The sequence below is a fragment of the Leopardus geoffroyi genome, chromosome A1, assembly GCF_018350155.1.
Source record: "Leopardus geoffroyi isolate Oge1 chromosome A1, O.geoffroyi_Oge1_pat1.0, whole genome shotgun sequence".
NCBI lineage: Eukaryota > Metazoa > Chordata > Mammalia > Carnivora > Felidae > Leopardus > Leopardus geoffroyi.
In genome coordinates this window covers 142,189,010-142,432,802 of record NC_059326.1, presented here as the reverse complement: position 1 = coordinate 142,432,802, position 243,793 = coordinate 142,189,010, and the positions used below count along the sequence as shown (strand labels likewise).

General features: G+C 36.9%; 3 protein-coding genes and 1 pseudogene across 5 annotated transcripts in view; 3 read left to right on the top strand and 1 right to left on the bottom strand.

The window, feature by feature from the left end:
• Window positions 1-7,345: 7,345 nt before the first annotated feature.
• Window positions 7,346-137,096, bottom strand: SCAMP1 (secretory carrier membrane protein 1). Of its 2 annotated transcripts, XM_045496401.1 has the most exons (9): window positions 136,875-137,096; window positions 112,800-112,877; window positions 83,331-83,429; window positions 82,180-82,288; window positions 78,929-79,057; window positions 74,230-74,389; window positions 28,705-28,806; window positions 25,459-25,576; window positions 7,346-10,193 (listed from the first exon to the last, which is right to left on the bottom strand). In XM_045496401.1, exons 1-9 carry the CDS (start codon window positions 136,929-136,931, stop codon window positions 10,029-10,031), a joined length of 1,017 nt encoding a protein of 338 aa, XP_045352357.1. In that variant the 5' UTR covers window positions 136,932-137,096; the 3' UTR covers window positions 7,346-10,028. The 2 variants fall into 2 exon arrangements, with proteins under 2 accessions (XP_045352357.1, XP_045352362.1); XM_045496406.1 differs by lacking the exon at window positions 112,800-112,877 and having other exon boundaries at window positions 136,875-137,079.
• Window positions 136,117-136,868, top strand: LOC123607308 (extensin-like). Its single transcript, XM_045496420.1, has 2 exons — window positions 136,117-136,208; window positions 136,370-136,868. The coding sequence occupies exons 1-2, from the start codon at window positions 136,178-136,180 to the stop codon at window positions 136,618-136,620; spliced, it is 282 nt and encodes a 93-aa protein (XP_045352376.1). The 5' UTR covers window positions 136,117-136,177; the 3' UTR covers window positions 136,621-136,868.
• Window positions 137,097-137,281: 185 nt separating the features above from the next.
• Window positions 137,282-142,534, top strand: LOC123607297 (annotated as a pseudogene).
• A 47,660-nt stretch (window positions 142,535-190,194) lies between these two features.
• AP3B1 (adaptor related protein complex 3 subunit beta 1) overlaps window positions 190,195-243,793 on the top strand; it is a 262,517-nt gene continuing 208,918 nt past the window's right edge. Inside the window, exons 1-3 of one of the 2 annotated variants that reach the window (XM_045496395.1) lie at window positions 190,195-190,532; window positions 228,789-228,864; window positions 238,539-238,613. In XM_045496395.1, coding sequence (XP_045352351.1) covers window positions 190,405-190,532; window positions 228,789-228,864; window positions 238,539-238,613 — 279 coding nt within the window. In that variant the 5' untranslated portion in view covers window positions 190,195-190,404. The remainder of the gene's footprint in view (window positions 190,533-228,788; window positions 228,865-238,538; window positions 238,614-243,793) is intronic. The other variant, XM_045496398.1, reaches the window with a different exon arrangement.

Genomic DNA, 243,793 nt, shown 5'->3' with positions numbered 1-243,793 from the left:
ATTCTATGTCCCTCTCTCACTCTGCCTCTCCCCCGTTCATGCTCTGTCTCTCTCAAGAATCAATAAAAAACATTAAAAAAAATTTTTTTAAAAAGGCTGTTTCATACAATACTGACAAGATATAAATTGATAAAATTTTCTGGAGCAATTTGGCAATACACAACAAAGGCCTTTAAAAATATGCTTAAGTTTTTGGCACAAAAACAGACACATAGACCAATGGAATAGAATAGAAACCCCAGAACTAGACCCACAAACGTATGGCCAACTCATCTTTGACAAAGCAGGAAAGAACATCCAATGGAAAAAAGACAGCCTCTTTAACAAATGGTGCTGGGAGAACTGGACAGCAACATGCAGAAGCTTGAAACTAGACCACTTTCTCACACCATTCACAAAAATAAACTCAAAATGGATAAAGGACCTGAATGTGAGACAGGAAACCATCAAAACCTTAGAGGAGAAAGCAGGAAAAGACCTCTCTGACCTCAGCCGTAGCAATCTCTTACTCGACACATCCCCAAAGGCAAGGGAATTAAAAGCAAAAGTGAATTACTGGGACCTTATGAAGATAAAAAGCTTCTGCACAGCAAAGGAAACAACCAACAAAACTAAAAGGCAACCAACGGAATGGGAAAAGATATTTGCAAATGACATATCGGACAAAGGGCTAGTATCCAAAATCTATAAAGAGCTCACCAAACTCCACACCCGAAAAACAAATAACCCAGTGAAGAAATGGGCAGAAAACATGAATAGACACTTCTCTAAAGAAGACATCCGGATGGCCAACAGGCACATGAAAAGATGTTCAGCGTCGCTCCTTATCAGGGAAATACAAATCAAAACCACACTCAGGTATCACCTCACGCCAGTCAGAGTGGCCAAAATGAACAAATCAGGAGACTATAGATGCTGGAGAGGATGTGGAGAAACGGGAACCCTCTTGCACTGGTGGTGGGAGTGCAAATTGGTGCAGCCACTCTGGAAAGCAGTGTGGAGGTTCCTCAGAAAATTAAAAATAGACCTACCCTATGACCCAGCAATAGCACTGCTAGGAATTTATCCAAGGGATACAGGAGTACTGATGCATAGGGGCACTTGTACCCCAATGTTCATAGCAGCACTCTCAACAATAGCCAAATTATGGAAAGAGCCTAAATGTCCATCAACTGATGAATGGATAAAGAAATTGTGGTTTATATACACAATGGAATACTACGTGGCAATGAGAAAAAATGAAATATGGCCTTTTGTAGCAACGTGGATGGAACTGGAGAGTGTGATGCTAAGTGAAATAAGCCATACAGAGAAAGACAGATACCAAATGGTTTCACTCTTATGTGGATCCTGAGAAACTTAACAGGAACCCATGGGGGAGGGGGAGGAAAAAAGAAAAAAAAAAAAAAAAAGAGGTTAGAGTGGGAGAGAGCCAAAGCATAAGAGACTGTTAAAAACTGAGAACAAACTGAGGGTTGATGGGGGGTGGGAGGGAGGAGAGGGTGGGTGATGGGTATTGAGGAGGGCACCTTTTGGGATGAGCACGGGGTGTTGTATGGAAACCAATTTGACAATAAATTTCATATAATAAAAAAAATAATAAATAAAAATAAAAATAAAAAATAAAAATATGCTTAAGTTTTGAGGACCCGGCTGGTTCAGTTGGTAGAGAATGTAACTCCTGATCTTGGAGTCTTAAGTTCGAGCCCCACATTGGAGGTGGAGTTAAAAAAGAAAATGCTTATGTTTTGACCCAGCAATTTGCCCTTAAGAAAGAACAAAAGACTAGGCCCCCAAACTTAGGAACAATACATTCCTTGATAAATTATTAACACAAAAACCTGAAAATGAGAACATAAAGGAACAACAGGACTTAGAAAAATAACATATGAGCAGCTGAAAACAATGAACAACATAGCAATAAGTTAGTAACTATCAATAATTACTTTAAATGTAAATGGACTAAATTCTCTAATCAAAAGACACAGAGTGGTTTGAATGGATAAAAGAAAACAAAACCCAACTTTATGCTGTCTACAAAAGATTCACTTCAGATGTAAGGGCACATATAGATTGGAAATGAAATGATAAGATCTTCCACACAAAAATATACCAAAAGAGAATTGGCATAGTAATACTTATATGAGACAAAATACTTTAAAATAAAGACAGTAAAAAAGACAAAGAAGGGCATTACATAATGATAAAAGGGTCAATCCAACAAGACAACATAATATTTATAAGTATTTATGCACCCAACATAGAAGCAACTAAACATATAAAGCAAGTATTAATAGCCCTAAAGGAAAAGGGAGACAAAGCAATACAATGAGGTAATAGAAGGACATTATAGTAGGACATAAACAAACAGATCATCCAGACAGAAAATCAATAAGTAAACATTGGCCTGGAATGACATATTAGATCAGATGGACTTACTAAATATAAACAGAGCATGCCATCCAAAAGCAGCAGCAAACACATTCTTCTCAAGTGCACATGAAACATTCTCCAGGACAGATCACATGTAAAGTCACAAAAACAATTCTTAATAAATTTAAGAGAACAAATCATATCAAGCATCCAACCATAATGATACAGAACTAGAAACCAATTACAAGAATAAAACTGGAAAATGTGCAGATTAAACACCATGCAACTGTGAACAACCAATGTGGGTCAATAAAGTAATCAAAGGAGAAATAAAAATACCTTAAAAATGCAAACACAACATACCAAAATTTATGAGATGCAGCAAAAATAGTTCTAAGAGGGATCACAGCAATACAGGCCTACCTTAAGAAATAAGAAAAATCTCAAACTATCTAACTTCATACTGCAAGAAATTAGAAAAAGAAAAAAGCCCAAAATTCGTAGAAGGAAAAAAATAACAGATCAGAGAATAAAAATGAAATAGACTAAAAATAACAGAAAAAGATCAATGGAACTAAGAACTGGTTCTTTGAAAAGATAAACATAATCTTAACACCTTTAGCTAGACTTATCAAAGAAAAAAGACGGCTCAAATAAATAAAATCAGATTTTACAAAAATACCTCAGAAACATGAAGGATGTTGAGATATTATAATTAATTTTATGCAAATAAAATGGACAACCTAGAAGAAATGGATAAATTCCTAGTGACATACAGTCTTCTAGGACTGAATCATGAAAAAATAAAGAATCTGAACAGACTGATTACTAGTAAGAGGACTGAATCAAAAACCAAAACCTCCAACAAATAAAAGTCTAGGACCAGATGGCTTTAAGGGTAAATTCTACCAAACATTCAAGGAATTAATACCAATAATTCTCAAAGTCTTCTAAAAAAACTGAAGAGGAGAGAATGCTTCCAATCATTTTATGAGGCCAATATTACCCTAACCAATATCAGCTAGCAACACCACAAGAAAAGAAAATTACAGGACAATATCCCTGATGAGCATAAATGCAAAAGTTGTCAAAAAATATTAGGAAACCAAATTTAACAATACATTAAAAGAACCATATACCATGATCACGTAGGATTTATTCCAGGGATGCAAGATGGTTCAACATCTGCAAATCAATTTCATATACTACGTTAACAAAATGAATGATAAAAATCATATCATCATCTCAATAGATGCAGAAAATAGCATTTTGAAAATTCAACATGTATTTAACAACAAAAACTCTCCACAGAGTGAGTATAGAGGGAACATACCCTCTTTTGTAATGGTGATATATGGACAAGGTGAAAATAGACAAGCCCAGAGCTAACATCATACTCAGTGGTGAAACAGGAACATGAGAAGGATGCCCACTCTCACCATTTTTATTCAAAACAGTATTGGAAATCTTATCAAGAACAAGGAGGCAAGTAAAAAATTAACAAAGACATCCAAATTGGAAAGAAAGAAATAAAACTGCCACTATCTGTAGATGACATGATTTTATATATGGAAGAGCTTGAAGACTTTATTTTAAAAATGTGAGAATAAATGAATTCAGTAAAATTTCAGGATACGACATTAATATACAAAAGATCTGTTGTATTTCTATACACTAACAATGATCTATCAGAGAGAGAAATTAATAATCCCATCTACAATTGTATCAAAAAGAATAAAATATCTAGGAATAAATTTAACCAAGGTAAAAGACCCACAGACTAAAAACTGTAAAACACTGATTCAAGAAAATAAAGATGACGCAAACAGATGGAAAGATATTCTCTGCTCACAGAAGAATAATGTTAAAATGTCTATACTACTAAAGCCATCTACAGATTCAATGCAAACCATTTCAAAATTCAAATGGCATTTTTCACAGAAATAAAATAAATGATACTAAAATCTGTATGGAACCACAAAAGACTCTGGGCAACCAAAGCAAACTTGAGAAAGGACAAAACTGGAGGCATCACACTCCCCGATTTCAAGTTATATTACAAAGCTATAATAATCAAAACATTATATTAGCATAAAAAGAAAGAGCCCAGAAATAAACCCACACATACATGATCAATTAATCTATGACAAAGGATTAAAAAATATCAATGGGGAAAAGAACAGTCTCTTCAATAAATGGTGCTGGGAAAACTGGACAGCCACATGCAAAAGAATGAAACTGGACCATTATTTTATACCATACACCAAAATTAACTTAAAATGGATTAGAGAACTGAATGTAAGACCTGAAACCATAAAATCCCTAGAAACAAACATAGGTGGTAAGTTCCCTGACACTGACCTTGGTAATGATGTTTTGGATATGACTCCAAAAGCAAAGGCATCAAAAGCAAAATACCTGTAAATTAACCAACTGAACCACCCAAGAAGGTTGAAAGAAAAACTTATTTTTTAATTTCAGGATAAACGGTGTCTTCCTCAAAAATTAATAGAAACATATAAACCAAATTTTAATGTTTATTGGTATAAAATTATGAGCAACTTTATCTTTTGCTTTATAAATATTTTCTGTAATTTCTACTGAAATGTGTATTTATTTTATAAATTAAAAAAGTTTATTTTAGAAGCTAAACTATCAGACCATTATGATATAATGCTAAAAGAGGGAACATAGGATTCAAAAACCCACACTGTTTATATCCCTTAATTCTATATAAATGTATGCATGCATAGAAAAAGTGGAAGATACAATAAAACATTAGCAGTGATATTCCTAGATGATAGAAACACAGATTTTTTTCTCATTTATCATTTTCCATGTTTTCTCTAACAGGTATATAAGACTTTCAAACTAGAAAAAACTACTAGAAAAAACTACTTTGAGTAGGAGGCACAAACTACTAGAAAAAACAAACTAGAAAAAAACTACTTTGAGTAGGAATGTGTGTGCCCAGTGGACTGAGTTTTTGTGTAGACTATAATATTGCAGGAACTACTGTGATGACCAGATAAAAGAGTGATTTTTGGCTGAAGAAACAGCTGAAGAATATTATAAGCTACCAACAGTAACAACTACTCATAACTATGATTTATCTTGAGAATCACCGGCCTACAAAATACTAAATAAGTGTTGAAGGAATTCTAATTATATATATAATAATACATATATATAATTACATATAAGAATTAAACAATAAAATTTGCATGCTATGATTCTACAAAGTATAACTGTTTAAATGTAGAGAAAATATTTAGAGTAATTTTGTCTTGAGTATACAAAACATCATTAGGTTGGAGAAGATTAACTATTTTCTGTCCTATTAGAGAAAAGATAAAATGGTTTTAGTGGCAGGAAAGTTTTAACTACACCATCAGCCGTGTAAGCCCAGAAAGATATAAGCTGAAAAATAAATCAAGATTTAGATCAACATAAAATTTAACACTCACTACATTGCTACCTGGTGGCTCCTATCTCCTTGCCATTTGAAAACATAAACAGTGCTAGTGAAAATTCTATAGGTTAAAGGCTTTTTCTTACCAAAACCACAAAGTTAAACTGTAAATATGAAACCTCAGGAAGGGTAAGAACACTAGAGAAGAGTCTTTCCTCATTTTCCCAGAAACTTTAAATTGAATAAATCTATTTATCTTGTATAGATTAGTGGCAATGTCTGGCTTAGCAAATTTCTATAGATTTCTTTCTAGCTCTCTATATACTATGACAAAGCCCTAATGAGGTTTTAATACATCAATACAAAAAGCATGCTGTCTGGTAAAATGTATCCTCAAGTTCTAGTGGAAATACTTCACTTCCATAATATTTAGACACTAAGATATAAATTTTTAGTTTAATAAACAAGTATTTAAAACAACTCTAGTGTTTTAAAACATTCTACTCTATATAAATTTATACTGTGGTACTTGAAAATCTATCAAAGTAAGGCATTTTTTATTTTTAACCATCAATTATTTTTACATTAACCATTTTTATTTAACTTGAAAAGGTCTTAATTACATGGAATCAAAAAATCCCTCTAAACATATTCCTTAAGGGAAAAATGGAAGGAAATACAGTGTGCAACGGTGTCTGACAGCCATGGTAATTCTAACAGGGGAAAATATATGCAAAACTATAACAAACTCTATATATAAACAGTCTAAACATAGATTTTCACCAATAAAGATATAAAATTAAATGCTATTATGTCAGCATTTTCAGAAAAAGATATAGCAGTAACTGTGAAAGCATTATGCTAGTACAAATAAATTACAGAAAATAAACTCAATTTAACATAAATCCCCTCTAAAACATGAACTATATATTATCTCAACAAGATTTATAGAAGACAGTAAGTATATCCAATGAAAATCCAAACTCACTTTTTAGGTAACACCCAGAAAATTGAAAATGCTGTTCCTATTTTAACATGTATTTCTCAGAATAAGATTCACCATGAACATTTTAGATTTTTACATCCTCCTTAGATAACCAAGTGAAAAATCCAACAATACACAAATAGGTACTTTCATCGGCACATAAAACAAAGGTAGCTAAGTTAGGAAACAGAACACAAGTTCAATCTAATCAATACAATACTAGTACAGAGGCATCCATTTTAACCTACAAGGAAAAACCTGAGCCACAAAACAGGGTTTCCATTTTGAATCTTACTAACTTCTAGACAGTATGTGTATTTTGACCTTAGAGTGGTCAAAATATGAGTGAAGTTCATGTTCCACCACCTAAAAGTTCTAATGCAACAGAAAAATGGTCATTTTGTGTTGCTGAGAGTTTTTAACAAAGTCTTTTATGTTATTTATTTTTTCAGCACATGTTAGAATTACAGAGATTCTTTAAAAATCAAATGTGAAATATCTATATACATTAAACTGACAGCATAATCTCTACCTCTGAAATGCTAATATAATGTTTAAAATTAGACAAACTAACATCCAGTAAACAGCATTTTATTTTATGACACTCTGTGTTAATACAATAAATATACAAAACTTCCAAACCACTGAAAACATGCAACATTAGAGGGACAGATGGAGGGCATTTATATAGAACCATGACACTCATCATGATGGCAGCGCAATATTACTCACTGACAAAATATACAAACATCCCTAGATAAATAATCCAAGTCCCAAATTACAAATCACTGAGCAAGGATTTTCCAGTGTTCAAATTTTAGTTTGAAGGAAAACAGCCACAACTTAATATTGCAAACTGAAAAATGACATGGATGCTTACAACATGAAGACCATTTCATGACTGTGATACTGGGTGGGTCACATTAGTATTATATATAATACATTAACAAATGCCAACCTTTTGCTGGAAAATGTGACCATTTACCAACTATTGTTAGGAGAATAGAGAATCTAAGAATTTAAAATCCCTATACCTTATCAAACTGTTAGTATTGCCATCATTTTAATCCACATTTAGGTTTTTAAAAAACAATGTTCTCTCATAAGCTTGTATTAACCCAAGTAACTGGATCTTAAAACATTCTCCCCATCCACACACAAACAAGGTACTGTTGGTTTTAATTATTTGCTATTTAACAATGCTACCTTTGGGGATTTCTACAAAATAGAGATAATTCCTATTCTTAAAGGAAAGTATGTCAGTATTTTTCAAGTCTCTATATTCATTTGTAGTTAAAAAAAAAAAAAGAAATGGACTTGAGATATAAATTAATGATAAATATAAGAGCTCCTCTTGTATTTTGTGGTTAATGTTTTGAATGTTTGTAAAATACACACTCAGTAAAGCACACTGTGATAAAATAGATTTTCAGTAAGATTATAGAACCTAAAGAACTTGAACTGGCTTATTTGTTTGACAAAGTAGGGAGATTATTACTAATCAGAAATATTCATAAAAACAGCTTTAAATTCATTTTCTGAATCCTATTTTAATCATAATAAAAGAAATATCTTCCAAGTATATTATTTCAATAAATCCCAAATAAATCAAATGTAAACACCATCTAGATGGATCCATGTTATCTATTATCACGCAAAGCTTCCCTTATAAATAGTGAGAACTCATCATCCCACCCTCAGTATGAAATTCATTTACCTCCAGATTTGGGGAAAAGAATGCAAGTGATTTAACTATTTATACCCATCTGATTCTTATTTTTAAAAAAGATCTGCAGTCTCAAATAATTTAACCCAATAGACTATCCTTACTTAAAATCAAGTTGAATAAACCATTACTGATTATTCTGTAATCTTAAATTAGCTAATGACTTCCAAAACACAGTATAATGACTTTCAAAGGGCTTTGAGTCATTAAATCAGTATTAAAAATGATTCAAAGTTTCAAATCAAGTATACTCTAAGAATGAACTCCTAAGCTGCATAGTAACAATTTCAACATGGTCATAGTCACAATTAATGCATTTAACTGTATTTGTATTTTCTTGCTTGGTGCAAGTTATATGTTTCATTTTTTTCTATTGCTGAAAAATTTTAATGTATTCAGTCTGTGTCAAAAGTTCAAAGACTGAGGTGCATTAGGAATTCAAGTATATGTGAAACAACAGCATCTTTTTCTTTTTAATCCCACTACAGATGAGAGGCTAAAAGAAAAATCGCTGAAATACTGTATGTTCTTTTTGGACAAGGAGTTAGTCTAGACTTTAATACCTCTGTTAAAAATTATACACACACACTCCCCAAAAAAGAGCTGCCAAACACAATCTCAGTTCAATTAAAATGAGTAACCACAAGAATATACCAAAGTTTCCATACAGTAATATTCTACTATGATACGGATACTGAAAATTAAAAAACAAAAACAAAAAACAGTATTATCATCACTACATTCTATTCCACTGATTATCTACCCTTTTTTGGATGATGCACTGCATATTATGTTCTCATATTGCATCCCAATAAATTTTTATTTAACAGAAACTATTGCAGAAAATCTCTTCTTTGATTCTACCAGCAACTCTGCAATCCTACAACCATAAGCAGTGCAAAAGCCAAAATACTAATTCTTTTAAGAAATGTGGTGCCCATGCAAGATCAGAGATTGGTATGAAAATATCAACTACTCTATAAAAATAAAACAAAAAGAAAAGGATAAAATTTACATCATCTACTACGAAATGCACACAGGCTCTTCACTGGTGACTAAAACTGCTAAAAAGCAAGCCAATTTTAAAATCCCTAAGTCCCTGATGGCCTATTTCTTTCAGTATAAATGGGGAAAATGGAATGAAGCATCACTTTAATGTTCCAATATGTAATCCTTAAGTCTAAGATTTTTGAAAGAATGACTGCAGCTAGTACTAAATGCATTTTTAATTATAAGTACCATATTAATTTCAGTGTGTCACCACTGAAATAATTTGCTGAACATTCATCCCCCAAAAAATATGGAGAATATTTATTTAGCATGTGATATTTTTTTCTGCAAGGGGCACCAAAATATTAAGAAACTAATAGGCAAATAAGACAAGGAAGTTTTTCTGGTTTTAGCCCATGCACAAGTGAACAGGAAATATACATGCTGTGTGTACTGTGTTTTCAACATAAAAATATTTATAGAATACAGTAACTGGAGAAAAAGTACAGTCAGAAGGTACCAGTGTACTGTTGGAGGGTTCTCTACATCTGGTTACCCTTGAAAGCGTTCTGAGCCGCACTAGTTGCTGCACTTGAAGCTGCATTTGCAGCTGCAGTCTGGACAGTTTTGTTGGACATCACACCTGTTGCAAATTCTTGTTGGGCCTTCTCAAAACTAGCACCTGTTGTGCGGTATAGTCCATGTACCTACGGAGGCACAAAAAAGTGGGACAAGTTAAGTGGTAATCTACACACTCATTTTCAGCAACTCTTCAATTAATCTTGACATTACCCAGACATAAAAGGACTAGATTCTAGCCATGATTCCTAAGGTCAAGAATATCAGCCACCACACTGACATACAATACTGTATTTAAATATTTTCCTAACTTTGTCTTCCACTTTACCCCCAATGCAGAAGAGATAGTTATGCTTATGCAAACCAAAAATAATTTTTAAAACTTCTTAACCAAATGCAAAAAGCTATTTTTCCTGCTATACCTACTTTTTAAGATATTACAGAGAATGGTTTAAACATAACAAGAGACATTCAGACATTAATACATTAACTTACCACCTTAGACAATTCAGAGTAATGCCTTATCAATTTTCATGTTGGCTACATATTCACCACTAGCCCTATTATAATCAAATGATTATCATTTCATCATTTAATATACCAAGGAATACATAGGTCCTTAAAGATACTTTTGCTGTGTCCTCTTTTACTCTGTGTACCATTTTACTTTTTGTGTATGGTCAAGTCCTAAAGGATTTACTTCTGAGAAATTTTGGGAAAGGAATAACTTCTGGAAAGTGTCTGCCCATATCGATTTATCACTTAAATCTTTGGGACTTCTTTTCAAGAGCAAGGTTCAAAAACACTCTATTAGCATATGTTACGAGATGCATAAACTACAAAGTGCAACAATACATAACATCAGCCAATTTATATACATTTGGGGAAGGAAATAAAGCAAATTAGAATATTTATTTATAACATGTCTACAAACTTGGGGGGAGGGAAGAAGAAAAAGAAAGGGAACTTTCTTTGAATGAGTCAAAGACTCAAGTCAAACTTGGATACTGGGAAACTGTTTCAAGAAGACAGAGAAGAGGTAAGATAGGTTGGTTTAGAGGGTAAAGGAGACACTAAGTTCTAAACATTCATACCTACGACAGCAGGCAGCAGGCAGGTGAAGATTTGATTTGGAGTTCAAAAGAGGAATAGGCTAGGGACATGGACTTGAAAAGCAATGGCACATAAATGGTAACTGCAACTCTGACATAAATGAAATGGTCCATGGAGAAAAAAGGAAAGAGTCAAATATCAAAGTCTGTTAAGATACCAATATTTAAGAGGTACCCACGACAATAAGGAAGAATTAAAGAGAGGAATGGGAAAAGCCAGGGACTTTTTCACAGATGCCAAGGGAAGAAAGCCATGTTAAGGAATGAAGAGCTGCTCCGGGTAAGAGATAAAAATACCCGGGCAGCCCTGAATTCTTCTGACACAGTGATGAAAGCAAATGTCATATTACAGTGGAACAAGGTGTAAAAGGGTCAGGAAGAAAATGAGAGCGCTGACAAGTACACTTTAGGCAAACCCTAAAATTGTTTTCTTCTCGTACTATAGCACTATCATAATTTAATTCCTTTAATATTTTGAGAGAATGATGAGAAAATGACTTTTCCATGTGTTGGTTAACTGAACACTGTATTTTACCTCTTTTGTATTCATTTCTTTCTCTCCAAGGGATAATCTTTATGCATTATTCAAATTTACTATTATGACACACAAAAATGGTTCCAAACAAAATTGTTGATCCTTACTTATAAACATCAAGGGATCTGAAAAATTAATCTTCACATTCGCACAGTCTGTGAAACGTCATTCTATTACATGATCATTTACTGTTATAATTTTGGCCAACATGTTCAAAACCATTTCTTCATGTTGGGAATTTTCAGAATCATTAAGTAATTAATTTTATTCCCTTTTTTTTTTTTTTTTTTTTTTTTTTAAATTTTTTTTTTCAACGTTTATTCATTTTTGGGACAGAGAGAGACAGAGCATGAACGGGGCAGGGGCAGAGAGAGAGAGGGAGACACAGAATCGGAAACAGGCTCCAGGCTCTGAGCCATCAGCCCAGAGCCCGACGCGGGGCTCGAACTCACGGACCGCGAGATCGTGACCTGGCTGAAGTCGGACGCTTAACCGACTGCGCCACCCAGGCGCCCCTTTATTCCCTTTTTAAAACCAATTTTTCTATGGAACATTAATGATACAGATAAATTACTACTCCTATGTTCAAGAAAATTATCTCAAAGCAATGAATACATATAATTAGGACCAAGAAAATGAAGTTATGATAGAAATCTAATAAACCTTGTCTACTTACTAGACTCTGTCATCATACAATATAATTACAGATTCACTTGTGTCTTCTCCCTTCCCCCCAAGTTTATGAGCATATAATCAACAAATGTTTGTTCTAACTTGCTTTGTTATTTCCTTTTCCAAATTTGTTTTAAATTGAGTGCCTGATGTTACATATTCATGGACTTCATATTTAATTACTTAAAAATGTCATGCACAGCCCCACAGAGCAGGAAGGCAAAATAAAGGTACGAACAACATACACTTCTCAGTAGTCCAAATCTATATAGACTCAGAGAGCCACCTAGAGGGAAGAGACTACACATGCGTACTCCGTCCATAATGCTCAAATACTGTATGAAATCCATTATAAAACCATGTGAAAACGGGGATTCTTTTTATCAGTGCTCCAGCAACATGACAGGCTAATTCTAAGGATTACCATCTCAAAAAACTCATCAATTTCCTGCTATGTTTCATAGTGTTATCTATTGATAGCTCACATTCCTTACGACATCAGGGACAAAACTTTAAGGTAAAATATTACAATTTAAAAAAACTAAACAACTTAAATACTTTCTATCTCTTCTAGTTATGAGAACATCAACCTAAATATTTAGTTCTAGGAGTAACACAGAAAGAACAGTAGATTTGCTATCTACTGATTCCACTGCTTTCTACCAGGCTGGTCACCACTCAAAACCTCAAGTTTACTTCCCATGAAACAAGAATATTTGCTGTCCTGTCTCTCACATTTTTCCTAAGGATAAAATGAGAATTATGTAAATGTGTTACTCTAGTAAAAATTAAAATTAATTTTTAAGTATCTGGAGAAGAGTCACAGCCGAGATGCAACTCCAGAAGGGTATCTTGCTTTCTTAATGTATCTTCAAACATATGTTAGTGTATACTGTGGTGGTCTATGACACAAAAAATTGTATACTATGGAAATTAAAGGCTCATGGTACTTTAAACAAAATAATCCAAACATATATTTCCATTAAAGCTTAGAGAATATGATTTCAAGAAATGTTTTTATTAATATAAGTTGCCTGTTACATAAAAATCACTTTAACTTTTTTTAAAACCTGGGAAAAAACAAATTTTTGAAATTTTTTTTCTTGTTGTGGGTTTTTTTTAAAAAAACTTAGGGATCTCTTAGCCTAATGTTTTCAATTAAACATTTCCTATAAACCATCTGTGAACTGCCCATAGATCTGGGTCAGATACCCCTTCTGTCACCTCTTGAATTAATACTCTGGTTTCACACTATTGAAATCCTGTTCATCCTCTGCAGCCTATCTCAAATACCACTGTCCTCTTTCTGCTTCATCTAACTGTGACTCTCCCTGTTGTGAGCACCTCCAGTACATCTTTTAGGGATGTCTAGTATGCCTTTTCTTTTGTAGGAGTTATCTACATGTCTTATACCCCATGTGCTTTTGGTTCCTTGAGGGTAAGAGCTAATTTCTACTCATTATTATATCACCTATAAGATATAGTGACTTGCTGGGGTACGTGGCTGGCTTAGTCAGTAGAGCATGCAACTTTTGACCTTGGGGTCATGAGTTCAAGTGACATAGTGGGTGTAAAGCTTACTTAAAAAAAAAAGACATCATAACTTGCAGTAAAAGCCACTGAATAATTACTTGTTTATTTTTTCTTTTATTTTTTAGCCATTTAAACAAATGGCTCACAATTATCCTATTAAAAAAAAAAAAAAGTTACCAAAGAGGTACACTACTAATCTAACACACTGTACCTATGTTACAAAGAAAATTACTTAGTTTGCAATTACCTTCACAGGCCATTTTACAAGTGAACATACTAGGGAACTTTAACATACCACTTACATCAATAGATCACTCAGGCAGAAAATCAATCAAGGAAGCAGTAGCTTTGAAGGACACATCAGGCTAGATATACTTAATAGATATATACACAGAACACTGCATCCAAAAACAGCAGACCACATGTTCTTTTTGAGTACACACAGAATATTCTCCAGGACAGATCATATATCCGGCCATAAAACAAGCTTCAATAAATTTAAGAAGACTTAAATTCTATCAAGTATCTTTTCTGATCCACAATGGTATTAAACTGTAAATCAATTACAAAAAAAAAAAAAAAAAAACTGGAAAAAAAACACCACACAAATACATCAAGGCTAAACAACATGCTACCAACCAACCAATGGGTCAACAAAGAAATGAGAGAAAATTAAAAAAAGACATTCACACAAATGAAAATGGAAACCAAGAGTTCAACATCTTTGAGACAAAGCAAAAGAATATCTAAGAAAAGCCCGCCTCAAGGAAACAAGAAAAGCCTCAATCTAATCTTACACCTAAAGGCACTAAAAAATAAAGCCCAAAGTTAGTAGAAATAATAAAGGAAATAATACAGATCAGATTGGAAATAGACAAAAATAAATTAAGGAAACTCAGAACTGGTTCTTTGCAAAGATAAATACAAATGATAAAATCTTTACCAGACCTATCAAGCAAAAAAAGAGGGCTCAAATAAATAAAATCAGAAATAAAAGAGGACAAATTACAACCACAGAAATACAAAGGATTACAAGAGACTACTATGAAAAATTATATGCCAACAAATTGGACTATCTAAATGAAAATGGATAAATTCCTAAAAACATACAGTCATCCGAGACAAAATCAGGAAGAAATAGAAAATCTCATCAGACTGATTACTACCAATGAAACTGAATCAGTAATTTAAAAAAAAAAAACTCCCAATAAACAAAAGCGGAGGACTAGATGGCTTCACAAGGGAATTCTACCAAACATTTAAAGAAGACCTAATGCCTATTCTTCTCAAACTAACCCAAAAAATTGAAGAGAAGAAATGTTTCCAAATTCATTCTATGAGGCCATCATTAGTCTGATATCAAAACCAAAGGTACTACAAAAATAGAAAATTACAGGTCAATAATCCTAATGAACACAGATGCAAAAATCCTAAAAAAAAATTTAGCAAACCAAATTCAGTAATATATTAAAGGATCATTCACCATGACCAGGTGAAATTTATTCCAGAGATGAGAGATGGTTCAATAACTGCAAATCAATCAACACAATATACCAGATTAGCAAAATGAAGATAAAAATCACATGATCATCTCAATAGATGCAGAGAAACCACTTTACAAAATTCAACATCCTTCCATGACAAAAACTCTCAAGAAATAGGATATAGAGGGAATGTACCTCAACATAACAAAGGCCATATATGACAAACACACAGCTAACATCATACTTAGGGGTGAAAAGCTGAAAGCTTTTCCTCTAAGGTACAAGACAAGGATGTCCACTCTTGCTTTTTTTATTCAACATAGTACTCGAAGTCCTAGCCACAAAAATCAGGCAAGAAAAAGAAATAAAAGGTATCCACATTATTAAGGAGGAAGTACCTCTGTCACTATTTGCAGATAACATAATATATACAGAAAACCCTAAAGACGCCACCAAAAACTGTTAGATTAAATGAATTGCAATTATGGAAATGTGTTGCATTTCTCTACACTAATAATAAACTAGCAGAAAGAGAAATTAAGAATACAATCTTATTTATAGTGACATCAAAGAAGAAAAAAAAAATACCTAGAAATAAGTTTAACCAAAGAGGTGAAAGACCCATCTAGTGAAAACTTTAAGACTGATGAAATAAGTTGATACAAATGGAAAGATATACCATGTTCATGGATTCAAAGAATATTGTTAAAATGTTCAACCTATCCAAAGCAATCTAAAGATTCAATACCAATAGTATTTTTTGCAGAATTAAGATAATCCTAAAATCTGTACAGAACTACAAAGGACCCCAAATACCAAAGCAATCTTGAAAAAGAAAAACAGAGCTATCACAAGCATCACAATTCCGTATTTCAAACTATACTACAAAACTATAGTAATCAAAACAGTATGGTACTGGCACAAAAAGAAACACCGAATAATGGAACACCACACAAAGCCCCAAAATAGTCCCATGTTTACATGGTTAATTAATCTGTGACAAAGGAGGCAAGAATTTACACGGGGGAAAAGACCAGTCTCTTTGATAGTGTTGGCAAAACTGAACAGCTACATGCAAAAAAAAATAAATAAATAAAAGTGGACCACTTTCTTACACCACATACAAAAATAAATTCAAAATGGATTAAACACATAACCTAAGACCTGAAGGCATAAATTTGTGAAAGAAAACACAGGAAGTAAACTCTTGGACATTAACCTTAGCAATATTTTTTTGGATATGTCCCCTTAATCAAGTGCAACAAAAGCAAAAATAAACAATTAGGACTACATCCAACTAAAAAGCTTTTTCCACACAGTGAAGGAAACCACCAATAAAATGAAAAGGAAACCTACTGAATGGGAGAACATATCTGCAAATTATCTATGATAAGGGATTAAGATCCAAAATACATAAAGAATCAATACAACTCAACACCAAAGAAACAATCCAATTAAAAAATGGGCAGAAGAACCTAAATAGACCCTTTCCCAAAGACAACACAAAGATGGCCAATATCCATGTGAAAAGATGCTCTCAATGTCACTAATCATCAGGGAAATGGAAATCAAAACCACAATGAGGTATCACCTCAAACCAGTCAAAATAGCTATCATCAAAAAGACAAGAAATAACAAGTGTTGGCAAAAATGTGAGGAAGGGGGAACCTTCCTGCACTGTTTGTGTGTATGTAAATTGGTGTAGCAACTATGGAAAAACAGTATGGAAGTTTCTCAAGAAAGTAAAAATAGAAGCACCATATGATATAGTCACTCCATTTCTGGGTTTTTCCAAGGAAAACAAAAACACTAATTTGAAAAGAAATATACACGCTTATGTTTCTTGCAGCATTATTTATGTTAGCCAACATGAAGAAATTTGAGTGTCTGCTGAAAGATGAATGGATAAAGAAGAAGATTGTGTGTGTGTGTGTATATATATATATATACACACACACACACACACACACACATACACATACACAATGCACTATTACTCAGCCAAAAAAAAGAATGACATCTTGCCATTTGCAATAACATGGATGGACCTAGGAGGTATTATGCTAAGTGAAATAAGTCAGAGGAAGACAAATACCACATGATGTCACTTATATGCAAACTCTAAGAAACAAATGAGCAAACAACAACAAAAAAAAACCTGAAAGAGATTCATAAATACAGAGCACAAACTGATGGCTGCTGGGGGTGGGGATACAGAAGTGGAGGGATGGGCAAAATAGGGGAAGGGGATTAAGAGGTACAAACTTCCAGGTACAAAATAAATAAGTCACAGGGATGTAAAGTACAGCATAGGGAATACAGTCAATAATATTGTGTAGCCTTGAATGGTAACAGATGGTAACTATACTTATGGAAAGTATTTCATGATGTAATTTATAAATGTCAAATCACAATGTTGTACATCTAAAACCAATATAGTACTGTCTACTGCTATAATTCAGTTAATAAAAAAAAATAGAAAGTATTTAGAGCAGAAAAAATTTCAATGTCCCCAACATATTGTTTAACAAATATTATTATTCTTGGGGCACCTGGGTGGCCTAGTTGGTTAAGCATCTGACTCTTGATTGATTTCGCCTGGTCATGATATCACGGTCATGAGATTGAGCGCCACCTCGGGCCCTGTGCAGAGTGTGGAGTCTGTTTAAGATTCTCTCTCTCCCTCTCCCTGCTTGCACATGCACATGTTCACTCTCCTCTCGAAAAAGAAAAAGAAGGAGAAGGAGGAGGAGGAGGAGGAGGAAGAGGAGGAGGAGAAAGAGAAAGAGAAAGAAAGAGAAAGAGAAAGAGAAAGAGAAAGAGAAAGAGAAAGAGAAAAAGAAAAAGAAAAAAAAGAAAGAAAAAGAAAAAAAGAAAGAAAAAAGGCCATGTCAATCATCTGAAATGGATTTTTAATCAGGAAAAATTATAGTCTTGGATGATTCAGAGAAAGAGGCAGAGAGAAGGCAAAAGAAGTATACCTAAATGTGACTATTAAAAAAAAAAAAAGTACATTAAATTATCAGCATTCTGTCCTAGATCCAAATAAAACAAAAAAAAATTAAAAAGCAAAAAAAAAAAAAAAAAAAGAGGGGTGAACAATAGCAATGTTTTCAAAGAAAATGAAATCATCATTTTTAACCTAAGACCATTATTAAATATAACTGGGTATGTTTATAGAGCATTTACTATAAAACACCAATAATAATAATATTATTATTATTATTATTATTATTATTATTATTATCATCACCATCATCATCTCCACTTTGGATCATATACCCGAATTATATACTCTCACAGAGAAGTTTTTTCAGAATAGATATACTGGCATTTTTAAAAACAATTCAAGCATTTAGGGAAACTTTTTTTTTTAGAGCGAAATTTATTCTAAATTGCTTTTGAAATGCTTTAAAAATCACTGTTAGTAATTAGTTTATTAATGTGAACACAAATGTCTATGAACAGTTTCTTAAATTTTATGAGAAAAATAGTCATTTATAACTAGGTCCCAAAAGGAGTACAAATTATGTATCATCTATTTATCTCTTCCACACTAAGCCATTCTAGTTCTTATACCAATTAAAAAAAGGAAAATTTTGGATTCCCCTGATATACAGTGTCCTGTGACTCATTCATTTATTATTATTTGACCCACTGAAAACACCTCCCCCTTAGTCCAAAATTATTACTCAATTCCATTTATTTACTACAGAGAAAAGACCTTAAAAAAATACCTTTTAGAAACAACCTAAGAGAAAATTAAAGAAATCTCTGAAAGTTAAGAACTGAACTATTCTCTCATCTCTGAAATGACAGATATTCTTGCATTTCAATTTTTTTAAATTTCAATTATAAAATGACACTACAAGGAAACAAAGATACCATAGCACTCATAGTGGGCACTTGATACAGCAGTTATTACCTACTCCAATTATGCAAGACTTCAGAATGCCAACCAAATTCTCAAAACTGTATTAAACTGAAATAAATATATACCACAAAGCACGTTTAGCTGGGGCTGGAAACACAGAATAGCATAATAAAATGCAACAATTCTAGAGTCAAATGGTGTGCACCAATAACTTTTGGAGGGCATTAACTGTTTATGAGGAGCCTGACCCCTAGTGGTTAGCAACTATGGCTACATACAAAGGAAACAGCCAGTTTTGTGCAAGTGTGGAAGAGAAAATTTAAAACTAAGCATTTTGTTTGTTTTGTTTTTTATTTAGAGAGAGAAAGTGAGAAAGCATGAGGAGGTGAGAGGCAGAGAAAGAGAAGAGAGAGAGAATCTCAAGCAGGCTCTACACTGTAAGCACAGAGCCCTATGCGGGGCTTGAACCCACAATGAATGAGATGATCATGACCTGAGCTGAAAGAGTTGGATGTTTAACCGCATAAGCTACCCAGGTGCCCCCCAAATCAAGTGTTTTTATTGGATCTCAATTTCTACCCAAAGTAAGAGAAATCCTTGTTACTACAAGTATGAAATCTGAGCTCAAATTACAGTTTAGCTTTTATTATCCCCATTTATTGTACTTCATAAAACCATTCAGAAAATCATCTTATCTTAATTCCTATTTCACAAGAATATGAGATTCAGAGAAGTTTAGGAACTTATATTGCATCGACTGACAGTGGACACATATAAAAAGTGTAAACTGGTAACTTCTTTACCCATGAGTAACAACAACAACAAAAAAGTCAACCTATATGCTACACATTTCCCATACCAATACACTTATTTGGGAAGGAACCATTTCTTTTCAATGCCTGGCATACAATCAGCACAACTCTACAACTTTTCCTTTAATGCACTGGATCTTAAAGAACTGTGTTCCTGGGGAGAAAGCTGTAGGTCAAACACTTACGAGAGCTGTACACAGGAGTCAGTTTAACAGCAGCTGTAGAATAAACACTTCCTCCCACTCCAACCATATTAATCATCTGTACCACACATCCCACTGCAACCATTGTTAAAATTCCCTCCACATTCTTTCTTCAGATTTCTAAGTGTTGGTAGTGTTCTACACTCATCTAACTCCATACCCATTTTCTAGGATTCATTTACATCAAGAAGTCAATACTTCCCAAGTCTAGAAATCCAGCCTAAAGCTCTTTCCTTTGCTTCCAACTTATAGATCCAAAAGCCTACCATGTATTTATATTTTGATGCCCCAGCATCATTTTAAATTCTCTGGATTTAAAGCTGAAAACAACTTGATGCCCATATATCTTTTTCACATAATGTGTTTTTATTTAAGTAGGCCCCATACCCAATGTGGGGCTTGAACTCACAACCTTGAGATTAAGAGTCACACGCTCTATGAACTGAGACAGCCAGGCACCCCAATGCCCATATATCTGTTCTTCTTCCTGTACTCTCTTTCTGAATGACCCACCATCTAAAAACCTGGGTGTCATTCTTGAGCCTTCCCTCATCCTCTGCTTCTGGGGCCAGGTCCAATCAATCACTACGTGCATATTCCCTTGAGTACAGTTACTTCACGCTGCCGCTTCCTTAGTTCTGGCCACCATTACTAACCTGCTTCCTATCCTGCCTCCCTGTCTTCATTTCTCCAAGTACCATATTCCCACCACACAAATTACAAATCTTACTAAAGCTCAAATTGATAATTCATCAATTCTTTTACTTTCCTCTTTAAACCACTTCTATGGCTCACCACCACTCTGTGGGAAAGATCCAAACCTAACAAGTTTTCCTACTTTACAAGACCCTGCAAAATCTAACTAAACTTATGTATGTAGTCTCATCTTTTCCTGTCCTCCACCAACAACACCGCACATTTCTCCCTGTCCAACTCATGCACCAAGTTGATTTTCCATCCATTCTGAGCTACTTTTAATTCCCTATGTCACGTTATTTCCTGCAACTAGATATGAAAATGGTATCCCTGTTACCTGATACCTATTTATGCTCTTCCTTCTCCCTATTCTTTTACTTAGATAACTCTTGCTAATCATAATATCTCAGCCAAGGAAACACTTTACAAGACCCCACTACTTTAAAATATCTCCAAAACTTAATTAGGTATCTCTCCTCTGTGATCCCTGTACTTGCCCCCAAAACAGCCACTAAATCACCGAATTGTGGTACCCACTCACTTGTTTATCCTTCACACCAAAATGTGAGCTCCTTGAGCTCATACACAGTGCAGCACTTGGCACATAACACATGATCATAAATGGTTGTTTAAAAAATGAATAGAACCTGCAACATACCCCAAAATCCATTACTGTATTTACTGTATTTTAAACTTACTACATTTCTAGTTTTATAAAGCATCGCAATGATAAAGGAAATGACCAAAGAGATGTTGTGATGGTCAGGTTTCTGTGGCTAGGCTATAGTCTTCAGTTATTAATAAAACCCTAATCTAGATGTTGCTGTGAAGGTATTTTGGGCATGTGATTATTAATCAGTTGTCTTTAAGAAAAGGAGAATAGTATTTGACTTGGTAGGCCTGATCAAATCAGTTGAAAGGCCTTAAGAAAAGAACTGAGGTTTCTCTGAGGAAATCTCACCTGGGACTGGAGCTTCATCTTCTGCTTCAGATTTTCCAACCCTTCCTGCCTGCCCACTCTATGGATTTCGGACTAATTCAGCAAGCTCCCACAACCACATAAGCCAAATCCTTTTAGATTGATACAGGCACCTACTAAACAAAAGTAGACACTAAACCAGACCACCCTGCATATAAACTGATAAAGGGGTCAAGAAGACCAGAAAAAGTCGTTAATTTTAGCTGAAGAAGCCCTGTGCTGGGCAGCTTATGTTCACTGTTTTACTTAATCCAAACTCCAACCCTATGGAAGTAGTTATTATTCCCATTCCTTCCTTCATTCAACAAATACTCTGAGTGCCCACCATATATCACTGCCAGTCACTGTTCCAGATGTGATCAAAAAAACCTGAAAGCACACAGACTAGGCCTCTGCCCCTGAGGAGCTTAGAGTACAGGTGATGACACTGAGACTGAGTGGTTAGAGAAGCCTGCCTCAGCTCACACACCTTGAAGTCAAGGCACCAGAATTTCAACCTGAATTGTATGGTTCCAAAGCTCTTGCTCCTCTAATTCCAAGGCTAGAAGCCACATTCACCCTGGAGGAACTCTAACAAGCTGGGTACCCAGAGTATGTGCATTATAAGATATATAGAGTGGCCTGTACCCAGATGCCATAGTGAGTAACACCTACAGTAAATTCCCAAGAAAATTAAGGATGACACAATCCTTAAGACATGCGTCTTCCACTAGAGAAGCAAGTGTGGATCCAGGAGCAGTATAAGGTCACTACTAGCCCTAGTTCCCACAACCATCAAAATCCCATTCCCCAATCCAAGTCCACTTTAAAAATCTTCAGAGTTGTCTGGGCGGGTTTTTTTAGATTCACATAGTAACTGAAGGAAGATGGGGGAAGTGAGGGTGTGGTGACCTGCAAAACATTTCTGGGCTAGCTGAGACTGGGAATGAAAAGGAAGAAAAGGATGGAAAAGATACTTAGAAAGTTATCTAGGATAGCGACTAAAAAAGTAATGAAAGCACTGACAAAAGCAGTCAAAGCGTTGACATAAATTTTAATGGAATCATAGGAGAAAATACTTAGTACCACCTAATTTACAGTAGATACTTAATAGATATTCATTTTTTAAAAACAGCTTTACTGAGATAAAATTTGCATAATATACAATTTACCCTTTTAAAGGATAGAACTTAATGGTTTTTAGTATTTATAGTGTTGTGAATAGATCATCAATCTAATTTTAGAAATTTTCATCACCCCAAAAAGAACTTTCATAACCATCAGCAATCCCTCTCCACCCTACCCCCAACCTCAGGCAACCACAAATCTACTTTCTATCTCTATAGATTTGCCTATTTTGGACACTTCATGGTAAATGAAATCATATAATATGTGGTCTTAATAAATTTTTCTTGATTATGAATCAGAGCTTCTGGAAGAAGAGCTAGTTCTGAGAAGAAACATTACTGTGACATGATGATACCAATCAATGGGAGTTCTAAACAGTCACCTGAGGAAGCAACTAAATTTTTATGCAAAGCATTATGTCTTCCAACTCCAAGATTCTAGGTCACCCAGAATAGACAAGAGAAAGGACCCCCAAAATTGGAGAGATTGAAATTTACAAGCACAAAGATTATAGAGCACAAAGAGCAGAGAGCTGACTGCATTTAAGTACACATGTACTTAGGAGCTGGACAAAGGAATGAAGGAGAAAGAATAGGTCAAAGGCAGGAGAATCAGAACACAATTACACAGACTGAGGAAGAGGGGCCACCTGCAGCGTAGAAAGCTGCAGAGTTCAAGGAAAAAGATAACTGCAAAAAGGATACGTGATTTATTAACTTTGGAAAGCTGAGTTTCAATATTCAATAGTATGTGTGACCAGTTGAGAAAACAAGTAACAGCTTTTAAGAGAGAAAATGAGTAGCAAAATATGGACAGAAAGAACACAGCCTAGTCTTCAGGGTTTTGAAAAGGATAAAAGGCAAATGTGCAAAATATTTCAAGAGTGCAAAGTGGTTTTGTTTTGTTTTTTTTTAACTTTTTAAATTTTATTTTTGAGAAAGAGAGAGAGAGACAGAGTGCAAGTAGGGGAGAGGTAGAGACAAAGGGAGACGGAGAATCCAAAGCAGGCTCTGGGCTCTGAGCTGTCGGCACAGAACCCGACGTGGGGCTCCAACCCACAAACGCAAGATCATGACCTGAGCTGAAGCTGGACGCTCAGACGCCCCAAGAGTGCAAAAGTGTTCTTAAATTAGTTATTTCTTAAGTTAGTTATTTCTATTTTCCTTGTACATTTTCTTAAGTTACCAGACAGTAAAAAATTAAGAAAAAACAGTTCTAAGGAATTATCTTCTTTAAAATGAGACTCCCCAAAAAGTTCTTTATCATCTTAAAACATAAGTGTTATTCCCAGGGTCTCTATATGATGTACAATCTACATGTTTGGACACACATAGGATATTAAAAATATATAAGACACAATAAAACCTTATTTACACAAATCATAACTTTGATTTCTCTATGTAATAATTTTTTTAAGGCTATGAAAATAGCCATGGGAATTTTACAGAAAGAAATATAGCTAAGATAATTGGGCAATCACTAAAATAAAATTCATGTTATAACCCAGCCCAAACCCATCATCAGCTTACTTTATACTCATAATTTCATGTCTTTCAATTTCAAATACAAACAAAATGCACGTTCCACACTTTTTTACTTCTATTCATCAATTAGGCAAATATGCTTTATATTCAAAAAAAGAAATCAGAATATGTATTTTTTTAATTCCAAATTAAAAAAAAAATTTAACATTTATTCAATTTTGAGAGATTAAGAGAGACAGAGCACAAGCAAGAGAGGGGCAGAGAGAGAGGGAGACACAGAATCCCAAGCAGACTCCAGGCTCTGAGCTGTAAGCACAGAGCCTGACACAGGGCTCGAACCATGAACCACAAGATCATGACCTGAGCTGAAGTCAGATGCTTAACCAACTGAGCCACCCAGGCACCCCAATTCCAAATTTTCAAAATGAGGCTGACTCTTCATGAAAGAAGCCCTAAGTAATAACAGGATTTTAAAATATTCCCTTTTAAGAGTAAGTTAAAAACGTGAGGCAATATTATCTATCCATAACTTCTAATTGTAATGCTCAGAGAGCACAATTGTAACAAGAAGAACAAAATGGCTTGAGGTTACACTGAATTAGGAGCAAAATGGGAGGGGCACCTAGGTGTCTCAGTCGTTAAGCATCCAACTTCGGCTCAGGTCACAATCTCACGATTTGTGAGTTCGAGCCCCTCATGGGGCTTTGTGCTGACAGCTCAGAGCCTGGAGCCTGCTTCGGATTCTGTCTCCCTCTCTGCCCCTCCCTGATTCACACTCTCTCTCTTTCTCACCTCGCTCTCTAAATCAAATAAACATTAAAAAAAATAATAAGCAAAATGGGAAAATGAGAACTGCACATAAGATTAACTATAAAAATTTACAGATGTAAAATGTCACTTACCTTTTTAAACATAACTAGTGAGATGACCGCTGACGCTGTGAAAAGTGCTGCTATGATGATCATCATAATTCCAACAGGAATACTTTGGTTGAGACCAGTAAGGGATGAAATCCAACCACTAACAAGTAATTTTTTTAAAAAAGAGTATAATTAGACAAATAAGTTAATGCCGGGTTTTTAAAAAATAAGGACCAACACATATTCAGCACTTATAAGCCACACAATGTTCAAATTCTTCATGTTAACTCTTTTAATTCTCACAACAATCCCCTTAGATGCTGTTTAAAAAAAGTTTTTTTTTTAAACATTTATTTATTTTTGAGAGACAAAGCATTAGTGGAGGAGGAGCAGACAGAGAGGGAGACAGAGAACCTGAAACAGGCTTCAGTCTCTGAGTTGTCAGCACAGAGCCCGACGCAGGGCTCGAACTCACAAAACATAAGATCATGACCTGAGTCGGATACTTAACCGACTGAGCCACCCAGGCGCCCCATAGATAGATGTTGTTTTAAATCCCTATTATACACATAAGCAACTGAATCAGAGATATTCAGTAACTTTCTCAGTCATATAGCTAAAAAATGGCATAGTCTAAATTCAAACCTAATAGAAAATGCCAGAGCCTAAAGTGTGTACCACCAGATTTTACTTTTTAAGTATAGGTGTTCATTATTTAAGTTCATTTTAAATTCTGCTTAGTTATGGAAAAAAATATTTGTAAACTATATATCCAACCAATGATTAGCACGCAGAATATATGAAGAACTTTCAAAGTTCAACAGTTGGAAAAAAAAAATTCAATTAGAAAATGGGCAAAACACATGAAAGGATGCTTCACCAAGAGGCTATAAAGAGGGGGGAAGATCACATGAAAAGATGTCCAACATCATGAGTCACCAGAGAAATACAACTTATAACCTCAGTGAGATATCACTATCCATCTATCAAAACAGCTAAAATTTTAAAAAGTGACAACACTAAATGCTGGCCAGAATGTGGAAGCTGAGTAACTCATACATTGTTGGTGGCAATGTAAAATGGTACAGTCATCCTGAAAAACAGTCTGTTAGTTTCTTAAAAAGATCACTAAACATGAACTTCCATATGAACCAACAATTATACTCTTAGATATTTATCACAGAGAAAGGAAAACAGATGTTCACATAAAACCTGTTCACAAATGTTTGTAGAGGCTTTATTTACAATAGCCTAAAATGAGAAAAGTCTAGTCCTTCACTGGTGAACAGATAAACAAATTGAGGTATATCCAGAGTTTTACTGAGGAATAAAAAAGAAAGAACTACTGCTACTGATACACACAATAACCCAGATGAATCTCCAGAGAACTATGCTGAGCACAAAAAGACAAAAGTTACTTGTCCCATGATGCCATTTATACAACTTTTTTTTTTTTTTTTTTTTAAGTGGGCTTCATTCCTAGCATGGAGCCCAATGCAGGGCTTGAACTCACAACCCCGAGATCAAGACCTGAGCTGAGATCAAGAGACAGGAATCTAACCACTGAGCCACCCAAGTGACCCCATTTAAATAACATTCTTAAAATGGCAAAATAACAGAAACGAACAACACATTAGTGATAGCTGGGGTTAATAAGTGGATGAGGGCAGGAGGGAAATTAATGTGCTACAAAAGGGCAACATGAAGGATTCTCTGGTGATGGAAATGTTATCTCCACTTATGACTGTCAAGATTCTTGTTTCGAAATTATACCATGGCTTTGCAAGATGTTACCCTTGGGAAAATTTGGTATAGAGTTTTATTTCTTCTAATTGTGTGAATCTGCAATTATCTCAAAATAAACAGTTTAATTTTTTAAAAAGTTGCTGGATCACATGAGGTTGATCTTCAAACAGGTCATATGGTATGGCCCCTTCCTATCAGTCTCCTGTGCTATTTAGCCACTACACATTCTGTTATGCTCAATTTTAATACTTTCTTCTGAATCTGTGCTAAAAAAACCTAAACAAGTTACTTCAATTTCGTAAGAATAAAAAAAAAAAAAACTTGTGCTGTTAACATAAACAGTGTATTTTTTAATGAAACATTTAAGAACATTTTCTTTCCCTCATATGCCAAAGACTAAACACACTATTAGAAATGATAACGAATGCTACGTTTTTCAAGAACTGATTTAAGGTATCTATAAAAATTCTCTACCTGTATACAGGCCCATTAGGAGATCCACAAAGCTACCGATAATTGTCTGATTGCCAGTCTCTATTCTGATTTGGTGGTAGCACACTAAACTTAAGTCCTCAATTCACTCCAGCTACATGCTTATTTTAGTTTATGTACAGTGCAGCAAAACTGTCTTGTATATGGTGTTGTTTATAAGAACTCAACTGTATGTAACTCAATTAAAATACAAGAGAGGGAGGGATAATTTTAGAGATGTGTACTCTTCTACCCACTTTTTCATTCAAGGAATGATTGTTCCAAAGTGTATGAACACAGATACAAATTTGCTATTATCTCCTAGCTTGAGTCCAAATAGTTTCAGTTTCTGAGGGTCTCCCAGAGTGAGCATTGCAGTGATACCATTTTTCAAAGACAAGTGTTCACATGCATGTGTTTGTATGGAAATATATGTTTATATATCTAAAATAGTGCTTTACACATAACAGGTACTCTTTTCCTTTAAATCCTACAAGTTCTTTCCTCTCCCCTCCACAATCCTTGGCCCAGCTCTGACCACTCCTCAGTCTTTTTACTCTTCCTTTTAGTACCTGTTATATATACATTTCATTTAAACTAGATACAATATGCTGTTTTTAAAAATGGCAACCTAGGGGCGCCTGGGTGGCTCAGTCAGTTAAGCATCCAGCTCTTGGTTTCGGCTCAGGTCATGTTCCAACAGTTTGTGGGTTTGACCCCCACAATGGACTCCAAGCTGACAGTGTAGAGCCTACTTGGAGTTCTCCCTCCCCCCCTCCCTCCCTCCCCCCACCTCTCTCTCCCCCCTCCCCTGCTCACTCTCTAAATAAATAAACAACTTTAAAAAAAAAAGTTTGTTTCTTGAAAAAAAAAAAAAGATGGCAACCTAATTTTCATATAGAATGGTTTGCCCAAAGGTTATGCCTTAGACATTTTTTAAATTGCATTTTTTACTATTTTTACTTTTGATAATCTGGCTTTTCTATGTTAATTATTTTTAGGAAGCCAAAAATTATATAGAGGTACTACACAAACAGATTAAAACTAGAGTAATTAAAGTAAACGGCTTACCAGTTGCCCCAATTATGAAATCCTGCAGCTTGGAGTACATGAACAGCAAACTGACAAATATAGACGAAGAAGAATACAAAGAATCTGAATGAACTGTCACTCCTTTAAAAAAAAGGGGGGGGGGAGGGGAGAAGAGAAAAAAGAGGAAAATGTCATTTTTCTCAGTACTTTTATATTCACATGAACAAAGACATTTAAACATTAAGAAATAAAAATATTTTTAAAAATACCACTGGCAACCACTAAAGGCTCTCATAATAATGTACGTGAACCCTTTTTCCAATACTCAATGATGACACTGTAACTCCAACCTCATTTTTGGTCCTTTCACTTTTCAACTGTACCACAAACATCATGGCAAAATAATTTTGTTTTCTTTTCAATTATTAAACAGTTTGAGTTATAATTAACATACAACAAACAGCAAATACTTTAAATACACATTTTGATAAGGTTTGACATATGATATACCCACGAATCTACATCAACAAAATAATGAGTATTTTCCAAAAGTCTCCTTGTGCACCTGGGTAATCTCTCCGTCTTCATTTCACTCACTGTTTACTGTCACTACAGTTTTCATATTTTACAATTTTACATAAATGGGATCATATAGAATATCCTTTTTTTCTGCTTTCTTTTACTCCGCCCAATTATTCTGAGATTCATTTGTGTTGTTGCATGTATCGAATTCATTACTCTTCACTGAGTAGTATTCCACTGTATAGATAGACCACAGTTTGTTTATTCATTCAACTACTGATGGACTTTTAAGTTAAATCTAGTTTTTTACTATGACAAATAAAGCTGCTATTAACATTCATGTATAAATCTTCACATGAACGTAAAGTTCCTTTTCTCTTGGGTAACTATCTAAAAGTAGAACAGATAGGTCACCTAAAAGGTATATGTTTTAACTTTTTAACAAATTGCCAAACTGTTTTCCAGAGAGGTTATTCCGTTTTATAGTCACAGTGGCACTGTATGAGCATTCCAGTTCTTCCACACATCTCACCAACACTTGGTATAGTCAACCCTTTAAATTTTAGTCAATCTTATAGGTATATAATGCTATCTCATGTAGTTTGAATTTGCATTTTCCAATAGCTAATGTTGTTGAGCACTTTTTCATCCGCTTTTTGCCATCCATACGTCTACCTTCTGTCATGGACTGTTCACATCTTTTTTCAAGGTTTTAACTGTCTTTTCCTCTTACTGTTAGGTTTTATGAGTTTGGACATACCACTCACTTATCAGATAAATGTCTGGCAGGATTTTCTCCGTCTCTGGCTTGTCTTTTCATTCTTTGTAGGGTGTCTTTTAAAGAGCAGAAGTTTTGCCTTTTTATGAACTCTAATTTATGAGATCTTTTATGGACCTTGGAATTACTGTTTTATCTGAGAAATCTTTGACAAAGCCAAAAACGCAAGAGTTTTTTTTTCTCTGAAGGTTTTATACTTTCAGTTTTGCATTTAAGCTTATGTTCCCTTTTGAATTAATTTTTTAAAATATAGTATGAGGTATGGATTAAAGTTTTTTCTTATTTACACAGCATTTCTTTAAAAGACTATCCTTTCAGCACTACATTGCCATTTTATCTTTTTGAAAAATCAGTAATCTATATATGGGTGGGTTTATTTCTGGACACTGTTCTGTCCTACTGTTCTACCTGTCTTCCTTTATGTCAGTATCACACTTATGATTATGGTGGTTTTCGATTAAGTCTTCAAATTAAGTGATGTTAGCTATCCAAACTTATTGCCCTTTTTCAAAGTTGTTTTTGTCATTCTAGGCTTTTATATTTCTCTGTACCTTTCAGAATCATCTGTTCAATTCCGTAAAAACAACCTGCTGGGACTTTTACTGGAATTGCATTGCATCTACAGATCCATTTTGAGAGAATTCAAATCACAGTAACATCAAATCTTCCAAACTATTAACAAGGTATATTTCTCCTATTATATTTTCTATATAGATGAACAAGAGATCTGCAAATAGTTTTACTTCTTCCTTCCTAATCTGGATGCCTTTTCTTTCTTTTTCTTGCCTGTTTATACTGGCCAGGATTTCCACTACAATGTTTTATGGAAGTGTTGAGAATGAACATCTTTATCCTGTTCTTCACCTTAGGTAGAAGGATACAGTCTTTGAGCATTAAGTATGGTGTTAACTGTTATAATTTTTCATAGATGCCTTGTTTTCATCCTGAGTGATTGAGTGTTGAATTTTTTCACGTTGTATTTTAACATCAATTAAGATAATCTTATGATTTTTCTATTTCAGTTTATAGTATGGTAAATTATTTAATGTCAAACCAACCATGAATTCCTTGAAAAGCTCCATCCACTTGATCATGATACGCTATCTTTTTAACATATTACTTTATTTGATTTGTTTGGTAAGATTTTCAACTGTCGCAAATTTACTCCATTCTCTTTTTATCACAGTGACCATTCCAATGCCTAAACACATATTTCAAGGTCCTTAACATTTCAACTTACTCAGTACCAGCATAAAACTCTGTTTCCCTCATCAAAGACAAAACCAGAAGCCACAGAAATAAACCTGAACTTCCTGCTCAATACAATGACGTTCCAAGTTTATATATGCCACCAACCTTTCTTACTGCTTATCTATGAGGAGGCAGTATCACTCATGTCGAAATCGACACTTGCATAAAAATATTTAGTGCATCACTCTATTCCTCTGGAGCATTCTACTTCAGTAGTTACTCATCTTGTTTCCTAAGTGTCTTCACTTCTTCCACTAGGATCTTCCCAGTGTATAAACACAGTTTTCATCTTCAAATAGCCTTCCTTTAGCCCTGTCTTCCCTGCTTAACTTCCACCTCCTTGATCTCCCTCCTTCTCACCAATAAGTCTTGATTTCCTCTACACATCCCATTGCTATATATATATATATATATATATATATATATATATATATATATATATATATATAATTTATTGTCCCATTCCTATATATCCCATTCCTATATATATATATATATATATATATATATATATATAATTTATTGTCAAATTGGTTTCCAATATATACATATTGTCCCATTCCTATACATCCCATTCCTATATATATATATATATATATATATATATATATATATATAATTTATTGTCACATTGGTTTCCATACAACACCCAGTGCTCATCCCAACAGGTGCCCTCCTCAATGCCCATCACCCACTTTCCTCTCTCCCCCACCCCGCCTCAACCCTCAGTTTTAAGAGTCTCAGTATGTTCTCAGTATTTAAGAGTCTCTTATGGTTTGCCTCCTTCCCTCTCTGTAACTTTTATTTTTTTCCCCTCTTCCCCTCCCCCATGGTCTTCTGTTAAGTTTCTCAGGATCCACATATGAATGAAAACATATGGTATCTGTCTTTCTCCACCTTATTTCACTTCACATAATACTCCCTAGTTCCATCCACGTTGCTACAAAAGCCCATATTTCATTCTTTCTCATTGACAAGTAGTATTCCATTGTATATATAAACCACAACTTCTTTATCCATTCATCAGTTGATGGGCATTTAGGCTCTTTCCATAATTTGGCTATTGATGAAAGTGCTCCTATAAACACTGGGGTAAAAGTGCCCCTGTGCCTCAGCACTCCTTATTCCTTGGGTAAATTCCTAGCAGTGCCATTGTTGGGTCATAGGGTAGATCTATTTTTAATTTTTTGAGGAACCTCCACACTGTTTTCCAGAGTGGCTGCACCAGTTTTCATTCCCACCAACAGTGCAAGAGGGTTCCCATTTCTCCACATCCTCTCCAACATCTATCATCTCCTGACTTGTTCATTTTACACCCCATTCCTATTCACTTCTCAATCCACTGCAACATGGCCTCTCCTAATGTATTCCTCCAAAGGTACTTCAAAGTCATGACCAACCTATGAATTTCCAATGAACTTTCTCAAGTCTCTCTTTGTTTTTTTAATGGCATCTGACCTCTTTCTCTAACCTAGATTGCTTCTCAGTATCTTATTTCAAGATCCACCTCCATGTCATATTGTAAAACTGTGTTTACAGGAAAGCTTCCTAGGTGATGATTATATCTTCCAATATTTGAACCACCGACTACAGGATGAAGTCCAAATAATGTAACCAAGCATATCTCTGTCTTCATAAAATAAACTGAAGAACATGTCTTGCTATGTCAATGCTTTTATTTATACTGTGTATAAAATGCTCAATATAGTCCTCTTTTCTGCCCAGCACACATGTACTCAGCTTTTAAGATGGGTCATTAAGTCGGGGGCGCCTGGGTGGCTCAGTCGGTTAAGCGTCCAACTTCAGCTCAGGTTATGACCTCACAGTTCAGGAGTCCGAGGCACGCAACGGGCTCTGTGCTGACAGCTCAGAGTCTGGAGCCTGCTTCCAATTCTGTGTCTCCCTCTCTCTCTCTCTCTCTCTCTCTCTGCCCCTCCCCCACTCACTCTCTGTTTCTCAAAAATTAATAAATTTTTTTTTAAAAATTAAAGAAAAAAAGGTGAGTCACTAAGTCTACTCCCCATTCAAAGAGAGGACAATTAAGCACTACTGCTTAGAAAGAGGAGAATCCACATTTATGATTTCAAATTCTGTAAGAAAGATCTGTCCTTTCAGCTCCATTTGTTTATATCCGTATGGACTCATGTATATTTTTCTACTCTTTGGGTTAAAATTAAACACTATCATTTTGTTGCTAAAATTATTCCAGCTTTAGCCTTTCAGAATCTGTTTGCTTAAGCACTTAATCTCTGCTCATGTTGTATTTTCCCTGTTCTAGAATCAGTCATTTCTCCAAAGCACAAACAAAAGCAGATTTTAGTAGTTTATGACTAATGTTTTCTATATTAGATTTAAATCAAATCGTTCCACTTTCACAGTAATTCTACCAGTAATATATTACACCAAGGCTGGTATTACTGACTATAAAACTTAGAAAACTTAACCAACAAAAAACAAGTAAGTCCCACAACAAAAAAGTTCACAATATAAAAATGCTATTTTGGGAGCTCCTGGGTGGCTCAGTCACTTAGGCATCTGACTCTTGGTATCAGTTCAAATCATAATCTCACAGTCTGTGAGACTGAGCCCTATGTCAGAAGCTCTGCACTGATAGCACACAGCCTGCTTGGGATTCTCGTTCCCTCTTTCTCTGCCCCTCCCCTGCTTGTGTGCACTGTGGGGGATAAGCTTAGGAATCCCCCAGGTTTACATCAATGGTTAACAAGGCGTAAAAAAATACAAAGCCATAAAATGCTCACACCCAAGTTTGGGTAAACCAGATTGCCACCCCAAGAATCGGGGGGTGCAAAGCCACCCCAAGAATAGGAAGGTGCAAGGAGCCAGGAATAGGGAGGTACAAAGGCACCCCGAAATAGAAAGGGGGTGCAGATCCCCCAGAACAGACAGGGAGGGGCAAAGACCCTAAACAGGAACAGGCGCAAAGGTGCCCAATACATAGGTATATGAAATAAACGAGATTAGATATTCAGGATGGAAGCACCCCAATTCAGGGTGGAAGGACCCCCAAGTACTATAGCAGAAAAGCTGCTCTCACAGGAGGATAAGGCCAAGTTAGGTAAATTGGTGAACTGGACTATGGACCACTAACTACACTGCAAGCAACACTGCCCAGAGCAGACATGGTTAACAAAAGAAAAGGTGCCTTATTAATCCTGAGGTTATTCCCCCTATCTGTGTCATCCCCTAGGATAGCTACGTTAAACAGACACGGCGCCTCCTGTCTGCTGTTAACAATCATCTGCCCATCTGCCCGGCGCCAGGATTTTGTTTTATATGGACCCAAACCCCAACACCATATATCTTCAAAAAAAATCCCTTTTCTCTCACGTCCCCAAGTTGATATTCCCAGTTTCTTTGTCTCTTTGTACACGCCCATCACATTTGTAAGCTTTCTGATCTGAATAAATACAGGGCAAGGACCCTTATTCGGGGCTCGTGTCTTTTCCCAGACATTAGCCATCTATTGCTTTAATCCTGCATCTACTCTTTTGCTGGCCAAAAGAGAACTTTAGACTTAGAGTCTACGACACTGCACATGTTCGTTCTCTCTCTCTCTCTCTCTCTCTCTCTCAAAATAAACTTTTAAAAATGCTGTTTTTGCAATCTATATCAAAATAATAACAGCATTTTTCACAGAGCTAGAACAAACAATTCTAAAATTTTTAAGGGACTAGAAAAGTCAACGTAATGTTGAAAAAGAAAGGCAAAGTGGGAGGCATCACAATTCTGAACTTCAAGCTGTATCACAAAACTGTAATGATCAAGACAGTATGGTAGTGGCACAACAAAAACACACAGATCAAAGGAAAAGAATAGAAAGCCTAGAAATGGACCCACAGCTATGGGGTCAACTAATCTTTGACAAAGCAGGAAAGAATATCCAACGGAATAAAGACAGTCTCTTCAACAAATGCTGCTGGGAAAACTGGACAGCGACATGCAGAAGAATGAACCTGGACCACTTTTTTACACCATACACAAAAATAAACTCAAAATGGATGAAAGACTTAAATGTAAGACAGGCAGCCATCAAAATCCTTGAGGATAAAGCAGGCAAAAACCTCTTTGACCTCAGCTGCACCAACTTCTTACTTAACATGTCTCCGGAGGCAAGGGAAACAAAAGCAAAAATTAACTATTGGGACCTCATCAAAATAAAAAGCTTCTACACAGCGAAGGATACAATCAACGAAACTAAAAGGCAACCGACAGAATGGGAGAAGATATTTGCAAATGACATATCAGATAAAGGGTTAGTATCCAAAAACTATAAAGTACTTATCGAACTCAACACACACACACACACACACACACACACACAAATAATCCAGTGAATAGGCAGAAGACATGAACAGCCACTTCACCAAAGACATTCAAATGGCCAAATTTCTCTGAGACATAAACTCCATATACCAGCACTTAACTATCTGAACTCTTACCTCCAAGAGTGCCCAAGAGTGGTTTCTCTATAATCTATTCAAATTATTACAAATGCAAAGTTAGTCCAATTCAAATTTTAAAAATGTTGCCTCATTTTCAACATACAAGCAGTCACTGAAAATATAGGCCATTATATCAACATGATATAAGAGCATGTGAATCTGACTCTACTGTGAAAACAGTTTTACAACATGGGTTATACATTCCCTGCCAAAAGCCTAAAAATTATCAAAAATGCAAAAAAGTGAGCTAATCACAATGTTAAAAAGTATATTAAGTATAAATAACTCCCTATATGCCAAATAGTGGAAAACGCTATAAAGTGTAAATTAACAAACTTGAGCAATACAATCATCACATGAATATCAAGTTCATTTGAGATGTTTGAAGGAAAAGCCAGCTAAGGCTGAAGAAATGTGTAAATGCCACAAGACACCCAGGTAGACGGCTGTACCTGAGCCAAAATCACAAAAAGTCCAGGAAGTAAAACATCATCGGGCTGCATAAAGACTTCTATTGGTATCCAGAACCAAAAGCAGTGGGTCTTGTATACATGAAAAGATTAGTAAACAAAATGTTTAAATAACAAAGCTTGTATATAGCCACTTTAAGCCAAAGAAAATGAGAGTACAAATACAGTTAGTTAGAAAACCACTATTAATTGATTTAAGCTAAGTAGTTTTAAACTGTAATCTGCCTCAGTTTACAATCAAGTATTTATGTAAGTAATTATATTTATTCACAATAAACCCACCTATGTAATCTATTTCCTCATCAGTATAAATAAATAAATAAACAATAAAAGCTTTCTGCTACTTGCCATCTGAGCTGTTCCAGATTAAAATCTATTGGAAAACCAAATCTCAAGCCAGCTGGTTTTGGTTTAATGTCTTCAAATAATATACTGCCAAGTTATATCACACCTTTTAACAAAAAAGTCCTCCCCAAAATTTTCATATTAAATTCTCAGAAAACATATTTATATAATCATATATAAAGTTTATTTCATATTATATATCAGTATCAGCGATATTAACTATGGTTTGAAGAGGCAGAGAAGACAAGGTAGGTCATTATTTCAAAAGAGCTAATGGAAATTTCACATTTAACCATGATAAGACAGCACAAGTTAAGTAAAATACCAAATGTTTTGTCTTCAGTAACTTGGCATGGTAACTAAGAGCATGTAGCTTTAGAGACAGACTTGGGCTTAAATCCAGAATCTCTGACTCAAAGTTGTATAGTTTCAAGAAAATCGAAACCTAAGTCTGAGATTTTCTATTTACAAAATGGGAGTAACAGTGGAATCTACTTTTAAATGGATGAAATGAATATAAAGGGCTTAACAGGGAATATGGAGGCACATTCTAAGTAATCAATAAATGTTACTTGTTGGTACCTCTACTACACTAGTACAAAACTGCACTAAAATTGTTTTGTTCATACAATATTGTGCTCACACAAGTGATATCTGGCCTCTGATAAGATCTTGAGCATTTCTGGGACATGGTGGGTAACTTCATTACTATTAAGAGAACAGAGTAATACGTGAGATTCCTGCTGATGTCATAACATTAGAATAAAATAGACCCTACAAAGTACAGCTACTTTCGTGGTCTTAATTACTGTTACTTTGGAATGCAACACTCTAGAAACCAACCCCATTTTCACTCTAATAATTTTGTGCTGAAATCAATTCTTTTTGAACAGGTGCTCCACAGGTAAGCTTTAAAAGGAAAGAGCACAAAACCCACCCAAATTGTGCATAAAATTTTGCATATATATTTTTTCTTTAAAAAAAGGACTCAAAATTTTTATATTCATAATGGAGTCTGTGACATAAAAATCATTTAAAAATAATTCACTAGATTAGTCTAAATGAAAAAGCATAACACTGGGATGAAAGAGACCCTAGATCCCTACACTCTGTCTTCCTCCTGTCCATGCTTTTCCAAAAGCAGAAGGAAATAAAAAGTTTGCATGTAATAAAAATTTTTTTTACTGATTTTTAGAGAGCGCACGTGTGTGTGTGTGTGTGTGTGTGTGTGTGTGTGTGTGTGTGTGTGTGTGAGAGAGAGAGAGAAAGAGAGAGAGAGAGAGAGAGAACAGGGAAGGGACAGAAAAAGGGAGAGGGAAAGGAATAGAAAGAAAACCAAGCAGGCTCTACACTGTCTCAGCATAGAGCCCAACACAGGGCTTGATCTCACAAACCATGAAATCGTGACTCGAACCGAAATCAAGAGTCGAACGTTTAACCAACGAACCACCCAGAAGGCCCCCCAGTAATGAAATTTTAAACTTAAACAATTTTAAACCTAGACCTGAGGTTCAAGGTCTATATCCTTTACACTTAACCGAGTCTATATTTTGTAATAAAAGTTAACATTGATTGAAAATTATGTGTCAGTGACCATGGCAAACACATGAATTAGCCATTTCATTTTTACAATACCCACTGTGAAGTAGGCAACAATACTGACTCCCTTTTGGGGCACCTGGGTGGCTCAGTCGGTTAAGCATCTGACTTCAGCTCATGTCACGTTCTCACAATTTGTGGGTTCAAGCCCTGCATCAGGCTCTGTACAAAACAGCTCAGAGCCTGGAGCCTGCTTCAGATTCTGCCTCCCCCTCTCTCTCTCTGCCCCTCCCCAGCTTGTGCTCTGTCTCTCTCTCAAAAATAAACATTTTAAAAAATTTTTAAAAATTGACTCCCTTTTACTGATGAATAAACAGATTTAGAGAAGTTAAATGATCCAAATTCAGAGCTGGTAACAGAAATGCTGAGACCTGTCTATTTGTGAAGTTAATGTTTTTAACCATGTGATAAATCTATCTATAGGCTATTATTTCAATTCCATTTTGCCCAAGAAAGCCAATTATCAATCAACAGGATGTGAATGTCTAAATTAAATTAACTTCAAATGCTCACTGTAGTGTTTTCTATATAAGGTGAGATTACATATTTTCTTTTCATTTGTGATAATTTCAGTTCTCTAAAACACTCTCTTTTAAGAAGAGTCAAGGAGGATACAAAGAACAAAATACTATTTTGCAGCAAATCAGAAAATAAGGATTGAAATTAAACAAAACTTTCACTTGATTAAACAAAAATTTTCCTAACAAATGAAATCTCACATCTGAATTGCCATTCAATTTAGAAAGCATAAGTAACGAAAATCAGTCAGTAGTCAACCATTTAAACAATTTTTTTAAATGTTTATTTATTCTGAGGGGCGCCTGGGTGGCTCAATCAGTTAAGAGTCCAACTTTGGCTCAGGTCATGATCTCATGGTTTGTGAGATGGAGCCCTGCATTGGGCTCTGTGCTGACAACATGGAGCCTGCTTGGCTCTCTTTCTCCGTCCCTCCCCTGGCTCATACTTGTGTGTGCTCTCTCTCTCTCTTGCTCTCTCTCAAAATAAATAAACTTAAAAAAAATTTTTTTAGATGTTTATTTTTGAGAAAGAGCACAAGCGAGGTATAGGGGCAGAGTGGGGGGGGGGGGGGAGAGGGAGAGAGAGAGAGAGAGAGAGAGAGAGAAAAAGAGAGGCAGAATCTCAAGTAGGCTCCATGCTCAGAGTGGAGCCTGATGAAGGCCTTGATTCTACAACCCTGTAATCATGACCTGAGCTGAAATCAAGAGTTGGATGCTCAACCAACTGAGCCACCCAGGCAGCCCGACACCTAAAACTAACTCTTTTTTTTTTTTTTTAATTTTTTTTTCCAACGTTTTATTTATTTTTGGGACAGAGAGAGACAGAGCATGAACGGGGGAGGGGCAGAGAGAGAGGGAGACACAGAATCGGAAACAGGCTCCAGGCTCCGAGCCATCAGCCCAGAGCCCGACGCGGGGCTCGAACTCACGGACCGCGAGATCGTGACCTGGCTGAAGTCGGACGCTTAACCGACTGCGCCACCCAGGCGCCCCTAAAACTAATTCTTAACTATACCATATACAAATGTTTCTTACCCGGTTTTGCCATTCAAGGAACAATGCTACTCAGCCTATTTGTATTTTCTGCTAATATCAGATGAGTGCAAAATAACCAGCTAAAGAAATAAAAAATCTAGAACTAACTGATTAAAAGATATTTTAAAAACCTTTGTCCCATCTACCTTATTTCCGTATTTACTGCAAACCTCAATTATTTTAAAGTGTGAGGGATTTTAAAATTCTGCAACTAACACCACCTTATGCACTTCAGCTGGTATATAAGAAAGGTACACTTGAAAGTACATTTGATCCTTGAACAACACAGGTTGGAACTACATAGGTCCACTTATACATGCTTTTTTTTCAATAAACATATTGGAAATTTTTTTTGTAGATCTGCAACAGTTTGAAAACAAGGAGCCTAGAAACATCAAAGAAAAAGTTATGTCATGATCATAACTGTATATGTAGATACTTGTTTATTTTATCATTTACTACAACAAAAATATATAAATCTGTTATAAAAAGTTATCACGGGATGCCTGGGTGGTTCAGAGGGTACCGAAGTGACTGACTTCAGCTCAGGTCACGATCTCACGGTTCAGTTCATGGGTTTCAGCCCTGCGCTGGGCTCGCTGCTGTCGGCACAGGACCCACTTCAGATCCTCTGTCCCTCTCTCTCTGCCCCTCCCCTGCTCTGTCTCATAAATAAATAAACATTAAAAAAATGTTTAAAGAGTCATCACAATTATATATATAAATACTTTCTACATGATACCATTTACAGTCAAGAGACACATAGACAAGTATAAAGATGCAGTATTAAATCATAACTGCATAAAACAAACTGTAATACATTCAGAATTACCCTAAGAGTGGTCTCCCACAGTTCTTATTTTTTATCATGTTTAGTACAATACAGTGAACCCTGAATAACACGATGGGACCCATACAAACTTCCTCTAGTGATGCTGGAAGTGCTCCCAAGAACAGAGAAAAGTCACAGCATTACAGGAAAAAGTTGAAATGCCTGATATGTACCATAGGCTGAGGTGTGCAACTACAACTGCCCACCATCTTAAAATCAATGAATCCAGTAGAAGGACCATTCCAAGAAAAGGAAATTCATGAAGTTATCACTGCAGTGATAGTAACAGGTGACAAAAGTCTTACATTTTTTGCTAAATACCTTTTAATCTTGTATTGAAAATGCAGCATTTATGTGGGAGCCAAGATTGCTGTAATAAAAGGAAAACTTTAAAGCAAAAGGAAAGTAAAGGATCTAAAGCTGGAGAATTTAACACTAGAAAAGGATGGTTTGATAATTTTACACAAAGGTTTGGCTTAAAAAATGTCAAGACAACAGGAGAAAGCAGCTTCTGCCAACCAAGAGACAGCAGTTGAGTTCCCAGATGCCATTAAGAAAATCATTGAGAAGAAAACATATTTGCCCAAATACGTGTTTAAGGCAGATGAGGTGCCCTATTAAAGTAAAAAAAAAAAAATGCCACAAAGGTCATTTATTAGCAGGGAAGAGAAGTGAGCACCAGTATTTAAGGCAGGATGGCACAGGCTAACTCGACTGTTTTGCGCAAATACAGGCAGGTTTATAATCAGGACTGCCCTTATCTTTTAAGCTTCTAACCTCTAATCCTTGAAGGGACAGGATAAACACCAGCCACGAGTCCTTTGGCTGTACAACAAGAAGGCCTGGACAATGAGAACCCTTTTTCTGAATTGGTTTTATTGATGTTTTGTCCCTGAAGTAAGTAAGTACCTTGCCAGTAAGGGACTGCCTATTAAAGTTCCTCTGATATTGGACAATGTCCCTGGCCACCCGGATTCCTATGACCTGAACACCAAAGGCGTCGAAGTGGTCTACTATGCCCCCAAATACAGTGTCTCTAATTCAGCCTCTATATCAGGGAATCATAAGGACCTTTAAGGCTCATTACACATAGTACTCTATCAAAGTATTGTTGGTGCAATGGAGAACCCCAACAGACAGATCATCATGAAAGTCTGCAAGATTTACACTGCTAAAGGTGCCACTGTTGTAAACAAAATGCCATGAGAGCTATCAAGCCTGAAATAATAAATTCCTGCTAAAGAAGACTGCGTCTAGATGTTGTACATGACTTCTCAGGACTTATGACAGAGCCAATCAAGGAAATCATACAAGAGATTGTGATAATGGCAGAAAGAGAAGACAAGAGAAGAGAAGAGAAAAGAAGAGAAGAGAAGAGAAAAGATAGAAAAGAAAAGGGAAAAGAAATGAAATGAAACGAAACAGAAAGAAAGAAAAGGCAGGGAGGGAGGGGAATGATTTCAAAATATGGATTATGGATCTTGGAGAAATTTAAGAGGTGAAAGATATCACCACACCAGAGGAATTAACGGACAGGAGTGCTTCCAAATCAGTGCCCGATGATAAGGAAGAAGACGGAGAACAAACAGCGTGAGAAAACATACTAACATTAGAAATCTGACAAAAGGGTTCTGATTATTCAAGGCTGCTTTTGACTTCTTTTATGACATGGACCCTTCTTGGACACAAGCACTAAAAACCAAAGCATACAGTGGAAGAAGGACTGGTATAATACAAACATTTTTAGAAAAATGAAAAGCAAAATAAATCAGACAGAATGGACAATAGATTTCCATAAAGTTACACTATGTGCCTGCCTCTCCTTCCACCTCTGCCACACCTGAGACAGCAAGACCAATCCCTCCTCTTGCTCCTCTTCCTCACAGTTTTCTCAACGTGAAGATGACAAGGACAAAGACCTTTATGATGATCTACTTCCATTTAACAATTGATTATAAACAATCATCATGCCATATAGTTAATCAACTTACCTGTTGTGTATGTGCCTTCAAGTAGAAATCTAGTAACTATACAGTAAGAACTGTATGAGACATTCTGTGTCATCCTCACCTGAGTAGTCATCATATAAAACATCATGTGCAAGACTTGTATGGAAGCAGAAAGCCTATTCTCACCCAGGTGTAAGGTGAGTGATATTTAATGTAACATTACTAACATGTTGGACTTCTGTTTTTTTTTTGTAACTTTGCTTTCAAAGAATTATTATATCATATATACATTATGTCTCTCTTGTAACGGGAAACTGCTTATCACCCTATCATCAGAGGTAAGTAAGTGTTTTTGTTTTTTCACTATAGTATTTTCAGGGGCACCTGGGTAGCTCATTCAGTTAAACATATGACTCTTGATTTCGGCTCAGGTCATGATCTCACAGTTTGTGAGTTTAAGCCCCATGTCGAGCTTTGTGCTGGGAGTGTACACCCTGCTTAGAATTCTCTCTCTCAGCCCCTCCCCTACTTGCATGCACTCTCTCTCTCAAAATAAACTTAAAAATACATAAATAAATAATATTTCTAATACATTATTAGGAATATATCTGTAATATGCCATAAAAGTTTTGAGTTCATTAGTGTATAGAGTAGGCTATCAAAAAGCAACTAAACTGCTGCTTCTTCATTATTAATGCATGAATCATTATACTTATAAATAAATATGAATTTCCTTTTCGAGTATTTTCATGTTTGATGTCTAGTGTTATACATATAATATCTAGAGTATTTTGTATCATATAAGATAATATTGATATAGATAGCTGATAGATGATTCACCTTATAAACAGACAATGCAAACTCATGGTATCAATAAATACAGGAAACATATTTTCCTTGTGATTTTCTTAGTAAGTTTCTCTTTTCTAGCTTACTTCATTGTAAGAATATATTATATAATATATATAACACACAAAATAACTGTTCATTGAATGTTTACGTCACCAGTAAGGCTTTTAGTCAACAGGCTATTAGTAGTTAAGTTCTGCAAAGTCAGAGTTATACACAGATTTTCAACTGTGCAGGGTGTTAGGGCATCGTTCAAGGATCAATTATACCGATTTACTGCAAAGTGCAATTGTGTCAAACAGTACCATAGGTTATCTTCGCAACCAATCTGCCTTGAAAAGAATAACCTATTGAAAGAACAATAAAAAAAAAAGAAAAATTTACAGATAGTTTAAAGAAAACTGTTAAAGTTTATTTAAATAAACTTTTTAAAGAATAATTTAAATACCAAAAGAGTAAGTCTCAAGTCTAAGAAAGAACTGTATCTCTCAAATTAAAACCAAAATGCAGTGGCAAAAGGCTTCCGCTTAGGAAACTATAGGAAATAACCAAACAGATACGGCAGAGAAAAAGACATGACAGCAGATATAAATAATACTTCAAACAAGTTCATCAACACACTCAAAATAATTAATCCAGAAGAAGGCAAGAATGAAAAAGAAACAAAGAATAGTTGGAATAGAAAACAGCTCATAAAAAAACAGATTTTAATCCAACCAGATCAATATATGTAAATAACATAAACAAACTAAAAGATATTGTCAACTTGATTGCAAAACCAAGAACCAACTATATGTTATCTACCAAAAAGAGCTACTTTAAATGTAAACACACTAAAAGGTTAAAAACAAAAGAACCAAAAAATATGTAACAGGCAAACACGAATCAAAAGAAAGCTGGGGTGTGGTTATAATATTATCATATAAAATAGATTACAGAAGAAGTATTATTACCAGGGATAAAGAGGAACGTTAGTAATGATAAAGAAGTCAAAACACAAAGAAAACATCACAAATCTGTGTCTACCTAACAAGACAGTATCAACCTACATGAAGCAAAAACTGATAGAATTAAAAGAACCAGAAAAACCCATCAAGTCAGAAATTTCAACCTATCTCTCTCAGGAACTGACAAAACAAGTAGACAAAAAAATCAGTATGGTTACAGAAGACCTGAACACCACTATCAACCGATATGACCACGTAGATATTTACACAACATTCTTTCCAACTTAGCAGAACATACATTCTTTCAGGTGCACACAAAAGCGAGTGTTTCAGAGTTTTAAAATTCTACTATGTGGTATATCATTCTGGTTAAAAATTAAGAAAATCAATTTCACACATTATAGTTACAGAGAAATATCCTTAAGCTTCCGGAAAGGGTTTTTACATCACACTCAGGAAAACTATTACAAAATAAGCTGCATAAAAAGTAATAGGCCACTTTTCTTCTCCACATTCTCAACATTAATTACTTGGGGTAAAAAGCTATTCAAGAAATAAAGAGGGGTGCCTAGGTAGCTCAGTCTGTTGAGCATTCGACTTCGGCTCAGGTCATGATGTCACGGTTCATGAGTTCAAGCCCCACATCAGGCTCTGTGCTGACAACTGAGAGCCTAGAGCCTGCTTTGGATTCTGTGTCTCCCTCTGTCTCTGTCCTTCCCCTGCTCATGCTTTGTCTGTCTCTCTCTCAAAAATAAATATATATATAAAAAAAAAGAAATCAACATTATTAGTAACTATTCTAAAATAAAGAGAATAAGTGAAGATCACTGAAGTACCTGGATTCACCACAAATTAAGTGATAATGTAAATATAACAAAGTAGAAAGGAACACAGGAACCCTATTCAGTCTGAAGGCCTAACTGAAAAAATCTCAGCAACTTGAAGACCCATTCAAAAGATGGTAAATATTAAACAATATCAAGTACTAGATCTAACTTATAGACTCTAAACCATATATACATACACATGTAAGAAAATACAATAAACAGTAGGTTCTCCTTGCAGATGGCCAAAAGACACATGAAAAGATGCTCAACATCACTTATCAGGGAAATTCCAGTTAAAACTACAATGAGGTATCACCTCACACATGTCAGAATGGCTAAAATCAACAACACAAGAAACAATAGGTGTTGACAAGAATGTGGAGATAGAGGAACCCTCTTGCACCGTTGGTGGGAATGCAAACTGGTTCAGCCACTGTGGGAAACGGTATGGAGGTTCCTCAAAAAATTAAAAATAGGACTACTGTACGATCCAGCAATTACACTACTGTTTACCAAAAAAAATACAAAAACACTAATTCAAAGGGATATATGCACCCTAAAGTTTACAGTAGCATTACCTCCAAAAGCCAAATTATGGAAACAGCTCAAGTAACCATCAATTGATGAATGGCTAAGGAAGATGTGGTACATATTTATAATGAAATATTACTTAGCCACCAAAAAAGAATGAAATCTTGCAACAACATGGAAGGAGCTAGTGAGTATAATGCTAAGTGAAATAAGTCAGTCAGAGAAAGACAAATACCGTATGATTTCGCTCATGCGGAATTTAAGAAACAAAACAAGCAAAGGGGGGTGGGTAGGAAACCAAGAAACAGACTCTTAACTGGAAAGAACAAAGTTGCCAGAGGGAAGATAGGTGGGGGAATGGGTGAAATAGGTGATGGGAATTAAGGAGTTCACTTGTGAGGAACATAGGGTGATGTATGCAAGTGTTGAACCATTATATTATACACCTAAAACTAATATTACACTGTACGTTAACTGGAATTTGAATAAAAACTTAACAAAATATTCTTTAAATAGAAAAAAAATTCTCTCTTTCTCTGGTTATATAAACAGAGAAGATGAAAAAGAGTAATTACAGGGGAGCCTGGGTGGCTCAGTTGGTGTCCGACTTTGGTTCAGGTCATGATCTCACAGCTCATGAGTTCGACTCCCGTGTCGGGCTCTGTGCTGACAGCATGGGCCTTGGAGCCTGCTCTGGATTCTGTGTCTCCCTCTCTCTCTGCCTCTAAACCCACTTGCATTCTGTCTCTGTCTCTTTCAAAAATAAATAAACATTAAAAAACAAAAGAAAAGAAAAAGTAATTACAAAAGGCAGCATTTAACTGAAAGACTTTCATTTAAACAGCATATAAATAAACTATATCAATTCCTGAGCTTTGAATATGTTCTCATGCTTAAAGTATCTGTTTAGAGAAAAAATTAAGCTTTCTCATTCATTCTCTATTAAAACGTCTTTCAAGATGTTAAAATGATGTTACAGTTCAATTACAGTTAATTTCTAATTTCAATGAGCAAAACAGTCCAACATAAAAGGCGTAATATACCCTTGGATATTAACCATGGGGGAAACAGACAAAAAAAAAACCTGTCTGTTGTCCAGAGACAGCTTCCTTTTTTTTTTTTTTTTAATTTTTTTTTTCAATGTTTATTTTTGAGAGACAGAGACAGAGCATGAGTGGGGGGAGGACAGAGAGAGAGAGAGGGAGACAAACAGAATCTGAAGCAGGTTCCAGGCTCCAAGCTGTCAACACAGAGCCTGATGCAGGACTTGAATGCACGAAACATGAGAGCATGACCTGAACCAAAGTCCTATGCTTAACTGACTGAGCCACCCAGGTGCCCCTAGACAGCTTACTTTTAATAAGTATACTTTCAAGAAGGTTAGAAATAGCCATCCTAACAAGTAAAAGACTAAACTGAAAAATCAGCAACTCTTCTTAAATCCCAAAGAAAAGTGAGATCACAGGGCAAACTGCTACCCCAAAATTGGAGAGATGGGTAAAAACAGAAAATCAAAAGTTACAGGAGCAAAAACCTCTGCAGGAAGCAGTGCCAGGGTAGAAAAATCCGAACTATAATTGATGAATTGTTGGAGGCTCAGAGCAAAAAGCTCTTAGAGTTAAAATTTCCAGGGAGACCTAGTCATGGGGGAGCCTGACATATATGTTTTACCAACAGCTCAACCTGGTTCTCACAGTGAATACGGTGGGGTGGGGATCCCCTCATGCTTGTGGCAGAAAGAGGAGAAAAGGAACAGTGTGCTCCAGAGCACTCTGCTTATCTTAACAAGGTCTGCCCATAGGAGAAACTAACTAGAGCCTAATCTCCAGAGGGCTTTACTAGAATCTAAACCTCATTATGAAAGGGACATATGCAACTGTCCCATCTAAGTGGGTAGGGGGCCTAAGACACATTGATCAAATTCACAGTCCAGAGGCATAGGCTCACAAAAAGACAAAGACCTAATCTTAGGATTAAAGAATACTTTCCCGGGGCGCCTGGGTGGCGCGGTCGGTTAAGTGTCCGACTTCAGCCAGGTCACGATCTCGCGGTCCGTGAGTTCGAGCCCCGTGTCAGGCTCTGGGCTGATGGCTCAGAGCCTGGAGCCTGTTTCCGATTCTGTGTCTCTCTCTCTCTGCCCCTTCCCCGTTCATGCTCTGTCTCTCTCTGTCCCAAAAATAAATAAACGTTGAAAAAAAAAATTTAAAGAATACTTTCCCTCCCCTCCCCGACAACTTTAAGTCATATTACTAAAGGCAAAATTTACAGCAGTTTCTTTTACCTAGTACATCACATCTAGCTAGGAAGTAAAAATTAGCAAGTATACTAAAATGCAAAAAAATACTGTGTGAAGAGAGAGCAAGCATCAGACCAGAGTCAGATATGGCTGGGACACTGTAATTGCCAGAGCAAAAATTTCACAACAATGATTAATATGCTTAGTGCTCTAACACATAAAGTGGAGAGCAGACAAAATGAAACTAACAATGTAAGCAGAGAGATGGAAAGTCTAACAAAGAAACAAGCAGAAATGCTTGAGATCTAAACCACTGTAGTAGAAATGAAGACTGCATTTGTAGGGCTTATTATTAGACTGGACATGGTTGAGGAAAGAATGAGAGTTTGAGGATATCTTAACATTAATTCTCCAAAAATTAAAAGCAAAAAGAAAAAGACTTAATAAAAAATAAAGAATATCCAGGGACTGTGGGACAACTACAAAAGCTGTAACATATGTAAAACAGTAATACCAGAGGAAGAGAGAAAGAAACAGAATATTAGAAACAATTATAAGAATTTTCCCCAAATTAATGCCCATTACCAAATAATAGACCCAGGAAGCTCAGAGAACACCAAACAGAATTATATCTAGGCAAATTATATTCAAACCACAAAAAAATCAAAGATGAAGAAAAAGTTCTCAAAAAAGCCAAGAGGAAAAACACCTTAGCTATAGAGAAGCAAAGATAATAATTATATCCAACATCTCCTCAGAAACCATTCAAACAAGTAGAATAGTTCAGTAAAATATTTAGTCTTGAGAGTAAAAAAGCCACCAACCTGGAATTCTGAACCTCATTAAATTATTCCTCAAAAGTGAAGGAGGAAAAAAAGACATAAGACAACAAACAAAAATCAAAGATATTCATTGCTAGTAGACCTGCTTTGCAAGAAATGGTAAATGAAGTTCTTCGGAGAGAAGGCAAATAATAGAAGTCAGAAAAACATATCCACATAAAGAAAGGAAGGGCATCAAAGAACTAGTAAATGAAGGAAAAATGCTTATCTTGGTGTATATATATGCTTACGTATAAATGTCAAGAATGACAGCAATGATAAAAAGTTGAGGGAGGAATCAGGATTATTTTGATATTATAAGGTACTCACACTACCCAAGAAGTGGTACACTGTTACTTAAAAGTGGATATGGGGGCACCTGGGTGGCTCAGTCTGTTAGGCATCAGACTTTGGTTCAGGTCATGATCTCACAGTTCATGAGTTCAGGCACCTCACTGGGCTCTCTGGATCTCAGCACGGAGCCCACTTCAGATCCTCTGTCTCCATCTCTCTCTCTGCCTCTCTGTTTCTCAAAAATAAACATTTTTTTTTTTTTTTTTTTAGAAAGTGGATATAGATTAATTGTAAATGCATACTGTAGACTCTGGGAATCAACAGATTGAGAAAAAGCATTTAACAAAATCCAACATCCAAAATCTAAAATCCTTCATGATATAAACGCTCAGTAAACCAGGAATGGGGGGAGACCTTCACTAATTTGATAGATCTCATCTACAAAAACCTATAGCTAACACCACACTTCATGATGGGAAACTGGGAAGCTTTCCCTCTAAAGATGAGGAAGGAGGCAAGAAAACTCTCACCACAGCCTGTCAAAATCAAACCGGAAGTCCCAAGTTTATGCAGTGAGACAAGAAAAACAAACAAAAGGTATAAAGACTGAGAAAGAAGGAATTAAACCATCTTTGTTTGCAGATCGTCTATATAGAAAATATGAAAGAATAAACAAAACCTCCTTGAATTAATAACCAATTAATGCAAAGTTGCAGGACACGATGTTAACATACAAAAATCAACTGCACCACTACATAGCAGCAATGAACAAGTGGAATTTGAAATTAAAAACACAATCCCATTTACAACACCACCCAAGCAAATGAAATATGCAGGTATAAATCCAACAACACATGTATAAGATCTATCGGAGGAAAAATACAAAACTCTATAAAAGAAATCAAGGAAAGAAATAAATATATGTTCCATGTCCATGGACAGAAGAGTTAATACTGTCCAGAAGTCACTTATTCCTAACTTTTTCCACTGATTTCGTACTTGAAGGAGTTGAAAACGTATCCCCACACAAAAACTGCACACAGATGTTGACAGCAGTTTTATTAACAATGGCCAAAAACTTAGAAGCTACTAAGATGTCCTTCTGTAACTGAATGAATAAACGAACTGTGGTACATCCAAAGGAATCTTTGATATTTTTTAAGTTTATTGATTTATTTAGAGAGAGTACACGTCTGTGTGAGCAGGGGGAAGGGCAGAGAGAAGACAGAGAATCCCAAGCAGGCCCCATGCTGACAGCACAGAGCCCAATGCAGGGCCCAAACTCACGAACCATGAGATCATGACCAGAGCCAAAGCCGACTCTGACATTCAACCAAATGAGCCATCCAGGTGCCCCAATCCAAAAAAAGGAATCTTACAGCACACTAAAAAGAAATGAATTATCAAGCCATGAGAAGACATAAAAATGTGCATTAAGTTTCTTCTAAGTAAAAGAAGCAAATGTGAAAAGGCTACATACTGTGTGACTCCAACAAGAGAACTTTCTGGAGAAGGCAGAACTATGGAGATAATAAAAAGATCAGTAGTTGCCAGAGGTTAGTGGATAGGGTGGGATGAAAGGACAAACACATAGGATTTTTATGGCAGAGAAACTATTATGTATGAAACTGGAATGCTGGATACATGTCATTATATTTGTTCAAATTTCTAAAATGTGCAACATCAAGAGTGAACCCTAATATAAAATACAGTCTTTGAGTGATAATCATGCATCAATATAGGTCCAGAAATTTTAACAAATGTACCATTCTAGCGGTGATAGGGGTAAAAGAGAGAGCTATGCACATGTGAGAGCAAGAGTTATATGGGAATTCTCTGTACCATACTCCCAAATTGGTTATAAACTTAAAACTGCTCTAAAAATATAAAATATATTAATAAAAAATTAAAAATAAAGTATACCTCGATATCCAGTTAAACCTACAAGTTTACCTCTACTCTCTTCCAAAGCACCACTAAAATGACAGTAAGTAATTTTGTTCCTGGATATATTTTTTTAATCTTGTATATAAAACGACAGGGACAAAACAAAGAAGATGACAGTAACAAAATTTTTTAAGCTGGAAAAGAGATTAGCAATTAGTAACTGATTCCACAGACAAAACTGAAATCCAAGTCAACAGAGAAAGTTATGAAACAAACTGTGTGAAAACAGCTCAAACCTTAGAAAAATCTCAAAAATTAGAAACACAAACTACGTCTGCAAAGCAACATGCAAGCAAAACATGAAGACTGGCTGAAAGTCTATACAAAGAAGCCATGTGACCTCAGATTCTTGCTCCCATTCCCTAAGGGCAAATGCCATTCTATAACCAAGGCAGAAGACGGGACACTTACTCTCTGGAGAAACCGAACCACAGGGATTCCCAAACCAAGACACCAGAACAGAGAAGCACATTCATACTGAAAACAGAAATTAAGTGAACATTCATAGTCTGAATATCAACAGGGTACCCAGTCTCCTTTTCACACAACCCTGATAACAGAAGCCAGGTTAATCTCATGTGGGAGAGTAAAAAACCACTCTGAAACATTTGTTTCTGAGGAAAATAAACCCTCTAAGAGAAAAAACCACCACCAACACAGGCAGCACACAAAGAGAATGGTTTGGCTGTATCATCCTACTCTATGAAGGCTACCGAAAGGCCCTGTTCACACTCAAAGAACTTCCAATTCACTTCATAGTATGTATTTTTTTTAAGTTTTGGGGTTTTTTTTTATAATTTGAGGTTGTATGTGTAATAGTTGAAAGAGTCAAATAGCTCTAGACAGTTGTTTCAAAAAACAAGTTATCGGGGCGCCTGGGTGGCGCAGTCGGTTAAGCGTCCGACTTCAGCCAGGTCACGATCTCGCGGTCCGTGAGTTTGAGCCCCGCGTCGGGCTCTGGGCTGATGGCTCAGAGCCTGGAGCCTGTTTCCGATTCTGTGTCTCCCTCTCTCTCTCTGCCCCTCCCCCGTTCATGCTCTGTCTCTCTCTGTCCCAAAAATAAATAAACGTTGAAAAAAAAATTAAAAAAAAAAAAAAGTTATCTTCCAACAGCCCCCACAATCCTTCCACCATCCATTGCCATTCCTCAGATGTAACCATTTTTGATTCTGATTATTTGGATTCCACTTACCTCCATAACCTGGAGTAGTATGCTTGGATTATTACTTTCTCAATTTTTCATTTGAACATTAAACAGCAATTTACTACTCTAGAAATAAGGATTTCACTTTCCTTTAAATTCTTCTCCCCTACTTCTAGCTCCACCTTGCACACAGACCCTTAGTTTTCCCTGACCTTCCAAATATAGCTATAATTTTGGTCTGTTAGAACTGCTCACTTTTTGTAACTATGTAAATGTTATTAAAAGCTGAAACAAGAAGTATACCATAACTAAATGTGCTACTCTGCACAGCCATTCTCAATTTCTTAGAGTTAGCAACTATGTTTATATATTCATTATATACATGAATACATATATATTGAACTATCTTTCAAATTCATTAAAAATTCTATCAATCTTATCTTCTTGAAAATGTTTCTCTTAAAATCTTCTAATCTGTTCAAATTGAAACTTATAAACCTCTGGGATGGCCACCAACATGTCATATTGAGACCTCTCTTCAACACTATCCTGGAAATAAACTGGACATCTCTCTTGTATTAGAAGTCCTGGTTTATGGACCCCATGTTTTCTTTTTCATAGTTTACTTTCTCATTTTTGGCAGTGCTCATCTATTCTAGGAGAATACTGAGAAATGATACAGGAAAGGTATACTTTGTGAAATTCGTTTGACCATCTATCTGACATTTAATTTGATAGTTTGAGTATAGAATTCTAGGTTAGAAATTGTATTTCCTTCAAATTGAAAGCAATACTCAACTGTCTTCTAGATTAGTGGTGGTATTCAGAAGATTAATGTCACCCTGATTCTTAGCAAAGAGTTTAGGAAATTTTCTAGAAAGCATAATAAAACAAAAGGATGAACAACACAAGAAAAAAGATTAGAATGTTAATTTTCCTCAAGAGTTCCAATATCTGATTAACAAGGTTTTTTATTAAAAAGAATGCAAAGAAAACAGAAAGCAAAGAAATAATCAAAAAAACAGTAAGTTTTCCCAGAATTTAAGGATCTGAGTCTCTAGATTAAAGAAACAGATCACCTTCATACTTAATCATAGTTTTTCAGTTATGCCAGGGAGTATGCAAAGATTCAGCAAAAGGGTGTATAAGGGTGTGTGTGTGTGTGTGTGTGTGTGTGTGTGTAAAAAGAAGAGACCAAAACAAGCCAAGTATTTACTGCAGTAATGGTAGTTGTACCAAAAAAAGTCCAATTATAAACATATTTACATAGTAGTAAACAAGGAACTTCAAATACTAACCTACCTAAAATTATCTTACAAGTAATGGAAGGACTGTGGAGAGAAAGGGCGTGTGTGGGGAGTTGTAAGGAGGGGCCACACAAGCTATGGAAACTTCACGTATCATCATAAACAGCAGGTAATGAGTGTAGGACACATGGAACTCAATCAAGAAATAGAAATTCACTTCTAGCATGACGAAGTGACAAAGTCAACAAATCCTCTCCTCAAAAAATAAAAATTTTTAAAAACTGGATAAAACTAAAAACCATTTCAATACCCTGACATATAAAATTGAAAAAGTTTTATTCAAAAAACTACTGAACTTTGGTTAAGAACAGCATGAGTCTGTAGCACTCTCATCTGGAACTGCTCTCTTCCCTCAACTCTCCTGGAATGACATTTCAACCAAGGTAAATTAAGGCATGAAAATCCACACCTTCATGACAGCTGTCAGAAAGGACTCACAGGAATAAATGAGATTTATCCCACAAATAGAAGGTTGGTTTAATATCTAAAAAGCAGTGTAACTCACCATATTAATGGAATAAAGTGAAAAAAACCACAGGACACAGAAAAGCAGACACAGAAAAAGCATCTGGGAAAATACACCATTCATGACTAAAAACTCTCAATAAACCAGAAATAAAGGAGAGGTTCTTCAAACCAATAAAAAGCAAGTGCAAAAACTCTGGAGCTAACATCATCCTTAATGATGAATGCATTCTCCCATAAAGGGGGAACAAAGCATAGATGTCACTCTTTCTATTTTTATTCCAATTTTACTAGAAGTATAATCAACAAAAGGAAGAAAGGTAGATTGATTATAGATAACCAGTTTGTAAAGAAAGATGCAATATTTGTGCATGCGTGCATGTAAACACTCCCACACAAACTACTAGACTTGAGTGAATTTAGCAAGGTAGAAAGATACAAGATCAATATACAAAAGCCCACTGTACTTCCAACTACTTGCAACAAACAATCCAAAGAAAAAATTAAAATAATTCCACTCAAAATGATATTAAAAAAACAAAGGAGTTAGGAATAAATTCACCAAAATAAGTACAACACTTGGATAATTAAAATGGAAGAATACTGAAAGAAATTAATACTATCTAAATAAATGGAGAAATATCCCATATTCGTGAATTACAAAACTCACTATTTTTTAATGTTTATTAATTTTTGAGGGGAGGGAGGTGCAAGAGGGGAGGATTTCAGAGGATCCGAAGTGGGCTCTGTCCTAATAGCACAGAGCCCACTGTGGGGCTTGAACTCACGAACTGTGAAATCATGACCTGAGCCAAACTTGGATGCTTAATTGACTAAGCCACTCAAGTGCTCACAAAACTCAATATTGTTAAGATACCAATTCTCCCCAAACTGGCCTACAAATTTAACTCAATCTCTATCAAAATCCCAAGAGGTACATTCATTTTTTACAAAAATGGTTAAAATGATTACAAAATTTAGACCAAGTAATAAAAAGAATCTTACATAGCCAAAATAATTCTGAAAAAAAAAAAAAAAACAAAAACAAAATTGGAGGACTAACATCATAAAGCAATGTTAATCAAGAATGGGATACTGGTGTAAAGATAGACTCATAGTTCAATGGATCAGAACTGAGTCCAAAAACAAATCCTTAATTTTATGGTCAATGGATTTTTATAAAATGCCAAAGAATACAATGAGACAGGTCCATCAAAAGTGCAAAAGCTATTTAGTACAGATAACTGCTTTAACAAATAGTGGTGATATTTGGATATCTGCATGTAAAAAGACAAATTTAAATACTTAGTCCACACAATAAAAAATTAACTCAGGGGCGCCTGGGTGGCGCAGTCGGTTAAGCGTCCGACTTCAGCCAGGTCACGATCTCGCGGTCAGTGAGTTCGAGCCCCGCGTCAGGCTCTGGGCTGATTGCTCAGAGCCTGGAGCCTGTTTCCGATTCTGTGTCTCCCTCTCTCTCTGCCCTTCCCCCGTTCATGCTCTGTCTCTCTCTGTCCCAAAATAAATAAATAAACGTTGAAAAAAAAATAAAAAAAAAAAATTAACTCAAAAATGGATCATATAACAGATAAAACTGGAATCATCTAGAAGAAAACAAAGAAAATCTTCATAATCTTGGATTATGCCAAGAGTTCTTAGGCAAGACACTAAGAGAACAAAAAGAAAGGAAAAGAGTGATAAACTACATTAAAATGGAAAGTTTTTGTGATCCCTAATATACCACTAAAAAGCCACAGACTAGAAGATATCTGCAAATCATATCAAGGTCTTGTATCCATAATCTATAACTCGTAAAAAAGAATATATAACAAAACAGAAACTGCTGAAACTTAATAGTGAAGGCAATGAACTTGAACAGACATTTCACTAAAGACAACACACAAATAGTAAATGAATAAAAAGGTGGCCAAAAACATTAGTAACTACAAAAATCCAAATTAAAGTAACAACAGGGGAGTGCCTGGATAGCTCAGTCTGTTAAGCATCCAGCTCTTGATTTCAGCTCAAGTCATAATCTCGCGGTTTGTGGTATCAAGCCCTGTGTCTGGCTCTGTGCTAACAGCGTGGAGTCTGCTTAGGATTCCATTCCTCCTCCTCTCTCTGCCCCTACCCCACTTGTGCTCTCTCTCTCTAAATAAGTAAACATTTTTTTAAAAAAACACAATACTTACACACCCACTAGAATGGCTATAATCAAAGACAAATAACATAAAGTGTTAATGAAGATGTAGAGAAACTAGAACTCCCAAACAACATTGTGGTAAAAATGTAAAATGGTACAACCACTTTGGAAGAAGGTTTAGCAGTTTCTTAAAAACTTAACCATGGTAAGTAAAAGCTACAACTCACTAATGCCATCTCAATCAACCTAAGAAAAATGAAAACATGTCCACACAAAGACTTACCACAAATGTTAACATTATCCATAAAGTTAAACACTGAAAAGAAGCCAAACTGTCCATGAATGGACAAAAAAAAAAAAAATTGGTATGAATGAATACCATCCATAGTAGTAGTCCATGAATGGAAAACTATTCAGTAGTTAAAAAGAAATCACTTACACATTTTGAAGCTTGATGAACCTCAAAAACACTACTCAAAGTAAAAGAATACAGGAAATGGCTACATATTCTGATTCCATGTCCAAGAAATATCCAGAGAACAGAAATGTCAGAGACAGACAACAGATCAGTGGTTGCCTGCAGCTAAGGAGTAGGAATGCAGATTGATTACAAATGAGATCCAGGAAAATTTTTAGGGGGATGAAAAAAGTTTTAAAAATGATCATGGTGATGGTTGCACAACTCTATAAAACCTACTCAAAATCAATGAACTGAACCACTGAATGGGTGAATTTTATGGTATGTAAAATATATCTCAATAAGGCTATAAATACCAAGAAATGGTAGTATATGATTACTTTTTAATGTTTTATTATTCATTTTTAAGAGAGAGAGAAAGAGACAGAGCATGAGCAGGGGAGGGGCAGAGAGAGAGGCAGACACAGAATCCAAAGCAGGCTCCAGGCTCTGAACTGTCAGCACAGGGCCCGATGCGGGGCTCAAACTCGTGAACCACGAGATCATGACCTGAGCTAAAGTTGGCTGCATTAACCAACTAAGCCACGCAGGCGCCCCTACGATTATTACTTTTAAATACAGAGACAATTGTCAAAAATATAAGTCAGGAACAACAACTACTGGGAGAAAGAGGGTAGCATTATTTATTTTACAAAAAAAAAAAAAAATCCTTAAATTTTTTTTTATTATATATGTAACTTCAAAGGAAAAATTTATCACTTAGATAAAACTATAAATTACTTGAAAAAAGTATTCTCCATAAGCTTAAAAAGGTGGTTTGGGAACACATATACATATAGTAAAAACAATTATAGGTAGAGAAATGAGCAAAGTTATCTTAACTTCAGTTTGATTACCTATGGAAAAAGGGAAATGGGATCAAGCGAGAGTTTCAGCATTACTGATAATGTTCTATTTCTTACATTGAGCAATGGGTTCACAGTTCACAGACGTTTCATTATTATGTCTAATATTTTAGGTTTCACATATTCCTTGGTATCAAGGAAATGCCAAAATTATTATTTTCAAAATTATCTTCAAAATTAAAGCATAAAAGCTCTGCTTCCATTGTAGGAGAACTTTAAAAAATGCAAACATCATTTATTGTGATTGTAGTAATTACGAATATTCTTTTCAAACTTCTGAATGTGACAAAATAGCTAGTGTCAACCTTATCCTTACTGAGAACAATTAGAACAGCAGGATAAATGAACAAAAACCACCACCATTTAAATCCATTAAAGAACTGCTGAAGCATCCAGGAATAGAGAGACCATGATTCTGGAGTAGAAGAGAATTACAAAAATGTAAAGAGACATTTTAAAAGCCACATTTTCTCTGAATGCACAATCTAAGAGGCTCAATATCCAGACTCTGCCTGCACAGAGGCCTGCTGCCAGGGAACAGACAAACCAACAAAACTTCTGCAGTCTCACAGAACTAGAGATACAAAACTAAAGATACAATGTAACAAAATACTGATGAGACGTGAGAAGCGTAAAACTGGCCCAACCGTGAACCCAACTTCTCTCATAAAACATGTGCCACACACACAAGCTAAAAAGCTAAGCAGAACCCCTAAAAGCAGAGTACACCTTCCTGTACTGTTCCCTAAGGATGAAAGGATTAGAACAGCAATTCTCCAGGCTCCTAGCTGGATCAGTCAGTAGAACATGTGATTCTTGATCTCAGGGTCTTGAGCTGGGGCCCCACTTTGGGTGTGGGGCCTAGTTTAAAAAGAAAAAAAAAAAGAACAGCAATTCTCAAGCTTTTGATATCAAGACCTCTTTTCTGTTGAGGATCACCAGGAATTTTTTATTTTGCTATAGTAATTGATTTACCAAATTAGGAATGAAAATTGAGAAATAAAAGATTTAATTCATTTTTAAGTAACTTTTTTTGTGTGAAAACTATTCCCCTCACCCCAAATAATGAAAAGATCAGCATTACTTTGTATTTTTGAAAACTTGTTTCCTATGTGGCTTAAATGAAGATAGCTGCATTCTCTGCTTCTGCATTCAAACTACCTCCAATACCATATCATGTAGCTTCTGAAAAACTCCATTGTATACTTGCAAAATAATAACATGATGAAATAATTTTAACACTATGGATGCTCTGAGAGGATGTTGCCCTCCCTCCCTTCTCCCCTCCAGAGGTAACAGGCTTATACTGTTTGAGTCCAGGACTTGCTGGGGGAGAAGTTCTAGTGAAAATACCAGGCCCTCAATTTAAAACCTTAGAGGATTAATCTCTAGGACCAGGGGAAAATCAGAGATACAAATTACACGTAACTGCAACTGAGCATTCAATCTGCTCAGCCTTTGATTTCTACTCTGTTAAGTAAAATAAAGGGTGGAATTTCTCTGAAACTGAACATCATCAGAAGCCTCCACAATTCTTTATTCACCATGTCCAGATCCAATTAAGTCTCACTTAAATATGCCAATAGGTAGCACCATCTGACTGAAAGCCAAGGGAAAAAAATAGACACTACCAATAGACCCCACAAAGTGATCTAGATACTGAAGTGTATCTACATACACACAAACACATCAAGAGAATTTCACCAGGGAAAAAACTATTAATTTTATTATTATTTACAAGATTTAAGTGTACACAGTAAACTTGAAAGAAACTAAGAATACATGAGTTTATACTCCAACAAATTAAATAACACAGAATAAATAAATTCCTAGAAATATACAACCTACCAAATCCAAATCATGAAGAAAGAGAAAATCTGATAAAGAGGTTGAATTAGGAATCAAAAACCTCCCAACAAACAAAACTCTAGGACCACATGGCTTCACTGGTGAATTCTAACAAACATTTGAAGAAGAATTAATACCAATCCTTCTCAAACTCTTCCCAAAACATGGAAGAGAAGGAAATACTTTGAAACTCATTTTATAAGGCCAAGATTACCCTGATACCCAAGTACAGGTACATTACAATAAATACACTATAATACAAGTACACTACAAGAAAATTATAGACCAATATCCCTGATGAACACAGGGGCAAAAATCCTTAATAAAAAATAGCACACTAAATTCAACTATACATGAAAAGGATCATACACCATGATCAAATGAGATTTATTCCAGGGATGCAAGGATGGTCTGACATCCACATATCAAAGTGATATATCAGAGGAGTTGATGGCAGAACAGCATGGAGACCCTGACCTTGTCTTGTCCCTGAAACAGAACTAGATCAGCACCAAACCATCTTGAACACCTAGGAAATGATCTGAGGATAAACCCAACAATCTGCATAACCTGAGCTACAGAACTTGGCAGGGACACGGTGTGGAGAGGTGAACTGGAGGAGAGAAAAGCCGAGGAAGGTAGGGAGCCATTTTTGTGGAGAGAGGATAGAGAGAGAAAGGGGGAGAGTAAGACGCATTGGGATCATGCAAGAAAAGCACTCCCACTGAAAGTAGCTGGAGAGAAAGAAAGGGTGAAAACACTCATAGGGGACTGATCAAAGAAAATGTGGTTCTTGGTCAAAAACATTGACAAGGACAAAGGAGAGGGTTTCAATGCCATCAGGATCCTATAAACAGTGGAGCACAGCATCTGAAGGTTCAGAGCTCAGTGCCTGGCGGTGCTCTGGTGAAGAAGTAGGGCAAATCCCCAGGAGCAGGTAGTGGCGTCTGAGAGGTCTGTGTGCCACACAGGAAGAGGTGTTTCCCCTGCTTGGAGTGCATCTGGTAGTGGCCATACACCCTCCCTGCAGACAAATGTCCTATCAGACCCCAGAGAGTATCACATTTGCTGGTATTGGGGCAAAAAAAACTCAGGAGTGTGGGGGTACCTAGGTGGCTCAGTCGGTGGAACGTCTGACTTCGGCTCAGGTCATGATCTCACGGTTCGTGGGTTTGAGCCCCACGTCGGGCTCTGTGCTGACTGCTTGCTCAGAGCCTGGAGCCTGCTTCAGATTCTGTTTCTCCTCTCTCTGCCCCTCCCCTGCTCATGCTTTGTCTCACTCTGTTTCTCAAAAATAAATAAATGTAAAAAAAAAATTTTTTTTAAAAAACCTCAGAGTGTGGCAAAACCCAGTGCCCACTGTGTGGTGTTGCACCATAATCTCTGATCCTCTGCAACTCTCCTCGCGCAATGTAAAATCGCAGGAATGGTTTCTGGGGCAAGCTGGCACCCAGCCATTGCTCAACAAGATCCTCCCCCAGAGAGTTGGTGTGGGTCCAAGCCACAAGAGTCTCTGAAGTGTGGAGTTTTGAAACACAACCTATGTGAGATAAAACTTTGGAGGGAGGTGCCACCTGGCAGGTGCACAGCTTGGACAAGGACAAGGTAGAGAGAGGCAGGGAGAGGGCAGAGACCTAAAATAAAAAAAGGGTGCCTGATCGGGGGTCAGTGAGACTAGGGAGCTGGGGGAAGCCATTTCCACCTCTACTGTACACATGCATGTGTACATGCAGACCGATCCACCCAGGTAAGCTAAGCAGCACCACCTCATGGAGAAGGGAGCTATTACACCAAGTCCTGCCCAAATGCACCCTCCAAGAACATCCCCCAGAAGACCAGCACAAATCCTGTTTAGTGTATGGGCTACAGAGTGCTTCTAAGTTTCAGTTCTAGGGGAAACCAGATCTAACTTGATTCAGGTTTCATTCTGTTTGCTGGTTCACTTATTTGTTTTCTTTGCTTCTGTTTTTGCTTAAATTGTTTTCTTTTTTCTTTCTTTTTCTTTCTCTTTCTTGGATACAGAAAAAGCAAGTTCTTTTTTCTTTAATTTTTTTTTTAATTATGAAAAAAAATTTTCATCTATTTTATTATGATTTTTTTAATCTTTAAACTTTTTCTTTCCTTTCCCTTTTTTCTCTATTCTATCAAGCTTCTTTCAACAAGCAGACCAAAACAAACCTAAGATCTAAGTTCCTTTAATTTTTTTCTTTTTTTTTAATTTTTTAATTTTTATCTTTTTATTTTATTAACTTTTCTTCCTCCAGATTGACGAATTCATCCCAAAAGAAAGAGCAAGAAGAAATCACAGCCAAGGATGTAATCAACACAGATATAAGATATCTGAACTAGAATTTAAAACCACAATTATAAGAATACTAGGTGGGGTTGAAAAAGCATGTAAGACACTAGAGAATACCTTTCTGTGGAAATAAAAGAAGTAAAATCTAGTCAGGCTCAAGTTAAAAATGGTATCGCTGAGATACAATCTTGAATGTATTCCATAACAGGAAGGATGGACAATGCAGAGGAGCAAATCAACAAAACAGAAGATAAAATTATGGAGAACAATGAAACAGAAAAAAAGAGGGAAACAAAGGCAAGAGATCATGACACAAGACTTGGAGAACTCAGTGACTTATTAAAAAGGAATAACATCTGAATCACAGGAGTCCCAGAAGATGAAGAGAGAGAAAAAGGGCAGAAGGTTTATGTGAGCAAATTATAGCTGCAAACCTTCCTAACGTGGGGAAGGAGGCAGACATCAAAATCTGAGAAACTTAGAGAACTCCCATTAGATTCAACAAAAACTGACCATCACATAGTCAAATTCACAAAAAACATGGAAGGGAAGAATTATGAAAGCAAGGGAAAAAAAGACCTTAACTACAAGGTAAGTCAGATCAGGTTTGCAGCAGATCTATCCACAGAAACTTGGCAGGCCAGTAAGGAGTGGCAGGATATATTCAACATACTGAATCACAAAAATATGCAGCCAAGAATTCTTTACCCAGCAAGGCTGTCATTCAAAATAGAAGGAGATAAATAAATAAATAAATAGCTTCCCAGACAAACAAAAACTAAAGGAGTTCGTGACCACTAAACCAGCCCTGCAAAAAATTTTAAGGGGGGACTCTTTGAGTGGAGAAAAGACAAAACAAAACAAAAAAGACCAAAAGCAACAAACACTAGAAAGGACCAGAGAGTATCACCAGAAACACCAACTCTACAGGCAACACAATGCCACTGAATATCCTTCAATTATCACTCTAAATGTAAATTAACTAAATGCCCCAAAAGAGAGAGATGGTACCAGAATGGTACCATTTAAAAAAACAAACAAACAAACAAACAAAAAAACCAAGACTCAACTATACGCTGCCTACAAGGGTCTCATTTTAGACCTAAAGACACCAGCAGATTGAAACTAATGGGATGGAGAACCATCTATCATGCTAATGGACATCAAAAGAAAGCTGGAGTAGCCATATTTATATCAGACAAACTAGATTTTGAAATAAAAAGTGTAACAGCAGATAAAGGGCATTATATCACAATTAAGGGGTCTATCTATCAAGAAGATCTAACAATTGTAAATATTTACGCCCCCAACTAGAGAGCACCCAAATGTATAAAACAATTAATCACAAATATACAGAAACTCATCGATAATAATATCATAATAGTAGGGGACTTCAACACCCCACTTACAACAATGGATAGATCATCTAAACAGAAAATCAACAAGGAAACAATCGCTTTGAATGATACACTGGACCAGATGGACTTAACGGATATATTCAAAACATTTCATCCTAAAGCAGAATACACATTCTTCTCTAGTGCACATGGGACATTCTCCAGAATAGATAACATACTGCATCACAAATCAGCCCTCAACAAGTACAAAAAGATCAAGATCATACCATGCATATAAATGCTATAAAACTTGAAATCAACCACAAGAAAAAAATTGGAAAGACCATGAATACTTAGAGATTAAAGATCATCCTACTGGGGTGCCTGGGTTACTCAGTTGGCTAAGCGTCCCATTTCAGCTCTGGTCATGATCTCATGGTTTGTGAGTTTGAGCCCTGCATCAGGCTCTCTGCTGTCAGCACAGAGCCCACATTGGATCTATCTCCCTCTCTCTGTGCCCCTCCCTAGCTCGTGCTTTCTCTCTGTCTCAAAGATAAATAAAATCAGTAACAAAAAAAAACTAAAAAAAAAAAAAAATAAAATAACAACAACATCCGACTAAAGAACAAATGGGTTAACCAAGAAATTAAAGAGGAAATTCAAAAGTACATGGAAGCCAATAAAAATGAAAACACAACAGTCCAAAACCTCTGGGATGCATCAAAGGCAGTCATAAGAGGGAAGTATATAGCAATCCAGGCCTTTCTAAAGAATGAAGAAAGGCCTCAAATGCACAACCTGACCTTACACCTAAAGAAGCTGGAAAGAGAACAACAAATAAAGCCCAAAACCACCAACAGAAGGGAAATAATAAAGATTAGAAAATGATACTGAAATTAAAAAAACAAAACAGATCAACGAAACCAGAAGCCTTGTTCTTTGAAAGAATTAACAAAATTGATAAATCCCTAGCCAGACTGATCAAAAAGAAAAAGGACAGGACCCAAATACATAAAATAACAAATGAAAGAGGAGGGATCACAACCAACACTACAGAAATACAAACAATACTAAAAGAATATTGTGAACAATTATATGCCAACAAATTGGGCATCTGGGAAAAAATGGACCAATTCCTAAAAACATACAAACTACCAAAAAATAAAACAGGAAGAAATAGAAAATCTGAACAGACCCATAACCGGTAAAGAAACTGAATCAGTAATCAAATATCTCCCAACAAACAAGAATCCAGCTTCTTCTTTAGAAGCTGTTCCAAGAAAACAAAAATGGAAGGAAAACTTCCAAACTCATCCTATGAGGTCAGCATTACCTTGATTCCAAAACCAAAGACTCCAACAAAAAGGAGAACTAGAGACCAATTTCCCTGATGAACATGGATGCAAAAATTTTCAACAAGATACTAGCAAACCGGATCCAACAATACATTAAAAGAATTATTCACAACCATCAAGTGGGATTTAGTCCTGGGATGAAGGGTTGGTTCAATATCTGCAAATCAAAGTGATACATCATATTAATAAAAGAAAGGATAAGAACCACATGATCCTTTCTATAGATGCAGAAAAGCAAATGACCAAATACAGCAAACTTTCTTGACAAAAACCCTCAAGAAAGTAGGGATATAAGAAATATACCTCAAGATCATAAAGGCCATATATAAAAAACCCACAGCTAATATCATCCTCAATAGGGAAAAATGGAGAGCTTTCCCCCTAAGGTCAGAAACCTGACAGGGATGTCCACTCTTACCACTGTTATTCAACATAGTACTGGAAGTCTTAGCCACAGAAATCAGACAACAAAAAGAAATAAAGGGCATCCAAATCAGGAAGGAGGAAGTCAAACTTTCACTCCTCACAGACGACATGATAAAAAAGACTCCACCAAAAAACTGTTAGAACTGATACATGAATTCAGCAAAGTCACAGGATATAAAATCAATGTATAGAAATGAGTTGCATTTCTATACACCAATAATCAAACAGAAAGAGAAATCGAGGAATTGATCCCATTTATAATTGCACTGAAAACCTTTTAAAATACCTAGGAATAAACCTAACAAAGACATAAAAGATGTATACACTGAAAACGATAGAAAGCTTATGAAAAAAATTGAAGAAGACAAAAAGAAATGCTCATGGATCGGAAGAACAAATATTGCTAAAATGTCGATACTACCCAAAGCAACCTACCTATTCAATGCAATCCTGATCAATATAACACCAGCATTCTTCACAGAGCTAAAATAAACAATTCTAAAATTTGTATGGAACCATAAAAGACCATGAATTGCCAAAGTAATGTTGAAAAAGAAAACCAAAACTGGAGACATCACAATCCCAGACTTCAAGCTGTATTACAAAGCTGTACTCATCAAGACAGCATGGTACTGGCACAAACACAGACACACAGATCAATGGAACAGAAGAGAGAACCCAGAAATGGACCCACAAATGTATGGCCAACTAATTTTTGACAAAGCAAGAAAGAATATCCAATGGAAAAACGACAGTCTCTTGAGCAAATGGTATGGGGAAAACTAAACAGCAATAAGCAGAAGAATGAACCTGGACCACTTTCTTATACCATACAGAAAAATAAACTCAAAATGGATGAAAGGACTAAATGTAAGACAGGAAGCCAAAAATATCCTAGACGAGAAACAAGGCAACAACCTTTTTGACCTCAGCCACAGCAACTTCTTACTTGACATGTCCCCAGAGGCAAGGGAAATAAAAGCAAAAATGAACTATTGAGACCTCACCAAGATAAAAAGCTTCTGTACAGTGAACAAAACAATCAACAAAACTGAAAAGAAACTGACGGAATGGGAGAATATATTTGCAAATGACATGTCAGATAAAAGGTTAGTATCCAAAATCTATAAAGAACTCATCAAACTCAACACCCAAAAAACAAATAATCCAGTGAAGAAATGGGCAAAAGACATGAATAGACACTTTTCCAAAGAAGACATCCAGATGGCTAATTGACACATGAAAAGATGCTCATCATTACTCATCATCAGGGAAATACAAGTCAAAACCACAGTAAGATACTACCTCACACCTGTCAGAATGGCTAGAATGAACAACTCAGGAAACAAAAGATATTGGTGAAGATGCAGAGAAAGAGGAACCCTTTTGCACTGCTGGTGGGAATGCAAACTGGTGCAGCCACTGTGGAAAACAGTATGGAGGTTCCTCAAAAAGTGAAAAATAGAACTACTCTCTGACCCAACGACTACACTACTAGGTACTTATCTAAAGGATACGAAAATACTGATTCAAAGGGGCACATGCACCCCCTATGTTTAGAGCAGGACTATCAACAGTAGCCAAAGTATGGCAAGAGTCCAAATGTCCATCGACTGACGAATGCATTAAAATGTGGTGTGTGTGTGTGTGTGTGTGTGTGTGCATATACATATATATATATTTGCAACAATGTGGATGGAACTAGAGTGTATTACGCTAAGCGAAATAAGTCAGATAAAGACAAATAACATATGATTTCATTCATACGTGGAATTTAAGAAAAAAACAGATAAACATAGGGAAGGGAAGCAAAAATAATATAAAAACAGAGAGAAAAACAAACCATAAAAGACTCTTAAAACAGAACAAACTGAAGGTTGCTGGACAGGTGTTGGGTGGGGGGATGAACTAAATGGGTGATGAGCACTAAGGAGGGCACTTGTTGGGATGAGCACTGGGTGTTATATGTAAGTAATGAATCACTAAATTCTATTCCTGAAAAAAAAGGAAAATAAAATAAAAATTGAAAAAAAATAGATATTAAAAACAACAACAAAAACAAAGTGATATGCCATGTTAACAAAATGAAAGATTAAAATCGTTATGATCATCTTAACTGGTACAGAAAAAGTATTTCATGAAATTCAACATACGTGTACGATTAAAAATTCTCAACAAAGTGGATATAAAGTGAACATACCTCAATATAATAAAGGTCACATATAACAAGCCCACAGCTAACATCATATTCAGTAGGGAAAAGCTGAAAGCCTTTCCTCTACAATTAACAAGACAGGGATGCCTACCCTTGCTACTTTTCTTCAACATAGTATTAGAAGTTCTAGTCAAAGAAGTTAAGCAAGAAAAAGAAATCAGAGGCACCCAAAATAGAAGGAAGAAATAAATCTATCACCATTTGCAGATTACATGATTTGATATATAGAATACCCTTACAGACTCAACTGAAAAACTGTTCGAATAAATTCAGTCAAGTTATAGGATACAAAATCAGTATACAAAAATCTGTGTTTCTATACACTAATAACAAACTGCCAGAAAGAGAAATTAAGAAAAATCAGAGAAATTAAGAAAATCTTATTTAAAATTCCATCAAAAAGATAAGATAACTAGGAATAAATTTAACCTAGAAAGTGAAAGACCCTCACACTGAAAACTTTAAGAGATTGATTAAAGAAACTGACACCACCACAAATAAATGGAAAGATACATCATGCTTGTACACTGGAAAAATTAATAACGTCAAAATGTCCACACTGTTCAAAGCAATCTACAGATTCCACAAAATCCCCATCAATATTGTGGCATTTTTCACAAAAATAGAACAATCCTAAAATTTGTACTGAACCATAAAAGACTATGAATCACCACAGCAATCTTGAGAAAGAAGGACCAAGCTGCAAGCATCACAATTCCTAATTACAGGGGCGCCTGGGTGGCGCAGTCGGTTAAGCGTCCGACTTCAGCCAGGTCACGATCTCACGGTCCGTGAGTTCGAGCCCTGCGTCAGGCTCTGGGCTGATGGCTCGGAGCCTGGAGCCTGTTTCCGATTCTGTGGCTCCCTCTCTCTCTGCCCCTCCCCCATTCATGCTCTGTCTCTCTCTGTCCCAAAAATAAATAAACGTTGAAAAAAAAATTAAAAAAAAAAAAATTCCTAATTACAAAGCTATACTAATCCAGAGTATAGCAGTGACCTACAAACACAGAGATTAATGCAACAAAATAGCCCAGAAACAAACCCAAATACATATATGTATTAACGTAAGTTAACGTACCACACAAAGGAGCCAAATACAAACAATGGCGTATAACAGGGTTCAATAAATGGTGTTGGAAAAACTGGACAGCCACATGCAAAAGAATAAAATGAGACCACTATTTTACACTATACACAAAAATGAACTGAAAACCGATTTAAGACTTAAATGAATCACTTGAAACCATAAAACTCATAGAAGAAAACATAGGTGGTAAGCCCCTTGACACCATTCCTGGTGATGCTTTTTTGGATTTTACACTAAAAGCAAAAATAACAAAAGAAAAATTCAACAAGTGGAACTACATCAAATACAAAGCTTCTGCATAGTGAAGGAAACCTAATGGATGGGAGAAAATATTTGGAAATAATTTATCTTGTAAAATATTAATATCCAAAATATAAAAAGAACGGATACAATTCAATAGCAAAAGAAAAACCCAATTAAGAAAAATGAGCATAAGATCTGAATAGACATTTTTCCACAGAAGACACACAGATAGTTAACAGGTAGATGAGAAGGTGCTCAACATCACTAATCATCAGAGAAATGCAAATCAAAGCCAAAATCATTTACCACCTCTAACCTGTTAAAAAGGCTATTATCAAAAAGATAAGAAATAAGTGTTGACAAGGATATACAGCTGTGCACTGTTGGTAGGAATGTATACTGATGCAACCACCATGGAAAACAACATGGAGATTCCTCAACAAATTAAAAATAGAACTACTGTACAATCTAGCAAATCCATTTCGAGGCAGTTATCAAAAGATAACACAGTCATTATCTCAAAGAAACACATGTAATCCTATGTTCATCACAGCACTATTCACAATAGCCAAGGAATGGAAACCACCTAAATGTCCATCGATGGAAGAATGGTTTATATACAGTGGAACAGTACTCAGCCTTAGACGGAAATCCTGTCATTTATAACTGTATGCATTATGGAGAACATTATGCTAAGTGAAATAAGCCAGACAGAGAATGATAAATAATGAACGATATCACTTACACGTGGAATCGGAAAAAAAAAAAAAAAAGTTGAACTCATAGAAACACAGTACAATGGTGGTTGCCACGGGATGAGGGAAATGGGCAGATGTTGATTAAAAGGTACAAACTTTCAGCTATAAAATCACTAAGATCTGAGGATCTAATGTAGAATATAATGACTGTAGCTGATGATACTATACTGTATAATTGAAATTTGTTGGGAGAGTAGATCTTAGGAGTTCTCATCAAAAAGAAAGGGGCAGGCAGGGGCGCCTGGGTGGCTCAGTCAGTTAAGTGTCCGACTTCAGCTCAGGTCATGATGTCACGATTTATGAGTTTGAGCCCCGTGTCAGGCTCTGTGCTGATAGCTCAGAGCATGGAGCCAGCTTCGGATTCTGTGTCTCCCTCGCTCTCTACTCATTCCCCACTCATGCTCTCTCTCCCTCTCTCTCAAAAATAGACGTTTGGGGAAAAAAAAAAAAAAGGTAAATATGTGAGGTGATGGACGTGTTCATCCAATTGTGGGAATTGTCTCACAACATATGACTATCACAACATCACACTGTACATTTTAAATGTATTATAATTTTGTCAATTATACCTCAATAAAGTGGAAATGAACATGTTTTGAATCACACACAAAAAAAGATCTGAGGGAATTCATTGCCAGTAGACTTATATATAAACAAATGAACCACAGAGAAAAAATATAAATTAAAAAAAAAATAGAACTTATTGGGGTGCCTGAGTGGCTCAGTTGGTTAAGCATCCAATTCTTGATTTCAGCTCAGATCATGATCTCGTTTGTGAGATTGAGCCCCTTGTGGGGCTTCATGATGGTCACTGAGCCTGCTTAAGATTCTCTCTATCTCTCTTCCTAAGACCCTCCCTTGCTCACACGCATGTGCTCTTTCTCCCCCCCACCCCAAAAAAAAGAATTTATTAATCTAAAAGGCAAAGAAAGAAAAAGGGATATAACAAATATGTTTTATATAGTAAGTAGTACATAAAAATAGATGGCAGAAATAAATCAGTCATAAGACAAAAAACTCCTAATTAAAAGACTAGATTGTCATACTTTCTACACACATCTTAGTGTCAATTATTATTTCCTTTAGCTCAGACTAGGGCACCAGAGGACAATGAACTAAAAGCAGTGAAAGATGATTTATAACAAATAACAGTTTTACAGATCAAAAGTAAATGATAAAATCAAACAAAACACAAAAGTAAAACATTAATTCCAGCCACCATTTGTTGACAACCTATAAATCTAATATTTTGCAAGTATTACTTCTAATCATCTTATCAACTCTGCAAATATCATCCCGTGTTTACATTCCATAAACTGAGGTACTAAGATTTTACTGCATTTTCCTAGGAGCTCACAACTTTTAAATGGAGACGCCAGGATCCTCACCCTTCTCAGTCTGTTTCCAGTAATTAAGTTTTTCAACAAAACACTGCCTCATTAATAATAACCTAATATTTTAAAGTATTTACATAATGCTTAGTCATTTGCAGAAGCCTAAAATTAAAAACAAAGTTACAATCTTTTTAAAATATGTAAATGATAATTCTAGATTTAATTCTGATAGCTAATAAACTTAACTTTTAAAAGCAAATATATTTGAGACTTCTCTACACTGTCCTTCAGATTCAGGCAGAAGGATAACCTTATGGAAGGACTAAGTCCTATAAGCATATCAGTAAAACTAGCTTCTTAGTGGAAAACTAAGATAAGTCATACAGAATAATATTTTACACAGTTTGAAAACCACCTTTTTCATGAACATTCTATTCCAATGGTGCCAATAAAAGCAGGGTTGTTGGTTTTTTTCCCCCAGTTTCAGACAAAAATATCTATTAAAAACTTAAATCCTCGAAAAGGTAATCGAAGAAGACTAACTTGAAATTACCTGATCTTATATGTTGAGACATATCATAAGGTATGTCACCAGTATTAAATTCCTTTAGAATTCAAGTATTTGGGGGGGTATTGAATATCATCCAATTTTTATATATAAATTTTGCTAGCCAAAGTTTCAGAAAAGCCTACTTTTAAATCATTTATATTATACATTTCTAGGGGAAAAGTAGCATGTCTTCTTTATTATCTTCAGCTTAGTATATGGCCAATGTTCAAGGGATGATTTATTTAACCTTAGGATATTTCATGACTGTAAAGCAGTTGGAAAATGTTATGTATTTTAATATAAATAGCTCTCTGAAAGAATCCAGTGAATTCAATAATGAGCCTGAAAATGAAATACTGAAACAGAAGCTCAGATGACACTGGAAAACCAACTTCTCAAGCATAATAACCAATTAAATGATGACTGTTGCTAAGTAGAGTCTACCTTTATCACATTTTAAAATTATATGTAATTATCAGTATAATTTATTATATGTGATTACTGGATATAATCACTTAAATGTAGATTTAAATTTTCCATTGGGCTTTAAGAGTATTATCAAATACTTTCATTCAACCTAAAGGCATTTTATAATTCAGTTAAAACAATTATATTTTTCTTCTCAGAGTTAATATACTCAGCCATTGTATTATTAAACAAATTACAACAAATTCTTGATAACAAACTTAATTGTTAACATTTATAAAGAAATTTCTTGAGATACTGAATTATTTACTTTTACTCTGTGAGTCAACAGGGAAGCAAAAGAGATAAACCACAAATGGCAATTAAAAATCCAACTCCAACTGAGTAAGGGACAACATTTCTATTGGATTCTAGATATAAAGGCTTCCTGATATGTCCTCTAATTATTTTTAGCACTCCACCACAAAGCTAACAGTTACTCTCAATACTTAGAGTTACCATCGTCTACATGAAAAAAATCAATTCACTGAACAACTTAAAAATAAATCTGGTCACATTCTCAAACCTAATGCCCCCTAACTTGTATGTCTGTAATGACTGGTTTATTCTAAAATCAGTCCCTGACATATTTTTCATACTGCTATTCTTTTGTTCACTTCTAGAGAAACCTAAAGGAATAAAATTCAGTAGATATTTAAATAATTTTATGGCAGAAGAGGCAAAAATATCATTAGCCAGTGAAGAGTAAAACTTGAAAACTTTTAAAAAGCACATTAGCTTCACTTTAGAGTCTGATTAATGAAAACTAAAAGCTTTCAATAACATCTTCTTTTGAAAAACATGTGAGCTTGGCCTAAAAAGTATTAGTTACCCGTTTTCTATAGACCTACATAATATGCTCAGATGCTTGTTTTCATTTCTTAATCAGTCTTGAAACAAAATATGAAACACTTGCATATTGACTCTGCCCTTTCTCAAAGGCAATAATCCCTGTCAAAACTGATCTCAAAGCATTTACGTGAAAGATAAAGTCTATTTAAAGCCATATATTTAATATCAGTAATCATATCTAATGTATCTGGGTTTGAGATTTTCACATTTAAAGGAAAGATCTGTCAGAAACTACAGGAAAGACTTTGGCTCAGAAACACTTGGCAATCTGGATGAAAGAAATGCCAAAGTTACATACTGAGAAGGTATCCTAATGATTCAAAATACTTTAATTTCAACTTTCCCTATTAAGTATTATTCCTCTCAGTTCTGCTCTGAACATAAAACCTAGATAATTAAAATATGTGGAATAAACTCTAAAGGACTGAGATGCAGCTAAGAACTTAACCTACAGATTAGTAATGACAGAAGTCAAAATGTTCCACAAAGCATTTTTACTTCAACTAGCAAAGAAAGCAAAGAAAAGGAACCAAATGACTTCAAGTAATAAAAGGCAGAAAGCTAACTTTTAGTAGTTTGCTTTGGCTACATTAATCATAGAAGGTTTAAAATCCAAAGTCATTAGTCTCACATCACTTTTAAAGTCTCAAAGACAATTCCATTCCTACCCACCAGCATCATTACAAATACCTTAGTAATGTGATGGAAGTAGGCTGGCAGAAGCCAAAGCCAGATGTCAAAAAATTAAAAAACCTTGTGAGCCAGGCTTAGGTAACAAGGAAGAGAGCAACAGTAACTCTCTTCCTATATCATGGAAAGAGTAAACAGTTTCTTTTTTTTTTCCCCTCCCCAACCGACATCCAGAGGGGTCACCTCTCCCCATTTAACCAAGCTCCCATATTCCAATGTATCCAAAGATTCTTTCCTCCTTTTCCTCCTTCCATCTATTTTCTTCCTTTCATTCCATTTTTAACCATTTTAGTTTTCTGTTAAATAGTCTCCTTTCTCTCCAAATTCCCTCATCTTCTCCCTTTTCCTTCTGGGTTGTTTTTTCACCCCCATCTGTTTACATATCTGTGTTTCTAATTCCATGCAGAAGGAATACACACTCCGGTTAATCAAAGAAATTCTATGTTAAAATGGAAAACAAAAAACAAAAAACAACTGAATGTGGCCCCTCAATTTCTCCAGTATAACATCTGCACAATACATACATATTTCCTAATAACTGCACAATATATACATATTTCCTAATAATGCCAACCCTCATTCTTGAGAGCTGAAAAAGGTTCATTACTTACAAACAAGTTTACTCAAAAATAAGTTGATAAATGATTGAGTATATGGACTCATACAGAACGTTTATCTAAATCAGCACTTCCCAGTGTTTATTTCTTAAAGCAATAGTTCAACAAGGTGTTCCACAAAAAATAATAATAATAATAATGGTTTCATAGTCAAATCACAAACCACACTAGGCTCTTAAAAGAATCTAAGAAATCCAAAATGAATAAATTTTATTTTCCAGTTTTTCCAAACTTAAGCTAATGAGTCCCTTTTTCAGCAACACCTATGAACACCTCATAGAACAAGCATTTTGGAAACGTTAATCCTAACCATTAATTAAAATATATCATGCAAAATATTATACTTAATCTTATAATCTTAATTGTTTTCAAATGTGGCTGCCTTTTGAAAAGCTGAAATGAATTTATACAGAAAAAATAATTACCTTGTTAGGTAAAATTTCACTTACTAGGTGAAAGTGACTTACTTTAAATACCCCATGTATACTGACCTTACATAGGTTCATTTAAGAATCAGACTGTAAATCACCACTTGTGGTTTTTTTTTTTTTTTTGAAGGGGAAACAAAGAGCAAAATCTTCCTTAAAGTCACATGTATCATACGGAATAGAATACTCTACAAATGTTGAGATATAAGACTACTCTTATTTATCCTGCATTTATTTTCATGATTGATCTTTTTCTCAAGTGGGAAAAATGAATGGTATTTTGTGATTCACAAAACCTAATGACTACAGAGGCATGTTATATATGGACTTATCTGAATGTATGTTATACAATAAAAATTTTAATGAAAACGTATCAATTTGCCTTCTCAAAATATGTAAGGTTAATTACAAACTATTTACCTCACAAGTTTTAAAGAGTATATTTTAAAATACACACATTTTACCTGAAAGCTCCGTAAAGTGGTCTGTACCAACAGACAAATGAACAAGGAGTAAAAAGCAAGAACCACAGGATACTCAATCCAAAATCAACCCCTCTTGTAGGATCAACACAAAACCAAGCCAAGCATCCGAAGATATTTAGAAACAGTGTTACAGCGTGGACTGTGGAATCAAAAAACAAAATAGAACAATGTTTACATTCCATTTGTTAATTAATTCAACAAAAATTGTAAATGAAAAAATTCTTCCAAGAGCAAATTGTATTCTACCCCATGTTTCCATTTAGTTGGTGTTTCTTACACTTTTGATTTGCAAACAGTATACACAGGATAAAAAGTCCTAAAAATTCTTTTGTCCCTCTCCTAATGGGCCATTACAAGAGAAGCAGTACCTTATGGGATTCTTTCTTGAGAAGGAACCATGTGCTGTGTCTGCTGATTCAAGGCCTTGCCAGGAAAAGAACCAGGTCTTGGGAGGAAAAAGATCCTACTACACTAAGAATTACATTTTTACACAGTGGGGCTGCAGACTCCTCCCAGAGTAGACAAAAGAATGAAAACTTGACAAGTGCCCTGTGCAATCTCGTTATAAAATTTTCAAGCAATAAAATTCATTAGAATCACTGAATTGAAAACACTAATACAGTAGTAATATCAGGGACTATATAGTCGATTTCTAAGGATTATTCATCTTCATAGAATTATCCATTTTTCCAAGTGCTGGGTTAAAAATGATGTTTTGGTAGAGGATTTAAAAAAATTTTTAAAGGTATACCATAATGCATTTCAGCTGCTGTGGCAGACCTTTCTTTTACTCAACACAGTCAATGGAAAACTCTTTTTATATGTTGTTAAAAATTACATTTCCTGACAGACCTAAACCAAAGAGTGTATCATGTAACTATGCTTTGATCCTAAAGAACTACATTTACCCGTTATAATTAGTAACTTTTTAAAAGGATTTAAAAAATTTATTCACAGGCCGCATTAAAGGAAATAAATTTTTTTCAAAAGTTAAAATAATGTTCAGTGTAAACTACCAATACAACAAAAATATGCCAACACACTACTACTTGAATTAAAAATAAACGAGGGGTGGCTGAATAGCTCAGTCAGTTAAGCATCTGACTCTTGATCGTGGCTCAGGTCATGATCTCACAGTTTGTGAGCTGGAGCCCTGTGCCTCACTCTCTCTGCACACTGAACCCTGTGGAATCTTCTTGGGATTCTCCCTCTCTCCTTCTCTCTCTGCCCCTCCTCTACTCGAGTTCTGACTCTCTCAAAATAAACAAACACTAAAAAATAAATAAATAAGCTAGTAAATCTAAATATGAAAATCTCAACTTACAATAAAAACTTTAAAATCTTTTAAATGTTTTTTTTTAAACATATTAATAAAACAAGATAAAAACACACATCCTGGTATGCCTCTGAATTTGCCTTAACAACTAGATAAATACACAAACTCTACAGTAAGAGGGCTAGCAGAAAAGTAAAGACACCTAGGTTATACAGATAAACTAATGAGCTAATCAACCTCTGTTTCCATTTCTCATCTGAAGATAAACAGGAGCTCTTCCACATCTCTAATTCCATTATAGGGGCGCTTGGATGGCTTAGTCAGTTAAGCATCCAACTCTTGATTTCTGCTCAGGTCATGATCTCACGGGTTCAAGAGATCCAGCCCTGCTTTGAGCTCTGCACTAACAGCACAGAGCCTCCTTGGGATTCTCTTATCCTCTCTCTCTGGCCCTCCTCCACACACACGTGAGCACTGCTCGCTGGCTTACTCTCTCTCAAAATTACACATTTAAACAATGTTTTTTAAACATTACATAAATAAGTAAATAAATAAAAATTAAATTCCAGGGACACCTGGTTGCCTCGGTCATTTAAGTGTTGCACTCTTGATATCGGCTCAGGTCATGATCTCACGGTTCATGGGATCAAGCTCCACGTAGGGCTCTGCGCTGAATGTGAAGCTTAGTTGGGATGCTCTCTCTCCCTCTTTCTGTCTCTCCCTCGCTCACACTCTCTCTCTCAAAATAAATAAAGAAAAAAAAGCCTCCACTCTGCTCTATTACACAGAGAAAACTATTCAAAATTAACTTCATTACCATTAGGATTTCTAACTCAGAAAAGCTAGCTTACTTATAAATTTACTCAAGACCTTTTGGTTCAAAATAAAAGCTGTTCTGTCAATGGCTTAAAAGCAGATTTTAAAATACCATGAAACGGAAAATTATTATTTTTAACACTAAAGAGCATCCAACTGCCTAAGAAAAGTTTGAAATATTCACAACACCTTAATTTAAATTTCAATCTTAAGAGAAATAATTTTTAAAGTTTTATCTCCTAATTCACTTAAAGAAACAATATGGATATGTGTATTTAAAGTTCATAAAAATTCTTCCAAATATAGATCAAATATAATGTAATTTTTGGCAATCTATTAAAATTTTTTTCTGAATGTTTCATAGTAACCAAAAACCATGATAAACAAATCACTTATGTGTGTCCCAAAATAAAGTAAAATGTTCAGGCCTACTTACTAAACAATCAGTCCACTTATACAGTGATCACGAAAATATACAGAAAGGTAAGGCAATGTGAAATACATGATTCTATATTCCTAATTTCAATCCCATTCCAATCCACTTGGTGAATTCCAGGTGTACATGTAACATTTAAAGAAACTTTGCGGGCATTTTCTTTACATGATTTCCAAGTTGAATGACTCTACTTCATACATTATTTCCATACGCTTTATTAAGCACTCAAATCTGCTATTGGTGGACCTAAATTTACAACTATCACTACAATATATATATTTTTTTAATTTTTTTAATGTTTATTTTTGAGAGAGAGAGAGAGAGAACGAACGAACAGGGGAGGGGCAGAGAGAGAGGGAGACAGAGAATGTGAAGCAGGCTCCAGGCCCTAACCTGGAGGGTTAGCACAGACCCTGACATGGGGCTCAAACTCATGAATTGGGAGTTCATGACCTGAGCTGAAGTCAGACACTAAACCAACTGAGCCACCCAGGTGCCCCAACAATACACTTCTTGATAAGCTCTGCATTACAACATAGACACCTAACATAAACAGCTTTTAAACAGGATAATTATCTTCACTAAATGAACTTTAAAAGGCTTGATGAGGCACCTGGGTGGCTCAGTTGGTTCAGCGTCTGATTCTTGGTTTTGGCTCAGCTCATGATCTCTTGGTTTCATGAGTTCAAGCCCCACATCAGGCTCTGTGCTCATAAGCATAGAGCCTGCTTGGGATTCTGTCTCCCTCTCTATCTGCCCTCCCCCGCTCACACCATCTTTGTCTCTCTCAAAAATAAACAAATTAAAAAAAAAAAAATGAAGGACTTGTTTTCCTTTTTTTTTAATTCAAGAATATACTCAAAAAGGTTAAGATTCATTTCATGTGATCATTCTAATTGCTTCAATACCTTTATAGAGTAAAATTATTTGTTTCAAGAAAAGAACGTTTCAAAGTATATCTTCATCTTATTTGGGTTTAAAATGTGAATTACATCTTCATTTTGGTACTTTGTAGGTGGCGTAACATTGAATTCTATATTCTGGACTCTAGAATCAAGCTATCCAACTGCCACCCTAATTTCTGTGTAATCTTGAACAAGTTACTCAAATTCTCCAAGCTTTGGTTTCCTTATCCATAAAACTAGATAATACAGTACCTGTTTCACAGTATAGTTAGGAGTTAATAACATCATGTATACAAAGTGATTTGCAGTGTTCCTGGCACAAATAAATCCTCAATAAATGTTCTCTTTCATTATAATTACTACTACAGTGTGAAAGCACTAGTCAACTCTGAAATCATTAACAGGTTGACACTACTTGAAAATAGCTTATTAAAAGTATCTCCATTCTATGAAATCTAAAAAGATTACTGAGCTGGTACTAGATGTTTCTAGATGCTTCTTCATATAATGAGTCCTCTTTAAATAAAGTTAAGAGATCTGTCAACTCAACAGGATTAAGAGATACTGTATTACTTCTAAAAACCTCAGAAAGTGATAAATGGGAGTTCTGTGTACACAGAACAAATTGTTAGTGGGGATTCTGTGTACACAGAACAAATTGTTAACAGCTTGACATTTTGAGTATTCCGTAAGTTGTAGTTATACTCAATGCAAGCATCACAGCCTAAAACCTATGTCCTAATGTTCTATTCAGTAAAATATCCTACATTAACTAGGTACTTCCAATAATAAAAGTGCTTATAACCACATAAAAATGAAAAGTAAACTGTGCTCAAAGCTCTAAGAAAAATTCTAATATTCTAATACTTTAAGGCCCTTTTAAAAATAGTCCTAACGCTTCAACAGAATTTTTAAATGGCCTTCATTTGTATAAAAATAGTAGACGTAATTTTCTAAAACAAATATTATCTATATAGTATTTTGTACCTATTCCTTTTACCTCAAGAAATACTATATATGTGACAGAGAAGTCCTTTCCTCAAAAGAATGCCAGTTCTCCTTAGCTTAGAATGTCACATAAATTGCAATTTTGAGGTATCTAAGTGTGTTCCACTCTGAAAATTAAGAGCTATAGAAAAAGACCTGTTTATAATAATATCCTTAATATACAAATTCCAAAAAAGGTGGTTTTTGACAATAAAACATGAACTCTGTTGAACAAGTAAATAATTATTGTATACTCACACATCCATAAGTAGTACATAATCTTTACTGTCTTCTGGAATTCTACAGGAATGTCTACAGAAAAATCCTGATAAAAACAAGGTCCCACAGGAAAATTGCCAGGAAGAGGTGGCCAATTATTTTTTCTGCCTGCAAATTAAAAATAAAATTTACATTAGGACAAATATGTGTGACTCTTTAGTTTCATAATAAAGAAAATTATCTGTTCTTTTAATAAATGTTTTACAAATCTAATACTACATCTCTACAATCCTCTATTCATACAACTTTGAAAGTCAAGCTTTGCATTTTTAAAAATTTCCCCAGAGTAGGGACACCTGGCTGGCTCAGTCAGTAGAGCACATGACTCTTGATCTAGGGTTGTGGGGTCAAGTCCAGCATTAGGTGTAGAGATCACTTAAAAATAAAATCTTCTTAAAAAAAAGTTCACAAAGTACCACTTTAGAAAACATTAGATGGTAAAATATTTTTCCAGTGTCATATAGCATTTAGCAGGAAACATTTATGTACAGTTGACACAAGAAACAAAAAGAGCACCAAGACATACACTGTGACTCTACCCTAAAAACAGACTTATTTCAAAATCTTAAGAGTCTGGCTCTCATGTGAAGTCCATGCAGTTTTTAAAGATCTACAATTTCCTCCTCAGCATCTTTAGTCTTTGAATATAATTCCTAGCCCACGTGGAGAAGGAAGACCAGCTTCTGAATCTTTTGAGTTTTCTACTATTTTTTTTTTGAGTTTTCTACTATTAACTCCATGAAGAAACACAAGATTCACTACTGTTAAAGAATCAAATCTAGAAATCTCAAAGTCTGAAAAAGTAACATTCAAAACATACATGTAAGAAAACCACGGAACTAGGAGAAAACATGAAACAGTCAAGAAAAGGAAGCTCAGGAATTATATAGCACCTTCAAAAACCTAGAGGAAAGGGGCGCCTGGGTGGCGCAGTCGGTTAAGCGTCCGACTTCAGCCAGGTCACGATCTCGCGGTCCGTGAGTTCGAGCCCCGCGTCGTGCTCTGGGCTGATGGCTCAGAGCCTGGAGCCTGTTTCCGATTCTGTGTCTCCCTCTCTCTCTGCCCCTCCCCCATTCATGCTCTGTCTCTCTCTGTCCCAAAAATAAATAAACGTTAAAAAAAAAAAAATTTAAAAAAAAAAAAAAAAAAAAAAAAAAAAACCTAGAGGAAAAACAAATTCAAGCTATGAGGAGGGAAAATATGTCTATATAAAGAAATGAAATTGAAAATAGGGCTTGGGAAGTGGTAGGAGGAATAAAAAAAAACAAAATTCAAGCAAGAAGTCAAAACATTAACAACAAAAGGTAAAAATAGCACCTAAAGGCCACTTCTCATTTTAGATATTATATGCCATAATTTGTGAACATTAGATTTTATACACTTTATATAGACTAAGAAAATTTTACAGTGGAAAAAAAGAATGACCTATGTCTTATTCTTCCCAACTTGTCTGCACTGTTCCTAATTTTTTTCCAATTTCGTATACATTTCTCATACAAGTCTCATACTATTTGAGAGCAGCAGTGAATAGTAATAGAAGAACTAGGATCCAAAAACATAAGTGCCTAGTCGCTTACTGGCTAGGGGGTCTTGGGCACCTTAAACTTCTAAAGACTTTCTACATCTATAAAATCTTATGTTTCTTCATAAATTTCAGAGTAGAAATAACAATAGAATATCAATTATACCACCCTTCAGGGAATAACAATGATAATTAAACGAGTTAATAGATGGTAAGTACTTACATGTATAGCACACTGCCAAGTCTAACTTTTAATTTCCCACTCTTTTTGACTATCTTTACTAAAATAGCTCTCATAGAAATAACTTGTATTAGTCAATACCAAGGACAAAGGACAGATTTTATTACAGGTATTTCAGATACACTGATCTCAAATAAACCTTTAGTTTCTCATTTTATAGATATTATCTCTAATGTTGCCATCAACAAAATGGCCAAGGATGAATGTGTCCTCACAAGGTCCTAGACTTATAATTTTTTTTTGATATTCCAAGACCACTATATTTTTAGTTTTTATTTAAATTTGTGAGTTAGCATACAGTGTAGTATTAGTTTCAGGTGTACAATTAGGTGGTTTAACACTTCCAAACAACACCCAGTGCTGATCACAAGTGCACTCCTTAATCCCCACCACATACCCAACCCATCCCCTCCTCTACCTCCCCTCTGGTAATCATCAGTTTGTTCTCCACAGTTGAGCCTGTTCCTTGGTTTTCCTCTCTTTTTTTACCCCTATGATTATTGATTTTGTTTCTTAAATTCCACATAGGAGTGAAAGCTTACACTATTTGTCTTTCCTGACTTAGGGTTACACATTCTAAGATAAGGAAGAGATAGTTCAGTATATTGTTGCTGACCTAGCCCTGTTATTCTATCACTATCCTAGACATAATACCAATGATCTGTCTAGCTCTTCAACCCTTCTTACTCAGACACAGCTATCTTTCCCTAAGATATTCCCTTGAAGTGGCTTTTGATACTCACAGTCTAGATTTCACAGCAAATGATCAATTCATCACTTACTTCCTTGGCATCATCGAGAACCCCAATGCTTCCCAGAGTCACGGCAGACATTTAAAAAAAAATTTTTTTTAACATCTATTTATTTTTGAGAGACAGAGCATGAGCAGGGAGGGGCAGACAGAGAAGGAGACAGAGAATCCGAAGCAGGCTCCAGGCTCTGAGCTGTCAGCACAAAGCCCAACGTGGGGCTCAAACCCACGAATCACGAGATCATGACCTGAGCCAAAGACCAACACTTAACCAACTGAGCCCCACACCAAACATTTTTTAAACACAATTTGACAGATAAGTTATACTTGTGAGGACTGGGGCAGATAATTCGAAACTGGACTGACTAAACAAGAAGTTAAGAGTCAAATTTAGGGCACACTTCCAGGTACTTACAAAACTTCAACAGACTCAACAAGGGCCCAAGTACAGAATCAAGCTCCTGGCTAAAACCCAAAATTATCATATTCACATTCACTTTCTGTGTTATAAGGCTAACAGTGTTTTAATCAAAAGACTATGTAAATCAGCCAATATCAGAAAGCTACAAAGCAACAAGTAGGAAATCTGCTTTCTGATCTTGCTACAACAGGAAAATAGGGCATGGCTTTATCCACAAACCAAAGGACTTAGAGCTAGCACAAGCATTATTTAAAGTGTTTAAGTTATTTTCATTTCAAACTTCTTTGGATACTACCATGTTGACTGAGATTTTGCATTTCTCGTTCTCGACGATCTAATTCTGCTGCTTTTCTTTCTAGTTCTTCTTGGCGCTTAAGAAGTTCAGCTTGGGCCAAGGCATGTTCCTTAAAAAATAGTAATAATAAAAATCAACACATGAATAGGTTTTTAGAGTTGTAACACTGCTATGCTATCTACTATCTCTCCCTCTACAATCTTAGAAAATTTTAAGTTTATTTATTATTTTTTTTTAGTAATATCTACACCCAACATTGGGCTTAAAATCACAACCCCAAGATCAAGAGTACAACTGTACAATGCTAGAAACTTAATTCAAATGCTCTTCCAAAATACAGTAATTCGCTCAAGGTTATAGTTTCAGAAAATATTATGGAGATACTTGGCTCATTTTGGGTCTTTTGGTTATGAAAACCATGAGTGAGAATGTGGGACACATTAGGACAGGACAAAATTCTCTCAATAAGATTAGTCAGAGTCCTAAGGTAATTGGGAAAATAAAATTAAGGTGACCTCTGTGCCTAAATGAGAATGAAGAACATGAAGAACAAAGGGAACTGGAAAAAAATGGAAAAAATGACAACTGAATTGCCTCTTAAGAATTGCTTAAATGGTACATACAGTTTCCAATGCAAGAATATGTATAACATCTTCTATTTTAAAAGACAATGAGATGAAAGAAGGATATGATTAAGAAAGTCTGGTTTGTAACTCCATCTGCTTTTATGTAAAATGAGGTATCCCATTCGTCTCCTTTATTCTCATATTTTTGCCACCTGCTGCTTCCAATCACTGTCCTTTGCTTAGCCATGGTAACTCTCTTCCAACATTATACCTCCAATTATAGTATCATTATACTATACTATACAACATTATACTTCCAATTATAGTATCATCGGTACTATAATAGTACTAGGCATTAAAAAACGAAACCAAAGGCAATAAAACTTTCCCTAAACAAACTGTACACCAAGAAGGTCTATGAATTCAGTAACTGGTAATAACAGAATAAAGCAAATGTTACTAGCTCACACATATTGAAAAGAAAGTTAAAATTAAATAAGGCAACATAAAAAGAATTCTTTTGCTCTGAAGATGTTACTGATACTTTAATTTCCAATACAAATTTACACTGTAACATGAACTAACCTTTGCAATCTGTGTATAGGCTGGATGTTCCTCTGTTGGTTTCATTATTGCTGGTTGTGTACTAGGTACATTAGGCATTTTCACAGTGCCTGGTGGAGGCTAGGAACGTTAAGAAAAGGACAAATTATGTAAGACAGGTATTCAACTTTAACATCTTTCAAAAGGCCTAACACCAACAAAACTCCAAATGCCAAGAACTCCTCTCTTCCTCCTCTAGTGTATGGTAAAGTACTACTTAGGCTCTCCATCTCCCATTTTCTCAAATTCACTCATTCCTCAATTCTTCAACCTGACTGCTACCTTCACCACTAAACCACACTCTCCCCTCCAGAATACCTCATGTAAAAACACAAAACAAAACAAAAAAACGTTTAAGTATTTTTTAGTAAAATACAGATAGCACTAAACTGAATAATTTACACCAAGGGTAATTGTTAACTCTTTCAACCAAAGAAAGCTATTTGCCAGGGCCCTAAAAAGTAAATAGGAGAGATTGGCTGGGAAGATGGCAGAGTAAGAGGACCCAAAGTTTGGATCCTCCCACAGATACAACCAGATCACACTATCAGTAGAAACAATCCAGGAAACAACCCAAGGACTGGCAGAACAAACTCCACAACTAAAGGCAGGGAAGAGGCCACATCTAAGAAGGTATAAAGCGTGAAGACACAGCCTGGGAGCAAAAGGGATGGCAGCCAGCCACAGTGGAGAAGGAGCCAGTGGCGCAGAGAAGAGCAGAAAACAGACTTTCACACTAGGGAGGCTGCCAACAGGGAGGACAAATCTCCATATTTGCCTTTGAAATTTCATTAGTTCTTAAAACCAACAGGACTTAAAACCTAGAATTTAAAAACTCGGCAAGCTGGGCTCTAGGCATTAGGAGACAGAGTCCCTGCCCTAAGAAAGACGGCATGAAAAACAGCCATGCAGATGCAGTGCAGAACCAGCAATTTGAAAAATGCCAGGGGCAGACAAGATGCAGTGATTTGCTCATCTCAGAACATGGCCTGGAGAGACAAGGATCACGGGGAGACTCCTCCAGGAACAAAGGAGCTAGCAGGTGCCATTTTCCTCCCCTGTCCCCCAGCATAAACGACGGCCATCTGTGGAAACCAGCACTGTGTAGATTCATGCTACCTAACTTGCTTATGCCAAGCCCCGCCACGTATGCTTCAGCAGATCAGCGCTTCCTAGTCATGCTCCTGAGTGCTGGTGCTACAAGACCCCTCCCCCACAGGCATGGTGCAAACTCTGCCAATAACACATGTTCTAATCCACCTGTTGCACAGGACCTCATTTCCAGCAGGCAGAGTAATTTCACAACAAGACCACTGCACACCTTGCTACTCATAAGAAGTAAAGACAGCATCAACAAACAACTGGACTGAAGGAAAAAGAAACCAAAATTCAACAGCAGAGCACAAACAAAACACAGAGCAAACAAGCCCTGAAGCACCAGGCCCTGGGAAACAGGGGACACTGTACTACAGGGCACTACAGGACCTCTTTTTCATAAGGCTGTTATCGCTAAGAGCAAGAGAAGTAGCTGACTTCCCAACACACAGGAACAGCTACAGAAAGTCAAACAAAATAAGAAGACAGAGAAATATCTCCCAAATGAAAGAACAGGACCAAACCACAGCAAGAGATCAAAGCAAGATGGATGTAAGTACTATGTCTGATAGAGAATTTAAAGTCATGATCATAAAGATACTTACTGGACTGGAGAAGAGTGGAGATATCAGTGAGACTCTTAACCAGACATAAAAAAGAACCTGAGATCAAGAATACAATAAATGAGGAGCTCCTGGGTGGCTGTCAGTTAAGTGTCGACTTCAGCTCTCACGGTTCATGGGTTCAAGCCCTGTGTCAGGTTCTGTGCTGACAGCTCAGAGCCTGGAGCCTGCTTTGGATTCTGTGTTTCCTCATTCTCTGCCCTTCCCCCACTTGTGCTCTGTGTCTCTGTCTCCAAAATAAATAAACATTACAAAAAATTAAACAAAAATATAGAACACAATAAATGAAACTAAAAATACACTTAATGGAATAGTAGGCTAGATGAGGCAGACAAATGAATTAATGACCTAGAAGATAGAGTAATAGAAAGTAATCAAGCTGAGCAAAGGAGAGGAAAGAAAATTATGTTAATTGAGTACAGTATTAGGGAACTCAGCAACTCCAACAAGCCTAATAACATCCACATTATAGGGATCTCAGAAGAAGAGAGAGGTAAGAGGGAAGAAAATGTATCTGAAGAAATAATAACTGAAAACTTCCCTTATCTGGGGAAGGAAACATATATGCAAATCCAGGAGGCACAGAGATCCACCCCCACCCCCCGAAAAAAAAAATGAAACCAAAGAGGTCCACACCAAGACACATAGTAATTAAAATGGCAAAAGGTAGGGATAAAGAAAAAAATTTTAAAGCAGCCAGAGAAAAGACAGTTTCATACAAGGGAAACCCCATAGGCTTTAAGCAAATTTTTCAGCAGCAACTCTGCAGGCCAGAAGGAAGTTGCATGATATATTCAAAGTGCTAAAAGGGAAAAATCTGCAGCCAAGAATACTCTATCCAGAAAGGCTACTATTCAGAATCGAAAGAGACACAGAGTTTCTCCAACAAGGGTACCTGGTGGAGGAGTCAGTCAAGTGTCTGACTCCTGATCTCAGCTCAGGTCTTGATCTTGGGGTCATGAGTTCAAGCCCTGCATTAGGCTCTATGTTGGGTGTGAAGCCTACTTAAAATAAAAATAGAGTTTCTCAGACAAAAAGACTATTAAACCAGCCCTACAAGAAATTTTAAAGAGGACTCTTTGAGTGGAAAGGAAAGACCCTAAATGAGAATATGAAAAATAAAAAGCACAAAAACAGTAAAAATAAATATTTCTGTAAAAATCAGTCAAGGGATTCATAAAATAAAAGGATGTAAAATATGACAATATATACCTGAAAGGTGGGAGGGAGAGGAATAAAAAATAGGTTTAAACTTAAGCAGTGATCAACTTAATATAGACTGCTATATGTAGAAAATGTCATATACAACCGCGATGATAATGACAAATCACAATCCAGTTATAAACATGCAAGAATAGAGAGGGGTATCCAACTATATCACTAAAAAAGCCAACAAACCATGAAAGACACCCAAGAGAAGAAAGAATCAAAGAAAATCTATAGTAACAACCAGAAAACAAATTTAAGAATGGCAATAAATACCCATCAATAATTACTTTGAATGTAAATGGACTAAAGGCTCTAATCAAAGAGCATGGATAGGGTGACAGAGTGGATATAAAAACAATACCCATCTATATGGTGCTTACAAGAGACTCATTTCAGACCAAAAGCCACCTGCAGAGTAGACAGAGAAACATTTATCATGCAAATGGATGACAAAGAAAGCCAGGGTAGAAATACTTATATCGGACAAGAGACTTTAAAACAAAGACTGCAACAAGAGACAAAAAAGTGCCCTAAGTAATAATGAAGTGGACAATCCAAGAAAATATAATTATAAATATTTATGCACCCAACATGGAAGCATCCAAATACATAAAACAGTTAACAACAAACATGAAGGAACAATTAATAGTAATACAATATGGTAATAGTAAAGGACTTCTACACCCTAGCGCATCAATGGACAGATCATCAACACAGAAAATCAAAAAGGAAAACAGTGGCTTTGAATGATACACTGGACCGTATGAATTTAACAGACATATTCAGAACACTCCACCTTAAAACAGCAGACTACACATTCTTTTCAAGTGCACATGGAACATTCTCCAGAAGAGATTACATATTAGCCCACCAAAAAAACTCTCAACAAATTAAAAAAAAATGAAAGTCATACCATGCTTCATCTTTTCTGACTACAACACTATTAAACTACAAATCAGCCCCCCAAAAAAATCTGGAAAGAGCACAAAAACATGGGGCTTAAATACCATGCTATTAAACAATGAACAGGTCAACCAAGAAAGCAAAAAAGAAATAAAAACATACATGGAAACTAAAGAAAATGAAAGCACAAAGGTCTAAAATCTTTGGGATGCAGCAAAAGTGCTTCTAAAGGGAAAGTTTATAGTAATACTGGCGTACCTGAAGAAGCAAAAAAGAATCTCAAACAACCTAACTTTACACCTAAGGAGCCAGAAAAAAAAAAAAAAAAACTCAACCACAGCAAAAGGAAGGAAATAATAAAGATTAAACAAGAAATAAAGATATAGAAACTTACAAAAGTAATAGAAGGAAGACTCTTTACAAAAATGAGAGAGAACACAAATAAAATTACTAATGAAGAGGAGAAATAACAACAAACACCACAGAAATACAATCATGACAGACTATTATGAAAACCTACATGCCAACAAATTGGACAACTTAAATGCATAAATTCCTAGAAACATATAACCTACCAAAGCTAAAGCAGCAAGAAATAGAAAATTTGAATAGACCGGGCACCTGGGTGTCTCTGTCAGCTAAGCAACCAACTGGTGATTTCGACTCAGGTCATGATCTCAGAATGAGCCCATATCGGGCTTGCACTGACAAATGGGGAGCCTACTTGGGATTCTCTCCTGCCTCCTTTCTCTGCCCCTTCCCTCACTTGTACATGCACACACTTTCTCTCTCTCACACACAAAATAACTTTAAAAAAAAAAAAAAAAAAAGAAAATTTGAACAGACCAATCACCAGCAATGAAATTCAATCAGTAATCAAAAAAATTCCCACAAAACCAAAATCCAGGACCAGGTGATTTCACAGGTGAATTTAAAGAAGTGTTAATACCCATTCTTCTCAAACTATTTGAAAAAATACAAAAGGAAGGAAGACTTTCAAATTCATTCTAGAAGGCCAGTATCCCCGATACCAAAACCAGATAAAGACACCACTAAAAAGAGAACTTTAAGCCAGTATCTCTGATGAATACAGATGCAAAAATCTTCAACAAAATTTTAGCAAATCAAATCCAACAATTTACTTAAAAAGTTATACACCATGATCAACTGGGATTTATTCTAAGGATGCAAGGGTAGCTCAATATTAAAAAATCAATCTATGTGATACATCGCATCATTAAAAAAAAAAGGATAAAAAAACGATCATCTCAATAGATGCAGAAAAAGCATTTGACAAAGTACAATATACATTCATGATAAAAGCCCTCAACAAGGGAGGTCTAGAAGGAACATACCTCAACATAATAAAGGTCTTATACTAAAAGCCCACAGCTAACATTATACTCAATGGGGAAAAACTGAGTTTTCCCCCAAACATCACAAACAAGACAATGATGTCTACTCTCACCACTTTTATTCAACATAGTATGGGAAGTCCTAGTCACAGCAATCAACAACAAAAAGAAATAAAAGGTATCCAATTGGTAAGGAGAAAGTAAAGCTTTCACTATTTGCAGAAGACATGATACCCTATATAGAAAACCCTAAAGACTCCACCAAAAAACTACTATAACCAATGAATTTAGTCAAGCTGCAGAATACAAATATCAATACACAGAAATCTGTTGCATTTCTATACCATAATAATGAAATAGCAGAAAGAGAAATTAAGAAAACAATCTCACAACACACCAAAAATAATAAGATACTTTGGAATAAACCTAAGCAAAGAGGTAAAAACCTGTACTCTAAAAACATTAAAACACTGATGAAAGAAAGTGAAGACAACACAAAGAAATGGAAAGACGTTTCATGCTCATGGACTGGGAAAACAAACATTGTTAAAATGTTTTAACTACCCAAAGCAATCTACACATTCAATGCAACCCTTAGCAAAATACCAACAGCATTTTTCACAGAACTCAAACAATCCTAAAATTTGTATGGAACTATACAGACCTCAAATAGCCAAAGCCATCTTAAAAATGAAAAACAAAACTGGAGTTAATCACAATCCCAAATTTCAAGTTGCATTACAAAGTGGTAGTAATTAAAACAGTATAGGACTGGCATAAAAACAGACACATAGATCAACAGAATAAAACAGAAAATCCAGAAATAAACCCACAATTATATGGTCAATTACCCTCTAACAAAGGAGGAACGATTATAAAGTCTCTTCAACAAATTGTGTTGGGAAACCTGGACAGCCAAATGCCAAAGAATGAAACTGGACCACTTTCTTTCACCATACACAAAACTAAACTCAAAATGGATTAAAGACCTTATGTGAGACCTGAAACCATAAAAATCCTAGAAGAGGGCATAGGTAGTAATCACTCTAATATTGGCTGCAGCAATATTTTTCTAGATAGGTCTCCTGAGGCAAGGCAAATAAAAGCAAAAAATAAATAAATCAATAGCCTCTGCACAGCAAAGGAAACAATCAACAAAACTAAAAAGCAACCTATGTAATGGGATATCTGCAAATGACACATCTAATAAAGAGTTAGCACCCAAAATATGTAACAAACTTATACAACTCAAAACAAAAAACCCCACAAATAATGTAATTTAAAAATGGACGGAAGATATGAACAGACATTTCTACAAAAAAAGACACCCAGACAGCCAAAAGACACATGAAAAGGTGCTCAACATCACTCATCAGGGAAATGCAAATTGAAACTACAGTAAGGTATCACTTCACACAGATCAGAATGGCTAAAATAAAAAACACAAGAAACAAGTCTTGGCAACGATGTGGAGAAAAAGGAACCCTCATGCACTGCTGGTAGGAATACAAATGTGTACAGCCATCGTGGAAAACCATATATATGGAGGTTACTAAAAAAATTAAAAATAGAGCTAACCTACAGTCCAGGAATCTCACTACTGGGTATTTACCCAAAAATACAAAAAGACTAATTCAAAGGAATATATGCAACACTATGTTTACAGAAGCATTATTTACAATATCCAAATTATGGAAGCAGCCCAAGTGTCCATTGATAGGTGAATGAATAAAGATGTGGTATATGTATATACATTAGAATATTATTCAGCTATAAAAAAGAATGACATTTTGCCATTTCCAACAACATGAATAGAGCTAGGGTACAATGCTGAGTGAAATAAGTCAGAGAAAGACAAATAAATACCTTATGGTTTCACTCCTATGTATAATTTAAGAAACAAATGAGCAAAGGAAAAAATAGAGAAAGACAAGCAGGAAACACATTCTCAAACATAGAGAGCAAACTAACAGTCATCAGAGGGGAGGTGAGTCGGGGGATGGGTGATATCAGGGATGGAGATTAAAGAATACCCTATGATGAAAAAAATAGAATGACTTCTTAAAAAGTCAATAGAAGAGCTTTTGATACAACTTCACTAATACCCTTTGAAAAGAAAGTGGAGGCATTAGGGAGATGGAAAATAAACCGTACAACCTCTGCTTTGCCAATGGGGACTAGCAGTATTTGAAAATAGATACAAAGATCAAAAAGCAAATAGATACTTACAAGTCCACCAAAAAGGAATTGGTTAAATTACTGTATAAAAATACCACGCAGTCATCAAAAGGAAGGAGTTAGAACTAAAGAAGACTGCCTTTTAAATATTAAATGAAATAAAATGCATATGACCATTTTTTTTTTTTTTGCTTTTATAAACAATGCTTTGTACATACCCAGAAAAATAACTGGAAACTCTCAGCAAACTGCTATCAGAGGGACTTGAACCTTTTGCTTTATTTATACACTCTTCTATAATTTGTCCCCCCCCCCCGATAATATACTTTTTGAAGTTAAAAATGTATTTTTAAAATACTCTTTTAAGTGGCCACAGGAAAAGGAAGACAGAACGAAAAGAGAAGATGATAAGCAAGCAGCTGCAAAGGGAAGTTCAAATATCACAACTATTAAACCCAGAAGACACCACCAATGCACCAGGATTTTACCCTGACACAACAAGTAGCAGCCCTGAAAAAAGAACACAGGCACAATCAAAGAAATAACTGCGGTATACAGCTGATTCTAAAATGCATATGAAAAAGCCAAGGGCTAAGAATAGGTCAAACAATTTTGTGGAAGAACCCGGCAGATCTATGGTATCCAGGCTTATTATAAGGATATAGTAACTAAGAGGGTGGTACAGGTGCCAAAGACACAGAAATATAAAAATAAACACAAAGGACACAGAAATAAATCCACACAAATGCAGAAACTTGATATCCAACAGATGTGACCCTATAAGACAGTGGAGAAACAATGTTATTAGTCAATAAATGATGCTAGGAAAACTGGCTACCCACATGGAATCAACTAGACTTCCTACTTCATACTATACAAAAATAAATTCCAGGTGGATGACCTAAAAAGTGAAAAAGCAAAACCTACACACTTTTAAGGAAAAAAAATAAATGAATATTTTTATGAACCTAGGGTACATATGTAAACTCTAGAAATCTCTGTGTATTTTGCCTAGGATGAATGTCAAGTGCCTCAAACAGTGCTTGGAACACAGTAAATGCTAAGACCTTGTTAAGATTAAAACACACACACACACACAATAAAGATGGATAAGTTCAACTACAGGTATCCCCACTTTCTGAAAGCTAACTTTACACCACTTCAAAAAGCCTCTGTTGTACAGTGATAGCTTTTTTCACAAAATAGAAGAAAATCGGATTTCTCCTGATTAGCGATTACAGGTACTAATGTATGTCTTTTGTAAAAGTAAAGTGGTATAACATAAAGTTTTGGAAAGCAAGGGATACCCTTCACTTTATGCCATTTTGGCTCAAAAAAGGTTTCAGTATGTTCTACTTTTGAATAGTGGGGGAAACCTATATATTCAAACTTAACATCAAGTGAAACTTCAAATCACAGTCTAGGGAAAAGTGGTTATAATGCATATATAATGCTATTCCAAATACATAAAGAATTTCTACAAATTGATGTAACTACCAACTACTAATAGAAATATGAGCAAAAGACCTGAACAGGCAACACAACTAAGAAAACAGGGATGGTCAATAAAACAATCAATGGTTCAAACTCACTAGTAATCAAGAACTACAAAAACAGTGGCCTATTTCCCAAACCATAAGATAGAAAAACATGAAGTCTGAATTACCAAAATTTCAAATTCCAGTATATAGACGATAGCAGCATATAACCAAGATAGCATTTCAAAACAATGGGAGTAGTAAAGATCATCAAAATCATGCTGAGACAGTTATTTAAATGTTTGGGGCAGGGGGTGGAAATCACTTCTCTGTATCTCACCAGAATAAATCCCAAATGGATTTTTTTTTTAACTATAAAGACACCAGTACACAATACAGTACATAGAATACAGATGACTATTGGATCATGGGTTGAGGAAAGGTATTCTAAACATTTAAAAGGGATGAGGGGAGAGAAATCATAATGAAAAGGTATATATTTAGAAGTTTGATGATATAAAGTATTTTATAACCAAGATTAAAAAGCAAAAGCTAATAACACATATAACCATCAATTGGTTAATACATTTCATTATATACAAATCAAAAAAATAGATCCACATGTTACTGAGGAAAAATACATTTTAAAAAGCCCTTATAGGGGTGCATGGGTGGCTCAGTCGGTTGAGCATCCCACTTCGGCTCAGGTCACAGTCTCACCATTTAAGAGTTCAAGCCCCACAACAGGCTCTGTGCGGACAGCTCAGAGCCTAGAGCCTGCTTCAGAATCTGTGCCTCCCTCTTTCTGTGCCCCTCCCCTGCTCATGCTCATGCTCGCTCGCTCTCGCTCTCTCTCTCTCTCCCCCCCAAAATAAAAAAAATAAAAATGTTTAAAAATTTAGAACACCCTTATCAAGCAGGTTCCAGAATACATTTAAAAAATAAACAAATATTAAAAATGTTAACCTCATTAGTAATCAAAAAAGTAAGCCTCATCTAATTATTTTTTAGGTCATTATTACCATAAGATTATCCCATTTTGGAAAAGATGTGGTAAAATGGGTATTCTCACTCACTGATAATAGAGAAGTATAAACTAGTTCATATAATAATCCTGGAGCATAACTTAGCATTACATACAAGAACCATAGAAGTATTTATACTTTATTACTCGCAAATAGGTAGTCTTAAAAAATATCTTAAGGAATAATCCAAGATATGCACAAATGTGTTTGCCAAGAATGCTCACTATAGCATTATTTACAAAAGCAAAAAGTTAGCAATAATCCAAATGTCCAAAATAAAAAAAAATAGGTAAGTTATTTTATCCAGAAGAGAGCATTTTATGCATTTAAAAGTTCTGAAAGAGTATTTAATATAACTGGAAAAGTTTGTACCAATAAGTGATGGAAGTTATAAAACTATGTCAACTTTAATCTAAAAATTTAATAAAATATGTCAAAATATTAATAGTGATTATTTCTGGATAGTGAGATCAAAAGATTTTTCTTGTATTTTTTATCTCCACTATCATCTTTTCTTATTAAAAGAATTGTAAGTTCTCTGTTCCAATAGTTTGTTCCCCTCACTCCAATATCCCATATAAATAGGCAGAAAAACTGAAGCTAATCAATCTTAACTGTTCTCCAACTAGAAAAGGATGGCCCTGAAGTCTCACTCTCTTGGATTAATAAGTAGATACAACATAACAATGACCATATAAATGACTGACAAAGTTAGTCTGGCAACACACTTCAGAAAAAAACACACAAGGAATTATCCAAAAACTCACCCAGTTGAAAACTTACTATAAATTCTTTATTGCTTTAAATAACAAATGAAGCATTAAATACAATCAATTCCTAAAATAAAGATGAAAGATGCGTTAGAGCAGTACTCTGATATATGTGAGGTCACAGTTGCTTATGGCGGGCAACAGTGAAAAATGTTGAAGAGGCACAAATCTATAACAGCAGTTATATTAAGCAAATAGCTATTATCCTGGTAACTTCTTCAAATTTGTAGATGTTAGCTAGATCTCTATCCAGCTCTGGGACCCAGTATTTTTTTCAGCCCAAATTTCTGAATTAGCTACCTCAATCCAGATACAACTCCAGTCATGATTTTTATTTTTTTTTTAAATATATGAAATTTATTGTCAAATTGGTTTCCATACAACACCCAGTGCTCATCCCAAAAGATGCCCTCTTCAATACCCATCACCCACCCTCCCCTCCCCCCACCCCCCATCAGCCCTCAGTTTGTTCTCAGTTTTTAAGAGTCTCTTATGCTTTGGCTCTCTCCCACTCTAACCTCTTTTTTTTTTTTTCTTTTCCTTCCCCTCCCCCATGGGTTCCTGTTAAGTTTCTCAGGATCCACATAAAAGTGAACACATATGGTATCTGTCTTTCTCTGTATGGCTTATTTCACTTAGGATCACACTCTCCAGTTCCATCCACGTTGCTACAAAGGGCCATATTTCATTCTTTCTCATTGCCACGTAGTACTCCATTGTGTATATAAACCACAATTTCTTTATCCATTCATCAGTTGATGGACATTTAGGCTCTTTCCACAATTTGGCTATTGTTGAGAGTGCTGCTATAAACATTGGGGTACAAGTGCCCCTATGCATCAGTACTCCTGTATCCCTTGGGTAAATTCCTAGCAGTGCTACTGCTGGGTCATAGGGTAGGTCTATTTTTAATTTTTTGAGGAACCTCCACACTGTTTTCCAGAGCAGCTGCACCAGTTTGCACTCCCACCAACAGTGCAAGAGGTTCCTGTTTCTCCACATCCTCTCCAGCATCTATAGTCTCCTGATTTGTTCATTTTGGTCACTCTGATCCAGTCATGATTTTTAAAGACCTATTCTGATGATGGTTCCTAATTCTATTTCAACTTTTCACCTCTGCACATATACTAAAAAGAAAACTAATGAAACCATCTACTCAAGACTTCCATTTCTGCAAAAGGCATCAAATTGGAAAGGAAGAATTAAAATTATCATTTTTTGTTGATATGATCTTACATACAGAAAACCCTAAAAAGTCTAAAACTGTTGGAATTAATAATTTCTATAATGTGACAAGATACAAAATCAAGATATAAGAAATCAGTTCCATTATTTTACATTAGTGATGAAGTACTGGAAAAAGAAAACCATTCCATTCACAAAAGCATCAAAAACAATAAAATACTTGGGGCGCCTGGCTGGCTCAGTCAATTACACAACTGACTTCGGCTCAGGTCATGATTTCATGGTTCGTGGGTTCGAACCCCGCGTCAGGCTCTGTGCTGACATCTTAGAGCCTGGAGCCTGCTTCAGATTCTGTGTCTCCCTCTCTCTCTGTCCCTCCCCTGCTCATTCTCTGTCTCTCTCTCTCTCAAAAATAAACGTTTAAAAAAAAAACCAATAAAATACTTGAATTAAGTTTCAGAGATTTAAGAGTAGACATCATAAGGAGTACAGAGCATTGAGCAATGTTTAGAATTACTGAATTACTATATTGTACACCTGAAACAAATATAACACTGTATTATTAACTATACTGGAATTAAAATTAAAAAGAACTTAATTTTTAAAAGTTGGCATTTTTAAATAAATGTGAATTTAAGGTTAAAAAAATACTTCGGAATAAATTTAACCAAATAAATGAAAGATCTGTACAACAAAAATGAGAACACTTTGCTGAAAGAAACCAAAAAAGACACAAATGAATGGAAAGACACTATATGTACATGATTGGAAGAGTCCACTTTGTAAACACTGCCATACTACCTAAAGCCATCCACAGATTCAACATAATCGGCATCAAAATACCAAAGGCATTCTTCACAGAAAGAGAAAAAAAAATACTACAATTTGTATGGAACCACCTAAGACCTCTAATAGCCAAAGCCATCCTGAGGAAAAAAGCCAGAGGTATCACATCACACTTCCTGATTTCAAACTATACTACAAAGCCTGAGTAATAAAAACAGTATGGTTCTGGCACAAAAACAGACACATACACCTATGAAACAGAAAAAAGAAACCAAAATTAAATCCTAGCATATGTGGTCAACTAATATTCAAAGGCAGCCAAGAACACTCACTGGGGAAAGGATAGTCTCTTCAACAAATGATATTGGGCAAATTGCAGAAACATATGCAGAAGAATGAAGGTGGTCCCCCATCTCACAAAACTCACAAATTAAAAATGGATCAAAGACTTAAACATAAGACCCAATATCATAAAACTCCCAGAAGTACAGAAGAAGCTCATTAATACTGGTTGGCAATAATTTTTTGTGCACTCTGTCAAAAATACAAACGACAAAAGGAAAAAAAAAATCAATAAATGGGACTACATCAAACTCAAAAGACCGCAGCAAAAGAAAAAGTGAAGACAACCTTTCAGAATGGGAGAAAAAATTCTCAAACCATTTATCAAATAAGGGATTAATGTCCAAAATACATACAGACTTCTGATTTTAAAATGTCAAGAACAGGAGCGCCTGAGTGGCTCAGTCAGTTAAGCGTCTGACTTTGGCTCAGGTCATGATCCCATGGTTCGTGAGTTTGAGCCCCGCATCGGGCTCTGAGCTCACAGCTCAGATTTTGTGTCTCCCTCTGTCTGAAGCCCACTTCAGATTCTGTGTCTCCCTCTGTCTGCCCCTCTGCTGCTTGCACTCTGTCTCTTTCATTGTCTCAAAAATAAATAAACATTAAAAAAAAATTCTTTTTTAATGTCAAGAACAAAAAAAGACATTTTTTCCAAAAACAACATCTAAAGGCAAACAGGCACATGAGATGATGCTCAACATCACTAAACGCCAGTAAAATGCAAGTCCAGAGCACAATAAGATAAGCGCTTCACATCTATCAGAATGGCTATCAAGAAGACAGGAGACAATACCTGCTAGTGAGGATGTGGTAAAAAGGAGCCACTTATACTCTGTTGGTGGGAATGTAAATTAAATTATTTCAACTTCTATGGAAAATAATGTGGAGGTTCCCCCCAAAAATGAAAATAAATCTTCCATACAATCTAGCAATTCCACCCTGTGTACATGCCCAAAGAAAATGAAGACAGAATTTCAACAAGATACATACATCATCATGTTTATCACAGCATTATTCACAATCAATAGCCAATATATAGAAACAACCCAAATGCCCATCAATGGATGAATCAATAAAAAAGATGTGGTACATATACATGATGGAATATTGCTCGGCCATGAAAAAGGAAGATATTCAGCCATTTGGCAACAACATGAAAGATCTTGAGCATACTATTCTAAGTGAGGTAAGTCAGAGAATAACAAGTACTATATGATATCATTTACATGTAGAATCCAAAAAGCCAAACAGGTTATTTATTTTGAGAGAAAGTGAGAGTACACATGAGTATATTAGCAGGGGAGGGGCAGAGAGAGAGGGGCAGAGAGAGAGTGAGAGCGTGAGAGAAAATTCCAACCAGGCTCCACGCCCAGCATAATGTCAAATGGGGCTCAATCCCATGACTGTGAGATCATGACCTGAGCCAAAATCAAAAGTCAGACACTTAACCAACTGAGCCAACCAGGTGCGCCAAGAGTACAAACTCCTAACAAGCAGTAAATAAGCCATAGAGATCTAATGTACAGTATATTACAGACAATACAGTAAAGACAATAACACTGTACTGTATGTTATTTGATGCATATGGCTACAAAGGCAACCATATTACGATATATAAATATATCATAGCAACAGGGCTATACATCTTAAACTTACACAATGTTTTATGTGAAATTTATCCAACTAAAAAAAGAAAGGACTTCCATTTCTGGCAACACGGCAGACCACACACAACAAGGAAACCCCCAATACCTAATAACCAAAATCCTGGATCGAATTTATTTAAATAATATTTTAAATACACGACTAAGCTCCTGAAAGGCCAGGAAATCCCACTGGTTAGAAAAATAGCAGCATGAGAGAAGTAAATAGCAACAATACTTGCCTGTTTTGCCCTTGACTGTGGATAAACAAGGGGGAAAAAATAGAAATCTTCCCTGAGAATTCCTAGTCATAAACCTACCAACTCGCAGAGTTGGGGCCAGAAGTCACACTAACCACATACAAAAAATAATACAAGCTAAGATTTTCATCGCAAGGTTGGCAGTGACCTCAGGTACCTGGCAAAAACAGAGGAACACACTTTAAAACCAGCCTTTAGGGGCACCTGGGTGGCTCAGTCGGTTAAGCGTCTGACTTCAGCTCAGGTCAGTATCTCATGGTCTGTGGGTTCGAGCCCTGCGTCAGGCTATGTACTAACAGCTCGGAGCCTGGAGCCTGCTTCGGATTCTGTGTCTCCCTCTCTCTCTGCCCCTCCCCCGCTCATGCTCTGTCTCTCTTTGTCTCAAAAATAAATAAACATTAAAAAAAAATTTTAAACCAGCCTTCAAAGAATTTTTCACAGATAAAGTAACTGTGCCTCATGACTTAAACAGAAGGTAACAAGCCATCATGAGCAAGGATCCACAGATGTACAAATGACAACATAAAACCTAAGATATTCAAATTATCAAATATCTAATAAAATGTTAGAATTATCAAAAATATAAAATACATTGTTTACTAAAGAAATAAAAGAGGGTAATCAAAGTATGACTAAGCAACAATCATCATCTTAAAATACAAATGGAACTTCTAGTAATGAAAAATGAAATAACTGAAACCATAAAATTTAAAAGATAAGTCACACAGAGGTGGCCTGAGTGGCACGGACTCTTGACTTCGGCTCAGGTTATAATCTCAGTTTGTGAGTTCAAGCCCCACAGTGCTGACAGTGCAGAGCCTGCTAAGGATTCTCTCTCTCCTCTCTGCCTCTCTCTCTTTCTCACTCTTATAAATAAGCATAAGAAATTAGAAAAAATAAAAAGGTAAGTCAAACAACACACTACACAAAGATGAAGAGATAACCAGGGAAAGAGAAGCGCGTCTAAAGAAACTGCGCAGAATGCAGTAGAGAAATCCTAAAAAATGAAAAATATGAAAGGTTAAGAGAGCTGACAATAAAGTGAGAAGGTCCAACAACTAAGAGCTCCAGAGGAAGAAAACAGAAAATGAAGGAGAGGAGTCAATATTCAAACAGACTGTGAGGACACTAATTCTCAGACTGAAAAACTCAAATCGCATCTTTAAAAAATTAACAGAGATACATCACAGTGAAAGAACAAACACTAAAAACAAGAGATCTTAAAAACATCAAAAAAAAAAAAAAAAGACACAATACCTAAACAAAGGAACATCAATAAGACTCAGAGCTAACTTACCAACAGCTACAATGGAAGCCCAAGTAAAATGTGCCAAATTGATTAGAGAAAGTAATTGTCAATGCGGACTTCTAAATCTGCTATGATCAGTTTTTGAGAAGCAAAGTGCAATAACGAGAAATACTAAAACAGGTACTACCAATAAACACTCACTAAAGAAACTTTAAGAACAGTAAAAATGATACCAGAAACAAAGTTTGAAATTCAAGAAGAAATATCTTCCTGCCTCACTGGACACCTCTGGATATATGATCATCATTTTATACTCATCAAAACTCCAGATGAAGAAGCAAAGTCAATTTATCTGTAGGAAATAGAGAAAACTCTAGTGCAACTGGATGTACCAGAGTAAGATAAGCTCTTCTCGTTCTGACAATCCTGAAACTGTGTTAGCCATTGCTCTGGTAATAAATGACAAGCCAGGAGAACAGGACAGCAATCTTGGGGGCAGAATCAAAAACAAAGTCTGGGGGCACATAGGTGGCTCAGTAAGTTACACATAGGACCCTTGTTTTTGGCTCAGGTCATGATCTCACAGTTCCTGAGTTCAAGCTCCAAGCCAAGCTGAGTGACAGTGCAGAGCCTGACTGGGATTCTCTCGCTGATTGGGATACCCCTTCCCCATTCGCATTTTCTCTCTCTCTCCCTAAAAATAAATAAACAAAAGAAAAAGTCTGGGATAACAAGACTGTATATCCTTCTCTCATGGTGAATGAAATTTCCAAGTTAGAAACAGACTGTATTTGGGGCGCCTGGGTGGCGCAGTTGGTTAAGTGTCCGACTTCAGCCAGGTCAAGATCTCGCGGTCCGTGAGTTCGAGCCCCGCGTCAGGCTCTGGGCTGATGGCTCAGAGCCTGGAGCCTGTTTCCGATTCTGTGTCTCCCTCTCTCTCTGCCCCTCCCCCATTCATGCTCTGTCTCTCTCTGTCCCAAAAATAAATAAACGTTGAAAAAAAAAAAAAAAAGAAATAGACTGTATTTTAAAATACCTGTGAAAGTTAAGGGGTTATAATATTTTAATTAAGGTATAATTGACACAACATTTATATTAGTTTCAGGTATACCACAATGATTCAATCACTATTTGTACACAATGCAAAAATGACCACCAAAATAAGTCGTTAACATCCATCCCCATACATTGTTACAAAACCTTTTTTCTTGTGGTGAGAAGTTTTAATATCTATGCTCTTAGCATCTTTTTTTAAGTATATTTATTTTTTTGAGAGAGACTGAGAGAGAGAGCAAGTAGGGAAAGGGCAGAAAGAGAGGGGGACATAAGATCTGAAGCAGGCTATGTACTGACACAGCAGAGAGCCAGATGTGGGGCTCAAACACACAAACCATGAGATCATGACTTAAGTCAAAGTTGGACGCTTAACCAACTGAGCCACCCAGGTGCCCCTCTTAGCAACTTTCAAATATGTATACAGTATCATTAACTATAGTCAACGTGCTATACATTATATCATCATGACTTATTTATAAATAACTGGACATTTGTACCTTCTGACTCTCTTCACCCATCTCACCCACTTCCCACCTTCCACCTCTGGCATCCACTTATCTGTTCTCCTTTTCTTTAAGACTGTTTTTGCTTTTGTTAAAGTTTCCATATATAAGGGAGATGACACAGTATTTGTCTCTCTCTGCCCGACTTATCTCATGTAGCATAATGCCCCCAAGATCCATTCATATTGTCCTATTTGCCTGCTGTGTGTGGCTCTAGAGAACTCAACTGGAACCAACAGATAAAAACTATAGGAAAATATATTTTAGCTCAATAGCATTAAGAACATTATAACAATGATGGCAATTCAATGGTGGAGAAATTATGCTATAACATAATGAGCTCTCTGGAATAAAAATTACAAAGGTACTCCATTATTAAGAACTATAATTATTAAAATTTTATCATATATATTAATAATTAATAATTATTAATAGTCAGGGCACCTGGATGGTTCAGTCGGCTCAACCTCCAACTCTTGATCTCGCCTCAGGTCCCGATCTCGTGGTTCGTGGGCTGGAGCCCCACATTGGGCTCTGTGCTGACCCTTCAGAGCCTGCTTGGCATTCTCTCTCTCTCTCTCTCTGCCCCACCCCTTCCCTTCAAGGCATTGGTACATGACTTCTCTTTCTCATGCACAAATAAACATATGTTAGCCTTTCTGGTTTTCTTCCACATTCTAAACACATTCTAAACCCCTTTGTTTTTTCCTGCTCTTTCTTTCCACCTGTGAGCCAGTAAAGTTCCTAAGTTTATTCAAGGTCTAAAGCAATGGCATTTTTTTTATGTTTATTTATTTTTGAGAGGAAGCAAGAGAGAGAGAGAGAGAGAGCGCACAAGCAAGGGAGGGGCAAAGAGAGATAGGGACAGAGGATGCAAAGCAGGTTCTGCACTGACAGCTGAGAGCCTGATGTGGGGCTCAAACTTATGAACTTCGAGATCATGACCTGAGCCAAAGGCAGACACTTAACCAACTGAGCTACCCAGGCGCTCCTAAAGCAATGGTTCTTAATATCTTTATAGATCCCCTGCATCAGAAACCCCTGGTACTTACTGAAAATGCAGACTCTGGCTCTGCTGTAGACACATAGATTCAAAAACTCAGGGGGATGAGAAAGATTTGCATTTTTAAACAAGCTCCTCAAGGTGAGTTTTAGACATCCTGAAATTTGAAAACTCTTCTCTAAGGCAACAAATGTTAAGACATTGCCAAAAGAAACCTACAACTTTTGCGGCTTCCATTGACTTTTTCAGTCTCTGAGAAGACAAGAACTGACTGTGGTTATACTTAACACAGATTCTCTTGGGATGCCTAGGGGGCTCAGTCAGGATGCTCAGTGAGCCTAAGCATCCAACTTTGGCTCAGGTCATGATGTCACGGTTCATGGGTTCGGGCCCCACGTCAGACTCTGTGCTGACAGCTCCGAGCCTGGAGCCTGCTTCGGATTCTGTGTCTCCCTCTTTCTCTGCCCTTCCCCCACTCGTGCTCGGTCTCAAAATTAAATTAAAAACATCAATAAAAAATTTAACACAGAGTTTCTTGTTAAAAACAGTGGTGAAAATTATACACATTCATGTCAGACTCGGGACAAATAGAAATAATTTTATCACAATAGGTAACATTTTAAAACAAGGCATTTAAAGATTTGAATACTTGGGGGAAGAGATCCTCAATAAGAAGGAAGGAAGGAATATACAAGGATGAGAGTTTCAAAGCAGATAAAGTTACCTAAAAGAAGAGAGGTGTGGCCATACATATCTGTATATACATTGATCAAATATTTACTGATCAACTACAATGTCCAATAGTTACAGACACGTAACATACATTAATGAACAAAATAGGTAAACATCCCTACCCTCCTGGAGTTTACATGCTAGCAATGCAAGATAAACAATATACATAATAAACACATTATAAAGTATCTCAGCAGTAAATTTTATGGAACAAGAACAACAAAAAACAGGGTAAAGATGTCACGAATAAAGGTTGAGTGGAGATTTAATTTTACAAAGGTGGTCAGGGAAGCCACCTGTGAGTAAACAATTAATGAAAGTTAAGAAGTCAACCTTGCAGGTATCTGGGGGAAGACCATCTCACACAGAAGGCATAGCGAACACAAAGTGAGCAGAATACCTGGCCTAGATGACGAAGACCAGTGTGCTGGATATAGGAATACATAAGGGAAAGAGTGTGAGGAGATAAAGAAGAGAGAGGTGTCAGGAACCAGACTGTAGGCTACTTTAAGGACTTTTGGTTTTACTCCAAAGAAAATTAAAAGCTAGGAAAGAGTTCTTAATAGGAGACTGAAATGATCAACCTTAAGGTATCATTCTGACTAGTGAGTTGAAAATGAACTGAAACATGGCAAAAATGGAAGGAGAGACAGTAGTTAGGAAAACAGCACTGCAGTAATCCAGGCAAAGGATGATCACAGCTCAAGCCAGGTGGTGGTGTGAAGAAAAGGGATCAGATCTGGACAAATCATTAAGGGAGAGCCAACAGGATTTCCTGACAGAATGATGGGAGATAGAAGGAAAGGCAAATAGTGAAATACCACCAAAGTTTTGGTCTAAGCAACTAATAGGACAGAGAGGAGAAAGACTGAAAATTAGCAGGTTTACATCTAAGGGACTCAGTTCAGTTTTCATCCCCCTAAATCTGCAACTTCTAAGACATTCAGGTAGACATGTCTAGTAGGCAGCTAAATATATGAATCTAGTTTTCAGAAGAGAAGTTTGCACTGGCGATGTAAATTTGGGAGTCATCAGCATGGAGACAGTACTTAAACCTGTAAAACTGGATGAAATCACCATCTGAATGAGCACAGATGAAGAGACAAGCAAAGCCTAATTCCAGGTGCCCTCCAATAATGCAGGTGAAGCAGCAAGGAAGAAGAGAAACCATCAAAGAAGACCGAGAAGGAAAAATTCAACTGCTCTGACAGCCAAATGAAGAAAATGTCCTAAGAATGAGATAGTGATCAACTATCAGCGTTGATGATTAAGGTTAAGACTGAAAATTTAGGGGCGCCTGGGTGGCTCAGTCAGTTGAGCGTCTGACTCTTGATTTCGGCTCAGGTCATGATCTCGCAGTTTGTGAGTTCGAGCCCCATGTCAGGCTCTGTGCTGACAGCACGGGTCCTGCTTGGGATTCTCTCCCTCCATCTCTCTCTCTCTCTCTGTTCCTCAGCTTGCTTTCTCTCTCTCTTCCAATCTCAAAATAAACATTAAAAAAAAAAAAAGACTGAAAATTTACCACTGGATTACCAATGTGGAAGCCAATGGCTACTCTGACAAGCGCATTTTGGTGGAGTTTTAGAAGCAAAACCCTCGTTGAAGTATCTTTCAGGAGAAAGGATGGAGAAAATAAAACAAGTACACAAATTCTTCACAGGACTTTTGCAGCAATGGGGAGCAGAGAAAGTTTTGCAAGGAAGGAGATGCCATAAAGAGACTAGACAGGGAAATGAAATTAAGGTAAAGTTTTGTTACAGAGTTACAGTAATGAAGACAGTGTGCTACTGGAATAAGGACAGCCACAGAGATCAGAATAGAATCCAAAAATAAGCCCCTACATTTATTATCAACTGATTTTCAAACTGAGTGCCAAGACAATCCAATAGAAGAGTTTTTTCAACAAACAGTGCTGGAACAAGTGGATATCCAATGGAAAATAATGGGGTTGGAAAACTGTATCAGAGCATACACAAAAATTAACTCAAAACCAATCATAAACCTAAATGTAAGCACTTAAAATGACACAATTCTTATACAAAACAGGTGAACATAAGAGAAGGAAAGCAAAAATAATATAAAAACAGAGAGGGGGACAAAACATAAGAGACTCTCAAACATGGAGAACAAACACAGTGTTACTGGAGGGGTTGTGGGAGGGGGGGATGGGCTAAATGCGTAAGGAGCATTAAAGAAATCTACTCCTGAAATCATTGTTGCACTATATGCTAACTAACTTGTATGTAAACTAAAAAAAAAAAAAAAAATTAAATAAGAATAAATAAAATAAAATGATACAATTCCTAGAAGAAAACATAGGAGGTAATTATTTAGGACCGTAACTTCGATGACAGTTTCTTAGGACACCAAAAACAACCAAAGGAAAAAAAAATAGACAAATGTGGCATCAAAATTTAAAAATTCTGGGGCGCCTGTGGGGCACCTGGGTGGCTCGGTCGGGTGAACGTCCGATGTCAGCTCAGGTCATGATCTCACGGTCGACTTCGAGCCCCGCAGCCAGCTCCGTGCTGACAGCTCAGAGCCTGGAGCCTGCTTCAGATTCTGTGTCTCTCTCTCTCTGCTCCTCCCCTGCTCGCACTCTATCTCTCTTTCTCAAAAATGAATAAACATTATAAAATAAAAAAAAATAAAAAAACTTCTGGGGCACCTGGGTGGCTCAGCTGGTTAAGTCACGGATTTTAGGTTGGGTCATGATCTCACGGTTTGTGAGTTCGAGCCCAGCATTAGGCTTGCTGCTGTCATTGCAGAGTCCACTTTGGATCCTCTGTCCGCCCCCCACCCTGCTCACACTCTCCCAAAAATAAATAAAACATTTAAGTTTTTTTAATTTTTAAAAAATTTAAAACTTCTATGCAAAGAACACTATCAATAAAGCAAAAAGACATCCCACAGAATGAGAGAAAATGTTTGTAAATCACGTATTTGATAAGGGACTTATATCCAGACTATTTCACAAACTCACAATTTGATATTAAAAAGACAACCCATTTAAATACAGGAAAAAAATCTAGACATTTCTCCAAAGAAAATACACAAATAGTCAATAAATACATGAAAAAAATACGTGCACATCATTAGCCATCAGGGAAAACACAAATTAAAATCACAAGGAGAGATTACTTCATATCCACTAGGATGGCTACAAGCAAAAAGTCACAATAACCAGTGTTGGCAAAGATGTGGAGAAACTGGAACCCTCACACATTACAGATGAGAATGTAAATGGTACAGCCACTTTGGCAAACAAGTTGGTAGCTCCTCAATATGTTAAACACATTGTTACCATATGACCCTACAATTCCACTCCTAGATATATACACAAAAGGAAGGAAAACATACAGCCACACAAAAAGTAGTACACAAAAAAAGTTCACAGCAGGCAAACATTGGGAACAACCTAACTGCCCATCAACTCATGAATGGCTAAATAAAATGTGGTATAAAAATCAAAAAAGGAAAGGGGAATAAAGTACTGATGATACATGACACCAACGTAGTTGAACCTTGAAAATATTATGCTAAGTAAAAGAAACAAGTCACAAAAGACCACATGCTGCATGATTCTGTTTATATGAAATGTCCAGAAAAGCAAATATATAGTGACAGTAAATTAGAAGTTGCCTGGGGCTAGAGAGGAAAGTGCTATGTGAAGTGAATGCTGAAGCGTCCGACTTTTGGGGGTAGAACAAAAATATTCTGAAATTAGAATCTGATAATGGTTTTCAACTATGACTACACCAGAAAAGTTAATTATATATTTTAAATGGGCATATTAATTATATCTCAATAAAGCTGTTCAAGTAAATAAATATATGTCTTTTTCCCAGATGGGAGAAAACACGTTTTTATGAAGATATGAATGATCCAGAAGGAAAAAACTAACAATGTAAGAGAGGACATTTTAGCAAAGTTCTAAAGTGAGAGTGCATGGAATCCAGCACACAAGTAGAAGGAATGGAATCAAAGAGAAGCACAAGTAGCTAGCTCATCTGTAAGTAACAGGCAGGCAGCGTATATGGGTATAAATGCTGGTAGGTAGGTAGATGCGGTGGTGGGGGTCTATGGACGTTCTCTACTGACTGCTTCGATTTTCCCAGTGAAATAAGCAAGGTCATCACCTAAGAGTGGGCATGGGGAAGAGATTTTAAGGATGAGGAAAGAGGGGTGCCTGGGTGGCTCAGTCGGTTAAGTGTCCGGGTCTTCATTTCAGCTCAGGTCATGATCTCACAATTGAGGAGTTCAAGCCGCAACCAAGACGATTCTGTCAGCACAAAGTCTGCTTGGGATTCTCTCTCTCTCTCTCTCTCTCTCTCTCTGTCTTCCTTTATCAATAAACTTAAAAAAAAAAAGGGACGACAAGAGAGGAAGATAAGAGTGCACAGTTATATGACTAGAATATTCAGTGCCATTTAGACCTGGTCAGTAACTGAAAATGAGACCCTATGGGATGCTTTCTCCAGTCATATTTAGCTGCTAGGGTAGGGGCAGAAAGTAGTAGCGAGAATTGGATTTAACCAACACTTGGGTTTTAGCCAAGAGATTATGTCAAAGTAAGGTAGAGAAGGGAAGACAAGGGAATGATTATAAGGACTAAATGTGGAATTTAAGTGGAGAGGAGAGAAACTGGAGACAGGTAAGTAGATAGGCCACTGTATTATTTCACATGAGTACTTGAATTAGGACAGTTTAGTAGGAATGAAAAGAAGAGACAGGTACTATCTCCTGGAGATGTAAGTGACTGGATTTGGCAAATAGCAATAGGAAAAGACGTTATTTGAGCCAAAGAGAATGCAAATATTTCTAGCCAATGACACTTAGGATACAAAGCAATAGTTATCATTAAATGAGAATAGAAACAAAGAAGATTGGTTCCGCAAGAGACAGGTAATGAGCTGCAAGAAAGACAAGACAATGAGAAGCAAAGGAGAAAGGAAAAGATATGAAAAGAAACACACAGCAAGAGAAAATACAATTATTACAGTATAGAAAATGCTTCTGCAGTATTAAAGATAGGTAAACTACGGTGTACAATTATATTCAGTTAGTTCCTGAGCTAAGAGTTTCATCCATTTTCAAAAGAGAAACTAGTATTAGAAGCTATTTATCTCAACATCTTCCCATCTACTTCCACTGTTACACGTTAAAAAAAAAAAAAAAAAAAGCTGTCCAAATAAGTTAAGTGGTTGCCTAAAGTCACCAATTAGTGGTAAGGCCTAGTTTAGAATCCAAGTGTTAAGAGTCTCAGTCTACCCACTGTCCAGAATTACCACAGAGGGAGTTATTACATAAACCAATTATCCATCTTCCTTATGCTCAAAAATGTAGGCATGCCAGGGATGCCTGGCTGCCTCAGTCAGTAGAGCATGCGACTCTTCATGTCTGGGCCATGATGAGTTCAAGCCCATATTGGCATAGAACTTACTTCAAAACCAAAAAAAAAAAAAAAAAAAAAAAAAGAGGGCGCCTGGGTGGCTCAGTTAGTTAAGCATCTGACTTCAGCTCAGGTCATGATCTTGCAGTTCGTGAGTTCCAGCCCATGTCACGCTCTGTGCTGACAGCTCATAGCCTGGAACCTGCTTCAAATTCTGTGTCTCCCTCTCTTTCTCCCCCTCCCCACTCACTTGCTCTCTCCCTCTCTCTCTAAAAAATAAACATTAAAAAAAATTTTTTTTAAGATAACCTTTAAGAAAAAATGTAGGCATGCCCGTACTTGGAATTTTCTTCTCTTGGTTCTTCCTTCTGCCAGAAGGTACAGATCCTGTTGTTTTATGTAACAGAAGTCATATATGGCAACAACTAGCAAAACAGAAAGGAAATGAAGCAATCTATCCCCGAAGGAAAAAAAAAAAAAAAAAAGACAGTAAACTAGGCCCTGAGATATGTGACCAAGGATTTCTATCAGTAGCACCACACTTGCCCCCCACACACACACACAGGTGTCCCTAATTCCTGTACGTCAATACCTACCAGAAGAAATTCTATTTAAAGCCATCAATGTCATTACCAGCTGTTGAAACCAGTGAGAATCAAGCTGCAGTAGGCATTTTGAACCATTACCTTATTTAAAAGGAAAGTATTCCCCATAAAGGCATACCAGTTCTCAATGATGAGCCAATTTTTCTAGTATTTTATGCATTAAGTTTTTACAAGGTAGGCCAGGGAACCTACCCCACCAAGTTCAACATCATTTTCAGTAGGAAAATACATTTTGAGTTCAAACAAAAAATTATTTTCTATCTCATTTTTATAGCACATTTCAATTCAGACTAGCCAAATTTCAAGTGCTCAATAGCCTTCTATCCTACTGCCAGCATACTGGCCCTGTCAGTATTGTAATGTGTCTTGGGACAATTGCTTTCTCTGAATTTATAATATAAAGTGAATATGTAAATTATTGTTAAAATATTTAATTGTTGCCTTCATTAAATACCTTAGTTTCCATTCAAACACAAAACTAAATATAAAAAGAAACATAATTAAAAAACAAAAAACAGGGGCACCTGGGTGGCTCAGGTGATTAAGCATTAGACTTAGGCTCAGGTCATGATCTTGGGATCCCTGAGTTCCAGCCCCTCAGCCCCATGTCAGGCTCTGTACTGACCACTCAGAGCCTGGAGCCTGCCTCACATTGCGTGTCTCCCTATCTCTCTGCCCGTCTCCTGCTCACACTCTGTCTCTCTCTCTCTCAAAACTGAATAAATGTTAAAAAAAAAATTTTCCCCCAAACAAAAAATCAAGACTTTCTAAATCTTATAGGTTACACATTCATTCTGCTATTGGATCTTCTCTCTTGACCTCATTTAATTCACCACACCCTTAGGCAACAATTTAGAAGCTTTATTTTCACAAATTTTTAAAAAAATAAATATAAATACTACCAATTAACAAAAGAGTATCTGGACCGAGTTCTAACATATCACTTAAATCAATTATCCAAATACATCTAATCTGTTTTGGAAAATAGTCACAACCATTTAAAAAAAAAAGTTTCTGATACTGTACTTACAGAAAAACAAGGAATTTTTAATTTTTTCATTATTTCAACAATGTTTCCAACCATGTAAAAATTCAGTGGAAATGCATGTTAAAATAATTTACCTAATGATTTTCCCCGTTTCTGACACTTTATCACTGCTCATCAAATCTAAGAGTTTTTTTTTTTTAAGTGGGACTTATCTTTATTTTTTTATTTTTCAAATTTGTATTTAAATTCTAGTTAGTTACCATGAGAAGTATTTCCTTTTTCTTTTTTTTTTTTTTTTTTTAGAGATAGAGAAAGCGTAAGTAGGGGAGAGGGAGGGAGGAAGCTAGAGAGACAGAGTGAGAGAGAATCTCAAGCAGGCTCCAGCCCCAGCAGTGAGCCCAATACAGGGCTGATCCCACAACCCTGGGCTCATGACTTGAGCCAAAATCAAGAGTTGGATGCTCAACCCACTGAGTCACCCAGGTGCTGCTGAGAAGTGTTCCATTTTAAATAGGCTTATATTTTAAATAGGTAGTGTTGCCTAGCTCTCCCTGAGACTATTCTCTTTAAGAAAACCTTTCCTTCACTGTAAAAACTCTACATTTCAAACTATAATTTACACGTTTATGTTTTTTTTTTTCTGGATATATCTTCATGTAACTGTTTTAAATTCCAATTAGGTGAAAAATTTTTCAGAGACCAGTACTGTACCTTCTATCCTTCCATCTATCTCTAAAGACAGAACTAGCAAAATGGAAAGGGCAAAAGCTGTATGGAAAACAGTTAGTTAAGCCAGTTCTGCCACTTACTATCTGGATGACCTGGGTCTCACATTCCTTATCAGTAAAATGGAAATTTAAAATAGCCATTTTCAATGCTATAGGAACTCAGTAATATAGGTAACACACATGGCACAAAGTAGGCAACTTGGTAAAGAGTACGAATACCACTGATATGAATAATCTAAAGCTGCTACTTTTATTTTTAATTTTTTTTAAATGTTTGTTTATTTTTGAGACAGAGAGAGACAGAGCATGAACAGGGGAGGGGCAGAGACAGAGGGAGACACAGAATCGGAAGCAGGCTCCAGGATCTGAGCTGTCAGCAGAGCCCGACGAGGGGCTCGAACCCACGGACCATGAGATCATGACCTGAGCCGAAGTCGGACGCTCAACCGACTGAGCCACCCAGGCTCCCCTAAAGCTGCTACTTTTAAAAAGCTTAATATACTTCTTGCTAGTAAAATCTTCCAAAAAATTGTATGAAAACTTCTTTTCATTCTACCAGCATATTTTAACAAGTCTTGTTCCCATTTCCACCCCCCAGAAATCATATTAAAAAGACTACATATGGTGGAATAAAATATACCACCTCTCTTCTTCTCTTTCAACTACAACCAAATGCACATACATTCACAGCACTAATTTACTATAGGGTTGAATCATTTTAAATTGCCATTTTTACATGTCCAAACTGGTCAACTTACTGGCTATCTCAAATGGTTCAATCTGAAATTTACTCGCCCAGTGAACACTTTAGTAATCCCAGGCTGGACTGCAGTTGCTGCACATAAGCAATGTTAAATGAGAGCTTTGAAATAAAGTGGAACATGAAAGTTCATTCTTATTTTAATGCTTTTACTTTGTACAAAGCTCTTCTAGAACTAAAATGTTAATATAATACATCTTGAATGTATTTCTTTTTCTTAATTTTTTTTTTTTAATTTTTTTTTCCACATTTTTATTTATTTTTGGGACAGAGAGAGAGAGACAGAGCACGAACGGGGGAGGGGCAGAGAGAGAGAGGGAGACACAGAATCGGAAACAGGCTCCAGGCTCTGAGCCATCAGCCCAGAGCCTGACGCGGGGCTCGAACTCACGGACCGCGAGATCGTGACCTGGCTGAAGTCGGACGCTTAACCGGCTGCGCCACCCAGGCGCCCCATCTTAATTTTTTTTTTAATGTTTATTCATTTTTGAGAGAGACAGAGCACGAGCAGGGGAGGAGCACAGACAAAGAGAGACAGACACAGAATCTGAAGCAGGCTCCAGGCTCTGAGCTGTCAGTACAGAGCACAACACGGGGCTCAAACTTACAGACTGCGAGATCATGACCTGAGCCCAAGTCAGACACTTAACCGACTGACCCACCCAGGCACCCCAATCTTAAACATATTTCTAAGTAAAACCTGCAATATCTTCTGCAATTATTCTGCAGACTATGGAAACACACATCAGGAAGAGATGATCAAGTAAGAATCATTATATTTATATGTAAATCCAAGCATACAACTGAAGAATTGCAAGATCTTCAACAGGATGACTAACATTTCAAAAGTCAACAGTGTCTAAAACAAGAGACCTCTTGAGTGTCAGAATTAAACTAAAGACTCAAAATACAAGAGACAAATTATCTGCCAGAGAAATTCTGGGGAAGAATTCTCAACAAAACCTACCTCAATAGTTCTCAAAACTGGTTCAGAATAAAATCACCATAACAGCTACAACAAAAAACACAAGTGCCCTAACTGTAAGAGTGTAGGGCCCTAATGAAAAGTGTAATAAACCTCCCCAGGTGCTTCTCATTTGCATCCAGGGTGGAGAACCCCTGTTTATTATGGATTCTTTTTCATACCCCTACATAAATTAAGACTAAATTTTGAGGAGAAAAACATGTTCCTAAGCCCAGTAAAGTTCCAGATAATTCTAGTCTACCAGAGAGTAGATTTTTTTTATTTTATAAGAAAACATCACCCCTACATTACCATGAAGACAACATTTATATACCAAGGAACACTTCTCTCTCCTATTTAAAGTACTGTCGTAAGATTTTCTTATTAGAGGGATCATCAGCAATGCAGAACATAAAAGAAAATTTGTAGTATTCCACTAGGACCATTACTGATATTTCTTCCTGTTTAAAAAGAGTTTTAACTTTGTAAATTATAAATAAAATACTAACAGTTTATTTTACACAAGTTTAACCAATCAACTAGAAATCATAATTGAAATATAATTCATATTTAATTTCAATTTTAACATTCAAAAGTAGTCCAATTAAGACAGTCTTACTGTTCTAGAATCCGAGAATGGATTATATTCATCAAGTCCTGGTGGAACATTTCTTGTCACTTGTGTAACTGATGGGTCCTGGAATAAAATTCAAAGGAGAATAAAAGATTATTTATCCTTTAAGGCACAATTTTGGTATTTACAAAGCATTTATTCCATCTGTATTTCTGGTCACCCAGTGAAGCTAACAGGAAAATAAAAAGATTATCACATTTCCTCACTCTCATCCCAACAAGGTTGAAATTTATACCCTCAGCCCTCACACTCTCAATGAAAAAACTGGGTTAGATGCAAATCAGGTGCTGGCTATTATATAAAGAATGAAAATAGCTACGTGGAGGTGACTGCACAAGAGCACCTTAGCAAACCTTGGGTAAACCCACCATCCCTTCCTTTAGGTTCCACAGTTCCCATATTTTTTTTTAAATTTTTTTTTTCAACGTTTATTCATTTTTGGGACAGAGAGAGACAGAGCATGAACGGGGGAGGGGCAGAGAGAGAGGGAGACACAGAATCGGAAACAGGCTCCAGGCTCTGAGCCATCAGCCCAGAGCCTGATGCGGGGCTCGAACTCACGGACCGCGAGATCGTGACCTGGCTGAAGTCGGACGCCTAACCGACTGCGCCACCCAGGCGCCCCTTCAGTTCCCATATTTTTAAAGTTATCTTCCATCAGTTTTCCCTACTGCAGATATAAGTACCACATTACAAGTCAATGTCATGTACAGGCAACATCTATAGCATTCAAGATTAAGCACCATTTACATGTTTTATTCTGCTCCAATATTTTCACTTGACTATAGTTTACTTTGTCCTGTTTCTCCTTTTCCAAATGTAATACATCACCACACTATCCCAACTTTTCAAATCTTTTCATGTTAGGCTTCCAAATAAGTCCCAAAATATTAGTTAATCTACTTCTCTTGTGAATTTAAGACACAAACATAATAAACATCTCAATAAAAACCAACTGCATAATTAATGTGAAAGGCATTTGCAAACTGTAATACAGCCTCATTGGCCTTTACATCCCTAATTCCAAACTTTGGCATGCATCAGAATCAAAACAGATTGCTGCAACCGACCTCTAGAGTTCTGAGAAGGGGCCTGAGAATCTGTATTTCTAACAAGTTCCCAGATGATGCTACTTGCCGCTGATTGGGGAACCACTGCTCTCTTGTCTATACTGTACTTTTTCCAATCCATCTTTCTCAACACAGTCATCAAAGTTACCTGTCAAAAAGGAAAAGCTGATCTTGTCATTCCCCTCCTCTATTCCTAATCCATTTCAGATTCTTTAGAGGCTCTCCACCAAGACAAAATATAAATTCCTCAAAATGAGATAAAAGACTTCTGACCATCTAACCTAGTCCCGAACTACCTTTCCAGCCAGACTCATCTATTCTCTCTGAAGGACCTTCCTCTTGCCAGGTCCTTCACTCCCCACCAAATCAAACAAGATATTGCATAAGGAGCCTTGAACTTGGCAAAAAGTGGTAAGGATAAATTAAAAGAATGGCACAGACAAAAAATAAAAAAACTATGCTTGTTCAACAATAAAAAAGGAAGGAGGGGATGAAATCACTCTATTTCCCAGGGTTGTCCTCCCAAGTTTACTCAAAAATGTGAGAAGCAGGAAGATTATCAAAAAAGAGTGTGTGCTTCAGGGAAAAAAGTAAGAAAAAAGAAACATGAATATTTTAATCAAAATTTTCAGTTTGGCACTGCTGTGGTTACCTTAATTCAGAAGAGGGTTTAGGAGGGTGAGTGGCTGGTTCAGTCAGCGCAGCAAGCAACTTTTGATCTCAGTGTTCTGAGTATGAGCCCCACATTGGGGGTAAGGATTAATTAAAAAAGTAAAAAAATTTTTTTTGAAAAAAACGGGTTTAGGGTCAACAAGTGGAGATTTAGCAAATCCTAATGGTCCAGATGCAGTATCGATGCATTCCCCTCATCCCTACCCACAAAACCAGGTGACTTGGGAATTCTCCACACCATACTCTTCCTTGGCATTGCTTCCTGTGGTTGAAATACTCTTCCAGGTTGGTTCAACCTAGCATTCTCCTCTTCCTTAAAGACTCAAAAAAAACACTTCACATGCTAACTAATAAAATCCCTGATACCCAAGTCAGTACAACATACGCTCAGGGCTTTCTCAGAGCTTGGTATTCATCTCCATCATCATTTATTTCACTGAATCATGATGATCTTCATACAATTCCCTTTTCCCAAATTAGACTGTCACTTCTTTGCATACAAAAACCACAAATAGGTGTTTTTTTAATTTAATCATATGTGCCTGGTAATACTGTTTGAGTGATTATCACCACCCCCAAAGAGAAGAAAAAATCTACAGACTAATGCTTCAAGGCGCGCCTGGGTGGCTCAGTCGGTTGAGCGTCTGACTTCAGCTCACATCATGATCTCACAGTTCATGAGTTCAGGCCCCGCATCGGGCTCTGTAATGACAGCTTCTGAGCTGTCTTAAGGACATCTGAAGGAGTCTGCTTCAGATTCTGTCTCCCTCTCTCTCTGCCCCTCCCCCACTCACGCTCTGTCTCTCTGCCTCTCCAAAATAAAGAAAATGAATTTAAAAAAATTTTTAAAGAGTAATGCTTCAGGATAGAATCAACAGTAATAACCAAGAAATACTTTCTGAAAAAAATGTGCATAAATATGAAGCTGGTTCAAAAATTTAAGTGAAAAAATATTTGATCTCACTCCTAAGAAAAATACTAATTAAAACTACCCTGACCTAATCATTTTTCACCTATCAGAGTAGAAAAAATCTACAAGTCTGACATACTCTAATGACAAAGGTGTAAGAAAATAAGAATTCTCATATATTATTAATGGGTACAGAAATTGTTACAACCTCTAATGGAAGGACAGTTGGCAATAGCTAGCAAAATTACATCTACATTTTTACTCTGACCCATGATCTCACTTCTAGGAATTTATTCCAAAGGGCAAAATACTATTTGTAATAGCAAAAGACCAGAAGCAACCTAAATGTCTACCAATAGAATAAAGTTGAATCAACTACAGGACATGGACATGATAAAGTACTATGCAGTTAAGTATTACACAGCTGTATAATGGTACAAGGAAATCTATATGCTGCTATGGAATGAATGAAAAAGTGCAAAACAATATAACTAAAATGTTGCCTCTTATTGAAAGAAAAAAATTAACATGTAAAACTAAGATGTTACCTCATATTTCAAGAAAAAAATTAATGTGTATGTGTTTACTTAAATTTTGAACAAGATGAAAAAACCAGGGCACCTGGCTGGCTCAGTCGGAAGAGCATGCAACTCTTCATCTCTGTGTCATTGAGTATGAGAGCCATGTTGGGTGGAGATTACTTAAGTAAATTAAACTTAAAAAAACTTTTTTTACATAAAAAACAAGTAAAATTTTACTTATTTAAATGCTTATTTGTATTTTTTAGAAAGAAAGTGAGTACAAGCAGGGGAAGGGCAGAGAGAGAGGGAGACAGAGGATCCAAAGCAGGCTCTGCGTGGACAGTAGCCAGCCCAATGTGGAGCTCGAACTCACAAACTGGGAGATCATGACCCAAGCTGAAGTCAGACATTCAACTAACTGAACCACTCAGGTGCCCCAGTAAATAAAATTTATTAGTAAGATGAAGAAGCCAAAAGCTACTAATACGAATGATTATCAGCAGATGAAGAGTGATAAGAGACCATAGGCTTGGAAGCCAGACTTTGCTGAATGTACCTCGTTTTACGGTTTTTACTTTGGAACCAGGAAAATATTACATAATTTAAAAAAAAAAAAAAAACAGGGGAAGTATAGAGTCAGAAAGATAGATCCTGTTTAGCCAACATTCATGCCATCAATGTCATTCTTCCAATGCTAAAGGTACAAGGAGTCCAATGAGTCCCAACTCTCATTTTCTAAATACACATGGCCAATTATCAAGTGTCCTAAAATTCACAAATCCTACATAAGGTATAACTTAGCTCCAAAGAGACGAATGAAATCATTCTTCCAATTTTCTACTTTTAACTCCAATAATGAAAATGTACTTGGTTTTCTTCTAGATTCTAGAAGAGATTAAATCCAGGCTGAGTTAATTGGCAGTTTAACAAAATCATTCTGTCAAGTTAATTGAGTTCACTTCTAGTTGGTCTGGAATTTCTCCTTAAGTATTAGGTGACAAGCAGTAGAACATGTACCAGATTTGCCAAGATTTAGGAAGCTAAAGAACTATTACCTCTGAATTCTTAATTAACCTTTCAAATTAGTTTTAATAAATGTAGATAGTGTTACGGAAGTTGTAGTCTTCTGAACTAGAAGAAAACAACAGAGCTGAAGTTTTAATAATGAATAATCTTTTAAAGCCTCTACGTCTCTAGCACTTATTACTTCCAATCCTTGTTATGATCCTCCCTGATGGATGGTACTATTCTATTTCTCAGAGAAAGAAGCTATGACTTTGAAAAAGGTCAAGAAACTTCCTGAAGGGCATTTAGTGTATATCTGAGAGAAAATATATGCTAAAAATAAAATTTACCACACCCACAACTTTATCAAGTAAGACACAGGTTGAGTTCATTGTTTATTAATGATTTCAAACCTTTGGCAGGAAAATGTGCTTTCTTTTCAACACAACAAAATCAAACTGTTTCAAGTGCTAACTTGGTTGCCTCTACTGCAGTGGTTGTCAAACTCAGTACAGACTGGAATCACCTGGAGGGCTTGTTAAAACCCAGATTACTGAACCCCATTCTAAATGTACCTTGATGTCTCAGACAGTGTCTGAGAATTTGCATGTCTAACAAGGAAAACAATCTGAGAGAGCCTCCTTTTACTGACTTAAAATAATATACTACACTTCTATGTTTTATTAACTTCCAAGAAGTGTAGACATTCTTTAGAATTTAAATATCCTATTTGGATCTGACTATCCATAAATATTAAATTACATAATTTAGTTAAGCCAAGGCTATTCTACTAAACCCTCCACACACCATTTAACTTCATAGCCATATTTCATTAAAAATCAAGATGCATTATAAAAATGTTTTTCAACAAGAATAAGATTTCAAAACTAGCATAATTAGCTTTTTTATATCTTTAATTCAGATTTCTTTACCAAATCCTCTAAGGTAGTGTACCTTCATTATATTTCAAATGATTTCATCCACTATGCATTAAATTGGGTAGTTCTCCATCACTCCACACATAACCTCTCAGGAAGATTCTAATGTGGCAGAAAGTACGTTCACCTTCAGCTAGATTCTTGAGAATCAACCTCAGTATCCTGCTTATTCTTTGTACCATTCTCAAGCTAAATAGTCTAACATGAAAATAGCCTACATGGATGACTCTGTATAACCATATATTATGTATCCACTTATTGTATCTGCTAACACTTAACAGGTTTGAGTTTCAAGATTAACGTTCAAAATCTCACGTATCTTAGGTACTTGTTCTGTAACAGAGTACTTGTCTAGGATTTAGAAACTCCTGGCAATGACTAGACTCTGTGAACTTATGCAAGACACCTAAACTGCCAATTTTCTTATCTGTAAAATAGGGGAAATTTTTGATAGATGATTGTCCTGATCAGTCACAGCTCTGAAATGTTAGGCTATATATTTTTAAGTCTTTACCATCTGGAAAGCTGACTGCCTGTATTCAAATCCGAGTTCCGCTAATGAAAAGCTATAAACTTTCAACAAGGCGATTCATATTTCAATGTGACTCAGTTCCTTCATCAGTAAAATATATCCGTAGCTCATGAACTACTATATATAAAATGTTTAATACTGTTCCTGTACATGGAAAAAACTGATAGCTAAGATTGTTATCATTACCACTACCAATAAGTAAGGAAGAAACAAGCTTTCTGTTTATGATTAACGGAGATATTAAGAATGCATAGCAAATCATATATAACGAATAGACCAAAAAACACCTACAGCTGCCTTCTGAGGAAAGCAACCAGACATTCTTTGCCCAACCTTTGTGTCAAGTGACCCTGTTATCTTCACTATGTGTTAAAGGATGAGGAATTGGCCTCTGTGATAATTTTTAGAATTGGACATGAAGAAGTCTGGTAGACACCAACAGAAGTGACTCTATATTGGATAATGCCAATCAATTAGATCTTATATCTTGAGCTACTTGAAGAGGAGACATTATGATTGGTAATTACAAGCAGAAGAGGCTGACACTAGTCATGGCAGAAAGACAAACAGAAGCTAATAAGATGACGACCAGAAAAGGGAGCAGCAGGTACAAAATATGAGGGGAAAGACAATTACCAAGGTTGCTAATGTGTCACCAAAGCAAAAAGAGGGCCAACAGAGTTACTGCTATTCTGGTTGGTGAGGAATGACTTGGTGTTACAGGAGTTTTCACTGTCAAGAAGATCCTCAGAGAAGAATGAGAGAAGCACAAGAGGGCAAAGAAGTTAGCAGAGATCAGTCCCCTAACCTTCACTCGAACCAGTACAGCACAATTTTATCTGTTTTATAAATACTGATTTCACATGAAAATGACTTACTGCTTAATGGGTGAGAGGTGAAGGGCAGGGGGGCGATTTGAGGAAACACATTTTTAGCTCCCAGAGACCATTTCATTACAATTGCAAAGATGGACTGTGTTGGGCTACCTTCCTTCCCACAAAAATTCTTACAATAAAGCCCCATCACCTGAGGTAACCTGACACATCTCCATGATTTAAAACGAGAACAGGTAGAATAGAATCAGTGTTCTCTGTCATTTTGGGTTCCATTAAAACAATGTAAATACAGTTTACTGCCATTAACTAAATTTAAATAAAATCTGGTGGAAGAGAAAGTTTTTTTAAGTATAAACATTTATTGATTACTAGTATACATGGCTCTTGAAATGTTTACTAATCCAAAGTGAAATATCCTGGAAGTGTAAAACACAGCATGTTTCTGATTTCAAAGATTTATCACAAAACAACATAAATGTAGGTCATTAATAACTTTTATAGTAATGGTGTTAAAAGGGCATTTTGTATATAAGGAGTAAAATAAAATATTAAAATTAGTTTCATCTGTTTTTTCCATATGGCTACTAGATAATTTTTTTAAGTTTATTTATTTTGAGAGAGAGAGAGAGAGAGAGAGAGAGAGAGAGAGAGAATCCCAAGCAGACTGCATGCTTTCAGCACAGAACCCCATGGGGGGCTCAATCCCATGAACCGAGAGATCATGACTCGAGCAGAAATCAAGAGTCAGATGCTTAACCAAATGAGCCACCCAGGCACCCCTAGCTAATTTTAAATTACAATGTGGCACAATTTTTATTTCCACTAGACAGGTCTGATTGAAGCCTAACAATGTATTCAAGACTGGCTTATAATTTCACTTTCATCCATTTGGGCAAATTCAATTGTTTCAGCCAAAGGGAAAATAAGAAACTGAGACTTAAAGCTAAATTTCTCCTGTGTTTCAAAATTGCAAAAGATGACAAAAGACCTGATCAGAAAGCTTCCCAATCCAATGTTTTCATATAACATAGTAATAGACTTTTACTACATTTTTTCACTTACCTCATGACTTTTTTCATGATATAGCAGAACACACTGATTTGAATATTAAGAACATTTAGAAGAAAATGCACATTTTTAATTCTATCAGGCATGTCTATGAGAAACTTAGGCTAAAGCAAAGACAGATTCAAGGAAAGAAAGAGAATTCATCTATTTTAGCACAATAGTGCACTCTTTAATTATGTCATATAATTCTCAGAACAACCCTATGACTTAACTTCTGTATCCTTTCTTTCACTGCCGAGAATACTAGCTCACAAATCTTTAATGTCTTTTGCCCAAAGTCATAGAGCTAATAAGTGACATGGTAGGATTCAAATTCAAATCTGACCCCAAAGATTGAGTTCTTAGAAGAAAATGTAATAAAGAATACAAATTTATGTTTAAAACAGTAACTCCTCTAAAGAAAAAGACTGAATTAAACATGGCATTGCTCCAGCAAAACTTAATTAAAATACTCTTCAAGAACTCTGCTTAATCCAATCAATATTATACACTAGACTAGGAAACTTGATTAAACAAGTCCCAAGCTAGAGGCTAGGAGAGGCCCTACCTTCATAGAGTTATATATTTTTTTCCTACTTTATACGTCTCAGAGCTACTATAATCATATGAGTTTAATAAATACTGAGAATTTCACTTACCTAGAGAATTACTAGTTTCTAAATGTCCCAATTATTTAAAAAAAAAAAAGAAAAGGAACTATACGAAGCCATTAAAAATCTGAGCTAGACTCTGAAACATGTATTTAGCAAATCTTTTATAAGAGATCGAAAGAAGTGCTTAATAAGTACTAGGAATTATTCAATAAATCATGACTTTTAAAAACTGGTTCTCATTATCGTTACAAGTCATGACAGTCTTACTCAAACCTAAAACCAACTCCCAAACTAATTTCGTGAACCCAGATCAGTACTTAGCATATTACAACAACTGAAGCAATCACAACTTAGCAAATTTAACGAGATACCACTTCACATCTACTAGAATGGCTACAAACTAGAAGACAGGTAAGTGTTGGCAAGGGTAGGAAAAAAAAAACTGATCTGCTGGTGGGAATATAAAATGGTACAGCCATTGTGGAAGTTAATAAATGACCTAACAGTTCCACTCCTAGGTATATATCCAAGGGAATGAAGGCATGTGTCCACACAAAAATCTGTACACAAATATTCATAGCAGCACTATTCTCAAGAGCCAAAAAGTGGAAATAACCCACATTTTTATCAAATTATATACAAATAAAATGTATATCCATGAATTAAAATAGTTATTTGGTAATACAACCACATGAAGTCCTGATACATGCTATAGTACGGGCAAACCTTGAATACATTACACTATGTGAAAGGTGTCAATCATCAAAGACTACATATTGCATGATTCCACTTGTATGAAATGCCCAGAAAGCATATTAGTGGCTGCCTAGGGCTAGAGGAGTTGGGAGGAAATAGGGAATGAGTGCTAAATGAAGAATGACAGCTAATAGGGTTTCTTTTTGGGGTGATGGGAAGTTTCTAAAATTGACAGTGATGACTGCACAACTGCAAATATACTAAAAATACTATATTATACACTTTAAGTTGGTAAAACTGTGCAGTATTATGAATTACTGTACGTCTCAAAGCTTTTTTTTTTTAATGTTTATTTCTTTTTGAGACAGAACACATATCTGTCACAAGCAGGGGAGGCAGAGAAGGAAGTCGACACAGAATTTGAATTAGGCTCTAGGCTCTGGGCTGTGAGAGCAGGGCTCAAACTCAGGAGCTGTGAGATCATGACCTGAGCCGAAGTCAGACACTAAATGACTGAGCCACCCAGGCACCCCATCAAAGCTGTTTTTTAAAAAGATAATCCATGGGGCGCCTGGGTGGCGCAGTCGGTTAGGCGTCCGACTTCAGCCAGGTCACGATCTCGCAGTCCGTGAGTTCGAGCCCCGCGTCAGGCTCTGGGCTGATGGCTCCGAGCCTGGAGCCTGTTTCCGATTCTGTGTCTCCCTCTCTCTCTGCCCCTCCCCCGTTCACGCTCTGTCTCTCTCTGTCCCAAAAATAAACGTTGAAAAAAAAAAATAATAATTAAAAAAATAAATAAATAAATAAAAAGATAATCCAATGTAGTATTTCTTAGAAGAAATGTTGCCAACCAGCCATAAATATCTAAGTCTTCAAAATCTAAATACCACATCACTCATTAGAGAGAAATACTCATTACGAAAGAAGTAAGGAGAAATGGGGCAGGGATATTAGCTATCAGGGACCATAATGACACCAGAGTTTCTTATTATACTGAATCACCAAAAGTTCTTCTGATATTTCAGAAACTGGATAGCTAATAGAGCTATGTTCCCCAACATTAACACACTTAAGCCTAGATATACAAAAGGAAAAAGGGTAATAATGAAGAACAGGAAAATAATTGGTCATATGTCTGTCAACTGACCTGCAAGTTCAATCACCTTGGACCCCTAATGAAAAAGCCACTGAACTGATACTCTAGGGATCAGAAAACAGCAGAGTCTTGCCACATAAATATCCCTCCATTTTCACTCAACTGTCAAGATATTTTTGTGCAGAAGTTTGTTATATCATACACAGTTCTCCACCCAGATTAATGGGTTTTCGGTCATTCTCCCTTAACACATTAAATACGGCAATTACCAGAGCAATTACCACTAAACGTGACAACCAAAGACCTATGAACAAATTCTAGAAGGCCTTAGTTTTTTTCTCATGTTATAAGCAGTCACCTTTTAATGTTTGTTTATTTTTGAAGGAGAGAGAGCATGAGCCAGGGAGGGGCAGAGAGAAAGAGGGAGACACAGACCCAAAGAGGGCTCCAAGCTCTGAGCTGTAAGCACAGAGTCCCACGCAGGGCTTGAACTCACCAGCCATGAGATCATGCATGACCTGAACCGAAGACGGACGCTTAAACGACTGAGCCACCCAGGCACCCCGTAAGCAGTCAACTTTTAAAAGGAGTTTTTCTATCTGAGAGTAAATGTATCTTTGAACACTTTCTTGTGAAACAAAATCTGGTGAAATATCCTACTCTTGTTAACCTGGTGGCTAAACTCCCCAGGTCAGTACTTAAAATCAAAGCACCACCAAATCCAGAAATTCTGTACAATAATTTCCCGGGGTCGGGGCGAGGGGCAGGGCTGGGGGGGATGTTCAGAATTCCAATGGTGACATCAAGGATTCATCTCCTGGTAGTTTCCCATGAGTCTGAAAAGTAATCATAAAATTTAAAAACTATTAAACTCTAATGTGTTTTTTTTTAATACCAGATGTCCTTTCCAACGATTGTCAACATTAAACAACCAAGGGCACAACCTTCCAACATTTAAAAAAACTTGCATCATAAAAATACAATGTGCTTTCCTTATTACCCTCAGTTCAAGATGTGATCTAGAACAGCTTCTAAAATCCCTAAGCTTTGTAAGACAACCAGTAATTTGTATGTTTTGTTTTTGTTACTATTTCTGTTAACACTAAAAACTTTAAAAGTTAATAAAAATTAGAGTCTGAGAAAATATAGGCAATTTAGGGATAAAATAAAGAATAATCATATGTTGTAACCAAAGATAATCTTGCACCATTATTTCCTTTATATGTTATTTTAAGAGCTTCCCATCTTTGCCTTGATTCAAAAGAAAAATTCCTTTAAGAAATATAAAAAAACAACAAATACTAATGGCAGAAAAATTCAGTAATGTGCCTAAGGTCACTCACGTAGGAGGTAGAGAAGCAAACCTAGACAGCCTGATACCAGAGCCACCCTTTTACCTACTCCTCACTACAATTACAGACAAACCTCTGCAAACTTCATTTAATCCTTCCTCTAACCTCCCTACCACCAGGCTAGGAGCACAGAAATGCCTGTCTGTAATATATATAGTTCATAAAACGTTTTCTTATAAATTCCATGATAAATGGTGATTAAGTTCCCCTGAGACTCAAATACAAACATTTCCATTAAAAAAATTTTTTTAATCAGATAGAAAAAAATATGTGATACATTTCTTTTAACCTTGGGGAATACGTTAATTTGCATTTTTACAATATGCCAATGACTTGTAAGCAATTCACTAAAATTTATGACTATTTGAGATGCCAAAAATTAAGCATGCTAGGCCATAAATAAAACCACAAGACAGACTTAATCAACCTGCAACAATCATCAACACCTTCAGGAAAATTGCGAATGGTGGTAAAACTGTGCTAGAATACCATCCCCTGGCCATCACTGGCCAATATTCCTGACGGTCTTTTCCTCCCACTTTCATTTCTCACCACTTTCTATACGTATCTCACCACTTTCTATACATATTCCAGTATTCCAAATCACCACCTAAGCATTCTAACCACCACTGGAAGATTCCCATCAGTAAAACGACTACCAATAGCTTGTATCCAACTCTGCCACTTGGAGAAAGTGGAAACTTCCAGTATTTTTGTATACATTGTCTCTACAATATGCACTATTTTGACTGTGTTTGTGAAGCACAAACTTTTAATAGCTATATATACTAAATCACTTGCATTTAAATGTCTGATTTCTTCTATTATCAAGTCAAAGTTATCAGTGTATAACTATGCCAAATCCTTTCTTTCTAGTTTGATCTCACCAGTACTCAAACAAAATGCACTTTATCATATGCATTCATTGCTTTATTAAAGAGATTCTAATATTTTTGCTTATCTGCAAAAATATATTCAGTAATTCACCTATAATCTGTAAAATAAATGGAAGTTTCTTTTAAGGAAAAGTATCAGGTTAGTCATATTGATAATGTGTTCATAACTGCATTCTAAAAACAAGTATAAAACCCATTATTACATTTTTATAAAAATGTACTGATGCAAGCACAGACATAAGCAATTGCAACACTAGCCATGGCAATTATGGAAACCAGGCAAGCTAATATACATACTCTAGGGATACTCAGCTTGGGAGCCATTTGCATGAAAGAGAAGGGCTTTTTAGATAAAATATATTTCTTTTACAAGAACAAAGATTAAGAAAAAATACAGAGATTTTTGAAGAGGGTGCCAAGATCATTCCATGGGAAAAGAACAGTCTGTTCAACAAACGGTATTGGAACAAGTGGATATCCACATTCAAAAGAACTGAGTTCGGGGCGCCTGGGTGGCGCAGTCGGTTAAGCGTCCGACTTCAGCCAGGTCACGATCTCACGGTCAGTGAGTTCGAGCCCCGCGTCGGGCTCTGGGCTGATGGCTCAGAGCCTGGAGCCTGTTTCCGATTCTGTGTCTCCCTCTCTATGCCCCTCCCCCGTTCATGCTCTGTCTCTCTCTGTCCCAAAAATAAATAAATGTTGGGGAAAAAAAAAAAAAAAAAAAAGAACTGAGTTCGATCTTACCTCACACTATATACAAAAATTGACTCAAAATGAATCACAAACCTAAATGTAAGAGCTAAAACTATAAACACCTTAGAAGAAAACATACAGACAAAGCTTAATTACCTCTGATTTGGCAAAGGATTCTTAGATATAATATCAAAACAAAAGATACAAAATAAAGATAATTTGGACTTAATAAAAATTTATTAACTTTTGTGCTTTGAAGGACATTAACAAGAAAGTAAAAAGACAACTGACAAAAAGGAGAAAGTATTTATAAATCACATAGAGTTGACTGTGAACACCACGGGGAGTTAGGGGGCCTGCACCCCTCTCCCCGCCACCAGGGCAATAGAAAATCAGCATATAACTTTTTTTTTTTAATGTTTACTTATTTTTGAGACAGAGAGAGACAGAGCATGAAGAGGGGAGGGTCAGACAGAGAGGGAGATACAGAATCTGAAACAGGTTCCGGGCTCCGAGCTGTCAGCACAGAGCCTGATGCAGGGCTCGAACTCACAGACCGCGAGATCATGACCTGGGCTGAAGTCGGACGCTCAACCGACTGAGCCACCTAGGAGCCCCAAGCATGTAACTTTTGACTCCAAAAACTAACAGCCTACTGTTGCCCAGAAGCCCTACTAGTAATAGTCAACTGATACACATTTTGTGCATTAAATGCATTATATATTATATTCTTAAAGCTAGAAAAAAGAAAACGTTATTACAAAAATCATAACAAGAAAACATTTATGGTAGCATACTATATTTATTGAAAATGCACGTGTAAGTGAACCCATGTAATTCAAACATGTGTTCTTCCAGGGTCAATTGTACTTGGGTAAAAGACTTGTATCCAGAATATATAAAAAGCTCTTATAATTCAATAAAAAAGACAACCCAATTCAAAAATAGGCAAAGGACCTGAATAGATATTTTTCCAAACATACACAAATGGCCAAAAAGCACATAAAAATATGCTTGACACCACACAGCCATCAGAGGAATGCAAATCAAAACCACACTAAGATACTCCAAACCCACTAGGATGGCTAGAATCATAAATAGATAATAACAAGTGTTGACAAGAATGGAGATAAAGCAAATCTCTCATACGCTACTGGTTCCAATATAAAATGGGGCAGCCAATTTGGAAAACAGTCTAGCGATTCCTCAAATGATTGTATATAATTATTATATGACCCAGCAACCCCACTTCTGGTAAATACTCGAAAGAATTTAAAACTAGTGTTCAAACAAAAACTTGTGCACAAATGTTTACAGAAGCATTATTCACAACAGTCAAACGGTCCCTAATTACCCAAATTCCCATCAAATGATGAACTGGCATTACTAATTCTTAAAAGCACCCAAAGCCAAATACCAGAGAGATTACTGGATTGCTCTCTTCATACAGGTTCATACACAAGGTAGTGTAGAGTTCATACACAATTCTTACTGGCAGTTCTTACACAAGGAAGGGGGCTCCAACACTTGTCTACAATGTGAAGACAAAAGCTACTGGACAGTATAGGCTGTCTCAGTAGGAACAAACGAACAGAAGAAAAGTGCTACGGAGATCTGGTACAGTCAAATCCAACCAACCTCCACACATCATCTTTTATTTCCCTCACCTATCTTAAGTTGGAAAATTTCTCCCTTGTGATTTAATGACATCTCCTTGTATTTGGATTTTCATTACTCTATCACCAAAAACTAGATACAGGTTTAATTAAATCATGTAGACCTGTATTCTATCATTTAGATCTGTACTTTATCTAAATACAGGCTTAATTCTATCATGGTTTTGCCAAGAAAATGTTACTTCCCAATTATCTTTTGGCAATTCTGGTTGAAAGAAAAAGACTCAAGTCATCTCAAATGCTGGGGGAGGAAAGGCTATTTTAAACACACATAAAGAAGGATGCCAAGTTTCAGAGACTGGAATTCTTCAAAATGTAGCTACATCTCTTAAAGTTCAAGAGCAACTGTATTAAGAAACAGGAATTATAGAAAATGACCCTCAGAAGCCCTAGTTAGACAATTACTACTCCAGTGCTTTGTGATTAAGGTTATTTGGCTCTCGGGGTGCCTGCGTGGCTCAGTGGGTTAAGCATCTGACTCTCGGTTTTGGCTCAGGTCATGATCTCATGGTTCATGAGTTTGAGCCCTACATCGGGCTGAGCGCTGCTGTTGTAGAGCTTGCTTGGGATTCTCTGTCTCTCAATAAATGAATAAACTTAAAAAAAAATTTTTTTTTAAAGATAATTTGGCTCTTTCCTCATGTCTTTCCATGGTTATTCCACCATGACTTCGTGATTTTTTCTCTGTGCATGTTCCTGAGAAACATACATCACTGAACTATCACTGTTCCTGTTGGAGCAAAATTTTGCATCAAGCAATCTTATCTGCTCCTGATCATCTAGAAAATGGCTTTCTTTGGGCCAGGTAGCTTCAATTAAGATTAGTCAACTGAGGACAGCATTTTAACAGCCACACAGCAGAGGACATGATCATCTATATGTAAGCAACCACTTAGGGCTGCTCTCTGAGCAGAGCCTGAGGCTCAGAGCATAGCAGCCGCCTAAAATACAAAGCCTCCTATCTAGTTTAGATGATCAGACTCAATCCCAACATCAATAGATTACAACAGAAGAGAATTTATGAATCACAAAATGGTCCATAAAAGCACAAAAATCTAACAATTACAGGGTCTCAAAGTAGAAAAAACTTGCAACACAAAAGTCTCTACCTTAGCATCTCTGATACGTCATCCAAATTCTGCCTGAATTCTTTCAAGTGCTGATGAACTCCATACCAAAAAAGCATGGTCAGGCTCTTCTAACAGATTTTTTTAAATCTTCATGTTAAGACAAAAATCTACCTTCATGTAAACTCTGGCAATTAGCCTTAAACTTTTTTCCTGAAGCAAAAACAAATTTATAGAAGACTTTACCTATCTCACACGTCCTTTTAGCCTTCTGTAGACTAAACCCACTCAGTAATTTTAAATATTCTTCCTAGGATTTGATTCCAGACCCACGGCCATTCTGCCTTCTTTAGGCACATCCTGTTTTGTTCAAGCCACTCTTTAAATGTGCACTTGGAATTGAACACAATACCTGCAGGTTGGACAAGAACAGAATATTGCCAATTCATTTTTAGGAACCCATTACTAATTTCGTTAATTACTGTATCACTCTGGGGACTCATGTTAAGAAAATATCTTATAAAAAAATTTCCTGGATCTGCATTTCAACACTACTGAATATTAATTGTACTCCAAAAAAATATTTTCTTTGGTCATATCAGCAAAAGAATATTTTACTTTCAAAGTTTTCACCATCACCATCTCAATTATGATTATTGTTAAAGTCATGGGATCAGGGCACTGGGTGGCTCAGTCGGTTGCACACCCGACTCTTGATTTCAGCTCAGATCATGATCCAATGGTGACAGGATGGGGCCCTACATTTAGTCTGGACCCAGTTAACATTCTCTCTCCCTCAGGGTGCCTGGGTGGCTCAGTCACTTGGGTGTCCAACTTCGGCTCAGCACATGATCTCACGGTTCACAAGTTCGTGCGCCATGTCGGGCTCTGTGCTGACAGCTCAGAGCCTAGAGCCTGCTTCAGATTCTATGTCTCCCTCTCTCTCTGCCCCTACCCCACTCATGCTCTGTCTCTCTGTCTCAAAAATAAATAAAACATTTTAAAAAATTTTTTTTGAAGATTCTCTCTCCCTCTGCCCCTCTCCTACGCTTATTCTTCTCTCACTCTCTAAAATAACAAAAAATTAAAATTTAAAAAATTCTTAAGGCCTTGAGACCAAAATAAAATCATGTTCAAATACTAGTTTTGCCACGTAGCATTTGTAAAAGGTACTCCACCCACACTAACAGCCTCCCATTGTACCTGCCTGAGAAATTTTAGCAGCCATAGGAGATGCTCAAGCTAGACAAAATGTTTTCTAAATCTCTTAACAGTCCTGATCCAGAGCACCCTGACACTCTACCTGAAGAAGATGGTCTCAAAATGAATTACAGATGTGTTTTAAGGGCTAGTTTGAACCCTGGTAAAAATTAACAACAAATTGTTAAAGAGATTTGGACCAGCCTCCAGGATCTGGAAAGTTCACAGTTGTGGACAGACCCTATTCACTAGCGAGGCCTGTGCAGTGGAGTGTAGATCCTTTTATGTACTGTACACCTGATACTGTAAACATACTTTAATAATAATGTCTCACATGGAAACAAGAGAAAACACTGTGCCAGCAGCAAGCTGCAGTTTTAAGAATGTTTTTAGTTAAACATTGAGGAGAGAGGCGTCTGGGCGGTCAGTTAAGCATCTGACTTCGGCTCAGGTCATGGTCTCGCAGTTTGTGGGTTAGAGCCCTGCATCAGGCTTCGTGCTGACAGCTCAGAGCCTGGAGTCTGCTTCAAATTCTGTCTCTCTCTCTCTCTCTCTCTCTCTCTCTCTCTCTCTCATTCTGCCCCTCCCCTGCTCGCACTGTCTCTGTCTCTCTGTCAAAAATAAACATTAAAAAAAAAATTGAGGAAAAAAGAAAAGGCTTTTCACCCAAAGTATCATGTGTGAACCTACAACACACTACTTTCTCTCCTCCCTGATTGTATGAATAACCCTGAGATCACCTCTTAGAACTGGTTTTAACCTTTAGCTGCAGCAGCTGCACTGCCACCTGTGTGTGTGTATGCGTGTGTGTATATATGTGTGTGTATATATATATATATATATACACACACACACACACACATATATGACATTGTACATTGCATGTACCCTTGGATCCCACAGTTTGGTCCCCCTCCCAGCTACCCTTTATTTATTATTTTTTTCAACGTTTATTTATTTTTGGGACAGAGAGAGACAGAGCATGAACGGGGGAGGGGCAGAGAGAGAGGGAGACACAGAATCGGAAACTGGCTCCAGGCTCTGAGCGGTCAGCCCAGAGCCTGACGCGGGGCTCGAACTCACGGACCGGGAGATTGTGACCTGGCTGAAGTCGGACGCTTAACCGACTGCGCCACCCAGGCGCCCCCCAGCTACCCTTTAGTATGATGAGTGAAGTTGGTGACCTGCACAGCGAGACACAGCTATTTAATCTCTTGCCAGACATCGCCCCTCTTGGCACAGTGCTGTACAGGTCTCTGTAAAAACCCCTTGCTGTCTCAGCAGCCAACTAACTTCTAGTTTACTTTTTCCTGGGTATTTGTTTTGTTTTCTTTCTAATTGACATGTGAAAAAGTTCTAGGTTCAGTTGAAGTTCCTGATGAACAAACACAATTGAGATTTTTTAGTGATAAAATCTGCATATTTGTATTTCAAACAATGTAGCTAAAACTTGAAGTAAATTCCTCCTTTTTTCTTTTGGCTTAATGAGTATCATTTATTCAGTATGAAATCTTTATACTATATGTTCCACATGTTAAGAATAAATGTACATTAAATCTTGGTTAAAAAAAGAGAGAGAGAGAGAGAGAGAGAGAGAGAGAGATTTGGGCCAGGCTGGACTATATAAAACAGAGATATTTCAATGAAAAGAGGCTTCTGGACTCCCAACATTTAGTGGATAAGAAGCAAACTGAAAATGTTACTCAGCTGCAAACATTTCTTACAGAAAAAGAGGACTTAGCAGAGACTGGAACCAAAAGCAGAAGAAAACAACAATTGGGCAAAGACTTCTAGGTAGCAGAAAAAGGCTCTATTCAAGAAACACTCATCGCCCCCAAATTAGGGGGCCCCGACAAATGAGCCTGGCTGGATTTCAGACTTGCCAGGGACAAGCAACTGCTAGCTGTCTCCCACTTCTCCCATACTTGAATGGGAGTGTCTACAGGGGTCATCCTGTATTTGTCTCATCATTTTATGCTGGGTATATCTTTTTACTCCCTAGGTCTGTATCAAGAGGGACACACCTCCTCCCATCAAGGAGTAAAATCTAATGTAATCCTTCCCACTCCTTTTTTAATCTGGTCTGGCTTTGTGTCTTCTTTGACTAACACAATGTAGCAGAAGAAAAATGACTCAAGAAGCCTTTAGCTTCCCCTCTTGCCCTCTTGGAACACTACTCCCACTATGGAAAAAGCCCAGGCTATTCCTAATAGAAAGGCCACATAAAAAAGAACAAACTACTGCCCCCAGTGACAGCCCCAGATAAGTGATGAGACGTAAGTGATTCCAGGGAATAACATTCAAAAACAAACTGCCCAACTAAGTCTAGCTCAAATAACAGACTGATGAGCAAATAATTGTTGTTTTAAGCCACTAAATTTTGGGATTGTTTGTTATATAGCAATAGGCAACTGAGACAATGGTAAATAATGATGCATCTTAATTTGATGAAATATAATCAGCAGCTCAGTACATGCTTTTTAAAAGTACCGACTTGAGGAAAATCAAGTACCAACTTATGCAATTGGCATCACCACAAAATACCATAGACCATAAATTACTATCACTATGTCCCAGATTAAAGCTGAAAGATAAAGTTAGCAATGTTAGACTATCACAGAAGAAATCCTCACAATCCTTTCCTAGTGCTAGCCAATATCCAGTCATAAATTTTAAATGGATAAGGGAGGAGTGACATCAACTAACTATAAATGAAAACAAAATAGATAGGATCCTTGAATTACAGGTCACTTTTTAACAATAAAGTTTTCAATTTTCAACTCGTTCTCAACTCTTAGAACTACTAGAATTACTGTAGCTTAAATATCACAAGGAATGGTGAATTGTAGCCCACTTTCAAGAGATTATTGTAAGAAAGAATTTTTGAGGCCCAAAAGAATAGAGTTCTTTTCTTAGGGGGGAAGCCTTTGTAAGTGACAAAGCACTAGAATTCAGGCAACCTGGGTCTAGTCTAGCAGTGACCTAGAGCAAACCCACTTCTGTTTGGCCATGATTCCTCAACTGTGACCTGCCAAACACTACTAGCAGCCTCAAAGAGTGTAAAGGAACATGAACTTTTATGAAATAAGTAAGCCTTAGGGAGGTACAGCATAGAGAATGTAAATACAATCATATTATAATAGTGTTGTAACACATGGTAGCTACACTTGAGGTGAGCATAGTATAATATACAGACTTGTGGAATCATATGTTATATACCATAGCCTAATGGAACATTGTGTGTCAACTTCACTAAATCACTAAGCTAAGAACATAGTTAAATGTGTTTAAAGGCAATTTCTTGAATTACTATTACTTATTAGTAATTAACGAATTAAAGCCACCATGCATTGAGCACTTATTACATACTAAATATATGTTCATCTAATCCTATTAACAACCCTATGGAGAAGATCCTACTATCCTATTTCACAGAACAGAGGTATAAAGAGGGTAAGCAATTTTCCAAGGTATCACAGCTAGTGACAAAGCCAGAATCAAATGCTGAGTTGTTTTAAACTCTTGAGCAGAAACCTTTAAATATGTCCTTCTGCTGTCTCTGTATGAGAGCCTCAAGTCCAAACTCCAAATACAAAACAAGAATCTGGTGTCAGGAATGCAATCAATGAGCAAAGAGAGTGCCATCAGCAGCTAAGAGTAAGATTTAAATTCTAGTGCCAATTCTACACCACCTACACCTGGGTATAAGACAATGGGCAAGTTAACAATGAGAATCATGAGTTTTTAATCAGGAAGAAATTAGAATGATTGCTATACGTGAAATATCTTATCTCTGGGCTTTTTTTCGTCCAAAGAATGAGATCTCAATAAGTCACTGTAGATTTTCCCTTCCCAGACTTGAAAGTTCTACTTTTTTAATTACATAAAAATTTATTTCCAAAGTGAGTTTTCCAATCCAATCAATTAGCATATTAATATGGTAAGGCATATCAAAAGATATGAAGGTCTTCTTACCACTTATTAATCTTTCTTTCCTTTGAATCAACTCATTCTGGTACTTACTCATACACTTACACTGACTTAAAAGAACCGTATTAAATTATTGATCTCTGGTGATTATTTTACTCTATTTTACTTCTGAAGCATGTCTGTCTACATGTTAGACTAATAGCCTTAAGGATATATATTTCTTCACTATGGAATAAATGAATAACTGAACAGAAGACAGAAAACAATAAATGTTGACTACGTGAAAAATATATTTCCTCTATAGCTTTAAATCCACATTATAACAAGAGTAGATTCTCAGGAACATCCATGTAATAATCTATTTTTCAGATTACTACATATTTCCAGTTACTCCAAGTTTCTTGATGCGCAATAAAAACTACTCAAATTCCATGAATTCTTTCAGTGAGCCTATCACAACCACTAGAATCAAGCAGGAGCTCAAAAAAATAAATTGAATCCAGCAAACAATTTTATAGCAGCTAATAAAATTCTGTAAGCCATTACAGTTACATTATTTAAGGAGATTATCTTCAAATTATTTTCATGACAGTTCAAATGAAGATGATGACAAGTGCTTCTAACATAAAAGTGAAGGAAAAGAAATGTTGAAGAACTGAAAAAGCAACAGAAATCAAACAGCTTTTTAACCAAGAAGAAAACAGGATGGTTGCCAAATGTGAAACATGTATTTTGGAAATATGAAATTTTTGATTACTGAAATACTGGAAATTAGAACAGATCTGAAAAGAAAGATGGTCTTAAGTTAAAATGATAAATCCAGGAACTTATATTTAAGGAGAGAGGATGAGAAAAGCTATTTCAAAAATCACACTTACATAAAAGTAAACCGAAAGAAGAAAGAATAAGCTACAGAGGCAAACCTTTACTTTAAGAAGGGCAGGAGTGCCTCGTCTGACAATTGGTTTCCACCTAGGTCATGATCTCACAGTTCGTGAGTTGGAGCCCTGCATCAGGCTCTGCATCGATGCGATAGGGAGCCTACTTGGGATTGTCTCCCTCTCTTTGCCCCTCCCTGCTCACGATCTATTTCGCAAAAATAACTAAACATTAAAAAAAAAAAAAAAAGGCAGCTAGACACAAAAGGAAAGATAAAGGGTCAGATACACAGTGCTATGACAGTTGCCAAAAACAGGGTATGGTCATAAACAAGTCTTCTCTAGGCCTAAATTATCCATCCCTTGGAAGCATTTTATGGATGAATAATCATTGTCCTGTGAGTGCATCCACTTATAAGGAACAAAAAAGGTTTATAATTCTATGCCACAATGAATGAGTATGGAACACTACTTTTGGGTTTAGAATTACTACAACAATGTAACGGATGGCAGAAAAGCAAAGTGTCATGGCAACATCAGATGTCACAAAAGAGCAGTCTAGGCTAAGTAGAAAACAGTGTCTTGCCCTAACAAGAGAATTAGCTATATAAAATGAGCCATGAAATGGAATAACCAAACAGAAAACAGCCCAACTGTCAGATGCTGAATAAAGAGTATCAATGAATTATCTGAATTAGGAAAAGGTAATAGGTTCTTAATGTTATACCTTCCAAATATTTTTAAATAACACCTATTTGGCAAGTTATAAGATGTCTGTTCAGAATGTCTATGATTAAAGAACAATATTTTCCACAACATGGAATGATGTAATACCAAATACTAAATTGAGAGGGTGGGCTCTCCTTAAAGTGTAACCATATCAGCTTTAAAGCCTGAAAGTTCCAGGCCAGTTGCATAGAATATTCTTAAATGACTTTTTTACTTTTTTTTTTTTTTTTTAAGATTCTATAGTTAATTAATCTCTACACCCAATATGAGGCTCGAACTCACAACCGTGGGATCGAGTCACATGCTCCACCCCCTTCCAGAATTCTTTTTTTCTCAACGTTTTTTTTTTTTTATTTATTTTTGGGACAGAGAGAGACAGAGCATGAACGGGGGAGGGGCAGAGAGAGAGGGAGACACAGAATCGGAAACAGGCTCCAGGTTCTGAGCCATCAGCCCAGAGCCCGATGCGGGGCTCGAACCCACGGACCGCGAGATGGTGACCTGGCTGAAGTCGGACGCTTAACCGACTGCGCCACCCAGGCGCCCCCAGAATTCTTAATAAGAGATAAAACCACAAGTAACAAAATGTAAACTCAAGCCAGAAGCGACCCTTGTGTGACCACAAATTCAAGTTACTCTCTCGTTTTGTGTGACTACAAATTAAGGTGACTATTGCACATATCCAGGAAAAATTAATGAACTTCGACCAAGAGTTGGAAACAAATTACACGTGTAAGCAGCTGAGTTCATTAAGAAAATTGGAATATTTTTTTAAATATTTATTTACTCAGATGTTGCATTCGCTTAAGCACACAACATCTCAGCCTCCTTCATTTGCCCGTTTCTGCGCCAAGCTCTTCCAAAGCTGGGGTTGATAAGGTTGACTCCAAGAAAGAAAGAAGCTCACGTAGGAAATGCAATCCTCACACAGCCCAGGGAACCGGTGACGCACTAGGAGCTTGGAAAACATCCCGTCGTTCACCTTACTAACAGCAGTGAGGTAGGAAGATGGTCGTCCACGTGCACTATTGTTTTCCAGGTGTGTTTGTTTATTTTTAACTCCTGCTTTGATATCAGTACCCTCAACCCCAACCAAATGGGGGGAAAGGGGATGGCAGCGCCGCTGGTGGTACGTGGGCGCAACACAAGTTTAAAAAATAAAATCACAACCTTTTTTTTTTTTTTTTCCCCTAATTGCAGCGTACTCGGTGCCCTCACCTCTCCTCTACACCTCTGCCATCACTCCACGCAGCTCTTCGCCACCGTCGCGGGTCCCCATGACAACCCCACCCGAGGAAGATCCCTTTCCGCCGCCTCCCGGCCCCAACCCGGGCCCGGACAGCCACACTCGCCTGTCAAGTGACAACTCCACCTGCCCTGAGCTCTACTCTCCTCGCTCCCGAGAGACGATCCAGGAACCCTCCCGACGCGCGGGCCCACTCCCAGACTAGGGCAAAACCCTCGCCAGTCGGGAATGTGCGGAGGGGGCGGCGGGGGAAGGAGCTTAAGACGTTCCACTCCAACCCCCAAACGAGGGGTGCGAGGGCCTGGGCGCGACCCCCAAACGGGTTGCGGCGGCCCTGAACACCAAAACTAAGCGGCTGAGGGGAGCCGAGGGGCAGGCTCAGGGGGCGCGAAAGAACTTGTCGTTTTCACAAACAACGACGCGTCGAGGCGGCAGGAGACTGCTGGGGACCACGCTCACCTTGAAAGGGTTGTTGAGATCCGGGTCCGCAAACGGGTTACTGTCGAAATCCGACATCTCTCTCGCGCTTGGCGTCACCCACCGGACCCAGGCGCAGAGAGAGAGACGAAGCGAGGCCGCCGCCCCCCTGCGCGCTCACGTCGCCGCCGCCGCCGCCGCCGAGCAGATCCGGGTGCAGCTCTCGGGGCCACCCAGCCGGCCGCGCCACTGAGCATGCCCGGTGCCACGGGCTCCCGGCCGGCGGCGCAGCTCCCGTTCGCCGTCCCGTTCTTGCGGGCCGGGATCCAGCGTTCCGGGCTTTGGCTACGACCGAGTAGGGACTAGGGGCGGAGGGAGTCGGGAGCAGAGAGCGGGGTGACCCGTCCTACGTACCGTGGGCCTGACTGAGGTTCTGCGTCTTGACGAGGAATGCGTCTGGCTGGACTTAATTATATTATTACCGATTTAAAATCGGCTCCCTGTGATCGAACGTGACTTGGGAAAGAGGTGGTACTTCGTGAATAAGACAGACACTGGCAGTATTCCCCCAGGTTGGGAGGGCAGCCTGGAATGCTGGCTGCATACCTGGGGAGGGAGCGGCTCTTTAACCACGCTTCCAGCCCAGGACTGCAGAAGCGCGGGCAGCGGTAGAAGCGCCACACTGTTTCCAAAGATAACGTCTCGTGGGGGGCCTGCCCTTGCTAATGAATTCCGGGCACACACCCCACTCGACCCCACCTGGGAATCTCAGCCTCCAGTCTTCCGGTCCCTCGACTCTAGGTTACTGACAAATCACGGACACCAGTCTCGCGTTACCGATGCGGACTGGCTCGGCGGAGGTTTGAGAAAGAGGGAAGATACAGTACCAGGCTTGGTCCAGCCCCTGCTCCCATTCTCCGGAATCTGCATAATGGCTACTAATCCGGAAACCAAGGGGGACGAGGGTGAGGGTGACACGAGTTTAGAAATCAAGGTCCCCAAGTTAATGTTAGTGGTTGACAAAATGCATTTTTTTTTAACTTAAAGGTATTTAGGCGCAAAATATACACCTTTGATTTTTTTTTTTCCTGATGCTCCCCAACGCCAGGGATGAGGTCACCGAAAAATGGGTACGTGAAAAGAATTTTTTGTACCATTTGTTACCCTACCCCTGAACTCAATGAGAGAGTATCTCTTTCCCCACTTTAATCTTTCTGCTCTAACAGAAAAGCACTTAGCAGATGAAGCGGCCAAGAGCCAGAATTATTCTCACTTGGTAGGTGCCTAAGAATTGGAAAAAAACTAGAATTAGGCTTTTTAGATTTAGGGGGACCTTGCACTACACAAAGTCACCTGGGAAATGATACTTCTCCCCACTGTGAAAACACTAGCTAGGCATAATGGACAAAAAAACCAACAACACACATTTACTATAATCTCTCTTTGGCAAGAGCTAAGTTGAAATATAGGAAAAGAAGCTGCTTCTAAGCAGCTGAGTAGGAAGGTCAGCTAATAAGTGACAAGAGACAGAGATGATCATGGTAGAGCGACATGATTCTAGATATGAAAAAGAGCTAACGATTGAGATCACCACCCTATATCCTTAGCAGCTGCCATGTGTCTGGTTCATTAGCTTAGTGCTCAAAATATGTGTTGAGTTCAAATTCCAATTCTGATAGTACTGCTACTCACTTCATCTCTTTGAATCTGTAAAGCATTATTTAGGTATTATGTGAGATATAGAAAAGTGCCTAACATGTACATAGTGCCTAACAAATATAGGTTGAATGTCTGAAAATGGCAAGAGGGTCCAACCCATTTGTTCTTGTATGCTTTTTGCTTCATCTCTCCTGAACTTGACCTTGCCCAGATGACCTGCTTCTCTCACCACTTTGGCCCTCGCTCCCTCACCTATCCTCCAAATGACTCAAAAAATCAGCAGCTATTTATTATGCATCTACTATGTTCCAAGACAATGAGTACCAGTTGAGCCTGCATTGCAGGATGGAAATTTCCAAATACACTGTGTTTACAGCTAATGATATTAGCATCTAATACAAAGATTTACAGACTTGACTGTTACAGAATCACTTGGAATACTTATGATGCAGACACCCACCTCTTCCCATCTCCTATCTTTTAAATTCTGCTTTAAAGGATCTGCATTTTTAATTTTTTAAATGTCTTCATCTACAAATACATTATTTTACATAAATGCATAAATGGATTCATAGCATACATACTGGTGTTTTCACTTTTTTTTCTCTTTATTCTTTGTGTCCCCTTCTCTCTTACCCTTCTTTAGCAACCTGGTATGATCCTTTCAATATTCTTATAACATTGTATATCTACATGCACATAATATAACATAATATTCATGTAGACATATTACATATACAGAGTTTTGGCATTATCTTGAAAATGGATCATATACATATTTTTCTGCAACTTGGTTTTCTCAGTGATACTTCTGACAGCTTCTCAGTGAAATGTGCGTTGGCAAAGAGACAGTCTAAGCTTTCTTACCCCAGTATACCACATAAATATTACCACTTTATTTTAGTTTTTATTTATTTAATCTCTACACCCAATGTGGGGCTTGAACTCACGACCCCAAGATCAAGAGTCACATGCTCCTCTGATTGAGGGAGCCAGGAGTCCCAACATTATCACTTTTTACGTGTACCATATCTATAGAAGTGAAAAGAGTTGGGAAGTATGGCCTAATGGGAATCCCTCCAAATCAGCAACTATTTATTCTCTTTAACAATTGCAAACTCAGCATATTTAAAGGACTGGGATGATTCTGATACAGGTGATATGCTGACCACACTCCAGGAACACTGATAGCAGGATGTTCAGACATATGATCCGTGGGTGAGCTTATTGATTAGCTTTCATGAAATTAGACTCCTAGGACATGAGAAATGAAAGGAAGCTTAGCTCTTTCATGACAGAAGAAGAAACTGATTTTGGACAGGGTAAGTAATTTGCCTCAGTGACAAAGGGAGTGAATAGAGGAACTAGGAACAGAACTCAGTTCTCTCTCTCTCTTTTTTTAATGTTTATTTATTTTTGACAGAGAGAGAGAGAGAGAGAGAGAGAGAGAGACAGAGCATGAGTGGGGGAGGGGCAAAGAGAGAGGGAGACACAGAATCTGAAGCAGGCTCCAGGCTCCGAGCTGTCAGCGCAGAGCCCGACGACAGAATTCTAACTCATGGACGGTGAGATCATGACCTGATCCAAAGTCCGACGCTCAACCGACTGAGCCACCCAGGCGCCCCAAGAACTCAATTCTCTTGACTCACATTTCAGACATTAAACTGATAGATTTGGTTAATGGTATTTCATATAGGAAGAAGAAATATTATGTGGAAGATACAAAGTCAGCATACAGGAGGCTTCATTTGTTGCATTTTTTCATTCCAGCTGCCTCCTGAATTTGATACAAGAAAGAATGAAGAATCAAAGCTAGTTTCTAGATCCAACTCTACCATAAACCAGCTTTGTGACCTTTACTGTATCAATTCCCCTCTCTGATCTGAGTTTTCACAGTAGTCATTCAACAAGTATGAATCCAGCACCTAGTGAGTGGTAAACAACACTTTAGATGTTGAGAATAAAGCAGTGAATGAGATAAAAATGTAGGATCTGTTCCCAAGAAACTTCCTAAAAGACCTAGAACATAGGTAAATGATAGAGTTGTCCAAAGGACCCAAGATAACGTTTTGTTAACCTGTGGCAATGTCTCACCCCTCCCTAACTCGCTTTTTTTCCTTAACTTTGCTGCACACCATTATGCTCTTCCCTCAGTCTAACACATTAAATTTGAGAATCTGTTGGACAGGGGTTGTAGGCTGAATTCCACGTTTTCTACACTGGCTAGCATATAGCTGGTAAGTGTTGAGAAAATGTCAAGTTAGAAATTTACATTTCTTACCTCAAAAGATTATTGGACCCTGGGTTCACCAACGGGTTAAAACTGAAAGTCATCATCTCTCACAGCGGATCCTGTCTCAAGATTTCCTGCTGTCACTGCTGCTACTGATACCCACAATACCCCAACAGAAGCATATGTGGCCCTCTCTTTTGCCACTGGCTACATTTCCAGGATGTATCCAAGGAGAATAAAAGCACTGAGAGGTTGCTCTTTTGGTGCCTAGCTCGGCCATGACTCATGGTCCCAAGAAGCATCTGAAGCAGGTAGCAGCTCCAAAGCACTGGATGCTGGATAAGCTGACCAGTATGTTTGCACCTTGTCCATCTACTGGTCCCCATTACTTGAGACAATGCTTCCCTCTCATTTGCCTAAGGAACAGACTTAAGCGTGCCCTAACAAGAGATGAAGAAGATCTGTATGCTGCATTTTATTAAGATTGATGGCAAGGTCCAAACCAACATAACCTACTCTGCTGGTTTCATGGATGTCATCAGCATTGACAAGACTGGAGAGAATTTCCGCCTGATCTATGATACCAAGGGTCACTTTGCTGTTCACTGGATCACACCTGAGGAAGCCAAGCATAAGCCGTGCAGAAAAAGATCTTTATGGAAACAAAAGAATCCCTCATCTGGTCACCCATGATGCTAGCACCCTCTGCTTTCTTGATCCACTCATCAAGGTGAATGACACTATCCAGATTGATTTAGAGACCGTATAGATTACTAATTTCATCAAGTTTGATACGGGTAATCTGCGTATGGTGACTGGTGGTGCTAACCTGGGAAGAATTGGTGTGATCATCAACAGAGACACCCTGGTTCTTTTAATGTATTTCACGTGAAAGATGCCACCCGGCTCTCCAACACTTTTGTTATTGGCAAAGGCAACAAACCATGGATTTCTCCTCCCCAAGAAAGGGTATCTGGTCACCATTGCTGAAGAGAGAGGAAAGAGACTGGTGGACAAACAGAGCAGTGGGTAAAATGGTCCCTAGGTGTTGCGATTGGAAGTCTTTGTACATAATTAAAGATCAATACAACACGAGAAAAAGGGGAAAAAAGCACTGTGGGGTTAGCGAAATAACAGTCCCCTAAAGATGTCCACATTCTAATCCCTGCAACCTCTGAGTATGTCATCTTACATGGCAAAAAGGGACTTCGCAAAAGTGACTGAAGTTGAAGACCTTGAGATGGACAGAGGATCCGGATTATCCAGGTGGATCCAATGGAATCAATGTGTTCTTAAAAGTGGAAGGTAAATGCAGAAGACTTGCTGGTTTTAAAGATGAAGGAAAGGGATCATGAGTCAAGGCACATGTGTAGCCTCTAGAACCAGGGAACAGCCTTCAGCTGCCAGCAAGAAAATGGAAACATCAGTCTTAAAATCACAAGGAACTGAATTCTGCCAACAACCTAAATGAGCAAGGAAAGGATTCTTCCCTCTGTCTCCAAAAAGGAACACAGCCCAGCTGATACCTTGATTGTAACCTAATGAGACCCATACACAGACTGACAACACCACCTTTTATCCAGGTCATTGCCTCCCAACTCACCACCTAACCCAACCACAGCTTAACCAGCTATCTGTAAATTACCTTTTCCCAGGTGGTTATATGCTGTTATAGAGGCTGAATGGTCTGAGTATCCTTTAGATAATTACATCATAGGATGTAATTCTTTTAGGATTCATTGGATTAAAATATTCTGTAGTACAGGAACACAATAAACAAAAATAAATGTATATTTTGAGTCTGCATTTACCCATGACTGCCCATGCACATATAGTCCCTGCTACCAAGAATGTCCTTCTCCTACTCAGTTTTCACTTATCAAAGTCCAATCAATCTTTTCATGGCAAATTTCCAATAATATGTCCTGGACAAATCCTTACTGGCTACCCTTAATCAAAATTTGTCTTTCCTTTCCCACAGTATCTAAAGCAAGTCTATATTTTTGTTATAGAACTCATACCCTCTCCTATGGGTACAAAGTTATTGGTACATGCTCAGCATATGTGATAACTCTCAATATTTAGAGTTAATGAATGTATCTCTCTCCATGATGTGAGCTTCTGAAGTCAGGGAGAACTTTCATCTTTACATTACTCACAGAGACTAGCACACCATTCTGTTCAAAAAAAAAAAAGTATTCAGGAAATGATTGTTTATTGTTAACATTGCTTAGCTTGTAAAAAAAGAATCCCACATAACATCTTTACTCAGAGTAAGCTCAAATATAAGATCAAGAACAACCATTTTAATAATATAGACAGTTGTACAAAGTACTGTGATAAAACCTTCTGGATTGAAATTCTGAATTCCAAACAGTGACATCATAGAAACGTTTTAAGTGGCATGGGCCAATGAGATGCAAGAACTAACTGTAGAGTTCATTTTGTTGGCTAGAATAGTCTGCATGAAAACATTATGGTGAAATTACCCTTAATTTTCAAGACAGAAAGACGTTATCACATATATATGTGACATACACACATATGTCCTAAATATTGAGGCATTTACCAGTGATCATATTTAAAATAGTATAAAAAAAGGAAAATTAAATAAAATTGCATTAGAGTAGAATATACAAATTATGTAGTAAATAGTATATAATGTAATTTATAAATTACATTATATGTAACTCTATTAAAATACCTATATGTTATAGTATATATAATAAGTTATATAGTATAGAAATTATATAATGATAATAAAATATATAACCATAGTAATATATAGTAATATGTAATAATGTGTATATAGTAACATATAAATATAGTGAAGTACTAATATAAGTGTTACAGTCCCGTAACTACTTTGTGTACTATGTCTGTGAAGCAGAACAAGGACTCCTGTTGTTTTTATGTAGGTACATTTTCAGAAAAATTTTGTGGGTTTTTTTCTATGAACCATAAATTATATAATCACACTTGTTATTACCTAACGGCTATGCAATTTCATAAATGTTTTCAGAGTAAGAACAGTTTACAATTCTTTTTTTTTTTTTTTTTCCTTTAGTTTATAATTCTTAACTTGCAAATTCAGCCTAAGTCTTCAGGGACTCTCGTAAGAATGGAAATAATCACAGCAACCTAACCCATTTTCTAATCTCCCAAAAGAAATACCCCAAATCTGACTACCGGGTTTTTATAGAAATAAAGTTTACTTTCTTTTCTCCCTCTTTCATGCTGAAAGTTTAAAAAAAAAAGTAAACAGTTTTATTTGGAATAGCTAGTCTAAAGAGGGAAGAGAGAGTAGAGAGAGTTAAAATTCTTGAATGTCTGGCATGTGTCAGGCACTGAAATGCTGGAGGCTCAATACACATTTTCTCCTTTACAGCAATCCTTTGGGAAGCAAGAATTATTATCTCCATTTCACAAGTGAGAAAATGAGAACTCAGTTGAAATGAATGTAAAAGTTATTTTAAGAATTATTATGTGAAATAGAGGCTTCATATCTGGGGTTTTGTATTGTTTGTCATTGTATTCTACATTAGGCTTTATTATACTGCCCAAGGAGAGAATTCTTTGTTGGTTTTTTTTTTGTTTGTTTGAGGGGCTTTTTTTTAGAGAAGCAGCATAATCTTGTCAGTTCGTTAAGTATGCCACTGTAACCCAATGGCCAACTACCAGATGACAGGGATGTGGCTAACTATATCCATGAGTCTCTGAGTCTGAGAACCAGAGCTCTCCCCATCTCCAGCACATGCCTCCTTTCATTGGAACAGTCCATGGGGCAGCTGCCACAGTTGTTTTCCCTCCGTTTGTGCCCTCAGAAACTTTCTGCCCATCTCTTGGCATGGCTTTAGGCTGTGGAGCTGAGGGAGGATGTTATTCCTCCCATTAACACCAGTAGAGACTTGCTCACATCTGCTCTTTAGACATCTTAGCCAAGGCACTGGGTTCTGCTGGGGAATGGGCCTTACACAGGGAGGTTTTAGTGAGTCTAGAGATGATTTTAGTTTTTTTACAAAGCTTTGATGAATCACAACTTTCTCGTTTGACCCTCTCTTTTTTTAAAATTTTTTTTTTTTAATGTTTACTTATTTTTGACAGAGAGAGACAGAATACGAGTAGGGGCTGGGCAGAGAGAGAGGGATTCACAGAATCCCAAGCAAGCTCCAGGCTCTAAGTTGTCAGCACAGCGGGGATCAAACCCACGGACCGCGAAATCATGACTTAAGCCGAAGTCGGACACTTAACCAGCTGAGCCACCCAGGCGCCCCGACCCTCTCTTTTTATTTTGACAGCCCTTCTTTCATGAAACCTGGCACACTCCTTAGGAGCTTGGTTACAAGACACTTGAAAGCCACCAAACAGTGTTGCGAGCAAGCTTTCTATCTTTAACCACACCAATATCCCTGGACCAAGACTGGTGATCTTGACATTTTCCTACCTCAAAGCATCCTCACTAATCAAGAGATGGTATCAAAGGTCAAAGCAAAGGGGCGGGCGCCTGAGTGGCTCAGTGGGTTAAGCATCTGACTTTGGCTCAGGTCATGGTCTCACAGCTTATGAGTTTGAGCCCTGGGTCGGGCTCTGTGCTGACAGCTCAGAGCCTGGAGCTTGCTTCAGATTCTGTGTCTCCCTCTCTCTCCACCCCTTCCCACCTCACACTGTCACCCTCTGTCTCTCAAAAATAAATAAACACTAAATAAGAACAGAAAGCATCTACTTTGTCAGGCAAGATTCTGAAGAAATTAATCACATTTGCACAAGGGTATTAGACCAGTTTCTTGATTAAATTGTAGTTTGGTACACAAATGAATTTGAAAAATAAAGTCAATGGAGATTTAGTGATGTGAAATTTTTTAAATTAATGTTAACACAAAAATAATCAAGTCCAATAATTTCTAAATCAATGGAGTGAGAGTCCCAGAGCATTAGCTCAAGTTAAGAGGTTGAGAACTGAGACAGGTCTAAACATGTCAGGCAGGGTAACCTGTAGACAGACTCACCAGAGCGCAACTATAATAGGACTGCGAGGCATCATGGGAGGGATGGTGGGAGATGCTGACAGCCAGCCTCTAGGCTTGAGGCCCTGAAGCCACTGAGAAACAAAAACTCTCCCTTTATCCTCTCACAGACATTGTGGCTTGATGGGAAAAGGGTTCAGCCAGAAGGAGGCAGTGAGAGAGTCCAGACTTATTCTATGGACAGGAGCTAAGGTCTGAGAGACAGGATAATTCTGGATACAGTGTAAGGTACACAGTCAATTAATTACCTTCTGGTCCAGCCCTCAGAAAGTCATGCCAAATTCCTAGGGACAGGAAAGCTGTAATAGAGAGGAAACTAAATAGAGAGGTATTTTTATTAGAAACACAGCGAGGAGGGGCACCTGGGTGGCTCAGTCAGTTGAGCGTCCGACTTCAGCTCAGGTCACAATCTCACGGTCCGTGGGTTCAAGCCCCGCATCGGGCTCTGGGCCGATGGCTCAGAACCTGGAGCCTGCTTCCGAGCCTGCTTCCGATTCTGTGTCTCCCTCTCTCTCTGCCCCTCCCCCGTTCATGCTCTGTCTCTCTCTGTCTCAGAAATAAATAAATGTTAAAAAAAAATTAAAAAAAAAAAGAAACACAGCGAGGAATTAAAAACATATCTCTGCCTCATGTGAGGAAAGAAATTCATCACTTCAGAACCAATAACTTTGCCGATATTGGGAGAGTATAGAGAAGGGGTTAGGCTGAGCAGCAGGGGGGCAATATTACATATTTCTGGGTGGAAGAAGAGAGAGGTCGTGATGGAACCTATAGAGAAAAGTTGTAACATCCAGTGGAGATGGTGGAGGCACCAAGGCCACCAGCTAGGAGGCAGACTTGAAATTCAAACCACACTCCACAGGCTCCTGGGTGGCTCAGTTAGTTAAGCATCTGATTCTCGATTTAGGGTCAGGTCATGATCTCACAGTTTGTGAGATCAAGCCCCTCTTCCATCTTGGCTCTGACACCATAGAGCCTGCTTGAGATTCTCTTTTTCCCTCTCTCTGCCCCTCCCCTGCTTGTTCTCTCTCTCTCTCTCTCTCTCTCTCTCAAAATAAATAAACATTAAAAAAAATTTTTTTAAAAAACCATACTTCATGCCTTCTGGTTTGCAGAATCATAAAGAGCTAATCCTTAACCCAGTGAGCATATCTCAGAACAAACCATACCGACCAAGACAAATTTCACTGATCCTTACTAGACAACACTGATATCTGTTCCTTCCTCACATGCAAAATTTCTGGAAATTCGACTCCATTAAACATACAAATGAGACATAGTATTAAATATGTCATAGTATTGGTTAAGGTAAAGAAAATTATAAATAAAAAAAACTGGGGTGCTTGGTTGGCTAAGTTGGTTGGGTATCCGACTTCAGCTTGGGTCCTGATCTCACAGTTTGAGTTCGAGCCCCATATCAGGTTCTATGCCAACGGCTCGGAGCCTGGAGCCTGCTTCAGATTCTGTGTCTCCCTCTTTCTCTGCCCCTCCCCTGCCCATGCTCTCTCTCTCTCTCTCTCTCTCTCAAAAATAAAATAAAAACATTAAAAAAAAAGTATATGACTTGATTTGTACATTTCATTCATACACAAAATGCATGTATTTTATCATACAAGTAACTGATAATCTGTTAGGAGAAAGGTTCTGGAATGCCCTATCAGTTTGCATAAATTTGAAAAAAAGATTTTGGAATAACATTCTGCTGCTTTACCCCACCAAAGAAACACAAACATTAATTAAGAAAATACAGAAAACTAAAGTCAAATGATTAAATCAACAAACTAAATCCATGCCAGGATTATTATATAACCATTAAGTAATGTCTTTTTAAAATGTATAACAACATAACATGAAAAAATAAGCATATATGAATGGAAAGAGGCAGTATATCTACAGTGTAAAGAATAGAGGTATGGGATGCCTGGCTGGTTTAGTCTGGCTGGTTTAGTCACAGCATGATCTCAGGGTTGTAAGTTTGAGCCCCACACCAGGCATAAAGGTTACTTTAAAAAAAATAAAATAAAATCTTTAAAAAAATGTAGAAGTACAACTTTATTTTTAAAACCTAAAATCAGAAGATGAATGAAGCAATGGACTGTTTTACTTTCTGTTTATTTAATGGCCATCCATTGCTTTCACAATTTAAAAATAAGTTTAGGAGAAAGAATATGGCTTAGTTTGACTTAAATGATGTGTATAAAAAACTCAAAATCTTTACAGGGCTTAGAATTGAGATAATTGACTTTACAGACTAGAATAAACTGTTTTGAATCGAATGAATCTGTGCTTTAGCCTATCAATCCCTTTTTCTCTCTCGTGATCTGGAACCGATATGTGACAGATTAGAAAACTGTGTGCCTAACCCTTACCTTGCTGAAAAGAGACCCTCAGTAAAAGTTTATTGATGATATAGTAACCCCCTTACCACTGGCTCTTTCCCAAAATTTAATCACCTTACTTACTGCAAAACAAACAAAACAACATTCAGAGGTTTGAGTCCGACCCTAACAAGATCACCTACATATTATACTTTTTCTTCCTAGTGTATTTTGCCCGTGAATGTCTTAGGACTAAACATTGACACTGACGTTAATTGTATCTTAAATTTGTAACATATTTTTGATCAACAGGTACAAAAATGCTTCTGGCAGGTGAACTATGCCATAGCTAAAAGGAGCATGTTTGTTTAGAGTGCAAGCTGGTCACACCAACAGACCAACTGTGAAATTTAGAATGAGGGCTCTGAGTCACATGGTGTCAGTTGATCTGGAGATTGAATTAAACTATGTGGGCAACCAATCAATCAATTATTCCTAAGGAATGAATATCCAATAAAACTGGACACAAAGCTCAGGTGATCTTCCCCGATTGGTAATAATCTACACACACTGTCAAACATCACTTCTCACAGATTAATGAATCATTACTCCGTGGGAGAGGACAACAAAAGGTTTGCCTTTGGAACCTTCCCCAGTTGTATTCTATGTGTCTCTTACTTTGGCTGATTTGACTCCGTATCATTTCCCTGTAATAAGCCATAATCATGAGTGAGTTCTATTAATCCTTCTAGTGAACTACCAAACATGAAGGTGGGTTTGGGAATCTTCCAAGTTTTCAGTGGTGTCAAAAGTGATAGCGATCTTGGGGACTGTGCCCTCAAATTTTGCAGTTTGACTAACTCCAAGCATATAGATAATATGTCAATGATTAGCTATGGTATAATCTGGTCTTCAGGCCATAGTTTGCCAACCCCTGTTCTAACTCCTTAAAATATCTGTACAGTATAGTGCTCATTTCAGTAGCACAGATACTAAAACATCTGTGCAGTATAACTATGCATATAATTTGTTGTGGTGCCTGTAAAATTCATAATTGTGTCCAAACAACCTGCAATATTCTATCTATCAAAATAGAATCTGCAAGTGTCAAAATTCACAGAAATTCTATCTTTTGGCGTTTACATATAATTTATTATCATCCGCGCATCTGAATGGTCTATTTCCAGGCCAACCTCAATCTAAAACCATGTACTACTTCCTAATAACAGTTTCTCATTTTTTCTCTCACTTTTTGTTTGTTATATCTGATTTTTTGTTCAATACAATTAACATAGAGTGTTATTTTAGTTTCAAGTGTACAGTAAAACGACTCAACAATTCTATACATTTCTCAGTGCTCATCAAGATGAACGTACTCTGATCCCCTTCACCTATTTCCCCCATCTTCCCACCCACCTCCTTCTTGCAACTATCAGTTTGTTCTCTGTATGTAAGAGTCTGGTGGCTTGTTTTGTTTAGTTTTTGACTCTTTTTTTCCTTTGTTCTTTTTTTTTTCTTAAATTCCACATGTGAGTGAAATTATGTGGTATTTGTCTTTCTCTGACTAATTTCACTGCAGATATTTTATATATACATAGAATCAGTTCACTTCAATGAACTGCATCATTTTTGTGATAAAACTGACGCTGAAAACAAATATGTGTGTATGTATGTGTGTGCTTCCCTCTTTGCTGCCCGTCTCCAGTTAGATGTTTCGAATGTCTGTGCCTTTAAAGAACTGTAGTACTTTGTAAATCAACCTAAATTTCCCACAGTGCTATTGTAGTAAGCAAATAATCCCCTCAGCATGCATTTAAGACTACTAACCACCAGAAGAGGAATCCTAATGCACCAAAAAAAAAAAAAAAAAAAAATCATAGAAAACATTGTGATTAACAATTCAAGGTTAACAATCTTGAATGCTCTAGAATTTTCCCAGGAAACAAGAGGAATTTGTTCCTTTGGCCCATAGACAAAGAAATGCCAAACATTTCTTTTTAACATGTAAACATTTAACTCCATGTCTTGATGGTCAACATGTTCCTCCAATCTTCCAATCTCATCAAAGAGATAATAGGGAAAACGTCACATGGGAAGCAGGCTGCATTCATTTTGAATCTGGTTTTCTTTTGGCATAAACTCAATTTTCCTCTCTTATATTCTTCTCAATGTTAGACATTTTTAAGAAGATAATAATCCTATATTTTATAATACTTTATGATTGATTATTAACCATGGGTAATTTATTTCTTCACCTGAATTTTCCATGCTTATTATAAAGTACCACACGGTACTACAATTTAATTGCCAAGTTTATCCTAGCTGACATGAATGACTCTATGTGACTGACATACTTGAACAAACATAACTCCTGGCCAGATAGTCCCATCTATAATCTCTCAGAATATGTCTGAATGCCTAACCAATTTCCTCCCTTTGGAATATTGGTAGAAGAGCTGTCTCATGTGCAGTAGTGTCCACTTGCACTCAGCTATTGCCTGGTATGGGACAAATACTCTCTACTCAGCCAGAATGGCCGTTCAATTTTCTGACATCCACCACTAAGCTGAACTCGCAGGAGAGAACAGAATGGGGGAAACTTACATTCCTACACTATTTTGTTTCAGTTACGTACACAGGCCTGTTCCTACACTCCTGCAGCACGGATAACACTGCCCTGTAATACTTAAAATTTTACCGAAGCCTTGAAAATATTAAAGGAGAATTGGAACATAATAAAAGAAAAATCTAAAATGGAATTTTAGATTTTGTTCCTAGAGTCAGTCAGCCATTGCCTTGTACTGAGAATCCCCTGCAGCCATCTCCCTCTTCAGGCCTTTGTGTGTCTCAAGTAGCCAATGTTTTCTGATCGGCCACAGTTATGTATCTCTACTATGTCCTTCACCAGACTCCTTTAGCAGAGTCAGATCTCACTGCTATCATTCAAGTGAGAGAATGCAGTTCTCCCTTCTCCTATTTCAAGCCCATCCTTATCTTTACTCCAGAAAATTGACAATGGGTCTACCATTTTCTTCAGGAGAAATTTCCCCACCCTCACCCTCAGAGATACTTTGGCCTCCATAACCTATGCAAAATAAGTGAGTAGTTGACAGTGCACTTTCCAAACCCTGCCTCTTTCAGTTATAAATGGCATCACCTGGGAGACGTTAACTATCCAGTATGCGGCAGGCTGTGATAATCCAGTGTAGTTTTATGTCACCGTTTTTCAGTATGCGAAGAGGAAGAAATTAGACCTATGTGTCCCCTCTAGTCTCGTGATTTTCTGTGAGGAAATAACTGAATAAAATGTAATCGTCTCTCAAAAACAATTACTCTGGGGGTGCCAGTATGGCTTAGTTGGTTGAGCATCCGATTCTTGATTTCAGCTGAGGTTACAATCCCAGAGTTTTGGGATCAACCATGTGTCAGGCTCCATGCTGAGCATGGAGCCTGCTTAAGATTCTCTTTCTCTCTCCCTCTGCCCCTCTCCCCAACTCACTCTCTCTCTCTAAAATAAAATGAAAAAAATTTTTTTAACAAATTATTTTTGAATTAGTAGAAATATTACCTCCCCTGTGTAGTGGCATCACTTTAGAAAGACCTAACACAATTTAGATTGCTAAACAAAATTTAATATTTCAGTGAGACACATCTACATTGGGTTCAATACATCTATGAGAACAATGGCCAGACATTTGTTTCCAACAAAATGATTGTGTAAGATTACCACAGTAGCCACACCAAGGTTATTCCAGGTTCATGGACAAATTCCACTGACCAAGAATGCAGAAACTACTCACCCCTATGTCAAATGGTTTTCTAGTTTCAACGAATTCCCTGAGGCACCAGTTACTCTAGTGTGTGATTATAGTTCAGCTGCATCCTGGCTGGTTGAATTCTCTGGTGCTTTCAGTTGTCCAGATGTTCAGTTAGTCTTACAGAGTCCAATATCCAGAAATCCCAGTTACAGTGAGAAACATGTATTTTTTTTTTTGTCAAACAGTAATTCTTTCTTGACAACATTTAATTCATTCTGGTGTAGAATCGCTGATAAACACACCTCCACCTAGAGATGGCTGAAAATACAGGCATATTGATACTATATGGGTTATTCAAACAACATATGTGTGAATGAAATAGAAATATTACCAAGTAGAAACTATTAAATATTATGCAAAATTACATTAAGGAGAGTGATCATAGTAGTGTAGCCTATATGGCCTTATATGTCCATATATATGTCCATATAAGTCTTATATGGCCTAGTTTGTCTATGAAAGAGCCACTGACCAAAATATTCTAATTTGATTAGTCCTTTGGTCTCAAAGACCAAAAACACAAAATATAATTTCTAAAAAGCACATTTTAGGGTTTATAGATTGTTTTTTCTTTTTTTAACTCACTAATATCTGTAATTTTTATTAATTCTATTTTTTATGTTTATTTATTTTGAGAGAAAGAGAGAGAGAAGGAGAGAGAGAGAATCTCAAGCAGACTCAGTGCTGTCAGCGCAGAGCCTGATGTGGGGCCCGAACCCACGAACCATGAAATCATGACCTGAGCCAAAATCAAGAGTTGGACGTTTGCCAACTGAACCACCCAGGCACTCCTATTAATTCTATTTTTAAAGTTTATTTTGCATTTATGTTCCTAGATTCATGAGACGGATATTTAGTTTATTTAAAAACTTGCTTCTAAACATAGAAAACACTCTCATGTGTTTTCAGTGTAGTATTCTCATTATCATTAATGTTCTAATGATCTTTAACTTCCACTTTAATTTTTTTGGGGGGGGATCCAAAAGTTACTTAACAGAATGTACTTTAATTTTAAAGTGGTTAATTTTTACTGCATTTTGTGATCTGAGGATGTAGCCAATATAAATTACATAAATTAAATTATAATATTTTCTTTTTGACCTAAAATATAATCCTGTTTTTTTTTTCTTTTTGGTAAATATTTCAGGGCCATGTGAAAAAAGTAAGTATTCACTGCTTACATGGTACACATATATCAATATTTTTAATGAAATAAATTTTGTTAACCATACTCAAAGGATTCAGAAGATTTGAGCTGGCAGAAGAATGAATCAGTGAGTTGAAAAGAATGAATAATTCAGTTGAGATTATCTGGTTTGAGGAATACAAAGAAAAAAGAATGAAGAAAAATGACCAGATTCCTCTTTTTTTTAAGTTTATTTATTTATTTATTTACTTAAGTAATCGTTACCCCAATGTGAGGCTTGAACTCATAACCCTGAGATCAAGAGTCACATGCTTTTCCAAATAAACCAGCCAGACACCACCCAAAATGAACAGACTCTAAGATACCTTCAGAATATTATAAAGCAAACCAAAAAATGCATTATAAAACTTCCATAAAGAAAGGAAAAAACCAAAAGAAACATAGAGAAAGAAATAATATTCCCTAATCAAATTTGATGAATATCATTAATCTACACATCCAAGATGTACAACAAAGGATAAACTCAAAGAGATCCAAATCTAGATACATCACAGAGAAATTGTCCAAAGATAAAGAGAGAATCCTGAAAGCAGCAAGATAAAAATGACTCACAAGTACAAAAGCTACTCAATAAAATTTACAACTGACTTCTCATCAGAAACTATGGAGGCCAGAGAGCAGTGAGATGACATATTCAAAGTGTTGAAAGAAAAAGACTGTCGATCAAGAATTTTATATCCAACAAACCTGTTCTTCAAAAATGAGAAACTCAGAATTTCTGATTAAAAAAAGAAAGAAAGAAAGAAACAGCAAATATTTCATCAGCAGGTTTGCTCTACAAGAAATACTAAAGGGAAGCCAAACTGAAATGAAAGGACACTAGAGGGTAACTTAAATTCACCTGAAGAAATAAAGAGCACCAGTAACATTATAGGCAAATGTAAAAGATCATAAAAATATGTTTCTGTTTGTAATGCTTTTCTTCTTCCATTTAAATTAAAAGACAGTTGCATAAAGCAATACTTATAAGATTGTCTTTATAGGTTTATGCATAAACATGTAATCCCTAAGACAGTAATAACACAAAATAGGGGGAAGAGAATGGAGCTATATTGAGGCAAAGTTTTTGTTTATTCCTGAAATTAAGTGGCTATTGACCCAAATTTGACTGTTGCAAGTTATGATACTAATTATCATTACTACAATTAGTGTCTTAGAGGGCAGCCACTAAGAAAATAACTCAAAAAAGATACAGTAAAAGAAACAAGGCATGATGCTCATCAATAGTCATTGGGGAAATGCAAGTCAAAACCACGATGAGACACAACTTCAGATCCACTAGGATAACTGTAAGAAAAAAGATGGACAGTAACAAGTATTTACAAGGATGTGGAGAAATTGGAACCCTCATGCATTGCTGGTAGGAATGTAAAATGGTACAGCCGCTTTAGAAAACATTTTGGCAGTTTCTCAAAGGACTAAACATAGAGTTACCATATAATCCAGCAATCCCATTCATAGGTATATAACCATAGTTGTTGAAAACATATATTCACCCAAAAGTCGTACATGAATATTCATAGCAGTATTGTAGATAGTGTTCAACACAAGAAAACGTTGAATGTGGTATGTGAAATTGTCTGCCATTACGAGCCCTAGGTATTGCTTTATATATGAAGCTATTCAACAACCTTGAGTAGAATTTGAGGGGTTAGTGAATGAAGCATGGAAAAACCAGAAGGTAAGAGGTAGAATGGAAGAAGGCAGAACAGAAGGTAAGTGATAACTAGTTAGGGAAGGTAAAAGAAGAAATAAAGGAGGAAAAAAAAGATGCCCAGATATTTCTTCATTATGATGTCTGTGTCCTACACTCTTTTCTCCCACAGGAAAAGGCATATTTATACACATAAAGAGTGAAAACATAATCAAAAGGATTATGTTTATGGCTGTTCTTATTCCATCACTGGTGTTAACATATGAGATAACGTTTTCAGATTTTTTGTTTAAATGAAAAAAAACTACCTGGAACACCTGGTTGGTTAAGTTAAAGGAACATGTGACCCTTGACCTTGGGGTCATTAGTACGAGCCCCCATTTAGGTGTAGAGATTAAATAAATAAGCATTAAAAAAAAAAAAAACTAGCTGTCTATGATAAGTATGAAGAATTCTCTGTCCAGACCCCCTTCAAGAAAGGACTTAATGCCTAAGCAGTGGGAAGGAAGCCAGCACACAGCTTCTAGCTATGCGTTTTTCCAGAGAGCTGCTTTGCCTGAAGCCTTTCTCTTCTTAGGGCAGTCTACATCTGGTGACTGAGCAAGGTAGGGCTATAGACTTGGCCACTTGGAGCCCTATTCTTCCAGGGTTCCAAGCCATGGTCAACAAAGTTTTTGGACCTGTATAGTAGTTCTACTTCTCTCTCTGCCCAGTCCTGTTTCCTTGCCTACTTTTCACAAGTATTGATCCTTATGGAACAACTTCCTCCCAAAGCTCTACCTCATCTTTTGCTTCTAGAGAACCTAACCTGTAACATAATCATTTTCTTTTACCTTCATGCATGAGGGAGAAGAGAAAAAGCCAATAATCCTCTTCTGTTCAACAAAGAAAATTCACAAGTATTTATGTCTTCTGGAAAACAGGGATGTCAACTTAAGTATTTATTACTAGGCAACACATTATTAAGTAAGACAACCAGTTTATAACCTTTTAAGGATTAAAGATTACTTTCACAGGCCATAGCAACAATCTCTGGAATTCAGATGTCTAATAGGAGTTGGCAGCTAATGGGATCAGCAAACTACTGCCCAGTCCAACCTCCTGATTTGTAAATAAAGTTTTATTGGAACGCATCTATGCCCATTCATTTGGCTGCTTACATGCTGCAGTAGCAAAATTAAGTAGTTGCAACAAAGACCACAAGTCTCAAATATTTACTTTCTGGCCCTTTAAGAAAAAGAAGATTCTTTTGACGGAAATAACTTCTGCAAGGACAGTTTTATGATGCAAAATACTATTTGCTTTTCTTTTCAGACGCAGTGAGAGGGAGTAGCTACAAGTGGTCCCAGTTTTTAAAGGCCAAGCCCTATGATTCCATTAATTTTGTCACTGAGGAAAAAAAGGCAATCTCAAGAAACCCAACAGAATATAGAAAGAACAGGGTAAAACAGTACTATTAACAAATGAAGAAAGGAGTGTATAGTATTTTTAATCTACATTGATCACAAGTTAAAAATAAGAACAGGGTTTTAGGTGTCTCATGGCCAGGTCTGACGAGATCAAGTTTGGGAATGGAATTATAAAAAGTAAATCCACATACCATGATTTGTTTTATGATGAATTTTATCAAAAGTCAAAGTGAAATGCAAGTGGGATAAACAAACGATCCATTGGAGTGAGCAAGACCTTCTAATGACTTCTTTCTGGTCCTTTTTGTGATGTGCCAAGGTGGAGACACAACATAAGGAATTCTCTGAATCCAATGTGGCCCTGATAAAGGACCCTAAGGAGAATTATGGTCTCCCTTCCAGCAGTGCCACATCTGTGCCTGGAAAGAGTTTATATTATACCCGGGCTGCATGTCTGGGCTTTCCAGGTTCTAAAATTCTTGCTACCCTACACTTATTCAACCTTTCCTGTTCTGTTCCTTTAACATAGGACCTACGAATGTTTTACATGTAGCCCACTTAGGATCTTTACCACTGCCAGGTATCCAGTCTTGCAGCATGTTCTGAAATCTCTTTCCCGGGCTCTGTTTCATTCATTCAATTTCAATTGCTGTTCTTTTTCAGGTTCCCCAGGTCCCCTTCTCGCTCTAGGACTTAGTCATCTGTTCTCTCTCAATTGCTTTTTGCAGATAGAGGCCAAAAAAAAAAAAGATGCATCACACTTTATTCTTTTCGTCAATAGTCAGTTGCAGACGAATTATAGTTGGACACTTGGCACAAGACCTTTGAAATACTTTTAAATCATACACATAGCTGTTCCTACCAACTTACCTGTGCCTTCCAGGAATCACTGAGCTTTCATTCTGGGCAAAGCAGATTACCAAATACCATTTCTTAAGTGTATGCGTTTTCCAAGAAATAGGGTTAAAAAATAGGTGTAGTCATTGATTTGACGTGTGACCTGTGCCTCTTCAGTCACATGCCGTGTTTTCCTGGCATTGTTCTCTCTTGCTCTTTGAAGCAGTGTTTATCCACCATTTATAATCTCACTTTTTAATGTTATACCTTCCTTTCTCATAACCTATTTATATACTACTAAATCAAGCTGTGATAAGACACCACTTTTTCATTCCATTCCAATTCTACATAATAATTTCCCATTTGAAACAACAATTATTTTATCAAGAAGAAACAGCTGCAAACAGAGCAATTCCTCTGAACTACCATTAACTGAGTGTTCCCTGCTGTCAAGCCAGATGTTTAGCTCTGAATACTGAGCTTTCTGTTTAAATGGGTAGGAAGCCCGGAGATGAGTAGATACAGGCTGCACTCTTCTGAGATGGGGGTACAGCCCCTCTGCCAGGCTCTCTCACAATGGGAAAGATGCCATTCCGATCACTTCTTGTCTTTTGACCCTTTTCTCCTTGGAGCTCCTGCCCCGACTTCCTCAGTAAGTTCTCAGAAGTCAGTTGTGTCATCTGAGTTCTACTGTTCACATCTGTCATTCCAGAGAATTCCAGTGTTCTAAAAAGTCATAATTATTAATGCATCAGTGTTCCCAGTGTTCTCTTGCTCTCTCTCCACAAGCTAAGTAAGATTCTGGTGTTGTTCATTCTCTAAGCATTTTCTCACTTCTCACTTGTTTTTCTCTTGGGCCTTATTAGAGAGTTGGGGGTAGGGGGAAGGAAGTCTAGAGCCTTTGGCGTGGCGTTGTATGGGCATTTTTGGTTAGGAACTGACGGTGTGGGGGAGAGAGTTTTCAGGAGCAACTGCTTCCATGTTTGAGAATGAAAGACATATAGACAAAGGATTCTTTAATACATTATCTGTGCCTGCTAAAATTTATGAAAATTGTGATGGCAAAGTTGGAGGTGACTATTTTGAATGGAGGGAAGGACAAAGAGACGGGTGGGAATGTGAGGATGCTGATGTTCTCATCTATTAAAGCAGGGAGTCACTGATTCATTGATAATATATATAATCAAAATATGTGGTTTTTAAAAAAGCACGTTGAATACAGCCTTTTAATATTTTAGAGCGTTTAGAATCCTTCAGAAAATAATACATCTTGTGCTAAAGAAATGTTTATTTGGAATTCAACAATTCCTTCAGTTTCTCTCCAAACCTTTGGAGACCTCTTTTTTAAATTCAAATGATTGGGATGCCTGGCTGGCCTAACCAGTAGGGCAAGCAACTCCTGATTTTGGTGTCATGAGTTTGAGCCCCACAATGGGCCGAGAGCTTACTTAAAAATTTTTTTAAAACTTCAAGTAAGGGACGCCTGGGGGCTCAGTGGGTTAAGTGTCTGACTTCAGCTCAGGTCATGATCTCACGGTTCGTGAGTTGGAGCCCCACATCAGGCTCTGGGCAGACAGCTCAGAGCCTGGAGCCTGCTTTGGATTCTGTGTCTCCCTCTCTCTCCGCTCCTCCCCTATTTGCACTCTGTCTCTCTCTCTCTCTCTCTAAAATAAACATTAAAAATTTTTTTTAAAATTGAGTAAGTTTAAGTTTAATATATTTAATATAGTGTGATCCCATATTTATAGAAGGTATTCCTTCTGTGTGTATACTTAGAAAGATGTGTATAATAATATTAATCTAAAGCTAATATGGGGTGCCTGGGTGGCTCAGTCGGTTAAGTGTCCAACTTCGGCTCAGGCTCAGGTTTGTGAGTTTGAGCCTCGCTTCGGGCTCTCTGCTGACAGCTAGCTCAGAGCCCAGAGCCTGTCTTCGGATTCTGTGCCTCCCTTTCCTTCTCCTGCTCACACTGTTTCTTTTTCTCTTTCTCTCTCTCTCTCAAAAATAAATAAAACATTAAAAAAATTTAAAGCTAATAAAGCTCATTTCTGGGTGTCAGATTTGAAGTGATTTTTCAACTTTCTTAACTGTGTGCCTTCTGTTATTGGAATTCTTATAGTAAGTATGAGAATAGACTAATTTTTTCTTTTTTAAATGTGGAGGGAAATATGCTAATATGTTAATAGTGATTGGTTGTTGGGAATATGGGTGATTTTTTTTTCTTTGTGCTTATTTATTTTATTTTTTTTAATGTTTATTTAGTTTTGAGAGAGTGCAACTGGGGAGGGGCAGAGAGGGGGGGTCAGAGGATCCAGAGTGGGCTCTGCATGACAGCAGGTATCCCTGTGTGAGGCTTGAACTCAGGAACTGCAAGATAATGACCTGGGCTGAAGTCTGATGCTCAACCAACTAAGCCACCCACGTGCCCCATCTTTGTGCTAATTTAAACTGTTCAGGGTGCTCTCACAAAATACCAAAAACTGAGTGGCTTATAAACAACAAAAATTTATTTTTTACAGTTCTGGAGGCTGAAAGTGCAAGTTCAAGGCACCAGCATGGTCATCTGGTGAGGCCCTCTTCCAGGTTCACAGCCAGCGCCTTCTGGCTGTGTGCTCACATGGTAGAAAGAGTGAGGGAGCTCTTTGGTGTCTCTTTGTTAGAATACTAATTCTTTTCATGAAGGCTACTCCATCACAGCGTAAGGAACCTCCCAGAAGCCCCACTTCCTAATACCATCAACCTTGGACCTCTGGAATTCAGCATATGAATTTGGAGGGGGGACACAAAGATTCCTTCTATGTTAATATTTGTTTATTCCATGGCTGTTTTATGAAAATGATGATACCAAAGCATTGTGTTTTTTACACACAACCCTTCTACCAAAGATGGTTTTTACAGACGTGTTAAAAAAAAAAAGTACCACTGATTTGAAGATAAATCATTATTTATTTAAGGACTGGTGTGTACAGATTTAAGGAAACAGCAGCAACACATGCTGTGTCTAGAAAGAAATTCTGAGGAGGGCAAACTTAGTCGAGAAGAAAGAGCTGGAATGTTGGGGCATTTCAGAATCCCCATGAAAATTACCCCAGCAATCAAATAAATGACTAATAGTAAGTAGCTAAGACATTCAAATATCTAACTGGTAACATGTACAAGTAACCTATTGATGCTTTAGGATTGCATTCTATAAAGTAGGGATAATGATTTCTTTTCAGGTTAAATAAAATCAGGAGGCTAAAAGAGTGCTACGTGGGGAAATTTTGCTTCTTACAAGAATGTAACAACAGTTATTAGCAGCAGTTAGCAGTCACTTTGAGATTTCATGAAACATGTAGTTCAGAATCTACTGTCTTCCACGAATTAATGCTCTAATTTTCAATATATTATTTTCAAAGCATAATGTTAATGTATGTAAAATAAAATGTAAAAATAACTTAAAACCCTCAGTTTTCCATTCAAATTTTTGTCCACCTCCTTTTTCTTTCCTTCATCCATTTAAAAAAATGTTTTCTCTTCTTATTTTTCTCTTATCCTTCCTTGCAGATTCGTTTGTTACTGGCTCTTTTCAACCAATATCTTCTCTCTCAAGTAAATGTGCATTTTTTTCCTGATTTTCTTTTAAATGTTCATCTCTGTAGAAGCCTTAATGAAATTAGACTTAAGTAGTTTAGATGGAACTGTTCTGTAATTTTTGGGGTTTTTTGGCTATAGCAGAAGTTTTCTGGACAATAATTCATACCAAAACTCTTTCTAAAATGTTTTATTTTAGAGAGAGAGAGAGAGAACACAAGTGGGAAAGGAGCAGAAGGAGAGAGAGAGAATCTTAAGCAGGCTCCAAGCTCAACACGGAGCTGGACGCAGGGCTCAGTCCTACGACCCTGGGATCATGACCTGAGACGAAATCACGAGTCCAGTGCTCAACCGATTGAGCCACTCAGGCGTCCCACATACCAATGCTCTCCATGGCAAACTGTCAGTGTTCTGGCTTCCGGCTTCCCCATTGTCACAGACAATGCACACATGGTGCCATGCTTCCTGTCTTGCTAATCTCTCTCCTGTCTGCCCCTCCTCTCCTCCACCCCCAGGCCCAGGACCACTGTCCTCCCTCAGGGGGCACCACAGTTCTCTGAGTTTGCTCTCCTCTTTCCATCTGTGCATTTTCACCTCATTTCACATTTTTTACAGCTAAAAGATTACTTTTTCTAAAAACAAATTTGGCCTTTTTCAGCCCTGCTTAAAGTCTTTCCATGGCTCTCCATAATGGGACAGGATAAAGTCTAAACACCTGGCATGTAGGGCCTCTGTCACCTGACACCTATCTACTTCTGAGTCTTGTTTTTCTTAAAGCCACCCTCTCATTCCTTAAACTAAATAATTTCAGTCCCTCTAACACATGCTGACACTGTGCAATTAATAGATCTATGCTTTTGCTCCCACCTTTCCCTCTGCTGAACACTGACTCATCTTTTAAGAGTAAATTCAAAGGAATATATATGAAAAATGTTCAATCCCACAAGAAGTCAAGGAAGTGAAAATGAAAATACTGAGTTTTCCCCTTATCTGACAATCAAAATAGTAAATTATTTAAAATAGTCTACTTCTGGTTTCCAGTTCTACATGTACAGAGCTTGGAGGTTGCTACTCCATCCTAACAAGTGAAAAGCTGAACATGCTGAAAAATCAACAATTCTTCCTGGATCCGTAAGAGAAGAAGACACAGGGAAAACCACTGCCCCCAAGACTGGAGAGACAGACTAGAGAACTTAGGGTGTCCTGGCTTCCCAGAGCAGGACTCACAAGCAGAAACTGACAGAGGAACCAGTGCCAGGGTAGGAAGACCTGAAAAGGAATTGAAGAATTGCTGGGGACTCAATGTGAACAAATCTGAGAGTTGAAATCTCCAGTCTCACTTGTAAGGGAGCGCCCATGCTTTTGTTACTTTTGCCTCCAGGACCTTAACCAGGTTTTCACAGTGAATATTTGAGAAAAATTCTCTCATGCTTCTGGTAAGAGATGGGGGGAGAGGAGTGGGGGGGAGGCAATAGAGGGAGGGGCAAAGACTAGTTTGAAATGCCAGAGCATTCTGCCTTCTGTCCTTCTTTGCAATGTCTGCCCTCAGGAGAAACTAATTAACCATAGCCTAATCCCTATTCTGCTGGGGTATTATCAGATCCTAACTGACCTGGAGGAAGGGAAACAGCCAACTCTAGCCCAGCCTATCCATCTTGTCCCATTTACAAGGGAAGAAAAAATCCTGAGAAACACTTGTGAGGTTCACACTCTAGAGACATATGCTCAATAAAAGACTGAAACCTAATCCTAGGACTATAGGATGCTTCCTCTCCCCTACATGTTATCACTGTATTACTAAAGGCCTATTTACAGCAGTTCCTTTTACGAGGTACATCATGTCCAACTATCAAAAAAATGTCAAGGTACACCAAAAGCCAAAAAGCAGTTTGAAGGGATAGAGCAAGCATCAGAACCAGACATGGCAGGAATGTTGGAATTATCAAACCAGGAATTTAGAACAGCTCTGATGAATATGCCAAGGGCTCTAATGGATAAAATAAGAATAGAGTGGCACTGTAAGCAGAGAAATGGAAATCCTAAGAAAGAACCAAACAGAAAAGCTAGAGATCGAAAACACTGTAACATAAATGAAGACTACCTTTGATAAGTTTATGAGTAGACTGCACACAACTGAAGAAAGAATCTGTGTGATTGAGAATATATCAATAGAAACTTCTAAAACTAAAAAGAAAGTAAAACAAAGACTGAGAAAACAGAGCACAATATCCAAGGACTGGGGGACAACTATAAAAAAAGTAATATCCAAAGGCAAAGGAATTAAAAGCAAAAATGAACTATTGGGACCTCATGAAGATAAAAAGCTTCTGCACTGCAAAGGAAACAATCAACAAAACTAAAAGGCAACCAACGGAATGGGAAAAGATATTTGCAAATGACATATCAGACAAAGGGCTAGTATCCAAAATCTATGGACTCACCAAAACTCTACACCCAAAAAACAAATAATCCAGTGAAGAAATGGGCAGAAAACATGAATAGACACTTCTCTAAAGAAGATATCTAAATGGCCAACAGGCACATGAAAAGATGCTCAATGTCCTTCTTCATCAGGGAAATACAAATCAAAACCACATTCAGATATCACCTCACGCCAGTCAGAGTGGCTAAAATGAACAGATCAGGAGACCATGGATGCTGGCGAGGATGCGGAGAAATGAGAACCCTCTTGCACTGCTGGTGGGAATGCAAACTGATGCAGCTGCTCTGGAAAACAGGGTGGAGGTTCCTCAAAAAATTAAAAATAGATCTACCCTATGACCCAGGAATAACACTGTTAGGAATTTACCCAAGGGATACAGGAGTACTGATGCATAGGGGCCAAACTATGGAAAGAGCCTAAATGTCCATCAACTGATGAATGGATAAAGAAGATGTAGTTTATATATACAATGGAATACTACTTGGCAATGGGAAAGAATGAACTATGGCCTTTTGTAGCAACATGGATGGAACTAGAGAGTGTTATCCTAAGTGAAATAAGTCAGGCAGAGAAAGACAGATACCATATGTTTTCACTCATATGTGGATCCTGAGAAACTTAACAGAAGACCAGGGGGGAGGGGAAGGGGGGAAAAAAAAAGTTAGGGAAGGAGGCAAACCATAAGAGGCTCTTAAATACTGAGAACAAACTGAGGGTTGATGGGGGTTGGGGGAGAGGGGAAAATGGGTGATGGGCATTGATGAGGGCACCTGTAGGGATGAGCACTGGGTGTTGTATGGAAACCAATTTGACAATAAATTTCATATTAAAAAATAAAAGTAAATAAAAATAAAAGGTGCAACATATGCATAATTGGAATGATTGAAGGAGACGAAGATAAAAGAACAGAAGGAATATTAGAAATGATAATGACTGAGGGGAGCCTGCGTGTCTCATTTGATTGATCATCTGACTCTTGATTTCAGGTCAGGTCATAATCTCACACTTTGTGAGACAGAGCCCCTCGTGGGACTCTGGGCTGATAGCATGGAGCCTGCTTGGGATTCTCTCACACTCTCTCTCTCTCTCTCCTCCTCTTTCTCTGTCTCTCCCCACCCCCAAAATAAATAAATAAACTTTTTTAAAAAATCACAAAAAAACAGAAAAAAGAGTCGAAGACAGAAATAGGAACAAAGAACAAGGGCAACAATTGTAAACAGTAATAAATATGGTAGATATTAATCAAGATACATCAATAAATCACTTTGAAGATCAACGATCTACATGCAGCAATTAAAAGATAGAGATTGTCAGAGTGGATGAGAAAACCAAAACCTAACTATTTTTGTCTTTAAGAAACCCACTTTAAATAAAAAGGCATGTAAAGATTAAAAATAAACGTCTAGAGAAAAATATACCATGCTAATAAAGAAATAAAAAGAAAAGAAAGGAACAGCTAAATTAATTTTAGACAGGGCAGAATTCAAAGCAAGGAAAGTTGTTAGGGGTAAAGAAGGGACCTAAATGATTACAAAGGGGGCAATTCTCCAAGAAGACATTCAATCCTTAACATGTAGATATCCAACAATAGAGTATCGAACTACATAAGGGAAAAAATGGTAGAACCGCAAGGAGAAATAGGTGAATCCACTTGGAGTGAATCGTACTCGGTGACTTCAATGCCCCTTTATCAGAAATGGGCATATCTGGCAGTAAGAAAATCAGTAAGGACATAGCAAAAACTCAACAACACCATCAATTGGGAATCCTTCCACAAGCATACATATAACATCATGTTGTATACTTTAAATATATTATAATTTTATCAACTCAGTCAACACCATGTTGAAGGATCAAGTTGGAAAACTGACATGACTTGATTTCAAGACTTAATATAAACTTACAGTAATCAAGACAGCCTGGTATTGGCAAAAGAATAGACAAATAGGTCAATGAAACAGAATAGAGAGCCAGAAATAGGCCCACATAAATATAGTCAAGGATCTGTGACAAACAGCAAAGGCAATACTATGAAGAAAAGATAATCTTTTCAACAAATGATGCTGGAACAACTGGCCATCCACATGCAAAAAAAATAATTAAATAAAATTAAAAAAATAAATTTAGGCATAGACCTTACATCCTTCATAAAATAAGAAATATGTGTTCCTTTTACCTTCATCTATTTCTTTCTTTTTTTTTTTTTTTTTTTTTTTTTTTTGGTAGATCCCAGTTTCTGACCTCTGTTATTTTCCTTCTCTCCAAAGTTCTTCATTTAACATTTCTTGCAAGGCAGATCTACTGGCAACAAATTCTCTTAATGTTTTGTTTGTCTGTGAAAGTCATTTTTCCCTCCTTTACTTTTGAAGGATAATTTTTCAGGGTACAGAATTCTAGTTTAAACATATATTTTTAATGTTTATTTTTGACAGAGAGAGAGAGAGACAGAGCATGAGCAGGGGAGGGGCAGAGAGAGAGGGAAACACTGAGAGAGGGAGAGGGAGACACACACAGGCTGAGCTGTCAGCACAGAGCCCAACGCAGGGCTTGAACTCACAGACTGCGAGATCATGACCTGAGCCAAAGTCAGACGCTCAACCGACTGAGCCACCCAGGCACCCCTAGTTTAAATATTTTTTTAATGTTTGTTTGTTTGTTTGTTTATGTATTTATTTATTTAGAGAGTAAGAGAGAGTGTGTTCAGGGGGGTGGGCAGAATGAGAGAGAGAGAGAGAGAGGGAGAGAGAGAATATCTCAAGCAAGCTCCATACCATCAGTGCAGAGCCGTACACCAGAATGATCGCAGGAACCATGAGATCATGACCTGAGCCGAAATCAAGAGTCAGACACTTAACTGACTGAGCCACCCAGGCACCCCCAGAATTATAGTTTAAAGATGAGCCAAAGATTTTACCAGATATTTCATCAAGGAAGATCTACAGATGATAAATAAGCATATGAAAAGATGATCCACATCATGTGTCACTAGGGAATTGCAAGTTAAAACACCTTTGAGATACCATGATGTACCTACCAGAATGGCCAAAATCCAGAACACTACCAACACCTAACGCTGGTGAGGCTGGAACTCTCACTCGCTGCTGCGGCAGGGCGGGGGGGGGGGGGGGGGGGGGGCACAAAATAGCACAAAATTTCTATCCATAGGGGGTCAGCTAAATAAATATGATAATCCCAACTTGTGGATTTTGATGCAGAAGTACTGTAATACAACAAAACCTGTGTTAAATTGTTAAGTGAAAACAAACAATTGAAAAACAATATTTATTTTACCATTGATATATAATTATATATGCACACACATATATATATATATACATGTGTATATGCAAATGTAAATATATATGAGTATGTATAAACATACAGAAACAGTCCTGGAAACATACATGCAATGTGTTAAAAGTGCCACCTCTAAGTAGAAGAGTAATGGGGAGCGGGGTGGAGAAAGACTTCCACTATTTATATATTTTTATATTTTAATATTTAAAAAAATTGAAATGCATTCGTGTATAACTGGTTAGGAAAATGGGTATGTGATTTTTTAAGTTTTGAGCAAGTTTAAGCCCGATGAAGAGGTGAAGCAATGGTCTCTTTGCAAGAGGGAACAGAATGACAAAAGGGGAGGAAGACCAAAGCTCCAGCAATTCCTTTCTATAAGGTACCATCTCCCTGCCCCCCCCCCACCATACCCATCCATTTTCTCATACGCCGCCAAAGCCTGTAGGTACTTATAGCCCTGAAGCCATGATAATAGTGGCCTTCATTTGTTTAGAAATGTGTCCCCTCCAACCAGACTGTAAACTACTTGATGACAGGGACCTTATCCTATTTTTATGACCCTAAGTCGTAGGTCAGTGCCTGGCAAAAAATAGGTGGACATCCAAGGGTTGGATGAATGAGCAAATGAACAAACAAATAAATGGATAAATATATTGATATAGGATCTCCATCCAGGAAAGCTTAGTTGTGAAAGTATAAAATAATTTCAAAATAAGGCACATCTTTTGTGTGTGTGTGTGTGTGTGTGTGTGTGTGTGTGTTGAGAAATGATAACACAGGTTTCAATAATTTTGGTGGGAAAAACATTCTGGGCTAACTTCAGCCCAAAACTATGGTTTTCAATCACAGAAACTTGGAAGGAGAAACAACGTAATGAAGAGTCAAATATAACATGAAACACAGCACCTTCTGGCATACTTAACACAAAGGATGGACTTGTGAATTACACACAGCTTTCAATGGGCTTTTTACTTCATTTACTGCTACTTCTCCCACTCCATTATAGACAGAACTATCCTCTAAATTGCACTTACATGTTCTCAAAGCTATTCTGAAATTGTAGTAAAACTGCTTTAATACTAAACATCTGAAATTTTATTTTCTAAAGGTATTTTTTTTGTCACTTAATTAGTTTCACCAGTGGAGCTAGTTACCACTTGGTTTTCATTATAATCTTGGCAATTATTGTCCTGAAGTTTTCCTCCCGGGCACCTGGCTTATTCTGGTTCCATTACTTATTTCCCAGTAACCCTTGAGATAAATTCACCAATGATTTACATCTGGAAATCCTTGTGTTCTCTTTGACAAATATTAGTTCTGTAACCCCTAAAAGTCAAGGAAAGCACCTCAGAAAGATCTGAGCTGCTATGATCTGTTACTCCATGTTTCTCTTAAAGCTACTGTCACCATAATGAGTAAGTTTATTTACTATGCTATTAAGTGAAAAACCAACCTTAGCATTTGTTTGTTAAACCAGGGGGGAATATAAAACATTCCCACCTCTCTTGTGGGAGACTGAAAACTTGGTGGCATGGGAAAATGAAATTTTAAGGTTTGGTGTTGTGGTTAAGATAAGTCAGCATGTTTCGGTTGTTGCAGATTATGGGGCCCCTATGAATCTGGATACGGGCTTACCTTTCATCTTGATACTTTATTTGGGAGGGTTCAGGCAATGGGAAGATTGGATTCAAATGATAGTTGTGCCCACAAGAGTATTTTTTCTACTTGAAAACTTGTTCACTGATTTTGAATTTAGATTTTTTTAAGGACAAAATGCTGGTCAGTTCAAAAGGCAGTTCCAAGGGGGCAGGACTCAACTAGACTGTATATGAATATAAATCCTATTTGGAGATGTTTATCTGGTTGGCACTTTGAGGCGAGGGAGGCTGAAAAGTGTTTTCACTTCAGTCTGAGAAGCTAGCTGTTGACCACACTGAGAAGTTCAAGTCTTCTTCTTCGGTAAGTTCTATTTCAGTTACAGTCTGTATTCTTTACTTTTTTGATGCATAGCAGTGCTATCCAGTACAATTTTCTGCTATCAGGACACACTATACAATTTGCTAGGCATGGTGCATAAGAAAATGCAGGGCCCCTTGTTTCAAAATTGTTAATAATAGCAAGACAGCAACAGCAAAGCATTAAACCAAATATGGAGCCTTCTAGGCTTGGGGCCCTGTGCAGCTGCACAGGTTACACACCCACAAAGCTGGTCCCACCTGTAATGATGGAACCATTTTATATGCACTGTTGAATATGACAGTTGTGAACCACATGTAGCTTTTGTACACTAATGTAATATAGCTAATACAAAAGTGGAACTGAATTTTTCTTAATTATAACTAATTTTAGTTTAAATAACCACAGTGGCTTCTGCCTACCATATCTGACAGTGCAGCACCTAAACATTATAAATTATTTTTGGCAAGTTACTTAATCTCACTGTTATTCAGGTTCTATGTTCTGTAAAATGAATGTAATAATAGTACCTACCTTGCGAGGTTATTTTGAGATTCAATTATTAACTTATCTAAAGCTCTTACAACAGTGCCTGGTATATAGTGATTACTAGCTTTTTATTTTAAATCCAGTATAATTAGTATAATTATACTGGATTAATTAGTATATTATAATTAGTATATTATAGTATATACTATATAATATAGTAGATAGTATATTATAATTAGTATAATTGTATTTGTTTCAGGTGTACAATATAGTGATTCAACAATACCATATGTTACTCTGTGCTCATCAAGATAAATGTACCCTTTTTAAAAAAATTTTTTAATGTTTATTTATTTTTGAGAGACAGATCATGAGCAGGAGAGGTGCAGAGAGAGAGAGAGAGAGAGAGAGAGAGAGAATCCGAAGCAGGCTCTAGGCTCTGAGATCCTTCCATAACTGAAGGTTAATTCTTCTGCGTAATAAGTCAGATCACAAATTATGCTCATTTTTGGGGCAGAAAATGAATTCTGATGAAAATTCTCATGTTGAGATCAATGGCAAGGCTGCCTTCCAATGACATCTAGCCCCTGTCATGGGGCTCAAACTTGTGAACCACGAGATCATGACCTGAGCCGAAGTTGGATGCTTAACCAACTGAGCCACCCAGGTGCCCCAAGATAAGTGTACTCTTAATCCCTTTCACCTGTTTCACCCATCTCTCCACCCACCTCCCCTTAGGTAACCATTAGTTTGTTCTCTATAGTCAAGAGTCTGGTTTTTGGTTTCTCTCTTTTTTCCCCCTTTTGTTCATTTGTTTTGTTTCTTAAATTCCACATATGAGTGAAACATGGTATTTGTCTTTCTCTGACTGGTTTATTTAGCTTAGCATTATACTCTCTAGATCCATCCATATTGTTGTAAATGGCAAGATTCCACTGCATATAAACCACATCTTCCTTATCTATTCATCTGTCAGTGGATACTTAGGTTGCTTCCACAGTTTGGTTATTGTAAATCATGTTGCCATAAACACTGGGGTGTATATATACCTTTGAATTAGTGTTTTCGTATTCTTTGAATAAATACCCAGTAGCGCGATTACTGAATCACAGTGTAGTTTTATTTTTAACTTTTTGAGGAACCTCCACACTGTTCTCCAGAGTGGCTGCACCATTCTGCATGCCTGCCAGCAGGGCAAGACAATTCCTTTTTCTCCACACCCTTGCAAACACTTATTGTTTCTTGTGTTTTTGATTTTAGTCATTCTGACAGATGTGAGGTGATATCTCATAGTTTTGATTTGTGTTTCCCTGTTGATCAGTGATATTGAACATCTTTTCATGTGTCTACTGACCATCTGGATGTCTTCCTTGGAGAAATGTCCATTCTTATCTTCTGCCCGTTTTTTAATTGGATTATTTGGTTTTTGTGTTGAGTTGTGTCAGTTCTTTAGATATTTTGGATACTAACCTTTTATTGGATGTTCCATTTGCAAATATCTTCTCCCATTCTGTCAGTTGCCTTATAGTTTTGTTGATTGTTTCCTTCACTGTGCAGAAGTTTTTTATCTTGATGAGGTCACACAAGTTCATTTTTGCTTTTGTTTCCCTTGCCTCCAGAGACATGCCTAGTAGGAAGTTGCTGAGGCTGCCTGTTTCTCCTCTAGGATTTTGAGGGTTTCCTGTCTTACATTTAGGTCTCTCTTCCATTTTGACTTTATTTTTGTGTATGTGTAAGAAAGTCGTCCAGTTTCATTCATCTTCATGTTGGCGTTCAGTTTTCTCGATACCATTTACTGAAGAGACTTGTCTTTTTTCCATTAGATGTTCTTTCCTGCTTTGTCAGAGATTAGTTGTCCAAACATTTGTGGGTACATTTCTGGGTTCTCTATTCTGTTCCATTGATTTGTTTATCCTTTTTTGTGGCAGTTCCATGCTGTCTTGATGATTACAGCTTTGTAATACAGCTTGAAGTCCGGAATTGTGATGCCTCCAGCTTTGGTCTACTTTTTCAACATTACTTTGGGGGGAGACTATTTAGGGTCTACCTGGGAATAAACCTAACCGAAGATGTAAAAGATCTGTACTTTGAAAATTATGGAAGGCTTATGAAAGAAATTGAAGATGACATGAAGTGGAGATACTTTCCATGCTCATGGATTGGAAGAACAAATATTGTTAAAATGTCAATACAACCCAGAGCAATGTCAATACTACCCAAAGAAACCCAATTCAACCCAATTGAATCGCATGTATTCAATGCGATCCCTGTCGAAATAACACCAGCATTCTTCACGGTGCTAGAAAATTCTAAAATTTGTATGGAACCAAAAATATATGTTTTAATACTGTAGAGGCTAAAGTATTGCTATTGAAGATTCATATAGCTAGCCGTTATTGGAAGGCAGCCTTGCCACTGATCTCAACATGAGAATTTTCATCAGAATTCGTTTTCTACCCCCAAAATGAGCACAATTTGTGATCTGAGTTATTACGTTATTACACAGAAGAATTAACCTTCAGTTATGGAAGGAACTATGCAAATAAATGTATTTAAGGAACGAACAGTATTTATATGGTCTATTTTTCTAGCTAGAAGGAAAGAGTTATAAGTCATTGGTTTAACCCTGGGAAAAAAACATCAGATGTCAGGATTCAGAGATTATTATGTAATCAGTAATTTGGAGAGGCTGCAGCCTTTTGTTTGGTTTTCAAAAGCTCAGATCCAAAGGCTAAAAACTCAGCTTTTATTTTCCTTTTATGGTAGTTTGTTCATTTTCTGTAGAGGTTCAATTTGTTGCCAGAGAGAATCATTGCTAATTTGAATAATTACATACTTAACTGTAGGGTAGAACTGAGATTGGGGTTGATTGAGAGGGTTAGAAAAAGAGCAAACTCCTTCTTGCCGTAAGAATTAGATTCTGCAGAGCAAAACATGGCAGTACAAGGAAGCATTTCCATTGAATTAAATTTGTCTTGTAGGAAATTGGCAACAAGCAAACAAATACAACCAATCAACTTCATTTATGATAGGAGGGCAACAAATTAAAACTACACCAAGATATCGCTTTTAAATCTATTAGTTTGATAAAACTCTAAAAGTCTGACAACACAGTCTGTTGCGAGGCTGCGGGGAAACAAACCCTCTTATACATGTTGATGGGAGTGCAAACTAGTACAACACAAGGAGAAAAATTCAGGAAAATCTATAAAAATCACAAATTAAAACACATATGACATTGACCTACCAATTCCACTTCTGGGATTTTATCTTATAAAAATGCCTGTAGTAATATGGAATTATTTATGTACAGTATTTTTTAGGTTGACATACAATTCACGTGCTATAAACATTTTAAAGTGTATAATTTGGGGGGTACCTGAGTGACTCATTCAGTTTAGCGTCTGACTTCGGTTCAGGTCATGATCTCACAGTTCATGAGGTCAAGCCCCAAGACAGGCTATGTGCTGACAGCTCAGAACCTGGAGCCTGCCTTGGATTCTGTGTGTGTCTCTCTCTCTGCCTCTCCCCCGCTTGCACTCTGTTTGTCTCTCTCAAAAATAAATAGACATTAAAAAATTTTTAAAAATAAAGTGTTTAATTTGGCGATTTTTTAGTATATCACAAGTTTATGCAACCATCACCACTATCTATTTCCAGAACATTGTCATCACCCCTAAAATAACTCTGTACCCATTAGCAGTCATTCCCCATTCCTCCCATCCCTAAACCCTGGCAACCACTAATCTACATTCTGTGTCTATGAATTTGCCTATTCTGAACATTTCATATAAATGGAATCAAATAATTTGTGGCCTTTTGTGTTTGGCTTCTTTCACATACTATAATGTTTTCAAGATTCATCCATGTTGTAATAAGATTCAGGGTTTCGTTATTTTTATGGCTGAATAATACTCCATTGTATGGATAAGCCACATTTTGTTTGTTCATCAGCTGTTTGGCACTGCTCTTTGCAGAGATTCAAACAAGAATCATGAGATAAAACATGGCCAATTCCAACTCTCTCATCTTATTAGTGAGAAGATGAAGTCTGAGAAAGGTGAAGTGGCCAAGTTAGGACTTGAAAACAGGTCTTTAACTATAATCCCTGTGGTCTCTTGACAATATCATCCTCCATCTGTTTATTTACTAACATGAGCATTTTCCAAAATATCATTCTTACATTTCAGCCTTGACTGGTCCACACCTAACTGGGCTTACTAGGGCCAATTTCCATAATGATTTACTTAATCTAACTTTTTTTGAACTGTTAAACTATCTGTGTGTGTGTGTGTGTGTGTATTTATTATTTGTCATATTTATCATATCATATTTATCATACTTATTATTTATTATTAGCCATAAAAATAATAGCCATATAAAATGGCTATTAACAACCATAAAATATAAATATTTAAATATATGTGTGTGTATATATATATATATATAGAGAGAGAGAGAGATCAAACAATAGTGTATTTCCAACATATTTTAAAGCTACCTATTTGTAAATATCTAGAAGAGGCTTCCTCTTAATCTAAGCCCAGAACTGCAGAACGATGCACCTGGAAGAGTGACGTGGGGAAATTCAGTCTACGAAGCCAATCAACTCTTATGATAATAGGGTAACAACCTTTGTAAAAATATCATCCGTTATCCCATGTTCGTACATGTTTGAAATTTTCCTTTTTTTTTTTTTTAAAGTTTATTTATTTATTTTGAGAGAGAAAGAGTGGAAGAGGAGCAGAGAGAGAGGGAGAGTGAAAGAGAATCCCAAGCAGGCTCCACACTGTCAGTGCAGTGCCTGATGAGGGGCTCGAATCCACAAACGGTGAGACCATGACCTGAGCCAAAACCAAGAAATGGGCATTTAACCGACTGAGCCACCCAGGCACCACTTCTTAACTTTTTAAAATATATATGTATATTTTTGAGAGAGACAGAGACAGAGACAGAGAGAGACAGAGCGTGAGCAGGGATAGGGGAGCTGAGAGAGAGGGAGACACAGAATCCGAAGTAGGCTCTAGACTCTGAGCTATCAGCACAGAGCCAATGTGGTCCTCAAACCCACGAACTGCGAGATGATGACCTGAGCCGTAGTCAGATACTCAACCAACTGAGCCGCCCCCCCGTTCCCCTGAAATGTTCTATAATGAAAAACGTAAAAAAAAAAAAAAAAAAAAAAAAAAAAAAAGATAATTACAAATGTCTGGGAACTTATTTGAAATTCTTATTTTATATAGATAAAATGGTGGTGAGGGAAGGCTTTAGAGGCTAGTTAGAATTTAAGCAAAATTTTAAAGGAAGGAGATTAGAGAAGCAGCACAAGAGTATGTTGGGGGTGGGGGCGGTTTGCACGTGGCTGACTCAGTTGGTGGAGCATGCCACTCTTGATCTTGGGTCATGAGTTTGGGCCCTACGTTGGGTGTACAGCCTGCTTATGTTAAAAAATACAGTCATATGTGAAAAAGAGAGACTGTCAGGAGGAATCAAAGTTAATTCCCTAAAATGATAGTGAACATGACGTACTATGTCTAAGAGTTAGGACTAAATTCACCTCGCTTCGAGGAGGTGAAAGTTTACTTCTTGATCTGACCAGAAATGGCGTGGCAACTCCACGATGTACTTGGGGAACATTAGGGTATGCTCTTCCATCTCCAGCTTTGGTATCCATCCTCAAGGTCATTTGATAAGTCAAGACGGCTGCTAAAGTTCCAGGCATCATACCGACATTTCGTAAAGCAAGGGTGGAGTAGGGAGGAAGAAGTTCTATGAAATACTGTTTTCATATCACCTATTACATATTTTATATACTTTTTTGTCACACACTCATAGTTAGCTGCAAGGGAAACTGAAAAGCAACAGCAGAGCAACATGTTCAGCTAAAATTTGAGTTTCTGTTACAATAAGGAACAGGGAGAAAATAGATAATTTGGTAAGCAAAACAGACCCTGCCACATCATGCTTTGTAGGGAGTATAACATAGCGGGTAAGAGTTCTGGATGGAGTAACAGAAACCAGACTTTGAATCCAGGACCTGCAAATTTTTATTCCTGTGACCTCGGAAAAGTGGTAACTAAAACTCCCTAAGCACTGAATTTCTCAGGCATAAATAAAATGCAGTTTGATGATAACAGAAAGCTATGTATATAAATTACCTGGCACAAAAGAGGTGCTCAATAAATCACCATTATTTTACTTGTGATTTGTGATTTGTTAGCGATTTAATGATTTCAAAAAACATTTTTTCTGCCCTTAAGAAGTTAGCAAAACTGTTTTATCAGAGAAAGAAAAATATACCACTGATAAAGGCTGATGAGATTATAAAATTTATTTTTCCCAGTTTCATTAATATACAAATAATACAATGGTCAGCAACATTACCTTCCAATATGAAATAAAATAAAACTTCATTGTGGTATTTACTACTATTTCTCCAACAGTTTTAATGCATAGTCTACAGAATTTAACAAGTATTAAATCAAACTCCATTCCCTCTCAATTCACTTGCCCAAATAAAGTAGAAATAGACATATTCCCCATGGATTTAAGAGTGAGATTTCCAAGATTTGGTCTTTTGAGAAACCATAAAATAAATCCTGAGAGGCCTCAACATTCTAGATTAAAATAAATGTGGAAAAGGAGGTATTTCTAATTTATTTATTTTTTGATGGAAGTGAGGGCAAATAGTGGAGTTGCCAATAATGCGAATTGAACTTTTTCTATTAGGAAGTTTAAAAGGAAGGAGAAACTGAGACGTGTGAGAAATTCAGGTTGTAATGAGTTTCACACTTGTCTCAACTCAATGAGTTTACTTGTCAAACTACTGGTTTTCCGTGAAATTTTCAACTCTACTGCTCTCCTTTATAGATTTGCTTCATATGAATTTATTTCTGAAAATGAAAGAGGACAGAATAAAAAGTGAATGTGAAAGCAATGACAAAACTTTTGTGTTTTCATTGGATTTAATTTATCATAAGCCAGATTTAATTTTCTCTTCTGAGATTGTGATGACTATAGTGGTTATTTTTATTAAGGTAAGAATTAATCTTAAATTCCCCAAACTAGAGTAGACTCCAACATTATCTTGTCTAACTGTTCTTTCAATGCTTAAAATCATCTCTATATGATTCCTCCCTGTCCTCTTCCCACCCTCCTCCACATGCGTTTATACTCCTGTTTTGTGTTCTACAGAATTTATTGCTTTTAAATAAACTTTTTAATAAACCAAAAACATGTTTTAAAAAAAAGATTTCAACTGGAGACAAAGGTTATGCTATGCTTAAAAATGACTGTTGCAGTGTGTGTGTGTGTGTGTGTGTGTGTGTGTGTGTGTTACCCTGATGACCAACATTTTGATTCACTGATGGCTCCTCTAAGGAATCATAGAATTTTTGATGGCCATTGACCCAAGCTGCCTAGCAGGTTTATTGGAACCTCACCAAATTAATTAGCTTGCGGACTGGGAGTTAGGAACCAATGTTAATCATCCCAAGGGCAAGTAAAGCAAGAGGGAAATGCAGCAAAGGCATCCTAGTTACAAAATAAGAAGATAGACTCAGTCTCCATACATACCCGTATCCTTAGCCTTGCCAAGAGAGAGAGCATTTTGAATTTCTTTGCTGCAAAATACTGCTTGTCAGTCAGACTTGTCTAATGACTTAGCAACACAAAGGAAACCTAAGGAAAGCCAAATATTGCAATTTTGATTGTTCATGATTTGATTGGTACCATGATTTAGTAAATTACTTTTTTTAAGGGTTCTTTTTTTGGTTTGTTTAAAGCCAAGGACTAAATGTAGCAATAAAAATTTAAATTACCTTGGCTCTTGCCTGAAATGCTCAATATTCCGATCTCTGTGCTTCACTGTAGTGCCAGGGAGAAGAGCAGAAATAGTTGACAATGATTCTGCATTACTGATTCGCTCTACTCATTAGACTATATTGAAATGTTATGATTTGCTGGGCTCAGAGAGTAATTCCATTTCTGCCTCCAGCCATTTCAAGTAATTTTTTGCTACTGCATAAGAAAATTCAAAATTATTTGGAGTCAGACTTTCTAATTGGAAATAATAATTTTTATGCGGGAAGTTAAGCCCTTTACCAAATAATGTTAAATTAGCATCAAAATTACATTTTCGTGAATAATTAATCAATACAACTTCGGCTATTTAGTTATTTTAGTATTACTGAACTCTACTAATTGTTAGGTTTAATTGTATTCTCTTGACTTCAGCAGAAAAAATAAAATCAGGTCATATGTTTTTCACTGTAAAATATTATCTTGTTAGACAAAAAAAATTTACTGAATAAAAACATTCCAGGAAAGTATGTTTTTGAAAAACATAGGCCAAAAGTTTATACTTACATTAACCCTTGCTACTTACATTTTTGTAGAATTCTTTTACTTTAATTATGACAAGACATAGGTTTTCTCCAAGATAGCCCCAATATATCTTTCATGTTGTATATTCCACAAATTCTTCTATATTTATTTTTTTAAGTTTTTATGTATTTAAGTAACCTCTATATCCAACATGGGGCTCAAACTCCTGACCCCAAATTTAAGAGTCATATGCTCTTCTGGATAAGCCAGTGAGGGTCCCCTGTATTTATTTTTAGTTGAACTCGTGATCGGTGTAACAGACACCAGTTTTTGGTTGAATTATTTATTTGTTCCCTCTCTTTAAAGATAGTCAAAACAAAGGGCTATTCTTACTGATTTGCCTACGGCTTCAAAGATACGAAGATAGCACATACTTATGTATCTGCTATCACGTGTAAAAATGTTACAATTCATCATGGATATGATAAAACAAATACAACCTAGTTTAGTAGGGCAAGACCACATCTTTTGACCCTTTGGCAATGTCTTAAAATGATTTTTACCGTACTTAAAGTGATTAAAGTTCTTTGTTTTCTCTTAGGAATCTTGCCCAGTTTTCGACATATCAGAAAAATGAAATATATTAAATTGCTATTGCTGTTATTCCTGTGTTTGCTCTCAAGGCACCCATCTAAATTGTTCCTTTATCAAGTTTGTGTTCTTTGCTGTGTTTTATCTCCAACTTTTTTAAACAGCTAAACTTTATAAAAGGAGAGCACTCAGTGGGAGAAGAAACTTGGTATGTTGGGATTCTCAGAGTACAGCAGGGACTGAGGAGTGAGAGAAGCAAGGGAAAAGGAAACAAATAGAATAAATTATCTGGCATTGAAGCTTCAAAGTCAGAATCTTTTTTTTTTTAATTTTTTTAAATGTTTTTTTATTTTTGAGACAGAGAGAGACAGAGCATGAATGGGGGAGGGGCAGAGAGAGAGGGAGACACAGAATCGGAAGCAGGCTCCAGGCTCTGAGCCATCAGCCCAGAGCCCGACGCGGGGCTCGAACTCACGAACCGTGAGATCGTGACCTGAGCTGAAGTCGGATGCTCAACCGACTGAGCCACCCAGGCGCCCCTCAAAGTCAGAATCTTAATGGTAGCAGCTAAAATTATCGCTGGCATCAGCTTAACATTATCATTTATCTTTGCCCTACCCCCTTGTGCTCCAAATTGTTGACATTCCAATCTGGTAAATGTGCTGTTGGGAGACATTTAGAAAGAGAAAAAGAACTATTGAGCATCTATAGGTGCCAGTCATCGTAGAGATACTTTCACATTCCATCTCATTTGTTGACACTATAATTTTCTAAAGTTCATACGATTATCTTCATTTTACTGTTGGAGATATTGAAGGTAAGAATAGTTTAAAAATTCACCCAGAGTGCCACTGATTATGCATTAAGCAGAGCTACCTGCTCCAGCAAGAACATTAGTGGGGGAGAAAGAAGGTAGTAAATAGGTCAACATGGTTTGGCCTTGTCCGTTTAAATGTTGACACTAGTGTCTTACCTCAGGACACTACGGCCCTAAGACAGAGAAGATTTGGAGTTAAATAGTGTTCAGAGGTGACTATCTTATATTCATTATCCACAGACTCTTGCTTTAAACCTCTTGTGTACTTTGTACGTTGTGATTATTCAATAAATGTTTGTTAAACTTAATTTAAAATCTTCTTACAAGAGCAACGACAGTTATTTTCAATAGTGGTGTAATTAGAATAGTGCCCACCCTGGGATATTTATGCTTGTCATAGTAATTGAAGACCTCAATTAGAGAGTTAAAAACTGAATAAACAAAAAAATAATTGGTAATGTTGACCTGTACAGCAAAACATACTTGGTGAAGAAAGAAAAAAAAAAGGAGAGAGAGAAGGAATGTTCATACTTAACATCAATAATTTATAAGATTTTAACATTTGAAATTAAGATTAGGAGAGAAATGTAAATATGAACAATTAGTACCTTGTGTTTTCTGTGAAAACAACTACCTCTGCTGCCTACAACTGGAATTATCACTTATATCAGACAAAAGCTTCTTTTACTAATTGGGTCAGATTGTATTTTTAGTACGATTTTATTCTAATGAAGGCAGGCCCTTTCTATTAACCTTAACAGTCAAGAAACACGGAACAACGGGAGAATATATCATTTGGGACTTCAGACTAACTGTATATGCTAATGTGACAGGAATGACTGCTTGAGGACAATTTTATCATATCGATTGCAATTATGAAGGGAAAATAAAATCTTCTCAAGTATTCTTCGCTCTCTTTGAGTTAATTAAATTTTATAACCTTCGCTAAACTCTTCAAACAATAGAATCTTATTCAGGTAATATAAATAATTATAAAGAACTTTATTATCTTCCAAAAATTCCACTGGGCTGATAGATTTAGCAGTTTACTTTATTTTTATTGCAAGAAATTATCATCAACATCATCATGGTTGCAAACATGATCACCAATAGCATTTACTGACTCTCTAGGGCACTGTGCTAGGTAAAGACATCAAGAGGTGTAAGATACAGTCCTTGCCCTTGAGAAATTTATAATCTAAATGGAGACATTCCAGTTCGTTTAAGTTAGTTGAAAATAATTTATTTAATCCTGTGATTTATTAGAATCATTCAGTGGGGACACAAAGGGGAGTGATATTGGACTCAGTTATGTTAAAATAAATTCCACCTTCTACCTTTGCTAAGAGATACACGTAAGTTTTGAAAGACGGTACAGGTGTCAGTAGTTACCTTTCTGCACGGGGTGAAATCCATTGATCCCTAGAGGATAAAACACTAATTCTCTGTGCATTTTATTTGGATGACTTGGAAGAGCAGTTCAAGTCCCTCTCTGAAAGTGACTGGCAGTCTGACTATCACTTGTAGCACTTTATTGCTCCAGCTGCTACACTAGAGGACAGAGTCTCAATGTCTTTGGCTTCAAGAAATCCTCTATTGAATAGGATGATGGATTTGCCTTAGCAGACCATAGTATCTCACCTTCCTCTCTTCATAACTAACCTGGAAGATAAATAGTGCTGAAATTATAATGTATTCTATGCTCCTGATGTATTTCTTTTTTTTTTTTTTCCAAATTTTTAATGTTTATTTATTTTTTTGGGAAAAAGAGAGAGCAGGAAACGTGCAGAGAGAGAGGGAGACACAGAGTCTGAAGTAGGCTCCAGGCTCTGAGTTGTCAGCACAGAGCCCGACCTGGAGCTCGAACCCACCAGCCATGAGATCATGACCTGAGCTGAAGTCAGACACTTAACTGACTGAGCCACCCAAGCACCCCTCCCCTGGTGTATTTCTAAATCAGTTTTATATGTGAAAACCGATTTAACATTTCCATGATGTAGACATCATGTACAAGGTTCAAGTTTTCTAATATAGTGTATGTTAGTACTCATCCTATATTAGTATAAAAAAGTACTTGATATCTTGAGATGTTTTACATTGATTTTCAATGCTTGAATTTGAGAAAAGTGAGGGAAAATAATTTTGTCCCTTCCAAGTTGGGCATATGGAAGTAAGTAATGGGGATTATTGGGTAAATGCCTTCCCTAGGAAAATGCCATAAGTGTATCTTTCTAGTTTATTTTGTTTACTTGGTAATAAAACCTTATGGGACTATCAAATTTCTTTTATAATCACATTTGATTGTAAGTTAATAACTTACTTCCTTTATCAATGATATTAGTGGTATCACAACATAATGTGCACTACCACAGATCAGCAGTTTATGTGGGTGAAGCAGGTCATTTGAGGCTTTCCAATTCATACAGCAATCTATTCTCAATTAGGTACATTGAAGAAGTTTGTTAGAACTTTAAAAGCTTTTACAAGCTTGGGATTCTAAGTATAGTGGTTTTTCTTTATTCTTTTTGTTTTCACAATAAATTTTCAAACTTCTAGAAAAGTTGAAAGAACAGTTAATACATACATGTATACTCTTTACCTGGGATTCACCAAATATTAACATTTTGCCACATTTTATATATATATATGTATATATAATGTATATATGTGGTATCTACTGTGTATATGCATGCACACAGTATATGTATATATATATATATATATGTGTGTGTGTGGATATACTTTTGAGACTTGCTTTTACTGATCCACTTGAAAGTAAGTTACATATACCATCACATTTGACCCATCAATGTTCCCGTGTGCATATCCTAAAAACAAGGACTTTATCCTACATAACCACAATACCATTACGATACCTGAAAAGGTGACATTAATTCAATAATATCATCTAATATACAGTCCATATTCACATTTCTCTAATTGTCTCAAAGATATCGCTTAGGCTGGTGTTTTTGTTTTAAATCCAGGATCCAATCAAATTTCACACGTTGCATTTGGCTTTTTCCCTTTAGTCTCTTTTATTTGAAAGTGCTTCCCTTGCCTCTTTACACTCATACCATAGAATTTTTTGAAGAGTCCAGAGTTATGTGTTCTTTCTTAATAAAAAAATTAGAATTTTGAAAAAAAGAACACTGGTAAATGGACTGTGTATTACTGCTTTCTGTTGCCAGTGCCTGGGAAAGAGCCTAAATATTGGGCCTAAATTCTTTAGTTTAGCAATGTGATTCATTTTAATATATTTTTAAATGTTTATTTATTTTGAGAGAAAGAGAGAGCACACGCAAGCGGGGGAGGGGCAGAGAGAGAGGGAGAGAGCATACCAAGCAGTCCCCGTGCTGCCTGAACAGAGCCTGATGTGGGCTTGATCAAAAACCATGAGATCACGGCCTGCACCAAAATCAAGAGTCAGACGTTTGACCGACTGACACATCCAGGTGCCCCAGTGTGACTCATTTTATACCAAAAATGCTGATTAAAAGAAGAAACCCTATGATGTGTCCATAAGAGCAAGGAATGCCAGGATTTAAAACTACTGTGAACACACAGATCATTCAAATTTGATTATTGTTTCCTGGGTCTCCTTAACTATCCAAGAAAATGTTAGAATTTTTGAGCTGGAAGAACTTCAGAGGCAAGTTAACTAGCTTGATTCCTTATATCACCAGTGAGGAAACCACAAACTCAAAGAGTCTGTGATTTGCCAAGGTCACACCAGCAGTTAATTAGAAAGATGGGACTAGAGATAAGGTGTCTTGATTTTCAATATCCTGTGTCCCTGATTCTTTCGTCATCTTCTCTATAACCACCTTTCTTTTCCTTCCATTTTCTCCTTCCTTCTATTGAGTAAACAACAACAGAACTTTTTAAAGAAGACAAATCACTTCTGCCAGGGTTTCTCAATAGCAGCATTATTGATATTTTGGGCTAGATAATCCTTTGTTGTGAGGAGCTACATTGTAGGATGTTTAGCAGTATTGGATGCTTGTAACACTTCTCCATTTGTGACAATCAAAAATGTCTCCAGACATTGCCAAATGTCCCAGGGTGGAGGTGAGCATAGAGGGATACAAAATTGCCTCTGGTCAAGAACCACTGTCAAATGGTTCTTATTTGGGCAGTGGTTTTTGTTTTATTTATGAGCTTTCCTTTTACTCCAGGTAAATTTTTCTGTAGTTGTAATCACAACATAGATATAATTTTGATTTTACTATGTTTAGTTAACTTTTTGTAATAAACATTTTTACTGCTGTTGTATGACATAGATATTTATTATTTTTGCCTACCTAGCATCCATGCTCCTCCTTGTAGTATCAGCAGAACTTGGTCCATTCTGGAACTCTGCCTCCCTTACCCAAATCATTTGATTCTAGGGTCCTTCCTTCTGTCAAGGTATGACCAACTGACCCAGTCCTAAGCCATCATAATAATTCATCTCCACAGCCACAATACTTACTGTCAGTGATAGGTACATGACCCCCAAGTTAGGCCAAAAAAATTCCTCTGAGAATTTACTAGAGGAAAGGTTCTACTTTGTGTGGGTTCCTAAACTGTGATGTTGTACCGTGAAGCTCCTTGCAGTTATGTTCTTCGCTTACCCACAGTTTAAGTGAATAAAGTCAACACAGACAGAAAGCAGAACTGAGAAATGGAAGAGGAAATCCTAGTGGTACCACTTGAGTCCTTATACCCATTCATCACTGAGGGCAGTGCAACTCTTGTCAATAAATCTCTTCCTCCACATCCTATTTCATTCATTTATTTTTTGTTAAGTTGGTTTGATGGGTATTGTTTTACTTGCAACAAAAAGAGGCTTGGTTAAGAAAATAGTAGGAATGCCCGAGTAGCTCACTTGCTTGAGCATCCAGCTCTTGATTTTGGCTCAGGTCATGATCCCAGCGTTGCGGGATCAAGCCCCACATCAGGCTCTGTGCTGAGTGTGGAGCTTGCTTGGGATTCTCTCTCTCCCTCTGTCCCTCTCCACCACTTATACTCTTGCTCTCTAAAACAAAACAAAAAAAAAAATTAGTGTTTATTTTTATAACATTCAATGGCTGATATGTCCTCAAGTTGTATTGCCATTTGTCTCATAACTATTCTGCTAACATTGAACTTTAAAGTGATTTGAAATATTTTCTGTTATAAATACAGTGTTCTTTTCCAGTGCCTTTTGAATGACTTCTAGTAGATTTTCCATTAGTTTCCTCAAACATGGGCCTTGGGTTGAATTCTGAATTTATTTTTTAATTTTTTTAACGTTTATTTATTTTTGAGACAGAGAGAGACAGAGCATCAATGGGGGAGGGGCAGAGAGAGAGGGAGACATAGAATCGGAAGCAGGCTCCAGGCTCCGAGCCATCCGCCCATAGCCCGACGCGGGGCTCGAACTCACAGACCGCGAGATCGTGACCTGAGTTGAAGTCAGACGCTTAACCGACTGAGCCACCCAGGCGCCCCGATCTGAACTATAAAATTTAAAAGTGAGTGATTTGCCACCTGATTGGAGGCCATTTGGTTTTACTTTATCCCCTTTTCCTTTTTGACTTCCATTATAATCATTCCATCTGTGATTCTACCAACCGTTGTAGCTCCAGCTCCATGAGCACATTTGAATGCGTTAGTGTGTACGCCACTGCTTTAGGAAATTTTTAATGGTATCATGAAGATTTACGTCTGACTCTTGTAGGGCCTACTTCATGATTTCATTTAACTATTATCCTCCAAAACAATGTTGTTTGGTTTGAAGCATTCAGAACTCTACATTCACTTAAGATACAGAATTACTCTGTCATCCTAACGTCTGTAAAAATGGCTCCAATTGTTTCACTACCATGAAGTCTATATATACTTCCTTTACTTGCGTAAGTTGACTTTTCCATATTTTAAGATCTAGTACAAATGTTACTGTCTTGTATGTGATTTCTTTTATTACACAGTTTGTAATTTGTTTTCGCCTCTCACTACACTTACTAATCTGCCCGTTATCTATCAAAGGTGATGTAATAATGGGAGCAGTGCCACTTTAGGGTCCCGTAATAGCTATTGGCTCACCTTTCAGAGACTCACAGGTAGCAGTATAATACAAATATATAAACATCAAATTATTTATGGAAGCATAGTTTGTAATAGCAAAAGATTAGAAACAAATCAAAAGTTCATCAATAGGGGGCTGGTTTGATAAGTTATAATATAGCCATAAAGCATAATGCTATGCAGCTATAAAAAAGAAAAAAACGTTTGTATATACTGATATGGCACAATCACCAAGAAATAGAATTAACTATTTGAATAAGTGGTATAGCAGAGAATTAGAAGTGTGGACTCTGACGTCTGCTCTAGGGTTGAAGTCAGGCTCTGCTATTTATTAGCTGTGTAACTTGTCGCAAGCCCAGTTCCTCAATTTTTTTCACCTGTGAAATGAGGATGCTAGTGATAACTACCGCACACGATTCTCTGAAGATCGAATGAATTGACAACATGCATGGCACTTAAAAGAGTGCCTGGCCCCTAATAAAATAATTGAACACAACAATGAGATGTGAATAAATGATATTAAATGATATAATTCAAAAAAATGAAAAATTAAGTCTCTTTTAACATATTCACATTAAATACTTTCACCATCACTGCCTGTATTGTAGTAGTAGACATACTCACGTGGAGGATTATCTCCTCTATTGTTATTAAAATGTCTTTGAGGACAAGGCCTGGCTTTTCCTCAAGTGTGTGTCCTGCATATCTCCAGCATGTGCCATGCACAAGACAAGTTCCATAGGCATTTGTTAATGGATTTAATAAAAATTCAGCTTCCTCTCTGCCTATAAATATAATTTCAGAGCTTTAATAATCAGAGAACAGTTTTTTTTTAAGTCTTATTTATTTATTGTGGGTGGGCAGAGGGAGAGCGAGAATCCCAAGCAGGTTTCTTGCTGCCAGGGCAGAGCCCGACACAGGGCTCAATCTCACAAACCATGCGATCACCACCTGAGCCGAAGTCAAGAGCCGGATGCTTAACTGACTGGCCCATCTAGGCACCCCAATTAGAGAGTAGTTTTATTTTTATTTTTTTAATGTTTACTTATTTTTGCGAGAGAGACAGAGACAGACAGCATGTGAGCAAGGGAAGGGCAGAGAGAGAGGGAGACACAGAATGTGAAACAGGCTCCAGGCTTTGAGCAGTCAGCACAGAGCTCGATGCATGGCTCAAACACATGAACCATGAGATCATGACCTGAGCAAAAGTTGGATATTCAACTGAGTGAGCCACCCAGGTGCCCCTGGAGAGTACTTTTTGGTGTCTAAGAGAGTATGTGAGTATACAACACTTAATAAATTCAACATTTAGGGGCAAATCCAAATGTTACAAAAGAAGTTAGGTAGTTGACAAAACTACAAAAGAAGTTAGGTACTTTAACTTCTACCTGGAACAGTATGCTGAAAATATTATTTTCTTTTCCTTTTTTAAAAAAAGAATTTTATTTTTATTTTTTAAAATTTATTTTGAGAGAGAGAGAGAGAACACGAACAGGGGAGGGGCAGAGAGAGAGGGAGAGAATCCCAAGCAGGTTCCACCCTGTAAGCACACAGCCCGACTTGGGGCTGGAATTCACGAACTGTAAGATCATGATCTGCGCCAAAATCAGGAGTCAGATGCTCAACCAACTGAGTCAGCCAGGCACCCCAAAAAGAGTCATAAATTTATTTTTATTTATGTATGTATTTAGTATTAAAATTTTTTAAAATGTTTATTTATTTTTGAGAGAGTAGTAGCGAGGGAGGAGCAGAGAGAGAGGGAGACACAGAATCCAAAGCAGGCTCCAGTCTCTGAGCTGTCAGCACAGAGCCCGACCTGGGGCTCGAACTCACGAACCATGAGATCATGACCTGAGCGGAAGTCGGATGCTTAACCGAATGAGCCATCCAGGTGTCCCAAGAGTTATATTTTTATTTTTTTTTTTTAATTTTTTTTTCAACGTTTATTTATTTTTGGGACAGAGAGAGACAGAGCATGAACGGGGGAGGGGCAGAGAGAGAGGGAGACACAGAATCGGAAACAGGCTCCAGGCTCTGAGCCATCAGCCCAGAGCCTGACGCGGGGCTCGAACTCACGGACCGCGAGAACGTGACCTGGCTGAAGTCGGACGCTTAACCGACTGCGCCACCCAGGCGCCCCAAGAGTTATATTTTTAAATAAGAATAAGAATTAATAAATTTTAGAGGCTTTAAGTCTCAGAAAGGTTAATAACTTGCCTGCTTACATAGATCTTAGCTAGTGACGTAGTTGGGGTTCAAACCTGGATCTGGCTGTTGTTCTCTCAGTGAAAACAATATGGCAGAAAAGAACGTTATATTTACTGACTTTGTAAGTGAGCCTAAGACACGGGGCATGATGGAAGAGATTTCCAGTGGACCCGTCCTTCAGCAGTGCCTCTCTTGCTAAACATATTACCTAGCTACTTAACCTTTTTCCAAAACCTAGGACCAAATCAAAATATTCAATGTATTAGGAATATGAGAAAAAGTAGAACAACAAGATCATTTTGTATAACTTAAACCTTTGTCTCTGAGATTAGGGCCATCTAAAATTCTTAAATAAATTAAGAGAATTTTAAGTGGCCATTCAGTAATCTACATTCAAGATATTCTACACCCAGATATATATGCCAGAGATTCTGTAAGGTATGTATTTATCAGTGTCCTCATTTTATAGATAAAGGAAACCAAAGCTAGCTTCTTTTACTATTAAATGAATTATATTGTATATGTAAATCACTTACATGCTTAGTACATCTATTAAGCCATCTATTAAGCCATCCATTAAGTACATCTTAATTATTACCACCATTATCATCATCATGAATAATTAGCAATAGGTAACATTCCATAAATTGACCAGTATCATCAATAAAATAATAAATTTCATCATTTAAAATTTTTTTTAATGTTTATTTATTTTGAGACACACACACACACACACACACACACACACACACACACACACAGCATGAGTCGGGGAGGGGCAGGGATAGGGAGACATGGAATCTGAAATAGGCTCCAGGCTCCGAGCTGTCAGCACAGAGCTCCACGTGGGGCTCAAACTCAGGAACCGCCAGATCATGACCTGACCCGAAGTTGGATGCCCAACTGACTGAGCCACCCAGGCGCCCCATAAACTTCATCATTTTAACAGCTGAAATAAAAACCTGTCACTTTAAAAGAATGTTCATTTATTTATTTTGAGAGAGAGAAAGAGCAGGCAAGGGGCAGAGAGAGGAAAAGAGAGGATCCCAATAGACTCTGTGCTGTTGCCACAGAGCCCACATGGGGCTTGATCTCACACACTGTGAGATCATGACCTGAGCTGAAATCAAGAGTTGGAGCTACCAACTGAGCTACCCAGGCACCCCAAAACCTGTCAAGTTTTTTTTTTTTAATGTTTCTTTACTTTTGAGAGGAAAAAAGAGACAGTGCAAGCAGGGGAGGGCCAGAGAGAGAGGGAGACACAGAATCTGAGCAGGCTCCAGGCTCTGAGCTGTCAGCACAGAGGCTGATGGGGGGCTTGAACCCATGGAACTGCTAGATCATGACCTGAGCCGAAATTGGATGCTTAACCAAGTAAGCCACCCAGATGCCCCCAAACCTGTCAAGTTTTGACCAGACTGTGAAGTTTGGAGGATGCTTCCTCCTCTCCACCTAAAGACTGGGTCTTGGTCATGGGTGTTTCACAGTAACAGTGCCGCCTTTATTTTTTAAATTAATTTTCATTTGTTAAATTAAGACTTTATTTGGAGCATTTTAAGGTTCACAGCAAAATGGAGAGGAAAGTACAGAGATTTCCCACACACCTCTCACCCCCACACATGCATAACCTTTCCATCATGAACATCCTCACCAAAGTAGTACATCTGGTGCAACTGATGACTTGCGTTGACACATCATTATCAACCAAAGTCCATAGTTCCCATTTGGGTTCACTCTTGGTGTTTTATAGTGTTGTTTTTGTTTTTGCTTTTGTTTTGAGAGAGAGAGAGCTGTGTATGAAGCAGAAGAGGGGCAGACAGAGGGAGACAGAATCCCACACCACTAGGTGTGGAGCCGGACAAGGCTCATTTTCACCACTGTGAGATAATGACCTGAGCCCAAATCAAGATTATGATGCTTAACCCACTGAGCCCCCAGGTGCCCCTCGTTGTTATATATTCTATGGGCTTGGACAAATGTATAATGACATGTATCCATCATTATGGTATCAGACAGGGTATTTTCATTGCCCTAAGAATCCTCTGTGCTCTGCTTATTCATCCCTCTCCCTTCTCCAACTCCTGACAACTATTGATTTTTTTTTACTGTCTCCATAATTTGCCTTTTCCAGAATGTGATACAGTTGGAATCATATAGTAGGTTGCCTTTTCAGATTTGCTTCTCTTAGTAGTGTGCGTTTAAGTTTCCTCTAGGTCTTTTCTTGGCTTGATACCTCATATCCTTTGAAGCGCTGAGGAATATTACAGTGTCTGGATAGATCACAGTTTACTCATCCATTCACCCACTGAAGGACATTTTGGTTGCTTCCAAGTTTTGGTAATTATGAATAATGCTTTTATTAGCATCCATGTGCAGGTTTTGGGGTGGGCATATTTTTAACCCCCGCAAATATCAAGGGTTGGTATTGCTGAATTATATAGTTGGAATATTTTTAATTTTATGAGAAAGTGACAAAGTATCTTCCAAATGGTTGTACCACTTTGCATTCCTGCGAGTAATGAGTGAGAGTTCTTATCTGTCACATTTAGAGTTTTTAAGTCTTCCAGGTTTTATTTTAGCAGGCGTGCAGTGGTATTTCATTATTTTCTGCTTGGCCTTTTGAGGAGTTGATCCTTGAACAGGCTCCACCCTCCTCCTAGAGAGGCTGGGCCCCAATTTGTGTTTCACTAGGTCCTAACTGTTTCTGGCCTTTGGGTCTTAAGGCTAACTTAGAGGGGGAAAGAATAGGGAAAAGTAGGGAAGGCTCTGAAACCTCTCTGAGCTGGCATCCTGGGGGACCTTATGCCAGAAAGAGGCTTTACCAAGTGCTACTCTGAGGCCAGGCAACATTCAGCGTTAGCTCCCTAGCAGATGTTAGAGAGTGCTGACAGTGGGAAAGCAAGAAGTAAAGACGTGTCCAGATAATACAGTACACCTGGCGCCCGAGGTGGCTCTATTTGATTTTATTTTTGGTGGTCAGAGGCCAGTAGGAAGCGCTCCTTTAGCCCCTGGGAATTGCTGGCCCTGGATTTTCGTTCAAACCTTTCACTGGAACGAACCCTTCTCAATGGATTCTCAAAGGCACAGTCTTTAGGGAAACGGCTTGCGTGGGACGGCTGTGAAAGTAAGGCAATGCTGGCAGGAGGAAGTGGAGCAGAAACCAGCCCACGAAAGGAAAAGCGATCGTCTTACATTTAGGACACTTGATCAGGTGTGTTAAATGGCATTTCAGAAGAAATCTGAAAGCTATTGGTTTACTAAAGGAATCAAGTAAAAGTGTCCCGGGTGGGGAAACCTCCTTAAGGGATCAAATTCGATACAATGGGTATTTCTCTCCGAAAAACTTTAAAAGCCGAGAGGCCCTTCTGGTTCCGCCCACCGACTCCCTTCCGCACCGCCTGGGACCGAGCCACTCAACCACCTCAAAAACCCGGAGAAGGCAAATCCAGTCAAGGCCTGGGAGGGGTGGGCTCCGGCCTGCCTGCACACTGGGCATGCGCAGGGGGTGGGTCGCCAGGTCGTCTAAGGGAGCCGTGACGAGTCCGGAAGCGCTAGCTAGCGCCCCTCCGCTCGCGAACTAGTTTTGTTCCGCGTCCTCGGGACAGGAGCTCTTCGGGGAGAAGCCCCGGCAGGACCAACCCGACCCCAGCCAGCACCGCAGCAATGTCCAGCAACAGCTTTGCTTACAGTGAGCAGTCCGGCGGAGGGGAGGCGACGGAGCTGGGTCAGGAGGCGACCTCGACCATTTCCCCCTCCGGCGCCTTTGGCCTCTTTAGCAGCGATCTGAAGAAGTGAGGAAGAAGGTTTGGGGTGTGGGGCTGGGAATGAGGAGCTGGGGACCCCGGAGGAGCGGGCTACGGGTTTGGGACTGGACCCCAAGAAAGGTGGGGGCGTTTTGAGACCGCACGGGAGCCGGGCGGTAGCGTTTCCCGCTGGTGGGTGGGGTTGAGTCAGTTGGGAGTGGTGGGAGTTGTGGGGGAGAGTTTGGAGTGTGTGTAGGGGTCCCTCGTCGTTTTCAAACTTTAGCGAGGAAGGAACCGTTTGGAGAGCTTCAGGTCTCATCCCCAAGACTCTCATTAAGTTGGTCTGGTCTGGGGCACCGGAATCTGATTTTTGAACAAACACTTCTAGCTTACTTAATATTTGCTGGATCAAATTTGCGAGAATTGGGCGTTATTGTGAAAAAGGTGTTTGAGGAGTTGAGAGGACGCGTTAGAGTGCTTGTTGCGTATGGGAAACTCTTCTCTCACTCTGGAGTGTAGGAGCGTGGAGGTAGGTGTTTTAGGCGCTTTATGAATGGACTAACTATTTTGTACGAACATTCATGTTTTTGGACAATATCCTTTGCGTTACAAGGGAGAAAAACCGCAATACACCAAAGTAATAAGCATATAAGTAGAGAAAAGTATGACTGTGAACAAATTTTTAGGTTTTACAAATTAATAATGAGTTTGAATTTGTTTATTATTTATTTTTAATTTTTTAAAATACTTATCTTTGAGTGACACAGAGAGACAGCATGAGCGGGAGAGGGGAAGAGAGAGGGGGAGTCACAGAATCCAAAGCAGGCTTCAGGCTCTGAGCTGTCAGCACAGAGCCCGACGCAGGGGCTCCAACCCGCGAACCACGAGATCATGACCCGAGTCCAAATCAGACACTTAACTCATTGAGCCACCCAGGCGCCCAAATAATGTGAATTTTAAAGACAAATACTAAACAATGTGCATTTAGTTTTGTAAAAGGAAAAATGAGTACCACCGAAAAATGGAAAGAAAACACCCCCAAACTTTTTGGTGGGAGGGATTTTAAACTTACAGAATTCTGGTAACTTTAAATTTTCTTGTAATCATTTTTACATTTCTCTTATTTTTAATGTCTCAGTACTAGACTATGGTCACATAATAGGCTGTCACTAGATTCATGCTAAATTAAGCTAAAGTAGCTGTGCTGATGGCCTTGTAGATGTCAGAAGAGTATAATTTAAATTTAAATTTTTACTAACAAGAACAGGCAGTCTGGAAGGTTGCTAGTAGTTGAAATTGGGTTTACATTTTGACTGTATTAAGCTGACTGAAATCTTATATACAGCATGTGGAGTACAGTTTTTTTCCCCTTGTTCTCAGGTAAGATAATTTCTCTTCATTTTTCATTCAGTGCATTTAGAATGATGGATTGTTCTAATGGGGAGCTTGTTGCAGTTGCACACTTCTGTTAGCAAAATGTTCAGCTGTGAATTACCCTGTAAGTCAGCCTCAGTCTTCTTTGCATTTGATTTGCTTACGATTAATTTACTTTTATGGTTTGTTAACATCTAAGATGTTTTTCTCTTTGAGTTTCTGACTTCCTATTTTGTCAGATTTGTGCCTGGTTTGGACAACCATGTATGGCCTTGACTGACCAGTGCTGTTGAGGTGACCAAGCGGGTTGGATTTAAAATAAAAATAGCTAAGGGGCGCCTGGGTGGCTCAGTCGGTTACGTGTCCAACTTGACTCAGGTCATGGTCTAGGTTGATGAGTTCTAGCCTTTCCTTGGGCTCTGTGCTGACAGCTCCGAGCCTGGAGCCTGCTGCAGATTCCGTGTCTCCCTTTCTCTCTGCCCCTCCCTTGTTCACACTCTGTCTCTGTCTCTCTCAAAAATAAACATTGAAGAAAAAGTAAAAATAGCTAACATTTATTGAGTGCTTGTGCTTTTGTGCACAGTTTTACATTTATCTTATTCAGTCCTCCTTAGTAATTCAGTGGCTTGTTTCCAGATACTTGACTGATTCCATTTTGCAGATGAGGAAATTGGAGCGCAAGTGGTTAAAACTTGTCCAAGATCACAGAGCTTGAACACTGCACTCTGAATTTGAACACAGGCCTAATCTCAGAGCCCATTCTCTCAAGTTCTTTATATACTACTTAACCCTTGATGACATTTATGGTGCTTTTATTAGAGAATGCATACAACTTATTAAAAGTTTAAAACTTTGAAAAGTAGCCGTAGACCATGTATTACCTTGAAGTTTCCAGGAATTAGAAACATTTTGGTCATTGAACTGCAAACCTAGTGGGATTGTATATGAGCAAGGAGACCCCTGTTCTGGAAGTGTTCCTTTAACCTCTCTTCAGCCTACATTCTTTTTTAAAATGGTGATATTTTTTGACTTTTTTCCCAACCAAATGACAAAATTTAAGTAAAAAAACTTAAAGCTTATCCTATTCCTCCCCTCCTTTTTTTTTTTAACTGAGGTATTCTTGACATGTAACATGATATTAGTTTCAGGTATATAACTTCATGATTCAATATTTGTATATATTCAGAAATGATTACCACAATAGGTCTAGTTAACGTCAGTCACCATACATAGTTACAGTTTTCTTTTTTCCTTGTGATGAGAACTTTTAAGATTTATTTTCAGTGACTTTTAAATGTGCAATACAGTGTTATAGACTGTAGTCACCAAGCTTACAGTGCATCCCATGACCAACTTATTTCATACCTGGAAGTTATCCCTTTTGACTCTCTCCATCCATTCATCTGCAAGCTCTGCTCTAATTTTTGATGGTTTACCTTGAAATAATTTCAGATTTACAAAAAAGTTACAAGAATAGAACAAAGACCTACCGTTTATGTAGATTCATCACTTAAAATTTTTTTTTGCTACATTGCTTTTTCTCTTTCTCCACATACTCACATACACACATATACATTAATATTTTGTTTTTTGATCCATTGAAAAATAGGTTGTATACATTCTGTCTCTTTAGTCTTAATACCTTGGTATGTATTTAAGAACAATGATTTTTTTACATTTTTCATTTTTTTAAGGACAATATTTTTATATTGAGGAAATTTAATATCAGTACAATCTGTAGTCTGTAATTGAGTGTTGTCATTTGTCTCAATAAATAATTTTTTTTTTTTTTTTTAGTATTTTTTTTCTGTCTAGTACAGCATGATTGGATCCTGGATCCAATCCAGGATCATGCACTTCATTTAGTTGTTGTATCTCTTTTAATCTCCTTTAAATCTGAAATAGTTCCTTAACCTTTGTCTTTCACTACTTTGGCACATTTGAAGAATACAAGCCAGTTATTTTACAGCATGTTAACCACTTTGGATTTGTTGGTGTTTCCTCATGTTTAGATTCGTGTTATGTACCTCTGGCTAGAAAACTCCCATAGTGATGTGGCTTTCTCAGACTTGCATCTGGAGGCAGAGTGTAAAAACGTCCTCTATTTTTTTTCTCCAGTAGTCTTTCTATGGGGGGATACTTTCAGATGTGCACATGTCTTGCTCCTTATTAAATCCACCATCTCCTAGATACAGCTACCACTGATGAATCTCCTGAGCCATTCTTTACTGCAGTGGCAGCAAAATGTTGATTTCCACCTCTCCCACTTCTTCTAATCTGTTCTTTGGCCTCTTGTCTTAAAGCTTTATGTGTCCTTTGATCCTTCACTAACCACCTCAGGGATGCCTGTCACTTCCTAGTGACAGAATTACTGATGATTTTTGTTTTCTGAATTTAATCTTATTTATCAATTTTTTGTGTGTGCCTTTCTTCCTTTAAAAAAAAACCAGAATTGTGGACTTTTAGATCATTTTATAAAAGCAGATCCTGTACGTCATTTATTGGTTAATCAAGACTGTATAGTAGATTATTGGCTTCAAGATGTTCAGTTTTTCCATTTAAGATGTAAAGTTTTTTTTTTCTTTCTGTGTTTCTTTCTTTTGGGATTGTTGTAAACTTTTATTGCTTTTAGCTTTTTCCTAAATTATTTTCCTGCTTTATCTTAAAGAAGTTCTTCTTTTATCTTAGCCAGTTTGGCTGTGTGTGTACAATTAAAAATAATTTTTTGGGCTGCCTGGGTGGCTTAGTAGTCAAATGTCTGACTCTTGGTTTTAGCTCAGGTCATGATCTCATGGTTTGTGCGTTTGAGCCCCGTATCGGGGCTCTGTGGTGACAGTGCGGATCCTGCTTGGGATTCTCTCTCCATCTCTCTCTGCCCCTTCTCCCCGAAATAAATAAATAAACTTAAAAAATAATTTTAATAATTTTATTTCTAGATTAAACAATTTCTAGAAAGAAACAGGAGGCGTATTTTTCTTAACAATGATAAAACTACTAAATTTCTGAATCTTCTTTGAGAGTATCATGGTGTATTAGAAAGAGCATTGGACCTGGAGTGAGAACTGGGTTTAAGTTCCTGTTTTCTGCTTGGAGTAACGTTTCCTTGTTCGCTTTGCTTGATCTCTTCATTTTTTTTTTTTTTTTTAAAGTTTATTTATTGTTTTGAGAAAGAGAGCATGAGCAGGGGAGGGGCAGAGAGAGAGAGGGAGAGAGAATCCCAAGCAGGCTCCACACAGCACGGAGCCCAATGTGGGGCTCAAATTCACGAACTGTAAGATTGTGTGACCTGACCTGAAATCAAGAATCACACACTTAACCCACCTGAGCCACCCAGGTGCCCTGCTTCATCTCTTGAAACTTCAGTGTCCTCTTTTCTAGAAAGGTGTTGATACTTGCCTATTTTGTGAGGTTCTCATAAGATGGTAGAGTTGAAAGTGATTTCTAAACTAGAATATTAACTAACAGTATTTGGAAAAGCTAGTGGAAGCTGCACTGAGGTGGTGACATTTTAGTTCTTAAAGCCTAAGAAGTTTTTTTGCCAGGTGGAGGAAAGCGGGAGTTCCTCAAGCAAAGTATGTAGAAACCAGGAGAGTTGCAAAAAAAGTGCATGTTCAAATGAGACATAGATATTTATGAGCTGTAGGCAGTAATTAAGCTTGGGAATGGGCGAATGACTCCCCCATCACCCCTGCCCCTGCCAGAGAACTTCTCTTGTTTAGAAAAGAAGGCATTTTAGACATAGACTGAGGGAATACCAACGTTTAAGGTTGGAACTAGGGAAAGAGACCACGCTCTGACGGGTGGGAAACCAGAGGAAGGTTTAAAAGAACAAGCAAACAAACAAACAAAAAAACAAAACTGGGGGTGGCAGAGCTAAGGGGAAAGTTAATAAGAGGAAGTGGTCACCTATGTTAGGAGTTACATAGTGAAGATAAATAGAATGAAGCCTGAAAAGAGGCCATTGGGTTTAATAATAAGAGAGAACCTTAGTAACTAGTAACTTAGCAATGCAGTACCCCCTCATACACACTAAAAAATAGCATTTTTAAGTTTCTGTTGAAAGGGGGGTGGATTTTTCATTTGTTTAGATTCACAGAGCTGATTTAGACCCCAAACGGGCTGCCATGCATTCCTGTAGTCATACTATGTCCTGTGATACATCGTAGTCAGTACCGCATCATTGTATTTGTACTGCGTGAATAAAGCCTAGCTTATTTTTTTAACTTAAGTTTTATTTATTGTCAGTTTTACAACATCAGTCTTGAAGATTATATATAACATTTTAATCCTTCATATCAGTGTTTCTTAGTGGCATCCCCTAGGAAGATTACATGGGTCTGTGGTTTCTATGTAATTACAGCAAATCTAACCTTATCTCTGTCACTTGTTCTCTCGTTCAAAAAGGCATATGGAAGTGCAGCTGAATGAAAGTAACCTTTTTATAGGGATGTTCTTGAGTGTATTTTATTAAAAATAAAGATAAACCAGTCCCAGATGTCAGTGCTGTAATAATAGTAACTTATTATTTGGGACATACGTCAAAGAGTCATTGTGTCTCATACAAGATTCTAAACTTTTTTGTGTGACTGTTTCCATTTTTTATTTATATTATTTAATTTTAATTAGGGATTATATCATATTTTTATTATTTTTTCATTTAATGCTTTAAAAAACTTTTTTTATTTTTATTTGAGAGAGCGAGAGTGCACGAGCAGGGGAGAGGGGCAGAGAGAGACACAAAATCTCAAGCAGGCTCCATGCTCAGTATGGAGCCTAATGTGGGGCTTGATGCCACAACCCTGGGATCATGACCTGAGCTGAAATCAAGAGTCAGATGCTCAGTTGACTGAGCTACCCAGGTGCCCCTAATGCTTTTTTATAGTTCCAGTTGTTCAAAGCTTGCTCTACTTTGTTTTCACTTGTCCTAGTATTTCTCACTAATAATTGTATCTCATTAAGTCACCCTGTATTTTTCGGTTATGTAGTTACACATACATACTATTAGATGGTATAGTTTATGTGAAAGAATCATTTGTGAGCAAAGTGTTTATCTTACAATTTTTCTTAATAAATATTTTCACATCCTTTACTCAATTGAATGGTTCAGATTCTACTAATATTTATTGTTTCTGTGATTAGTGTAGTTAAAAAAAATAAAGCATGACTGATTCATTGGACCATATAGAGAAGGAAACCTGGTTTGGTATCCTTATTGTATTGTACATTATTGATGTGTTATTGCATCACCCTGAAATTAATTGTATATAGTTCCAGAACAGCCATTTTCTTTATGGCATTACTTGAATCTTTACTGTGTTAGGGCTAATTGACTTGGAAACGTCATGGAGGTGTTTTAATTATTTTGAGAGAGAGAATGTGAGCGAGCATGACTGGGGGAGGGGCAGAGAGAGGAGAGACCTAATCCTAAGCATGCTCCACACTTTCAGCACAGAGCCCAGCATGGGCCTTGATCCCACAAACTTGAGATCATGACCTGAACCAAAATCAAGAGTTGGACACTTAACCTACTGAGCCACCCATGTGCCCCACAATCAGAAATTTTGTCTCTCTTCCACTCTTCAAAATAGTTCCTTAACCTTTGTCTTTTGCTACTTTGGCACATTTGAAGAATACAAGCCAGTTATTTGCACGTTAGGGATTATTCCATATGTATAGTTCATTCTTATGTGTTTTCAGCACAAAGATACAAAACAATTATAAGACCTTTATCTTGCTTTGAAGACAAGACCTTATTCTTGCTTAGAATTTAGGGCGCCTAGGTGGCTCAGTTGGTTAAACATCCAACTTCAACTCAGGTCATGATCTCACGGTTCCTGGGTTTGAGCCATGCGTCGGGCTCCATGCTGACAGCTTGGAACCTGGAGCCTGCCTCAGATTCTGTGTCTCCCTTTCTCTCTTCTTCTCCCCTGCACACGCTCTGTTTCTGTCTCTCAAAAATGAATAAACATTGAAAAACAAATTCAAATTTAGTTGGTGAGATAAAGCTAAAAGTGAACTAATAATAATACGAGTATATTATTAATGTTAAATTGCATAATTCTCAGCTTTTCAGTGTGATATTTCTAACCAAAAGATATTTAAGACTTTACTTATGTAAACAGTACTGAACAAAATGGAAATGCTGCAATTTTGATATGTCAGACATTTTAGTTTGAGACGCTACAAGTGTTGGAGCCCTTGTTTGTCAGCCTATTAGGAAGAGGCATAGGTTTCTCATTGTTAATTCCTTTCTTTTGTGCTCAGAAGTCCAGGCTTGCAAGTATGTAAATAGATTCCACTAATGATTTCTGTAGCATGATGTTGTGCTTCAATTATGTTTGAAGGACATATGTCCAAATATATTATTGTTTTTAACAACATATTTGCCATGTTATGTGTGTAAGTTGGATTCACCTTTTTTATTTGTAAAGGGCACATAAAATTCTAGGCAATGTCAGTGTTTTATTGATCTTTGACTTGGTTAATTCCATGTGTCCCAAGATGGCAGTTAATGGAAGAAGAAACTGTGTAATGGTATCTGCAATGCATTCCCAGTTAGATGAGGTAGTTGTTTTTGTCTTCACATAAATAAGATTGCTAGTTTTATAAGACCAACTACTCAAGTTAAAAATTGTCATTTCACTGGTACATAGGGTTCCTATAATTTAATTCTTGAAATATACTTCAAATCAAGTAAGATTTTACCACATTGTACAAGAAAATTGATGAAATAGTGCCTGTAAGGAGATTCCTATTTTCCAACAGATTATTAAAAGTGTTCCATTTTATTGTTCTTCTTGGGGGAGAGTCAGTTCTGACTTTTACTATATATCTTAATAAATATTCAGCCAACGGTCGCCTGTGTGGCTCAATCTGTGGCTCAAGACACTCAGTCAGTTAAGTGTTTGACTTCGGCTCAGGTCATGATCTAACAGTTCGTGGGTTCAAGCCCTGCATCGGGCTCTGTGCTCAGGGCCTGGAGCCTGCTTCGGATTCTCTGTCTCCTTGTCTCTCTGCCCCTCCTCTCCTCGTGCTCTCCCTCACACTCTCAAAAATAAATAAATGTAAAAATAAGATAAAGTAAATAAAAAATAAATATTCAGCCATGAAATATTCATCTTTGATACAGAGTATGTTATTTTAAGATCACTGATCTGGTGAAATCCAGGGAGAAAATCTGGAATATTTAAATTTCAAGCCTTACAATTAACTCCCAAGATGTGTTATATTGCATTATTTCTAGGCAGGTTTTTTTTTTTTTTTTTTTTTTTTAATGTTTATTTTTGAGAGAGAGAGAGACCGTGAGCATGAGCAGGGGAGGGGTAGAGAGAGAGACACACACAGAATCCAAAGCAGGTTCCAGGCTCTGAGCTGTCAGCACAGAGCCTGATGTGGGGCTCAAACTCACGGACCGTGAGATCATCACCTGGGCTGAAGTTTGACACTCAACTGACTGAGCCACTCAGGCACCCCTGTTTTGTTTTTTTTTTTGTTTTTTTTTTTTAATTTTATTTATTTATTTATTTTTGAGAGAGAGAGAGAGAAAGAGAGAGAGAGAGAGAGAGAGAGAGAGAGAGCATAGGAGGGGCAAAGACAGAGGGAGAAAGAGAATCCTAAGCAGGCTCTACACACATAGTGTAGAGCCTGATGTGGGGCTCGAATTTGTGAACTGTGAAATCATGACCTGTGCCAAAATCTAGAGTAGGATGCTTAGCTGACTGAGCTACCCAGTGCCCCTTGTTTGTTTTTTCTTAAATTCTTCTCCCAGTGTGGGGCTCTAACTCATGACCCCAAGACCAAGAGTCGCACATTTTACCAACTGAACCAGCCAGGCGTCCCTTATTTCTAAAAAGTATTTAGAATTTAGAGCAACACTACTAGAATGAATGATTAAAACAAAACAGAAAAAGAAGACAGATGGTTGGTTGAAATGTTCTTTTTTTTACTGCATGAAAAGTTACAAATGATCATGGAATGACAAATGTATTATAGCGAAATAATTTGACAGTATTGCATTTGTGTATATAAATGAACTACTGACAAAAACAAATTGCCCGTAGTCCAAATTCAGAATTTAAAGTGAAGCACCCAAAGTAGAATAATCAAGAAGGAAATGATTTTCCTTTATTTCATATGATTATAAGTAACGTTCATTGGTTTGTGTATTTAGGGAAGACTTATTTAGCATATCAGCTGGAAAAAGTTCATAGGTATACAGAAATGAACAATTTATAGTCAATGTCTGCTATTGATGGGATGATTGTTTGTATTGCCGATAGGAACTGACCTAATTAGAAGGCCGGTGCCTTAATCTTTCAGCTGAGTGCGGTGGCATGGCAGCTGGACAAGGGAGAGACTCATGAATAATGCCAATTCCAAAATCATGGGTTTTGGAAGTAGGCTGAGCTACACTTTACCCAGCTTTACTCTAGGAATGGATTTTCTCAAAATTTGTTAAAGCCTCGATTAAGAGTTTGGTCATGAGGGATGAGGGGGAAATTAGTACTATGAGGGCAAAGAGGTAGGGGGCCAGATTGTGTAGGGGCTTTGGATTTAACTTTGAATCATAGGAGCAGCAATCGGAAGGTTTTGAGCAGTATGGGCATTTAGAAGTTCATCAGTAACTATTAAGTGCCTGTTGTGTGCCATCTATATTTCACGCATCAAGAAGATTATAGTCTGTGGGGTACTTGGAACCTACTAGTTCATGTCCAGTGTTTATTCACTAACTAAAAAAATTACAGAAGTAATTTATTGAATTAACATATATTAATGGCTTCAGTATGCTAGGCACTGTTTTTGATGCTGGGGATTACGTAATGGGCAGAATGCCTGCTTTCATGGAACACAATCAAAGAGGTCAATGTATGGTTGGTCATTTGGTGATAAGGAATGCTGTGGCAAAAAATAAAGCAGGGAAAGAGAACAGACGGTTAGGGTGGAGATTGGGTTGGAGTTTGAAATAGCAAGGTCAGGAAAATGTCCTTGAGAATTTGTTAATGGAGCCCAGACCTGAAGCAAGTGAGCGGTGACACTTGGGGAGAGTATTGCGTCAGAAGAAATTGTAACTGCCCAGGCCCTGAAGTAGGAGAATTTTGGACCTGTGTGAGGATCAACAGACAGGCCAGTATGGTTAGAGCAGAGTGAGTGAAGAGGAGGGGGCAAGTCGGTAGGTGAGGAGGTCACAGACGTAAGGAACCAGATTGCATAGGGCCATGTAAATCATTGTAAGAACTTTGATTTTACTGACTGAGAAGGGAAGCTATTGGAGGGTTTTGAACAGAGAAGTGAGGTGATCCAGCTCACCTTTTAAATGTATCGCTTTGCCTCCTGAACTAGGAATGGACTCCAGATTTAAGGCAGGGAGACTGGCAGGGAGACTAATGCAGTAATCCAGTCAAGCGAAGATGATGACTAAATCAGATTGGTGGTAATAGAGAGAAAGGGTTAAATTGGAAGGTAGAGCCAGTGAGATTTTGCTGATGATTTGGGTGTATGACAGAAAAAGGTATCAAGGATGGATACAAGGTTTTTTTGTTTTGTTTTGTTTTGTTTTTTTCCTAAGTAGCTATAAGTTTGCAATTGGCTGTCCACTAAAATCAAGATGTGTGAAGAGGAAGTTTTTAAAGGGGAGGGGAATCAAGAGCTTGAGCATGTAAAGTTTGAGATGCTTATTAGACATCCAGGTGGAGATATTAAATAGGCAGTTGGATGAATGAATCTGGAGCTTAAGGGAGGATTCAGAGTAGTGATATATATTGAGTCATCAGGTTCTAGATGGTAGTAAATACCATGGATTGGACGAGGCACTGAGGAGAAAGAGAAAAGGTCAGAGTACTAAGCCCCGGGGCATTCCTGGAGCAGTTGTGTCAAACGGTACCAATAGGGTCAAGTAACATGATTACTGACAAGTGAGTTTGTACGTGTGGAAGATTTTGGTGATGTTGACAAGCAGTTCAGATGCAGAGGTAGGACTGAAAACCTGACTGGAGTGGGTTTAAGAGACAAAGGAGAAGAATCGCTGTTAGTATGTATTAAAGTATAAGGGGAGCAGAAAAATGGAATGGTACCTGGAAGGGGATGTTAAGACAAAGGATTTTTTTTTTTTTTAAATGGGAAAAACTATTTTATCTTGTTTTCTCATGGAACCGTCTGATGTACAGGAGGAAAAATTGATGATGTAACAAAGAGGAGAGAATCACTGGGCTGTTAGCTCTTTTCCTTATAGAAAATTTGGCAATTGCAAGTTAGCTAAAAAACAACACCCCTAATTTCAACACCCAAAGAGAATCAATTAACATATTACAGATCTTCCTTGTCCTTTTTCTTTTGCATATATGCATGCTCTGTATTTTAAAAGCAAAGGTGTATGCTTTTGTAGTGTAATATAGCATTATGATTTTTTTTTTCATTTACTAATACATGGAGTCTGTTCATTTCTTAAAGGCTAGTCCTTTTAAGACAAATTGTCATTAAGCCACTATCTTGAAAGAAGCAGTAACTTTTAGAAAAATGAACAGCTGCAGTTTACAAGTGAAATTATATAGCTAGTTTCACTTCAGGTTTTAAATAGTGTCTTGTGTAGAGTGGGACCTTATTAATTATTAATCACAGAAATAAAGGGAATTATCTAACAAAAGAATCAATACTGATGATGTTAGATGGTGGCAATGACCAGGGCTTTCCACACACACCTGTGTATATTAGGTTGAGGGAATAGTATATACATGTGTTTACAGCTGTGCTGTTGAATACGGTAGCCACTAGCCAAATGTAAATATTTAATTAAAATTTAAAAATGCAGTTTCTGAGTCACAGTAGCCACATCACTAGCAGTTACTATATTCAATAGTGCAGATAAAGAACATTTCCATTATCATAGGATATTCTGTTGGACACTGCTGGTTTAGAGGCAAGGATTTAGGGCTTATATAGGGTACCGGAAAGAGTTCTGTGTGACTGGAGCACAGTTGGAGTGGAAATGAGGTGAAACTGGTAAAAGATGATTGATAGGTAATCAGCGTCCATATTATGAAGGGTCTCACATACATGCTCAGGAATTTGGACTTTGTCCTGGTGGTTTGCACAGTAAGGGGCTCCAAAGGATTTTTAAGTGGAGGAGCAACAGAGTGATATTTGCATTTTAGGAAGGTCACTCTGCCTCCACTGGGTGTTTGGATTGGTCAGCGATGTAAATGGTATTAAAAACACAGAAGATAGAGCAGTCTTGGAGTGAGGAGGGAAAGTGTTGAGTTCCAGTGTGGACCTGTTGAGTTTAAGGTAATAGTTAGGCATCCATTAAGCAGTTAGATACATGGATGTGGCGTTCAGTAGAGATACCTAGGCTAGAATAGATTTGGGAATCAACAATCAGTAGATGATTTTGGAAGCCATTGAAGGGAAGGTGTGTGGTATGTAAAGGGAAGGCCAAGGAGGAATCTTAGTAAATTCAACGTTGAAAGAAATGGGGCAATTGAAGCCCCTCTAGAAGACCAAAAAGAGAGAATGAAGTTTGGGGAAACCCTCAAAGCTGATTATACAGACAGAGCTTTTGCATTGTGTTTAAGGTATGGGAAAAGAGTGAAAGCCACCTCTGTAGGAGGAATATGGCAGATAAATTGTCCATTATGGTTTGTTGAGGCAGTATGGCACAATGCTTAAGGGCATCTACCCTGCAGTTTCTCTGTCTTGGTATGAAAACTTGTCATAGTGTTAATAAGTGGTATTTGGGCAGGTTAGTTTACCACTCTGTGCCCTCGGTTCCCTTATCTGTAAGATGGAGATGAGGATAATCGTACCTACACTCTCTAAATTATTGTGAGGACTAAAAGATTTAACACATGTAAACAGTCAGCAGCGTCTGACACATAACAAGCACATAATTACCGTTACTCTTTTAACACCATTAAGGTCATCCAAACTTCTTAAAGTTTTGTTTTTGATACAGTGTACTTTTTCAACTTAAAATTTTAGAATCATTATTAGTTTTCATATTAACCACTGCTTTATATTTTAAATTTCAAATTATTGTTAAACTTCACACTATTGTTTTTTGAATTCTAATCCACAAGCATTTAAAACTACTAAATTACATAAAATATCTTTGATTTGTGCCACATAAAAGCAAGTGAAGTTAATAAACACTAGGTGAATTCTGTGTGGATATCAAGGATTTGGGAATAATGACTATAGATTGTTATAAGGGAGTAAAAACGTATTTGTTTTAAACTTTTTATTTAACCTCCAGTCTTGTGGATAGATATTCTGTTACTTTTAAATCGTCTATTCTTACAGAAGGAGCTGATTTCTCATTTTTCCTGATAGAAAAGGAACTTATGTATGTTTTGCTATAACAGAAATCAAAGAAAGAGAGTGTTCAGGAAGGATGTAAGTGGTCAGCAGTGTGAGCTGCTGTGGTGATTAGTCCAGTAAAACGAAGTCAGAGAAAATATTTCTTGGATTTAGTGATAAGGCACTTGTTGGTGACCTTGGTGGTGGTACTAACAGCAGTGTTAGGGGAAATCAGGTTGCAGTGGATTGACAAAAGGGTGAGAAGTGAGGAAAGGAATACACTTCCCTGAAGATCTTTGGCTTTCAGGGGGGGGAGAGAGGATGGAATTGCAGGGACACATGGAATCTAAGGAGCTATTATTTTAAGGGTGGAAGAGTTGAGAATGTTTAAATGCTGACTGGAAGGCGGCAATAGAGAATGGTGTTCGGAAACGAGAGAGAGAACTATACAACAGAGAAAAGGAAGAAAGGTTGGATTTGCAGTCTGGGTAAGTGTATAGCGTTTTGTTAACGAGAGGGGAAAAATGGTTGGATCATCTGATGAGAGTGGGAGAGGAAGTGGTAGGGATAAAAGTTCGAGAAGTCTGAAGTAGCTGCTGTAGACAATAGGTTAAGGCCTGTTGTCCTGACAGAAAACCGGGAAGGCTTGCTGGATGATATTGAGGGCTTGCCTAGTGGAGGTTAGATACCATTCATTTATATTGTCAACACTCTGATCTTATTCTCCAGCAGCTCTCAGCAGTCCTTGCATAAATGTGAAGAAAATGGTCAATTCATGTAGTGGGATCGAGTTTTGCTTGGTGGGTGCTATGAATGACAGTTCAGCAAGGAAATTTAGGATATCGGTAAAAAAAAGATGTGGAAGTAATTAAAGATGGTATCTAAATTGGAGTGGGAAAGAAGCAAAGGGTAGTAGGGGGCTGATAGGAAGACAAAAACAGAAGGTCAGGGAACCAAAGTGTCTAAGGAGTTAAAGGTATAGGTGTTGTGCGAATACCTGAGTGAGAGTCCTAGAAGGATAGGATAATCATCAGAGAGCTTTATTAATTCACTATTTCAGAGATTGAGTACTTTCAGGTATTCACAAGGTTTGGGTGTGATTTATGGTTTGACTGTCAGTTAATGGCTGAAAGTTGTCTGGAGCTGAGATCAGTAAAGAAGACTAGGCTAAGGAATTTAGAAATTCCTAAAAGAAGGACACTGGATGGGCTTCCAAGTGGTTGTTAAAATCACTCTGAATAATCCCTCGTGGCTAAAATGTCTTAATTGTGTAGAGGATTGGCAAATGTTAACAGCAACAATAAAAGGAGTAGGTAAACTCAGTGGTTGAAGATTTTTTTTTTTCCCATGGATGTATTGAGTTTAGTATCAGAAAGAATTTATTATTTTTTATCATCAGTGCATATCATTGTTTCCTTTATACAATGACTGTTAGAAAACTTAGAACACAATTTGTGATGTATAACTAGCAGGTATATGGAGCTTTGTGCCATGCATTTTGACTTGAGCCTTACTCTTTTATTTTAATTTCTTTATTTTTCCTTTCCCCATAGACAGTTTTTTTAACTTGTTTTTTTATTTTTTTTAAATTTACATCCAAATTAGTTAGCATATAGTACAACAATGATTTCAGGAGTAGATTCCTTAGTGCCCCTTACCCATTTAGCCCATCCCCCCTCCCACAATCCCTCCCGTAGACCTCAGTTTGTTCTCCATATTTATGAGTCTCTTCTGTTTTGTCCCCCTCCCTGTTTTTATATTCTTTATATTTTGTTTCCCTTCCCTTATGTTCATCTGTTTTGTCTCTTAAAGTCCTCATATGAGTGAAGTAATATGATGTTTGTCTTTCTCTAATTTCACTTAGCATAATACCCTCCAGTTCCATCCACGTAGTTACAAATGGCAAGATTTCATTCTTTTTGATTGCCGAGTAATACTCCATTGTATATATATACCACATCTTCTTTATCCATTCATCCATCGATGGACATTTGGGCTCTTTCCATACTTTGGCTATTGTTGGTAGTGCTGCTATAAACATGGGGGTGCATGTGTCCCTTCGAAACAGCACACCGGAGTGCCTTGGATAAATGCCTAGTAGTGCAATTGCTGGGTCGTAGGGTAGTTCTATTTTTAGTTTTTTGAGGAACCTCCATACTGTTTTCCAGAGTGGCTGCACCAGCTTGCATTCCTATCCCCATATAAAATTTTAAAGTGTTGCTCCATATTATGAATAATTGACTATCCCCCTTAAATTCAAGTTGGGGACCAGGGCAATACATAAGTAAATACATCTAGGTAATTGTGGGAGAGTTAACAGTTACTTTTGTCATTCATGCTTCTATTCCATACCACCATCACCATAATTGCCAAACATTTATTGAGTGGCTTCACTGTTTAGCCTCTGTTCTTGAGTTAGGAGACACAAACCAGCATTATAATAGTAATAATAACAGTAGTAACGCCTTCTATTTTTATATTACTTTTATTTTCTATGGCTTTCTGGCATCCACCCCATATACCTCAAGATTTCATAAGTCTCCCAGTCTTCATAGTAACATACTAGTCCCGTCTTCTGTCCTGCCTGCTAAACCTTGGTGACAATCAAGTCTAAATTCTTTCTGTTCAAAACCACTCATTGTCTCTAGACTTTGAGCCTCGTTTTTTCCTTCCTTACACCCCACGCTGCAGAGATCTCCAGGTCCTCCTTAACCCAGGCCTCTTTTGGCTTGATTATTGGCACTAAATGCATATAAGACCCTTGTGTTCCATGGGTATGGATGGCCTTTTCACCCCATCTAATTTTGTATCCTCTTACTTTCTTATCCCTATACTCGTACTTTCACTTGTTTTGGATCCCATCTTCAATTTTTACAGGACTCCATGCCTACATTCTTGTACTATTGCTTCATTTTTTTTAAAGTTTATTTATTTTGAGAGAGAGAGAGCAAGAGAGAGAGAGAGAGAGTGTGCACAAGTGGGGGAGGGGCAGAGAGAGAGAGAAAGAGAGGAAAGAGAATCCCAAGCAGGCTCTGAACTCCCAGCGCAGAGCCTGATGGGGAGCTCAAACTCATAAACTGTGAGATCATGACCTGAGCTCAAGTTGGATGTCCAACTGACTGAGCCATCCAGGTGCCCCTATTTCTCTGTTTTTCTAAGTTCTCTAATGGTCCAATATGTGTAATTGTCTATAGGGTATCTTTGTTTTCAAAATAGAGAAATAGTTCCCATGTTATCTGAGTTCATGGGTGCTATTCCCTCATACTTCCTTGGTTTTGGAACTTTGGAACTTGTACCTTTGTTCTTTGAAAACAGTTTTCTGTTGGTCATGTATCCAGGTATCAGTTTGCAAAACATTTTTTATGTTTCCCCTCCTCTCCCCACCCCCCCCCCCCCGCCAAGGACACAGTTTTATTAGTGACTTACATTAAGATGCAATGTATGCTAAATCATAAAATCTACTTTAAAAATGTATTGACTCGTTTATACTCTTTTCCTTCCCCTTATGTATTGACATGTTTCAAATAGTGATATTGAAACAAATTCAAAACAGGATCATTACAACATGTGGCAAATAACTTATTTGCATAACAGTGTTCTCATTTAAACTGATGCTTTAATATGTTAAATTTTATTGATGAAAATACTACAGTCACACATTTCATAAAACCAGAGCTAAGAGGGCCTTAGAAAATGTCTAGTTGAGGTTTCAGAATGCTAACACTAAGAAAAAAAGTTAGTACTTGCTAGTGTCAAATGGAATAAGGGGTGCTACAGGATATTAAAGGGGACAATGATCAGTGAAGGCTGGAGCTGCTGGAGAGCACTTTGATTTGGGCATATACACAAGGAAGGAATGATGAAGAGTGTTCTTTTTTTTTTTTTTTTTATATTTTATTTTTAACTTAATTTCCACACCCAATGTCGGGCTCTAATTCACAGCCCTGAGTTTAAAGATGAAGAGGATGAAGAGTATTCTTAGGAGGATATATGCCAAGAACAAAGGTAAAATATTGTGCCTTTTTTTTCTGGCAACAGTGAGTGAACCAGTGTGGATAAAGAGCCGAGTTCCTGGAAAGGAGCAGTGGAAAATGAGATTTGAGAAGTAGTTGCTAGAGTATGAAGAAAATTGGAATTTCACTTCCTTTCTAAGAATAGGAGTTGAGGATTACAAGTGATTACTGCAGTGGTGTTTTGGGAAGATTAATCTGGAATTGTGTGGAGAATAGATTGGAGAAAAGAAACTGGGGACAGAGGGACCAAAATGGAGATGGTTAGAAATGTCTAAGAGTAATTTGATAATAGTTTGGAATTTGTTGGTGTAAGTGGGTTTGAAGAGGAAGTAAATTGTGAGCACATTGCGAAAGGGGGAATTTATAGGTCTTACTCACAGGGTTTGGTCGAGGGGAGGAAGGAATCACGAGGTTCAGGTTTTAACTAGAAGAATTTGGGGACTGTTGACTGAAATGAGGAAGGCTTGAGAGGACATTTGGGGAGGCGAAAGGACATTTTCATTGGTGATGTTGAATTAAACTGTTGATAGGTGTTTGAGAATGTTTTGATGGCATGAGAGCAATACATTTATTTTGTCTATGACTAAATGCACTTTTCATGAGATTGAATCAAATTCTGTCAAAAATCTGCTCTTGAGATATGTTTGTGGTTATTGGAAAGGTTAATGTAACATTGGCCCCAAAATATTTGGGAATGAGAAAAAAAGGAAAACATAGCCCCTAAAGAACGTTAGCACCAAATAGTGTGAACAGTTAGATTACTAAAGGAATATAAATGGCTACACTAGTAATCAAAGGAATGCAAGTACCCTTCCTACATTCATTTATAAAATAATAGTGACAACAGAGTAATTTTTGTTATATTTTTATTTGGCATGCTGAAAATTTTTGTTGAAATTTTACCTAGTTCTAGAAATCCAGAAGTATGGGACACTTCTGAATATATGAACTCAGAACCTTTGGGAGCAGTAATAAGAATTTTTACAAACACTTTATGTACTTTAATAAAATCAAAATAGATGACTCTTATTTAATAGTACATGTTGTAGAAATGCTAGGGATAATTAAAAGTAAATAAATTTAAAAACACATAGTTCTTATAGTTTCTGGTTATCTAATGATATCAACAATTAGAAAATAACAGATTGGTTTTCTCAAGGTGATTAGATACTTGAACAGTTCTTTAAAGAGAAAATGTGGTTACTCACTTGGAAGTCAGAGATAGTTTTTGTTTATACACACACACACACGCACAGTGTTGTATATATTGGTAACTTGTACATTTCTTAATAAATGATTTTGGATGATAATGACCACAAATGATTTTTTCTTACTTTCTTTAGCATTCTTAGTATTTTAAAACTTCATTAATGTAGTAAAAAATTATAAAAATATTCAATTTAATTTGGTCAGTAGTATGTTTTATATTTCAAAAATTTTTAACGTAACGTGGAAATAAGTTAATTTTTTGAAAATGACAGTTATAGATGACAGTCTCTTCAAAAGATGGCAAAATTTAATCATGTTAATTTCGGTGATTTGCAGTTTTAGATTCTATTCCTGTCAAATAGGAATTTGTAGGACCTTTTTTTTTTTGTTGTTTTTTTTTAATGTTTACTTTTAAGAGAGAGAAACAGAGCACAAGCAGGGGAGGGGCAGAGAGGGGGAGAGAGAGAGAGAGAGAGAGAGAGAGAGAGAGAGAGGGAGAGAGAGAGAGAGAGAGACCTGGAGGCACAGAATCTGAAGCAGGCTCCAGGTTCTGAGCTGTCAACATAGAGCTGGATGCACGGCTCGAACTCACAGACAGCGAGATCATGACCTGAGTGCAAGTCAGATACTTAACCGACTGAGCCACTCAGGTGCCCCTTTTTTTTTTTTGTTTCAAGGCTTACATGGCCTTCATCAGGAAACATGATTTTTAAAAAAAATTGTAAAAATTATATAACATTAAATTTATATCTTAACCACTTAAAAAAATTTTTTTAATGTTTATTCATTTTTGAGAGAGAGAAAGAGAAAGAAAGCGAGCGCGTGAGCGGGGGAGGGGCAGAGAGAGAGAGGGAGACAGAGTCTGAAGCAGCTCCAGGCTCTCAGCTGTCAGCACAGAGTCTGATACAGTGCTCAAACCCACAGACTGTGAGATCATGACCTGAGCTGAAGTTGGCCACTTAACCAACTGAGCCACCCAGGCGCCCTGTCATCTGAACCACTTTTTTTTTTTTTTTTTTTTACATTTCTTTTATTATTTTTGAGAGGCAGAGAGAGAGACAGAGCAGAGAGGCAGGGGCAGAGAGAGAGGGAGACACAGAATCCGAAACAGGCTCCAGGCTCTGAGCTGTCAGCACAGAGCCCAACGCGGGGCTCGAACTCACGAACCGTGAGATCACAACCTGAGCTGAAGTCAGACATTCAACTGACTGAGCCACCCAGGCGCCCCTGAACCACTTTTAAGTGTACAGTTTAGTAGTGTTAAGTGTATTCACACTATCATATAATAGATCTCTGCAACTTTTACATCTTGTAACTCTGCCATGTGACTTTTAAAAACTGAATTTTTTACTCAGATTTTTAAGTGCTTCAGGGACAAAGCTTATCTAAGGTAGAGATTGCATATTGGTTTCCTCAATTCCCTACACAGAAGGCTGATCCAAGCTCATCAGATGGAAAACTTGCCTTCTGTGGCCTTGGAAAATTGTGTGTGTGGGTTTTTTTTTTTTTTTTTGTTTAAGAATTTAAAAATTAATCTAGCTTTGAGTTGGCATATCTTATTAACACAGTTTTAGAACACTTATATTTATTCTACTATAGTTTATGAATTTCTTGGAGGAAAATCTAATACTAATACCCAAACTTGATGCACATACAGACTCTTTGGCATATCTGTGTTTGTGCCCATCTGTTACTGTGGCACCATGCCCGTTATTGTGGTGGCATGCCAGTAGCAGTGAGGCATGAGAGCCAACAAAGATGAATTGTTTGGATGGAATACGCTATTCTGTAATACTAATTAATTTTGAGCTGATGAATCTACATGAAATAAAGTTAACCAAATACAGTCAAAGTAATGTCAGTGAAAATAAAATTTATTTTGACTTATACGGAAGTGTATCACAGATGTTTTAGACTTCTAGTGAGAATAGTTAGAATGAGTGTTTATTATGGTTCCATGGTCAGTTTTCTTTTCATAAAAATTGTGAATTTTAAGAGAGAAAATATACAATTTTCTTGTGGTAGATTGTAGATCAGAGAGGAAGTACTATGGTATTATAGGTTATGGATTTTATATGTATAGGATATTACTTCATAATTCTTGAATTATAACAAGTTGACAGCAGTGTGGTGGTAAAAGGGAAGAATGTTGAATTTCAAAACAAGACTCAAGATTAATTGCTTGCTTTGCCATTTCCTGGTTCTGTGGTAGTACAGTTAAAAGTTGTGTGAATTTGGGGCGCCTGGGTGGTGCAGTCGGTTAAGCGTCCGACTTCAGCCAGGTCACGATCTCGCGGTCCGTGAGTTCGAGCCCCGCGTCAGGCTCTGGGCTGATGGCTCAGAGCCTGGAGCCTGTTTCCGATTCTGTGTCTCCCTCTCTCTCTGCCCCTCCCCCGTTCATGCTCTGTCTCTCTCTGTCCCAAAAATAAATAAAACGTTAAAAAAAAAAATTAAAAAAAAAAAGTTGTGTGAGTTTAGAATTTCTTATGTGTGTATAATTTTCTGCTTGTATGTTGTCCTTACATTTTTGAGCTTCAGTTTATTTATCAAATGGGAATAATAAAGCCACACATGCTTCACAGAGAGTTTGTGATACTAAAATAAGATGGTGTTATAGGTTCTAGAAAACAATACCATTATCAGGTAGCTAAAATGAATTATGTTATAAATGCAAGGCATGTTAATGGCAAGGTAGTCAGTAATGTAGAAAATACATAGCTCTCATTCCTATACCCCCAGAGATAACCACAATGAAAAAGTTCTTAGGTATTCTTCCAGAAAAATTTTTTAAGCCAAATGATAATATATATACTGTTCTCTAATGTATCTTGCTTTTCCTTTAATACATCTTGGAGGCCTTTCCATATTAGCATCTGAGACTATTTCAGAGTTTTTAACCACTGTGTAGTATTTCCTAGTATTCCTTTTTATTTAATTAGTTATTTTGAAGCGCATTTGATTGATTTCACTTTTTATTGAGTATAAGCAATACTGTAACAGAATTTTTTGCATAAGTATGAGGATTTATCTATTTGTAGCAAAAATACATAGAAATAGAGTTGTAGGTCAAAGGTTACCACATTTTAAATTATGATAGATATTGCTGAATTACCTTCCAGATGGGTTGCACCAGTTTTATCCCTCCACCAACAGTAAAGTCTGTTTCCCTTGCACTTTTGCCAATACTGGGTACCATCCAATTTCATAATATTTGCCAATCTTATAGGAGCAAAATGTTGTTACACGGAGTCTTCATAATTGTGAGTGCAGTGAGTCTTTTTCCTCATATTTATTGGTTTATTCTTTCAGTAAATACTTTTAAATGTCTTTTATCCATTTCCCTGTTGGATCAACTCTTACTGATTAGTTAAGGGTTCTTCATATTTTAAGAAAATTACTCATTTTTTGGACTTAGTTTATGGCATGTTTTTAAGTGTAAAAGTTTTAAAACCTTCTGTGTTTATTTTTTCTTTTCTCACTTCTGAGACTCCCCCAATCTTCCCCCCACCCCAGTCTTTTATAGAAAGTGGCATTTTTGGTTTACAGTGAAACAGAACTTTTCCCAGTGCCAACCGATTTTTTTGTCTCAGCACATATAAACTCAACTAGCTCAATGCTCTGTGAGATTTTCTTATTTTTGTTTTTTAAAAATTTTTATTTATTTTGAGAGGGACAGAGATAGCACTGGTGGGGGAGAGAGAGAGAGAGAGAGAGAGTGAGAGAGTCCTAATCTGGCTCTTTGATGCCAGTGCAGAGCCTGATTGCGGGGCTCAAACTCACAAAACCCGAAATCATGGCCTGAGCCCAAACTAAGAGTCAGACGCTTAACTAACTGAGCCATTCAGGTTCCCTTGAGATTTTAAAACTTTAAATTTTTTTTTTTTTTCAACGTTTATTTATTTTTGGGACAGAGAGAGACAGAGCATGAACGGGGGAGGGGCAGAGAGAGAGGGAGACACAGAATCGGAAACAGGCTCCAGGCTCTGAGCCATCAGCCCAGAGCCTGACGCGGGGCTCGAACTCACGGACCGTGAGATCGTGACCTGGCTGAAGTCGGACCCTTAACCGACTGCGCCACCCAGGCGCCCCGAGATTTTAAAACTTTAAGGATGAGTCCTCACATTTTATTTTTTATTTATTTTTATTTTTTTATTATTATTCTTATTTTTTTAATATGAAATTTATTGTCAAATTGATTTCCATACAACACCCAGTGCTCATCCCTACAGGTGCCCTCCTCAGTACCCATCACCCACCCACCTCTCCCTCCCACCCCCATCAACCCTCATTTTGTTCTGTTTTTAAGAGTCTCTTATGTTTTGGCTCCCTCCGTCTCTTTTTTTTTTTCTTTCCCTCCCCCATGGTATTCTGTTAAGTTTCTCAGGATCCACGTAAGAGTGAAAACATAGGGTATCTGTCTTTCTCTGTATGACTTATTTCACTTAGCATCACACTCTCCAGTTCCATCCACGTTGCTACAAAAGGCCATACTTCATTCTTTCTCATTGCTACATAGTATTCCACTGTATATAGAAACCACAACTTCTTTATCCATTCATCAGTTGATGGATATTTAGGCTCTCTCCATAATTTGGCTATTGTTGAAAGTGCTGCCATAAACATTGGGGTACAAGTGCCCCTATGCATCAGCACTCCTGTATCCCTTGGGTAAATTCCTAGCAGTGCTACTGCTGGGTCATAGGGTAGATCTGTTTTTAGTTTTTGGGGGAACCTCCATACTGTTTTCCAGAGCGGCTGTCCCAGTTTGCATTCCCACCAACAGTGCAAGAGGGTTCCTATTTCTCCACACCCTCGCCAGCATCTATAGTCTCCTGATTTGTTCATTTTAGCCACTCTGACTGGCGTGAGGTGATATCTGAATGTGGTTTTGATTTGTATTTCCCTGATGAAGAGTGACATTGAGCATCTTTTCATGTGCCTGTTGGCCATTTAGATATCTTCTTTAGAGAAGTGTCTATTCATGTTTTCTGCCCATTTCTTCACTGGGTTATTTGTTTTTCGGGTGTGGAGTTTTGGTGAGTCCATAGATTTTGGATACCAGCCCTTTGTCTGATATGTCATTTGCAAATATCTTTTCCCCTTCCGTTGGTTGCCTTTTACTGTTTTTGATTGTTTCCTTTGCAGTGCTGAAGCTTTTTATCTTCATAAGGTCCCAGTAATTCACTTTTGCTTTTAATTCCCTTGCCTTTGGGGATGTGTCAAGTAAGAGATTGCTACGGCTGAGGTCAGAGAGGTCTTTTCCTGCTTTCTCCTCTAGGGTTTTGATGGTTTCCTGTCTCACATTCAGGTCCTTTATCCATTTTGAGTTTATTTTTGTGAATGGTGTGAGAAAGTGGTCTAGTTTCATCCTTCTGCATGAAGACATTCCTAATATCCTGAGGAAAAGGAGAACTTGCTTTTTGCTGCCTGCTAAGAAAACAAGTAGCTGAGGACATTGATAAAAAGTTTGGCAAACATGGTGGTAAATGTATGGTGTCATGGTTTTTAAAACTTACATGCATGGGATGTTTAAAAAATTTTTTTAAGGTTTATTTATTTTTGAGAGAGACAGAGCATGAGCTGGGGAGGGGCAGAGAGAGAGCGAGACACAGAATGCAAAGCAGACTCTAGGCTGTCAGCTGTCAGCACAGAGCCTGATGTGGGGCTCGAACCCACAAACTGCAAGATCATGACCTGAGCCGAAGTCAGATGCTTAGCCCACTGAGATACCCAGGTGCCCCTAGGCATGGGATGTTTACTTGGAAGATGTAATCGTAGTTTTTAACCTTTATTAGGGTCATGGACTGTTTTGAGATTCCCGTGAAAGTTTGGAGTTTTTTCTGTTTCCCTCTAAGAAACATGTTTAGTATACGGCCTATATTCATTTATCCTTTGAACTAACATGTATTGTATACCTTTTGTGGGTCTGTGGGGAGTTTAGTGCTTGAGAAAAAAACCATAGCCTTCATTTATAGATCCTTTATAGACCTTATATTGAGTCCTCATATGTCAAGTTCATTCCTGCCATATTATCTTTGCAGAATTCCTCTGGTTAGCTCCTTCTCATCATTTGAGACCTCAGCTTAAATCATGACTTACCCATGGAACTCTTTTGTGATCACCCAGTCTTACTTTATTACAGTACCCTATTTTAATTTTTTCAGTACTACTCTGGTCTTTCTTTGTTTTCCTTCCTTCTTCCCTCATTCCTTCTTCTTTCCTTCTTCTGTCATTTCTGTCATTCCCCTTACTCCCACCCACGCTGCATTCTCACTTAAAATGTAAGTCCCAAGAGGTCAGGGTTCCCAGTATTTTGAACTATTCCTGGCACATGTGGATATTGAATAAATGATCTTGTGAGGCCCAGTGATGGGTGCTTCACAATGATCTCTTGAAGCTTTCATACAACCTATTTGAAATAGATACTAACTTTAAGTTTTTTGTTGATTTTTCTCTGTTGTAGTTTACTTTCTATTATGTTGAATTCTTCTCTTATCCTTTATTTTCTTATTTGTTCTTTGAGTTTAGTTTGCTATACTTTTTCTTATTGAGAAAGAAACTTACATTTTTTTATTTATTTTTAATTATTTAGTTAATTGTTAGAGCAAGTAAGCACAGGTTCAGGGGAAGAGAGAGAGAGAGAGAGAGAGAGAGAGAGAGAGAGAGAGAGAGAGAATTCCCAGCAGACTCCATGCCCAGCACGGAGCCTGACAGGGCTGGTCTCACTAATGGTGAGATCATGATCTGAGCTGAAATCAAGAGTCAGATGCTTAACACACTGAGCCACGCAGGCACTCTGGAAACTTAGATTTTGATTTGTAATCTTTCTTCTTTTATGTTGCATTCAGAAATGTATGTTTACTTCTAAATACTACTTTAGCTGCATCTCATGAATTGTTAAATGTTGCAGTATCATTACTCACTTGAATTTTTTTCTAATTTACCTAATGATTTCATTTTCTTTGGCCTGTAGGTCAAAGTGTGTTTCTTATTTTTTCCAAACATCTGGACCTTTTCTAGTTATTTTTCTGTTATTGAATTCTTGTTACTCTGTACCACATACTCGGTATGATTGTAGACTTCTAAAAATTTGTTGATATCCAGCATATAGTCTATTTTAGTAAATATTCTATATGCGCTTGAAAAGAATGCTTATTCTGCAGTTATTCTCTATAGTGTTCTGTTCCTGTCAGGCTAAGTTGGTTGTGGTGTTTAGGTTTTTGACATCTTTAGTAAAGTTTTTGTCTGTCCTGTCACTTACTGAGAGGTGTGTTAAAATTGCCAGTCATGAGTGTGGATATGTATTTTTCTTCTATTCTGTCAGCTTTTGCTTTATAGATGGAAACTATAAATTTAGAATACATATAAATTGGGTATAAATTTAGATTTGTCTTCCTTTTGAAATGATGCCCTTTTATGTTCTGGTAGCAGATCCTCAGCTTTTATTTGTTTGAAAACCACTTTATTTCATCTTCAGTTTTGAAAGATATTTTCAGTGGGTATAGAATTGTATTTTGGCCTTTTTTTTTTCCCCTTTCACCCCTTTAAAGATGTTATTCCATTGTGTTCTGCCCTCTATAATGTCTGTTGAAAAGCTGGCTATTGGTATTATTGTTGGTCCTTTTAAGGCAGGGGTTATAATGCCATATATAACATGTATATATACATATATATGCATACACGTATAAACAGGCACACTATTTCTGCCTGTTAATAAAAAATAAAGTTTTGTGAGAACCTAGCCATGCCCATTTATGTATGTATTGTCTATAACTGCTTTTACTGTATAATGGTAGAATGGTAGAGATGGTGTGGCCTGTAATGCTTAAAATATTTATTGTCTGGGGGTTCCTGCCTGAATCATTTGGTAGAGTATGCAACTCTTGATCTTGGGGTTGTGAGTTTGAGCCCCACGTGTGGTGTAGAATTTACTTAAAAAGAAAAAGGGGCACCTGGTGACTTAGTCCATTAAAGATCTGACTCTCTATTTGGGCTCAGGTCATAATCTTACTGTGAGCCTGTTGGGCTCACTCTGGGTGTGGAGCCTGCTTAAGATTCTTTTTCTCTCCCTTTGCCCCCCAACCCCCATGCTGCTGTCTTTCAACTGTAACCTCTCTAAATACATACATACATACATACATAACGTACATACATAAAACAAGCTCTTAAAAAAAACACATTAAGAAAAAGTTTATCATTTGGTCCTTTACTGAAAGGATATGCTGTCCTTTTCCTTAAGGAAATGTCTTTTTTCTCTGCATACTTTTAAGATTTTTCTCAATGTCTTTGATTTTCATCAGCTTGACAATGCTATGTTTAGTGTAGTTTTATGTTAATTTTCTGTTTCATCAGGTTTTTAAATATGTGGGTTTATGTCTTTCATCAGTTTGCAAAACTTCTTAGCCACTGTCACTTGAAATATTGCTTTTGTTCCTTTCTCTCTCTTTCTCTTTTTGGTGACTCTTCTTTTTTTTTTAATGTTTATTTATTTCTGAGACAGAGAGAGACAGAGCATGAGTCGGGGAGGGACAGAGAGAAAGGGAGACACAGAGTCAGAAGCAGGCTCCAGGCTCTGAGCTGTCAGCACAGAGCCCTACATGGGGCTCAAACTCAAACCGTGAGGTCATGACCTGAGCCGAAGTCAGTCGCTCAGCTGACTGAACCACCCAGGTGCCCCATCTTTTTGGTGACTCTTAAGAGGTACGTTGGATATTTTGACTATGTCCCACATGTCTCTGATGGTCTGTTCTATGGTTTTTATTCTTTTAAGAGTTCTTAGTGCTTTAAATGTATGTTTTTCTCTTGAGCTGCCTTCAAGTTCAATAATCCAGTCTTCTGTATTAATAGTCTGCTGTTAAACCAGCCTAGTGAGTTCTTAATTTCATATATTGTATTTTTCAAATCTGAATGTCCATCTGATTATCTTTTATAGATTCTACTATTGACATTCTCTACATTCCATCTATTTTGTCCATTTTTTTCCTGTATTTTCCTGACTGTGTTAATTGTAGTTATTTTGTCTATCTGATAACTATAGTATTGGAATTACCCACAGATCTGTTTTGTATTCTGTTTTCTTAAAAAAAATTTTTTTTGTCATTTGTTCCTGTTTTTAGCATGTCTCATAAATTTTGAGTGATATACTTGATATTTAGAATAAAAACACAGATGAAGTTCTAGATGATATCTTCATCCAAAGAGGGTGACAGGCAGATAGAGTACTATCACTTTGATATTGTGTAAGATCAGTTTTAAGCTTTTTAAGGTCTTGTCTATTTCACTTTTTTGTAGTGGCTGCTTGTAGGCAACAGACTTGATCAATGGAGCAAGGTAAAGGTCCGTAGTGACCACTGAGCTGCATGTTAGCTCATTAAGTGACCCACCTTGAAATAGCATAAATAACCAATAGACCCTAAATAACCAGTGGATTACTTACAACCAGGCACAGTTACCAAAATAGGGAAAATTCGATTCTTTCCCATACCTCCTCACTCTGGCCTATAATTTGACATCTCACCAGCACTTTGTGGCAGACAGTCTCTTCTGTGCTGTCTGTCCTGCTTGCTGCTCTCTGGCAATGTATTCATTAAACTTCTATCTCCTTTGTTCTGCCTTGGGTGAATTCTTTCTCTACCCACACCTCCAGCCTCCACTCGGTTGGGATGCCCCACAATTTTCTTATACTACTAAGGTTATCCTTAGCTCTTCTCTTGTGGCCCTTCTGTGATCTTAATTGAAATGCTGGGATGTTTACCAAGGTCTTTGTACTTGGGAGAGGCTTGAATTCAGCTTCTCTTCATAGCCTCTTGTAGTTGCTGAATCCATACGCAGGTATTTAACCTCCGAACTGCTGTTTTTTGCTGGATTTCCTGGAATCTTGCCCTGTGAAAATATAGCTAAGTACCTTAAGAGATTTTTGTACCTTTTCACTGGTTCTTTCCTCTGGGATTCTGCTCTTCAAGTTCCAGTCCCTTTATTAGGTACGAACTTCAACATTTGTCTCCTCAGTCTGTTAAAACTGTCATTTCTTACTGGATTCTAGTCTCCCAAATAGCAGTTTGGGAAATATACTCAGGGAAAAAACTGGTGTGAATAAGAACTCACTTTGTGTCCTTCTCTTCTCTCCAGGATTTTGGCCCCTTTAAGTCCTGCCCATGTTAGTTATCTCTGGTGCTTTCAGAAAGTTAGTTATTTCTTCCAGCCTTTATAGTTATTTTCTTGTGGCAGATTTAGTTTCTTACAGAACCATGGGCAGATCTGGAAGTCCCAGCAGTATATTGTAAACGTAACAGCCAGGTTGATTCTGTTACATATGTTAGACCATGACTTCATTCAAAGCGCTTCAGTGGTTCCTCTTTTTCATTTAAACACCAAAGCCTTTAGTGTTATGTACCCTTTAATTGTCTCTTTTACCTACAGGGCTTGTCCTCATTGCTGCCTCCCCCCCCCCCCCCCCCCAAGTATCTGCATGGCTAATTCCTTTACTTGGAAATCTTTGTTGAGATGTCTCTTTATTTAGCCTACTCTGACCACCCTATTTAAAATTCCCTCCTCCTTTCCCTTTTCTCTTTTGCTCTGGTTTTTCCCTCATATCACCTCATGACTTAAAATTTACTCCCTTATTATGTTTGTTGTCTCTTTTGGTTATTAGAATGACAACTATACAAGGGCAAGGATTTTGGTCTTTTTGTCCATTGGTGTGTCACAAATGCAAATGGGAAGCAGATGAGAATAGAGTACAGAATCTAACGGCAAAGGGGAGTTAAGATGGAGGCATAGTGGGTTAATTGTATTAAATGTAGAGGAATAATCTAAAAGTATTCATGGAATTTTGCATGGATTTTTAAATTAGCAAGTTATTTGTTACCTTTGTGAGAGAAGTTTTAATGGAGGAGTAAGAGAAAAAAAGATTACCAAGGATTGAAGAAGTGGAGGTAGCAATTGTAGACTATTCCTTTTTTAATTTTGTGAACAATATAGGAGGAGGAGTTCATATTTACTTGGATAATTTATACTTAAATTTTTTAGGGGGTTAATAGATGGATGGTTAGGTCGTGGAGTTTTCTGTTTTCACTTATGTTTGTATTTATTAAGTGAATACTTTGTGCCAAAAACTGTACAGTGATCTGAGCGTCATCCAAGGGAAATATAAGCCCTAACTGGACTGAAAGTTCCAAAGCTTTCATATTTTGCACATAAATGTATTATGAAGGCCAATCCCTTTAGCTGCTTAGCACTAGAACAAAGTACATTCTGATAATTGTTTGCATCCGTTTTTTTTTTCTGCATACCTATTTATGTGTACAACGTAACACTTAAAAGTAGAAGTGTTTTTCATTTAAGTGGTTCTTAAAGCATGCAGAGGAGCCTGTGTAAAATTTTTTTGGCAGGGCTTGAAAAAGGCCCACCTTCCTCTCAAAATGTTAATTTGTCCTTTTGAGGACATACCTCCAACTGGAAATGGCTATTCTATATCATGTTTTCCAGTCCAACATTCCTGGATTCAATGTGTTGTTTCAGGTGTTGCTTTTTATGGTACATGAATTTTGGTGAGCGTTTTGAGGAAAAAGAAGGTAATTGTATACTGCAGTGCTTGCAAACTGATGAAAGATGAAGGGCCTTTTTTTCAGTCCATGGATGGATCTTCTGTGAAATACAATAGAAAGTAAACTAGTAGAAAAATGGAATGAAAAAAAGCATGTAAAATGCAATCCCCCTTTTTTTATATTCAAAAGATAGGACTTTATACTGTGAAATTACTCTGTCAGATTTCTAACTTGGCTTGCTCTCAGTTTCTGTACGTATCTCCTCCTGCGTTAGTAACAAAAATTTGTGGATTGGTGATGGTTCTTGGACTGGATTTTCTTGGATCACACTTTCAGTAGCACAGATACACTGTATGATGCTACACAGATGTATTTTTTCCCCTCTCTGTTGTTTTTAAAAGGAGTGAAAGGTTTAAATGAGTTGTGGCTCATAGACTTTTAATTTTATTTATGTATTTTTAAAGTTTATTTATTTTTTTAGTGATCTCTGCACCCAACATGGGGCTCAGACTCATGACCCTGAGATCAAGAGTTGCATGCTCTTCTGGCTGAGCCAGCTGGGTGCCCCTGGATTAAAGATTTTTTTTTTCTTTTTAGAAAAGAGGTAATTTATACTATGTAAAAGCTCTTTTACCTCCTAAGTTCTTATATGTAACTGGGTAAAATTTTGGTTTTTGATTATGGTTGATGTTTTTTACTGGTGCTGATTATGGTTGATGTTTTTACTGATAATAATATTTTCTTTAATTCCAGTCACATATTTTCTTTGAAACTATAAAAAACGTATTTTGACCATGAAAGGAAAAGTTATACCACTTACCACCACAAGATGTCACTTATGTAAAAATAAAGTTGGTATCCTAGTTCCCTAAGCTGGAAAGCTACAGGTCAATAATCAGTGAAGAACTAGATAAATAAAAAAAAAATTTTTTTTGAAACTAGCATTGATTTTTCAGCAGTCAGTGAAAATACTGCCAATGCAGTGTTATTTGAATCAACTCTTTTAATGTTTAGAAAAAAGAATTTCTTAATGTCTAAGATTGATGCTGTAAGTGATACATGTTAATAGGCCTCATTTGAATCCACATAAGGAAGGAGGTAGACCTAAAGTGATTCAGTACAAGTGTATATATTTGAGGGTAAATGAGGTATTATGGTATTAACTCCCAACTCTGCTGTTATGGTGACAAGCAAAGAGGAATTTGAGAAGAAATCTGTAATTTATATCAGGATTTTCAATAGTTTTTCATGACATCTTTGTGAAGTTGAATATTACATCAGGTGGAAACAATGCTTGTGGCTTTGTTTCTGGTGGCTTTTCTCTGAACCTCAAACTATTAGCTATCTGCCCATGTTAACACAAAAGATACTTATATTTGTTATTGAAGACTGTGTTAAACATGAACAGCGCAATTTTTGGCTTTAATGTTGAGATCTTGTTTTCTTTTTCTTGATTTAAAAGAGTGGGTCATTACCTAAAAATGGTTGGGAAGGGGACTTTGGCTTCTCAAGCTTAAAAGAAACAAACCAAGTTTCCAGTAGGCCATGAATAAAATTAGAGGGTTGGAGAGTTTGTGTTGTCCTAAAAATTGACATTTTGTTATTCTTCATTGCTCACTTCTCTGACACTGGTGGAGAATGGTGGAAAACTCTTGGGGAAAGGATAAGGGGGTCAGACACTGGAGAATGAATTTTCTTTTTTCATTTGGCACATGTTTATGTGATCACATTTTCATTCTATTTATTCCCTATCTAATTACTTCAGTTTGTTTGCTTTCTTACCCCTAATAAGGTTTTTAAGCTTTTTGGGGGGGCAGGGAAGGGTTTAGATTTTTCATTTATAAAAGTATATACATGGTCGTTGAGTAAAATAGAAAACTAACAAAAAGTAGAAGGAAAAAACCCCTCATGCGGGGTTCCATTATTTTTTCTCCCTTTGCAGCTACCTTTGCTGTGTGGAAGAGTGAGAAGTTTTAACAAGGGATTAGGGGTGCCTGGGTGGCTCAGTCAGTTAAGTGTCGAGCTTTGACTCAGGTCATCATGATCTCACGGTTGGTTCCTGAATTCAAGCCCCACGTCAAGCTGTCTGCTGTCAGTGCAGAAACTGCTTGTGACTTTCTGTCTTCCTTGCTCTCTGCCCCTCCCCCGCACTCTGGAAAGTAAACATTAAAAAAAAAAGAAGAGATTCTAAATGTATTCTGGTGAATATATATAGTATTTTAATATTTGGTAGTTGAATATCATCAGATATAGTTTTTATATGTTGCCTTTTCTACTAGCATATTTCTAGGTGTATGTGTAATTAATTAATAGAGAAAAGTCTGTTTTTTAATTATTTAATTATTTAATTATTTTTGTATCCCACTAATGATCACCCATTGTATTTAATTTCATGAGCTGCTTGGAAAGGAACAATAATTTTTTTTTCATAATAAATTTCATTGCTTCTCTTTTTGGAAAGAATATATATAATAAAAATATATATATTATAACGCAGTGACAGAATGTCACAGACTGTGGCTTAAAAGAAATTTATTTTCTCCCACTTTCTGGAGGCTAGAAGTCTAAGATCAAAGTGTTGGCAACTTTGATTTGTTTTGAGGCCTCTCTGTCTGGCTTGCAGATGGCCACCTTCTTGCTGTGTTCTCACCTCGTCCTCCCTTGGTCTTTGTGTGTCTGTGTCCTAATCTGCTTTTACAAAGACATCAGCCGTGTTGGATTAAGTCCCACGCATATTGGCCTCATTTTCTCTTTAAAAGCTCTGTTTCCAAATACCCACATTCTTTGGGGTTAGGACTTTATAGGATTTTGGAAGGGACACAACTTAGCCTATAATAGCACCTGATTAATCATTCTTGTGAGGTGCTTACTGCCTACATTAGGCTTAAATTTGTAAAATATGCAACACCTAAAGTAATTTTGTGTCGGGCTTTCTATTTGTAGTTAAGGAAGCTCTTCTGATCTACTCTTAGGCCTCAAGATGAGATGGAAGGGCTTCTGATACTTTCTTTTTGGTATTTGAACTATTTCATGAAGGTGCCATGTAGAGTAAATTTGCTTTCTTTTTTTCTGCAGACTTTATTGTAAAAAGTATGAAAGATTGCTAACCATAAACGAATAACTATTGCAGGTAGTTAAAATATGTAATAGTACAGTCTTAGTTTCCTGTCAGTTTCTTAGAGTCAGTTGAGAGGATTTTCCTTTGATGTGCTAAAATAATATTCAGTGATTTTTCTCAAAATAGATGTATGCCTTGTAGGTTTCTTTGGTGAACTCAGCATTTTATTTACACGTGTGAATAAAACATTATGAAAGTTTTTAATATCAACTTTATGGAGATATAATTTGCATACAATAAGTTAACATAAAGATTGTAATTAAAAAAATTCTGTAATGTTTATTATTTTGAGAAAGAGAGAGAGAGAGTGAGCGAGAGGGGAGGGACAGAGAGGGAGATAGAGAATCCGAAGCAAGGTCCAGGCTCTGAGCTGTCAGCACGGAGCCTGATGTGGGGCTCGAACTTGCAGACCTTGAGATCATGCCCTGAGGTGAAGTCGGACGCTTAACCCACTGAGCCACCCAGGTGCCCCTAAAGATTGTAATTAGATGTTTTGATAGATGTATGCACCTGTTCAGTCACCACCACAGTTAAGAAGATACAGAACATTTCCGTCATCTTACGGAATAAAATTTTCTTATGTTCCTCTGCTGTCCAGTTCTCACTCTACCCCATGACCCCAGGATACCACTGCTCTGCTTTCAGTCTCTACAGATTAATTTGCATTTTCTATAATTTTAAATGACTTAAATCATGCTGTTTTGTGTCTGACTTCTTTTACTCAGAGTAATGATTTTGAGAATTCATCCACCTTGTTGCATGTATCAGTAATTAATTTGTTTTCATTGCTGGGTAGTATTCCAGTGGCTGGCCATTAAGTCACATTTATCTGATGAACATTTATATTTTTTCCAGTTTTTTACTATTATGAATAAAGCTGCTGTGAATATTCATGTAAGTCATTATGTGGAAATATGTTTTTATCTTTCTGGGGAGTGGAATGAGTAGGTCATATGATTCTTAAATTTTTAAGAATTGCCTAACTTTTCCAAAGTGTTTTTTTTTTTTTACATTCCCATCAGCAATACATGAGAATTCTAATTGCTCCAGAGCCTTGACAACATTTGTTATTGTCAGTCTCTTAATTTCAGCTGTTCTAATGGATGTGTAGTGATATCTCGTTTAATATGCATTTACCTGATAATTAATGATCTTAAGTATTTTTTCATGGGCTTACTGGCATTCCTGTTCTTTTGTGAAATGTCTGTTCACATAATTTCACCCATTCATTTATTTTTAAAAATATATTTTTTTTAAATTCTCTCTTCACCCAATGTGGGGTCCAAACTTAAAACCCTAAGAATGAGAGCTCCACCAGCTGAGCCAGCCAGATGCCCCTTGACCACCCATTCTTTTTTTTACCTTTCATTTTTGATTGGCTTGTTTCTTTTCTTACAAAAGAGTCATAATTGTTATATAACTGGTTTATTATTTAAACAAATTTTTTTTTAATGTTTACTTATTTTTGAGAGAGAGAGAGAGAGAGAGTGTGTGTGTGTGAGTTGGGTAGGGACAGAGAGAGAGGGAGACACAGAATCTGAAGCAGGCTCCAGGCTCCGAGCGGTCAGCACAGGGCCTCATATGGGGCTTGAACCCAGGAACCACGGGATCATGACCTTAGTCAAAGTTGGACACTTAACCAGCTGAGCTACCCAGGTGCCCCTATAACTATTTTTTAAGACTTTGAAAAATGTAGATTCATATGCAGTTAAAAGAAATAATGCAAAGATAATCTGTGTACCCTTTGCCCAGTTTTCCTCAATGGTAAACTATATAGTATAATATCACAGCCAGGATGTTGACACTGATACAATACACCAATCGTGTCCAGAATCCCCAGTTTTACTTGTATTTATTTGTGTGTGTGTGTGTGTGTGTGTGTGAAAGAGAGAGAGAGAGAAAGAGAGAGATCTGTTTTGTGACTTGTGTAGTTGTCACAATAGTAAAGATACATAATGGCTCCATCACTGCAGGAATCTCTTTTGTTGCCCTTTCATATCCTTCCTTCCCTTTCTTGTTCTTAACCCACAGCAGCCACTAATCTTTCTCCACTTCTCTAATTTTGTTATTTTTTTTAATATGAAATTTATTGTCAAATTGGTTTCCATACAACACCCAGTGCTCATACCAACAGGTGCCCTCCTCATTGCCCATCACCCACTTTCCCCTCCCTCCCATCCCCCATCAACCCTCAGTTTATTCCCAGTTTTTAAGAGTCTCTTATAGTTTGCCTCCCTCACTAACTTTTTTTTCCCCTTCTCCTCCCCCATGGTCCTCTGTTAAGTTTCTCAGGATCCACATAAGAGTGAAAACATATGGCATCTGTCTTTCTCTGTAGGACTTATTTCACGTAGCATAACACTCTCCAGTTCCATCCACGTTGCTACAAAAGGCCGTATTTCATTATTTCTCATTGCCAAGTAGTATTCCATTGTGTATATAAACCACAATTTCTTTATCCATTTGTCAGTTGATGGACATTTAGGCTCTTTCCACAATTTGGCTATTGTTGAGAGTGCTGCTATAAACATTGGGGTACAAGTGCCCCTATGCCTCAGTACTCCTGTATCCCTTGGGTAAATTCCTAGCAGTGCTACTGCTGGGTCATAGGATAGGTCTATTTTTAATTTTTTGAGCAACCTCCACACTGCTTTCCAGAGCGGCTGCACCAATTTGCATTCCCACCAACAGTGCAAGAGGGTTCCCGTTTCTCCACATCCTCTCCAGCATCTCTAGCCTCCTGAGTTGTTCATTTTGGCCACTCTGACTGGCGTGAGGTGATATCTGAGTGTGGTTTTGATTTGTATTTCCCTGATGAGAAGCGATGTTGAGCATCTTTTCATGTGCCTGTTGGCCATCTTCAAGAGTGTTACATAAATGGAGTCATACAGTATGTAACCTTTTAGAATTAACTTTTCTCCCTCAGCATATTTCTGTGGAGATTAATCAGAGTTGTCATGTGTATCAGTAGTTTATTGTTACTGCTGAGTGGTATTCCATGCTATGGATGTACCACAGTTTGTTGAAATATTCATCCATTGATGGACATCTGTGTTGTTTCCATTTTGGCTGATAGGAATAAAAGCTGCTGTGAATACTTCTGTGCAAGTTTAAAAAAAATATTTTTAACATTTATTAATTTATGAGAGAGTGTGAGTGGGGGAGTGGCGGAGTGAGAGAGAGAGAGAGAGAGAGAGAGAGAGAGAGAGAGAGAGAAAGACACAGGATCTGAAGCAGGTTCCAGGCTCTGAGCTGTCAGCACAGAGCTGGAAGCAGGGCTTGAACTCACAGACCGCAAGATCATGACCTGAGCTGAAGTTTAATGCTTAACCAGTTGAGCTACCCAGGTACCCCTTGTGTGCAGGTTTTGTGTATTAATTTCCATTTCCCAGGGATAAATACCTAAGAGTGAAATTACTTGGTTGTATGAGAATTCCAGGGTTCTATAAAACTGCCAAACTGCCTAGTGGCTGTAACCCTTTTAAATTCTTCCCCCCCTCCCCGCCCCGGCAGTATATAAGTGGTTCATTTCCTCTATGACATCGCTATCATTAGGTGTTGTTACTATTCTTTTTATTTTAGATGAGAGCCATTTTGATACACATGTAGTGATATTTTGCTGTGCTTTTAATTTGCATTTCTCTAATAGCTAATGAAGTTGATTATCTTTAAACGTACTTTTTGGCATTTCTGTGTCTCCTTCAGTGAATTGTTTGTCGACGTCTGTATTAGTTTGCTACAACTGCCATAACAAAATACCACAGACTGAGTGGCTTGATTAACAGAAATTTAATTCTTACTGTTCTTGAGGCTAGAAGTCTACCGTCAGACTGTAGACATGTTTGGTTTCTCCTCAGGGCTCTCTCCTTGGCCTACAGATGTCTGCCTTCTCTCTGTGTCCTCACGTTGTCCTGTCCTACAATCCAGAAGTCTGACAGACTGCCTTCATTTTGTTCCTTTTCTCCCTTTTAATCCAAGCTAGCAGTGTCTCTGATATATAATCCCATTTCTGTTCCTGGCTTTTGTTATGACATCTGATTATATTCATGAGTGGTACCTGTGATCTCTTAATCAAGTAATTTTCCAGCCACACTTTTGAAAAAAGGTCTGAAGACGCATTCTTAATACTCTACAATATGGATAGGCTGAAAAATTTCCAAATCTTCAAATTCTAGTTCTTTTTGCTTAACCGTTCCTTTAGTTTATCTTTCTCATTTTACTGTAAACATCAAGGAAAAATCATGCTGTGCCTTTAATACTTTACTTAGAAATCTCCTTAGCTAAATATCCAAGTTCATCACTTTCAACTTCCACTTTTCATATGACATTGGAAGAAAATTGAGACAAGGATTACCTTTCATCCAGTTCCCAATAACTGCTCATTTCCATCTGAGATCTCATCATAATCACTTTTAACATCATACTCCTACTAACGTATTTTATTTTGAGAGAGTGAGAGTGAGAGAGACAGAGAGAGGAAAGAGAGGGAGAGCAGGTGTGTGGGAGGGGCAGAGGAAGAAGGAGAGAGAATTTCAAGCAGGTTCCATGCTCAGTACAGAGCCTGATGCAGGGGCTTGATGTCACGAACTGTGAGATCTTGACCTGAGCCCAAATCAAGAGTCAGACACTTAACCAAGTGAGCCACCCAGGCATCCTGCTCATTATTGTTTCTAATTCTTAAGAAATGATATATTTTAATAGCTTTATAATGTACAAGATTGAAATAGGGATTTTTTTCTTTTCTTTTGTATAGGAATGAAGATCTAAAGCAAATGTTGGAGAGCAACAAAGATTCTGCTAAACTGGATGCTATGAAACGGATTGTTGGGGTAGGTAAAGTAGATCATTTTAATATTGGAAAATGGACACGTAGTGATTATTTTAAGTATGCATTAAATAATATATTAAAACATGCCATTTCCCTTTAATATTTGCTTAGTATAGCCTGTGTAAAATGTTTTGGAAGAAGTTTGGAGTGTCACAATTCAGAAACTTGAGTTTTAATTCCTTTTTTCTGAGTTCTTATTTCCCTGTCTCTAATATCAAGATATTTCTCCTGAGGTAGGAAAAGCTAATCATTTTGAAGACAAAATAAGATTATGTACAACAATATTTTGACTTCCCACAAAGAGGGATACTAATTAACTAAAGGATTTTTTTTTGTCATTTAAAGGCCTGAAAATTGTAAGCATTTTTTTTTTCTGGTTGTCAAATTCCATTACTGTCAATAGCAAAATTATTTTTGAAATTTGATTAGGATAATATGGAATTTATATTTTAACCTTCTTCCTTTCATCCCTCTTGTCTTTCAGTAACATTGTATTTATATTTTGTAGTTTTTATTCTAGAAATCTTATACATTCCTTATTCCTTGTTAGATTAATTTGTGTATTTTTAAATATTGGTGGCCATTATGAATGGTCCCCTTCATTATATTCTTAATATTAATTATTACTGGTGTATAGGAAAATAAGTGACTTTTCTTTGTTATGCATCTGGTCTTTTCAGTTAACTCTCTTCTTAGCTCTAACTGTTCTTCAGTTTCTAAGTTTGGATTTTCCGGGTAGAAAATTACATTGTTTGGAAGTTATGAGAGATTTATGTTTTATTTTCAAATATTTTAAACTAATTTTTATATGAAAAAAAAGCCTACTGGGATCTGTATTGGAATTGGATTAACTCTGTAGATCAATTTTGGGAGAATTAACTTTTTTTTTTTTTAATTTTTACTTATTTTTGGGAGAGGGAGATAGTGCACACATGGGAGAGGGGCAGTGAGAGAGGGAGACGCAGAATCTGAAGCAGGCTCCAGGCCTTCATCTGTCAGCACAGAGTCCGATGAGGGTCTCGAGCCCATGAACTGCAAGATTATGACCTGAGTCAAAGTCAGACGCTTAACTGACTGAGCCATCCAGGTGCCCCGAAAGAATTAACATTTTTACAGTATTTTGCCATATGACCCATGATCATGGTTCTGTTTCTTCACTTGTTCAGGTCATCTTTAATTTCTTTCAACAATGTATTATAGTTTTTAGTGTTACATTTTATTTATTTATTTATTTATTTATTTATTTATTTATTTATTTAAACTTACTTATTTATTTATTTATTTTAATTTACATCCAAATTAGTATATAGTGCAAAAGTGATTTCAGGAGTAGATTCCTTAGTGCCCCTTACCCATGTAGCCCATCTCGCCTCCCACAACCCCTCCAGTAACCCGTAATTTGTTCTCCATATTTATGAGTCTCTTCTGTTTTGTCCCCCTCCCCTGTTTTTATATTATTTTTGTTTCCCTTCCCTTATGTTCATCTGTTTGTCTCTTAAAGTCTTCATATGAGTGAAGTCATATGATTTTTGTCTTTCTCTGACTAATTTCACTTGGCATAATACCCTGCAGTTCCATTCACATAGTTGCAAATGGCAAGATTTCATTCTTTTTTTTTTAATGTTTATTTATTTTTGAAACAGAGAGAGACAGATGGGGGAGGGTCAGAGAGAGAGGGGGACACAGAATCTGAAGCAGGGTCCAGGCTCTGAGCTGTCAGCACAGAGCCTGACGCGGGGCTCGAACTCACAGACCGCGAGATCATGACCTGAGCCGAAGTCGGACGTTTAACCGACTGAGCCACCCAGGCGCCCCTACATCTTCTTTATCCATTCATCCATCGATGGACATTTGGGCTCTTTCCATACTTTGGCTATTGTTGATAGTTCTGCTGTAAACACGGGGGTGCATGTGTCCCTTTGAAACAGCACACCTGTATGGCTTGGATAAATGCCTAGTAGTGCAATTGCTGGGTCGTAAGGTAGTTCTTTTTTTAGTTTTTTGAGGAACCTCCATACTGTTTTCCAGAGTGGCTGCACCAGCTTACATTCCCATAGTGTTAACATTTTAAGTTCTATTATTTTGTTAATACTTTTTCTAAATATCTTGTGTTTTTGATGCTATTGAATGATATATTTCAATTTTCAATCAACAATTATTTTTTACTAACATTTGTTAAGTAACTAATAGTTATTTTACTTTGAATTTTTCCCACTGAGCTATTATAGCAATCATTTGTTCACCTTTACTTTTGTCCAGTTTTTAATATTTCTAGGTAGCACCACATTTCTATGTGGAACCTTATTCAAACATTTGAAATATTTTCTGTTCATGTAAGTGTGTATCATTTCAAAACATCTTTTGGCTAGAAGTAGTTCACTGGAGTCAGTCAGTTAGAATTTTGTATTGGCTTTAAAGTTTCTTATATTTTCTTAAAGTAATTTTTAAAGTTTAAATTTCTCTTTATAGTTTATATTCCATGAGCGCTGAAAATGGGGTTTGTCACTTTATACGATTGCAGAGTAGTTTTAAGCTCTTTTCATCATAGTTAGAAACATTTCTAAATTTATTCTGCTAAAATTTTAAATGTTGGGTATTTTACCAAGTTTTTTTCTCAAATACGTCAAAGTGTGAGCAGTGCACATCTGACTGTCTTTCGTACTAGGTAGTCCTATGATTCAGTAGAGAATTTTTTCAGCAATATCTACCAGTGTGAAACCATGATGGTAGTCACAGTTTATTTTATTATCTTTCTTTGGTAATATCTGAGACTTACTTAGTATCATGGGGTAATGTTTCCAGTGTTTGATATGTTGAATAAAGTCTCATGTATGCCAAAGCATTCCTAGGGGGAAAAAACCACCTACTTCAAAATCTTGTGGTCACCTCTCACACAGCGAGACTCAAGTTGAAGAACTCATACATTATTTTTCTTAATATTTCTGGAAAATACCTGTTTTGTGTTTATAGCACATGTCCATGTTTTATGTTGGCTTGGCGAAATGTGGTGAACTAAGGAGACTTTGAAATGTATTGTTTCATATAGTGAATTTAGAAATAAGTTTTTTAGCTAAAATACTGATGAGTTGTCTTTGGAGGAATGGAATGTTTGTAATGAAATCTGTGGTGTATTGAATCTTTCATATATTTTCTTTTGGTAAGTGTTAAATGTTGAGGGTTTTTCTCAGATTAGTTTACTTGTCTTTGTAGTTATGGGATAATGAGCAAATCTGAACCTTTCTTTGATACGATTCTTAAAATGCCTAGGTAAAATTACTGATATATGTGATTTTCATAGCCATTCATCTTACAGGGTATTTGGTTGGATAGTACTGACCTTAAGAAAAAAAAAAAGTGGGGCGCCTGGGTGGCTCAGTCGGTTAAGCATCCGACTTCAGCCAGGTCACGATCTCGCGGTCCGTGAGTTCGAGCCCCGCGTCAGGCTCTGGGCTGATGGCTCAGAGCCTGGAGCCTGTTTCCGATTCTGTGTCTCCCTCTCTCTCTGCCCCTCCCCCATTCATGCTCTGTCTCTCTCTGTCCCAAAAATAAATAAACGTTGAAAAGAAAAATAAAAGTAATTTCAAAGTTCCATATGTTTTTGTAAATATTTTTGAAAAGATCTTAAACTAAATACAAGTGGTACGTTATTATTGTTGGATAATTGAGAAAATCCATGTAAGAAAAAGAAACTAATAATGTGTTCATGTATGATAAACATTTTTGGTGTAAACTTTTGTAGACATTGTTCACTCCTCTCTTCTTTCCTTTAACAAAAATGTTTCAGTTGTATGTGTGCCTTAAAAGATTCATCTTGTGCATGATGATGGCATCTTGTTGTTCTTGGGTTAGAAATTGCTTAAAGGGCCAAGATTTTTCTGCCATGTTGATATACATCAGGACCAGTTCCATAAGCAGGTCTGAGTTTTTACTAGCGATATAATACCTTAGTGAGTTTTCTGTCAATTTTGCTCCACTGTTACTTTATGGAATATAAATCAAGGATCAGTTCATTTTCTATTTCTTCATTTATTCTAGGTTGTTGATTTTTAAGAGCTGGAATTGGGTCTGAGACTCTGTAAGATCTACCTTTCTTGCTTCCTTCCCCACTGTCCTTCCCTCTGTTCGCTCCTTCCTTGTAAATTAACCAGTATTTATAAAATCAGAAATTTTGAACTTTTTAAAATAAACCATCTTTGTTACTGTGAAAAATGAAGCCAGTTACAGTTTAGAAAAACACAATTTCTCCTCTTTTTTTCCCTGAGTTTAAAAAATTAATGTGGATTTTTGGATCTAGATAATTACTCATTATTTATAAAAAAAACACAAGCAACATGAAAATCAATCATAATAATACACCACATTAACAGAATGAAGGGGGAAAAACCCACATGATCATCTCAATTGATAGAGAAAAAGAATTTGGCCAAATTTAACACTCATGATAAAGCACTGAACAAACTAGGACTGGAAGGAAACTACCTCAGCATGTTAAAGGCCATGTGTGAAAAACCCACAGCTAACATCCTAGTCAGCAGTGAAATTCTGAAAGGTTTTCTTCAATAAGGAAAAAGAGGATGCCTGCTTTTGTCTCTTCTGTTCAATATACTTTTGAAAGTTTTAGCCAGAGCAGTTAGGCAAGAAAAAGAAATAAAAGGCACCCAAATTGCAAAGGAAGAACTAAAATTATCTTTATTCACAGACAATATGATTTCATATTTAGAAAACTAAATATTTTATGGAAAAGTTTTAAAACTAATAAGTGTATTGAGCAAAGTTGCGATATACAGAATCATTACATAACAATTACTTGCGTCTGTATACCCTGACAATGAACAATTCAAGAAAGATACTAAGACAATAGTCCTATTTACAGTAGCATTAAAAAGAATACAATACCAGAAATAAACTAAGGGGGCAAAGACTTGTACCTTGAGAGCTGCAAAATGTTGCTGACAGAAATTAGAGAAGACACAAATAAATGGAAGGGTATCCTATGTTCATGGATTAAAAGACTTAATATTTTTAAGATGTCAGTATCAAAGTGATCTACATATTCAGTGTAATTACTATAAAAATTCCAGTGATATTATTTGCAAAAAAAGGAAAATCTATCCTAAAATTCATATAGATCCTGAATAACCAAAATAGTCTTGAACAAATTTATAAGTCTCACACTTGCTGGTCTGAAAACTTATTACAAAGCTACAGTAATCAAAACAACGTGGAACTGTCACAAAGACAGACATATATACCCAACAGAGCATGCAGAAGTAAACCCTTAACTATGTGGTCAAATGATTTTTGACAAGGGTGCGAGACCGTTCAATGGTGAAATTATAGTCTTCAACAAATGGTGCTGGGAAACTAGATACCACCTGCAAGAAAATGAATTTAGACCCCTATCTCATACTATATATAAAATAAGGCAAAATGAATCAAAGACCTAAATGTTAGAGGTAAAAATGTAAAACTTATAGAAGAAAACATAGGGCAGAAACTTCATGACATGAGATTTGTCAGAGGTTTCTTAGATACAAACCAAAAAGTGAGCAACAAAAGAAAAAAATGGATAATTAGGGCTGTATCAAAATTAAAATCTTTGTGCATCATATGATACCACAACATTGTGATGAGACAAGCCTCAGAATGGGAAAAAAATATTTTCAAATATGTAAAAAGCCATCCCCCCAACATATAGGAAGAGGTTCTCCTATATCCACTTATTCCCCAGGTAGAAACTAATAGGTAGTTTTTTTACTAAAGTATCTTAAGTGAACTACATCATGTAGAAATTTGTTGAAATTTCTATCATATCTGAAATAATCTGGTATCTTTTTTATCGTATCTGAAATACAGTATATCCTGGATTGACTCAATAGCAAAATAAGAGAAAAAAGAGCCAGAAGTTGAAGACAGATCATTAGAACTTAGTTGGTTTGAAGAATAGATTAATAAAAGGAAAAGAACTGAACATAGCCTCAGGGTTTTGTTGGATAATATCAAAAGATCTAACAAATATGTCCAAAAGGAGGAGAGAGATTGGGGCAGTAAAAATATTTGAAGAAATAACGGCTGGAAACTACCCAAATGAATGAATGACGTAAACTTATAGATGAAAAAGTTCCCTGAATCCCAATTAGGATAAACCCAAAGAAAACCATGCGTAAACACATAGCAATTAAACTGTAGAAGACCAAAAATAAAGAAATAATCTTGACAGTACCTGGAAAAACAATGATACATTACATACAAGGATCAGTGATTTTAATAACATCAGAAACCATGGCAGCCAGAAGTCAGTGGAGCATCTTTAAAGTACTGAAAGAAAATAGAGGTGATACTTGAACAACACAGATTTGAATTTCATGGGTCCACTTATACGTGTTATAGAGTACTGTGCTGTAAATGTATTTTCTCTTCCTTATGATCTTTTTTTCTCATAGTTTTCTTAATATTTTCTCTAGTTTATTGTAAGAAGAGTACAGTATATATATATATATATATAACATACAGAATATATGTTAATCAATTGTTTATGTTATCTGAAGGGTTTCTGTTCAAAAGTAGGTTATTAGTAGTTAATTTGTGGGAGGAGTCAAAAGTTCTACATGGATATTCGAATCTGCAGGGGATTGGTACCCCTAACCCCTGCATTGTTCAAGGGTCCACTGTATTTGGCAAGCATAAAGGCCTAATTTTATTTTTCTTAAGTTATACATGTCTGAGAGGTTTTAAATAGGTGTAGATATATAGGATAGCATAATATAAAGGCTAGCGGGGAGGTGGGATTAAAAGGGCCTGTCTGGTTGTAAGGTTTCTACATTTTATTTGACTTGGTACAATATTAAATCTAAGTAGACTGTGAAAGGTTTGTTGAATCTTGATTTGTCCATCTAATAATCCCTAGAGGAACCACTAAACGTTCTTCAAGAAGATATAAACAAAAAATCAATGTAAACATTAAAATACCAAATACTAACAAGTTCCCAAATAATGGGAATGACAGAGGTCAGTCAAACAAAACACACACAGTAAACAGAAAACAGATAAAATTGTAGACGTGGGGGCACCTGGGTGGCTCAGTTGGTTGAGTATCTGACTTCGGCTCAGGTCATCATCTCACGGTTTGTGAGTTTGAGCCCTGCATCGAGCCCTGTGCTGTTAGCACGGAGCCTGCTTTGGCTCCTCTGCCCCCCTCTCTCTTTGCCCCTCCCCTACTTGGTGTGTCTCTTTCAAAATATATAAATAAACTTAAAAAAAAAATTGTAGACCTGAATCTAACGACACCAGTAATTTTATTAAATATGAGTGATCTTAAGTCACCAGCTAAAAGAGATTGTCAGATTGGTTGAAAATGTTAAGATGCAACTGTATGTTCTATAGGAGAAACCCATTTTTAATATAAATACATAGATTAAAAATACAAGGATGGGAAATACATACTATGAAAACACTAAACAAAACATAAAAGAGCAGCTACCACTGCCACCCTGGCACTTTCCATTTCTCATACAGTCCTTTATTTTTTTCCATAGTACTCTATTTTACCATCTCACACATTGTATTTATTTGTTTATTGTTCCTAGCCCCCATTAGAAGGTAAGCTCCACTGGGCAAGGTGTATCCCCAAGGCCTACAGTACTCCTTGGCATGTAGTGTCCTTTCAGCAAATATTTGTTGAATGAACTTGACTGTAGGGTTTTTTTTTCCTCCCTCATGTATTAACATCTTTTTGAATAACCTCCTGTAGAACAGTTAGGGAATCCTTGGAATAGGATATAATAGGACAGGATCTTCAACTTCAGGTATTCATTGAATAACTGAAGGCATGGGCCCAAAAACATTTGTTCCCTCTCTCCTCATTTTACAGGTGAGGAAACTGAGGGAGGTGTAAAAATCATAATAAAGATGTTTTAGCTGCATTATTTGTGAACCTTCTGTAATATGCAGTAGGTTTCACAGAATATTCAAATCATAATGTGACAGGTAAGGAAACAGAATATGAAAGGATTAGCTTATATTGGAGTGTTTTTAAGCTGTTATGTAGAAAGATCTTCTTGAAAAATTGCTAATTGGGATTTGAATGATTAAAATATCACATAGTATATAATAAAACTTTTGTCATGATTTTATAAAAACTATCTTTTTTAAGATAGTTTTTAGATATGGTGTATAATTCATGAAGAATCCCTTTCCAGAAAATGATCTTGTTGTTAAACTTTATTTTGTATCTACCAAAGTGTAAACTATTAAACGACATAAAGATGTATTCCGAGAATGAGAGTGAAGGAAATTGGGGATACAGGTAGACATAAAACTACAGTAAAGAGAAATAAAACAGCACAAATGAAGAGTGTGAGTTTAAAAATTTTAGAGGAAATTAGAATTGGACAGCAATGTGGGCCAGGTATTTTTTGGGTGGCTCTAGGGAGGGCGAATGATTAGAATTTTAGAGAATTGTGGAAAGTAAAAAGAATTGACTTGGGGGTGTGATAAGGCATAGAGTAGCCAGAGAATGTTCTGGTAGTGAGTAGGTCAGTTTACTTTGATAATAGTGTTGGTGTAGAACAATAATTGTTGCTGTGCTCAAGAGGGATGTTGTAAATTGTGAGGGCATTTAATATTAAGTGAAATAGTTTGGACTTTTAGGCAGCCAAGGGCTTTTGAAATCTTTGAGAGGGGCTGACATGTACACAGTAGTGGTTTAAGCATGTGAAACTGTCAGTGTGGTACATTATGAACAGGAGCAGGAGACTGTTGGAAAAGACCTTTGTGAGATGATATTGACCTATTTTAGGATAGTAACAGTGAGAAAGGATTAATGTGATAGTACAAAGAAATCACAACAGGACCTAGTTACTCTGTACATGTGGGAAGAGACCAGAATAAATCTGTGGTTTCTGGTATCTGGGAAAATTGGTGGAAATAGGAAGTTCTAGCATGAATGCTATTTTATCATGAAAAATGAGTTTGGTTTTAGCAAGTTTGAGATGAGGGAGACATCTAATGATGTCCAGTTACAGAAGTGTAAGTAGGACCCAGAGTTAGGGCTAGAGTTTGGGGAATTGATCCCTATAGTGTGAGAGTTAAGTCATGAGGGTGAATGAAATGTTACGAGTTTCAGAGATTGTAGAATAGTGTAGCCTGAAAAGATGGTGATATACAGAACTTAGCGGGCAGAGGAGAGGACTTGGTGAAGAGAACTTTGAAATGTAATGGTTGGAGATAGGGAAACCTATGAAATGAAAGTCAAGGGGGAAATAGTTTGTCCAAAATAACGTTTATTCCCCGCCACCCCCCTTGCCAATGTATAACTTTAATATAAGAGCTTGGAAAATAAAGAACAGTACAAATATTTTTAAAGTATTTACAGCCTCATTAGCCAGAGAAAACTATTGTAAATGTTTTATTGTATGTCTTGAACTACTATATATTTCTTCTTTAATGTGTCTGTGTATTTGTATATTTATATTGATACTCAAGACTTTATTTGTTCTTTGATACAGATAATTGGGATAAGTAAAAATGATTCAAAAAGATTTCAGCTTGTGAATTCCATAGCTTATTTGCTGATTCAATTTTCTAAATATTTAATGTATGTAGAATTTATGTTTTATTTTCAAATGACTAATTTATAAAAGATTTCAACTCTAATACTCCGCTTTTATTCTTCAGATGATTGCAAAAGGGAAAAATGCATCTGAACTGTTTCCTGCTGTTGTGAAGAATGTGGCCAGTAAAAATATTGAGGTATTGTTTTGATTCATAATTTTCATAATTCTTTCTGTTGTAAAAGAATCATATACTTTTTGTTACTTTGAAATGTGACATAAGATCCTTAAGTATCACTAGATTTCTTTTGCTCTAAGTAAAATGTTCATAGTCTTAAATAGAATAAACAGTATTTGGATTTTTGGATGGGGAATGTGAAAAATAAATTGAAATTAATTTACCTGGGTGAATGATGGTAACTTGTATATTCGTAGAAGCCAGTTGAGTTGGTGTTCTGCTCTCGGGACTTAATATTAGGATAGCACATATCCAGGGGCACCTGGGTTAGCGTCCAACTCTTGGTTTTGACTCAGGTCATGATCTCATGGTTAGTGAGTTTGAGCCTTGTGTCAGACACCATGCTGACAGTGCAGAACCTGCTTGGGATTCTCTTCCCTTCTCTCTTTGTTCCTACCCCACTCATGCTCTCTCTGAAAATAAATAAATAAACTTAAAAAAAAAAAAAGATAGCACATGTCCATTGAAATAGACCTAAGTTCATTCAGTAGTAGGATAGTGTTTGAACCCAAGTATTATCACTCCAAATCTAGGGCTCTTTTTGAAACATGGTATACCCTGCCTCTGTACAGTAGGAGGTGAGCGGAAGGCAGGATGTAGTGTGAGCCTTTGAGTGCTTGTCTCTGTGTAGGTTTACACGTGGTGTTTGAATCAGGAATTCAAAGCACTTTGAGGCCAAGGTAATGTTGGGTCAAATGGACTCGTGACTTTTGATAGAGTGCAAAAGAAAAATATGAGCCAATGTAGAAGCCATTGAGTAAGATGAGTGGGATGAAGAGTTCAGTGAAGGGGATGAGAGATTGATCTGAGCAAACGGCTTGTATTTCAAAACAGTAGAAGGTAGGAATGAAGAGAATTAATGACCACATCTCTCATGGATTTCACTGTTAACTGATGTAGGTAGTGATTGGAGGATCATGTTTACTCAGTAGGAAGTAGTGATATATACATGAGAATGAAAATGCCAGCACACATGCTTCTTCTTTGCCTGTTGCCAACAGTTTGAGGAATATGCTTAGTTCTCTTTTTGAGTCTGGAAAGTTTGGTAGGAGTAGCAGTCTTCACTGAAGAATATTTTCAAGGACTAAGTGTCATCGGAGCAGATGTTTTAGGTAGAGATAGGTAGATTATAAGAAATAGAAATTAAGGGTATAAGGGAGTTTTTCACTTTTAATCAACATTATAACCTTTCATATATACTTTCAAAACCTTATGACAGTAAATTTCCATTTTCTCCTTCCTACCTTTTCCTAAGTTATCATACATTTTACTTCTAAATAATGCTAAAATCGCCTAAAAATATATGGTTATTATTTTTGCTTTTTAAAAGTCATTTTTCTTTGAAATATAGTTAATATGCCATAACTTTTAAAGTGGGCCATTCAGTGATTTACCAAATTGTACAACCATCACTGCCATTTCCTTCTTCTGTATTTTTATCACCTCAAAAAGTAATCCTGCTTTCATCTGCAGTCACTCCTTGTGCCCCCAGCCCTAGGCAACTATGAATCTACTTTCTGTCTCTATGGATTTGCCTCTTTTGGGCATTTCATATAAATGAAGTTGTATGGGCGTGACTTTTGTATCTGGCTTCTTTCACTAAGCATAATGTTTTCGAAGTCCACCCATGTTGTAGTGTACATCAATACCTCATTTCTCTTTATTGCTGAATAATATTCCTTTGTACATACATACTGAATTTTGTGTATTCATTCACCAGTGACATTTCGGTTGTTTCCACTTTTTAGCTATCATGAATAGTACTAAACACTTTGTACAAGTTTGTGTGTGTACCTATGTGTTCACTTCTCTCGTATGTGTACCTTGGAGTGATATTTCTGGTTACTGTGATATGGTTACTGTATGGTTTTTTGAGGACTTGCCAAACTCTTTTGCACAGCGCTGCATCATTTTACATTTCCATCAATACTGTATGTGAGTTATAATTTCTCCACATCCTCACCAATACTAATTTTTCTTTTTTGAAAAAAAATTCATGTCTTTTAGATTAGAGTTATCCTAAAGGGTATGAAGTGGAATCTCATTACTGCTTTTTGCAATTTGGATTCACATTTCTCTAATAAAAAACTGTTGATTGTCTCTTGGCCAGTTCTGCATCTTCTTTGAAAAAATGTTCAGATCTTTTTACTGTTTTATAACTGGGTTTTCTTTCTGTTGTTTATTGTTAGAGTTCTTTATATATTCTGAATACTAGATTCTTATCTGTTGTCAAATTTGCAAATATTTTCTCCCATTCTGTGGATTATCTTTTCATTTTCTTGATTGTGTCCTTTGAAGCACAGACATTGTAAATTTTCATGAATTCCACTTCTATTTTTTCTTTGTTTCCTTATGCCTTGGGTGTCATATCTAAGAAATGGATGCTTAATCCAAGGTCATGAAGTGGATCTAACAGTTTGTAGATTTTACTTTTATATATAGGGCTGTGATCCATTTTGAGTCTCCATGCAATCACTGATCTGCTTTTGGTTACGAGTTTTGTCATTTTTAGAATTTCTTATAAATTAAACCATACAGTATGATGTCTCTTGAGTTTTAGTCCTTATTTTTTAAATGTTTTATTCATTCATTCATTCATTCATTCATTCATTCATATTTGGGAGAGAGAGGGAGGGAAGGGCAGAGGGAGAATCAGAATCTGAAGCAGGCTTCAGACTCTCAGCTGTCAGCAAAGAACCTGTTGCAGGGCTTGAACCCAAACCTCGAGATCCTGACCTGAGCCGAAGTTGCATGCTTAATCGACTGAGCCACCCAGGTGCCCTGAATTTGACTCCTTTTACCTTCAAATCTGAGATTCATCTGTACTATTTCATGTATTCCCATTTTGTTCCTTTTTTGCTGTAATCTGATATTTTTACAATTTTCAATTTTACCTTTTGAAATACACCTGAATAAAATGCTGTATGTGGTCATGTATTTTAATTTTTAATTTTTCTTGTATTTTAATTTTCTTTAACTTTTTCTTTTTTAATTACCTAGGGATAGATAAGTTGCATTGTCTGGGAAATGTATATTTAATTTTTTTTTGTTTATTAATTTATTTTGAGAGGGAGAGAGTGCAAGAGCAAGCAGGGGAGCGGTACCCAGAGAGGGAGAGAGAGGATCCCAAGCAGGCCCTGTGTTGCTGGAACCCACGAACCGTGACATCATAACCTGAGCCCAAATCAAGAGCCAGATGTTCAACCAACTGAACCACCCAGGCGCCCCTGTATATTTAGTTTTTAGGAAATAGTGTCATAGAGTTTTCCAAAGTGGCTGCATCATTTGCATTCCCACCAGCAATTGTATGGGAGTTCCAGTTGGTTCACATCCCTTCCAACACTTGACCTTATTAGACTCTAACATTAGCCACTTTGGTAGCTGTATAATGGTATTTCATTGTGCATGCATTTGCATTTTCTTTTTTTTTTTTCCTTTAAATGTTCATTTATTTTTGAGAGGGGGAATGGGGGAGAGGGAAACAGAGGGTCTAAAGTGGGTTCTTTGCTGACAACGCCCGATGTGGGTCTTGAACTCAACAGTGAGTTTATGACCTGATCTGAAGTCAGACACTTAACTGACTGAGCCACCCAGGCGCCCCTACATTTTCCTATATTTAGTGCCGTTGAACATCTTTTCATGATTTATTGGTTAGTCATATCTCTTCTAAAATGTCTGTTCATATCTTTTTTGTTTTATTATTAAAGCGTAAGAATTCTGGTTCTAGTCTTCTGTCAGATAGATGGTTATTTATTATTATTTATTTTCTCTTGGTCTGTGGCTTGCCTTTTTGTTTTCTTAATATTTTTTAAAAAACAAACATTTGATTTTGATAAAGTCCATTTTACCTGTTTTTTTCTCAGTTGTACTTCATGGTTTTTGGTGACCTTTTTAAGAGATCTTTGTCTAACCTAATGTCAAAGATTTTTCCTGGTGTGTTCTAAAAGTTTAATAGTTGTAGCTATTATATTTAGGTCAATGATCCATGTTTGGATCCAGTGTCCATAGGTCTGTGATCCATAGATTGGATGATTCACTGGGAGGACTCATAGGACTTAGGATGTAGTCATACTCATAGCTATGAGTTATTACAATGAAAGGTACATAATAAAATCAGTCCCTGAAAAGAGGTGCTTGTGGTAAAGTCAAGAGGAAACGAGATGCAAGCTTCCAAGTATCTTTCTCCAGTGATTTTCCCAGTGATAATCAATTCCTCCAGCATCAATTGTGACAAAAAGTGTGAGGTGTTGTCCACTAGGAGAGCTCATTAGTGATTCAGTGCCCAAGTCTTTTACTGGGGGGCTGTTCATGGAGGCATTAACTGCCTAGCATGTACCAAAATTCCAAACTCCCTTAAAAAAAGCAAATGTTGAGCATAAACCATATTGTTTGTAAACCACCCTTATCAGGGAATTGTGGGAATACCCCTAAAATTCAAGTTCCCGGATCCCAGTCAGTGCCAACTTTGAAAGCAGACTTTCTAAGGATAGCATTCTTTGTCCTGCTTTATTAACTTTTTCCTGCACAGCACATTTCAAATTAGACTTTGTGTGTGATGTGAGGTAAGTAAGGTTCAAGATGTATTTGTTGATTTTTCTGGGTATTCATTTGTTCTGGTATCACTTTTTAAGAAGACTCTGTCTTTTCCCCCTTGAATTGCCTTGCTACTTCTGTGAAAAATTCTTGATCATATAAGTGCAAGTATGTTTCTGGACTCTCTTTTCCGTTGATCTATTTGCCATACCACACTGCCTTGTTTACTGGATAGTCACGTTGTAAATCTTGAAGTCAGGTAGTGTAAGCACTCCAGCCGGGTTTTGTTTTTTTAACCTTTTTTTGGCTAGTCTGGGTCTTTTGTCTTTTTATGTAAGTGTTAAAATGAGCGTGTCAGTTTCCTCAAAAGCCTGTTAGGACTGATTTTGTTTGCATTAAATTTATAGATCAAATTTGGGGAAAATTGCTTTCTTTACCATATTAAGTCTTCCAGTCCACAAATGTGGTCTTCTATAATTTCCTTTTGCAGTATTTTATAGTTTTGGTATTCAAGTTTTGCATGTATTTTAAATTTGTTTTTTAGTAGTTTTGAAAGCTGTTTTGTTTATTTTTTTAAAGTTCATTTATTTTGAGGGGCACCTGGGTGG

Coding starts and splice junctions, on each gene's coding strand:
- SCAMP1 (XM_045496401.1), bottom strand. CDS start 136,931: ATGTCGGATTTCGACAGTAACCCGTTTGCGGACCCGGATCTCAACAAC. Junction 25,577..28,704: donor TTTCATAATTGGGGCAACTG/GTAAGCCGTTTA, acceptor ATTACTTGTTAG/TGGTTGGATTTCATCCCTTA. Junction 10,194..25,458: donor CACTAGTTATGTTTAAAAAG/GTAAGTGACATT, acceptor GTGCCTCCGTAG/GTACATGGACTATACCGCAC.
- LOC123607308 (XM_045496420.1), top strand. CDS start 136,178: ATGGTCGTCCACGTGCACTATTGTTTTCCAG. Junction 136,209..136,369: donor CGTGCACTATTGTTTTCCAG/GTGTGTTTGTTT, acceptor CCCTAATTGCAG/CGTACTCGGTGCCCTCACCT.